Source organism: Schistocerca cancellata, chromosome 1, assembly GCF_023864275.1.
Source record: "Schistocerca cancellata isolate TAMUIC-IGC-003103 chromosome 1, iqSchCanc2.1, whole genome shotgun sequence".
NCBI classification, from domain to species: Eukaryota; Metazoa; Arthropoda; class Insecta; order Orthoptera; family Acrididae; genus Schistocerca; species Schistocerca cancellata.
In genome coordinates this window covers 352,617,895-352,861,687 of record NC_064626.1, presented here as the reverse complement: position 1 = coordinate 352,861,687, position 243,793 = coordinate 352,617,895, and the positions used below count along the sequence as shown (strand labels likewise).

Genomic DNA, 243,793 nt, shown 5'->3' with positions numbered 1-243,793 from the left:
ATAATTTACATTACCCTTACCTGTGATTACAGAACATTTATATACCTGTGGCTCTTCATCACTGTCTGCTCTAGTGCGAGCCAAAACTTGAGCATTATCTAGTTTAAATGGTTTGATCCAAAATTACCATCTTTTTTTCCATTTCCGTTACTTGAATTTCTCCATCCATTTCCATGGCAATCCTCCACCCAACCATTCCTTGAATTTCTACTATAATTAGTCCTGTTCATCCTATTTACCTGGTCATAATGTTTTGGCTTGTCAGTTTATGTTAGAATCAAATCTATGTTAGAATCAAAACTGCATTACTTTGTAATAACATGTACCTACAGTGGTAAAACTTAACAATTTCCCAAATAAAGACATGGAAGTTTCTTGTTTTGAATGACTTGGGACTCTCTGTATGAAAATAAAATCAGTCATAATATGAAAAGTTCAAACAATAATTTTTAAACTGCCAGTATTAATGTATTTAAATTATTTTGCTACTACTTTAGTATTACTTTTATTCAAATTGTATTGACATATGGTGCATTTGGTTGTTATGTTGAGCAAAGTGGCTGACTTATTCAGGTGCTCCTAGAGTTGTAAAACTATTGTAGTAGTAAAGTGTAGACTATGGTAGTTTTCCTAGTAGCTTTGGTCAATTAAGGTCTGTTGTGTTGGCTACTGTGGGAGTCAGCACAGACACAATCAAGGAAGGAGAGAAGTTGCGATGACCAGTGGCAGAAATCCAAAATCATCTGTACAAAACATTTTCAAATTAATAGAAAACTATTTCCATTAAGGTAAGAAACAATACTGAACTTCCTGTGATTTCTGTGTCTCCTACACGAAATTACATCGACCATCTATTACTACTTGCAGAACAAATGCTAAGTAACATCTTCCTATCACTCAGAGCTGATACTCTTGAAGACTGCGACCAAACTGGGCAACCAGCAATGAGTGCTGAACTCCATTTTGCTGGAGGTGTGGTGTTGCCTGCTCTTTCAATTGGTGCATTGGTCAGTGCCTTCTTGATGTCGTTTCATGGCACTGTGCTGGTCAATGTGCAGCCTATATTTTAGGACTGCACAAGGTCATACACACATTACCTGTACATTGGATGTGTTGCATACCTATTGGGCATTACCTCACAATGATCACTTTCTTTACATATGCAATTAATGTCTTACTACACTCCCTTAAAAATTGGAATTAGTGAACTGTCTAGAAACTGAGTGAGGAGATATAAAGGTTCAGGTCCCTATAGAACATTTTTGTTCTACATAGCTACTTTCCTGTTTGTTATTTAAGAATAAAATGTATTTATAGCAAAACTGAAATTGTCAATATTTAATTCAGGTTTTATTCAAACATTGTTGAGTTCTAATGTGAAACAGAGGGATATTGTAGTAAAATACATATTTATCATATAGTGCTAGAAAATGCAATCTCTTCAACAAAAAGATAAAATAAAAAATGTAAAATAAAAATTTATCAAACATCTCTTAAATACTTCATTGAAGTTACATAAAACATGCTCCTATTGTACATGAACAACTTTTGCATTTACCAATAGTAAAAGGAAACTCTTGTCTTCCATTACGACAAAGAAAGTTCTGTTAAGAACAAAAGAACACAAACGATTACATATATTTTTATATGTTTGTGCATGTAAGCTGTACTTTCATTAAAGGTAATTGCTTTGGTTACAAAAAAGTGCAGAAGTTACATGATCAACTAATTTGTTTTACTTATAAAAGGCAATCTATATTATGTATGGATATAAAATACACAATAGACTAACACTGAAAGATATGCAATTTTAATTATGTGCAAAACAAAGAACTAAACAAACAAAAAACCAGAGAATCTGTTGGCTCCCAATTTCCCTCTTACACATTCATTTATGTTTCTACCCTATCACTACTGCCAGTAATCCTACCACTTGTTATGTCATATGTGTAGTGTACCAAAACTACTGAGCCATATTTCTGGCAGAATGCAACTCTAGATGTTACTGAAAATTTTAGATCATTTTCCAGCAAAACAAAACTTGCATGACTTGAAATATGTTCCATTAATTAGCAAATTAGATATTTGTGACCACCACTTGATTATTTTACAACAGGAAAGATGTAGGATCCTAGTCTAGGTAACAATGACTGACATAAATGACAAGATCAGGGAGTTAGGATTTTCATGAGTTGTGTTTTTATTCATTTTTCAATGAAATTCATTGGATATCCTTTGTGAAAGTTTTACACTAATATAATATGAAAAATATTACATGTTGTCAATGCTGTTGAGATAAGTGTGTTGGCATCTGTGACAGTGGCCCAATTTTTATAGGAACACACTAATTAATTGCAGAGGATTATGTGGCAAAACTTTGATGTTATTTGAAGCTTAATTCATTTCTCCACACACATTGCTCCCACTGTCTTATAAAACATGATTTGGCCTCACTTTGAGAAATTTCTGGTTTTGTTAAATACAAACATCCTCTCCATATTGTCACTGGTACCGAGTGCTGAGTGCATGCACTCTGATGTTACAAGGCAATGTCCAGAGATGTTCCTACCACCACAGTTTACTCTCTGACAAATATAACACCACCGACCTTTCCCAAACATTTCCCTACTGACAGTGGCACAGTGTAATAAAAATTAATATAAAATTACAACAAGTGGTAAAATCATTTTACAAAATGCATATTAACTACAAAAAGTATACTTTGTTTTACTCACAGTTGAAATTTCAGAGTTACAAAAAAAACTGATGTATTTGTTGGTACAAAATTAGATAATATTTAAGATAAATATTGAAGGAAAAAATACATCTGTGTTATAGTATTACACATTCTGCTAGTAATACGTGTCATTATTTTTCAACCATGACTTATTAAATTGATGGTTTGATAATATTCACACCTGTCAGCACCTGGCTTCATTGGAATTGGAATTATTACATTCTTCATGAAGATGGAGGGTGGAAAAGCTTTGTCATACAATATTGCACTGTTGTTCAGAAGTATGATGCAATGTTCCTTTGGAGATGCATGCATGTCTTTCCCTTATACACCAGATGGTTGTCCATATTCACAACAGTGAATTCATGAGATTTTTTATGCCTGGCTCTCTCAAGCATCTCAGTAATTATGAGGAAATGTCATCTGCTCTAGGGGGTTTGTTTCAGATTGGGTCTTTAAGTGTCCTGTCATTTTTTTTATTATTATTATTTTGCCTTTTCATTTTCATCTGCTTCCTCTTCTCTTTGCATAATACTGTCTTCATTTTCACTTCTATTGTATATACCTTCTATACATTCCTTCTACTTTTCCCTTTTTTGTTTAGTTCTGGCTTGCCAACTGAGCTCGATATTCATACAGCAGCTTCTCTTTTCTCCAAATGACTTAATTTTCTTACATGTGACATGTTTCTCCTATTCATGAATGCTTATACAGCTTTGGATTTACTTTCCAGCCAGTTCCACATTGGCATTATGCACACATTACCAATTTCATTTTTCAGATATCTGGACTCCCTTTTGCCTGCTCCATTTGCTGAATTTTTATATTTTTCTTTCTTCCAATGAAATTTGATACATCATGTGCTATCCAAATACTTCTACTTTACTTTCCTTTTGTCCATTTAATCCTCTGCTGCCTTCATTATTTCATCTCTCAGTGCTACCCATACCTCTTCTATAGTGTTCTTTTCCTCTGTTCACTCATTTATTGCCTGATGCTCCAATTGCAACTCTCAATAATCTCAGATTCTTTCAATTTCTGCAATCCTTAAAATTCGACCTTTCAGCAGTTTCTTCAGTTTTAGTCTGCAACTCTAACCAATAAATTAAAGTCAGAGGCCATATCTGCCCCTGGAAATGTTTTTCAGTTTAAAATGTGGCTTCAACATCTCCGTCTTACAGTTATTTGATCTATCTAAAAGCTTCCATTAGGTCCTGGTTCCTCCAAGTATACAACCTTCTTTCGTGATTTTTACACTGTACATTTAGCACAGAGCACAATTTAATCAATACTACCAAGTGGCTTTCACTTTTGTTTCTTTCCCCCAGCCCATGTTTTCCTGTTTTTTCCTCCTCGCCCTTTTCATACTGCTGAATTCCCATCACCAACACTGATTACTGAACATTATATATCCTTTAACTACGTGATAATTTCTTTTACTACATCATCATCATCATCATCATCATCATCATAATCATCATCTGCAGAACTAATAGGCATATAAATTTGTTCTATGGTGGTGAATGTTGGGTTTGCACATTTGACAGCACAAAAATTGACTGGTGGAAATTGCAGCCAGAGTTAGTCCACTACAGCATTGGTGTCAATGAAATGCAACACGTCATATTTGTCTGTTTGCCTTGGAAACATGCAGAGAAGGAAATGTTGCTTTAAAAATTACATGAAACTGATCTTGTCATTGTTTCAGATACATTCCAAGAAGGCACTAAATCTTCCCTGCAATTCGAATACACTGGTGGCACAAAATCTTTTCTCCAAATACAAACTGTTGGTATATTGTCTATAGATAAAGTTCATGTTAACTGAATAGATGTAAGTTCATAAATGGTACTTTAGCTGAATACATAACATGTATGCTTTATATGTAGAGTGTGTCATGTTCAAATCCATGTGAATTCCTTCCCCTCCACTGCCATGAGAGACAATTCTTATGGTTCAATTTTTTGTTGTCTGTGAAGCCCTACAGTGTATTATCTGACACACATTTTCATGCTGTGCATCTCATTTCTCACAGAAGATGCAACAGAATTTGGGCTGTAAATCAATGGGAGTCACTTCTGCTGGAGAATGATTTCCCTGGAGTCAAGAACTTAAATAGCCAATAACAATATAAACAAGCAAGGTCAAATACCTGCACCACACAGTTTTCAGTCTAGTCTCTTGATTCATGCACCATACCTTATCTTCAATACTCTGTTCATGATCACATCACTGCGCTTGTAGAGGCAGGGAATTTGATGGTGTCAGAGGCTGGGACATTCCTCTGTTCAATAATGAATAAAATGTTATTGAGATACTGGAAATACAGTAGTTATGTAGAAATGTAACTTTGGCATGTATCACCACCTGTCCAGGATAATCAACTTGTAAATATGCTATGGCAAAATCCTTTTTAACACATTGCAGTTGAAACAAACTAGTGCATTTCCTGTGCCAGTGGATACAGTTCAACACTGGTTTCGGCAAACTGGACTACTTAGCAAATGTGCAGCCATCAAGGAGATGCTCTGTGATTATCATCAGCTCTACCAATTAGTGTTTGCCAAGGGTTATGTCAATTGTGACTGGCAGAACATATCTTCCAATGCATCAGTATTGTCCTCAGAAAAATGTACAGCCAGAGATGAAATGGACAATGCAAGAAAACTGGACTGACCTGATGCCAAGAACTCGAGTTCATCTTTGGAATCTAGCTGCCTGGAAGGAGATAGCAGAAAATGAAAGATTCATCACCCAACTCAAATACTCTCACCCTTGCAGATTTCAGGCAGTCACTGAAGTTGAATGCCTTTGGATAGGATATTAAGTGGTAAAGAAGCCACATACCTTAATAAGAACCTTGAACTGTTCATTCTATTAATTTCCTATTTTCTACAGATTAATTAAACTAATAGAGTGACACAAAAAATTGCAATATGTCAGATATGAGCCAAACCTTGTCACTGGGTAGTTGCCTACAAATCGCCATCTACACCACTGAACTACAAATGCATTAAGCTGTAGGTACCGGCATTGATATATTTCTTTCCGCTCTCGCTTCCTTTACTAGGTCTGCAATGCTACAAATGATGCAACACAGTTTTCTTTGGCATTATTAGAGGGTGTGGCCCTATGCTAAATGTCAAAAAGGTGTTCATCCTTCTACTACACTCAGAATTCCAAGTGTTCTTTAATTTTATGAGCAGATCTTTAAACCCCTTAACGTGACTGGCTCCTGCATAATATGGCAGGTAATTCAAATTTCAGCCATAACTATGCTATCAAGTGTACCTATCTTGGCTACGATAATGCAGCCACTATGCTGTTTATAGCAGCTTACCTGCATTCCTATGGTCTTATTAGTAGACCACTTCTGCGGTATCACTACTTGATTTTGTGTTAATAACCATGTACTCATCTAATCAGAAGTCCTGCACTTTCCTTATTTTCACTGTAACATTCCTAGTCTCAAACAACAAGTAAAAAGTTAATGCAAAATTCTAATTATATATTGCATTTTTCTCATCAAGTAAATAAGGAGTTTGGCAAATCATAGTTTTAGACCAGGTCACTTACTTTTATAATGGTTATTTGTCTCAGAAAATGTGAAGGTGATGGTAATCATTGTTGCTGTTTGCTACTGGTACTTATGTGAAGTTATAATGAAAATATGTTTTATAGTAATGAGGAAAGTGTTAGACACAGTTTGTTTCATTATATCCTTTTCTTTTCCTCTCAAATCTCCCGCATCCAGCCATCCTGATTTAGTTTTTCCGTGATTTCCCTAAATTGCTCCAGGCAAATGCCGGGATGGTTCCTTTGAAAGGGCACGGCCGACTTTCTTACCCATCCTTCCCTAATCCGACGAGACCGATGACCTCGCTGTCTGGTCTCCTTCCCCAAACAACCCAACCAACCTCTCAATTCAACATTTTGTAAAATATAAATTGAAAACTGTTGCTTCCAAAACATGCAAATGTCTACTAAATTACTTAATTATTTTGATTACTAACATTTACACAGAATGAGATTTTCATTTGCAGTGGAGTGTGCACTGTTATGAAACTTCCTGGCAGATTAAAACTATGTGCTGGACCAAGGCTCGAACTCGGGACCTTTGCCTTTCTCGGGCAAGTGCTCTACCAACTGAGCTACCCAAGCATGACTCACGCCTCGTCCTCACAGCTTTACTTCCACCTGTACCTCGTCTCCTACCTTTCAAACCTGGTAGAGCACTTGCCCGCGAAAGGCAAAGGTCCCGAGTTCGAGTCTCGGTCTGCACGCAGTTTTAATCTGCCAGGAATGTACATTATGGCTTATATTACTAAATAGCCTTGATTTTTCCATGCCTATTTTCTGGAACTTTCTAAATGATAACTTCATAGAAAAAATAACTGTGATGCTTGATTGAGTTATTACTCTTTTAAATTGGCCATTTTTACTTTAAGCAAATAAAAACTTGTAAAGACAAACAATGGAAACTCCAAGTAGGAATATGAGCAATGTAGGAAAAGACAGACTGCCACTTACTGTAAATATAACACTCTAAGCTGCAGCCAGGCACAATTAAAAGACACTTATAAACACACTTTTGGCCACAGCCTTCATCAGAAAAAATAAACACACATCATTCATTCAAGCAAACAAGCACACCTCACACACGTGACTGCCAACTCCATCAGCTAGGGCTAGAATGCAACTATCACATGGGATAGAAGCAGCAGTCTGGTGGGCCTGGTCCAGGGCCAGGGGCCCTCAGTCCGGCGGGCTGGGGGTCTGAGGGAGCCGGGGAGCCAAGGTCAGGGATGGGGAGGGATGGCAGTGTACAGGTGGGAGAAGAGAGGAGTGGTGCCTGGCAGAGTGTGCAGGGATTATAATGCCAGCAGGTGCACTGTCAGGAGGTTGTGGGGCAGGGAGGTGAGGAAAACAGAGAGAAAATGTAGTCTGCTTTGCTTTTAATTATAATTTCTGTATTTTAAACATCGTACAATATACAGTTTCAGTGCCTATTATTGTGAGAATATATAAAGGCCCAATTTTTGGTCCTGAGACAGTCATTCCGCAGCCAATTTTCAGACGGGAAGTCTGTATCAAATAGGGCACAGGTTAAACCAATGACAGTGTCTGTTCAATTTATTTGAGAAAAAGTGTCTCATATACCTTATTATTCTGCAAGAACTGTGAACTGTGTAGTTAGGTTTTTACTGCTCATAGATGTTCAACAGCAAACTATTGTAGCAGTATGCTGACGTTTGCCTGCAAACTATTAATGATGCTTAACATATGCCAAAAGTGAACTGCCCATATAACTGTGTAATATTTGAGGGATGTGAACAGTGAAAGTAAAGAATTGTGAAACGAATGCAACTGTGCAACTGTCGGCTATCTCATTTATAGCAGTCAATGTTGAACTTCCTAAACTCCCCCCCCCCCCCCCCCCCCCACACACACACACACACACACACACGCACACACTATTTTGCAGCCAGTATAACAAAGCAGTACATCTACACTGAGGACTATCAAGACTATCAATGAAGAAATAAAGCAAGCGAACATCATGTGTCAGAGCTACACATCAACAACTTCTGCTGACCAGTGAGCTCAAGGCACAGCTGAAATGCCCTTACCAAAGTGACAGTAAACCAAAAATCACACAAGATTCAGAACAGCCACAAAACTAATAGTTCAGAGCAGCAGTCAGAGCTGATCATCAAGAACTCCATATAATGAACTAAAGTATTTTATAGATGAGGAACTAGTCAATACTAGAAAGACATCTGAAATCAAAGCTTTAGAGCTGCAGAAAATTTCACAATGAGGAGTAGAACATAGTTTTATTGTCAGTAGAGTGGTGGAACTTGAGAAGGACAATGAAAGATTAATGTATGAAATGAGGAGATGGAAAAATAGATCCTATGCCAATATGTCTCAATTGTAGGAGTGCCAAAAGTAAACAAGTTATACAAGCTATACCTTTTATTCATCAAATCCAAAGACATGAAGGCGACAAAGCAGAGATTCACAGAATCATCATTTTGGTTCACCAAAGAAATTGATGGTATAAGTTTACAGTTGCATGATTTAATAGTCGAACTGGGCTCACAAGGCATCAGCAGACCTCTAAACCTCACCACATACCACAAAAGACCTGCTGCTTTCGCAAGTATGTATGTAACCCTAGCCAATCTGAAAGTTTGTAGCAAGATAGTGTCACGGGCAATGGGAGGTTCTTCAGTCAGTGACTAAAACCTTACATACTTGATTCTGACTGAGACAGTCGTAAACATATTGATATTAATAAGAAGAGTACCAAACTTAATATGAAATCTTACAAAGCCTGTATTTAGACCTCCATCATACTATTGCAGGGAACCTGACATTGATGAGATGGCACAAAAAATCACAATAGCAATTCAATGAGTGCAAATAATGGCAAATCTCCTCAAATGGCTCAGTCCTAGAGGTCTAACGGCATTATGGACTAATGCTCTGCAAAAACAGAGGAGCAAATCAAAATTCTACCAAAAAGGAACAGTGCCAAACAGCTTGAGTCAATTATGAATTTACAGTGATATCAAAATTAAAAATATGAAGAACTACTGAAGCACAGAGAGAAACAACAATGTGAATATTTTGCAAAAGAACACCTTAACTACAATGTCCAGGAGACACAAAATAAATTGGTCGCAGAAAAATGAGGTCCCATGCAGGTTTGCACACTATGGAAGAAAGGAGATTGTACCATAATGAAGAGATGGGATAATTTAGTAGAAGTTTTATTGGAAATTATCCTTGTTGATGACAACAAAAGCAACTAAAAGAGTAGATGAATTTTCAAAATGTTAATGCCTCTCTAGTAATTTCTTTTGCTGAAGCAGAGGAAGATTCCATGGTCAAAGAGAATAAAAGCCAAGGTTCCATAGGCACCGTGAGATAGTCTTTCCATGCCTTACACAATTAAATAATAAATGTCTATTTCAATGACACTTCCAAATGTTTGAAAGAAAGCCCAGGTCATAATATTGAAGAAGTGAGAGCATGCACATCTTACAGTAGAAAAGTCATGTAGTGAGTAGGCTTTTCAACATAATGGGAAATCTTCGTGGAAAACTTGAGTGTATGCAATGTGACAGTATCTCAAGAATGAGGCTCACAACGAGAATTTTGATTGATATTGGGTACGCATTGACAGGTTATAATGGCCTGCATCATTCTCTTGACTAAGGTGCACCAAATGTCCAAGAGCCCTCTATAATTGGTTAAGGAATTACTGCTGTGGCAGAAGAGCCATCTAACTTTGCTCCATAAAACAGTTCATGAAAGAACTAATTATTTGATGCCCATGTGGCTTTGTTTGCAGTACCATGTTTTGAAAACTGCCCTTGACGTGCTGCTGGAATAGATAGGAACCATGAGAAAGGCAAGAGGTTCCATTACATATGCAGATGGTGCACTACAAGTGATACACACACCTTCTACACTCTTCAAAATCACTGTACAGAAAATCAACTCCAGGTGGCCACATATAGGGCAATTTATCTAGTGCTTAAATGGATGCTTCTAAGAAGCAGAAATTATACAATAAATGTAAATGAACAGCCAAAAATAAGAAGCAACTAGATATTTGGGGTTGCTATTAGAAGAGAGAGAGTAACTTTCTCCTACCACATCCAAATTATCTGCAAAAAAGATTTTACATAATTAAAACAACAAAGGTAAGACAGCAGAGGTTTGTTAAAAAGTAGCAGGATATATCACAAGTCCATTCTGGCAGCTACAGTAGTCTCATGGGCTGCAAATGGTGAAATCTGTAAAAGCTATGTTATGTATGCAAGAAAAGTGTGACTCTTCGTTTTACAGAGGTATACAGGGCTACACTAGCTGGGGTCCACTTGTTCCAAAAAAGAGATGCGTCCAAACAGTGAAGGAAATCACAGGACACTTGAGACAGCTAAACAAGAAATTAAAGCACAGTTCCTGCTAGAACAGACAGCTTTATCATAGGCCTTTTGCCCCAAACATGTAGTTAAAATATACTACCAACTATTTGGCTGGGTACAGACCATATTCAAGCTATCTGAAAGGAATACAGTGAAGACCTAGAAATTGATTTGAGTGTCCTTGTGAATGAACTATGGATCTTGTTATTCATGTGGCATGGGTGTGTAATAATCAGTGGCAACAGATGATGATAGGAATTTCTTCCATTATCAGAGTGTCTCAATAATATTGAGAGAAGAAAGGCTGCTGCCCAAATTTTGGATAATAGATAAAGTTTCCTTGAAGGAATTAGAAATATACATCAAAAGAGTTGGAGCAGCCACAGCAGAAACCCAGGCAGATGTGTTAAAGAGTTGGTCACTGCAACATGAACAAGAGCATGAGAAGATGAAACAGCTGCGGAACTAATGTAATAATAGAACAACAAGAACAAGAACGAAAAGTGTGGTCATGGGGTGTGGCCTGTAGTGTTTCATGCATAACCTTAAGAAGCATCAGGCAAGGCAGAGTACAAGAACAGAGAAAAGGAAATAAAAATGGAGAATAAATGAGTGGAAATGGCCTTCTTTTTCCTTCTGTACTAAAACATGGGGAGATATGGTCATTTAAGCTTATTAATTAATATTCATTGTACATAAGTATCAGAAATACTTAAAACTTGAAGCCACAATGTAAAATCTCTGGACTCAGGTTGCTTCCTGAGAATCAGAAGGTAAGATTTCTGGATAATATACTGTTTGTCACATATTGTTGTAAATTTAATTATGTAATTAGAACACTATGGTGTGCAAGAGGATCTAGATTGCAGACCATCCTAAGCTATGCAGCATAACACTATGGTATGTAAAGCATGTTGTGGTAAAAAATAAATTAAAAAGAAAAATGTAAAGGTTCCTCTCAAAGGAGTAGTAGGCAAGGATAAAATTGAATATGGAAGGAGGTAGTGAGTTTAGAGTCAACAGAATGTTGGGAGAGGTCGTGGTCTATGGTGGGATTGCTCTGTCTTGGGGAATGTTAGTATACCAGGAGATGGCATCAACAGTGACATGTAGGGAGCCAAGTGGTAATGGGTTATGGGTGGAGGAGAGGCAGTGAAGGAAGTGGTTGGACTTAAGACAACGGATAAGAGGTGTTCATCAGCTATGGCAGAAATTCTTTCCTTGAGAGCACAGTAACCTCCTTAATGAGGTGTCTGGTGTGGTTAGATTTGCAGATTTTAGAGTGAAGGTAGAGATTAAGGCATATGTGATGAGTAATTGCCTTGTGGAACCAGATGAAGTCAGGAGAACTATAAATGGAGGTTGTGATGGGCTTCTGAGATGGGATCACTATAGAAGGACTTATGTATGTACAAGAGTGATAGTTGACAGGGACCTTTTGTCAGGTAATCACTGTCATTCTTCACCACAGTTGTGGAGTCTTCATCAACAGGGAGAATAATCAAGACAGTGTCTATTTGAAGAAGACAGTGTCTATTTGAAGACAATGGATGACTGTTCTTTTTTCTACCAAGATGTGCTACTGGATGAGCCTTAGGAATATAAAGGTGATGCAATGCTGGAGGCAAGTAATTCCTGGAACATAACCCTGGAGTGTTTGGGTGGTTGGACAGAGGTATGAACTGGAAGAGGCATGGTTCAATTTTCATTTTTGTTTGGTAGTAGGAAAGTGATTCCACTTTAGGGAGCAAGCAAGGAAAATAGTTTTTTAACAAGCTTGTAATGGTTGAATTTGGATGTGATGCTGTAGGTCTTCGGGTTCTGTGGGATTTTGGGAAATGTGACAGATGGAAAAGATTAGCAAGGCAAGGTCTGGGTGGAATTAGAAGCTAGTGTGGGAAGGGAGTGGGGTTGGCATAAATCTTTTAGGTTAATTGTACCCCAATACCTCATCCTATACAAGCAGCACATGGACTGACATTTGAATGACCTCTCAAATCAATAAACAGCAAAGAAAGAGTTACACTATGCACTTTCATCATTTCTGCAACTAAACATAATATATGGCAACGGGCTACATTCTCACAGAACATTGTCACTCTGCACTGAAAATTAAGAGGATTACTTGAGTTCAAACTATACCCATAGCAATGCTGCTCTATTGAGTAACACTTTTCTTACCTGTTTTCCTAGAGTAACTGAGATAACTGTTGAAATTTTATAAAAATCAACATTTGAGAAATAAATATGCTACAGGTAGTTAAGATTTTTCATGCAGCATTTTGAGTTTATTGCATGCTAAACAAATGATAGTGTACTACATACATGCTAAAGTGGTGGAACATGGCAGACAGAGATATAAGAAAAATCAGCCACTAAACATAATTCAGAAATCTTTCTGTTGGTTACAGTATCATTAGAAGCAACATAAAAAAACAAACAAACAAAGTGCTCCATAATCAACCTTCAGTCCTTGAGGATCACGTGGCACCAACTGGTCATTGTATCAAGTCATCTGTTTTTCCACCCACTCCCAGCTTTCCAAATCTTTGAGCAGCTCCTCAGTTGGTCTCACAAGCCAGAGTGCAACTGGTTCCAGTTGTTCCACCAAGGAAAATTCCCTGGTAGTACCAGGAATTGAAGCTGGGTCCTCTACATGGCAACAGTCATAGTAACCACAGAGATACAGAGGTGCAGTACAAGTCCACATGAAGTAAGAATGGGAAGGAAGTTTTACCTTTTTAAAAGGAAGTATCTTAGAATACCACAGAAAATCAGAATCAAGAAGGCCAGACATGGATCTAAACCCCACTTCTCCTGTCTGTGAGCCCAACCCGCTAAACTCTGTGCTACCTAGCTTGTAAAATCCATTTCAATAACAAGAAAATTTTTGATAAAGTCAACAATTACACACACTTGATTATTTTGAAAAATACAAAAAAATTATGCAATGAAGTAACCACAAAAATGAAATATGTGTGCACCTTCACTAAGCCAGCTGTGCAATATGAACCAGATATATACACAACAGAGGTTATAGTGTATCTACATTTCAATGAGATCTCTGTCCACAGATCTTAAAAAATAAACCATAAAATGCAATTCCTTTTTTATCTTTATCAATTCTGACCACTGGTGTCCAGGGAATATTATGCAATATAAAGCAATAATTGGCATTAAGATGTAGAAAATTGATGTTTAAATATAGCTCATTCAATAACAATGAAAATTAGAGTATTTTTCTTGTGCCTGGAGCTATCTTTGCAACAGTACCATAAAAAACAAATAAAATGCGATGTGTTCATAAGTTACTAGCGAAAATTAGGAACTGAGCTCTTCATGGCAACCCGAATATAACAGTACATTAGATGATGATGATGATGACAATGATGTCGATGATGATGACGATGTAAAAATGATGACATAAACAATAATCGGATATTCTGGAGGCTATCACTCCATGAAGATGAATGCTTAGCAGCACTTATGCACTCTTAAAGTTCAGAAAATGTGCACTGAGGCACCATGGATTCTTCTGCAGGTGACTGGTTCGCCCTGCCTTAATTTTTGTGTACTGTGCATTTTATGTATGATACGTTTAAAAGATCATACCAAACAATAGTGTAATTATTTTCTGTATTATAAATATAAAAAGTGGACACAGGAATAACATAGAAATAATCATATGGACCAAGTGGCGCAACAAAGGGAACACACACAGCGAAAAGAACAAATAAAAAAGGGTAAAGCAAATAAGATACAATTATAGAAAAATATGTATTTTATTTACTGTACTTATGTTTTCCACATATTTTAAGAAATTTAATGTCCTTACTCAGTCCCTATAACATTTTAATCACATTATTTCATCTCTTAAACAGTCTTTTACATTTAAGGTCTTCTTCCCAAAATTTTAAGAGCAGGCTAGTTTTCCCTTTGTGTGGTCCAGTATCAGTCTGTCTTAGCTCTAAGACAGACTGTATGTAATTGTGGTTCCAGTACACATTTATAGATTACAGATGTAAAAAAAAAGTAACACAACCTAAATCATTGATCTTAGTGACATGACCTCTTTGTATGCCCTCTGGTCCTCCAACATTTTCAGAAACACTTTGTACTTTCTTTGGTGGTATCTGAAAGAAAGAAAAAGAACGTTTCATCAAATAAGACTGGTATATTCAAAATGGAATCAACACACAGACATTATTTTGCTGAAAGTTATTAGGATATTATGAAAGTGACAAACACTTTCACCTTAATGTAAAATCAAATTGTTTGTCAGTGTTAGCAATATTTAAGGACAGTACTGAAAGTTGTATGCTATGAAGTAAAAATTATAAGAACTTATCAACATCAGAATTTAGGCTCTACAATATGGGAACCTCACTTATAAAATTCAGTGTTATGGGAGTTCACATTTATTTGACTGAAAACCTGCAAGGAATAATACTTTTGAAAGAGAAATGTTGAAATTTTGTTGCTTTTATAAATACATTTTTTAATTTTGTGAAAGTTTATCCCCAGTGGTCCTTCCAAAAAAAAAAAAAAACAGAAAGAGTGACTCAGGAGCCAGGTACTTCATTATTTATATCTTAAGTGTCTGTATTTGTCCTGTTTGATTTTAATTATACAGTTACACAATTCATGAAAATTGCAACACCAAGAAGGGATGAAACAAATGTAAAGGAACATTATAGGATCTTTAGAGCAGTGCACCAGTAATAAGCAATTATGGCTGTACAGATATTGTGTGCACATATGGCAGCACTGGTCCCTGATGTAACTGAAGCATCAAATTAATTTTCTGAAAGTAAATATCAGTATACCTCTTCAGCATCAAAGGGCACAATGCCAGCATGTGACCAAATTTAAACAAGGAAGAATGACTAGGTTTCATGAAATTGTTGGTGGTCTTACCCTGAGATTTCATCTTATGTTGGAGATGTGCGAGTTAGTTATTCAAAGAGGGTTGTACATGATAATGAGCATATACTTGGCTGTAAAAAAATTGACCACAGTGTAGGATGATTGCCACCTTGTCTGCATTACGGCAACAGACCATAGAATTTCAGTCACAGTGTTGGCTTGGCTCTGGAGCATTGAAATGTGGTTGACCATCCTATGTCAAGGTTCATGGTCCTCTGCTGACAACTGACATGCCAGTGTGTAAGCAACTGTGTCAACTTTAATTCCCTGATACCACAAAGATAGCAATGGATACCTGAACATTTTTCTCAAAATGCTGAGTCATAAAATGTAGTGATTCCAGGTGAGTCCCATTTCAACCTATCCTGTAATGATGGCTGTATATGTGTGATGCACCCCACGCTATAGGACAGCCCGCATTGCTAATTGGATTTATGTTTGTGGCACTATTTTATGTAACATGGGATCCCAATTCCTACATTATGATGAAAATCAAACAATTACAGCTACATCAAAGAAGTTTTAGGACTCAAGATACTGTCCTCTTTCAGGAAAACTAGTCGCCATGTTTCAGCAGAACAACATCCACCAGCATGTGTTGCGAAACGTGCAATTATTTTTCAAGGATTGACAAGTACTACTGTCACCCTAACCTTCACATTTATCTGACATATCATTCATTCATTGAAAATATCTGCTATCTGCAATTTGATTCATTGACAACTTGTTAACCAATCTCCAGCAACAATAGTTGATGTTCCAACTTTTACTTTGAAAATAAGTGGAGGGAAATTCCCCAAGCATATATCCATACCCATACCAGGATGGTTAAAGGCTCCAATCACAGTACATGGTGGCTTTAAATAGTGCTGAATTCACAGAATCAGAGTTCGTGTTTTCAATCACACATACCCACTATACCAAACAGCTTTTTTTTTTTTTTTTTTTTACCAATGTAGTTAACACACTACACTAAAGTGGACTTGAGGTTACTTCTCCACAAGCAGCAGATCAATGCATACCATATATTGCATAGCCATTATATGCAAAAATGGTATGACCAGAATGCTGGCAGTTAAGACATCTCAGAAATTAAGATACGGAGGACCACAGCTCCAGGCAGATGATATCTTCTGTAACATATTCAGGGAATACCACTGTTGAAAATTCACACAAATGCTGCGGTCTTCTGAAGCTGACCACTTACTTCCTTCACAATGTATTTAATGCTGTAGATACCAGCCGACTCCCATTATGGTGCAATTCGTCTCTATCAAGATGCAAGAAATCCTTTCATGCTACAACCAATACCTTCACAATCAATCTGTCATGAACATTATAACCTCAAAGACATTTAGCATTTAAAATCATAGCAGATTGAAGGAAGGTTGTAATTTCTGTAAGTAATGTCCCATTCCTTAATCTTTGGACAAACTTTGTAACATGGGAACTACTTAATCTTACAATTTACTTTTATGTGAACTGCTCTCATATATATATATATATATATATATATATATATATATATATATATATAAGAAAAATGATGAGACTTACCAAACAAAAGCGCTGGCAGGTCGATAGACACACAAACAAACACAAACATACACACAAAAATCTAGCTTTCGCAACCAACGGTTGCCTCATCAGGAAAGAGGGAAGGAGAAGGAAAGACAAAAGGATATGGGTTTTAAGGGAGAGGGTAAGGAGTCATTCCAATCCCGGGAGCGGAAAGACTTACCTTAGGGGGAAAAAAGGACAGGTATACACTCGCACACACGCACATATCCATCCACACATACACAGACACAAGCAGACATTTGTAAAGGCAAAGAGTTTGGGCAGAGATGTCAGTCGGGATGGAAGTACAGAGGCAAAGATGATGTTGAAAGACAGGTGAGGTATGAGCGGCGGCAGATTGAAATTAGAAATTAGCGGAGATTGAGGCCTGGCGGATAGCGAGAAGAGAGGATATGCTGAAGGGCAAGTTCCCATCTCCGGAGTTCTGACAGGTTGGTGTTAGTGGGAAGTATCCAGATAACCCGGACGGTGTAACACTGTGCCAAGATGTGCTGGCCGTGCACCAAGGCATGTTTAGCCACAGGGTGATCCTCATTACCAACAAACACTGTCTGCCTGTGTCCATTCATGCGAATGGACAGTTTGTTGCTGGTCATTCCCACATAGAACGCTTCACAGTGTAGGCAGGTCAGTTGGTAAATCACGTGGGTGCTTTCACACGTGGCTCTGCCTTTGATCGTGTACACCTTCCGGGTTACAGGACTTCAAGGAATCCTCAGAACCTTAGGCCCCCTACAAAACCTTTCACCTGACTCCATCAACCTCCTGACCCCACCAACACCCCGCACCCCTACCTTCTACCTTCTTCCCAAAATTCACAAACCCAATCATCCCGGCCGTCCCATTGTAGCTGGTTACCAAGCCCCCACAGAACGCATCTCTGCCTACGTAGATCAACACCTTCAACCCATTACATGCAGTCTCCCATCCTTCATCAAAGACACCAACCACTTTCTCGAACGCCTGGAATCCCTACCCAGTCTCTTACCCCCGGAAACCATCCTTGTAACCATTGATGCCACTTCCTTATACACAAATATTCCGCATGTCCAGGGCCTCGCTGCGATGGAGCACTTCCTTTCACGCCGATCACCTGCCGCCCTACCTAAAACCTCTTTCCTCATTACCTTAGCCAGCTTCATCCTGACCCACAACTTCTTCACTTTTGAAGGCCAGACATACCAACAATTAAAGGGAACAGCCGTGGGTACCAGAATGGCCCCCCTCATATGTCAACCTATTTATGGGTCGCTTAGAGGAAGCCTTCTTGGTTACCCAAGCCTGCCAACCCAAAGTTTGGTACAGATTTATTGATGACATCTCCATGATCTGGACTCACAGTGAAGAAGAACTCCAGAATCTCCTCTCCAACCTCAACTCCTTTGGTTCCATCAGATTCACCTGGTCCTACTCCAAATCCCATGCCACTTTCCTTGACGTTGACCTCCACCTGTCCAATGGCCAGCTTCACACATCCGTCCACATCAAACCCACCAACAAGCAACAGTACCTCCATTATGACAGCTGCCACCCATTCCACATCAAACGGTCCCTTCCCTACAGCCTAGGTCTTCGTGGCAAACGAATATGCTCCAGTCCGGAATCCTTGAATCATTACACCAACAACCTGAAAACAGCTTTTGCATCCCGTAACTACCCTCCCGACCTGGTACAGAAGCAAATAACCAGAGCCACTTCCTCATCTCCTCAAACCCGGAACCTTCCACAGAAGAACCCCAAAAGTGCCCCACTTGTGACAGGATACTTTCCAGGACTGGATCAGATTCTGAATGTGACTCTCCAGCAGGGATACGACTTCCTCAAATCCTGCCCTGAAATGAGATCCATCCTTCATGAAATCCTCCCCACTCCACCAAGAGTGTCTTTCCGCCGTCCACCTAACCTTCGTAACCTCTTAGTTCATCCCCATGAAATCCCCAAACCACCTCCCTACCCTCTGGCTCCTACCCCTGTAACCGCCTCCGGTGTAAAACCTGTCCCATGCACCCTCCCACCACCACCTACTCCAGTCCTGTAACCCGGAAGGTGTACACGATCAAAGGCAGAGCCACGTGTGAAAGCACCCACGTGATTTACCAACTGACCTGCCTACACTGTGAAGCGTTCTATGTGGGAATGACCAGCAACAAACTGTCCATTCGCATGAATGGACACAGGCAGACAGTGTTTGTTGGTAATGAGGATCACCCTGTGGCTAAACATGCCTTGGTGCACGGCCAGCACATCTTGGCACAGTGTTACACCGTCCGGGTTATCTGGATACTTCCCACTAACACCAACCTGTCAGAACTCCGGAGATGGGAACTTGCCCTTCAGCATATCCTCTCTTCTCGCTATCCGCCAGGCCTCAATCTCCGCTAATTTCTAATTTCAATCTGCCGCCGCTCATACCTCACCTGTCTTTCAACATCATCTTTGCCTCTGTACTTCCATCCCGACTGACATCTCTGCCCAAACTCTTTGCCTTTACAAATGTCTGCTTGTGTCTGTGTATGTGTGGATGGATATGTGCGTGTGTGCGAGTGTATACCTGTCCTTTTTTCCCCCTAAGGTAAGTCTTTCCGCTCCCGGGATTGGAATGACTCCTTACCCTCTCCCTTAAAACCCATATCCTTTTGTCTTTCCTTCTCCTTCCCTCTTTCCTGATGAGGCAACCGTTGGTTGCGAAAGCTAGATTTTTGTGTGTATGTTTGTGTTTGTTTGTGTGTCTATCGACCTGCCAGCGCTTTTGTTTGGTAAGTCTCATCATCTTTCTTTTTAAATATATTTTTCCCACGTGGAATGTTTCCCTCTATTATATATATATATATATATATATATATATATATATATATATATATTTTTGATTGAGTGTTCAAGTATGTTTGTAAGCTGAAGTGCAAGTAGGCAAGTGCTCACTCTGTCTACCCAGCTACATAGCGAGAAACACCTAAAGGCTGTTGCCTAAGCTTATACTGTCCCTTTTGCAGCAAGCCTTATGAATTAGTGGTGACAATACACAGATGGGCCCAGAGTGTTTATTTCCCCCTCAATACTTTAATATTATGTGGACCACAGAAATTAATAAGTGATACAACTAATGCAAGAAATGCACAAGTACACAATCAGTGCTATCACAACACTGCGCTGCTAGATGGGACGTTGATTATTACTCTTCGTATATGGTAGTTGTAGCTTTCTTCCAGGGAAGACCACTGTCGCCACCTGCAAGTGCTGCTTGCTCTTCAATTTACATGCGGATTATAATACTGCTCAAAGGCCCATCCAAAATGCTAGTGTTTGAAGGGAACTGATAGTCACCATTTCATTCCCATAATTAGCTATGGATATGTAAGTTTACTCAAGGGAGCTCCCTGTAACAGAGCTAGCCTAATACCCTTTACCATACTTGTCGTCTGGGCGGTTAAGCTAGTACCCAACTCTCAATGACACAATGTTCCGCTATAATGCCTTACATTGCTTGCAACTATAAAATACTGGTAAAACTTAGTAAGCCCCAGCTTGGGAAGACTAGTTTTACCAAATCTGAACTTAATTACTTAAGACAGAGCCCCCCAAGATACTCTCCTTTTAGCACCACCTAAGAGGCACAAATAGGTTAAGGACTGCTACAGTCACAGAGAGTACTACCTCTTGCAAATGTGCAGGTTTGGGATGCAGAGCTACCTCAGATTCTTCGAAGAAGGCTCACACATTTGTTGCACCATGTGGCTGAACAATTTCCTGCTAGGATATGATGTATGCTGTTGCCTGAAGGAAGGACAGAACCTGGAGTTCTAAAACCTTACTGATGCAGGGCTTGCTGGTGATAATTCCCTTTGTATGCCAAGTTAAAGTCATATCTTCTACCCATACATGTCCCAAATACCATCACTTGGCATTAGCTCACTATGACACTCAAAAATACAGGATCCCAGATGCTACTCACCCACAGCAGAATCTAACAAACATATGGGTAACAATGTAGAACATGTTGAATCAGAACTTATTCTTAAGTACTACCTTTTGCCACTCGGCAGGGCAATGACGGTATTCAAAAACTTGTTTTAGTCTGAGACATTTGTGGCTTATGGACTACAGGATCTGCCACAATGGCACCAGTCAGGCCTACAGCACACTGTGCTGCAAAGTTCAAGAATGAGATTGATAAAATACCATAACATATTAATAGCTCAGTGGAAACGAAAAAGTGCCAGAGCAGTTACACAAAGAAAGATGGATGGATGTCACATGGTGCGAGGCCAGCATGACTAAAGGCCAAATGGGGCTGGGCCTGCAATATGAAGCAGTTGAAGGAATGGGAAAAGACAGTGTTTGTCAATCAGTGAGCAGTTAAAGTGCACAGTGTTTGTGTTGTTCATTGCAGTATGGTCCAGAGACAACACTTGAATGACTTCACACAGGGAAAATTCATCTGGAAACTGGAAGGAGAATGAAGCTCTTCTGCGAACCCTGCAGAACTAGCACTCCTGGAAGGAAGGATATTGCAGAGACATGGCTTAGCCACAGCCTAGGGGTTGTTTCCAGAATGAGATTTTCACTCTGCAGCGGAGTGTGCACTGATATGAAACTTCCTGGCAGATTAAAACTGTGTGCCGGACCGAGACTCAAACTCGGGACGTCATTCTGAACAAGAATCACACCTTTCTTTACAGTGGGGTTATTCCGATGTGCAAAGTATTGGCACACAACAGAGTTCTTGATGCTATGCAAGGAACAATGCCAAGATGTGTGAATGTATGTTAGCAAAATGTTCAAATCTGAATCAACTTCTGTGGCTTGTGCAATTTTCCTACAGTTCAGCGGAAAAGATTGAAGCAATTCAGAATCCTGAGCATTGATATGACAACAAGATGCAGTAGAAGCATGAAAGTCTGTATCAGGGCCAATTGGAAGACATGAAAGTGCAGCCGCATTACCATGTTGAGCTGTTGGACAGTACATAATCTCGTACTGGTACCGAAACAATAACAAAACCCAGCTTTGCAAATATTGGTTTTATTGGATGAAATAAGTGCTGCAAAGGCTTTTGATCCATTACTAAGTAGAATTTTCTGCCATACAAATACTGGCGCAATTTGGTGACAACATAAACAATAGCCAAAGCCTCTTTCTCAATTTGTGAATAGCTACACTGAGCTTTGGATAACACCCTTGATGCAAAAGCAATAGGCCTGTCTTTATCACAAATTCTGTGTGAAAGCACTGCATTGATTCTGTAAGAGGAAGCATCAACTTCCAATACAACTGTTTGTCAGGATCAAAGCAAACTAAGCATCGATCACTGAGCAATGCATCTTTAATGTTTTGAAAAGCTACTTGGCACTCATCTGTCCAAACAAAGGGGTCATTCTTTTGATGCAAGCTATGCAATGGAGCCATTATTTGTGCAGTATTCAGAATGAACTTAATGTAATAGTTCATTTTCCCTAAGACTGACTGCAATTCTGCGACATTGTGAGGAACTGGGAAATCTCAAATGTCTAACAAATTCAACTGAAGAGAATGTGCACCCTGACTGTTTATGACATGACCAAGATACTGCAACTCAGGTTTAAGAAAGTCTCACTTGTCCACTTCACACTTTAGTCCTGCATCAGATAACACATGAAACAAAGCACATAAATTTGAAATGTGTTCTTCAGGTGTATGATTTGCTATGACAATATATTACAAATAATTTAAACAGTTTGGCCCTTTTGCAGTTGTCTGTTCCAAATACCACTGGAAAATGGTGGGTGCGGAAGCACTGCTAAAAGGCAAATGCAAATATTTAAACAAACCCAAATGAGTATTTACTACACACACTTTTTGAGATTCTTCATCAAGCGGTATTTGAAAATATGCATCATGCAAATCAATTTTTGAAATTTTTAGCCTTGCCTAAACCTTCAGAAAAGAGTTCCAGGAATTCTTTTAGCAAGCTAGCGACACTGTCTTTTGCAAGGAATGCAGACACTGACAACACATTGTCCTGAATGTTAAAGCCAAAAAAATCAAGAGAATATGTTCTCACAATCAAATGATTGTAGCATTGTAAAAGTCACTGTTCACATAGGTATGCGAGCCATACATGGCAAGCAATGTACATTTTCCAAGAATGGGAATGTCTTGTCCTTTATAAGCCATCAGTTTCATGCTATTATTAGACAGGCATGGGGAACCTAACAGTTCATATGTGTGATGATTTAGCAATGTGACAGAGGCACCCATGCAACTGAAATTTCATACGTTTCCAACAAAGAAATAAATGAGCAGAAAGTTTGTTGGACAGGTGTGACATTAAAGAAACTGCATGCTTGCTAGTTTTGTGAATGCCTGTTGCAGACTTTTTATATACTCCATTAACGACATGGGCCTTGTGACTAGATGTTTGTGAGTGGGCCAAATTCTTATGTTTGCTCCATTGCAAACATACAGATTGTCCTTTCCTACCACAAGCGTAACACTGATCTTGTGAGCTTGTGGGGTGGGGCAGTCTTGGCGTTTGTGCCATGAACAACAGGGCAAGACTTAATTCTGTTTGCCTGTGTAGCCACCTGTTTAGTGAACTGCTTATGCAGCATGAAGCATTATTTACTCGACGTGGCAAGTGCAAGGTGCCACTGAATGGGCCAGTTGCAAACAAGGGACTCAACCCAACAAATAGCTGACTGCTCAATTTATCGGATGACAGGGCACTTGAACTGTACTGATATAGTATTTGCACTACCTGCTGAAATGGATCAGACTGTTGCAAAGAGTTTAACATCAGGTACATCGTACACGATCCCATCATGCAACATAACACATGAATCTAAAGCCCCACAAGCACATTTGAATTTGCTTTTCCTTGTCATACCTAGCAAATCTGTTACCCACTCAAGATAAGTTTGTTCTGGCCACTTTTTTAGAATTAAATAATCACTTGTTGGTCATAATAGTTAGTGAGTGAACCCACAACCTGTTCATAAGAAAGTTCACTTGGAGTGGCATTAGGAGATAACTTCTGAGTTAATCGGAACACTGCACTTCCTACTGTGGATAATAGATAGGGAAGTATCAAAGTGCCTGGTATGGTGTGAGCAAGTATGTGTGCTTCAAACTGTTTCAACCACTCAAGCCATTCCTCCTCTTGTTCACAAAGCTTGCAGATAGATATTTTCTGTAGTGCATCTAATCTTGCACATGTAGTGCCTGAGCAGTGAATGGTGTAGGCAGGGTGAGCATGTTGGAAGAGACAAATGAACAAAACAGACAAGTCAAACAAGAAAAATAAGTACAAAAGCAAAGAAAATTTCTGCAACACCCACTGAAAACACTGATTAGCAAAAAGAGACTGCTAAATCTAGTAAATGCCCCTGCTAAGAAGATACAAGAGAGAATTAAGGCACCAACAAAACAAAAGAAAATTCCCTGGCCATGAGGTGCGGCGTTGGTATGTGAATCCTCATCACAAATGTGGAATCCTGCCCACTCATGTAATATAGGGTGCCTCGGAAGCTGTTTTCTCAGATAGATAGAAAACATACAAGCAAATCATATTAATGGAGTTTATTACAGTAATTGAACTGACAACACTTAATTTGTGCATGTACAAGGTGGGTCACAATCTATTGGCAACATGCAAATAATCAATGTCCTTTGATAGATATGATTTCCATGCAAGCTAATCACACAAGTTCGTAAGTCACAGCTCTTCTAGTGCCCATCTTCTAGCGTGGCCACAGCTACATAGCACGTTGCTTTTATTCTCTTCGTATAGATGCCACTCCAGTCATGGTGTCCTTCTAGTCAGTGAGCTATTGGCTGATGTCATCTCACAGTCTTCTCCTGCTGTATCATTCTTGATCTTCATGCCAGCACTTGTTATGCTGGAACGATCTGAATGCCCCAAAAATCTGGATATCGCACAATTCAACCAACTAAGCAAATGGAGACCCACAACAAGGCCCCTTTCAAACTCTTTTAGGTTCTGATAACACTGTCTCACTTGAGAGCATATCATCTCCATGTCCTTGACAGTGATTTCTCAATATCTGTCAATGTTCATCCTCCTTATGTGTCCTACCATGCCTGGTAACAATACTCAAAGTGAAAAACTGTAGCACACACTGATGATGTTCTATCTGTCACAGATAACTGCAACTCCTCTCATTTACACATTCACTGACATTGAGTACATGTACAAAGTTACATGGGCATCTGACCATGTCTTTTGACTGAAACACCTTTTTGTCAGGCACTGTATTTTTGCAATTCTGAACAGATCATACAAAAGAAATTGCTGCCACTTCTAGCAGAAATCATTTGTACGTTACTGAAACAATAAAGAGATCCAAACAATTTGTGATTCATGTATTCAAGAACTGTCACTGTAAAGGTAAACATAATTGTAGGCCTATATAACTGACTAATATTTGCTATGTAGTTCTAAAATATGTTTTGCTCACTTGGAGAATGAAAATCTCTTCTAAAAGAATCAGTATGGATTCCACAGACATCACTAATTCAGTTTGCTCCATTCATTCAAGAAATCTAGAGGGTCATAGTTCTGACACACAGCTTGATGCAATTTTATTTGATTGCTTCATGGCATTCATATTGTTCTGTGCTGTTGTCTAGTGAGTAATATATGAGTTAATAGGATGCATCATGTTTCAAAATTCCATAGCAGATAAAATTAAAAACATAATTCTTAAAGGGACAGTAACACAAGAAGTACCAGTAACTTTTGGAGTAGTCACAAGGGAGTGTTACAGGGCCTTTACTATTCACTGTACATATGAACGATTTGTTGGATAATGTCGGAAGTGCTAGAAAACTGTAGTAAAATGCAATAAGACTTGCAGGCAACTGACATTTTGTATGGGGACTGGCAGTTGACCATCAATGTAAATAAATGGAACATTATTGCACATAAACAGGCTGAGAAATTCATTACTATTTGATCACACTACTTGCAACAAATCACTGGAAACTGTATCTAGGAGTATCCATCTACAGTGACCTAAAGTGGAATGACCATAACTTGTTGCAGGAAAAGAAATGCAAGGCTAAGATTCATATGAAGAAACTTAAGGAAATGGAATTAATTAACAAAAGAAGAGGCTTATTAAATACTCAATTGTCTATTCCTTGAATTTTGATCATCAGTTGGGGGATCGTCACAAGGTAGGAGGAAAGAGGGGCAAGCTGCATCACATTGATTCAGTAAGTGGAAGAGTACAATGTCAAATTCCAGTCACAAATGCTACAATGGAAGCATGTGCCTCCCTGGGACATTAACTGTTAAAAAATTCTTAGTATGTACATTCCACAAAGAATCAGGCAATATATTACTTCCTCCCACACATATCTTGAAAAATTACCATGACAGGAAAATAAGAGAGGCTCTTTATACAGTTGGTCTTCCAACACACCCCACATGCGCACATGAGGGGGGGGGGGGGGAATGATCATCGTTAAACTACCCTCCACTAAAACTTGTGAAGCAGATTGCAGAGTGTAAATGTAGATGTAGATAGTACATGTTACATAAAAATCTGTCTTCATTGATGCAACCTAGCACCAGAAACAACATAAGAGCTGCCACAGCTGAGATAGATAGATAGATAGAGAGAGAGAGAGAGAGAGAGAGAGAGAGAGAGAGAACTGTTTTGGCATTATAAAATAACAACTCAAATTGCTATGGGAATTGTGCTTTCCAATAACCACAATCCATCTTAAGGTCTCAGGGACTATGGAACTCATTGCTAGCCAAACATGGCTGAAAGAGCACGGACTGTTCTGTACACAGCACAATAGCAGTGATCCACTAACTTTAGGTTTGCTGTGTGATGTAGTCAAGTAACTTTATTGTTGTACACTGCACCAGATACAATATTCCGTATCTGTTTATTTCGAGGTGTTAAGAGACTGTATGGACTATGTCATATTTATGAAAAGACTGTGTTTGCCCTCAAGGCCTAGTGTAATTGTCAGAATAATGTTTTCATATGGGAATCCATGTGAACAACAACAAAGCCACTGATTGGAACCGTCTGATTAGGCTGAGGTATAGACTTGCACATAAGATCTCATGCAATTACCATGCCATTGCAAGGCAGTACTTTTGCCTACAGATTGACACATATACAAAGACTATATGGCATTTGTACCTGCTTTAGGTTCATAATAAGGGCGCAGGGTATACAGTTTGGAGTTTTATTCAAAAATGCAAAGGAGTATATCATCAAACAATAGTGAAGGAAACAACAGTGATACTATCTTTATGGGGGAAAATGCCATGTATTTAAAACAGTGTGCTGCTTATCAGATATATTACCTTTTCAGACACTGCTGTGAAGTATGACTGATAAATACAGAACAGGGATTCACAAAATCTTATGAAGAGAATAAAATTGCCTGGTATGAACACTACATGATGAAATGCACAGTCGAAACACTACCAAATTTGTAGCAAATGATCGTATGGACCAGAATAGCAGAAGATTCCAGTGTGAGGTCTGTTGCAATCACAGATGTGTACTTTCATATGCAATATTTAGGATCAGTGCCAACAGCAAGGCACAAGTAAAATATAAAATGTGGGAGTACGAAGTACAGTTTGATGGGTATGAAGGATCTTTAAGGTATGCATCAAGAGGTACAGAGTGAAGTGTGCAGTATTACGCTTATTAACATATAGAGCATCAATTTCCAGTTCTTTTATCATACTGAAATTTTCTCAAGATCTCATTATGTTTTTATACATTGTTCTTCACATACCATCATAGATCATGAGTTCACTATCAACATCTTCAGTCAAGTTATTAACACTTGACATGTGCAATAGTGAACCCACCACACTATTCTGATACACATCTAAAATTTCTTTTGATGACTTTCCAATCAAGATGACTTTCCTTATGAGTAAATGTATCGATATCTGTACGAGTTAAACGAAAGAATTTAACAACATTCATCAAAACCCCAGTTATGAAAATAAAGGCATTGTATTAGTGTTGGATGCCATCCACAGTATTATAAGTGAAGTATGTGAATACAGTTTAGAAAACATAGTACTTTTAAATACATATGGTGGACATTACATTTTTAATACATGCTACATATGCCATTGCTGCAATGAAAAATGGCAAAGTGGTAGGTACAGATACGATACCAGGAGAAATATTAAAATGCTTGAACCTAAATGGAATAATAGAAATATTGAGGTTATGTAATAAAATATTTGACAGTGGTGAATGGAATGAGGACTTTATGACAAGAGTAATGATTCCATTGCCAAAAAAACATGGAACCAAGAAATGCAATGAGCACAGGTCAGCCAGCCTCATTTCACATGCAGCCAAAGTGATGTTAAGAATAATTAATAAGAGACTTGAAAAAGTAATGGAGGAGAATATTGGCAAGGAACAGTTTGGCTTTAGACAGAATACAGGCACCAGAGATGAAATAGGGCTCCTACGAATCTTGGGAGAAAGGTTTATTGAAAAAGGAAGAAACCTATTTATGTGCTTCATTGATCTAGAAAAGGCATTTGACAATGTGGGTTGGGACAAGCTGGCGACTATAATGAGGGAAAAGAGAGTGGAATGGAAAAGCAGAAGACTTGTAAACTCATTATATCTTAATCAAAAAGCCTCAGTTAAAGTGAGAGGAGAAAGTACAAACTGGATCGGACTAGGAAAAGGAGTAAGACAAGGATGCTGTCTATTACCTACCCTTTTCAACCTCTACTTGGAAAATATGATTGACCAATGCTCATTAGATGACAAAGGAGTAGAAACTGGAGGAAGAAGAGTAGGGTGTTTGAGGTTTGCTGATGATATGGTCCTTCTAGCCACAGGGGAAAAAGAATTACAGGATTTGGTGGACACCATTGAAGCTAACCGAAAAAATTATGGAATGAAAATAAACACAAAGAAAACAAAAGTATTTGCACTAGGAGGAAATAAAGAAATAAAAATTATACTGAATGGAGAAATATTAGAACAGGTTCAAAATTTTAAGTATCTTGGAAGCAGGATAGACACCGACTGGAAGTGCACCACAGAAATTAAAACAAGGAAAGCAATGGCAAAAGAGGCATACTATAAGAAAAGGAGAATTTTCTGCAGTGGTCTGGACAGAGAACTCAGAAAGAGACTCAAAAAATGTCTTGTATGGAGTGTTCTTCTGTATGGTGCTGAAACGTGGACTTTGAGGATGAAAGACAGAGAAAGGCTGGAGGCTTTTGAGATGTGGACATGGCAGAGGATGGAAAGAATAAGTTGGATGGAGAGAGTAAAAAATGAAGACATACTGAGAAGAGTGGGAGAGAAAATACAGTTACTAGATGTAATAAAAAGAAGAAAAAGGAACTGAATTGGGCATATTTTAAGAAAGAATGATGGACTGATAAAAACAATTTTAGAAGGTTATGTAGAAGGGAAAGGGAAGCGAGGAAGGAAGAGATTTCAGATACTGGATGACGTGATGGACAGTACAACATACAGCAGCCTTAAGAAGGAAGCAATGGATCACAGAAAATGGAGAGGCACAGGACCTGCTAATATAGCAGAAAACTGATGATATGATGATGATGATGATGATGATGATGATGATGATGATGACATATGAACTGCAAAGTTATTACCCTGTTGTTATAGTTTTAACATTTTTCTCACTGAAACATACCTGTGCTCTATATCTCTTGGTTTCAATACTTCTGCTGGTCCACTCATTGCTTTAGCAGCTGTTGTAATTTCTGGATACACTCCTGCAGCACATGCCCCAAGAATAGCAGCACCTAACATCACTGACTCAGGTTCCTTGGGAAGCAATACTGGCAAGCCTGCTACATCCGCTTGTGTCTGCACAAACAGCTTGTTGCGACTCAGTCCTCCACAGATTACTATGGATTGTATGTCTGAATGACCAGCCAGTCTCATTTCCTGGAGAATGTGTAATGTTCCATACTGCAACAACATGAAATTCCAAGTGCATTTTTATTGTCTTTATATAATCTATTGTGGTGGTTGCTTAATGAAACATTTAAATTTTTATCAGAATTATTGCTACAAAGTGAAAGACAGGGTACATTAATTAACTAGCTTACAGTAACGATTTAATTTTCAACATTAGTAAAATTTTCTGTCACATTGCACAATATTCCAATTTTACAAATATAACGCAAAAACAAAAGTGGCAGAATGTACCAATTGACAAATACTGACATTTGGGGAGGAAAGTATTATGATAATATTTATCTAAGCAGTTAGCACCTATCTGACACAAGTTTCAGTTAACATATGAGTCACTGCACTAAGGCTGAGCACTAATTATCACTGTATACAATAGATCTCTCCAGTAAAATATCTATAAATTCTAATACTGATACAAAAGAACTGCAGTGATATTTGTGGGCAATGCTACTAAACAATATTCCTGTTGGTAATTACGTAGACCATTTTTGCTTTAATTACTTTTGCTTTTGAAGACTTTTTTTTTCATTAGTATGTGCCCACACCACTACTTGGTCATTTATGCATACCCAGCAAAGACCTACGGGTGGCAGATACCTAGAAACAAACTTTTAAACATGAAGTTGAAGGAAAATAGAATTAATTATTGCAATAACATAAACCGAGACTGGAGAGAATAATAGATCTGTTATGTATGAGTGTACAGATACAAGCTTTTTAGCTACTGATTACCACACACACAATCTCACACAAACCTGCATCCACAGTGATATTGTGGTGGGGGTTTAAAAGGATGTGGCAAATGGCAGAGGGTAATATGTATAGCGAAATGAGATACTGAAAAGATAGTCAGAGACAAGAGAGGGCGGAGAGGTACGGTAGTCGCCAGTGGCACTTACAAAGTAAGGACTGCTGTAAAACGTGGCAAGTACGCGCTCACACACGCTCACACACACACACACACACACACACACACACACACACACACACACACACACATGTACACGTACACGTGTTCTGGTTTCTTATTTATCTCAGTCTTATCTTTGCTTAGATAAGAAAAGGAAAGAAATCTGTATACGTTGTAACAGAAACTTTAAGTTATTTGCATTTTTTCAAAATTGCAAATAGCATATATGAAATTATAAAGTAAAAGCTTTCACAAATCCATGAACTATTAATTTAACACAAACATCCATCCCTAGACTTGCCCCTATGGATCAGTTATCACCAAACCTCTTATCAACCAACCTAGCAACCCTGAATACTATGGATCTGACACTAAAATTTGCTGTTTTCTGTTCTTTTTGTATCATCCACTCACACGATCACTACCCCTATCACATCACTCTCTCTTCATCTATTATACAGATTAAAGATTCTAAATCCACTAAAATATGATAATGTGAAATACTGAAATGCATCAGCAATTAACAAATTCAAATTTGTGACTGTATGAAGAGAGTCTTATTTTCCAAGTATTTTTTACCTCATTTCAGTTATTTCTAATGTGGTACAGGAACAGATGCACAGGAACAGATAATATTTTTGGATAAAAATATCAAGCACAAATTAATTTTTTCACTGCCATACTTAGTTCGTTTCAGTGGAAAATCTTCCATAACTTATATACAAACTACAAAAGCCACTGAGAACATTCAATGGACTGACAAATTGCTGGTAACTTACAGACAGAGCTTGAATTGTTGCAAGATACAGTGTAGCCAGGTTTTCTTCATCCACAGACAGAGTGAGGCCTGATATCTAATCATAAAAAAGAAATACATGGTAATTAGACAAAGAAACAGAGTAAAAAGCCATCACTAGAAAACTGTACATTTTCAGTAAGGAAAGATCTGATGAATAAAATAGTTTCATGCAATTGTTCACAAACACTGGCTCCGACTCGTTAACAGTATTCAAAACTACCATTTAAAACTGCAGAAAAAACTCATTTACATTTAAAAATAAGTAAAAGAAAAAATATTCAGTCCACCCAAAAATTTTGTATATTTTGTCTATATGAACCATAATTACATCCATAAATGCAAAGTGTGCACAACAGAGCATGCAATAAACAAATAATGCCATAATTCTTGTTAACATTTAACATGAAATGGCATAGTCGATCTGTTATGAATTAATGAAAATCGAAGAAAAAACCCAATTATGCATGCATGCATTCAGAGTTAGTGGTAAGCGTCTAGAATCTGTCACATTGTTTAAGTGCTAAGGTGTAATACCACAAAGCAATAAGAGATGTACACAAACACTTAAAAACAGTAGCAAAGAAAGTAAATGAAAGATTTAAATTTGGTGGGAAATTCTAGGAAATTACAGCACTTCTGTTAAGGGAACTGTATACAAAATTTTAATGTTAACAGTTCTAAAGTACTGATCCAGTGTTTGAAATGCACTGACTTCTTGTCTTATGGATCCTTAACAACTTGTTAATAGTGAGGCAAGTCATGTGGTCTTTATCATCTTGCTGTACAAGTTGTGTTGCTACTGGTGGCCCAGTATATGATTCCTTGACTAATATCTATGTGTAGGGAATTGAATCATTGATATTTACATAAACAAGATTGAGAACATTACTATCTTTTGGATGAATCCTACTTCAGAGCTACAGAAAATACATACACACACACACACACACACACACACACACACACACACACACACACACCTATAATGTAAAACCTCAATACACTGGAATGGGACAACAGTTAAACTTGGATAAGAGGTGATACGGGGGGAAAGGAGGCAGAAAGCAGGTGGAAGATGTGGGAAAGGTTGGCTGATGGCTGGGAATGAGATATAGTAAGTGCACAGTATAGGAATGTGGCATTGGTAAGCTCATTCTGGACACAGGCATAAGGAGTTAATAAGGATGAGGAGGTAGAAAACAGGAAGAAGGAGACTGTGGAGAGTAGGACATGAGTGCACAATGAGTGAACTTACGATTGCAAGGCAGGGGTGGAGTGGGAGTAGGACAGGAGCTAATTGAGACTGAGAAAGAAGAATTACAGGATTGAGGAATGTGTTGCAAGGATTATTCCTATGACAGAGACAGAATAGGATGTATTGAGTTGGTGTATTGGACAGGTGTTGCACATGGGTCCTCCATGGGGATATGACCCATGTCAGGGCTGGCCGTGGTATGCCGATCTTCATCTGTGCAGCCTGTGCAGGCCGCATGTGGATTAAAGCCCAGCCTGTCAGTTGGCTTTGCTCGGTCCTTCTCAGGAGTACCCAGCACAGCATGACATTTCATTTAGCATTTTTCTGACTTAGGCAGAATCATGCTGTCAGCACTGTTTACCCTTCACTGCTTGTCTGTGCTATGAAGGATGTTCACAGATGCACTGGCAGTTTGCACAAACAGAAGGAGTCTAGCAATCTGTCATCACAATCCTTTAAAATGAATGGGAATGACAGAAAAGAGGGATGAGAATTCTCAATTTGCACAAACAACGGGTACTACATAGCTGCTATGAAATGACATGCGATACCATGCAGAAAGAATTTAAAGATTTAGCTGACAATGAAAGAGTGAAAAATTACAATAATTGACAGATGGGATTCATTGTTTTATACATCAAGAAGCACTTTGTACTAAATTTGCAGGCATGGAGCATGTGATGAAATTGGTGGTATGAATAGCACAATTCCTGATGTTGCATGCATTATTCCATGTCAGATGCAACAGCTTTCAATATAACTGAATGAAGAATATGTGAACTTCATGTATTAGTGCAAAGTACATTGGTTAATTCAACGGGCATATCTGGAATGATTTTTCAATTTAAAACTTACTACTGTTGAATTCATGAAGCAAAAAGGAGTGCAGGAATGAAAATTAGAACATTTGGAACGGATTGCAGATTTCGAATCTTAAATGGACTTGGCTGCACACAGCAAAACATTGCATGGTGCCTTCTTTCTGATTTGATGGGGATGCATTTGAAAAGAAGATCATGTCACAGAAAGGACACATTCTGACAAAGACTGTACAGTTCCCTAAGCTCATTGGCATTAAAGGAAACATGAGATTTGAAGAATTTATTGTGGCCTTGAAACAGTTACAAGGATAGTTTCCTAAGTAGTTTCCTAAGCATTTTGAAAATACTGTCAGTCTTATATCAGTTTTCAAGCTGTTTTCAGGACCATCTGCTGTTTGAGTTGAAAGCATCCCTGTGCATATGCAGGTGTAACTGATCTGAAAGATAAGTCCCCTTTTAAAGACAAACACCTTTACCATTAAAACTGTATAGAATGTTTACATTGTGTTCCTCAAGTGGTTTCCAGGTCTCTATAACGAGGATGCAAAAATAATTAAATAATATTGAACTTTTTTTATCTATGCTGTAGAGAAATGTGAAATTTAAACCAAAGTCATATCCTGTCCAACTGCATTGCCATTCAAATGCAGCGCATTTGTATTTTCCTTCTCCTTCCCCTCCTTGAATTCTGAGAGCATAGCATGGCAGTGGGGGAAATGTGGCAGTCAGATTGAGCACAATGGCACTCTTGCCATGAAACAGCTCATGAGCTGACTTCTTGGGCACCTGTGACTCATATGGTAAGGGATAGAGAGTATGACAAGGATGGACTTGGATATTCTGTAGATTGGGTGGGTAGTGGAAAGCCACTTTGGTAGCAAAATTGTGGATACGATATTTCTCATTCCCACATACAATGAAAAGGTCGTCAAGATACTGGCAAAGGATATGATTAAGTTGATCCAGTTCAGGATAACAATGGGTGATTTTAGTGGAGAGTGTGCTCCTTTGTTCCTGGATCCTGTGGGTGGTCAGAGGACTTGGGGCATGGGTGTACAGCAACAGAATTCTGTTTTTGGTTAGACGGGTGGGGGTGGGGGAGGGGGAGGGTTGAGTGAATGCTGTCCTTAAAATCTTAGATCTTCAGCGTACTGTGTGTGATGTAACATCCCCATATGCTGCCACCACCACAACCACAGAGTTCACATTTGGCACTGCCAGAAAGACACCAAAATGAAATCGACTGCTTCACTTGCTGCCAGCACTACCAGCACAGCCTGCTCTCTCTTGCATTGTTTGCACTTCATGAAGATTATACTTGCTGATTAGGACTGTCTGTGATTTATTATGGTGAACTGTTGTTGTTATGAGACTGTCACCTGATAAAGTAAGAGCCTACAGAATATCAGACCAGCTGTGTGGCTGGATTGAAGAGTTTTTAGCAAACAGAACACAGCATGTTGTTCTCAATGGAGAGACGTTTACAGATGTTAAAGTAACCTCTGGTGTGCCACAGGGGAGTGTTATGGGACCATTGCTTTTCACGATATATATAAATGACCTAGTAGATAGTGTCGGAAGTTCCATGCGGCTTTTTGCGGATGATGCTGTAGAATACAGAAAAGTTGCAGCATTAGAAAATTGCAGTGAAATGCAGGAAGATCTACAGCAGATATGCACTTGGTGCAGGGAGTGACAACTGACCCTTAACATAGACAAATGTAATGTATTGCGAATACATAGAAAGAAGGATCCTTTATTGTATGATTATATGATAGCGGAACAAACACTGGTTGCAGTTACTTCTGTAAAATATCGGGGAGTATGCGTGCGAAACAATTTGAAGTGGAATGACCATATACAATTAATTGTTGGTAAGGCGGGTGCCAGGTTCAGATTCATTGGGAGAGTCCTTAGAAAATGTAGTCCATCAACAAAGGAGGTGGCTTTTACAAAACTCTCGTTCGACCTATACTTGAGTATTGCTCACCAGTGTGGGATCCGTACCATGTCACGTTGACAGAGGAGATAGAGAAGATCCAAAGAAGATCGGCATGTTTCGTCACAGGGTTATTTGGTAAGCGTGATAGCGTTACGGAGATGTTTAGCAAACTCAAGTGGCAGACTCTGCAAGAGAGGCGCTCTGCATCACGGTGTAGCTTGCTGTCCGGGTTTTGAGAGGGTGCGTTTCTGGATGAGGTATCGAATATATTGCTTCCCCCTACTTATACCTCCTGAGGAGATCACGAATGTAAAATTAGAGAGATTTGAGCAAGCACGGAGGCTTTCGGCAGTCGTTCTTCCCGTGAACCGTACACGACTAGAACAGGAAAGGGGGGTAATGACAGTGGCATGTAAAGTGCCCTCTGCCACACACCATTGGGTGGCTTGTCGAGTATAAATGTAGATGTAGAAATAGATGCCTGGACAGTTTTCCCACTGTTGTCTACTCACATGTGCATGTAAACTCTGGTGTTCTGTCACTATTGTTGTATTTACTGTGCACTCTGTTATTTGTAAAAAACCTGTATACACCACTGGTTTTTTGTGACAAAGCTGTTTCATTTCATGATTATTTATCTTCAGCAGGCCCATATTGTGGCTCCCTGTATGGACTTTCACCAGTGACAAAAGAAACCAAGCCACTCCTATCAGACATGACAGATGAGCTCTGGGGTTTAAGTAGGAGGTGCAAATACTGACTTTCTGATATGTAATATCATCATCCATTCTGCTCTGGGCAGAGAGGTGCATCATCAGATGTTTGTTTAGAAGATTTCACAGTCAATGATATTCTTGCCGTCACTCAGGCATTCTAAGGCTGTGACTGAACAGTTTGAGGATGCAGCAGGAGTAGCAGTAGTGTATTTGGTACCACAGCAAAGGCATCATTCACCACCACCATCTCTGTTTTCTTCTTATTCACACCATTCACTGTCAAACTGTGGTTCTCTCTGACATAGTTTCCCCTTGTGTCTTGCTTGTTTCTAGGCACACACCCATCATTGCTGCCTTCATCAGTGGGCACAGTGCATGGTTTGCTGTAAACAAGATTATGTGGCAGCTGTCCTTCACTGCTGTCTGTGCAACCAGTCCTCTGACACAGATGTAGAGTTTATGGAGGTTCATAGGATCATGCCAGTGCTCAGACAATAACAGTGTCACCAACAAGATTTATATTATGCTATAAATTCAACAACAGCCATTCCACTTCCTGGTCAATGCCAGCTCTCATGAATCTTTGCACTTAACATCATTTGGTTTGCCATTCTCTTTCCTCATTGGTTGTTTGTAGTCATCATCCAATTGCTCTTTAAGGCAAGTTCACAATCAACATTGAGATCACCATGTCATGCAGGCAGTCACATTTTTGTCTGTCAACAGTGCTTCGCCCAAAACCATTTTTAGTCTCATCCCGAGATGTCGGGATTTCTGCCAAATATCAGCATTGTTCATGCATACTATTTCAACAATATCACTTCTTGTCTTCATCAGGTGCTACTTGAGACTGCTAGTCAAGTGGAATGGGTCCAATATTTATACATACTGCCTCTTGCCTCTATGGTCAGTTCTGGAGTATCCAACTGTAGTCCATTCTTACTAGAAGTGCCATGAGACATTCCGTCTTTGGTTAGGTGCACCTAGCCATGAGCTGGCATTACGTTTTCAGTCCAGTGATCTTCCATGGTCAGTTCTAGGCACAGTTCTCTCTGTGGTCTGTTTCCACTAGAAATGTCCTGGATTGCTCCATCTTCTGTTTACAACCTCGTTGTTTTTGGTCTGGTATGCCTGAGAGTGATCTAGCGTTCTCTTCTCTGTCTGGGCTTCATCCCCCAGGTCCATACCCTCAGTTCATCTTTTTGTTGAGTTTGCTGCTGCTACCAATGCATTTTTAACAACTCCACTGCAGGATCCCAGGCTCTACTTAATTGGTACCCAGTGTGACAATTCATGAGGTTTCCCACCACCTTTATCTTGACTGACTCTCTCATAACACTGTTCCAGTATTTGGGGGTGTGTATCAGAACTCCCATTTTTTTCTAAGTAGAATAACTAAGTTTCAGACAGTACTTGACAAGGAATGATTTAGTTGCCTGTTTCAGCCAGGTGCACCTCTGATGTTGTTTGCATGTGATGTCCACTGTTCTAGTTATTTGGCCAGTGTACAACATGCCACATTGACCGGGTATATTATAAATTCTTAGCTTTTGTACACCAAGGTGATCTTTCACATTTCTCAGTAGTCCTCTTATTTATGTGGGTGGACAGAAAACATACCTGATATTATGTTTCTTGAGAATCTTGCTGATCTTGGTAGAAATAGATCTTGCTTAGGGCTTTTCTTCTCTATCATATGATAGTATAGATGGTTCACAGGCCTTCTGAATCTCTCTGACTGTGCACTCACTTTTGCAGAAGATTAAGCATAGATGCTCTATCTTGTCTGACTAGGTGTGAGCCCTGTGGAGCAATGTCTTTAGAACTACAGTTTTCTGCTCTGGGTGATGACAGTCTCTAGTTCGCAGGTAATCGTGACACTGGGTATCAACCCAGCAGAAACCAGTATCCTTTACTGATGCTGCTAAAAACATAATGATGACAGCAGTAGAACTCAACAAAATGAAAAACTTGCAATGTGGATATGGCAAACAAATCCCTTTAGAGAACAGAACATCACATTACTCTCAGGTGCATTGGACCAAAAATGAAATGCCAGCCAGTGGCTAGATGCATCAAACTGAGGAGGGCACACCTCAGGACACTTCTAGTGGGAATGGGCCACAGTTGGAAAGCGTAGAACTGACCAGAGTTGGAAGCAGTAGGTATAAATACTGCACTCATTCCATTCTACTGCCAGTCTTCGGTAGCACTGGATGAAGACAAGAAGTTACGTTGTTAACATCTTTCATCTCAATAGGGCAACAGATCATTGGAAATCCCTTAAGAATTACAGTTTTGGTCTCAATTCAGGACACTGTGCATCTCGTTTCTGACTTGATCCCTTTCCAGGCATTACATAACTCCTGCTGCAAGTTCAGGTCACTGTTTTTACTGGGAGCTGCAAAAGACCAAATGAATACAAGTCCCACATAAGCCTTAAATTGTTGACTGTTTTAAAATTTTGTCATGCTTAGCCTATTCCATTTTCTCTGCAGCTCACAGTTAAGGAAGAATTGGACAGGTTGCATGGCATGGGTATTATTGAACTCATTCCTATCAGCCAGTGGGCTATGCCTAAGGTTGTTAATCAAAAGCCTCTGGTGGAGCTTTGTTTATGTGAAGATTTTAAGTTCACCATTAATTCCCAATTGATAGTGGATGGCTACCCCATTCACTGCCCAGAAGAAATATTTATGAAACTGGTGGATGGTGAGTGTTTTTTTGAAATGTTCTTGATGGAGGCATACCTGAAGCACTGGCTGGATTTTGCCTCTCAAAAGAGAATTGTCAACATTTACATTGGGTTTTACTGTTATATGCGCCTCCCATTCAGCATCACGTTTGTGCTCACCATCTTCCTGAGATTCTTGGAACAGTTAACAGGAGGTGCTCTGAGCTGAGCAGACTATTTTAATGATATCATCATCTCAGGTGCCTCAAGGCAGGAACATCACACTCACCTTCAGGTTCTGTCCACTAAATTGCAAGAGGCAAGCCTTATGTGCAGTTTGCAGAAACTATTTCTCAAGCAGAAATAAGGTATATGGGCCACCTCCTTTTGAAGGAGAGCGTGAAACCTACCAAAGAATAAGTAGCGATGATTGATAGCCTATCAAAACTGTTGAACCTCAAGGCATTCCAACTGTTTCTGGCAAGGCAGTTTTTATTTGAAATTCCTCCATAATGTGGCAGCTATTATTTATCTATTGAACAAGTTGTGTAAAAAAGGAAGAAAATGTCATCTGAAATTGTACTGAATGCTTTCGCAGAAAATTATTTGTCCAATTAGTTCATGAGCCTACTCGAAGCATAAATGGTTGCAAAAGCATACTTGCCCTCTTAGCAACAAATAATCCTGGACAAATAGTGAGTATCATGATGAATTCAGGGTTTGGTGACCACAAGGCAGTTGCTGCTAGGCTTAATACCATAACATCTAAAGAAAAACACACACACACACACACACACACACACACACACACACAAAGTATATCTACTTAAAAAAAGCTGATAAAATGCTCTTAATGCCTTTTTAAGAGACAGTCTTCACTCCTCCTTATATGATCATGTAAGAGCAGAAAAGATGTGGAATGATTTCAAGGGGATAGTTTTGACAGCAATTGAGAGGTATATACCACATAAATTAATAAGTGATGGTACTGATCCCACATGGTACACAAAAGGGTCAGATAACTGTTGCAGAAGCGACAAAGAAAAAAAAAAAGCATGTCAAAGTCAAAAGAACACAAAATCTCCAAGATTGGCAAAGTTTTGCAGATGTTCAAAATATATAGAGCATACTTCAATGCGAGATGCTTTCAGTAATTGACACAATGAAAATCTTTCTCGAAATCTGGCAGAAAACCCAAAGAGATTCTAGTCATACATAAAGCACACCAGTGGCAAGATGCAATCAATACCTTCACTGCAGAATAACAGTGGTGAAGTCAGTGATGACAGTGCCACTAAAGCAGAGTTATTAAACATGGTTTTCCAAACTCCTTCAGCAGAGAAGATGAAGTAAATATTCCTGAATTCCAATCAAGAACAACTGCCAAGATGAGAAACATAGAAGAAGATATACTTGGTGTAGCAAAGTAGCTTAAATCACTTAATAAAGGCAAGGCCTCCAATCCAGATTGTATACCAGTTGGACTCCTTTCAGAGTACGCTGATATAGCTCTGTATTTAGCAGTTATATACAACCCCTTGTGCACATAAAGATCTGTACCTAAAGACTGGAAAATTGCTAAAGTCACACCAATAATCAAAAAGGGAAGTAGGAGTAATCCGCTGAACTACAGGCCCATATCACTAACCTCGATTTTCAGTAGGGTTTTGGAACATATACTGTATTTGAACATTTATGAAGAAGAAAACAATTTATTGACACATAGTTAGCATGGATTCAGAAAATACTGTTCTTGTGAAACACAACTAGTTCCTTATACTCATGAAGTAATGAGTGCCATCGACAGGGGATGGTAAACTGATTTCATATTTTTAAATTTCCAGAGGGCTTTTGACATCATCCCTCACAAGTGTCTTCAAAGCGAACTGCATGCCTATGGAATATCACCTCAGTTGCATAACTGGATTTGTGGTTTCCTGTCAGAAAGATCACAGTTCGTACTAATAGATGGAAAGTCATCAAGTAAAACAGAATTAATATCCAGCATTCCCAAAGGTAGTGTTATAGGCCCTCTATTCTTCCTTATCTATATTAACGACATAGGAGATAATCTGATAAGCCATCTTAGATTGTTTATGCAGATGATGCTGTCATTTACCTTCTTGTAAAGTCATCAGATGACCAAAACAAATTGCAAAATGATTTAGATATCATATCTGTATGGTGCAATTGACCCTAAATAAAGAGAAGTGTGAAGTTATTCACATGAGTACTAAAAGAAATCCGCAAAATTTTGATTATGCGATAAGTCACAAAAATCTAAAGGCTTTAAATTCAACTAAATACTTAGGGATTATAATTACAAATAACCTAAATTGAAATGATCACATAGATAATGTTGTGGGTAGAGCAAACCAAAGACTGCGATTCATTGGCAGAACACTTAGAAGGTGCAACAGGTCTACTAAAGAGACTGCTAAAACCACACTTGTCCACCCTATCCTGGAGTATTGCTGTGCAATGTGGGATCTGCTTCAAGTGGGACTGACAGATGACATCAAAAAAGTACAAATAAGGGCAGCTTGTTTTGTATTATCACAAAATATGGGAGGTAGTGCCACAGACATGATATGTGAAATGGAGTAGCAATTATTAAAACAAAGGCATTTTTCATTGCAGTGTGAACTTCTCATGAAATTTCAATCACCAGTCTCCTCCTCCGATTATGAAAACATTCTGCTGACACCCAACTACATGGGGAAAAATGATCATAACGATAAAATAAGAGAAATCAGGGCTCGCACAGAAAAATTTAAGTGCTCGTTTTTCCCATGCACCATTCAAGTGTGGAACAGCAGGGAGACAGCTTGAAGATGGTTCATTGAACCCTCTGCCAGGCACTTTATTGTGAATAGTAGAGTAATCATATAGATGTAGATGTAGATTCATCTGAAAGCTAGAAACATTCTCAATCTTATTCATGTGACTACAGTTGATTCAGCACTAGACCATTATTGAGTTGTTATCTTTACTCCTACCATTATTTGCATTCCAACAAGAACATTTGTTATTTATCCTACATTTAAAATTTTGTGAATTACACATTCAGTGAATTTTATCAGACTATACTTCTGAAGAACAGGTTTCCAATGATATACTGACAGGACATTCATTCTCACAGTATTACAACATACATCAACTACTACTTACAACTGTAGGATCTTCTGTATAACTTGGACATTTTCTCATTAATTAGGAGATACTTGTGGATTCCATCTTGAACTACTTAGCATTTTTTATTTACCTGACAAGTTACCTAATTCATATTATTATACACATGGCATACTTCAAAAACAAAGCAGAGGTAAGGAACAGACAGATCACATCACCTTAAAGATGAGTTCTGTCTGTTAAATAGAACATTGTTTAAATGTGTTTTACTAGTGTATTTAAACAGTTAAATGAAAACTACTGGTTCTGAGTGAAGACGAGTAAACAATATATTATAATTTTTATCTCTTCCTGAAAACATGTATGCATGCACTAACACACATGCAAGCCATGTCCACCTAATACTCTCTTACTCTAGAACAGAAATTAAACATAATTTCATTCAAAGGTAACTTTCTAATACACAGAACAGCATACAAATCACTGATCTGGCAAACACAGAGCACAATATTCTGACAAGCCAGTCCTAAACATAGTATGAGTCAAGGTTCAGAATAAATCTGCATCAAAATTAGACATTTGTAGAAATATTAAGATATTATGCACTGTTAGTAATAGGACCTGCATCTACTGTCAGTGGTCATGAATCATGCAAATATGCAGACATTTGTGTGTATTGTTCTGTTATTAGATAACCCAACTGTTTCTGAACTAAGTCCACTTTCAACAGTTCATTTACCCAGTTTGTGGGTGCTTTCTGATTGTGTCTTGCTGTTATAAGTGTGTTATTGTTTCAAAATCTCTCTGCTTTATGCACCTTTCAACTGACACACAGAATTAAAATGCTATACAGACATGAGCCTACCAAACTGTTTTAGACGTTTGACTTCTGAACAATCTTCTGACTCTCACTGCAGCATCTTTCTGCCATTTGTAACTAGGAGAAAGCATATAAATAAAACAAATTAGTGAATGACCTGAGATAACTTGCCTTAAATCCATGTACTGTAACACTGAAACAGAAATTGAGAAAACTTCATAACAGAACAAATAAAGATAAGTCACATTGAGCTGTATACTGAGTGTGTTAGGATACCAATATGATTTGGAGTAAAAGGAGTGGGTGAGAATTTTGACTGAAGTAACTAGGCAGTAGTTTCTAAAGTGTATTGATACAGTAAAGAAACCAAAGATGGTCTAAAATGATAAAACTGATTGGTAATAAATTAAATGATCTTTTACGACAAATGGATCACAAAAGTTGTGGGATCACAGTTGTTGTACAGAAAAATTATAACAATAGATAATTAACTGCATGGGGTAGTGTGGACTAAATTATGGAAATTATTAACTGGAAATTTGTGTAGCGGACTAACAGTGGGGACAAGCAATCAGCTGCAGAAATATAACTATGGAGAGACTACAAGTGAGATAAAATTAGGTATGATTTAGATTAAGAAAATATGTTGGACATGAAATTGGGATGCCTTTAAACACCTAGGCTAATTTGTCAGTTACCTTTCTTCCAGTAAAGTAACTGCTATTTGGCAATAAGAGCAAGAAAACATAATACAAAGTAATGCATAAAATTTACTTATAAAACTCACTTTATTGCTGTCATCAATGTAGTGTTCACAGTAGCAAATTTACTGTGAGCACCACTTTCACTGCCGGCCGGTGTGGCTGTGCGGTTCTAGGCGTGTCAGTCTGGAGCCGCGTGACCACTACGGTCGCAGGTTCGAATCCTGCCTCGGGCATGGATGTGTGTGATGTCCTTAGGTTAGTTAGGTTTAAGTATTTCTAAGTTCTAGGGGACTGATGACCACAGATGTTTAGTCCCATAGTGCTCAGAGCTATTTGAACCATTTTTGAACCACTTTCACTTGAATTACCTCGGAAAATGTATATGGATGATTTTAAAATTTCATTATTGCAAATCTCACCAACTATAATTTCATCTGTTCATTATATGACTATTCATATTACTGAGTTCTCTATCAATTCTGGCATGATCTACTTCCTCTTTGCATTAGAAAGTGAGAAACATTTTTGACAAATCAACAAATTTTTACTCTTGTGTATAATATGTACATACCATCTCTCTTTACAACAGTCACCATGAAAATCTCGGGAAAGTAAATACAAATTCCTGTTTTACCAAACATGCACTTCTGCCTTCTATTATAGCAATCTCAAATCACTTAGAGAAGACTCCATTATATGTATCACTGGTAAGGTTGTTTAGGAACATTTCTAGGGAGAGGAAGGATGAAGGTGAGAGAGAGAGTGTGAGAGGGTGAGGGTGTGTGTGTGTGTGTGTGTGTGTGTGTGTGTGTGTGTGTGTGTGTGTGTGTGTGTGAGAGAGAGAGAGAGAGAGAGAGAGAGAGAGAGAGAGAGAGAGAGAGAGACTTCCAACTGTTGCAAACAATACCCAATATGTGCTTTGAAGAAGAAAAAGAATGAACATATCATAAAATTGAAGTTGTAATGCTGGCATTGGTGTGTTTGTCCCCTGAAGTTTCATTTACTTTGTGAAGGTCAATATGATTGCGATGGAACAAGATTATATACAGACTTGTCAATTGCCTGCTTGTTCTGCATTCTTTTGAAAGGAAAAAAAAAACCTCATCATACCAATCAGCAGTTATTGTATCTTACCTGCTTGAAATCTGACTGTGGTCATGTGTTCACTTTTAATGAATAATGTCAATATTGCTCTTTTGGACACATTACTTGGTCTGTTCTTATTTGCTGGCCGAACATTATTGTGGGGCATCTGTGCACAATGCAGCCTCTTCAACAATAAGTCCAGTGAGTACAAGTATTTTTGGTCATCATTTGCAATATTGATATCAATTTTGGCCTGCTGTAACCACCATTACTGAGCATTTATGAACAGAATTCCATGTCGTTCTTGAAACTTTAAAGTGATTCTCATATTTAATGGGAAATTGATTTCTTTCCTCCACTTTCTATATGTCAATGATTTATTCAAGGAACCATCCTGGTCCAACTTTTCAACATTTTCATATGAATGTAGGGGGTGTCCAAAGGCAGTTACGCATATGATCTTGTACCATCACACCATCGTTATTGCAGACTGAACAGTTAAAATAAATTCAGGGACTCCGATTTCAGAAATTTAAGCATCCTACTTACACTCAAGATCAAGTGCAAAGTGATTCCCTTCTCTTTTCAAAAGAGAAAGAACATTCTTTCCACTTCTGGAGAAGGCTGTTTTGCTAAGCAACCATCCCAATAAAGAATATCCTTTATGTAACATCCTGGCTAATCTCTACTACCTGTCACTAGCATAACTGCAGTTGTGCTCTGATTATATACATCACTGAATATTGGCTATATAACACATAATGCATTTACATATTAATACGTGCAAACAGAAGAACCATATATATCAAAGAAAAAAAAGACATTAAAACAAAGGACAGAATAGAAATTACAAACACAGAAGTGCCCTTATGAGCAATTCAATTAGAGATAGTTGCTGCATTAGAGAGATCCTGTCACTGTGGTTCAAGGAATAATGCACCACGTCATGTGAATGGCATGTCATCAGACCTTGTACTGGACAACAATGCTAAAGTTGAGGATGCAAGGGTAAGATGCAAAATTTGAGCTCATTTGATTATGATCAGATTGTGAATGCCCAATGCATTCGAAATTCTTCAACGTCATGCATGACCTGGGCTTTTCATATGCTTCTGTGAGATATTGGTTCAGGGCAAGATGATGGCACTGAAGACAACTGCCATAGTCAACAATGTGTTGTTGACAGAGTACTGTTGACTTTAGTGAATTGTGACAGCTGAAAAAAAGGCCACAGTGCAAGAAATCACAAATCAATCCAACAATGAATAATGAAACATGCATAGATAAAAGAAATCTAGGCACCAAGCAGCAGCAGCAGGAGATAACACGCATAAAGTAAATGGAATTGCACAAATTTTTGGTTACAGTTACAGAAAAGTCCATAGAATCCTGGGTCATGGGAGATTTACTGAACAGGATAGGTAGGAAAGACTCTTCCTTCTCATCCTATCCAGTATGTCTCCCCTAAGTCAGGGTTCTGGAGACTTTTCTACAGTTCCCACCATTTCCTAAACCTCGTCAATTTTCTTTCATCCCTCTTCCTTTCCCTTCAACCTTTCTGCCAGAAGGAGGTATCACTGGCTCCAAAAGCTTGAGCATTTCCGTATCTTTTATGTGTGTTTCCTCCTCCTGCCACTTACTAAGCAGATTTTTCTTAACTATCTGTATTATATTGTGGCTTCAAAAATTAACTATTTTCATTGATACAGCAACACTGAATAATAGTAACAGTTAAGCACCCATACCATCCAAAATCACCAGCTTGCTATGGAATAATTACTCCAAGACTCAACATGTGCAACTCTTCTCATTTCATCTCAAAGGTATTTTAAAAAATGGCATTGGTATAGGAGCACTGAAGTTGGGCTCCAAAGAATTCAAAAATTCACCTGAATTGATGAGTCATTGTACACATCAGAACATGCCAACAGCAGGGTGCAAGCACTTCAAAAACTACATGAGGTGATGCATACTACTTACCAAAGGTACAATTCTGGCAGGTAGTGGAAATAGACTCAGGTAACAGTCGTTTAAATGAGATCAAATGGGGACTCTGTTATGTCTGCCATTGTCTCTCACTAGTGACTGACAAGTAGCCTGTTGTCCAACCATCTGTACCTGTTTGATTGTCTGTAGCACCACCACCAAAACAAGGCATCACTTGATTGTTCCAAAATTGTGTTAGAATCATTTGAGAAATACTCTATCTATGTAAAGGTCAATCTTTTTGAACAAATCTGAGAAATTACCCAATGCTTTTGCTGTCTCGCAGAGTCAACACCAGAAGTCCCCTAGCCACCATAACGGCAAAATGAGTGCTACAGGACAGGCTACTAGTTAGATGTGTATAACTAATTTGCTCATATGTATGCGTTCATCTGTTTGTGTGTGTGTGTGTGTGTGTGTGTGTGTGTGTGTGTGAAAACTTTTTTCTGACCGTTGTTGTTGTTGTAGTTGTTGTGGTCTTCAGTCCAGAGACTGGTTTGATGCAGCTCTCCATGCTACTCTATCCTGTGCAAGCTTCTTCATTTCCCAGTACCTACTGCAACCTACATCCTTCTGAATCTGCTTAGTGTATTCATCTCTAGGTCTCCCTCTACGATTTTTACCTTCCACGCTGTCCTCCAATACTAAATTGGTGATCCCTTGATGCCTCAGAACATGTCCTACCAACCCATCCCTTCTTCTAGTCAAATTGTGCCACAAACTTCTCTTCTCCCCAATTCTATTCAATACTTCCTCATTAGTTATGTGATCTACCCACTTTATCTTCAGCATTCTTCTGTAGCACCACATTTTGAAATCTTCTATTCTCTTCTTGTCCAAACTATTTATCATCCATGTTTCACTTCCATATATGGCTACACTCCATACAAATACTTTCAGAAACGACTTCCTGACACTTAAATCAATACTCGATGTTAACAAATTTCTCTTCTTCAGAAATGCTTTCCTTGGCATTGCCAGTCTACATTTTATATCCTCTCTACTTTGACTATCATCAGTTATTTTGCTCCCCAAATAGCAAAACTCCTTTACTACTTGAAGTGTCTCATTTCCTAATCTAATTCCCTCAGCATCACCCGACTTAATTCGACTACGTTCCATTATCCTCGTTTTGCTTTTGTTGATGTTCATCTTATATCCTCCTTTCAAGACACTGTCCATTCCGTTCAGCTGCTCTTCCAGGTCCTTTACTGTCTCTGACAGAATTACAATGTCATTGGCAAACCTCAAAGTTTTTATTTCTTCTCCATGGATTTTAATACCTACTCCGAATTTTTCTTTTGTTTACTTCACTGCTTGCTCAATATACAGATTGAATAACATCGGGGATAGGCTACAACACTGTCTCACTCCCTTCCCAACCACTGCTTCCCTTTCATGTCCCTCGACTCTTATAACTGCCATCTGGTTTCTGTACAAACTGTAAATAGATTTTCGCTCCCTGTATCTTACCCCTGCCACCTTCAGAACTTGAAAGAGAGTATTCCAGTCAACAATTCAAAAGCTTTCTCTAAGTCTTTCTAAGATAAGTCGTAGGGTCAGTATTGCCTCACGTGTTCCGATATTTCTATGGAATCCAAACTGATCTTCCCCAAGGTCAGCTTCAAATAGTTTTTCCATTCGGCTGTAAGGAATTTGCGTTAGTATTTTGCAGCTGTGACTTATTAAACTGATAGTTCGGTAATTTTCACATCTGTCAACACCTGCTTTCTTTGAGATTGGAATTATTATATTCTTCTTGAAGTCTGAGGGTATTTCGCCTGTCTCATACATCTTGCTCACCAGAAGGTAGAGTTTTGTCAGGACTGGCTCTCCCAAGGCCGTCAGTAGTTCTACTGGAATGTTGTCTACTCCGGGGGCCTTGTTTCGACTCAGGTCTTTCAGTGCTCTGTCAAACTCTTCACGCAGTATCGTATCTCCCATTTCATCTTCATCTACATCCTCTTCCATTTCCATAATATTGTCCTCAAGTACCTCGCCCTTGTATAGACCCTCTATATACTCCTTCCACCTTTCTGCTTTCCCTTCTTTGCTTAGAACTGGGTTTCCATCTGAGCTCTTTATATTCATACAAGTGGTTCTCTTTTCTCCAAGGTCTCTTTAATTTTCCTGTAGGCAGTATCTCTCTTACCCCTAGTGAGATAAGCCCCGTCATCCTTACATTTGTCCTTTAGCCATCCCTGCTAAGCCATTTTGCACTTCTTGTCGACCTCATTTTTGAGACGTTTGTATTCCTTTTTGCCTGCTTCATTTACTGCATTTTCATATTTTCTCCTTTCATCAATTAAATTCAATATTTATTCTGTTACCCACGGATTTCTACTAGCCCTCGTCTTTTTACCTACTTGATCCTCTGCTGCCTTCACTATCTCATCCCTCAAAGCTACCCATTCTTCTTCTACTGTATTTCTTTCCCCCATTCCTGTCAATTGTTCCCTTATGCTCTCCCTGAAACTCTGTACAGCCTCTGGTTCTTTCAGTTTATCCAGGTCCCATCTCCTTAAATTCCCATCTTTTTGCAGTTTCTTCAGTTTTAATCTACAGGTCATAACCAATAGATTGTGGTCAGAGTCCACATCTGCCCCTGGAAATGTCTTACAATTTAAAACCTGGTTCCTAAATCTCTGTCTTACCATTATATAATCTATCTGATACCTTTTAGTATCTCCAGGATTCTTCCATGTATACAACCTTCTTTCATGATTCTTGGACCAAGTGTTAGCTATGATTAATTTATGCTCTGTGCAAAATTCTGCCATTCGGCTTCCTCTCCCGTTTCTTACCCCCAATCCATATTCACCTACTACATTTCCTTCTCTCCCTTTCCCTACTGACGAATTCCAGTCACCCATGACTATTAAATTTTCGTCTCCTTTCACTATCTGAATAATTTCTTTTATTTCATCATACATTTCTTCAATTTCTTCATCATCTGCAGAGCTAGTAGGCATATAAACTTGTACTACTGCGGTAGGCGTGGGCTTCGTATCTATCTTGGCCACAATATGTACTAAAAAATACACTTATCAGGCACCATGCTCACATCAACCTCCTGATACACTGATAATGACATTAGAATACCACTGACTCAAATTAATCAGCACTGTTGAAAATCAATGAGATATATAAATCAGATATGGGGAATAACCACAAGCAAACTATCCCTGAGAATGAGCAGGTCGGTGTTTCTAAAATAGGCAGCTTAATTAACCAATCAGAATGCAACATTCCCCCAGCTGTACAACAGTGACTTTATATTGTAGAGCATCAATATACATGTGTTAGAAGCAGCAATACAACATCAAGGATCATGTACTTGCATGATGCAATACTTAACAATTAATACTATTAAAAATTATTAGACAGTTCAAGGCAAGTCATGCATATAGTTGTCTCTTTTAAATTCAGCATCCTTAAAGTGTCAGGAGAAGTACATTCCAATTCTCAGAATCTCTTTTCTTTGCAGTCTGTCCATTGTTTGTTCACAGCCATCAAGGAATAGAGCAAGAAAATGCAAAATCAATAGCTGGAACTGGCATAGTTATCAAAGCTGTATTGGCCGACTCATATGAAAAATCTCATTCACCTGTGGAAGTTAATTACTACAAAAGCAGCAAGTTGAATTATTTTCTGAAGATTGGTATGTGAGGTCCATAAAAACCATTTATACAAATCTTATAATAATGGATACTGATTCCATATAACACTATTGGTCCTCTAATTACTTTCTGAATGAGTTCATTTAAGGTCAAATAATGGCTAGTAAACTCATACTTTGGGTTGATACTTTTGTTATTGTGGAATGATGTCAAACAACAGTTAGCAATGAGTTTCATTCCAGAAGTCTATGAACAGCCACATAAAAGAGAATGCATTTGCAAAGACACATATCTAATATGTTATGCAAATTCAATTATAACAATAAACAGCACACCATTAGAATCACAGAAGCCATTCAAGTGCACATTTTTGTCATCTCATTGTAAATTACATTAGTTATCACATTCCAACAAAAATTAAAAACAGTCTTAAGATATGACGTATTCTTCTGAGGTTTTTACCCACATTATCCACAATATTTTGGATACAAGACCTCAAGTAAGTCAACTGATGAGTACAGTGGGTCCTGATGCTAAAAACCCAGAGATGACTGAATATCTTTGCCTGACTGCAACAGCAGGATGCATATATTCCACAGACTTAATAGTTAAATATTGATTGCAGTATGAATCACTCCTACAATCTCACTTGATGTTAGCAATATTTTAGACAGTCATATGCTAAGACACTTTTCAGACATAATAGTCTAGGTAAATGGGAACCTGTTACTGATTTATTGCAGCAGCACATCATAAAAGTAGCTAAGAGCTACTGCTGCAGGTCTGAAGTGTTTCATTTTGTTATGCAAAGCAATGCTTAACAAAGAATTCTATCTGTAGAACAAGAGTGCTTTAATAAGTGTGACAAAATTGTGCACTATCTGCACGATTCATGCCAATAACCAAAGCTCCTCTGCTTAAATACTTAGTCTTTCATAAATGAAGTTCTATGGTTTATTACATGAAGATGAGCAAATACATACAATTCACTGACATGCTTACACCACATGAAATGCAGTAAGGTGACTGGACTAGATGTTCAAAAGGTATTAGCTGCTATATTCTGAAGTTACACTTCCACTGCTGATGTCCTTGCTGCCAATATCTTGAAATCCTGGTAGGCAATAAATAGGTTACCCAATGTGTAGTAACAATGCCAACAAATATTTCTTAACAATTACTCATACACAAAAGCCCAAAGCACAAAAGCAAATATGCAGGCAATTAATTGTTAATAAGGGAACAAACAAATGCTTTATACTTAAGTCATCTACATGCAGGACAAAGGAGAGGCAACATTCAATCAAAATGTTACGTGCTAAACAAGAATCTATTCACATCTGCTTCAACATCTGACATGCTCCTACCACCAGAAAACTGTTGTGTTATTTTCTAACCACAAGCCCCACTGGACTAACACTCAACTATACAACAAAATACTATTTCATTACAAATTATGTAACTGAATAAATGCTCCATCTAGTATGTTCTTTCTGAAACACATTTTTAATTAATATTTCAAGGCAAAATTTGTATGGAATGATGTTTTATATCTCAACACTCATCATATGTAAAACCTCACAAGTCCATTAACAGCAACAACAATGTGTTCCTCCAAGAGAAAAGAAATAGGATGTATCAAACAACATTGGCAGTTATTATTTTGTCTGGGCTGAAAATCTCAGTTTTCAAGAGTTGGAGGACAACAGAAGGATGGGGATGGAGATCAGTTCTGCCCTTTCAAAGGAGCCATCCTGTCATTTGCATTAATTGATTTATAGAAAACACACTAAATTTTGGTTTTCAGCTTCATTGCAGATAGTACATTACTGATGCAAATATTGATGCATGTCATGAAATAATTGCACCTGTATGGTTGATATTCAATAAAATATAGATTTGTACAATGTATTCTGATGCAGGAACAGAAAACACCAGATTCTTCATAGCACACTCACTCCCCCTACTAAGTCACTGACTTGAATATTTGGATATTTACAGGGAAGCCATAACACCACCTGCTTTGAAAATGTTTATAAATCTGACACATAATATAATAACTTACCTAGTTCATGAAAATCTTTACAAAAGATTTTGAAAACAGCCACTGACAGAGGGGCAAAAATGTATCTCCTTTTATTTCAGATTACATTTCCAAAAATACTTTTTGTGCCAGTTTTATTGTTGTAAACCCTTGCACAAAGATGGATCAACACTCAGCAAACAATGCACTGAGCATTAACCATACATGTAGAAAAGTTAACGCACAAAGATGAGGTAATTTGGTGTTCTTAGTCTGGCTGGCAATTAGTAAGTCTCTGTGGTTTGATCACTGACTATATCAGTCCAAAAATAAACATTTCATCTGTGTTCATTACTTATAATCACATATGAACACAGATTTTTATCTGCCAAATGACCAGAAGAAACAAGGAGTCACCATTATCCAACTTAAATGCTCCATGGCATCCACAAGTTATATTTTCAGATAGGGTTTTCCTGTTGTAAAATGATCACCACACAATACACTAAGTTGTATTATTCTTGTTTTGATACAGACTGTGTTTTCCAAAACTTTATAACTGAGAAATAAAAATGAAGGCTTTTTATACAGTTGATATTACTTTCAGTTTGAACAACCTCACAAAAAATATCAGATAAACTAAAAAATTAGATTCTTCAGAGTCACAAACATCTCACACTTACAAAAAAGGAGCAAATGGACTACTGGGTATTATTGAGAGACATGACATATCCTGAAGTTCCCTGACAAGACTGATTTGAAGATACTGAATTACAAAATACAATGCACAAATGGAAGAACATGTTAACTTTGTGATGATACCAGCGTGAATAATGCCTCTGCACAGGTAACACACAAAGCTGTGTGTCATATCTGGCTGGACTCCAGAGAAGTTAGTTTATTTTAGAACCCTGTACTGTGTGGATGTCTTGTATGTTGGTTGATGAGCAATAATGTAGTGCTGTCGTATCAACATGTCCTGTCCATTATTGGTATGATCTCTGCACGTAATAGGGAAAATTATCACATTAGTGATCTGTGACAATCGCATTTCATTCTGTATTGTGATAATACACAGTAACAATTCAGCCATCTTTCTTCGGTTACACCACATCACCTGCTCATCGAGACAACACCTCATGGATTGCGTGAGTGATATGCATCATCGCTGTAATCAGCATAACAACTGTGAACCTAAGCTTGAACATGAGCTGAAAATAATTGCGGACGTTGCTTCTCAAAACAGCACCTGCTCCAGCACACCAAAACAATGGCCAACCATCAAGCAATCTACTGCTGGACTGTTGGAATTTCATATCAGTTCACAATTCAGTAGGACAAGTTGGACTTAATATGACCAACAACATGACTACTGTTGTGGTTGACAGGAGAGCCAACACCGTGTTACTAGAGGAAGCCTAAAGGCACGCGTTTTAGCTCACGCAGGCTGGCGTGAGGTCTGAAACAGGACAAGGAAATTAGAATTTAGAAAAAAACGGACGAAGCTGGTGGAATACTTAACTTTAATCCATAAATGGTGAACGTAGCTCTTGATGGTACATTATTCATAATATCAATAGTAACTGGTAATGGCGCCTTGCTAGGTCGTAGCAAATGACGTAGCTGAAGGCTAAGCTAACTATCGTCTCGGCAAATGAGAGCGTATTTTGTCAGTGAACCATCGCTAACAAAGTCGGTTGTACAACTGGGGCGAGTGCTAGGAAGTCTCTCTAGACCTGCTGTGTGGCGGCGCTCGGTCTGCAATCACTGATAGTGGCGACACGCGGGTCTGACGTATACTAACAGACCGCGGTCGATTTAAAGGCTACCACCTAGCAAGTGTGGTGTCTGGTGGTGACACCACAACTACCATGCCAACTGCATTACTTGCATCATAAACACTATTAGAAAATACAATTGCCATGTATAGTGGAGTGCAAGAGGCCATGCACTACCCGGACACAATTACCAGACTTGGAAACATGCCACAAGTGTTACGCAGTACTTTCGTCAGTTATACCTTTTGCATGACAGCACCAATGCAACCACAGTTTGGTCATACTTCACTTCAGAGACTTTGCACACAACCCAAGCTGCCACTGGTCCAGCCAGAACAACAAACTCGACATAACACACTTTGATCCAGAGAACATCCATGTGAAGCTTGTAGACAATGATTTGATAATGGACACCTGCCGTTACAATCATGTGATAGATAACGGTCTGGTAGCTCAACAGTTCACACACATATCGGTTACCTAGGTATGTTGATTACATTCCTACATCTTCACATTTGTCAGCAGATGGTGTACTCACTATTATAGCCCTGAGGGAACCATAATGACAGTTACCACACACCATGTCACAGGCAGTTTCAGATTCTCTTATTGATGTACCATCCCAAGTGCCCCAGTCTGCACCACAGTCTGCACTGTGAATAGTAGAACAGCTGACACAGTGATCTCCCCAACATTTGGCACCATATCATCTATACAGCACAAGTGCTGCAGGCCAGTCTATGATAGGAAATAGTCCAACCATGTGCTGCTTTGCAGCAAGCTATGGTGGGGTCTACGGTGGAGTTGATTACTTTCATCATACTGGTAAGTGCTCCAGCTGGGTCCTGATCAGCAGCAAGCCACAGCACAGCTGGTCAAGAGCATCTGTGCAAACCCAACTGCTCAACAACATCCACCGAGCACCGCTCCTCCTGGTGCACCGAACTATGCAGGGAGAGGGGCTCTATGGGGACACCAACATGACTAATGCCTGTGAACAGAGAACACATGTGGCTGAGTGCAAAATCTGGGTTAACCCCAAAGAAGCTAGTTCATTATAACATAGTACCTTGTGGATTTCTAATACAGCAGATGATGATCAATAATGCAGTATTGTCATGTCACTGTGTTGTCTCCATTATTGGTATGATCCCTGTACCTAATACTGGAAGCTACCACAACTTCATTGTGGTACATTTCACTTCTGCTTTCATAGCATAAACTCTCTCACTGTTACAATCTTTTCTACTGACTTTCATAATAGGCTTTGAGTTGTTGGATCTTCGTACTAAGTTCTGCCATGCACCTAGCAAGTTCCAACAATGGAGCAGACAGAAAGCATAATAATGGAAATGTGTCAGACATTGTCCAACATTGGAGCTGGAGCAGAATATCGTAATGTCAGATGCAGTCCAACAGTGGATTAGAAAGGGTTAATAGTCTACCCACAGCGCACAATAACAAGATATCAAACAATGAAAATGGTGCAACAGTTTTAAGACAAGGCACAATGTGAATAATCTGGCCCTGAATTGTTCTCTTATCTTAAATGGCTTGAGGAATTATTTCAAAAGGAATCAATCTTGAACATCAGTAAAACAAGTATAATATAGTTTCAACTAAACCACCAACTTGAATGAGTGCAACGGAATGTTGTGTCTGGTGATGGTACAGAACACTGGATGATATAACTGCCTTCATTGCTGTGATGTTAGACAAGCATCTGTCTGGTGAGCATCTCACTGACATTTATGCCAATAATTAAAAAACCTGTGGGGACACAAGCTCTATGAACTTCTGTCCCCAAGAACATTGCTGCAAAAGCAGTATCTCTGGACCTTGGGCAGTGTGTTCTGAGATGCCAAGTGTTTAAGTTGTATCCATGCATATAAAGTGTATAGATAAATATTATGTATGTAAATCGTTAATGCTGATAGTCATTACACATCATTAACATTATTTTTGTTACCCAAATCCTACAAACTCGTCTATTCAGTAAGCACAGTGACAAGGTTTAACTGTATCAAAGGGAAATTAAATTTAGGAAATAACAAATTATGACAAACTAATAAATTATGAGACAGAATTTCTGGCCAATATAAACCTCCAGAAGATTAAATGTATAGTTACCATTGACCGACACACATAAGGGACACTGCAGCTTACTTTCAGAACTAATAGCTCCTTCACCAGAGAGGGAAGGAAGATATGTTGGTGAAAACTAAAAAGGAGGGGCAGGCCACACAGATCCCAGGATGAGAAAGACCTACTCAAGATAACCCTCTCTCCTCCCTCATGAAGGTTCTACAGAATAATTAAACTTTCACTACTAGCTTTCTGGGAAACTATTTACTGTATTGGTAACCAACTTTATAAAAATGGTGTTTAGATTGTACTCTGCACAATTTGTGTTGTTAGTAGTGCTAGTGTCATGAATTGTCATTAGGTGCCACTACTGCTATGGAGACATAGGATAGAAACACAAGCAGCAATGTGCATTACAGTTGCAGTCAACATGGGTCTCAACAAGGTGAGCAGAGCTTTAGCTGTAAAGCTGTTTCATCAAAACAACATGAATAGTGCTGCTGCTCTTATGAAGTATCGATGCATTAGAGGAATACGCAGAAATCCTCTGTTGGCACCGGGGTTGAAGAACCTGATTCAGAAGTTCAAATTAACTGGTGATTTCTGAATTGCTCCTCGGAGATGCCAATAGCCAATTGTACCATAAACTGTTGAAGAAGTCACTATTGCTATGGCTGAGAATGCTGGACACAATGTGTGATCTTCAAACAGGGCACAACCTATGTCATGACAGCTGAACATTCCATGGTCCAATGTTCAAAAAGTGCTGTGAACAATTGTGAAATGTTCTCTCTTGTACAGCTCCAGGCTGAGACGGATACAGATGGTCATCACACTGAGCAATGTTTGTAATCTGTAATGTAAACAAGCTATGCAATTAACAAATGTTGCCCTCTCATGTGGAAATTAAAATGTGTTTCTTTCCATGATTTATTCATTATTTCTCTTCCACATGTTTCCAAAAAGTTTCATTGTCCTACAATCACTCATTTTCATGGAGGCTGTCTCAAGTAGCAAAAGTTTAATTACAACAACCCTGTACCAGTTCTGAAAGCTAGAAAGTGTGTCTTTGTACATATGTTGATACTGCACATGTCTATCAGCAGTACTACACATTTTCTCTCCTGAAAATATGTAATGGCCAGCATTTCTGTCCCATAATTCACAAGATCTGAATTATGACCAAATGTAAATAATGTGTTCTGCACTCGTGTGTCCGTACCTCACAAGTGCGTGTCCTGTACCTAAGCATACATAGTATTTATCCTTTAAAAATATCCAAAAATAAAAAGCAATTAGAGTTCTGTGCAACACAGAGCGATATTCAAGATTAAAAAATCACTTACATTGCCATCAATACATGTTTTTTAAAATTGTACAAAGTCTATTTTGTCAATCTGTTATCACAGGACCTATTATTTCGCAAAGGATCTTGTGTTCAGCTTGTCACAAAGTGTTTCCTGAACAGTAGTATGTACCATATACTTATAAGTGTAAGAGCAAATCAGGTTACTTCAAAGAGTGAACAGCCAGCCTTCTTCTAGTCTTCTCAAGACAACTTGAGCACGCAGTCTATAATGGAACATTAAACCACTCCAACAACTGTTGCAGTTTAGGCAGTGTAAAGGCTTCTCTGTAAGATAAAGAGATATATGTCTCAAACTGTTGGAATTTTCTGAATCTGGCCTTGACTGTATAGATAATAAATTGCTACCAGAGAAATATAATCATAGGAAACAAACTAAATTCACAGCACGGAAACATGCATATGGAGTCCTGCACATTCGATATATGACCCACTCCTGTTCTCAATCAGCAACAGGAAAATTCTAGAAAGACTGTCTTGTTTGCAGGTAATACAAGCACATCAATAAAAGGCCAAAATAATGGAACAGGCTTACAACTGATACACAGTAAGCAGTTTAACTTTCAATCTTACAACAACCGATAATGTGCAGTTCCAGATAAATAACCTGCAGCTTCCAGAAACATATATCACTAGACACACACATTACATGAAACTCTAAGTATGAAATTCCAAGACATTCACATGGCTAATAAAATGACATGACACCAATAAGAGGTTAAGTTAACTAGCCTGTTACGCACTTAAAAATTCCTCTCATTTTTTTGACTTGTAAACAGGAGTCGTAGCATACTTTGAATACTTTCACCCAATACTGTCCTACTCCATAACACTCTACAGCAACACAGATAATGTACAAAATACTATTCATTCTATAGAAGCATGCAGTAACAATATTATTTAACTGAACATCTTGCAGAAGCTTTATCAGAGAACTTGGGATTCTTACACTTAAGTGCCACATCATTTACTCTATAATGATATTTTCAGTTAACAACAAAAGTGAATTTAGGATGAAATGTGAAATTCACAACCATAATGTTAGAAGTAAAAATAATTTCCAAGGAAGGTTAGGCATTCACATTTATGCTTCAGAATGGAATTTTATACTCTGCTGCAAATGTCTATAACAGACTGCAGGCAGACATAAGGTACGAAATTTGACAGATTTTGATACTCAAAATTAATGCAAAAGATACTTACACTATAATTTAACAGAATATTTGTACTCTGGGATGCAAGTTTTGGTTAACACCAATGCTTGCATTAAATGAGCTTTCATTTCTCCAGTATAATGAGAGTTGACAATATTCTGTGTGAAGCTACATACACACATACTTTGAATTATTAGTTGAAAATGCACCTGAATATTGTAAGATGATGAACACTGTCTTTAATCAAAGCTGCTACTTTTCTGTTAATGTATATACTAAATTAATCTACAAGGAGTTACCATGACTGTCAGTGTGAATAGATTAGCATTAGTGGTAATTGGCCACTAGTGTACGTTACAGATGTAGTCTATAGTGGCCATCTCCATCAACTGATAAATAATTAAACTAGTTAAACAACCCTGAAGGCTCTCATTCATGGTGAAATAAATGTAATACAGTGCACATCAATATCGCATAACACAAAATTGTCATTACATGGCACTGCTGTGTGTGAAAAGGAAATGATTCTGCTCTTGGGAGGAAGACTGTACTTTTAAAACACAGCTTTTTTGAAAATACTTTGATTATTTGTTGTGCTGGCATATGCCTTTGTCAGCACACCAATTGGCACTAAGAAACATTGTATAGCAGGTGCTGAACTAGGTGCACCTACGACAAGAGAAGACTAAGACAAACCCCCAGTCTAAGTGCCGATAACTCCCCCTGGATTGCATGCATAAAGGCTGCTGCTGCCGACTGAGCAAGCTCAATCACTCAGACTCTCCACTTCAGTACCTCAGTATGTCGCATTGGGACTCAACTCACATTGCACCTCAATATGTTGCACTGTGCTCTAGTCTTCCACAGTGATAGTCATCACCTCGCACCATAGCTAGCTGTGAGGGAAAGTTAGTCACTGTGTATAGCTGTGATATGGACGCATTCAAGATTCAAGTATTAGTACTGTTAACCACCAAACTTCAGATTGGACATCATTGAAGTTAAGTACTCAGTTGGTTCCTGTGATAAAGTGGATTCTAACCATGCGTGAATTTTGTGTTGTAGTGAGAGGAAACTGGCCACCCACCTATCATACCACCCTCTCCACATCCAGCCAGGAACCAGAAAACATTACAGGTAGGCAGAGCCACGAAAAGTGGCAACAAGTCTGAGCAACATGTTTTGTTTGCTTTCCATGTGTTCTATGTTGCTGCAGGGGAACTGTCGTTACAGAAATTCTATTTGTTCATTTGTTCTTGTTGTTGCGTGTATTAGAGGAGGGGAGCTGCAGAATTAATCTGTTTCTCTTCTGAGGGGCTTTGTACATTGCTTTTCTATTTATCTTTTCACTTTTTGCTGTAATTTGTTAGCATTTGAATGGCTACCCCCACCACCTCCACCCCATCCCCCTGTGCCTCGGCCATGGACTGCTGCTGCTCTGGAACTAAATCAAATTTTTCAGTTTCAGAGCCAACAAACCACCACATTGCTGTCTACTGTATAGCAATTGCTTGCTGCACAAGCTGAGTCAGCTGCCCACCCAACTAACCGACTGATCCAACAAGTGCCACTGAACAACTTTCTACCATTTCAGCACTTCGGTGAAAAAGAAGAGGAATGACTCTAATATCTCACCCAGTTACAGGTTCACTGTCAAGTCCATCAAATTCAAGGTACTGTGAAACCTCATTATTTCCTGTCCATCACGACAAGGCCTGTGTTTCGCTTAATTCAAAAATTCTTCTCTACGTCATCTTCCTACGCACTCTGCTATGATAAGTAGTACGTGCATTAAGTCAAACAATGGAAAATCCAGGATGGAATATAACAATACCAGAGAAGGAAAGTTGCTACTCACCATGTAGCGGAGATGCTGAGTCACAAGAGGCACAGTAAAAAGATTCACACACTCATAGCTGTCAGCCTTTGTCAGCAATACACACACATAAACACACGCACACACACACTCACGCAAACACAACTTGCACACAACTTGCACACACCTCTGCAGTCTCAGAGAGCTGAAACTACACTACGAGCAGCAGCACCACTGCATGATGGGAGTGGCGACTGGGTGGGGGTAAGGTGGAGGCTGGGGTGGGGAGGGGGAGGGGGAGGGATAGTATGGTGGGAGTGGTGGACAGTGAAGTGTTGCAGTTTAGGCGGAAGGCATGAGAGAAGGTGCGGAGGGGGGAGAGGGTAAGAAGCGGAAAGGAGAGAAATAAAAATAAAAAGAAATTAAAAGACTGGGTGTGGTGATGAAATGACAGCTGTGTAGTGCTGGAATGGGAACAGGGAGCGAGCTGGATGGGTGAGGACAGTGACTAACAAAGATTGAGGCCAGGAGGGTTACGGGAATGTAGGATGTACTGCAGGGAAAGTCCCACCAGTGCAATTCCGAAAAGCTGGTGTTGGGGGAAGAATCCATATGGCACAGGCTGTGAAGCAGTCATTGAGATGAGGGGTATCATGTTTGGCAGTGTGTTCAGCAACAGGATGGTCCACTTGTTTTTTGACCACAGTTTGTCGGTGGCCATTCATGTGGACAGACAGCTTGTCGGTTGTCACGCCTACATAGAATGCAGCACAGTGGTTGCAGCTTAGCTTGTAAATCACATGACTGGTTTCACAGGTAACCCTGCCTTTGATGGGATATGTGATGTTAGTGACTGGACTGGAGTAGGTGGTGGTAGGAGGATGTATGGGACAGGTCTTGCATCTAGGTCTATTACAGGGGTATGAGCCATGAGATAAGGGATTGGGAGCAGGGGTTGTGTAAGGATGGACAAGTATATTATGTAGGTTCAGTGGATGGCAAAATACCATGGTAGGAGGGGTGGGAAGAATAGTGGGTAGGACATTTCTCATTTCAGGGCATGACAAGAGGTAATCGAAACCCTGACGGAGAATGTAATTCAGTTGCTCCAGTCCTGGATGGCACTGAGTTATGAGGGGTATGCTCCTTTGTGGCCGGACTGTGGGACTTTGGGAGGTGGTGGGAGGCTAGAAAGATAAGGCATGGGAGATTTGTTTTTGTACAAGGATGGGAGGATAATTACAGTCAGTGAAGGCTTCAGTGAGATCCTCAGTATACTTGGAAAAGGACTCCTCATCACTGCAGATGTGATGATCATGGGTGGCTAGGCTGTACGGAAGGGACTTCTTGGTATGGAATGGGTGGCAGCTGTCGAAGTGGAGGTATTGCTGGTGGTTAGTAGGTTTGATATGGACGGAGGTACTGATGTAGCCATCTCTGATGTGGAGGTGAACATCTCGGAAGGCGGCCTGTTGTGTTGAGTAGGACCAGCTGAAGCAAATGGAGAAGAAGTTTTTGAGGTTCTGGAGGAATGTGAATAAGGTGTCCTCACCTTCAATCCAGATAGCAAAGATGTCATCAATGAATCTGAACCAGGTGAGAGGTTTAGGATTCTGGGTTTTTTTAGGAAGGATTCTTCTAGATGGCCCATGAATAGGTTAGCATAGGATGGTCCCATGCGGGTGCCCATAGCCGTACTACATATGTGACCTTAATGATGGTAGGCTATTAAAATCTAATACAAGGGAGGGGAAGGGGGGGGATGAAATAGAGAGATGTAGATACTGTTTTAGTCTTCCTCATTTCTTTGGCTAAATGATTGACTATTTTAAACTAGTAAGAAAAGTGTAACTGTATTGACAGTTAACTCATTTTATTTAGTTTTTTACTGTTACATTATTATTTGTGTGTGGGTATGTGTTGCAACCATCTCTTTCCAGTACAACTGTGTGATCTTTTAAAGGAAATCTCTGATTTACATCACAACAAAATTTGAGCAAGTGTAATGAGACAATGTTAGGTGGGAGCCTTTATTGTCATTCTTTTCAGAGCAAAGAATACATTACAAGTTGTCCATCTACATTTGCATAAATTGTTGACTGAGTAAAACAAATTCTACCAGTTTTGGAATGACATCTGCGGATGCCATCATCTGCCAAATTTTGGTCAGCTTACCTAGTTCTGATCATTTGCAAGATCACTTTTGTGAGTTCACATTATATTCAATAACTGGCTCATATAATGTGAAGGTGTTGTGACACAGGAGAATGAAATGAAATGAAATCAAATCAAACTCTTTTATCCAATTTAAAACTGTAGTTTAATCAATCTGAGTTCAAGGAACAGCCAATAATGCGAACATCACAGCTGCCTCATGTCAGGGTATGGTACTGCAGTATGGATTTAATGGTCTATAATCATGACTTCAGAACAATTTGAGTTCACCAAGGCAATAATCCAAAAATATTCATATTAAAGTTTTCAGAGGAGCCATCTGTGTGACAATACTAAACCAACTAAAAGTGAAATACTAACCATTCCTTGAAGAGATGGGTCTGCCAAAGGAGAGCGATTACCATGAAAATCAGGCCACATGTGCACATTGCATGTTAGCATAGCTACTGATTTCAGTTCTTGCTTCTGGGCCATTTTCTCCAGCAGATTGTTTAAATATTCTTGTACATGCCTAGAAAAAAACACAGTTAAGCAATTGCTGATGACTATGGAAGAAAAGTCACTTAAATACTTTACAAAGTATTACCACAATGAGCTACAAAATACAGACTGCTGACAGATATTGTTCCAATATTTTTTTTTTCCATTTTCTGTCATCAGCATAAAGCATAAACTTCGTATCACCAAACAGAAGCATAAATAGATCCACTTACACATACTGAATAACACACCCATTTGAAGAACGTGGTTGTTAAAATGCTGGCATACTCAAGTAAAACACATACAAGTTCAGCTGATCCATTAACTTATTCACATGGTATTGTCTTATTTTATATTTTAATATAACACTATTATCACACACCACAGGGCCAACAGCTGTGATGCATTCACTAACACTATAATCATTTCAAGAGTAAGAAGGTGCAAACCCAAATCTGGTCATGCAGATTTAGGTTTTCATAAGCATATCTAAAGCACTTCAGGAGACTGCTGAAACAGTTGCTTGAACAATTGATTACTAACTTCCTTCCCTGTACTTACTGAACTGAGTTAGTGCAGAGTCATTACACTGACGGAACATTAACCACCGCCACTATCATCAGCATAATTACTAATACTACTGTTACTACTGATTAATAATAATAATAATAATAATAGCTCTCATTCTCGCTTGAGATGTTTATTCAACTGATTTATTAACATATTCGCACTGTACTGCCCAGGTGGAAGCAGTAGACAGAGACTATTCAGTAAAATGTTGTGTGTCGGTTAGTACAGGTAACAAGTTTACTACTGCTACTAATAACAACAATTATTATTATTATTATGAGTAGTAGTAGTAATATAATAATAATAACAATTATTATTATTATTATTATTATTATTAGTAGTAGTAGTAGTAGTAGCAGTAGTAGTATAATTATAATAATTATTATTATTATCATTATTATATGCTTAGGACCAGCAAAATTGCAACATTATTATTATTATTGTTATTATTATTATTAAGAAATCAATACAGTTGAAGGATTCAGCATGATGCTTTTATATATTTACATAATTAAAATGAAATAAGAAACACAGAAAAGAAGCAATCTTATTCCAAATTGAAAATATATGAAAAAAATAATATTACATATTGCTAACAACAATCAAAGATCAAGAGTATGTCCTTTAAAAATACTTTGGGATAGGGAAAACCGACTCTGTGGATCCCATAATTGTATCTGCTTAAATGCTGATAAATACAGGGAGTGGCAAAAATAACTGATCCATTTCAAGGCTAAATAAATTCAAAACGAAGACTACAACAAGTTTTATTTCATTCTCATCTTATATTACATGAAATTTTAGTTACTGTACTTACTTCTTTGTAAATTTAACTTAAGTTACACGAGTGCTGTTATTGCATACAAACTGATGAAGGCATTCATGACACAATTTCAGAATGTAATTGTCTGGTGAACACATGCAATAAAGTGGTGAGGAATAGCGAAATGGAGAGGGGGGCAAGCACTGGAGAGGAAGTAATATGACAGATTCACTCACCAACATGAGCTGGAATGGCAAGCACCATACTTCAATTGTTGAAATTATAAAAGACAATGGATCTCTGACTGCTACAAGGACAGATTTTTGAGTGCATTTTCAACTTGGTCGACAAGATGCCACACCTGTTTGAAACATGATATAGCTAAGGTTCAACTTTTGCAATACTGGATCTGTACTGAAACAAAAACAATCTGGGTGACCTCAGACCACCAGAATCACTGAGCATGTGGCAGCAGTAAGCAATATTTTATTCAAAATAATGTCCATTGCTATTTCTACATTTCTCCCACCTCGTCAGCAGGTTATGAATGTCATGCCAAAAAAACAGTTCTTGTTTTGAAGCGAACCAGTCAGTGAGCCATTTTCGTACATTTTCATACAAACTGAAGCATGGTTCAGCGAAAGTGTGTCCCAGTGAAGCAAACAGATGATAATAATAATGTCTAGAGAATACGCTGCTACGCTGCATGCCCTAGTATTTCTCAACTGAACACTTCAATCGTTTCCCTGACCTGTTTTGCTACATCTAAATGGGGTGTTATCATGGAGCAATATAACTTCGTGTTGCCTTTTTACATATTCCAGTCATTTTTCATGTAATGCTCAATTTAAATAAATCATTTGCTGTTGGTAGTAGTCAGTGTTAACAGTTTCACCAGGTTTTAGCAGCTCATAATAGATAACACACTTCTGATCCCACCAAACACAGATCATTGTCTTCTTCCCAAAGAGATTTGGTCTTGCAATGGATGTTGATGGTTTGTCTGGATTAATCCATGACTTACGATGCTTAGAATGCTGAAAATATATCCATTTTTCATCACCTGTCAGTATTCAATGGAGAAATGACTTTCTTTTGTATCTGGTGAGCAGCATTTCACAAGTGGTTTTTCGATTTAGTTGCTGTCTTTCGTTCAGTCCATGCAGAACCCATTTTCCCACTTTCTGCACCTTTCCCATAGCTTTCAATTGAAGAGAAATGGCTTTCTGCATCTCTTTCAATTGTTCTAAGAGTTCCTGTTAAGTTTGAGTATCATCTTTATCCAATAAGGCCTGCAATATGACTTTTTTGGTGGTTTCCCATGCTTGTCATTTCTCATGTCAAAATCACCACTTTTGAATTTTTTGAACTACTCAAAAGATTGTGTTTTTCCAGGAGCATGTTTGGGAAAGCTTCGACAAACATTTTCTTCAAATGATAACAGAAAACAAATGCTGTCTGCAAATCATAGTTCGTAGACACAAAACTTGACATTTTTACAGGTTTCAAACATGAACCACTGTAAGGAACTTAAGTTACTGTGTATTGACATTTGTCGTCATCCATTACAGGAAGCAGATGGTGCTGCAGACACAGTCTCATGAGCCCTACACTATGGGGAAATTCCAGTTTCATACTTCTACACCTGGTATACAATAGTCTCCATGGTGCCTGGCACACCAACACATTGCTGCACTTTGACTTTCGGACAGCAGTGTCAAAACACAGGAACTGGCTGCCATTCCACAGGAAATTATTAGCCAAGTGACAGACAACTTTTGTGAGTGCCTTTATCATTGTGAATACAACAACGGCATGCAGTTGAGGAACATTGTTTTTTAAAAAGAAGTAATTACTGTAGCTAAAATGGTATTTCATGTACTTTCAGATGAGAATAAAATGGAACTTGTCATATAATTGGACTGTAATTTATTTAGCCTTGAAATGTGTCAGCTATTTTTGCCTCACCATGTATATACAAAATTTACACAGCTTATGTGCTTAATAATTTTGAATGATCATTGAACAGTTTAAATAGTACAGCACAGACTCAATTACCCATACCTCAGGTATAAGGATTCACAATTATCCAGATCATCATCAATGAGCAATTATCTTTGTAATCTTGTCCATGCACGTACGGGCAAATTGCACTGGATTACCTGCCTGTGCAACCGCTGTCTCACCTATTTGATTATTGTTTGAGTTAGATGTGTGTGTTTGATTATTGTTTAAGATGGTTGCCAATCACTACGTTACTCTGCAATGTCATGTTTGTGTTTAGGAATGTCAAAGCACAAGAGAGAGGTATTATCACTCAAAGACATAATAGGATGAACTGGTCGTAAGGTAACCAATAAGCATGGTGTAGGTACTTCTGTGATAAGAGAACTTTTGGAAGAAGCTTTCTGTTGTTCGTTTTTAAAGAAACAATCTACTGGGCAACTGATATCTGGTCCTTTGCTCTGTGAAAAGGCACTACAGTGCAATAAAAATATGTGCAAGTAACAGACGGTTGTACAGACTGAAATCTCATCATGGAATTCACGAATTAGAAATACAATGTGAAAAAATGTCAGCTGATGCAGATGCAGAACATTCTTTTAAAGATGGTTTTATAATAAAATTGGATGAAAGTGACTATGACTTGGACTTCATTTATAATGCTGATGAAATTGGATTAAATTGGAAATCATTACCATCAAAATTGTTAGCTTCTTGGTGAGTGAGATCATGATATAAAATGTATAAATAGCAAGTAATAAAATTAGTTTGCGCAAATGTTGCTGAGACCCATTAAATGCCTTCGCTTATCTCCGTAACTTCAAAAATAGCACATGCTTCAAAAATATCAGGGTGCCTTAAATTTACAAAAGCCAAAAAAGCTCATGGATGAACACAAACATTCATTGATTGGTATGACAACACTTTTATCCATGAAGCAAAAAAGAAAATAATAATAATAAATAAATAAATAAAACGAAACTGCTTAAACAAGGAAAGGTCTTACGCTCACTGGACAATGCACCAACTGCTGAACTGTTGGGATACAGAATGTTTTCCATAAAATTTTGCCTCCAATTTGTCATAGATCAAAGTGTTATTTAAACACTAAAATGATGTAATAAACAGCGACTTTTATGTAGAATGTTATCTGTTGTTGAAGATAGTGTAGAAGTCCTTTTGCCATTTTTCAAGCTAATGAATTTGAAGGAGTATTGTTACAGGATTGAGATGCATGGGATTTGATTAAATGGAAGACTCTGATCAATGCCTCGAGCAGAATACTAAAACAGAAACAAAAACTCAATAACCGATAAGGATGATTCAGTTTTGGAGGATATAAATGATCTAATGACAAACATACTAATATATTAGGAATTTAATGCCAATGATATGAAAGAGCAGCTCACTTGTAACAGTAATATTAAAGGTTTTTAGATCATGTCAGATGACAAAATTGTAGAAAACATACTGCAGGCAAACAAATAGCAAGAAGTGCAAAAAAGTGAAACAGAAGAAAAAAATGCATAAAATGATGCAGACCATCTCATGCAGAAGCATCTCAAACCCTAGAAATAGCTGTCACATGATTCAAAAAACAGAGTGTGGTAAAAATATTTTAAAAATTTAAACTCCAGTGACTGTCTTATGTGGTTTTTGTCAGGTATTTCATGATTAAGATTGAAGTATCTTAGTAATTTTAAGAAAATAGATATGTATATCCAAAAATATGTCTTCAGTCTCTCAATAAACATTGATTTGTGTTGATTTTAATAAGTTTAATTTGCTTTTTATTGTTTTGAATAAACACCTAACACCATGGATGACAACATACGTAAAAGATAACCACATACGGGCGATGTAGGTTATCTTTCTAGAGTTAATATTACAAAAATCTCTTTTCTTCATATGTTTTATTATATAAATTTTTCATTATTTGAATGACCTAAAACAATAATAAGGCCAGGTAATTGCATCTCCACAGTAACTGAGCTTCCCTCTGACATGTATCAGAATATGACAATAATATCCTGGTGTCCTACAATATATTTTTATGTTCAAATGTTTATGACCAAGTAAATAACATTTTTCAGAATATCAGGAACATTTATCATTGAAAAAATTCTGAGTTTACAGTAATTGTTTGCAATTCCTGCTGTGCACATTCAACAACAGACTCTTTCCTCATCCGAATCATCAACATTTTTGAGTATTAGTCTGTATTTATTTTGAAGATTAAATGACATATTCTAAAGACAGTATATGCAAATTACATCAAATTATTAAGGGTAAAAAAAAATGACACTCACACTGTGTCTCCAATTTTCTCTTTGATAGCGTCTGTGGCCGGGTGTGTATCAATAATGTGATCAATAAGTTTTCCAGTGGCACTCTGTCCCCCTTCATTCAACCACAGTCCAGGCACCATGGCACTGAAATATGGGCCCCAAACACCAGGAACAAAGTAAGGTAATTTGCTGACAGCCATGTGGCAAGTTGAAGTACCACAAATCAGACCTACATGAAAGAGAAAATGGTCAATTTTTACACGTAGGAGAGATGTTTCAATATCTATCCTCACAATCATGCAGAGAACAGGATTACTGAAAAATATTAATAGATTATTCACAGTTAAAAGTGCAACACCATGAAAGCAGCATGCAACAGATATCAAAGTAGCATGAACTGAATGACATGTTTGTATTGCAAATGATTAGCATTTCAGTGCAACCTCAGAAAGTCAGTAGGAGTAACACCATCTTCATTTTGTGTAAGGAAAGATGATTCAGTGGATTTCTCATTCAGAACTTGCATTTGAATGTTAGCTGTTTGTGAGATAATGATGTTATGACTTGTGTAAGAAAAGGAAATGTCTGAAAGTGGCAGTACTGTGATCAATTGAGAAGGAGGTTTATCATTCTATGATACTGCTGCACATTTGGTTGGGATCCCATGACTGTCATGCAAATATGGAATTTATGGTTTCTGGAAGGTTATAATTAATGGCACACAGGATCTCAGCAGCCCCATGCAACTAGCACCCAAGAGGACGGACACATTATTTACTAACTCAATCATACAGAATAACAGTCATGTCATATACCTTCAGTCAGAGAAGGGGCCAGACTACAGCAAGACATGAACTGAAACAGGCAGAGCAACAATGTCTGGAGAACTATGGACTACCTGCATGGAATGGTGACCATTGTTGCACTATCCACTGACACAGCAGCAGAGAGAATCTGGCAGACACTGGTGATTCCAATGACAGCACCGGATACATGGGGCATGATATCACATTTTCACGTGAGCCCCAATTCTACTTATTGCACTAATCTGTGGATGGAGTCTATGAAGAGAATGAATGATGCCAGGTTGTATTTGTCGGTATCATGTGGGTCTAGCACCGTGCTCACATAGCCAGTAATTTGGACAACAGCTGTTAAATTTCTGATATGTCAAGGTCAGTGGCTGTATCCTATCTTCAATGTCTCCACGATGTTACCTTTCAAACATGTTGCTCAATTTGTCCTGTCATACCTCAGTACAGATGATGTTCGACTGTTTCCCTGCTCAACACATTATCCAGGTCTCTCAACCACTGAGAACATATGGTAATGATTTGCCAAGAGCCTGGCATACCACCAATCACCAGCTGCTATGACTGATTAACTCTGGAATAGCACAGAACAGCATGGAATGACACAACTGTATCTGTCAGATAAGCTCTGTTCAACCCACTGCTCTGCTGGGTTAGAGGCACTGTTGCTGCCCGAGATGGAATGTCTGTGTACCAAATTTCCCATCCAATTTACCTCCAAAAACATACAAATTTAATATGTATTCTTCCTGCTACACTGCATATGCATGATAAATAGAATTTTATTATTTGCTATCCTTTCTGGTGTTACCAATAACATATATAGGATCTTTCATATTTTTCTACATAGTGCTGCAAGTTGTGCTGCATGCTGTGTGGCATAATGTTTAACATCATGGGCAGACATTCAGCAGGTCACCGTTCAAACCCAACCCCCAGCAATTATTTATTATTCTTCACTTCTGCAAGATTCTCCAAATTTCCTAAGCTCGTAATGTTTGTATATTGTGGAATATTCTATAATTAACTAGAAGCACTCTCCATCCAAGAGTTCAGTTCTGTTCTGACTGTACAATGGTGTCCATAACAAACTTCCTTTCAGTGCCCACTGTTGTACTTCACTGATGACCTTCCTCCTTTCAGATTTTGACTTGGTTGCAATTATGGCATGACATTGTTTAGTGGAGTTGCTAGAAACTTCAAACTATCTACATCACATCGGCTCCAATTAGGTAGCAAAGAAGCCATTGCCTACACAGACAGCACATCATTCCCAAGATCTGTATATTCAAAAAACAAATGAATTCCAAAACAGCAACAAGTCAACTGCACATCAGGCTTCAATAAGTGTTTTCTGGAGACACCAGTCAGAACCTGACAAAATGGCTGAAAGCATTACCTGAGCCCCCAAATACAACAGGTGGCATGATGTGATGTGTCTGGAAAATGTGTAGTTTCACTTAACAGCACAGTCCAGCACAGTGGCTCGAGAGCAATGAAGAGAAGCTCAACAGCTGAGATAAATTCTAGGCCAAACTGAAGAGAACATTTGGCGACGGTCACCCATAAGTTTGCTTAATGGAAGAACAACTGAAGAAGAGGGCCAAAGATCATGGAGAAACAACACAATTCTACATATAGAATGTTTTGTAACTATGCCACTATGTGAATCTGAATATGACAGAAGGTTGGTTGGTTGACTGGGGTTGAAGGGACCAAACAGCAAGGTCATCAGTTCCTTGTTTCAAAGGTGGTCCATTCGGATGGACTGACATCTCAGAAGAGTCATAACGATAAAAGGTAAAAGGCTAAAAAAATGTAATAGTGCAATCATGTTGTCAATGGTGAAAATAAAAGGAGGGAAGTCAGGAAGTGGGCAGCCCCAAGGCTATGCTAGAGGCAGAAAACATCCCAACTCTGATGCAGTACAGGCAAGACCAGCTGCTATTCAAAAGCGTTCAACTGCTAGAATGTAAAAGTGCATACTGTAAAAGGAGACTAACCAAATCTAAAAAGTGATAAAAACAGAATAAAAGGGAGAGAAAATAGGGTCTTGGCCAGGGGGGGGCGTCGGGAATCTCCAAACACAGCTTACAGTGGGAGACACCCCAACCCTCATCGCCCTGCCCCTACTCCAGAGGGAGATTTTAAACCTTAGAACTGAAAATAAAAACCACTTTCACAGAGGAAACTGAGAACCAGTTCAACCATACAGGAATCATATGCCAATATTAAAGGTAAAGTGCGGGGAAGTCCGTACTTAGTACGCAGAGCCAAAAGAAGGGGGCATTCAACCAAAATGTGGGCTACCGACTGGAAGGCTCCGCAACCACAAAGTGGGGGTGGCTCATTGCGCAAAAGAAAACCATGGGTCAGCCTGGTATGGCCGATGTGGAGACGACACAGTGTGGTCGAGTCCTTTCAAGATAGGCGGAAGGAAGAATGCCACGGGACAGGTGTCACCTTAATCGCATGAAGTTTATTAGACAGGGAGGTAGCCTCCCAAGAGTTGGCCCATGATTGTGCGAAGTAGGATTTGATATGAAGCCGTAAATCCGCCACAGGAGGGGTTACAGGGAAGGGGGGGCAAGTGACTGCTCCCCAGCCGAATGATCAGATAGCTCATTACTTGGGATACCCACATAGCCAGGGACACAAAGGAAGTCAACAGAACAAGCAGCATGATGAAGATCAGTGAGATGGCCATGGATGGCTGAGACCAAGGGATGGCAGGAAAAACACCGGTCAATAGCCTGAAGGCCACTCATTGAGCCCGTACATAACAAAATTCTGTAGTAAACACTCCACGTGCAGTTCGCAGGAGATGATTTTCCATGCCAACAGAGGATGTGAAGGCATATCCCACATGCTCAGCAGATTTAGAGCCATTGGTGTAAGAAATAACAGCATCCCGAAACTCCCATAAAATCCGGCAGAACAAGAAAGCGGAACACCACGGGGGGAGAGAATCTTTCAGACCTCGGCAGAGATCCATCCAAATCCAGGGCCGAGGAACGAACCAAGGGGGGGAGTGGACAGGACAAAGAAGGAAGATGAAAATCATGGTGAAGGGACGCAAGGCGGAGCCCAACTGGTAAACCTGCCCAAGGGTGGGAATCAGGTGGGTGACATCCTTGGCCTCGGAACAGGATAGAATAGGAAGGATGAGTGGGAGAGGAACGGACAGTGATTGCATAAGAAACCAGAAGCTGGGACCACCGAACAGAAAGGGGGGTGGGGTCCCAGCTTCAACCAGGAGACTATCGACAGGGCTAGTAGGGAAGGCACCGGGGCCAAATGGATACCATGATGGTGGACTGGATCCAGGAGGTGCAGTGTGGAAGGAGGAACCGAACCATAAACTTGACAACCATAGTCCAAGCGAGACAGTAGGATTGAGAAGGGAAGTCACCCTGGAACCAAATACAGTTAAGCACCCAGAGATGTTGTTGTTGTGGAGCACTGAGATGTTGAAGCAATTGGTTATGAATGGGGTCTGGGCCAGGGGCCATATCATGAGAAGAAGAGAGTGAGGAAAGAATTTCCCATTCAGTAAAAGGTTCATTGTAAGATTCTGACTGACAAGGTGTAAAACGTAAGGCGAAAGCTTCAGCCTGCTGTTTCTGGTGAAGAAAAGCAGCCAGATAGGAGGTTGATGACAGTGCTGTGGCAAAATGAGTCGCATGATGATCCACAAGAATCAATGGGTCCGTGCAAAGGCCATCTGGGAGGGCAAGGCCCAGGAGGGTAGACTGCCGATGGCAACCTTGGAGAGAGCAGAGTGTAGCCCATACCTGTGACATAGGGACAGTAGAACTGAAGGAAGAAACAAAGCGTTCCCAACACACCTCTTCATTCCGTTTGATTAAGTAAAGGGCTTTGGTGCAAAGGTGTTTAAAGGTAATAAGACTGGCAGTGGATGGGTGCTTCTTAAGGTACTGCAAAGCTCAACAGCGATCATGGATGGCAATGGCAATGGCGTACTCCACCATGGGACTTGCCGGCAGTGAAATGGCCCAGATGAGCTTGGGACTGCAAGGCTAGCAGCACAAACAATCGCATCAGACACGTCACATAGGACATCATCAATACAACCCGACAAAGAGAAAGAAAAAACAACCTGTGCAGTATATAGAAGCCAATTGGCACATTGGAAAGGCCAACAGGGAGTGGGAAGGGAGTGAGAGAATCAATGGGAAGTGGTCACTATCACGTAGGTCATCGTCTAGTGATCAGTGTAATGAAGGGAGGAGGGAGGGATAAGAAAAAGAAAGATCGATGGCAGAAAAAGTACCATGACTGGCACTGAAATGGGTAGGGGAGCCATCATTAAGAAGGCACAAGTCGTGGTCTGCAAGAAACTGGTCTATGAGGAGACCCCGACTAGATGGAAATGCACTGCCCCACAAGGGATGAAGAGCATTAAAATCCCTGAGAAGGAGGAACAGAGGAGGAAGTTGCTGATGAAGGGCAGTTAAGGCAGCAGGTGTAAGAGTCCTGTCAGGAGGGAGATAAAGGTTGCAAACTGTGACCCCAGAGTCCATGTGGACCCTAACAGCAACCACTTCCAATGTAGTTTGAAGAGGAATCCATGTGCTAGCAATGTCCATACAGACCAACGTACAAACGCCACCAGAGGCCTGCAGGAGGCCAACCCGATTTCGACAGTAAGCTCGAAATCCACAGAGGGTCTGTGAGTGATCATCAGTAAAATGAGATTCCTGTAGAACCACACAAGCTGCAGAGTAAAACAAAATAATGGATTTCAACTCTGGAAGGTGACAGTAATATCCACTACAATTCCATTGGATAACCACAGAATGATGATTCAAATGCGGGGTGAACAGGCTAAAGCCAGTCATGCCACCGGGTCACCATCCATCACCGACAAGGAGGGGGCGACATCCATGAACAGCAGGTCAGCATCAGGTTGTGAAGGTGGGGACAGGACCTCTGGCGACACCAGAGGTTCCTTGTCCTGGGACTTATGTTTCTTCTTCTTTTGTATTTAAGATCGAGGAGGGCTGTGCAGCAAAAGGGAGCCAGATGCAGCAACATCTGGAACAGAAAGAGAGTGGGCGACCTGGGGACCCACAGATCGTGGTTCTCATGATCATGTGGCAACAAACCACTGGCCTTGAAGGTGCCAGGAAGGGGGGGGGGGGGTCCTGGGAGGGGCACCCTTGACCAGCAGACACCGAAGAATTGGAACACTTCTCGAGCTGGGGACGGGGAGTGGCACCCGAACAGGAGGGCGTGGGAACCGCATGGGGGGGGGGGGGGGGGGGGGGGGGGATTGGGGTAAGGAAGGGGGAGAAAGCGGTGAAGATGTAACTAAATCATAGCTAGACATTACTGTCACAGTATGAAGATGTGCATTCTTCTTACAAGCCTCAGTGTACGTTAGACGATCAAGGGACTTATACTCCTGTATCTTCTTTTCCTTCTTATAAGCCGGGCAGTCCGGTGAATGTGGAGAATGATTGCCACGACAATTAACACACACAGGAGGAGGGACACAGGAACTCCCCTCATGGAGTGGACGTCCACAGTCACCACAGAGAGGGGTCTGCGAACACTGGGAAGACATGTGTCCAAAACGCAAGCACTTGAAACATCTCATAGGTGGTGGGATGTACGGCTTCATGTCACATCAATAAACCATAATCTTGACCTTCTCAGGGAGGGTATCCCCTTCAAAGGCCAGGATAAAGGCACCAGTATCAATGCGATTGTCCTTCGGGCCCTTCTGAACATGCCGAATGAAGTGAACATCCCACCATCATAGATTGTGCCAAAGTTCCTCATCAGTTTGAAGGATGAGGTCCCTGCGAAAAATTACACCTTGAACCACGTTCAAAGACTGGTGGGGGCACACAAGAATTGTGCCAAGATGGTCACAGGCACAAAGGGTCGCAGACTTGGCAGCTGAAGCAGTTTTGATCAACAACGAACCTGACCGCATCTTGCTCAGAGAGTCCACTTTGCCAAACTTGTCTTCAATGTGTTCCACAAAAAATAAGGTTTGATATTAGTGAAAGTATCCCCATCAGTCCTGGTGCCCCTAGCCGATGATCCTGACCCTCCTCCCAGGGGGTAGCCATGGAAGGGAAGGCCGAAGGGGCTGAAGAAGCAGCACTAAAAGAATCATTTCCATTCAAAGAGATGGCCGCAGAAGAACGGCCAGAGTTCTGGACCCATATGCATTTTATTTGCATAGCATCCGCCCTGATACCACCCACTCTGATCAGGGGCTCCCCCAATGGGCACCACCCAGCCACAGCACGGGCCGTCTGGCACAGCAGCCATTGCCAGTAGTTCCAACGATCCAGGATGACAAGCAACCACTCCTAGGCTTACATGGGGAGGTCGCAGCTCAGGTATCAGAAGTGTGATCCCTGTGTTTTCAGGGGCTCAACCAAAAGGGTACATAGCGACCCCACCACACGGGCTGGTTACCGTGCTGGCTATGTACCCTACCATCAGACAATGATGTGAAGGAAAAGATGGAAGGAACTAGGAGGGCACATGCCAGAGACACTAGGTAAGGTGCTCTTGCCCAATGGCTCACACTATGGAATAGAAATTAAGTAATGGAGATCAAACCCCAGAGGGGGACCAGAGAATGATAAAAGGATGAGGTAATTACTCAACAAAACCAAATTGCAAAGCCAACATAACCAGAAGGATGGCGGGGCCAACATAAACAAGGATACCAAGAGAGGGACAGGAGAGTGCGGAGGGGAAGAAGCAAAAACAGGAAAAGAGGGGAAGGGAAAGGAAATGCAGCCCGGGAAAGAAGGGGCTCCAATAGCTCAGGGCCCCGTACTCGCCACACACATACTCACAAAAGGACCTTGAGCCCCCTGGGGAAAATATGACAGAAGCTGGCAAAATCTCACACTTGATGAAAGCAGTTGCAGAAGACATGTACCAAGCTCTTCTGGTAAAGGATGTCACAACAGTCAAGGGATTCATCAAGTGGTGTCAGCATATTGAGGAAATGCAACAGAAACGAGTTGAATGAAAGAAGTACAACTGACTCCAGAAGGTGGGCCCGATGGCAGTTGTGGAATACAGTTTCAACTTTGCCTCTCTCATACGCCATGTAGTGAGAAAAAAGATTCAGCAGGTTATGACAGCCAGAAATGTCAAACCAAGAACACAAGAGATAGCATCCAAGAATGTCAACTCTATGCATCTGGAGGTAATAGATAACATAGAAGTAGAGCTGTACTGATCTTTAGCACCCTCTCTACCACCAGTCAAATGTACCATGAAAAATGGACTATCAACTTAGGCTTACACCACAACCACTGACCACCTAGCTTCCAACCAATGGAGGTACCACTGTCACCACCACCAAGCATAATGCCCTGCAAATGAACAGTCATTTGGAGGATGAAGGACAACACACTGATAATTTTCCACTGTGGACATCCTGTACACTATCACAGAGAAAAAATACAAATGGTTGATAGCTATTATGCTGCCATATGAACACTATACACACAATTCAACTGAAAAATGATCATAGTTGACTTCTTCTACAAGGCCCAATGCTTTATCCCAGATGAGATCACTTCACAACATGCCATATCTGTTCCCCATTGTCATACAGAGATATAAGCAATTCACCTACCCACTGAATTCAGGAAGACTACATGAGGCAATCATCCATGGAGGCGAGGCCACCACAAATGAAAACTCTCCATGGAAGACAGTTACCAAGATGTTGGGAAATCTCATTGAAGAACCTTTCCAGACACTAGTTGACTCGGAGTTCTTTCTCTGTAATTTTAAATGCTCAACATCACCAGGTAAAAAAGACTATATTCTGTCATATGATACTGACTGTGCTGAAGCTCACATAGGAAAATACACCAGCCAACATGAAAATGTATTGCAAGTATAACTACCAATGACAGAAAACATACCTTCGATTTTGTTGTTTTAACAGAATGTAGTCATGATCTTATTCTCAGATGGGGCTTCTTGCAGGCATTGCAAGCAGTCATAAGAATTTGGATCATCAGAGCTCCAGATTGACAAAGTATTCCAACAATCACAAAGATTACTCTGAGCAGCTGTTTGTCACTGAAGATGTCTTTACTCACTGCCATCAATGAGATGAGTTCTAGTCACCAATCTAGACGCTCAGTTAAACTGTGATGCTTTTGTCAATTGTAAAAAGCTTCTCAGGCTCACAAAAGAAACCACTGATGGTCATAAGCATTACAGGTAGTCAAGAACAATTTTGGGTCAGCCACAACTCATACGTAAAGGTAGGAATAGCCAAACCAATCCAGGATGGGCAGCTCAGTGTCATTGATTAAAAACTATGGTCTGCTATAGATGATACAGTGGAGAAAGTTACTATTGAACTGCCAATAGGATCTGATCTGACCATAGGAAAATGTCCACAAGTGTTATCCATTCTTCCTCAGTTTTCAGATGCCTTCAAATCCAGAGTAGAGAAAAGTTAGACCAAGCAGCAAATGGTGAAAAACCATGTCAATACTTATGAGCATCTACCAGTTAGTCAGTGAACATATAGGATGTCATCAGTTGAATGACACATAATGTGGGAGGAAGTGAAGCACATAACACAAGATGACATCATTATACCTTCATGGAATTCTTGGTCATCCCCTGTGGTCCACATGAAGAAGAACAATGGCACATGACATTTCTGTGTCAACTACTGATGATTGGACAGACTCACAAAACAAGTGTCTTCCCATTGCTGTGAATTGCTAACATGCTAGAGTGTTTGAAAGGAATGAGGTATTTCTCAACTATGGAAAAGTGAACAGGCTACTGCTAAATCCAGGTTGATAAGGCTGATCAGGAAAAGCCTGCCTTCATAACACCCAACCTCTGTGAGTTCAGAGGTATGTGATTCTGACAGTAATGCTCCAATCACATTTGAGTGTATGATGGACAATCTGCTTCGATACATTAAGTGGACGACATGTCTCAGCTATATGAATGAGAGTGTCATTTTTTCTAAGTCATTTGAAGAACATATAAGCCACCTGACAACCAAGTTGATGTGTGTTCCGACTGCGTACCTCAACCTGAATTCTAAAATGTGCCTCTTCATTGATCAAAATAAGCCTTTACACACCTAGTTAATGGCAATCGAGTCCATCCTCATCCAGAGAAAATAAGAGCACTAACAGATTATGTGACTCTTCAGCACATTTGTAATGTGAAAAATTTTCTCAGAATGTGCTCATACTACCTGTGACCCACAATGGATTTCTGTACCAAGGCATTTCCCTTGCAAGAATCACTGCATGGATATACCAAATTCTCCTGGAATGGTACACAAGAAAGATGTTTCCATGTCGTTAAGGAGGCACTAACATCTCTTGCCCTAGCAATGTATGATAAGAATGCCAAGACAGAAGTTCACATCAAATGCTAGCAGTTATAGGACAGGTCCTGTTTTAGTACAAATTCAGGAAGGTGCTGAAAATTTGACAGATTATGCTTCCAGAGCACTCTACAACTGAGAAAGAGTGCCTTGCAGATGTCTGAATCAGCAACAAGTTCTGGCTGTATTTATTTGGCAAACTGTTCACTGTTATGACAGACTGTCATTTTCTATGCAGGCTGATTAGCTTGAAGGATCCGTCAGGTCGACTGGTGTGATGAGCACTAAGGCTTTGGAAGTGTGACGTGATAGTGTTGTACAAAATCAGATGCTAACCCAAGGATGTTGACTGCCTTTCAATGAATCCTTTGGTGGATGACAGCTACATGGATGAAATCTCAGTCGCTGCTGCACTGAAAGGCATTGCTGCTGAGCAGAGGGAAGATCTAGCATTGCTGGAAAAAAAAAAAAAAAAAAAAAAAAAAACAGAAGTCTTGATGAATGGAAAGCCCAACCAAAGGAGAAATCCAATTAATAAATGGAACATTCTATAAGATGAACAATGATCTGATGGGGCAGAAATGAGTGCTCACCACCCAAGCTCATCTACAGCCAGCTATATTGAAGCTTTTCCATGATGCTCCACCATCTGGTTACCTGGGATTCATTAAGAATCTTGACAGAATCACATACATATATCATTGGCCAAGTCTCTACCAATTTGTTAAGGACACTATGTGAGGCACTGTAATGAAGATCCACTAACCACAATTACCTCCTGAGCATCTGGTGCCAATTCTGCCTACAGCAGCACTATTTCACTAAATTGTAATTGACCCCTTAGCGAGATCTTAAAGTAAAAAGCAAGAACTGATGGACAATAATCTGCACTGACTATCTCGCAAGTTATGCTGTCATCAAAGATGTGCTGACTGCTGAAAGTCCAGACACTGCAAGGTTACTTGTAGAAGACACCATTTTGAAACCTAACAATATTATGATAAGGATAGTTGCTACTCGGCATATAATAGAGATGCTGAGTTGCCACTGATAAATCATGGCCAAGAAACAGCTGGAACATCCTGCTGCTGAGAATGCTGCCCAACATGACAATCTTCATTTTAATGACTGCTTCACAGCCTGTGCCATCTGGATCCTTCCCACCAATGCCAGATTTTCTGAACTGTGCAGATGGGAACTCTCCCTGTAATATATCATACTTTCCCATAACCCTCCTGGCCTCAATTGTCTTTTGTCACTGTCCTTACCCATCTAGCCCCTTCTCTGTTCCTATTCAAGCACTACACAGCCCTCTACTTCACCAATGCACCCAGTCTTTTTGCTTCTCTCCTTCTCCACTACCCCCTTCCCCCTTCCACTGTCCTCCGTCTAGCCTCCCAACTGCACCTAGCTGCCCTACCCTCTCCCACACTTCATCCTTGCTCGCTCCCACAAGCAGCACTTTATTGTCCCTCACCTCTGCCCTGCTATCCCTCCCCCTCCCCACCCCGGCCTCCTCCTTACCCCAACCACTCGGTTGCCTCTCCCATCATGTGCTGCTGCTCACAGTATGGCTTCAGCTGCCAGAGACTGTGTGTGTGTGTGTGTGTGTGTGTGTGTGTGTGTGTGTGTGTGTGTGTGCGCGCGTGCACGCGCGCATGCGCACATGTTCATTTTGTCTACTTTTGACAAAGGCCTTGTTAGCTGAGAGCTCACTTTCCGACAGTCTTTTTGTTGTACCTATCTGCGATTCAGCTTCTCCGCTATGTGGTTAGTAGCAACTATCTTTTTCATAGTACTGTTACATTCCATCTTCGACTTTTCATTTTGAAACATGGTGCACCCTGTGTCATGATCTCTGATCATGCGAAACTTTTCCACTTAGATTAGATTACATTCAATTTTCATTCCGCAGACCCAAAAATGAGATTATTATCATGGGTGTGGAACATGTTAGAAAGTATAACATATAAAACACAGAAATTTGAATATAAGACACATTTCCCTGATTGAGACTAGTATCAGAGGTGATTTCACATTGTGACGTCACCCACAGCATGACAGCTGCCTACCAACCATGGACGAATGGCCTCGCAGAATGCTTCAATAAGATAATCTGTCAATATATGTTGATGTTGAAAAGAGATTCAGATACAATACTGGCTGTTGTGACATTTGCATACTACACAGTGAGACACACACTAAAGGCTTCACACTATTCTTTCTGTCCCAAGGTCCCGATGGTGAAATAACAATGGGTACATTGTTCCCATTTCATTAGAAAGATACTTAGGATGACTGTGTAAAACATCTCATCACCAGTACCAAAGGAGTAAGAAAGCTGGCTCGTATACAGACCGTGGATGCCCAGGAAAAAGACTGAGAGCACTATAACCACAAGCACTGGCCAGTGAGATATAGCTCAGGACATCTGGTATCAATTTTTATAGCTGTGTGAAAGTTGAGACTATTGAAAATGTTACTATTGTCAAACACCAAATGTGAGGCTGAGGATTATGACCCTTCATCATCAAGAACACAAAACCACAGAGACATCATCCATGTCCTCTGCCCTTTGTATGAAGTCCTACTAAAGTCAAGAGGTGCAGACGGATGATAGGGAATTCTCATTCAAGGAAACTTAAGACCCACTCGAGGATCATGAAGCTTTGATGGAAGTAGCTGACCTCTGTTGCCCATCACAGCGAAGAGGATGTGACCACACCACCAAAAGTGAGGATCTGATAGCACTGCCATACAGAGGATACTTGACAAGATCTAAATCCATGGTTTTGTAGTCAGATGGAATGTGAACTTCTAAAACAGTAGGTCACAGTTTCTCCAGGAGATGAAGCAATGCTACAAGCTGTGCTGCATGCAGTGTGAAGTAACAGTTAGCACCACTTGTTGGCATACTACAGGTCTTCAGTTCCAATCACCAGCAATTATTTGTTATTTTCTATTCATAATTACTGGAAGGTTCTTGAAATTTCTTACTTTTGTAAAGTTTGTATATTCTGGACTATTCAATGTTTGTATAAATAGCAGCACTCTCTACCAAGGAGTTCAGCTCTAATCTGGCTGTGTGCTGGTATTAGTAATAAATAAGCTTTCAGTACTAAATGTGATACATCACTGATAAACCTACTTCCAGATTTGAACTCAACTGTGGTTATGATGTGACAATGCTGCTACTTGATCCCTTCATCAAAGGAAAACATTCCAACTTCCAATTGCATAAATACTATCCACCTGCCTTGTTACTGCTGAATGTTTGTTCTCACTTACCTTTTTCTGTTGCCCACACATGTGCAAGTCACATGGGATTAATTCACAGTTGTAAAGAGACTGTTCAATAGGTGTCCAGAGAATTCATAAGGGACATACCCAGTAAGGGGCAGCTGCTGGCCCCTCCCACCAAACCCCTCCCCCCACCTGTCTGTAGAAAATCTTTCCTAATTCCTAACTGAACTCACATGTTGTCCTCATCAAACAGACACATGTATCAATTCAAATCATTTTTAATAATGCCAGAACATGCAATGGATACTGACTGCTGCGCCAGAAACATTTGTCATGTAATCTCTCACCTGTTTCATTATCCACATGAAACAGTCACACAAACTGTGCATGGCCACCCCAAATCCCCCCATGCACAGACGTTGGTACACTCATAGAATATACCACTGGTTAAATCTGCTGCACATATAGCAGTCCATTGTCATGATAGAACAGAATGTCAGAAATGATTTTTTGGCATTCTTCCCAACTGTAGACAGATTTGCAGAAGTGTGTTTTATATCTCATTCTTCACTCATAAAGAGAAAATCAATGAGTAACAATTTTTTTTCAGTCCCAAAATAGAGTTTATACAAATTTCCCTGTTGGTGGAATAAAAAGGTATGGACTGAAGATCACAGCTTAATGTCCAGTCAGTGATACGGTTATTAAAGACAGAACACAAGCTCTGGTTGGACTATGATGGGGAAGGAAACTGACTGTCATTATCAAAGGAATCATCATGGCAGCTGCTTTAATAAATTTTAGAAAATCCAGAGTCATAACCATTGAGCCAACTTTGTCTATGTTGCTGGATGAACCTTAACTGGGATTCTCCCTATCTGCTCTGAATTTAATTCTTTTTTCTCTGGCTTATAATGATAGAGTTATGTCTAGAGAGAGGTTACAATTTGTCATAAAAAATTCTCTCCTTCTTCCACAAACTGACTCAAATGCCACTAACAGATGCCTAAACAAATATTTATGTCTACATCACTTACATAGAATCCACCTTGCTGACACATTATGGTATCAAAGAAGCCTACAAATTATGTGAACAATCCTACTAGTTAAGCCTAACCACACTGAGGTGTCAAGAAGTGATTATTTCACATTCTTTTGTATAAGTTTAAATGGAGGTGAATCTCTATGTATCTCCCCTCAACACCACACTACTTCAGGCTATTCTCATGTTCATGGCACTGAAGTCCAACTTAAATCTGAATGAACTTCATAAATTGAATTTATGGATGTTAGTAATATGGAACATGACCATATAGGAAAAGCTACACTGTAAGTGAAGAACAGCAATAGGCAGAGACAGAGGTGAAGTCACATAAATATGACAATAAATACTAGTCTTTCTTAACACAAGAAAAATAGAAAATTTATCACACTGAAAGATGAAAGTTACAGCTTTCATGAAACTTCCTGGCAGGTTGAAACTGTGTGCCAGACCAAGACTCAAAATCAGGACCTTTGCACTTCACAGGCAAGTGCTCTGCCAACATAAGCCTAGTGAGCTTAAAAAATAAAAATGTTGAGTTGCTCTTATGGAAACTAATCTAGTGATTAGCTTGAATTTAAGAAAACATTTGTAAGTAATTTATGTTCAGTAAACTGTGGATATGATTTAAAAGTATTTCAGGAGACAGTAGACTCTGTTCAATTCCCTCAGAAGAAATATTTTGCGTCACATACCTAGCCTGGTGTGAAAGTCTTGAGAAACACCATCAGCTGAACAACCAATCATGCCTAGACCTCCAGCGTGAGCATCAATCATGGATGTACCAACTGCAGTGCCTGGCAGTAGACCCAGATCAGCAGCTGCTCGGCGCGACAGTCCATTTCCACTAGGAGCACCAGGTGGTTTTACCTCTGACCCAATTTTTCTCCAGTTATCAGTTATTAGATCATCCAATCCAATTTCAGTGAAATACCGGCTGCTCCAACTTCCCACTCCATCAGCCTGTACTTGATATGTCCATTTACACACAAGTGAACAAAGTGACCTGTAGAGCATGTTGAGAATTGTATGATTTATCTGATTCAGAATATACTAGATACAGAACCTATAAAGAAGTAAAACAACATCAGCATAAAGTTTAGCCACTTTTACACAACCAGTATCATTGTTGCAAAAGCTTATGGCATTTTTCACTTAACATCAAAGCAAGAATCTCAATTAAAAGGTAAATCAGCATTCTTTATTAATAATAAATACACAATAAATGGAGATTAAAGTGGTGGGAATTTTGGAACACAGAATGAGTTTAGTGTATACATAATAAGAAGTTTTAAGTCTCTGTATGAGACACTATTTGTTCACTTTATCTTCTGAAATAAGATCAATGGCTCAGATCATATGAGGCTTTCAGGCAAACAGTGTATGTCCTGGATACAATCAGTTTCACTCAGACTAATAGTAGCACCAGCAATGAAGAGTGAACGTTGATGCAGATCAATGGGACACCTGTAAGGATAAAGATAGATCTGTATTTTCTTAGTAGAAAAATCAGAAAGTTCACACTTGCGCTTCATATTGCAGTTGCTCGAGTCATGAGACCAAAAGTGTTTGGTGGCTTATTAGTCACCTTTCATAGTGTGCCTTCATTGTCAAGAGCAGTACACTGTCTTGGGAAAGTAAAAATAATAATAATAATAATAATAATAAGTCAAAAACTTCCATGTGCTGAACAAATCCAGCAAATGCTTCTGACCCTTATCTATCATCTTACTCCTCATACTGCAGCAGTGTACTTTAATTACACAGGGCTTTATACACACATTTTTTGGGTCATAGAACAAAAAAGCATCCAAGAACTCTAGTATGAAATTTTAAATTAAAAACAGTTTTACTTGAACTGCTACTAATAACCAAACAGTTTAAAAATCTCATCCTTCTAAGTCTCCATCTATACTTTGAAAACCACTGTGAAGTGTTTGGCAGGAGGTACTGGCCATTTTATCACTAGAGCTGCTTCCCATTTCATTCACATATAGACGGTGAGGAGAGTGAGTGGTTAAACTCTTCTGTGCACACTAATAAGCCTAATAAGCAATACATAAGGGATTGTAGAATATTTCTAGATGCAACCACAACAATCTGCTAAAAAAGGCATCAAAACTCAAATACAATACGCAATATAGTTACTAATTTTATGCCTAATTTTGTTTATCCATTTACAAGTAGTTTCAAATGGTTGAAGCACGAAATTTAACTAAGACAATATTATGAAAAGCATAGTTGCTACTCACCATATAGCAGAGATGCTGACACGCAAAAAAGACTGTCATTAAATAAGTTTCCAACCAACAAGGCCTTTATCAAAAATAGATGACACTCTCTCTCTCTCTCTCTCTCTCTCTCTCTCTCTCTCTCTCCCTCTCCCTCTTCAGTTGCCATGGTCATGTGCGTGCGAGAGAGAGAGAGAGAGAGAGAGAGAGAGAGAGAGAGAGAGAGAGAGTTTGTGTGTGTGTGTTTGTGTTTTAGACAAAGGTCCTGTTGGCCGAAACAGCCTTTTTTTTTTGTGCCTATCTGTAACTCAGCATCTTCGCTGTATGATGAGCAGCAACTATCCTTTCCATAATATTGTTACATGCCATCCTGGATTTTCCATTGTTTGAACTTCAACTAAGGATATTTTGGACGACAACTGAGATATCAATGACCATGTTGAGGCATACAAGTCAGCTTCTTAGTTCACTCCAAATGACATATAAATATTGTAAACTGGCCCACATAGTTAGATGTTGAAGTATGTACCACGCATTTAATTAGTAGCTCTTGGCCACCGATGGTGGACTGAGCAGCACCTGGCTATATTAGCATTAGCACAAACTGTATCAAGGTCAGTAGTTTCCTGATCATCAATGCAGTAATCCAGCCAAACACTTCTAAGAACTTTAAAAAAATTTTAAGTGGTTCATGAAAGGGATAACGAATATTCGGCAGCACCTGAGTTCAGTATGAGTGCTTATGAAATTTACAGGGTGCAAAGCACACACTGGAATAACAACTTCCAACTTTCCAGACTTCATGCGACTTTCAGAGATCTCATATCTGACTTCACTTCACTTTGGGAGCCATTCAGACTTACTTCACTTTGGGAGCAATTCAGACTTTACTTCTTTCACTTCAGTTGCATTAGATGTCTTTACATCTGGAATATTGCTTTTCATTTCTTTCTACGGTATTAAGAATGATTTTGAGTTGTGAAATTTATATAACCACACACAATTACTGATTTATATGTATAATCTCATGTTCGAACTTTGATTATGTTGAAAGGTATCACAAACATTTATTTATCTTCAGTAACTGCCTATCTAGATTGCTTTTTGCCGCTATGGCTACTTCTATACATATAACAGACGAAGAAACTTTTGTGAAGTTATTATCATTGTTCCAGTGAAAATTACACTACTGGCCATTAAAATTGCTACACCATGAAGATGACATGCTACAGACGGGAAATTTAACTGACAAGAAGAAGGTGCTGTGATATGCAAATGATTAGCTTTTCAGAGTATTCACACAAGGTTGGCGTCGGTGATGACACCTACAATGTGCTGACATGAGGAAAGTTTCCAACCGATTTCTCACACACAAACAGCAGTTGACCGGTGTTGACTGGTGAAACATTGTTGTGATGCCTCGTGTAAGGAGCAGAAATGCATACCATCACGTTTCCGACTTTGATAAAGGTCAGATTGTAGCCTATCACAATTGCGGTTTATCATATCGCGACATTGCTGCTTGCATTGGTTGAGATCCAATGACTGTTAGCAGAATATGGAGTCGGTTGGTTCAGGAGGGTAATACGGAATGCCGTGCTGGATCCCAATGGCCTCGTATCACTAGCAGTCAAGATGACAGGCATCTTATCGGCATGGCTGTAATGGATTGTGCAGCCATGTCTCGATCCTTGAGTCAACAGATGGGGACGTTTGCAAGACAACAACCATCTGCACGAACAGTTCAACAACGTTTGCAGCAGCATGGACTATCAGCTCGGAGACCACGGCTGCAGTTACCCTTGACGCTGCATCACAGACAGGAGCGCCTGCGATAATGTACTCAACAATGAACCTGGGTGCACAAATGGCAAAATGTCATTTTTTCGGATGAATCCAGGTTCTGTGTACATCGCCATACTGGCGTATCACCCAGCATGATGGTATGGGGTGCCATTGGTTACACGTCTCGGTTACCTCTTGTTCGCACTGATGGCACTTTGAACAGTGGACGTTACATTTCAGATGTGTTATGACGCGTGGATCTACCCTTCATTCGATCCCTGCAAAACCCTACATTTCAGCAGGATAATGCACAACCGCATGTTGCAGGTCATGTACGGGCCTTTCTGGATACAGAAAATGTTCGATTGCTGCCCTGGTCAGCACATTCTCCAGATCTCTCACCAATTGAAAACGTCTGGTCAATGGTGGCCAAGGAACTGGCTCATCACACTACGCCAGTCACTACTTTCGATGAACTGTGGTATCGTGTTGAAGCTGCATGGGCAGCTGTACCTGTACATGCCATCCAAGCTCTGTTTGACTCAATGCCCAGGCGTACAAAGGCCATTATTATGGCCAGAGGTGGTTGTTCTGGGTACTGATTTCTCAGGGTCTATGCACCCAAATTGTGTGAAAATGTAATCACATGTCAGTTCTAGTATGAGATATTTGTCCAATGAATACCCGTTTATCATCTGCATTTCTTCTTGGTGTAGCAATTTTAATGGCCAGTACTGTATTTATAAATCACACTATTCCTTACAAACTTATATTAACTTTTAATACCTGACAAAAAATTTGGAGTTTGCATGGGTGTGAGGTCACCCCTAAACTCAGATGAAAAAATGCCCACACATCATTATTTAATAGTTGCACAAGCACTAAAAGAAGTGTCTTAACCTGATTTTTGGGAAGAAATGATTGGGTGTTTACTACTGATAACTCTAGTCACTGTTGGCTAATTACATGAGGTAACCTACTTTGCAGTTGATGTGCTTTTACAAGTATATTCGCAGTTCCAATATTTCATTCTTACAGTGTTCACTTGTCTTTGTGTCAACATATTAATGGTTTGCATAATTTCTTCACAGTGATAGTGTCAAAATGGTGGGCAGTAGCATGGACTTATGCAGCCTTTCTTCCTCATGATGTGGCATACACCTCATCACTTTAATTTTTCCGAGTCATCGTATCATTTTCCGCCTCCAAGTAAGTACCTACTACAGTCCTTTCATGGGTTGCTTAGCTACAGTTTTAGCACATTATCTAGTTCTTACATGACAATGGGGTACATGCAAAATGTGAAAGCACTGTGACAAATGTAGAGTTGAACTTTTATGAAAATAAAACCTGCTTTGATACACACAGGAAGGATGGGCATATTGAAAGTCAATGCAAATGGCCGTGTCTTCACCGTTAATGCCTTTTATATTGTTAAGCTTGTACATTGAATGACCAACCTCATAGTCTTCCTTTAATTCACTGACATTTGGCCTGTGCATGGCACGAACCCTATGCTAAAATTAAAAGACATTGTGCAGCTCCATCACTTTCCAAGTCCTCTTACATCCTGCAGCATTATAGCCTAACATAATGTGACACTTCATAACACTAAAATCTCATTTCTGAAGCATCTCACAGACTTCAAAGTCCTGCTATCATATATAACACTATTTGTTTATACAAAGATGGCAACTTTTCCCATGTACTTTCTTCTGTTTGACAGTTGACACCTATTCTGTTATATGAATCTCACCTTTGTTACACTAGTGTGTTAAACTTAGTAATTTTCTTGTCTTGTTAAGAGCTAACACTATGACACACAAAAATAGTCTATTGTTGCAGCATATACTTAACTTGATAAATAGCAGTGCAGTTACACAAAAATAAGAAACAGGCAATGATGTGTAACTTGCAGATACTGAGGCAGCAGCAGCTTTCATGTTAATTTAACTGCGTTCATTTTCACAGAAGTTTGGGGAGGGGGGTTATGGAATCAAAGTTCTAATTATCACTTCAAAAATAAAGCTATGTAATTAATTTTTTGTATGTTTACACGAACGTGTCTCCAGTTCTGGTACACAATAAAATCCTCATGCCAAGTTACCATAACATGCTACTAGAGGAGCCATAACAAAATGATACAGCCCTTCAGTCAAGTCGAGTATGATGTGGTAATTTGTTTCCTGAATTTACATGTGAACATTTTAGGTTAGGTTTTACCATGACTGTTATTAACGTCAAATAAAACAACAAGTTTACTGTTACCAGACACTGTTTGTTCATCTCCATGAAGTGTTCAAAGGTTTCAGCCTCCATCATCAGGTGGATTTACATATGTAAGTATGACATGCACGTGTGTGTGTGTGTGTGTGTGTGTGTGTGTGTTTTGGAGGAACTTATGGCACTGTCTAGTGGAGAAACAAAATGCTGTTTCAGTAAGTTTATCTTCAGAAAGTGGTAATTGGATAGCTCTATTGATCAAGTTTCGGAATACTGCCGTTTTGTGGGCTGTGGTGTGACAGGAGGAATTGTAGATTGTAGTATGTGTTGTCGTAGGCTTGCAATAAATATCACACTGATGTCTGTTGTTCTTTAGTCTAAGGTACGGTCTACTATAGGAGCAGATCATTATTCAAACTCAACAAAATGCTCTTCAGAATTCTCAAAGAAGCAAACACCTTCAATAACAAGAGAACACACAGCAGAATTCACAGATGTCAAAAACATTAAGTTCCTGGTGGAACCACAAAACCTTTATTCCACTATGCCAGCAGGTGCCACACCACAGATAATTAATGCCAACCTACAAAAGCACAAGAAAGATCCCTTCAACTTACATTACTGAACTAATGGACCTGCTACAATTCACACTTACACACAACTATTTCAATTTTAATAATAAAATCTGCAAACAAATACATGGCCTGGCAATGGGCTCAGACCTTTCCACATTGTTAGCTAAAATATTTACAAGGAATTTAGAAGACAAAATCCTGAATTCCAATCACCACCTCCTCAAAAACATCATATACTACTATAGCTATGTAGATGATAACACTATTTTAATTAATGGCACAAAAGATGAACAACCCTCATGGAAACATAAAATTATATTATGAGAAGGAAAGTTGCTACTCATCATATAGCAGAGATGGTGAGTCGCAGATAGGCACAACAAAAAGACACTCACAATTATAGCTTTCAGCCATTAAGACCTTCATCAACAATACACACAAAGTGCAGTCTCAGGCAACTGAAACCATACTCAGTTGTCACAAGGATCAAAGTAGAGAATAACATGTGACTGTATGATGTGAAATTAGTGGGTGTGAACTGGGATAGAACGGAGAAAGTATGGGAGGTGGGGAGGGGTTTGTAGGTTGAGATACAAGATCATGTAGCACTGGAAAGGTGTGGTAGTTAACACACAAAAATACGAGAAATGACACAGGGAAAGTGATCAGTCTGAAAGTATAGGATTAATTATATCAGCAGGAGTAATATGGAACATAAGATGCTGCACCAACAATCAGCGTGGTCTTGTAGCTGTCTGCTGTGCACAGCCGAGTTGGATGATACAGTGTGGCTCATAAGTAGAACATGCAGTGCAGTTTGTAAGGCGACAAGAGAAACACAGGAAAGATGAGAAAGAAGGATAGCCATTGAGTATAGTGATGCAAAAGAAAATAGTAACAAAGTAAAAGAGCACTGGGTCAGACAAAAATCAAACAATGGAAAATCCATGATGGAATGTAACAATATTATGAGAAGGAAAGTTGCTACTCACCATATAGCAGAAAGGCTGACTCGCCGATAAGCATAACAAAAAGACTCTCACAATTATAGTCTTTGGCCATTAAGGTCTTCATCAATAATAGACAGACACAAACACACATACACAGTCTGTTTCAACAGTTAAGACTGTCATGTTCTGATCTTCAAAAAACTTGTTATATGTCCTGTTCATTGTGACTAACACACTTGCCATGTTGACATTATAGTGGTTAGTATGTAGCACATTCCACATAGGTTCGTTAACAATGAAAACAGGTTTGTCACAAATAAAAACAACAGTTATAAAGCACCTTGTGTAACTAGTGGTGTCCACACACATAACAGTCCACTGATACTTGTTACATTTGAAACTGCATAACAGTGCACATTTTTGCCTATGTTTAAATTTACATGACAAATTAAATATGTCATTGAGCAACATATTTAGAAGTACACACTTCAACTTACAGTGTGAGTAAACAACTCCAAATAACAAAACAACTGAAATGGTAGACCACCTCTTTGTGTGAAGAACTGGGAATTGCAAGAGAAGTGTAGCCCCTGATGGTCAAACACCAGCTTAATGCAACCAAGTAATAGTGGGAAAAGTGAAAATCTGTCATGGATCAGTTTTCAACCTCTTGCATGACAACAAAGATCACAGATCACTGGTTTCTGTGACTACTCGCACACATTCAAAATGCATGTCGAATGGCAGTCAGAGTCAGTGAAAATACTGCAACTGTGGCAGGCTAACTGAGATGACTTCTTCAGCCACCTAATCATAAAGCTAAAGTTCTGTGCCCATCACTGTGATCCCAAGACAGAAAAAATGAAGAGCCACCACTCACTGGGCAAGGTGGTGCTGTTTGTGTTTAAGTACAGCCATGGTGTGCTGATAACAGATTACTCTCATAAGGGGCATCCCACTGCACGAGTATCCTGCTGAAACCTCCTGACAATGTTGATGATGGGCTATCAAGACAAAGCATCACAGGGGCTGATTTTGGGTTGTTTGGGGGAAGAGACCAAACAGCAAGGTCATCGGTCTCATCGAATTAGGGAAGGCTGGGGAAGGAAGTCGGCCATGCCCTTTCAAAGGAACCATCCCAAAATTTGCCTGGAGCGATTTAGGGGAATCACGGAAAACCTAAATCAGGATGGCCGGATGCGGGATTGAACTGTCATCCTCCCGAATGCGAGTCCAGTGTGCTACCACTGCGCCACCTCGCTCGGTGATGACAATACTCCAGCACATTCTGCTGCCTCCTCTTACCCTCCGCCACTGCCTCCTTTCCACAAATTCTCATGACATAGCACCTGAGGACTTCCTCCTCTTTCCTCAGATGAAAATATTGTGTAATATGTTCATGGTCTCTGCCATAACATTCATGATTGGGAAAAATGTATCACATTTAAAGTTGAAGGACTAACACCATCACCAAGTTCCAGGGCTGCAGTTTGATTTTTTTAGGTGATAATTAAAATTTTACAAGCACTCTTCAAATGACTGTATGCTGTTGATACAGCATACAGAATTAGTTTCCTAGCCACTACTGCTCTTTGTTAATGTACACCATAACTCATTTTTTGGAAAGTTCTTCCTCAAGAACCAAGGAACAGGGACAAAAAAAATCCATATCCCAATTTTTAAAGGTAAATTTTGTGTAATAATTTTACTTTTTTTTATCTCTCTCCAGTTGTTTGTTTTTGCATTATTACCGAGATTCTGAATCTGTTGCTTTCCAAGTTAGGAAGTCAGGTAAGTCAAAGAAATATCCTGCCTTATCCCAACACTGACTCTTTAAATTTTTCTTGAGCCAGAGAAGTTTCGGTGTCTCCATTTCCAACGATATTTTTCCACCAACATAATTTAAGACTGGGTTCTTCAGACTGTTTATTAAATCTGCTTCTTCAATTGCACGATGATCCATCCACAAAATAATATTCTGTTCATTATTGCCTGAAATAAAACAACAAAAATTCCTGTATGCACAATGAACAAAGAGAAATATTATCCTAGTTTTATTGCGACAATATACAGGGTGAGTCCATGATGATGTAACAAATTTTCAGGGATGATGGGGAAGGGTAAATGTATTGATTTGAGGTAAGGGATCCTGGTCCAGAAGCAACCATTTTGAAAGTTATAAGCAAAAATTGTTCCCATACCTCCAACAGTAAAATATGTGATACTCCCGTTGTTAAGATTGTTGGGTAAGCAACTTTCAGAGGTGGACCAAAACAAGGAAAAAAGTCTAATGAGCATGTACTCTAAAATTCACACCTTAAGAGCTATGAGTGTATGTTCACCTTTGCTACTGTGAAATACATCTCTTCTACTAAACAAGTGCTCATAGGTCTCAAGGTATGAATTTTACAGCCCGTGCTTACTGGACATTTTTCTCTTGTTTTCTGAAAGTTGCTCACCATACAATCTCAGCAACAACAGTACCAGTACACATATTCAGGTGTCAGAGGTATCAGAATGATTTTCCGCTATAAGTTTCAACATTATAATTACCGGACCAGTGTCCCTCACTTCAAATTCATACATTTGCCCTTCTCATTCATCCCTGAAAGGTTGTAACATCATCACAGAATCACCCTGTATACCGAAGTATTATTTTATAATTATTTTATTCACAATAGATTTGAAACTCCAGTGATGTTTTATGGAATTTATATTAAAGAAACAACCAACCACTGTCTCCTACAGCTTTACAAACTAAAACATTTTGGATGAAGCCCAAAATAATTTTGTATCACAGTAATTAAAAGAAAATAATAATGGTTGCAGATATTTATTCAATATCAATTCTGTAGATTTACAACTGCCACAACATCATTTTCTTTCAATTGAATGAATATAAAAAATTTAAATTTTAGTTGTTGATAACAATATAACTAAAAATGATAGCACAACTTAAGTAATACAAAAAATTATTTATGAGAAAATGTGAAAATAAAGCAGACAATAAAACTCAATGGTTTTAAAAAGCTGAACTTCAAAATGAAGTTCCTCAGTTTTAGAAAAAGGTGCCTCAATTTAGAAGGTTCTAAAACCTTTATGGTTCATTTATTTTTCTAGAAGCACTTATAAAGCATTCACAGTACTTTGTATATCTTTTCAGAGGAAGGTATAACAAGAGATTATTATTTTTTTTTTTTTTTTTTTTACTGCTATATCAATAGCAGTTTCTTACTTTCAATTTTTTTCCTTTTATTCCCAAAAAATTAATGCAATTTCTGAAAGTTTAGTGTTATTGTTCATTTCTTCACAAGTTTTCATCAAATTGCATTCTTATTCCATAACCCACTGTCTACCACACTGACGACCATTTTCCTTGTTAAATTTCAATGTTCCTCTAACATTAAGGTCAGCTCAACAAAAAAAAAAAAACTGTTGAAGGAATCATACATCACATATCTTGGGAGACATAGGAAAACTGAATTTGTAGGTCACAGTGTGCAGGCGGCAACCTGCCTGAAGGGCTTTGGGGATATTTTATTGTGAACTATGGACTGGAAAATTTTATCTCCCTCCAGCCACAAGTTGTTGTCTGGTGAAGTAACCATGAGAGAATGATCACATTGGATTCTGGTAGATGGGAAAAGGGTGGTGGATCCATAGAGGATCCTCTATCTATGACTATCTCCAACTGAAAAATGCACCTTCTTGCTGCACTTTTCTGATCCACTCTGTGACTTAGCCGAGATGGCCCTTTCAGTCCGTTGGTGGTATGTCCATGTTTCCCTGATGCACGCTTTGTACCCTGAGTATTGACTTATAGTGTGCTTTTACATAAATCATTGCCTGTTATTCATTAAAAAAATACCCTCCTTGTATACCCACACCTTATTCCTACCCTCAGTGCCTGTTCAACAGTTGAAAGTGGTTACATGTGGATTAAAGAAGGAGGAGGAGGAGGAGGAGGAGGAGGAGGAGGAGGAGATTAATGTTTAACATCCCATCAACAATGAGATCATTAGAGATGGAGCACAAGCTCAGATTAGGAAAGGATGGGGAAAGAAATCATCCAGATCCTTTCAAAGGAACCATCCCAGCATTTGCCTGAAGCAATTTAGGGAAATCATGGGAAACCTAAATCAGGAAAGCCGGACATGGGTTTAAACAGTCGTCCTACCGAATGCAAGGCCAATGTGTTAACTACTGTGCCATTTTGCTCAGTCATGAATTAAAGTGAAGAATGTGAAATAAAGAAGGTTTTCACAGTCTGCTAAAGATTTTTGAAAATTTTATACAATGTTAAGAGTAATTAATATTTAAAAAGTATTAATACTATGCAAAAATTTTATAAAGAACAATGGAAAGTTAGATTTTTAGATCCTTTAGATGACAGAGCCATGAGAGATTCCTCAAAATTTTAAAATTTCTCAGCATTTAGGTTACTTGTCATAATTTTTTACCAAATAAAATCATGGTATCATGATAAAAATAACTGTAAAATTTCTGAATACAGCAGTGAGTTTTCTCACATTAGAAATGAGTATCTTACATTGTTTTTCAAAGGACTGTAATTATAATTATTAAAACTGCATCATAGTAATAAATGTGTAAAATAAGTATTAAAAACATTAACAACAATAAGGCTATCAGACACCACAGAAGTAACAGAGTTTTGCAAGATGCAAAAGGGCTATGATTGTACACTTTTGGCTGGATGGCTCCTCCTACAACATTGAAGAACATCTTCATAGAAATCTTTAAAAAAGAAGAGTTAAGTTTAACATCCTGTTAATGATGAGATCATCAGAGATGGAGCATAGGCTTGGATTAAGAAAGGATGGGGAAGGAACTCCGCCATGCCCTTTCAGATTAATTTCAGCATTCACATTAAGTGTCGGCAACGGCCTTGCCGCAGTGGATACACCGGTTCCCGTGCGATCACCAAAGTTAAGCACTGTCGGGCATGGCCGGCACTTGAATGGGTGACCATCCAGCCGCCATGTGCTGTTGCCATTTTTCGGGGTGCACTCAGCCTCGTGATGCCAATTGAGGAGCTACTCGACTGAATAGTAGCGGCTCCAGTCAAAGAAAACCATCATCACGACCAGGAGAGCGGTGTGCTGACCACACGCCCCTCCTATCTGCATCCTCATCTGAGGATGACACGGCGGTTGGATGGTCCCGATGGGCCACTTGTGGCCTGAAGACGGAGTGCTATTCACATTAAGTGATTTCTCTAATTCACAGGAAATCTTAATCTGGATGGTTGGACAGTTCTCCCAAATATGAGTCCTATGTCTAATCACTGCAACAACTCACTTGTTTTAAAAAGTAATGTATTATGTTACACATAACAACAGGGTTATTACAAATGATTGAAGCGATTTCACAGCTCTACAATAACTGTATTATTTGAGATATTTTCACAATGCTTTGCACACACATACAAAAACTCAAAAAGTTTTTTTAGGCATTCACAAATGTTCGATATGTGCCCCTTTAGTGATTCGGCAGACATCAAGCCGATAATCAAGTTCCTCCCACATTCGGTGCAGCATGTCCCCATCAATGAGTTCGAAAGCATCGTTGATGCGAGCTCGCAGTTCTGGCATGTTTCTTGGTAGAGGAGGTTTAAACACTGAATCTTTCACATAACCCCACAGAATAAAATCGCATGGGGTTAAGTTGGGAGAGCGTGGAGGCCATGACATGAATTGCTGATCATGATCTCCACCACGACCGATCCATCGGTTTTCCAATCTCCTGTTTAAGAAATGCCGAACATCGTGATGGAAGTGCAGTGGAGCACCATCCTGTTGAAAGATGAAGTCAGCGCTGTCGGTCTCCAGTTGTGGCATGAGCCAATTTTTCAGCATGTCCAGATACACGTGTCCTGTAATGTTTTTTTCGCAGAACAAAAAGGGGCCGTACACTTTAAACCGTGAGATTGCACAAAACACGTTAACTTTTGGTGAATTGCGAATTTGCTGCACAAGTGCGTGAGGATTCTCTACTGCCCAGATTCGCACATTGTGTCTGTTCACTTCACCATTAAGAAAAAATGTTGCTTCATCACTGAAAACAAGTTTCGCACTGAACGCATCCTCTTCCACGAGCTGTTGCAACCGCGCCGAAAATTTGAAGCGTTTGACTTTGTCATTGGGTGTCAGGGCTTGTAGCAATTGTAAACGGTAAGGCTTCTGCTTTAGCCTTTTCCATAAGATTTTCCAAACCGTCGGCTGTGGTACGTTTAGCTCCCTGCTTGCTTTATTCATCGACTTCTGCGGGCTACGCGTGAAACTTGCCTGCACGCGTTCAACCGTTTCTTCGCTCACTGCAGGCTGACCCGTTGATTTCCCCTTACAGAGGCATCCAGAATCTTTAAACTGCGCATACAATCGCCGAATGGAGTTAGCAGTTGGTGGATCTTTGTTGAACTTCGTCCTGAAGTGTCGTTGCACTGTTATGACTGACTGATGTGAGTGCATTTCAAGCACGACATACGCTTTCTCGGCTCCTGTCGCCATTTTGTCTCACTGTGCTCTCGAGCGCTCTGGCAGCAGAAACCTGAAATGCGGCTTCAGCCGAACAAAACTTTATGAGTTTTTCTACGTATCTGTAGTGTGTCATGACCATATGTCAATGAATGGAGCTACAGTGAATTTATGAAATCGCTTCAATCATTTGTAATAGCCCTGTAGTATTATCACTGTAACACTGTTTTATAATTTAAAGTCATTGCACTATATTTCGCTTAAATAAAATGCACATTCTTGACTCCTTTCCATATGTAGAACTCCATTCCACAGGATCTACAAAATATGACTGACTTAATGTAAAAAAGAAATTCCAAAATTTTGAGAGGTCATTCATGTTTTGCATGAGAATGTAGATTTAGCACAACAGTATTCAACAGTTAATTTTCTCAAATAAATAAATACCTGTTGGGCTTACTGAAAGTGGATTTCCTGTTTTGTCAAGGACAACTAAAGAACATGTAGCATCAAATCCAATTCCTTTAACAGCTGCTGGTTCTATGTCTTGTGTGACAGCCTGAAAAATACAGGTGATAAATTCTCACAGTTACATTCATGGTGGGAGCAAGAGAGTCTTAATGCTAGAACACAAATATATATTATGTTAAAAAGGAAAAACTATAGCATTAAATAGAAACAATTCTAAAATGTCAAATAGTGGCAAAGTGTGGAAAGAATTTCACATTGACTACACAAACAAGTGTTTCATAAATCTAAATGATGAAATGAAATATATTTGGGTATTTGGTGATATACCACATATTGTGAAACTTTTGAGAAATCACTTTTTGGATGATAGTCTTTCATTAGGCAACAGAAAAGCAATAACAGAATGTGCAGTTGAGCAGCTATCATTGGAAGATAAAGGGGAACTAAAACCGTACCCTAAACTTACTGCTCTTCATCTGACAGTTTCCGGAAGAGAGTGACAGCACGTTTACCTTGCTTGCCAACTCTTTTACAACACTGTATCAGAGGCAATTTCTTTTGAAATGCCTGAATAAAAGGACATGGCAGAATTCTTCATGTTGGTAAATGATACTTTTGATATTATGAATTCGAGGGTACCTATCATCAAACAACAAATTTTAAGTGCTTTTGGATTGTGTATGGAGAGACAAGAGGAAGTTCTTCAAAGATTCTACTCCATCTGTGAAAAAATTAGATCAGGAAATCATAAAACTTTACTTCCTATTCAAAAGCGATTATTCGTCTTGATACAGTAACTGCTGGGTTGTTTTTCTGATTTAAAACATGGCTACAATGTGAAGTATATATTGACCTCAAGGTTCAACTGAGGCTGCCTTGAAAACTTATTTTCCCAGACAAGAGAAACTGGCAAGGTGTAGGACCATCCCTTGCCAGTGGAATTCAAAAGCTATTTGCATATCTTAGTTATGAACAAAAGTATTGCAGACATCCAGATACGCAGTTCTTCACCAACTGCAGTGGAAGCTGATACAAACTGTCTGACTTCCAAGTTGTTAACAGGACTTGTGCTGGACACTGTGGAAGTGTTATCAATGACAGAAGGTGAGCAACAAATGAGGAACATTACAATAGATGATTTTATTGTTTCACATTTAACAGAGGCTTCAGAGTGTTCTCTAGAAGGTCTCCACTACATCGTTGGTATATTGCTTCCAAATGCGTGTCCATAGACAAATCATTTGGTCATCCTGATGGAAAGATAAAGAAGTGTCAAAAGATCCCACAAGTTGAGGGTGGATCGAGAAACTGTTTGTGGTGGTTTAATCGACCCTTCAGATGAGTGGTGTGAGCTTGTTAAGCAGTTTAGAGGTGATATTTTTAAATTTTTAGGACGGCAGTCCACTTAAAGATGCCAATGTGATTAAAAACCCAGTGAGACTTTTAATTGGGAAGTTTAAAACTATTTCTCAAGAGCTCATCACAATGCATGCTAAAACCAGAACCTTCATCCAGATAAGGTGCATCAGCACATCAGCAAAGGCACAGAGGGCTAAACAGCAGTGGCAGAAAGCAGAATACAGATAGAGAGCTTCTATACCAGATTGGATTAAGGTATTCAAACTCTTCTTAAAATTAACGAAAGTGAGCCAATTAACCCTGTAGCTTCTGTATCATCATGTGTAGTAAAGTGTCAAGTAACTGGACTGACAGCATTTGCTTACTATTTAATATCTGCATGAAAAGTGTGCTACACACTACTGCCGACTGTGACACACAATATCTGTTTAGTAAATTGAAAGCTTTTGTGATTACTGTGTTTCCAGTACAACTGAAAATTGTACAGTATATAAAAACAGACTGAAGGATGCCAGGTTGGAAGTTACCTAATAGAAAATATTGAATAACAGAATGTAGAGGCAGGGGGAGCCACATATCTAGTTTTACTTTAGTCATTACCGAAAAGACAATATAAGAGTTTCATAGTCATACTAAGTAGTAACATTAAGTTCTTGTGCAGACAAGCTAGTATCAAACCCATAACTCATAATAATGCCCTTCTGTCTTAGTAAATTAATGTTAGTTTAAGGGGAATAGTGCCATAAACGAACATGAGAATACTTCTCGTGCTTCTAATAGTGACATCATGCGGAAGCACCCAGTCACTGGTGAATGCGTTGCTCAAACCTTCTATGTAGTAACCTCAGTGGCTCCAGTCCTGGGCCACTGAGTGGGAGGTGAATCTCTCTGCCATGAAAAAGGACAAGGTAGTTCAGATACTCAGGAGAGTAATGAATGTATATCACTTAGGTGAACAGCAGTTGTTGGGAGCTGATCTGTAGTAGGCCATGAGTAGGCCATTCATAAGACTGATCCAAAAGGCACCTGTCGCAAGTCCAATCTCACAATGGTATATAGGGTCCAGCAGTGGCAATGCTGAAAGTGATGCTGAACCATATGCTAGACTCCCATAATCATGATGGGACAGGATGAGAGCTGCATAAAGTTGCAAAAGTGAAGAGCAATTTGCACCCCAGGTGGTGTTACTGAGGCAGCGAAGCATCTTATGGTGCAACTGGCCCATTTTCTCATGCTGGCAAAGCTGGGGAAGCTATGTCAACCAGGCATTGAAAATCGGTCCAAAAAAGCAGGAAGATTCCACCGCAAAAATGGTTGTTGAGGAAGAGTTCTGGTTCGACAACAGAAGGGCATGATCTGTCTTGGTGGCCAAAAACAGGAAGCCACATATAAGAGCCCAGCCCAGGGCTGTGTCTTTCATATGGCACCCTGCAATTGGTGTTTAGCAACACCCACAGTGGAGAAGCAATAGTAAATGCAGAAAGTGTCAGCACGAGGAAGGTGACACAGAACACTCCACTGCTGCAGCTAGGTCACTGATACAAACTAGAAAAAGGAGCACAATCAACATAGAGCCTGGTGGAGCCCCATTCTCTTTTATGCATGGTACTGAGGGAAGCACAAACTTGAACCGAGAAAATATGATGTGACAAGAAGTTCTGAGCAAAAATTGAGTGATAATGCCACGTGCTGTCATAAACCTTTTGCAAAGTGAAGAAGACAGCAATAAGGTATTGACACAAGGCAAAAGCAGACCAGATAGCAGACTCCAGAAGATTCCACAAGAATTTCCTTCATCTGGGAGGTCTTTTTTTATCCCTCTCCTTAGATGATTTCAAAGTTTGTGACAGCTTGTCTGCCCTTGTTTCATGGACAGGCAAGGAACACAAAGCCCTCTGATCAGTAATCTGAAGCTCCTTCAGTCATCCACTGTTAGCAGTGGAGTGGTCTTGGTAAAAACTGTCCTGGGACAGACCCAGAGACTCAAGGTACTAACAAAAAATGGTTCAAATGGTTCTGAGCACTATGGGACTTAACTGCTGAGGTCATCAATCCCCTAGAACTTAGAACTACTTAAACCTAACTAACCTAAGGACATCACACACATCCATGCCCGAGGCAGGATTCGAACCTGCGACCGTAGCGGTCGCGCGGCTCCAGACTGAAGCGCCTAGAACCGCTCGGCCACTCCAGCCGGCAAGGTACTAACACAGATGACAGCTCACCCCATGTTCGAGAAACTTGCAAAGAGCATTAGTCAGTCTAATTGGGTGCTCACTTGGGGCATTAAATGGCTCCAGGTGATGTGTAGTGAAAGGTAAATAAATTTGATCCACCCATTGTTTAAGGACACAAAATGTGGGCTGATAATTCTCTTGAGCATAATGCAGATCAAAATGTTCAGCAACAGTATCTGGGTCAGTGTAGACAACACCATTCAGGGAGACACTGGTACACCGGTGGAGGATTGGCATCCATAGAGGCATTGGACATTTTCCCAAACCTTTGTAGGAAGGGTACGCAGTCCAAAGCTAGTGAGATACAATTTCCATGATTCTTTTTCTATCATTTTATGAAATGGAGGTCCTGGGCATGTAACCATTTAAAGGCAATGAGGTGCTCCATCAGTAGATGTTGCTTATGACACTGGAGATCCCACTTGCAATCTCTAATGGCCATGGTGATTTCTGAAGTGCACCAAGGTACTGTCTTCGAATGGCGGAATCACGAGGAATAGAGGAATGCTAAGTATGCTGCCAATAGAATGGCTTTGACTGTGTTCTGGACATATGAATCGATATCTCCACATGGTGGGGTGTTAAGGGGGTGACAGAGGAAAGGGGCTCCCAGTCAGCATTGTTAAGTGTCTCTATGGGTCGATGCCTAGGTGAGTGATGCTATCGCACAGGTCATCATGGAATCTCCAGTGTATGGAGGAGTGAAGGCCAGGATTGCAAATGGAAAGATCAATGACCTAATGACATCCATATGCCATACTGAAGTGTGTGGGGGTGCTTGCATTCAAGAGACGGAGATTGAGATCTGAGAGCAAAGATTTGATAGCTGTACTGCAGCCAATGGTTATAGTTCCACCCCTAAAGGGTACTGGGTACTGAAGTCATCCAAAATGAGGAAGGGCTGAGGGAGCCGAGAAATCAGTACAGAAAATACGTTCTGAGACATTTCACCATTGGGAGAGATGTACAAATTACAAATGGTAAAATTCAAAGATGTCCTCACACAAACAGCCACAGCCTCCAAAGACATATCAAGTAGCACATGTTCACTGTAGACAGAGTTCAGAATTTATATGCAAACTCCACCCAACACTCTATCGTAGTCAGCCTGATTAAAATATAGGGGTCTGCAATGGTGGGAACCAGGTTTTCTGGATGGCAATACAGAAAACGGGGGAAATTTATGAGGCATCATAGCATACACAGGTGGTGAAGAAAACCTCTTGTTCCATTGGAGAATCATTCTATTGGTATCTTGTTGGGGTGTGAAGGAACCTAAGAGGCAGGTGATGCCCCAGAGTGTCCTGCTGCCACCAGTTGCAAGGAGAAAGCATCAATGCACATCAGTTCTGAAAAAGGTTACAATAAGGGATACAGTGTCAGAGGGGCCACCAGGAACTCTGCAACAGGTACAGAGTCAGAACATGTGGGTTCCAGTGACATTGGGGACCACAAGAATTTCCTTCATCTGGGAGGTCTTTTTTTATCCCTCTCCTTAGATGATTTCAAAGTTTGTGACAGCTTGTCTGCCCTTGTTTCATGGACAGGCAAGGAACACAAAGCCCTCTGATCAGTAATCTGAAGCTCCTTCAGCCAATAGCTGTTACCTGGTTGCAGATCAGCAGAATCCTGGGAGGGGAGTGCCCCAAGTGACCCCTTCATGGTGAGAGACACCACAGGATGGTGATGTTTCTCTGGCTGCTGGTTGAGGATTGACATTCCCGATGGGTGAGGAGTCAATACTCCCAAAGTGGGTGTGTAGGAAACAGTGGTAGGGTGGGCTCCAACAACCAGGGCAGCAATTGTAATGAAGCATACACAAGGACTGGATGTAGAATGCACAAAGGGTGAGGGTATACTATCACTCGAGAAAATGATGCAAATGATCATATTTCTTCTTGGCCACCAGAGACATGAGAGTCAGTCAATAATCTTGTATTTTCTCTTCTCTTTGGTACACAGTACTTTATGATGAATGTGGGGAATGGTGCACTCTGCAGTTGAAACAGGCAGAGTGAGGGGCACAAAGAGCGTTTGTGTGCAACTGAAGTCCACAGTCACTAAAGGCAGTGGTGGCGCTACAGTTCAAAGAAATGTGCCCAAATCTCATGCATCTGTAGCATTGTATGGGAGGTGGAATGTAAGGTTTCACATTGCACTGATACACCATCGCCTCGACCTTGTCCGCCCCTGATAGCCGAGTAGTCAGCGCGACGGAATGTCATCCCTAACAGTCCGGGTTCCATTCCCAGCTGGGTCAGAGATTTTCTTTGCTCAGGGACTGGGTGTTGTGTTGCCCTTATCCTCATCATTTCATCCCCATCAACACCCAAGTTGCCGAAGTGGCGTCAACTTGAAAGACTTCACCAGGCGAATGGTCTATCTGACAGAAGGCCCAAGCCACATGTTATTTCCATTTTACCTCAACATTTTCAGGCAATGAGCTCCTCATAGACCAAGATTAAGGCCTGAGTATCATCCATATTGTTCTTTGTCCTTTCTGGAAACAGTGGGCAAAATACACACCCCATTTCTACATACTGGCATGTAGCTCACCGTCAGTTTGTAAAAGGAGGTTGTGGTGGAAGATTATACCCTGCACCATATGGTATGTGTTATGGAAGGGGTGGGGGGAGTGAATGGGTGATAATTACAGGAATGTCACACAGCATGTCATAGGTGAGCAGCACCCAAAACTGAGCAGGGGATGCTGTTCTAATCACAACTGAACCTCCTTTGATTTTGGAAAACATTGCTACTTCCCCAAAACTGTTCCTAAGGCATCCAACAAAGAATAAAGATTAATGGTTTTGTGGCCAAAAATGAATCCCTGTCAATTCTAGAGCAAACTAAGTAATGTGGAGAGTATTTCTCCCCTTGCTACTTCACCCTACATTCTTCCACATCACAGCCAAATAAGGTAACATTATGGCATCATCTCTTTCCACATTATAGTAACCCTTTCCCCCAGAAGAGACTGCTGAGACCATGCGACCACCAGAAACAGAAAATCTGAGCCACTTCATTTGTAGGTCATCTGTCTCAGTGCCAACCACTCCAAACAGGAGCTCTTCCCTATAGGTGCCCCTCAGCCACAACAATGGCTATGAGGTCTGGCAATTGCTGCTCAGAGTCCTCGTACCCCAGACATGATGGGCATATAATCCTTGGCATATAAGGGGAGTTTCCACTGCAGGAAACAATAGTGAAATCCCTGCATGGTCAGGGAGCTACCACTGTGCAGATACTTGACACCCCCTCCCCCTCCATTTGGGGTGGCTACCATGTTGGGTTTTGTGTGTATTAATTTTGTCAGGAGGGAATGATGCAAAGAGAGAAAGGCACAAAAGTTGTAATTTAGATCATGCTGGGCAACCTTTCACTCATGATACACACACACTTCCGTAAAATTTGGAAGAGGAACAGTAGGTCAAACCCAACAATGGGGACCATGTGGTGAAGGATGGAAAGTTGTATGAAGCGACAGAAGAGAAAAAGAAGGATTATCCAAAATCATAAACCAAATCCAAGCATGGTTGGCACGATGAAGATCATTAAATAGAAAGTCAGAGGAGAAAAGGAATAGTATAAGGATAGACTTGCAGAACAGAAGGTGAAGTAGCACTGCAAGGGCTAGAGACCCATTTTGGTGAAGCATATACTCACAAAAGGGATGTAAGCCCCCTGGTGAACTTAACTACTGAGGAAGAGCCATACTATCATGGCTTACTCAGACAAAATTTGACACAGAAAATTTATGAAGTAGGCTGCTATTTTCAAACGAGCTGCTCAGTTTTTATCTCATACTGTTAACTTCATGCATGCAATGTTTTTCAAGACTTGAGATTTTATTTACACATTCAAAAACAGAGGAGGGGAGATGGTCAAAGTTACTGTCAACAACAATATCATTAAGACAAAGATAAAGTTGATACTGAACTAGAATGGCGAAGTAATTTAGTTAACAGTGTTTCAAAGGAATTTCATTTGGATTAGTGGAAATAAAACTAAAAAAACGATCTGTTTCCAAAGGGAAATGCTTTATACAGCATTTGAGACTCAAATTACAAGTTTTTACGTCTATATCCTTGACTAGCATTTTTCTCATTCTTGCTGAGGATTTTTAGAGGGCACTCAACAGTAAGAACTTAGTCAAGCACATTGCTAGATATTATGTTTACCCCATTGATGCCATCATAAGAACTTCTGGTCACACTGAAACCACAAATCACCAACAATACTTCCAATTTCCCATTCCGTCATTACATAGACTGGTAGCCTGTGGACAGTGCATCTGCAATGACAAGCAGTCCCTCTCTGAACTTTCTGAGAGCCAAGTAAAAGTCGTTGTAGATAGACATTACTCTTTTTTGCTTTATCTCCGCACTACCCAAGGGCTAGACTTACTAGTTAGCTACAGATCACAACTCTATCACTGAAAACTGAAGGAAGATTAGGTTTAATGTCTCGTCAACATCGAGACCATTAGAAATGGAGCACAGGGCCTATGCTTGTCAAGGAAGAGGAAGGAATCAGTCATACCTTTTCAGAGGAACCATCCCGGCATTTGCCTGCAGCAATTTAGGGAAATTGTGGGAAACATAAATCTGGACGGCCGGACATGGGTTCGAACCATCATTCTCACAAATGCAAGTCCAGTGTGCTAAACAAAATCTGGAACAACTAAACTCCATTGTCGACAAGGGCTTTAACTATTTCTCAAGATATCCTAAAACAGAGCACCACCCTCATCTTATCCCAGTGAAATACCCAGGTTGTATGACTTGTCCACAATCCTTCCACCACTTCCTAAACCAGCCATAACTTGTACTGCACCAGTCACAATCATTACCTCCTATGAAAGCAACCTAGTTACCTATGAACTTTGCTGCAACAGCTACACAGTGTTCTACTAAGGCTTGGACACAGAATAATGATCTTGCCTGATGAATGGCCACCATCAAACTGTGACCAAAGGCCCAAGTAAATTAACAATTTGTGGAGCATGCTGCTTACTGTAATGGTGATGATTTCAACAGCTGCTTCACAACTGGTGTCATTGGATTCTCTGCCACGTCAGCTTTTCTGGCCAGAGCATGTGGGGCAACACATCTTTCTTTGCCAAAACCCTCCACCCACCCAGAGCACCAACACTGCCAGCATGTCCTCCCCCTGAAGCTACACCCTCTACTGTTTCCACTCTCTCACACACTTATATCTTCTATCCCCTTTATTTCCTTCACACACTATATATCCTCAGCATTCCCCTTATACTATTTTCCGATTATTCCTCCTAGTGTCGTCCTACTCTGCAACCCTGTGTAGGTGCCAGACATGCATGCATGTTGCACATTGGTACATTCTTCCCTATCCCACTTACCTTCAATTAAGCCTTCACTTCTTGTGCGTGTCAATGCCACATATACCAACAAGATCATTACCCACAAAATCGTGCTGCAACATGTTCTCTCTCTCTCTCTCTCTCTCTCTCTCTCTCTCTCTCTCTCTCTCTCTGAAACCTGCAATGGTCTCTACAAATCACTCACATTTGAATCTTTGAAGGACTTAGTGCCAGCCCCTGATAACTGAGCAGTATTCTGCATTTCAAAATAGAAATGACTATATTTGATGTTGGTCTGATGACTGGCACAGGTGCATCAGTGGCTTGGTCTCTTGTATTTGTAATATGATCTGCCCATTCATGAATTCTACCCTAGTGTTCAGAAACATCAAGTTGGATTAACAGTCCCCTTTGCCTTGACAGACATCCATTTCTACTGCTTCCTGACAGGCACTGCTCAGTCTGACAAATATACCCACGACATTATGTAGTCACCAGAGAGCAAGTTATATACCATTTCTAACTGAGCACTGTCTACTAGAACAGAGAATGAGAGATGAGAATGATTCTACAGTAGGGTTGAAGTGCATGTCCAGAAGGTAATTTTCTCCTCATGACAAAAGGTAGCTCAGCCCCTCAGAGGAGCAATAAATGATATGTGAGATGATGCAATAAGGAGTATCATGATGCAGATATCAGGAGATACCACGTAGAGTGAGGTAACTGAAGGCACATGCACTGTTGATATTGCTAATTGGTCAGAAGTAGTGCAGTTGTACTTGTCTTTAATCACAATAGCTGGGGTTGGGTTGTTTTGGGGAAGGAGACCAGACAGCGAGGTCATCGGTCTCATCAGATTAGGGAAGGACGGGGAAGGAATTCGGCCGTGCCCTTTGAAAGGAACCATCCCGGCATTTGCCTGGAGCGATTTAGGGAAATCATGGAAAACCTAAATCAGGATGGCCGGACGCGGGATTGAACCGTCGTCCTCCCGAATGCGAGTCCAGTGTCTAACCACTGCGCTACCTCACTCGGTCACAATAGCTAACACTCCCCTCTGCCTCTCTCTCACCTCATGGAAATCCTCTCTGTAACTGCCTAACACAGAGGTCTTAGGAACACTGGCACACGCTTCCTGGAGACAAAGGTGTGAGGACCTTACATGCTTGTTCTTTCACATGCATCCCTAACCAATTTATAGTACATTTATGATGGCAGGCCATCGTAGTCTCTTCTTCTCTTTCCAAAGCTGTCAAATGAGATGGAAAATTGGTGGAAGTGGAACTTTACCTGTAGTACTCTCTGGTATTCTCATAAAGGTATCTACTATCATGTCGTACAGAAAGTTCACAGAAGATAATGCACACATAGTGTGACAGCTTCAAATCTCTTCTTTTCGCTTATTACCATCATTGCTTGTGTAATTTTCTTTGATGCAGAGGACAGTGAAGCTGCATAATGGGTGCACTTCTTTTCTTTTGTTCATCTATTAGTTGGAAAAAAGCACAAATTTTAATAACATCAACCGCTATCTGTTGCCATTACTCGTTCTGATCGAAGTTGCTTTTATGTTTATATATAGTAGGCCCTATACTTTTGCAGCTGTATATGCAAACAGAGCTGTTCCTAAATATTGTCACATGATACCAACATCAGCTTTGACAGAAATCAGCTTCATTTTTGAGTGCAGCATATGGTCTTAAATGTGTTTTCCCTTCAGGGTTCAATATACAAGCCTACCCTCAATTTTTTGAATGTTCTATTCCTTAACAAAGATTGAAGATTTTCCATTCTAAATTGAATGGTTCCAAGAACAATTGATGCAGAATTGGAAAAGTGAGTATTTGGTTTGTGTGCAAGCAAAATGCATTTGCCACATGTAATCTGGCCTTTACACATCATGATGATGTGGCTTATTTGTTAGCACTTAAAGTAATGCAAAAGTTGTGCCTTACAAAATTTAAACAGATGTCTTTCCAGTGGCTTTCCAGAACATGTTTTCAATCTTGATTTTGTATCAATTGCCTAAACAAAGGCATTCAATGCTCAGTGTTAACAGAAAACATACTTGTTCTCATTACTAAAAATAAAAATTGTTTAGGTAGCAATTTATGAGCATAATCAATCCAGCATCATGAAAACTGAAAGTTTTGTTGTGGAACGTTTCCACCAATTTTTGTAAATTCTGTAGCCTAGCCTAATGCTGTTACATAATCATCATTTTCATAATTTTCTTTGGGTATTTGTCCCACTTCAATGCGGGGTTGGCCTTGTTACTATGGATTTGGTGATGTTAGTGTCAGAGGGTGGCCGGGTGCCCTTTCTGTCACCACCCCGTACCCCCTGGGACAGAATTAGTGTACTCCAGCTGTCTGTGTCTAGTGCAAGCCATGAGATAGTGCGAAAGTTTTCAAATGTCTGCGAGTCGTGTAACTGAGGCGTGATGTGGGGGCCAGTTCAGTATTCACCTAGTGGGATGTGGAAAACTGCCTAAAAACCACATCCAGGCTAGCCGCCACACCAGCCCTCGTCATTAATTCACCAGGCAGATTCGATCCAGGGCCGCTGCACCTGCCCAAGTCCAGGAAGCAGCGCATTAGTGCCCTCGGCTAACCTGGAGGGTTAATGCTGTTACATAATACAATGATATTATTAATATTTCAACTTGTGTAAATACAAAGCAAGTTTAGGTATATATGAAGGTATCGAACTCTGATTTTTTTCTGCCTTTCACTTCTAGTCTCACTTCAAAACATTAGAGTTAGAAGCAAATGGACTTTATACCTCTCAGCAAATTGTTAAACATTAGTGTGACAGATCTTTCAAATGAAAGTTTATCAAAGATTGCCACCTAACTTGCCATCATTTCTTTTTTTTTCCTTTTTTTTCTTTTTTCCCCTTTTCTCATCATACATGAAACTAATTTTCATTCATTTCCACCATCATTCCACAAATAAATTAATCGTTCTTACTGTTGGGCAGTAACCAACATTGCCTCCAACATTAAGTTTTGTAAAATGAAGTACAGTTTAGAAAAGAGAAGTCTGTGATTGGTAATTAGGGATGCACTGCACTGTGTTGAAAAAAGGAGGAATTATTCATATATTAAATACAGATAAGAACCAGAATACTAACTACAAGCATTTATTTTTCATAAAGGCTGTTAAAGCCACCAAAGTTCTTTTTGTAATAACAATCAAGATGACAGAGAACCGAAACTGAGGGAAGTAAAGTAAAAGCAGAATGCTGAACTCCATTTTCAAAAGTTCGTTTACAATGGAAAATCCAGGAGTATTACCCTAGTTTAATTCCTGCACCACTGGAAAAATGGGTGGCATAGATATTAGTTGCAGTGGTGTTGACAAACAGTGGGATTGCTACAACTGAACAAAGCTTCAGGATTCAATGGAATATCTACCAGTTTCTACACTGAATTTGTGGGCAAGTTATTCCCTCTTTTAATCATACTGGTCTTGTGAGGATCATACTGACAAATAACTACAATAATAGGACAAAAAATACTCATAACACCAGCAGAAGTAATGTTCACCAAAAATAGTTAAAATAAAAAAGTTCTAGTGGTTATGATAATATATCAACTAATTTTATTAAAACTGTGACTCTGATTGATTGATTAATTGAAAGAGGTTATGGGACCAAACAGCAAGGTTATCAGTCCCGCAATTCTGAAGTTAGTCACTGAAGAAATACGGTCCACTAAAAGTGGACAGAACCAGTCAGGGGAGTCAAATTATAAAATAAGGAAGAGTAAACACACACAGTAAAAGGCATAAAAGATGAACTAAATCTAAAAACTGAAAGAAGGGGGCGGTGTTTCTGTGGGGGAGTGGTCATGGGGTCCCAGACCGAGAAGACCAGGAAAGAGGTCCCAACCACAGCCACCCTGCCCCTGCTCCAAGACTAAAGTAGAACCTTATATCTGAAATAAAAACCACTTTCAAGGAGGAAACAGAGGATCTGTTCAATCATCCATGAATCGTCTGCTAATTTTAAATTTAAGGAATCGGGAGGACTATACTTAGCATGAAGAGCCAAAAGGAGGGGACATTCCACCAATATGTGGGATACCACCAGTCTGGCTCCACAACCGCAGGAGGAAACAATGAGTGAGCCTGGTATGACCCATGCATATATAGCATAAAACAAAATCATTGTCAGTAGTTTCTTGTACTGGGCCCATGTTTACAAATTTACCAATTTTGGTCATTTCACAAATAACTATACCAAGAGAGCGCCAAACTGTAATAGACACCTTGATTGTGTGTAGTTTATTATTATGAGGAGCAGTGCACCAAATGTCATTCCATTTGACATAGATCCACATATCTGCAGCTGGAATCGTGAAAGGGAATGGTTGGTAAGTATCTGCTCCTCTAGCCAAATGGTCAGCCAGCCCATTCCCTGTGATGCCCACATGACTTGGGACCCAGAGAAAGACAACTGAACAGGTGGCACTGTCAAGGGCAGAGAGAATATCATGAATAGCAGAGACCAATGGGTGGCGAGAGTAGTGTTGGTTGATAGCCAGCAGGCTCTTCATTGAAACTGAACCAATTAAAACATTGTGGAGGGAGGTCTGAGAAACAAAAAGGAGGGTTCTGTGAATGGCTAGAAGCTCTGCTGTGAACACCCTACATGATCCCAGCAATAAATGGTGTTGTAAGTCAGTAGGAGACATGAAAGCATATCCCACCTTATCAACTGTCTTAGAAACATCAGTGTAAAAGATGATAGCACCCTGGAATCCTGAAAGGATGGCACATACAAGACACTGGAAAACCATAGGGGTGACAGAGATCTTAGGACCCTGGAATAGATCGGTCCTAATCTGTGAACTAGGTACCATCCAGGGGGGTGGGGGGTGGGGGGTGGGGGGGTATGGGAGGAAAGACATGGGGTGCATTCCAGTGCGTAGAGATGGAGATCCCGACAGAGGGAAGTGAGACTCATGCCAACTGGCAATCCCACCTCTAGGCTGGTGTCAGGAGGGAGACATCCCCCGTTGGCAAAGAGTGCAGGGTACACGGGATGGTCAGGGAATTGGTGAATGGCGATTGCATAAGAAACCAGGAGTTGGCTCCGTCGTATGTGTAGAAGGGGAATCCCCTCTTCTGTTATGAGACTATCAATAGGACTAGTGTAAAAGGGACTAATAGCCAGATGCACCCCACAGTGGTGAACAGGGTCAAGCAGTTTCAAAGTGGAAGCAGCTCTCATAATCTAATCTGGACAATACCACAACATGGTGAACATGGAAAAGACTGGTGTGGTCTACACCCCAAATGAGTGGGCCAGGAGGCAGAGAGCATTAAGCTTCTGCATACATGTAGTCTTTAGGGGGCGAATGGGGGCAGCCAGGTCAGCTTGTTATCAAAAATAAGGTCCAAGAAATGAGACTGTGCTACAACATTGAGGAGCTGGTTGCCTAAATAAAGTTCTGGATTGGGGTGTACTGTGGGTTGACAATAAAAATGCATAAACGGCATTTTGGAGGGGGAAAACTGGAAGCCATGGGAGTTATCTGATGTAGAGACCCATTGGATGGCACCTTGGAGCCGGCGCTCAGCAGATGCTACTGAGTGCAAGCTGCACCAGATGCAAAAATTGTCAACTTACAATGCCGTGGTAACCAGGGGCCCAACATAGGTCACAAGCCCATTGATGGCAATGAGGAAGAGTGTGACACTTAGCACAGAACCCTGTGGGATACCGTTCTCCTGAATCTGAGGGACACTGAGTGAAGTGCCAACTTGAACTCAGAATAGCCAGTGAGATAAAGACTCAGAAGGGGACCATAGAAGTCCCATTCAAAGAGGGTAACTAAAATGTGATGGCACCAAGCCATGTCATATGCCTTATGTAGGTGACGGTGGTGAGTAAAAGCCTGTCAGGTGGCTGTTTCCAATGTAAGTAAATTGTCATTTGGAGATCATCCTGCCCAGAAGCCACACCGATACGGGGACAAAAGGCCCCGAGATTTGAGTACCCAACATAATCTGAAGCTAACCATCCTCTCGAGCAGTTTACAAAGTACATTTGTCATACTAATTGGGCAGTAGTTGTCGAGAGACAATGGGTTCTTCCTGGGATTAAGAAAGTGGATAACTATAAAGTCTCACCATTGTGATGGAAAAGCACCAGTGAGCCAAATGTGGTTGAAGACCCTGAGGAGATGTTGCATCTGGGGAACATCACCTGGTTGTGAATGGAATCTGGACCTGGGGGCCGTGTCTCGTGAAGAGGTAAGAGTCTGCAAGAATTGCCATTGAGTGAAGGGTTCATTATAGGGCTCAGCGTGGTGTGGTATGAAACAGAGGTAGGTCCGTTCAACTCTGTGTTTCTGCCAGAGAAAGGTAGCAGGATAGAGAGAGGTTGCCAGTGTCGAAAAGTGCATCGCAAGGTTTTCTGCGAGGACCATTGGATCAATGCACAGAGCAACTTGGAGGTTAAGACCCTGGACAGCTGACTGTCGCTGGTGGCCCAGAAGTCTATGGTGCTTGTACCAAATCTGCGATGAAGAGGCATATGTCCCCAGGGAGGAAACATAGTGCTCCCAGTATTCCATTTTACTTTGCTTAATAAGGTAACAAGCCTTAGCAAGGAGATGCTTAAAAGCAAGCAGGTTGGTCTGTGAAGGGCATCACTTAAATCGCTGCAACACCTGTCAGCAGTCCTGGACAGCGACTGCGACATTCTTGGTTCACCACAGGACTGATCTATGACAAGGGGGATGACAGTGCCAGCAGCATGAAGAATATTGGCAGAGATGCCTTGCATGACCGCATCAATGGAATTTGAGAGGCAGGTGTTGACGTGCGCAGCAGGCATATATAAAGGCCAATTGGCCCTGCGGAATGCCCAATGTGGGGACCTGTCTGCCTGGTGACAGCAGGGGAACGACAGAATCACTGGAAAGTGGTTACTTTCACAAAGGTCATCAAGGGACGACCAATGTAAGGAAGCCACAAGGGCAGGAGAGGAGATCAATAGCAGTAAAGGTGCCATGAGCGGCACTAAAGTGGGTAGGGGAACCACCATAGAGGAGAACAAATCGAGGCCCGTAATAAAATGGTCAATCAGGAGACCCCTACCCGTTGAAGTGACTCTCCCCCACAGTGGGTGGTGAACACTGGAGTCCCCAAGGGGGAGAAAGGGAGTGAGAGTTGCTGGATTAAGGTAGACAGAGCAATGTAAGGAAGTGACCTACCTGGAGGGACGTAGACATTGCAAGTGGTGACTGCCGGAGTCGTTTGCACTTGAACCACTAATGTTCCAGGTTGGTACATAGGGAGCTCGTCACTAATGACATCGGAACAAACCAAGGTGCAGACCTCACCAGATGCTACCCCAGGGCCGGCACAATAATGACAGATTGCCCGATAACCACAAAATGTTGGAGAGTAGGACAGGAGGAGATAAAATATTGCATTTCCGGTAGGTGACGAAAGTATCTGTTGCAATTCCAATGGATGTTTTTGTGGTGAGAGTCCAGGTTGGACACAAAGAAGCCAGGAACAGGTCATGTCACTCAGTCAGCAGTCGTCACCGGCAAGGGTGTGGTAACGTCCATGAATAAGATGTCAGATTCTGGTTGCGAGGGGGGAGATGGCAGCTCCGGAGGCACAGGGGAGGCCTTGTCTTGGGATTTATGTTTCTTCACGATTTACGTTGGAGGAGGGCAGGGCACAGAGGCACTGCACTTGTCTGCTAGATCTGGAACCAAAAGAGAGCGGGCAACCTTGGGGCGCACAGATGGTGCGTCTCATGGCTGAGTGGTGATAGGAGTCTTCCGGCCTGAGAGACCCTTGGGAGAGGGGTCCTGGGAGGGAGCCCGATCACTGGCAGGTATCGAAGAAGGGAGGCAGTTCTTCAGCTGGGGGGGGGGGGGGGGGGGGGAGCACCTCACAGACAGGATGTCATGGGAAATGTAGGGGAAGGGCAGGGGTAAGGAATAGGTAGGAGGAGCAAGTGAAGTTACAGCGGTTAAAGTTAAAGATAGTGATACGGATGGAGTCTCTCATACTTTTGGTGAGCCTCAACATAAGATAGATGATCTAGGGACTTGTATTCTTGGATCTTCTTTTCTCTCTTGTAAGCTGGGCAATCCAGTGAGCAAGGGGAGTGGCAGTCAGTGCATTTGACACACACAGGTGGAGGAACACAGGGGCTTCCCTCATGCAGTGGGTATCCACAGTCACCACACAGAGGGTCCGCCGTACAGCAGGAACACATATGCCCAAAACGCAAGCACTGAAAACACCACATAGGTGGAAGGACGTACAGCTTCATGTCACATCTGCAGCACATAACATTGATCTTCTCTGGGAGGGTACTCCCATGAAAGACAGAATGAAGGCCCCAGTATCAGTGCAGTTGTCTTTACGACCCTTGTGCACACGTTGAACAAAATGAACACCGTGACACTTCAGATTAGCCTGGAGTTCCTCATCAGTTTGCAGGATATGGTCCCTATGAAAAATCACTCCCTAGACCATATTCAGAGATTGGCGAGGAGTAATAAACACTGGGACATTACCAAGATGATCACAGGCACGAAGAGCTGCAGACTGGGTGGCAGGAGAAGCTTTGATCAACAGGGAGCCCGACCACATCTTAGTAAAAGACTCCACATCACCAAACTTGTCCTCAATATTTTTCACAAAAAACAATGGCTTTGTGGTGGGGAATGTGTCCCCATCCATCCTAGTACAGACGAGGTAACGGGGAAAGTGTTTCATCCCAAGACGGCGAGCCTGGCCCTCCTCCCATTGTGTAGCCAGGAAAGGGATGGTTGCTGGGTCATATGAAGCAGCATTCAATGATCCTCCACCATTCAAAGAGATGGCTGTTTGAGAACGGCCAGATTTTTGCAGCTTGATACGCTTCACGTGCCAAGAATCTGCCCTTATAGCACCCACTCCGACCAGGGGCTCTCCCCACAGGTGCCCCCCAATCACAGCAAGGGACCGCCTGGCATGGCAGCCATTGCCGGGAGTTCCGATGCTCAAAGAAGATAAGCAACCACTCCTTGGCATACATGTGGAGGGAAAAGCTCAGGTACCAGTAGCGTGGTCCCTGTGTTGTCAGGGGACTCAGCCATATGGGTATATAACAGCCCCACCACAATGACTGGCTACACGTGCTGGTGACTTAGCATGGTGGAAGGGGGTTACAATGGGGAGGGAGAGGGGAAGGAAGGGGGGAGAGGAAGCCACACTGTAGATGCTAGAGAGGGAGTTCTTCGCCAAATGGCTCACACTAAAAACAGGAAATTTTGATATGGAGGTCAAACCTCATGCAAGGACCTAAAAATCAAAAAGGATGAAAGAACAGGCAGAAGGCACAAAATTGCAAGCAATACAGGAAACCAGGTGGATAGCCAGGTCAATATAATTCAGAACACCGATGCAATCGCTTGGGGCCCCATGTGTGCCATGCACAAACTCACAAAAGAACCATGAGCCCTCTGGGGGAAGTGTGCCTCTGACTTTAATAACATTGTGTAACCACTCTTTTATCAGTGGAACATTTCCTGAGTGGTCGAAATATGCTGAAGTTAACCTTTGTATAAGAAAGGAGATAAAGAAACACTATCAAACTTCCATTCAATTTCACTTTTGCCCACATTCTCAAAAATTTTAGAAAAGATAATGTAAAGCTGCCTTCTTAATCTTCGGACCACAAATAAAATATTATCCAAATCACAATTCGGATTTCTAAAAGGTTCCAATATTGAGAAGGCTATCTACACATTCAGTGAGAATTTACTTAATTCATTAGACAATACATTACAGCCTACTGTCACATTTTGTGATCTCACAAAGGTTTTCAACTGTGGAAATCAACCTTTTAAGTAAATTAGAATATTATGGTGCAACAGGAAATGTTGCAAAATAGTTCATATCCTATATCTCTGACAGAAAACGAAGTGTGTCAATATGAAAAAGACCTGTATTAAGCTATCAGGCATCATCCAACTAGGAACCAACAACATGTGGCGTCCCACAAGTTTTTATCTTAGGCTCCTTACCTTTTCTTGTGTATATCAATTACCTTCCATCAGTAGCATCATCAGATGCCAAGTGTGTTTTGTTTGCAGATGATACAAACATCACAATAAATAGTAAATCAAGTATAGGCTTAGAACAGTTGACTGATGAAATTTTCATGGACATTTTGGTTCCTACCCAATTCTCTACCACTAAACCTTGGGAAAATATACTATCTGCAGTTCAGACTTACAGAAGGTTACTTGCCAGTGTAGGCCTAAAATACAACAAGCAGACAGAAGAAGTTGACAATGTTAAATTCTTGAGACTACAATTTGACGATTAATAACTGGGAGGAGCATACCATAGTGCTGCTGAGGCGCCTAAACAAATCTTGATTTGCTAAGAAAATATTGTCAGACATGGGTGACATAAAAAAAGCTACCATACTATGCTAACTTTCATTCTGTAATTTCATATGAGATTATCTTTTTAGGTGACTCATAAAGCCAGCTAAAGTTTTCTGAACCCCAAAAACGTGCATTACAAATTATTTGTGGTGTTCGCTCAAGAATATTTTGCAGAAGGCTGTTTAAATAACTGGGGATACTAACTACTGCATCGCAGTATATTTATTCCTTAGTGAAATTTGTCATTAATATCTATCTTTTTTTCAAACCAACAGCTCAGTTCAGGGAATCAGTACTAGTAATAAGAATAACTTTCACAAAGACTTAAAGTCATTTACTTTGGTTAAAAAGGTGTCCACTATTCAGCAATAAACATTTCCAATAACATGCTAGTAGCCATAATAAGTTTAACTAATTTAACTAACAATAAAGTTAAGTTTGAGAAGAGTCTAAATGATTTATTGGTGGCCAACTCCTTTTACTCCATTGGCAAATTTCTTAGCAAGACCAATTGATGTGCGTGTATCATTAGTAATAACACATAATTTAAGTATTCCATACAATCTGATTTCTTTGCACATTTTGTGCAGTAATGTGATCACTGGAAATAATAAGTGCTGTAAATAACAAGTGCTGTAAAGTGTTTTTTATTTCTTTTTTTTTCATTTGATGATTTGTGGCTACAATAGTCTAAGAATTATTATATGCAGCTAAGTGTACTGAACATTCAATATTTAGTGCTACTAAGATTGGCATGTTGCTTTAAATGTTCAGAAATGTGAAATTAAGCATGCCACAAAATGAAAAATGATATCCTTTGACTTCAGTATCAATTAGTCACAACTGGATTCAGTCAGTTTATACAAACAGCTGGGTGCAACAATCTGTAGGTATATCACATAAGCTAATACAGTGCAATTAGTCTACTAAAGAGATTGCTTAGAAAACATTCACACCACACATCCTAGAATATTCCTCAAATGTGTGGTACCCATACTAAATCTCACTGATATGGGATATTGAACACATACAAACAAAGGCAGCAGGAAGGGTCACAGGTTTGTTTGACTCCTGGGAGAGTGCTGGGGAGATGCTGGAAAAACTGAACGGACAGGTGCTTGAAGGTAGACACAAATTATGCCAAGAAAGCTTACTCACAAAGTTTCAAGAAGCAGTTTTATGTGAGGAACCTAGGAACATATTATAACCCCCTAAATAACACTCCTACAAGGATTACAAAGACGAGATTAGGTCTATTATAATGCACACACAGGCTTCCCAATCTTGATACACAAATGTAATTGGAAGCAGCTCTAATAAGTGGCATAATGGAAAGTACCCTCTCCCGTGCACTTCACAGTGATGTGCAGAGTATAATATTATATTATTCAGAGAAGAATTTCGATAGACTAGTGAACAAAAATTTCTGAGCACTCTAAATTCCAATTAGTAAGAAAATTTACTGTTGAACACCAAGATGTAGATGTGGTCAAGCTTCTTCACTGAATATTTACAAATCTTCTTGTGATTCACATTACTATTTTGGTATTCACATTTTATAATACAATATACTGATATTTCTATTAGTAAAAATAAAAAGGAGTACAGTATTTAATGACATGTTCCATAACCATGTGCCACAGATACCAGGTCCAATGGAATAAAACCAGATAATTTATACTGTAGATTACATGGTGGAATACCATTCTCAAGTTGTAAATCATTAAAGTCATGTATCACCCTTCCAAATAATTTGCTTGCATTTTCCAATACCATTCAGTTATTTATATATCTTGTTAATAGCTTTTGTTATCTGTATTAATGAGGAATTTATTAATATTTCTAATAAAAGTAAGTTTAAAATGAGTATGACTTCTCAATTTTTCACTTTGGCTATAAAAATATTATGAACTATTTCTCAGCTGTGTTTACAAAATTATTTTTGATACCATTTAAAGTCCTCCAGTTTCTCATTGCTGTGCTCAAAATCAAACAAAGGAAACTCCAGGGGGAAAACTAACAATATTACGAAAAGGATAGATTGCGACTCATCACACATCAGAGATGTTAAATTGCAGACAGGCACAACAAAGACTACTAAAGACTACTAAACACACAATCTTTCGGCCACAAGGCCTTCTTCGGACATAGGTGCCACTCATGCGGACAGACAGCTTGTTGGTAGTCAGTAACGCCCCACGTACAATGAAGCACAGGGGCTGTAGTTGGCTTATAGGTTGCACGTGGGGCGTGACTACCAACAGGCCATCTGTCCGCATGAATTGCCAATGACAAACTGTGGCCAAGAACCAGCTGGACCACCCAGTTGCTGAACATACTGCCCATTGCATCATTCTTCTTTTTAACGACTGCTTCACTACCTGTGCCATCTGACTCCTTACAAGCAACACCAGTTTTTCTGAACTCTGCACTTTGGAATTCTCCCTGCAATTTATCCTACATTCCTGTAACCCTCCTGGCCTCAAACTTCATTAGTCATTGTCCTTCACCCACCTATCCCTTCCCTATCTCCACTCCAAAGCCTTCTATTCCACAAGCACCCCCACAGTCTTTTTGCTTCTCTCATTTCAGCCCCCATCCCACCCTCCATTTAATTCATGACTACACCTAGCTGTCCTACCCTCCCTCCACCTTGCCCCTGTATGTTCACACAAACAGCATATTACCCTCTCCCACCTGTACCATACAGTCCCTCGCCCTTCCTGCCCCAGCCTCCTCCTTACCCCCACCACCCAGACTGTCTCTTGCATCATGTGCAGTTGCTAGCAGTCTGCCTAGGCAGCCAGAGACAGTGGTCATGTTTGTGTGAGCTGCATTTTTGTGTGTGTGTGTGTGTGTGTGTGTGTGTGTGTGTGTGTGTGTGTGTGTGGTGTCTATCTCAGCAGAAGACCTTCTGGCTGACAGCTTATGTGTTTAGAAGTTTCTCTTGTGTGCCTGTCTGTAGCTCAGCATTTCTGCTATATGATAAGTAGCAATCTACCCTTTTCATAATACTGACATAAGAAAATCATCTGCACAAAGCTTTATTTTAGATGTAATTTTACTGCACATAATATTTTCATGAACACTGAAAAGACAATGAGATGTACCGATAGAGATCAAATGTACCTTCGCTACAAACAGATTATGTCTTACTCTCACAAAGACACATACATGCAGTTTCAGACAAACAAAAACAATCTGCTGGTACATACACTGATGAGACAAAACATTATGATCATTGACAACTGTGAGATTGATCACCTTGGGACACTGTTGCCATGTGGTGAGGTAAGGAAAGTATAAAAGCAGAGCAGACAAAGAAACATGGATATCATTCTACAGATAATACAGCCTGCAAAGGTAGAAACCTGCTGACATAAGAGAATTTGAAAGAAGAAAGATTTTTTACAGCCTAGAATCTGGGAACAAGCATCTTTGAAACTGCAAAGCCGGCCAGCTGTGCTATTCTTATGAGCACCTATGTAGGACAGTGAAACCCCAAGTAGGCAACAAGGTGTTGGACATCCACACTTCACAACAGAATGTGGATGTCAAAGGCTTGCCCAATCTGTACAGCAGGAAAGGAGACGATCTGTGGTAGACCTGACAACAGTATACACTTACAGTGTTGGCACAAGTGTTCCAGAGCATACTGTTCAGCACACATTTTTGAACACGGGCCTTTGCAACAGATGTCCCTACTTGTTCACATATTGACCCTACAATGTCAATTGCAATTGCAGTGGACACAGAAGCATCAAAAGTTAACCATGGATCACTGGAAAATGTCACCTGATTGGATGAATCACATCTTTTGCTACTACAGGACAATAGTCAAGTCCGGATATGCAGTTATTCAGGTGAACAGCTCCCCAAAACGTGCAAAGTGCCACAGGCATAGGTCGTTGGTGGCGGTATTACATATTGCATTCATCTGGGCTTCCATAGGTCCTGTGGTACGTAGTGACTTCAGAGAGTAAGTTACACATATTGTCTTATGCTTAAGACCTAGCACAACAAGAATAGTGCACTGTCAGAAGAGAGTAAATGTTACGGGTTTCCTGCAAAAACATTTTTGCTGCAGTACAGATAACAGGTGCATCACAGCATGTGCTTGAAATGGCATGGAAATCAGCAATGTACTCCATGTTGAAGTACATGGAACAGTACAATTCTTGTGGACAAAACATCTAAATTGCACACATACTCACCATGAAATTCTGGCAGTATATGAACCAAGTGCCATGTTTGCATCAAACAGTAGAAAAACGGTGCCAACAATTTGGCCAACACCCCACAGATTTGGATGATGCTGATCAGGAAGTCCATGTCTTGCACCATGCATTTTTTATGTTTTTGGCAAGCTGAAAGAACATCGGGGGGGGGGGGGGGGGGGGGGGGGGGCTCCATGACGAAGGAGGGGATTTCTATCACCAAAGAATTAAATGGTGGATAGAATGTTCCGATCATTGTTTACAGAGATTTGGTGATTGTTGTTGTTGTGGTCTTCAGTCCTGAGACTGGTTTGATGCAGCTCTCCATGCTACATGATTTGGTGATTACCTAGTTGAAAAATAGTGTCATATGTCTGTATCACTTTGAAGTGTATTGCAGCATTTGATAAAAGTTAGTTGGCCGGGCCATAACAATGTATAATGTACTTTCCAAACTCCCCTCATATTAATCAAAGGCACTAATAACGGATGTGAACTACAAGAACATTATTACAGATCACATATGGTATATAATGTCTCCCCCAACATCAATGTTGGGACAACTGTCCATGTCACAAAGCCAGAATCATGCTGTAGTGGTTGGAGGAGCATCATGTCTTGGCCACCAAATCTGCCTGATCTGAACATGACTGAACACATCCGGGATGCTATCAAGTGCCAGCTCTGCTCCCATAAAGCACCAGTCCATAATTTACGGAATTGTGTGACTTGTGGATAGACATCTGATGCCACAAACCTCCAGAAACCTATTAAGGACTTGTCAAAATCCTTGCCACACAAGACTGCTGCTGTATGGCATCCCAAAGACAGACCAAACTACTATAAAGATGGTAGTCCTAATGTTTTGGATAATTAGTCTACATTAATGGTCATATGTTAATTTAAATACTGTGTATGCATAACTATCTGGGGGCCAGTTGGATAACAAACATGAAGTGTACAGACAGGTAAACAAATCAAATCCTCAGCAAGTTTTATGCTTAGAAGTTATTCCCACTGGGTTAATTTGAAGAAAAGGGTTTTAGTTTATTTTGCACAGTTAACCCTACTGTTGTCCTTGGGTCAATATGACCCAACAATAAAATTCTTTTTCTATTATTAAATTAAATGTAATCTCTGATGCATGTAAATTTATATGTTTGTTTCTTTTAATGTCTACCTTTTTTTTTTTTTTTTTTTCCAAATTTATGCGCATATCAGTGTACACAACAACAGAGGTTACTGCTTGTTTTTGCAATAATAGATAGTACATTGTTGAAGATGTAATTACTGGAGAGTAAGAAATCGGTTACACCCAACGGATTAAGGGAAGATGTTATTTATATTTTCAGTTCTTGCAGTAGATAGTGGTGTACGATAGTCATGGAAAATACTGCGTAACTGAAAGTGAACTAGAAGCAATAGGCAATGCATCTGACGACTGGGAGGATATTTCAGAAGGAGAAAACCATACTAGTGAAGACAGCATTCATCCTTTGTCGGAATCAGAAGATTGTGCTTCTGACAATGGGATTACTAGTGACAATTTGAAAAATGTAGTAGTAGTTCAGTAGAAAAATAAGAACATCAGTTGGGGTTTGATAGCATTTCCACATCACAAAAGAGCATACAGTGCAGCCATAATGAAAGAAGCACCCGGTTCAATCACAATGCTACGTCCAGTGTAAGTGACATAAAATCAGGTTTTTAAGTCATTATGAACAAAAGTCTCTACCTTATTGTGTTGCAAAAGACTAATGTTGAGGGCTGAAGAGCATACTGTGACAAATGGGGAGATCTAGATATAATTACATAATAAGCATGTATTGGTGTATTATCATTTGCTGGTGTTCATAAATTGTATGGTGAATCAACAAGCAGCTTACGGTATGCAAAATCTTGTAGAGCAATGTTTTCTGGTACAATGTCACTAAAGATGTTCTTCCACATCTGTTGAGTGTTATGCTTTGATGATGAGCCTGATCGACAGGTGCAAAGAACTAATGACAAACTTATGGGAAAAATATGTGGAAATACTCAAAAAATTATATAATTCTGGATCAACTACAAAAGTTGATAAGCAACTGATGGTTTCAGAGGCAACTATCCATTCAAACAGTATATTCCAAGCAAATTTGCCAAGTATGGGACAAAGACATGGATAGATAGAGGTAACAGAGAACCGATGAGAGGTACTGTAACTTGGGGTGAATTGGTACAGAAAGTGAAAATTTTACTGAAAATTAATATCAAAATATTGTACTATAATTTTGAAATTTTAAATACAGCATCTCTAGTCCTTCCTACAGCAATGTGTTACATGAATGAAAATGCTGTACCATAATCCTGCTTCAAATTTCGATCTGAATTGTGTTCCAAATCACCCCAAGACTTGGGGTGATTTGGAACACTGCATATTTTGAACTGTAGTTGCATTTGAAACATGTGGGGAGGTGGATTGGAACATGTGAAACACATCTAACAAGCATTTTACCAAGAAAAATGCATTTATACTACCTCAACTTTGTATTAATTATTGCCAATTAATATTTTTTATATTAGCGACCAGCTTTATTAACCATTAAATCTCTGAGCTTACAAATGCTTCTCTAAGACAATTATTTTACAAAAAACAAACCCTATCATTCATTACTTAATACAACACTTTACATTACATGATGTCAAGGCCTTCAAGAGTTTTAAATATCATTCTACCTCGTCGAAAATCAGTTCCTCGCACCTTCATCACAACTTGTGCTTTTGACACCACACACATGTCTACAACATCAGGGAAAAAAAAGTATTCTTGCTTCTCACTAATTTTTTTCCTCATGCAATTAACTTGAATGTCGTCATGCAGCTCCATAGCCTCAATCCTTCCTACATATAATTTTGAATGGTTAGTCTCTGTAACAGGAAACTTAACAAAGACAAAATCGTTTTTGGCCAGTCATTGGAGGTGCCTCAGAAGGTCCAGGTTCATATTCCTCTTCAGTAGTTGCCTCAGATATTATAGTTTCCTGCTCCAAAACTTTGGGATCATCAGCTTCCTTCTCCTTGCTGTCCTCTCCAATATTGTCTGAAATTTCTGTCTGTGACATGACACTTTTCCCAGGGAGAACTTCCAGTTTTCTACCACGAGCTTTTTTGGGTTGGGAATTAACAGATCCATAATGAACATCTTTCAAGTGTTCCACAAAGACTTCAGACCATACCTGCATTGGGTCACCTGTTTCATTTTCCAAACTACTAGCAGGTAAGAGAGAGAGAACTTTTCCTGGATTGAAAGGTATGATACCAGAAGCACGAAATCCTGCAATAACATTGTCTCGAATTTTCTCACCCATGTAGTGAAATGTCACCTTCAATGTCTTAGGGAAGTCGCTTTTTGGAAGCACACCCCTATTGCCTTTCTTCCAATCAGTCAAAGCTTTTCGCCAAGCCATCTTCATTGGGCGAAAGAATGCCACGTCTAGAGGCTGGCAGATGTGTGTTGCATTTGGCGGGAGCAACACAAACTTAATGTTCTCCTTCTCACATTGGGAGACTACAAACAAGGAAATGTGGCTTGAGAGATTGTCTCCTATTAGAACTTTGACCCCCTCAAGCCTTCTAAGATATGGCAAAGCTATTGTCTGAAACCAATCTTCAAATATACTGAGGTCAAACCATCCACTTTGGTTTCTGTTGTAGGCTGTACCATTCACTCCACCTTCTGTCCAGGTTGGATACAGATGAGTGGCCTAGTAAACTACATGAGGTGACAAAAGATGTCCATCTCCTGCAGCAGCTATCATTACAGATGTACTTGTTTTGGATGAGTCTATGATTCTATGAGGATGTTTACATCCCCTCTTGACCAACACTCTGATAGCACCAGGATCATCGGAGAAGTTAGTCTCATCGTAGTTGACTATGTGGCTAGGTGGAACACCTCTCACAGTCTCCTCCAAATTTTCGAAATAGCTTGCTATGACTTCTCTGTTCACTTGAGCTCTAGCTCTCTTTACATTTTCACTCAAACGGACAGTAAGATTGTGGTGACGTGAAAGCAGATTTTTCACCCACTCATATCCAGGCCTGTTGTCTTCAAACCTCTTTTCCACTCTTCCCCTTCGGTCCAAGTAGCTTTTTACAATATCCCTTATCTCACTTGTTGTTAATGGCTGACCCCATTCTGCACATTTAAATAATCCACTGACTAATGTCTTCTCTTCTTCTAAGCTCAAAACAGTTTGTCCACCTATTTTCAAAGGATTTTTTATATTCAATTTCCTTGAAAGTGTACTAGGTGGTATATCATATTTTTTGGATGCATTCCTGAGTGATAATTTACATGCTTGACATCACTGACAGCTTTCTGCAGGCTTGTCTTGCTGTATTTTTGATAGCCAGCTGGCCCAATCTTCTTTTTGTATACTCGTGGCATGTTCCAATTCACCCTGAAAAAATATGATTTTCTACATGTTATGAATAACATAACCAAACCTAACCTAACTTTTCAAACATCATCACTGATAGTTGTCCTCCACATTCCAATCTCAGAGAACTGCATTATTATTACCAGAGTAGCTGTGCAACAGTTTGTTTACAGAGTTTTAGAAAAAAGGTAAAGTTTACACTTAAATACATTATTTTTTTAAAATATCACACACCTCTTTGACACATACAATTTTTATGTCACTGGAACAACTAATATCTGTGGTAACTCTAGAGGGTGGTTTCCGTTAGTTACACCAAAGTATCACTCCACAGCAAAGATGATTTGTTGAAATGGATGCCGTGTTCCATTTCACCCCAGTAGTTCCAAATCACCCCAAGTGACGGTACTCAAAGTACCCTTCGCCACACACCGCCAGGTGGCTTGCGAAGTATGGATGTAGATGTAGATGTACTGTATGACTGATGCTAGTTCATATACTCTGAAAACACAAATCTACACAGGAAAACCACCTGGCGTAGCATATGAGAAAACCAAGGTTTCCGCATTGTCGTGGATCTGACATATGATCTAAGAGGACAGAGTGTTTTATGATGTTGGGTACAGTTACAAAAAACAAGATTGCCTACGTCATCACACGAAGACATTCACAGTTCAGAATTCTATTTCATGAAAGATATTACAATAGTATCACACAATCCAAAGAAAAACAGGAATGGTGTACTGCTGAGAACAATGCATAGTGATAATTAAATAAGCAACAGAGAAGATAAAAAATCAACATGATGTTAGACTATAATGCCACAAGCCAGCCAGAGTGGCCGAGCGGTTCTAGGCGCTAAAGTCTGGAACCGCGTGACCGCTATGGTCGCAGGTTCGAATCCTGCCTTGGGCGTGGATGTGTGTGATGTCCTTAGGTTAGTTAGGTCTAAGTAGTTCTAAGTTCTATGGGACTGATGACCTCAGAAGTTAAGTCCCATAGTGCTCAGAGCCATTTGAACCATATAATGCCACGAAACATGCAGCTGGTATGCTTGACAAGCTAATTGCCACAAACACATTCAAGCAGGGAAAAAAAAACAATCATTGATCTGTAATAGTATTTTATAATATGCTTGACACTACTACATACAATATATCTGTAGTGGGGGGGGGGGGGGGGAATCTTTGTCACAAAAGAATATCCCTCCAGGAACTAAGAAGGCTTCTCATTACTCCATACATTGAAGCCAGGAAACAGCTCCCATTAAATGCAACATCTATTGCTTTTGTGAGTAAAATACAAACAGGGGACCAGTCTATATCAGGCTTGATATCAAGCTATAGCAGCTCCAACAAAAGCTGCAAATGTGGCAGATGTAAATTTTGATCTAGTTGTGACAATAACACTCCTTTTATGTGTTCAAATCATGGGAAACATGTTTTTAAAGGTCATGTTGCATATTATTGCCCAAACTGTAGAAGTAATGTATTTTTTAGATGTTTTGTGTTCAGAAGCAGCTTGCCCATTTTTACATTTTGATCAATGTTTTAAAACCAAAGGAAATAAATATATTAGCCTTTACTTATATTTTGATGTCTACATCTGCATCTACATTTATACTCCACAAGCCACCCAACAATGTGTGGTGGAGGGCACTTTACGTGCCACTTTTTACATTAGCTCCCTTTCCTATTCCAGTCGCGCATGGTTCGCAGGAGGAACAACTGCCGGAAAGCCTCCGTGCGTGCTCGAATCTCTCTAATTTTACATTCGTGTTCTCCCCAGGAGGTATAAGTAGGGGGAAGCAATATTTTCAATACCTCATCCAGAAACGCACCCTCTCAAAACCTGGACAGCAAGCTACACCACAATGCAGAGCACCTCTCTTGCAGAGTCTGCCACTTGAGTTTGCTAAACATATCTGTAATGCTATCACGCTTACCAAATACCCTGTGACGAAACAAGCCGCTCTTCTTTGGATCTTCTCTATCTCCACTGTCAACGTGACATGGTACGGATCCCACACTGATGAGCAATACTCAAGTATAGGTCGAACAAGAGTTTTGTAAGCCACCTCCTTTGTTGATGGACTACATTTTCTAAGGACTCTCCCAATGAATCTCATCCTGGCACCCACCTTACCGACAATTAATTTTATATGATCATTCCACTTCAAATCGTTCCATACGCACACTCCCAGATATTTTACAGAAGTAACTGTTACCAGTGTTTGTTCCGCTGTCATATAATCATACAATAAAGGATCCTTCTTTCTATGTATTCGCAATACATTACATTTGTCTATGTTAAGGGTCAGTTGCCACTCCCTGCACCAAGTGCCTATCCGCTGCAGATCTTTCTGTATTTCGCTGCAATTTTCTAATGCTGCAACTTCTCCGTATACTACAGCATCATCCGTGAAAAGCTGCATGAAACTTCTGACACTATCTACTATATGTCTACTAGGTCATTTATAAAAATTGTGAAAAGCAATGGTCCCATAACACTCCCCTGTGGCACGCCAGAGGTTACTTTAACATCTGTAGACGTCTCTCCATTGAGAACAACATGCTGTGTTCTGTTTGCTAAAAACTCTTCAATCCAGCCACACAGCTGGTCTGATATTCCGTAGGCCCTTACTTTGTTTATCAGGCGACGGTGCGGAACTGTATCGAACGCCTTCCGGAAGTCAAGGAAAATGGCATCTCCCTGGGATCCTGTATCTAATATTTTCTGGGTCTCATGAACAAATAAAGCGAGTTGGGTCTCACACGATCGCTGTTTCCGGAATCCCTGTCGATTCCTACAGCGTAGATTCTGCGTTTCCAGAAATGACATGACATGCGAGCAAAAAACATGTTCTAAAATTCTACAACAGATCAATGTCAGAGATATAGGCCTATAGTTTTCCACATCTGCTCGACGACCCTTCTTGAAAACTGGAACTACCTGTGCTCTTTTCCAATCATTTATTTGGAGCCTTCCGTTCCTCTAGAGACTTGTGGTACACGGCTGTTAGAAGGGAGGCAAGTCCTTTCACGTACTCTGTGTAGAATCGAATTGGTATCCCGTCAGGCCCAGTGGACTTTCCTCTGTTGAGTGACTTCAGTTGCTTTTCTATTCCTTGGACACTTATTTCAATGTCAGCCATTTTTTCGTTCGTGCGAGGATTTAGATAAGGGACTGCAGTGCGGTCTTCCTCTGTGAAACAGCTTTGGAAAAAGCTGTGTGTCTGTCTGTTGGAAATAATTTTATCCACTATTATTTGATTGTTGTTTGAACGGCATTATAAAGAAATGAATACACTGATTTGTTTATAATTTTACAAAATCTTCTGTGTGTTTAAAAGAGTGATATCTACATTTATTTGCTTGAATTTTGATCAAAACCGGTGTTACATTGCATAATAACGCTTTACCTGGGCCGAACAAGAATTAAATTATATTATATTTCATGTAATAATATTTCCTTAACGTAATCTGCTTGAGTTTTGCAGCAATGGGTCATTATGACCCGAAGTACCAAGAATCCATACTATTTTTCAGGTGGACAGTGTGGCTGATTCCCACCCATTTTGTGACATGGCCTTCTGGTGAAGTTCATCTAAAGTTCATAAAGTACAGGATGTTTATAAATGAATATTGGGGTTTTAATGCTCTATGATATTTATTTCATTAAACTTACTACAGTCATAAATGATATGTCAAATGAAAGAGCAACTCAAACAGTTGTTTGGTACCAGTATGCATGCACAGCACACAATGTTTCTGCTGCAATCCGCTAGACCCAAGCGCTAGATAGGCCACAAGGGGCTCTATGACAGAGCTTGCTTTGAATGGCCCCCAGGTTCACCCGACCTAGGGCCATGCGATTTTTTCCTTTGGGGCTTCATCAAGGATCGTGTGTACATGCCTCCGCTACCAGCAGACCTCCCTGAATTAAGAAACTGGATTGAAGCAGCTTTTGCTACAATCACTGAAGACACACTTATCAATGTTTGGGAAGAAATCGGCTATAGACTTGATGTGTGCCATGTTACAAATGGTGCTCACATTGAACATTTATAAGGTTCTTGGTAGAACTGTTTGAGTTGCTCTTTCATTTGACATATCATTTATAACTAAGTTTAATATAATAAATGTTATAAAGCATTAAAACCCCAATATTCATTTATAAACACACTGTATATATTCAGTAAAATTAAGCCTTAACAACCTTTTGTAAACAAAATGGTAGGGACCTTGACAAAGATCTTCACTCACATTCGTGTACAAATACTCATGAGTGGTATTTTTTGTTGTTGATAAATATTAGTTTAATAGGCACTGTGTTTTACACAATTAGGTTTTAAGACAAAAAATACTTTCCATTTAGACTTTGTCTACTTGTAAAGCATTCAAAGTGCTCCTATATTCAGTTCTTTGCTAAGCTCCGATTAGACAAATAAAGAAGTTAGTAATTCATAGTAAAATTATAAATACCCATTAATTTTACACTCCCATAATTTATCTGATTATGTAAATTCAAAGCGTGAAATTTGTCTGTTCTTACTTAATTCAGATACCTTTCATTCTGCGATTAGTAACAGAGTGGTCAGTTGAATATCAAAATATGAGATTATGTATCAGACAAACACAGCTGTTTAACACAACTGAGAAAGTAACAGTTCTTTTCAAAGTAGCACATTTTGTGATAAATTGTCTACATTAAATTTAGCTTGAATAAACACAAGACATTAATGACAGTTTTACAACAATTAAGCCAGTTTCTAATACACACATCTTTTGACTACAACACACTTGGACTCATTCTACATTATTAAATGCTCTGCTTAGAACAGGAGTTACAGAACATAACAAATGAATACATTCCTGTAGTCTGATTGCATTCGCTACACCAAGCAACGTTTATTTTATCACAGTCTCATCTGTTCTAGATCCAAGACTGTTGCTGTGATTAATTCTTTTCACAGACCTTAAAAAATTCTGAAGTTATATGGTGTTCTTACTTGTCTGCAAAAATACCACCACCCATGATTAGCATATGTAAGGTCTCTGAGAACAGTGTTTTTGCTCTCCTGAAACTCTACATAATTTCTTTTCCATTACAATTTTTGCTATGATTATGCATTTACCTGTTAATTGTGGACATTAAGTATTTAGGCCAGATTCAGTTTTATTCTTCACATGGCCTCAGTTAGGAATGGACTACTATGTTTATCATGCTTTTCTTTTATTCAATCTCTGCTTACATGACTTTTTTTTTTTTCTTCTTCTCCCAGGAAATGTCACCTGGCACGGCAAAGCACTAAAAATAGGTAAGTGTTATCCTGCAGCACACTAAAATCTCCAACTTAAAAGTGTGCACTAGGTGTCCAGACAATACACTAAATTTTAAAATACCTATCACATCTCATTCTTCAGCTAATATAGAGGGCTGATCCTTACTATACTTTACTGCTGACATCTCAGCAAATACTTGAGTAAAACATAGTACATTAAAATGTTGCGTACTGAAACAGAACTACAGCCACCATCGTGGTGACAATGTTCTTACACTCAGTATGATCCCACGGTGGTAGCATGTGGTCTATGTCTCTGCTACTTTGCTTTTTTTGACATGATAAAACAGGCACTGCAATAGAAAATCCTGCCACTTGTGGAGGAGCGTTCTGTAGTTACATTTTTGTTGGAAAAAAACTGCAAACTAACTGAAATTTATCACAACCTATCTGATGTGTATGGAAAAGGAGTCATGAGTTAAAGTGAGTGCGGCAGTGGTGCACTGATTTTAAAAAGTAGCCTATCAATGTGCATGGTGAGGACTCCACTGGTAGGCCTAGCCTCATGACTGACAAACTAGTGATAAGAATCAATGACAAAATTTGTGAAAATTGTCATTTCACAGTTGCAAAATTTTGTGCTAAGTGGGTTCCTAAAATCCTAATGGAAGACCTCAAAGAACAGAGACTGGCTGCAGCATTGACCTTCCTCAAAGATTACAAAAAAATGGTAACAGAGCTATTGATTGTATCACAACTGTGAATGAGACTTGTCCGAAGTATATCAATTGTGTAATAAAAAAGCAGTCAATGGAATGGGGATGCACAAATTCTCCCAGGAAACGGGGATGTGTTTGCAAACACTACTAGCAAGAAAGATCACAGCTAGTGTGTTTTAGGACTCTAGCAGAATGATTCTTGTTGATTTCCTTGAATGTGGCACAACTGTTAACTCAGAGAGATATTGTCAAACACTGACAAAGTTAAGGTGGCCGATATGAAACAAACAGTGGGAAAACTCAGAGAAAATGTTTTGTTGTTTTTTTTTCTTATTATTATTGCAATGAACGTCCACACACAGACAATTATGCCAGAGATCTCCTAGAGGGTTCTGGATGGGAGTTGTTTGATCATCCACCATACAACCCACATCTGGTGTTGAGTTACTAACTCTTCCCAGCATAATATGCAAAAAACTGGTGATTTCTCAAACTGGGGAACAATCAAGAATGGGGTGCTGCAAGGTTCAGTCTGGGGTCCTCTGCTGTTCTTAATATACATTAATGACTTGCCATTCTATATTCATGAAGATGCAAAACTGGTACTTTTGGCCAATGATACAAGTACAGCTATCACACCCAACAGACAAGAATTAACTGGTGAAATTGTAAACAATGTTTTTCAGAAAATCATTAAGTGGTTCTCTGCAAATGGGCTCTCATTAAACTTTGACAAAACACAGTATATACAGTTCCACACAGTAAGTGGAGTGACACCATTAATAAATATAGACTTCGATCAGAAATCGGTAGCTAAGGTAGAATATTACAAATTTCTAGGTGTATGCATTGATGAGGGGTTGAACTGGAAAAAACACACTGAGGATCTGCTGAATTCAGCTACTTATGTTATTAGGGTCATTGCAAATTTTGGTGATATACATCTGAGTAAATTAGCTTACCACGCCTATTTTCATTCTCTGCTTTTGTATGGCATCATATTCTGGGGTAACTCATCATTGACTAAAAGAGTGTTCATTGCACAAAAGCATGTAATCAGAATAATTTCTGGAGCTCATCCAAGATCATCCTGCAGACACTTATTTAAAGAGCTAGAGATCTTTACTGTAGCCTCACAATATAAATATTCACTTATGAAATTTGTTATTAACAGTCCGAATGAATTCAAAAGTAATATCGGTGTACATGGCTACAACACTAGGAGAAAGGATGATCTTCACTGTTCAAGGTTAAATCTAACTTTGGCTCGGAAGGGGGTAAATTATGCTGCCACAAAAGTCTTTGGTCACTTACCTAATAGCATCAAAAGTCTGACAGATAGCAATATAGCATTGAAAAGGAAATTAAAGAATTTCTTAATGGCAACTCCTTCTACACATTAGATGAATTTTTGGATACAACAAGTGGGCAAGTTCCCCAACCTCCACAAAAAATTAAAAATATTAAGTGCCATATAATATTTTGTGTAATGTAATATCTTGTATAGACACCTTTTATTAACCTGACACGTTCCACATCATTACAAAGTGCCGTATTCATGATCTATGGAACAAGTACTAATCTAATCTAATCGTTCGCTTCACAGTGCTTTAATACTAATGCCAAACTGTGAGCCAGTACGAACAGTAACTGCAATCACAGACAGCAGATTTCTACAGAGATGGTATCGAAAAACCTGTGCCACCAAATGATAAGTGCCTCAGTTTGGCAATTTTGTAGAAAAATAGCTTAAGACTATATCTTTAAAATGTATATGATAAAATCTGGTTTTTTTCCATATTGTTAATTTTTTATTTCAAAACATCTGTTATCTTCTGGATAGCCCTTGTATATGTACAACATTACTTGCTACTTTTGGCAAGCAGTAAACTGTAATCAAAATTTCAGTCACAATACCTACTACAATACTGTATTGCAATAGCATGCTATATAGTGTCCTAGCATATGCTGACAGGATGTGGAAACAATTTGTTCCAACCTGAAGTCATGCGACTTCTGCCATTACTCCATTCCCGGTTCAGCTTGCCTAAAGAGAAATCAATTGGTCAGAGAACAATGCCCTCTATGAAGTCATTTTAGTGTTACTTTGATTCATTTGCATGATCACGGAGATGTATGAAACATAAGGAAGATTGTTGTACTTGATACAACTTACTGTCTCTCTTTTTACCACTCTTCCTCCTACCTATGTACAGCTCCACACCTCACATGGGGATAGTACAGCTTTTTTCAGTTTGTCCCTGAGAAACATCCTTGGCTACAATATTATTTTCCTGGTCTCTCTGGGTTGCTGTGTGTCCCTTATTGATCAGACTGTGACTTATTTTCCTTGATTTTGCAGCAGGAGAAGGGACTCATGAGCCATCTGTATCATTTTATCTCCAGCAAACACCTATTAAATAGACACCTTGAGGTGTTCGGTATTCTGCTGGATATCAGTGTTGTTCATCCACAATATTTCGAAAATGTGTCTCATTATCTTCATCAGGTGTGACATGAGACTGTCCATCGAGTGGAATGGGTCCAGTAATTATACCTATGGTCTTCCCCCTTGATGGAGCAGGAAGGCCATAAGTAAAAATAGTCGAGCTGAATGGGTCCATTAGCTGCACCAATGGCCTCCCCCTCCATCAAGGGGGAAAACTGTAGGTACAAATAATGGACCCATTCCACTCAATGAGCAGTCTCAGGTAGCATTTGATGAAGATAATTAGTCACACTGTTAAAATATTGTGCAAGAATGATACACAGCATAATACCTGACCCCTCAAGATGCCAACAGATCACTGGGAAAGTCTGACAAATCAGGGGGAAAACTGTAGGTACAAATAATGGACCCATTCCACTCAATGAGCAGTCTCAGGTAGCATTTGATGAAGATAATTAGTCACACTGTTAAAATATTGTGCAAGAATGATACACAGCAGAATACCTGACCCCTCAAGATGCCAACAGATCACTGGGAAAGTCTGACAAATTACATCTGTTGAATTGTTTGAGGGCACCTAGGGAAACAGATGAGACAGTTCTTTCCTGTATCACACCAGATGATAATTAGCTTCAACCTTGGCATAACATTAGTGTCCATGATACATTTTAGAAAAGGTAATTTTATACACAAATCCTAAATGGCCTCCTTGCTCAAAAAAGTTATTAAAACATTGGTCCAAGGGTGGCCGTACAACCAGATAACATGCAATCAGGTAGGATGTGGAACAAATTTCAAGTGTCCAGAATGAGATTTTCACTCTGCAGCGGAGTGTACGCTGATATGAAACTTCCTGGCAGATTAAAACTGTGTGTCTGACTGAGACTCGAACTCGGGACCTTTGCCTTTCGCGTGCAAGTGCTCTACCATCTGAGCTACCGAAGCACGACTCTCGCCCGGTCCTCACAGCTTTACTTCTGCCAGTATCTCGTCTCCTACCTTCCAAACTTTACAGAAGCTCTCCTGCGAGGAGGGCTTGAATTCTTTCAGTGGACACCGGGATTTTGTTTTTCATCTGCTTAGAGATATGAATTTCTGGTCTGTGGTATTCCACTGCTTGCAATCTTTGTTGGTGGTATGGAAATCAGTAATTTAGCTGTACCTACACTGCTGCATGCACATTTTGCAAGGGCTAACTTTTGTACTGGCTGCAGCTGTTGGGAGCCAGACATATTTTTTTTCAAACAAGTTGATTTCAGCACACATACAAATGGTCAAATTGGAATGTGAGTAGTTGATGAAACACAAATTTTCAATTTCACAAAATATCTGTCGGATAACTTCAATCTCTTTGATTCTCTTTTCTTCTAAGAAAGCTGGACAGTCAAAACTGCATATAGAATATTACCCCTTATATTCCCCACAGCACAAAAGCTATTTCCAACTATTGTGCTTGGCAATTGAATGCAGGCTTTCATGGCATGTACTTGTATCATTGCTGACACTTGTTTTATGGATATTAATCCGTTGTCAAAGGCACAATTCTCTGCCTAACATTTCGTCTTATAATGGTGGAGACATCACCAGAGGTTGTAACAACTTACAAAACATTTACAATTGCAGAAATGCTCAGCAAGCTGAACTTTTTATACATACCCACGCAATGGTCAGAATGTAAGGTCGTCAGAACACTGCCTAAGATTGTGGAGCTGTGCTGATATATGTTATGGAGCTTGTAGTGGGAAAGGGTTTGTCATATATTATTTAGGACTAAGTCCCACAGCTTGTCTAATTTCAGTCCATCCTCTTATGTTACAGTTGTTTTTGTGCTTTTGAATTTCTATGGCCTATCTGTACGCCCTGGCATCAGGGATTAGATCTTGATAAAACCATAGTATCAGAGAAACTAATTTGGTGGTTCCTCAGTCCCAGTGCATGATGTGCTGCTGTAGATTTATCTGAGTTACCAAGATGACAATTGCCCTTTTATCCGTTAAGGGGTGTTATTACTTCTTTGTGCAGTTTCTACGTACAGTAGACTGCAAGTGCACGGGATAAGTATAAACAGTTCAGACTGCAGAGCTTTTTTGAGATTTTCACTGCTTTCTGAATCATTATAGCCGCTGATCATGACTCCAGTGTTCGAAGATGCAGAGAATTACATCTTGGATCAAGGTCTAATGCCCATAAAACAAAATCAGTGATTTATGAGCTTCTTTGGTCATTTATCACATGTTGCAGGTAATATTGGTGTGCTCTTAGCGCTAACAGTAAAAATGGAACACACTAATGCTGTATAACCTCACCTCAAAAAAATACAGAAGGATGGAAAATTAGGAATTAACTCCATTGACAATTATTAGAAAGAGCCCAAGCCTGAAGAGGGAGAGGGTAGTAAAGAAAATCAGCTGTATTCCCTTTAAAAGAACAAGTCCATGGCCCTTACTAAACAAAACAATGAAAAAACATCTCCACGGTCACACATTGACAGGAATGCCACTTCCCCCAAATGTACCTTAAACACCTCACCACTTCAGTCACTGGTTCACCTTAAGGTAAATAAACCCTGTTGTTTATGCTTGGGCAATAATAGAGAACTGAAAGACTACGAACCTGGTTAGCTTGTCAGATTATGTTCTTCCCCCATAACATCCTTAAAGAATTTTATAGTGCGCACCACCTCATAACATGGTCCATTCTGAACTATAGTGCACATCCAAGTCCATCTGTTGACAGCTTAGATTTAGCCTTCTATTGCACACCTTGTCATGAGTAATAATGGGCAGTGATGACTGCTCTCCTAGACATGATTCTATGCTTTCCGTATGCACATCTTGTAAGGACTGACAACATGGACTGAATCTCCCCTCCCACTTTTCTCTTCCACCACCATACAAAAGAGCATCTGTTGTTATCTCCCTAGCTCTTTCCCTGTTTAACAGGGAATATCTGCAAGGTAAGCCAGTATCCCCATTTCCTGGGAATAGTGTCCTATCACTGTATCAAACAGTGGTTGCTGGTGCTTGTCTAGGAATTGCTGTTACAGGAAAATAGTGACAATGTGTCCCTGTTTGAGAGCCCTGGGTATACCTGGTCTTAATTCAAACCTCTTCATTAAGTGTTACAAGAGGAAGGAAAAATACTCATAAAATAGAACTGTTGGATCAGGTTGTCATTTTGATTTGTATACGCTGGACTGCAGCACCGCGCTTCCAATGGACCACTCTTCATTTGTATTTATCCACAAATTTTATTAGTAGGCCAAGAGATCACTATAATCTAGTGCAACTCACCAATACCAGTTATACATCCAATACAATAACAAAAATCCATAAACAGACAGAGGAGGCTCCCCCAAATGTTTAAGGTACAATATAGAACCACTTTTAAGCATATTCTTACTGCTGTTCACTTGAGGTGGGGGGGGGGGGGCGGCAATACTACCTTAACCAGTATGTAATATGTTGTGGAACTAAACGTGATAATATGCTTATCTATATATCAGTGAACACCACCTTTCTCTTATCACTTCCTCAAAGGAATATGTCAACAAAAGTTACTGTACGATTACCGTAAGACGTAATTGATAAACACCTGTCTCAAGACAGTGATATGTCTATTCATTGATAAGAACCTCCTTTATTTACACTGAGATTGTCAACATTAATCCTGCATCAGAGGTTGAATGAATTCATCAAACAATAATTTGAAAGACTTGGAATATTAACATAATTCTCAGAAACTGAAAAATAGCTTGCTGTAATCGTAATTTACACATTCTGGAGAAAAAAAAAAAAGTGAGTGCAGTAGCCCACCTGAAGCAAGCGACAGAGGACCATCTGTTTTTAACAAAATTTAAGGAATGATTAAAGCAAAACAAAAATCAGAATTTACAAGGAAGCTTTTATCGACACTGTTGAAAATACTGAAAATGCAATACGGAAAACAACAGTACTCGAGTTTAACAATGAAAAGCACTTCTGGTCCCCCTACGCTCAGCAACATGCATTGTGTTAAGTGCTGCAAGTGCAATCGGCTTGGACCGTAACATACAACTGAACAAGGTATTGCCAAATGACGGTCTGAAATAAAATGTAGATTATTTCTCTAAGACGGCCTTCCTTTGGCCTATCAGTTTCGAACGAAGCCCCTATGGTTACACTTCATAATTATACACCTACACGCCACTTGAGTAATATATACGGTGAAGCTACCCAAAATAAAGACGAACGACGTACTACGGAACTACAGAGCCAAATATCGCTTTCGTCGAGATATATATATAACGACGTACCTTTACAACATGGCAACACACCGACCATATGTCATCCGATGACTGCTCAAAGAAATCTTTCTTTGGTGTCCACGTTTTAATAGGTTTCGTGCTAACATTAAGAAGTTTTCCTTGCTCGCTGACTAGGGCAGCTCTAACGCTTCCCGTTCCCACGTCAACGCCCACAAACAAATTTTCATGACCCATCACTGTACCGACTGCAAAAAAAATAGGCAAAAGCCCAAGTTTATCTTTACTAGACGAAATGTTAAGAACAACTACTGAAAATATACGCTGCCGCGTCAGACCTACTTCCGTTACTGTATCCCTCCTTCACCATGTCAATGGTAAACGAATTGCATAATCGTGCTTTTAACAGCGGCTCCCAAAACCAAGGCTTTCGCCCTTCTTAACCTTGAAATAATCGCAGAAGTCAATGGTCACGAGATCTATTGCGAAACACCTACACTAATTCAAGCAGACGAATATCACGATGGAACTTTCCATATATAGAGCGCTCTTCGTCCACTCATCAACTTTACACCAAATTACCGCCTCTTATACTTGTGAACTGAGATATAATATTTTACGGCATTTTTTGAGGGAACCTAAAGTCATGGATTTCCTGTACATGTGGTATTCTGTCTTGCAGAAAAGCATTCGTCAACACTTTGCATTCCCACGCTGCGCGCAGCGCTCAAGGAACTAGAAAACAACGGAACCTAGCAATATGCGCATCACGTCGTCTGCGCTCTAACCAAGCGACCAATGAAAAGTCAGAACTGCAAGACCAATCAAAGAGCGCTATGTTTCACCAGCGTGCAGATTTGTATTTTGAACAGTCATACGAGCTTTCAGCTTTGTATTCTCGCCTTACTTTTGCATGTTTGAAGCACACAGCAAATTCAGGATTGTTAGTTTCAGTGATAACATTGTGGACAAAAAAAAAATTAAATAACTTGAGTGAGTGGATATCGGAAATCGCAACATACTCGCAGGAAACAGCCAAATATTTGTAAAAACGTAGAATATAAACGTCATTTAAGCAGTACTCTAAGATTCCTGCCTAACCAAACCCTCTGAAATCGTAATATGTTCGGAAACAAACACCAAATATTTATGACCAGCGAGGAAAGTAACCTAAACTGGAATCCTACCCCCGCTCCCACACCTTCCTTCAAACAGCCCCGGGCACTCTTGGCTCGGAATTGTCTTAAATCGTAGCAGAACTAAGTGTAAATAGTAGTTTCGGCTTCTACCACTCACTAACGAGGTGCAAAAGCTGCCTGCTCCACTTGTTATAGTAGTTTCCGCTTCTACCACTCATTAGAGAGGTGCGAAAGCTGCCTGCCCCACTTGTTATTTACCAGCTTGCCCTCAGAATTTGTATATTATTCCCTTCATAACTTATGTTTTAGAGATCATCAGATCGTATTGTACAGGAGGCATGTCAAGTTTTGCTTTATGATGTACATAGTTACATAATTTTCTAACACTAATTTTACCACCAAAGATTTATGTTGCACACAATAATATTATTAAATTGTTTCTCTCATGATCTACCAGTACTTAATGCCTAAATTTTCCAGACAATAATCACACTGTTTACATGATCATTTCATCATTCATAAATTCCTCAGCTGAGTAGTATCGTTTTCCCAGAAATCATGTAGTCATCACTTCAATGAACCATCTCCATGCTCAGTACATTTCTACCCTTGAATTTATTGTAGACTACCATTCTCATGTACTTAGGCGTCTGTTGGTACAGTTTTAAGTGACGTGTTGGAAGTATGAAATTTTCTTTGTGTCTAATGTTGTACGTATGTTTGAGATGGCTTAATTCAGTTACGTCAGAGTTACTGTGTAAAAAGATTAGTATAATCTCAAAGATGTGCAATGCAGGGATAGATAATATTTTAGGCTCTTGAATAGATGGCGACAGAATATTCTGGAGGGGGGGGGGGGGGCAGCACACATTATTCGTACCTTTTTTTAAGCAGCCAGATTCTGTTTAATCTAGTAACTAAATAACTTTTATATGATTGCAAGTTTAGATTTTTGTCCAACTTTATGGTGAAGAGTTTGATGGGCTGAGATTCTTCTGTAACTTGATTTTATGTATGATACTGATGTCACCGACTTTGGATTGTTTGGTTCTAAATTGAGTTATCATGGTCTTTAAAATATTAAGTAACCATGTATCTCTGTTGTTTAGTGTGTTTATTACAGCATCCAGAATTTCTCTCACATTTTATTTTTCAACAAGTAGAGAAGCATCATCAGTAAATGTGACTGGTTGGCACTGGAATTGAGATGTAAACCATTTATGTAAGAAAGAAACAAGATTGGGCCTTGAAGGACTCCTTACAAAATTGTATCCCTCTGAGATGCACAATTTATGGTAATAGATGTTATGATTACCCTTTGTTTCCTGTTTGTCAGATAAGGATTTTGTTTGATACTGTACCTGTCTAGTTTATGAAGTAGCATGAAGTGATTCACTGATCATAATGCCTTGGCAAGGTCGCAGAAGATACCTGTCTCTTTATTGCCTTTTCCCTATGACGAGATGATTTTTTCAATGAATTCATTAACTGCCTTCATTGTACTTTTCTCTTTAGGAACCCATACTGGTTTTTGAAAATAATATCACATTTCATGATAAAATTTGTTATATAGACTGCAGTTATTTTTTTTCTAAATACTTTGGATAACACTGGGAGGATACCGATAGTATGCCAATTTCCTGTATACTCCATTGATTCTTTTTTTGTGTGGTGATTATATCTCTGGATTCTTACTGTATTTTACGAACTATAAGACGCTACAGACAATAAGACACACCTTAATTTTTAAGCATTTTTTTTAAATACGGTTTTTACCATTTTTATTATTGGATTGCAAAGTCAGACCAAAAATAGTTCTTAGTTTAGAAAATCTAACCATTCTTTAAAATCCCTGAAAATCGTCATCTGAACTTTCTTCTTCTTCCTCTTCATCATCATCATTGTGCGTCTCATATGTAAGATGGTCTTCACTACCATTGAGAGTGTTACTCATGCCACACTTTTCAAAAGCTTTAACAATAATGGCTTCTCTCACTCTAGACCATGACTATTTTATCCACTGACACACTTGTTTGATTGTTGTTAGACTTAAAGCTCCCTTCTGCGTGAATTCATGTTGGATTTCATCCACCATACATTTTTTTCCATTGCTCTCTCATATACACATTAAATGGTTTATTTTGCGAGATATCAAGAGATTGCAATTGTGAAGTAAGTCCATCTGGAATAACACCAAGCTCTACAGGGTCATTCAAGAAAATATGTGTTATTCTACAAATAAAAATAAAGAAAAAAGTTCATATAAACATAGGTCCGCAAATGTTTCATTATGTCTAATAAAAGATTTTGCCTGAATTTTAGCAACTTCGTTAATACAAAGCCATCGCAAAACTGTATGAGATTAATTTAATAAAACATGTCCCAGACGTGTATCTGCAGTAGTTTTCCAGAACATCCAGAAAAGCAAGGATGTAATTTCGTAAAATTTTTAATTTATTAACTATTTGACTCAATTTGTTTTTTTTAATTCCTGACAATTGTACAAAGTTTTCGACAGAAGTTGTAGAGTATTTAATTTTGGAAGAATGATGGTAATAACGCAAACTCAAACTGTATGAATGTGTCAGATAATCTGCTTTTATTAATACCATGGAACACGTGAAGTCATGTTACACTGGAAAAAACAAAGCTCAGTGCTAAGTACGTTGTAGAGTGTGCATACAATTTCACAATACATTCACAATAAATGTTCAAAAATGTCTCCACAGAGTTCAACGCATTTAGCTTCACGTGTATGTTCAGATTTTGTTGCTCATTTCAGATTCACAGGGTTGTTCTTAATTCGCCTATTGCATTCACAATGCGCACAAGTAATGCCTCACATGTATTGCTTTGTCCTCGTAAACTATGCCATTCGTCCATTCCCAGACACAAAAATCCATTTGTGTTAAATCAAGCGATCTGGGTGGCCATAGACGTGTAGCACACGACCAATTCATTTCTGGGGAATTGTTCATTTAAATGTGTAGTAACGATGTTAGTGAAATGTGGAGGTCCACCGTCTTGTTGAAAATACATTTGCAGTCGCGTAGCAAGTGAAACATCTTCGAGCAAGTGGGGCATTTCTTCTTGAAGGAATTGTAAGTACGTTTCGGCAATTAGACGTCCTGTGAAAATAAATGGTCCAATAAAATGTGTGTTGATTATACCACACCACACATTTATGCTAAATCGTTGCTGTAAATCGCGTTGCATTGTTGCATGTGGGTTTACTTCAGACCATATGTGCTCATTATATAAACTGTTTATACCATCCCGAGTAAACTGTGTCTCATTAGTAAATAAAATGTATTTGTGTAACTGCCGATTAGTGTTTAGCCAGTTGTACAACTCCAAGTGAAGGGCAGGATCTCCTGGATGTAAATGATGCACTTTTTGTTTATGGTAAGGATACAGATAATTGTACTTCAATGTGCCCCCGTAGCTTAGATTGCGAAGTGCCTAATTTTTGAGAGATACGTCATGCGCATACTCGGGCTACATTGAACAGCAGCCATAATACCTTCGTCATCGTCTTTACGTATCGAGCGTTAGTACTGATTATGAACGCTAGGTAGAGAACCTGTCTTCCATAACATTCGAAATACTCTGCTAATGGTTCGTGCATTCGGAATCCTCCAAGTTGGATAGTGTATGCGATATTCGTTAACTGCAGCTGTAGCATTACCGTCACATTTGCCATAAATAAACAAGATATTGACGTATCCCTCTGTCGTAAATTTGAAAGGCATCGCTATTTCATAAATAATCTACAAACTACAACAGTTACTAAGTGGTTTCACTTAAATACACTGTTGTTATTATGTTTTTTCACTGAAAAGTACAGAAAACTAACTCGTTTCAAGGTTAGGAAACGACTGGAACAACTCACTAACGGTTGCCAACAATGACAAACGTTTCTACATGGAAAGTAAACAAATTTACTTGTATAATAATCTTTGCTTCTCTGGATGTTCTGGAAAACTACTGCAGATACACGTCTGGGACATGTTTTATTAGATTCACCAGACAAATAACAACAAAATAAATGGAAATCGTGCCTTACTTTAACCTTGTATAGTTTTGCGATGGCTTCATATTAGCGAAGTTGCTAACTTTCAGGCAAAATCTTTTATTAGCCATAACTCCATAACTGAATATTGCAGACCTATGTTTATTTGAACTTTTTTCTTTAGTTTTACTTGTAGAATAACACATTAAAATAGTTGCATATCTTTGTGAACCATCATGTATATTTCCCTCTCTCGTTTTCTCTTTCACAGAATGTTTAAAATGACTACTAAACTGACCCAGCAAAAGAAGAGAATCTACATCGATATTCCGCAAGCCACCATATTGTGCGTGACGGAGGGTACCATGTACTTCTCTACTTGTCACATTGTTTCCTATTCCACTCGCAAACAGAGCGGAGGAAAAACGGCCGTCTATATGCCTCTGTAATAGCCCTAATTTCTCGTATCTTATCTTTGTGGTCCTTACGTGCAATATATGTTGGTGGCAGCAGAATCGTTCCGCAGTTGTCTTCAAATTCTAGTTCACTAATTTTTCTCAATAGTGTTTCTTGAAAAGAACATTGCCTTCCCTCCAGGGATTCCCATTTGAGTTCCCAAACCATCTCTCCAACATTTCCTTCTTGTTGGAACCTACCAGTAATAAATACAGCAGCCCACCTCTGAACTGCTTCGATGCCTTCCATAAACCTGACCTGGAAAGAATCACAACCACTCAAGCATTACTCAGGAATAGGTCACACCGGCATCATATATGTGGCCTCCTTTATCTGGGCTCTTTCCTAAAATTCTCCCAATAAACCAAAGTCGACCATTCGCCTTCCCTACCACAGTTGTCACGTGCTCATTCCATTTCATATCTCTTTACAACTTTGTACCTAGATATGAACACAGTATCCAAACATTACAGCTTTGAGCTTTCTATTCATCTGCATTAACTTACATTTTTCTACATTTAGAGCAGGCTGCCATTCATCACACCAACTGGAAATTTTATCTAAATCGTTTTGTATCTTCTTACAGTCACTCAGCTTTGACACCTTATAGTACACCATGGCATCATCAGCAAACAACTGCAGATTGCTGCTCACTCTGCCGCCAAATCATTTATGTATATAGAGAACAACAGCGGTCCTATCACACTTGCTCGGGCACTCCTGATGATACCCTTGTTTCTGATGAACACTCGCCTTCAAGGACAACATACTCGGTTCTATTATTTAAGAAGTCTTCGAGTTCCTCACAAACATGTGAACTTATTTTCATATGCTCTTACCTTCGTTAACAGCCTGCAATGGAGCACAATGGCAAATGCTTTCCAGAAATCTAGAAATATGGACCCTGCCTGTTGCCCTTCATCCATAGTTCTCAGTATATCAATTGAGAAAAGGGCAAGCAGAGTTTCTCACGAGCGTGAAATCATGCCGATTCTTGGACATAATCTTCTCAGTCTTAAGAAAGTTTATTGTATTCGAACTGAGAATATGTTCAAGGATACTGAGCCAAACAGAGAGGAGGGGTACTGGTCTGTAACTTTGTAGATTCGTTCTTCTACCCTTGTTATATAGTGGAATCACCTGCGCCTTTTCCCAGTTGCTTGGGATTTTGTGCTGGACGAGAGAATCACGATAAATGCAAGCTAGGTAAGGGGCCAATACTGTAGAGCACTCTTTGTGAAATCTAACTGGGATTCCATCCAGACATGGTGTTGTATTTACTTTCAAATCTTTCAGTTGTTTCTCTATGCCAGGGACACTTACTTCCTTACTTACTCCCTGGCGCTACAGCTCATATGAGACCTTGACATCCTGGGCAATTTCGACCCACTCTTCTCTGGTATCTGCCTTGACTCTCCATCTTCTAACTCCCATTCTTCTTAACTCCTCCACCACGTTGTCTAGCCATCTGGTTCTTGCCCTGCCCCTTATTCGGCACCCACCTAGTTTTCCTATGAAAATGTTTTGATTGTGCTGCTCTCCACCATTCTTTCTACATGTCCCAACCAACGTAGTCTATTACTCTTTATCTGGTTTGTTGTACAATTCTCTGATCTTATTTTTTCTGACTCGCCAAAACCTCCTATCATTCACTGGCCCAAAGATTTTCCTAAGTATCTTCCTTTCCCATCTCTGCAACAGCTCCTCATCATTTTGCATTATTATCCAAGTACCTGAAATGTTCAAATGCATGTGAATTCCTAAGGGTCCAAACTGCTAAGGTCAATGGTCCCTGGACTTACACATTACTTTAAGTCAGGCTAAGTACAACAGACACACACACACACACACACACACACACACACACACACACACACACACACATGCCCGAGGGACGACTTGAACCTCCGCCAGGAGAGGCCATGCAATCCCTGGCATGGCTCCTCAAACCGCATGGCCATTCCGTGACGCTAGTACCCGAACCATACATCACCACAGGTCTCAGTACTGTATAATGCACTGTCAGCTTCAGATTCCTACTAAAACGTCTTGCTTTAAATACTTAATTTGTGCGAAATAGCTCCTGTTACCAGCTGTAATCCTTGTATGTATTTCTTTTCTCATATCATTATTCTCAGTTACCAGTGACCCAAAATATTTATAGCTCTTTGAGCGTTCAGAATCTTTCCCATTGAAAGTCGTGCTTCTTTCTCTTTCACTATACCTTTTCCTAGCTGTTAACATATACTTTGTCTTTGATTGATTAATTGTCAGCCCCACCTCCAGTCCATACCTTTCTAATTTTTCAAGCTTTTCTTCAGATCCTCTTTCCTCCTGGATAACAAATCAATATCATTTGCATATGCAAGATTCCGTGTCACTCTATTAAATAGTGTTCCCCCAGGGTTGCTGTTTTGTGTCTTTCACATTATCCTCTACAGGGCGACATTAAACAGAATAATGGAGAGCAAATCATCCTGTCGCAATCCTTGGTTAATTTCAAATGCCTTTGATAAAGTCCCCTCAACCTTTACTTTACATACTGTTCTCAGAGTCATCTGGAACAGTCTTATTAGTTTGTTGGGTACTCTTGCGTCTTCTATTGCCTTCCAGAGTTGATCCCTTTTGATACTATCATAGGCTTATTTGAAAGCAATGAACAGCTGGTGGACATAGTTATTATATTCATAACACTTTTCAAGGACCTGTCTGATGGTGAAAATCTGATCTGTTGTGGATCTAATAGTTCTGAAACCACACTGATGGTCTCCTAGATACTATTCTACATATGTACTGAGTAGCCCCACCATGATTTTTTCTAATACTTTATTACAGCGCCAGAGATGCTTATTACTGTAGCATCCGTATGGGAGTTTGTCTGGTGGTCAAATGGTAGTATGTTTGTCATTCTCTCCCACACTCTGTTAATCCATAATTTCACACCATCTTCGTCCATCTAATCCTTCGCATGTTTGGCATTGGCATTGTTTTGCACTTGAAAAAGGTTATTGGATTAAGTTTAGTAATGTCAGTACAACATGAAAGGACAACATTGTATTGCATATTTTCGTATCCGCTTGTTTTTATAGTTACAGTTTTAGCATCTTTCATGGCAACAGTTGTGTTACTCGGCACATCAAATTTCAGAGAAGTTTCGTCCATATTCGCTATTTGGGTTTGTTCCACACTGATTTTCTTTCGATGATGAATAATAAAGAGATGGAAATATGGTATTTTCTCTTCATACTCCTGTGGAGTTTTCTGAGATATTTTGATTTTGTTTCACATACTAAGTCCATGGTGCTTCATAAACCTGTAGCACCAACCAACACCTCCCTTAATGTCTTTTAAGTTTTGCTGTAGCACTAGCTTACATGTGTGTATTTGAAACATTTTTGTATTGATTCCAATGCTCTTTTGGCAGTGTCTGTGAATTCATTTCATACATCATCTTCTAGCTTTGGCCATTTTCCATTCAGTCCTCTACTTGCACATTTAGTCTTCCTCATTTCTTACAGTTCTTCTTTACTAGCCCACCAATTACTAATGGTTTTTTCTGTTGGTGAAGGGTCAAAATACTGCCCAGCTGCTCTGTTTCCATGTTATTCTGCATATGCTATTACTTTTTGTTTATAGCGCACATCATATGAATACCTTTCATTTTTCCCAACACCAAATTAGCTGCTAACAAAATATTGTACTGTTACTGATAGCACAAATCATTTTCAGTTCAAGTTCATTGGACCATAGACTGTAGTGACACATCATAGGCTAGACAGCTTTCTGGGTTTGTGATGGTGGAACAGGAAGGAAACAGTGTTAGCAAACATGTGAATCTCCACAACTTATGACTGTTGCATTGGTGCACTACTGTTGCCAGTTGAATCCAATGTTTCCCATGGCATCAAATATATGTCCATTTATAAACTGGCAAGAATTTTAAATCAAATATTGGACATTTTCATGTTAATCTCGAGTAAAAGACGCAAATTAATTTTGGAGCAAATTTTTCGAAGAAAGAAGTGCATCTTATAGTCTGTAAAATATGGTAAGTACATGAGAGAAGTTGGATTGCACATATGACGGATTGATTATCAAAGATAGAGTGTGTGCTATATTATATGGATATTTCATTACTTTAGTGGATGTTTGATCCAACTCTGCAACGTTTTTGTTTTATAAGGACGAAATAGCATCTTTGGATGAGAGTTTACTAAATGCTACAAAGGGGTGACTATCCTTCTCCAGGCCAAGGAAATGTACACTGCTTTGAAAAGCAATCATATCCAACATTAGGTGTTGCTACATTTATAAGAAATTTGTTAAAGCACTGGTATATTTGCAGTCTTGTAAACTGACATATGGCTGGGAGAGTGGTGCACTGACCACATGCCCCTCCATATCCACATCCAGTGATGCTTGCAGGCCGAAGGTGACATGGCAGCCAGTCGCTACTGTTGGGCCTTCATCGCCAGTTCAGGCAGAGTTTAGTTTAGTTTAGTTTTAGCGATATATTTGAACAGTGTTCAAAACAGTGTTGTCGTTCAGTATCATTTTTGAAATTTTCTGGTGGTTAACTCCTATATCTAATTTGTATTTAATAAGGCACCATTATGCCTTAGACTAAAATAATCTTGTCATCTAACATTCTTTATGCAGTTCTAATAACACTTTCAAATACAACTTTGTAACTCTTAGATAGTTGATAAGGTTTTGTCTACAGAAGAAGTTTTTGTATTGTCCTACTTTTTCGTTATTTCAGATATATGTTGGCAGGTAAGCCCTTCAACAGATATGTGTTCTTGAACAGTGCGGTTTAAGTTTAATGGTAATGATTAAACCGTTTGATTTAGAAGTTTGGTTAAAATATTATCCTGTCACAAATTAACATAGGCTTCAGTCATATAAATATATTAAACATAGTCGAAAAAACGGTCAAAATTTCTTACAAATAAGAACACAAATAACACTACTGGTTTCAGTATCTGTTACAAAGGCAAAGATGAAAAAAAAATGTGTACACCAGGTTGTGAACCTATTGTCTTCAACACAGTAACATTCCTCCGTTAAACACATGGTCATGCTAAACGCTAGAGCTGTTGAGCAATGTTATCTTAAGATCTCCTGAAGACTTTTACCACTGATTTGTCGTTAACTGATATTTAATTACAAGAAATACTACTGAGGGTGACATGTTTGTGATAAATATTCAATACCCCAAAAGCAAGTTTAGTAACAAAAGGAATATAAAAGCATGTGGGTGAAACATGGCGCATTTCGATTCCAGTCCTGATGTTTCTTTGGTTGTTTCTTTAGAGCTCAGACGTCATGATCTGGATACTGATCGACCCTATGTCGTTTCTGTTCTTGCATATTTTGAGTAATGTCACAGATAATCATTTACAGTTGTTGCCAGTTTAACAAAAACGCCTCTATCGAGATTGACTGTACATTTGCTGATAGTTTAATGTTCATGTTGTCAAGGCAAATCCCCTATTATTTTCACCATAGCTGACTTTAGAATAGACTATTTTTCCACTGTACACAGGAGTTGTAGGGTTTTTTTCACATCTGATGCGGCAGAAACCGCGCCGTAACTGCAGCAACACTTAAAATCACATCTGAATTTTGTGACACTTCGCATCTAAAGACCCATTGACATTAGACATCACTAGAATGGAAAGCAATATTAGCTGATGTCACAATAAAATGGTGAAATGTTCGCACTAGACATGATGTAAATTTATTTACAGCAGTACCAAATGTTGCAAATGAGGTGATGTGGTACCACCTGTACTACAAAAAGTCAGAATATAGTATCAGAATTAAGGAACTAGCAACGATGAAGAATGGTTACCCTGCTGCAGTCTAGCTACAATGAAGACTGTTAACCCTGCTATGCCTTTCCCTGGGTGTTATGGTTATGTATACGCATGCTGCTTGGAATTTCCTACAGTGCTATGGACCAGAATGAAATTTTCACTCTGCAGTGAAGTGTGCACTGATATGAAATTTACTTCCTATATAAAAAGGAATGACTCGAGAAGAAAGTGAGATATTCTTCTGCTCTCAATTTTAAATATAATTTCGATATCTTATCTACATTTCATTCGTTGCAATATATGAACTAAAATCAAACATTTTCAAAGTTCATGCAATGCATTTTTACCTCTGCAAAACCTTTAAAATTTCGCACAGTGTTTTACTTATGTTGATGCAGCACAGGAACTATAGCATATAACGAAAAAAAATCAGTTATTTATTGAGTGAGGATTCAGACTTTGAGATGTGCAAAAATCAAATTTTTCACCTAGTGGTTTCCAAAAAGTCGGATAAGTATTTCATATCATCTGGAATGCCATCTCTCAGAACAGGCACCAGCATTTGGCTAGCAGTGTAGCCATAACAAAAGTCACCAAGGTATGGAATGCAAAGAGCACATCAGTAGCAGCGATAGATTAAGAGCCAAATCAAACTCCATACAGGATGTTCTTATCCAATTTTGTATGGCAAATTTCTGAAGAGTGAAACATTTCAAAACATCTACATTTATTTGCTAGTGAAAATATATACATGCAAAGACATAAAAAAAAGACAAAGTAAGTGAGAATTCATGATCATCAGTCTACAAAACAAGAACATATTAAAATTAAAACTGATGAAAGACACAAAGGAATTAAAGATAGCTGCCAATCGGCGTTGATTTATATCCATGGCACAAGCTGAAAATTTGTGCCAGACCATGATTCAAACCTGGTCCTCCTGCTTATTATGCAGATGTACTAATCACTACATGGACATGTCAAAAAGAACAGGCTTCACACATACATAAAACTGAGAAAAGAAAACTGGGCTGAAACAATGGAATCACAATGCACAAATGAGAAGTCCAGTGCATTTCTTAACACATTAAAGCATCATTTTGAAGCAGTTTTCCCCAAAATAACCTGTCAGTAAAAGCAGGATCACTGTAGGCAATGGTTTTCCAAAGAAATAACTGCACTCAGAACTAGAATAAAGGAACTCAAACACGGAATATGAAAATATATAAACAATGTTAGAAGAAATATAGGCAATTTATGAGAGAATCAGAGGCCATTGCAATAAACTGAACCATGACAATCTCAAATTACAAAAATAAAACAGCTTGAGACATAGTCAACAATGTTGGCTGTAGTAAGAAGAGTATGTGGTGACCATAGACATACTGTCTGTGTTGATGGCAACACTATTGACTCCCTTAGCAAACACCAAGGACCTCTCATTCCGCAGCTGCTCACGCTAACCATGGGACCACGGTGCTCCTGAACTCATATACTCCTTTATGTTGCTTATCTTGCGCATGGACTGTCTGTGTTGATGGCAACACTATTGACTCCCTTAGCAAACACCAAGGTCCTCTCATTCCGCAGCTGCTCACGCTAACCATGGGACCACGGTGCTCCTGAACTCATATACTCCTTTATGTTGCTTATCTTGCGCATGGACTACTCAGTTAGTATATTTTGCTTATTTTTTTCATAGTTCCACACAACTTCTTCCTGTTTTCTCGAGTGATCTGTGTTCAGTTTTTCAAGGCCTATCCACTGTGCCAACTTATAACTAAATCTGAGGGGGGTGCGATTGGGAGGTTCCCTTGTCAGACTTGACATCTGGCGTTTTGGAACTTACAGTTGCACTGCAAAAGATATTGTAGCATCAAATTTTCTCTTCATTTTTCTCCTTCTGCTGATTTAAATCTGAAGGCTCAGTGTTTTCTCTGATAAGTTCAACCAATATGCTCTCTTTCTCACTTATTGATTCCGCTCGCTCATAAATATGTAATTTACTTTCATGGACGTCATCAGGGGTATTTTTTACACTTCACCTCTACCATATCAAAAGGGCCAGTGAAGCTTTTGCACAATGGGTAGCTCTAGTATGCAATATTAAAGTATTTTACACTATTCTGTTAATCTAAATGTTTTCATTGAAGAACTGACTGGGTCAAAACTTTCTTGGAATTCGTTGAGGAGGATCTACCTGCTTTGCAAGTGATATAACTATGAAGTCAGGAACTACCAAAGGTAAAGTCAGTTTCAAATTACTTTCACTGTGAAGTTTGTTTCTTGATTTACTTTTTATACACATGTAAGAAGGAAAGGCCGTTTTGTACATTTATGTGGAGGAGACAGGTAATAAACTTGTTACTGCTTTATCTGATAGCATTGGAAACTCTGTGTTTAAGCTTGACCAGAACTTATCAGTGACAAAGATTTATTTTCAGTGACTTAGTCACTGAAAGTTTCGAGTAGCTACTCATTTAAGTTTACACTTCAAGTAGAGTCCAAAATTATTGTCTTTTCCATGCGATTTCAAATCCAGTTGATGTTACTTGATAGAGCAGGGAAATAGTGTTTGAAATTTTTCTAAATGCCTTCAAATTTTCCTTAATTTTATTCTTGACATTTTCGTCGGAAAAAAAGATTAATTTCTACTAGGAAATTGTGAAGCATATCAAAGCACTCAATTTGGTTGAAATTCAGACAGATTTCCCTAATGGCAAGGATTTTAATGAAAGATTCGTATGGCCTTGCACATTACACAGACTTTTGTTTTGTCTCTGGAGTAACAAACTCCAATTGTTGATTTTTTAACAAAATTTCTGTCAAATAAGCTACAATTGGAAGTCAGACTTTGCGTAGGGAAAGCTGTACCTGGTGAGAAAAAGATAAACATAGTAAAACATGAGACCAGTTCTGGTGTGATATAACCATCTTACATCCATGTTAGTCACTAAAAATGTTTAAATACTTACATTCATCCTTGTTAGTCAATTAAAAATTTTAAATGGTTTGGTTAGTATTACAGATATTCGCTAGTTAGTAGGATGACCATTAATACAATTAACTCTTTTCACTGCTTCTTAAGGTAAAGAGATTTTTCACATGCACATAAAAATAAATTTATTTAATAATGACAAGCAATGGTGGAGATTTGAGTAACCATAATGTTGCTGATGTTTCAGCCATTTGTTATTTTAATATAAGACTGGAGGCTAAGGACTGTGTAGGTAAATACTGTGTGAGTGAAAAATTGCTTGAAAATGTGCAATAGGGTTTCTATTTTGCACGTGCAGCAGTGTGATGCCTGGCGGGTGCCCCACTTTACAAGCTGCCAAGCCACATGGGCACCAGGGTGGACTCGGGCTCTGGTGGGGCAGCAGACGGCCCAGCAGGGCCCAATGTGGCTTGAGTGGCTGACTGGGCTTGGCTAGTTGAGGCTCGCCCAGCAATTGAGGCTAAGGCCCAGGGTGTGCCCCGCAGGCTCAGTGCATGCCTCTCTATCCAATGCAATGGATAAAGTCACATTACTAACTGAAAGCTGTAGGTGACTGTATAATATGGATGTCGATCTGGAATCAGGGGTATTAGGTATGGTGCAACTCAAGAATCTGTACTTGGTCTACTTTTGTTCATTTTACTTATAAACAGTATTGAAGTCACTGAGAAGGATGAAAAAGATATTGTATGCTAATGACATGACATTACTTAACATAGAAGTAAATCTGGAAAGAAGTGCATTTATTTCAACAAATAACACTACAGTGACTCAGATGAAATGACTTAATTATAAATCTAAAAATGATTATTTTCATCATCTTCATAAATAGAAGAAGTTGCCTCTACTAAATTTTTCAGAATCATATATAACAATTATTTCCAATGGAGACAACTTCTAGATAATGTCTGCTGTATGTTAACCATTGCAGTATTTAAATTGACCACTATAATATTTATTATGAGAGACTTTGCACATTATCCTAACAAACAACAACCATATGCAGAGTTTAATGGTCATTTTGAACAATACTTACATTTTGGAATTAGTGTTTAGGAAAACTCTAACAGCAATAATATAAGAAGGATTTTTACATTGCAAAAAAGGCCATTACAACCATCCTTATCAAAACAATTGACTCCTGTGGAACTATCTTCCACAATGTAATAATATTGACATTTCCATCTATGTACATACAGAGAGATATAATTTCTTAAATCAAAGGGAATACTTTACTAAGAAAAGCAAATTTCACTGATATGATGCAAGAAGTAATGGACAGCTGAAAAGTATACAGCAAAGAAACCGACAGCTGCTGAAAAACGTTGTCAGTAAACAAGATGTACAACTGGTAAAGCATCTCCCTGGGAGTCTACAGGTGATTATGAATGAAAAGTCTTTCTAGAAATTCTAAAACGTTATGTAATAGTAACTGAATTTTAGTGTAGAGGTGTCTGTGTACAAATAATGATGAATGTTATTAACACGAGAATGTATGTATTATAATCACTTTAATACAATGAATGCACCATAAGTTTTTGCAGTCTGTTTTGGTAGCTCAGTGGGTAGCATGTCTGGCTGCTGTGTGGAGGACCTAGTTTGATTTCTGGTAATGCAAAGGATTTTTGCTTGGTGGGAAGACTAGAAAAGTGTGCACTTAGATCCATCATACTTACTGAGGTGTTATTTAACTGAGAAGTACTGGCTCCAACATCAAGAAAGCCAACGATGTTTCAGTGAGTTGTATGCTGACCCCATGCCCCTCTATACGGCATCCAAAGAGACACCATTAGTAGAGGATGACATGGCAACTGGTCAGTTCCAGTAGGTGTGTCTGGTCCAGAATGAGGAGCTATGATTTTGTATGTTTGTTCTGTAATCGTTTTAGTTGAAAAGTATGTAAGTAACATTAAGACCTAAATATTAATTTAGAAAAAATTGCTTGCAATACTAATATCGTTATTGGCAATTTGATGCTTTATGTTGCAGTATGATGTTTTATGTTGTAATATATAGGCTAAATACTATAAGATCTTAGATTAAGTTGACATGTACTATTTTACAACTACACACTCTGTACATAATGTAATCAAATAGGACCAAATCAAATTAATCAGGCAATCAAACAGTATTTATTAGGCAATACAAAGAGCTTGTTTCCTACAGGACAAATACTATCAGAAACAAATGTATTTTTTGCCTTTAATGGCGCTGTCTTTACCATTTAAAAAAGGTTATGTAATGATCATTGCTTCATCAGTTAATGTTCTTAATACACAGTGTAGGCATGAGCTCTGTTCAGTTATTGTAAAACTGAAACATTTTGCTTTCTTTTATGAAAGAACGTTAAATGAAATAGAAAATTCGTGTCATGGTGGAACATTTGCTATGTGTCACGAAATCAAAGCTCAATAATAAAGGCGCAATAGTGCGAAATCAACTGCTATAACATATTTAAGCAAAGAGAAAATGGGCCAGCTTCTGATGTTAGCAGATGACTAGACCATTATCCCCCACAAATTTTAACATAAAAATTTCTCCCTGAGAAACCTTTACCTTAAAATCCCTTTGTGTTCTGCTGATCCGGCGTCCATCAACTGATGATTGTGGTCCTCTTGTCTGCTTTGACCCATCACATAACTGTGTATGTTGTGTGACCTCACGGTGACACAGCATATGTGAATTGGATTGAGTTTACAGATGATGTGATGGACTATATGATAGTGCTCTCTAGAATGGGATGTTTATGTTTCTAAACTGTTAGTGAGCTGTGTTAGTAATTCATTAGACTTCTCCAGTGCTGAGTGTGGTTATAATATTAGAAGAACTGTGACAGTGGGTTAGGGAGAAATTTTGATGTTGTCTGGCCAATGGATTCGATCTTGTGTTTGGAGTTATTGCTTAATTATTGCATGTGTTGCTTAATGTTAGAGTTTTAATTTCATATTTCGTTTTTTATTAGTTACGCAAATGCCAACTAAGTTTACCAGCAGGTCCTTCATACAGCAATGGGGAAATGATATGGTGATGACCATTACATTTCTGCTGTTATTTGGCCTCATTGCTAAGTACATGATGTATCACATGTGTAGAGAAGAAATAAGACTGACCAAAGAAGCTGCATCTCGGACCAGGGACCAGTATATTTGGCATCGTCGATGGGCTAATGTATGGAAGTTTATCTGGACTTGCTATTGGTTCTATAATTTTAGGTTGATGATTTGTGAGGTATTATTACTGACCTATTATTTTTGCTATAGCTAAGCTATTGACGTTTATGCCCACAATATTAGCATTAGCGAATGTATTCTGTTAGACTGCTTCTCGTTTCGTAGGGAAGTTTGTTTAGCATTCATTAAACATAGGGGAAAGTCGGGGAGGGTGGGGGTTATAGTTGGTGAGATTGCATTCAAGAAGCAAAAGTTTAGGAGGCGTAAGAGCCCAGTTGTTACATGGGTTGGGTGGCTGTTATTTCAGAGGCTTGGTGTTACAACATGATTTTTTGTGTGTTGGAGTGATGAACAATATGGATATTAGTTGATTTGATTGAGAAGTATATAGAGGAGTGCACAACTATTGTGTCAGAGTAATTTTCTTTGTATAGGCGTTTAGGAAGTAAAGGGTATCAGCATTTAGTCATGAACTATAGCGGCGACTTCAAGGATTATTGTATTAGGAATTGTACCAATACAATATAGGGGTATTGGGGGTCGTTAAATCTGTGTTAGGGAGGCAGAAGAGGTGATCCTCCACCTTGCAGTCTGATTTAGATGAGTACTGCCGGAGGGAGAGTGTACCCAATCATTTTTGTCCAATTCAAAGTTTGTTGGAGGTTACCGGGGCAAATGTATAGCCTTAATGTTGTTAAATGTATATGTTCTGGGGGAGGGGGGATGGGGAGGGAAGAGGCGGCGACGACTTTTCTAGAACATGCAGCAGGTTTTGGGTTGGGAGTTTGGGAATGTCTAATATTACCTTTTTTTATTGTTTCGATTGTTGTCATTTGTAACATGTTTTCATTACATCACATTCTTATCTGACTGTTCAATACGAATTTTGTAATTGATTTAAAATTAACTCCTTGATGGGCTAGAGACTTGAAACTTTTAAGAAAATCAGAACTGGACGACAATGCAGTATTAACTCACTTTCTTATCTGGTGTGTGGCTTAGGGTACTTTGCTTTCCTGTCTGTCTGTCTATCTATCTGCTCATTACAAATTTTGCAATTGATTTTAAACTAATTTCTTGATGCGCTACAGACCTGAAACTTTCAACACAGCTCAGAAGTGGAAGACAATGTAACATTAACTTACTTCCATCTCTGGTGTGTGGGAGAGGCTACTTTGCCTTCTGTCTGGTTGGTACCAATTTTTTAATTGATTTTAAATTAATTTCACAGGCAGTAACAGACCTGGTACTTTTAGCATAGCTCAGAATTGAATTGTCTGGTTTGTGTCATAAGGTATTTTGTGTACCACTGTTATCTGCCTATTCTCATTTTCCAGTCCCAAAAGTTTTGTGGTAACAATGATCACTGGTAAGCCTACATGAGACCTAGATCGTCTTTAATTTTTACTGAAACAGATTTTTCGTGTGATATATGTAACAGGAAACTATATATTGGTTGAGCCAGATGAAGAGAAACTGAAATAGACCTGAAATGTATGACATTTCTGTTGTACTCTCATCAAAATGTATCCAAAATTTCACACACATAAGATTGAAAAGCAGAAAATAATTACTAAAAAAAGTCTTTTTAATATACCATGTTTTGTAAAAAGACTAAAAAGTATCAAATAATTTCTTCTAGCCCTATTCAGATTCGTAAACCCTTACAGGCAGTGCTGAATATTTGTGCTTCAGAGTTTTTAATAGTTATGACAGCACTTGCAAAACTTAAAATGTAAAATGTGGGATGCAAGCGCTACATAACAATCTTGACTGTAGAGAGAAGCTGTCATTGAGAAAAATCACATAACAGTTCCTTTTATTTGAAGGGCATTAGAGTTGTCAGTGACTGAGGTGAGCTATTCCTGTATCAATTATCTATTGGATGCACCCCACATCTTCCATTATATCTTTTAGAAGTATTCTCACATCTATTATAAATTCTTTAAAACGAATCTTCTTGCTGTCTTTATTGGGCTTGTAATCTGAATTGGGCTGGGAGAAATTATTTTATACACTTTATTCCATTTAAAAAAGTGTTGTAATTTGTTTGAGTAATTAGTTTTGTTAGTTACATTTATGTTTGGATATTACGATTGGTGTGGGTATTGGCTGATGGGTGGGTGGTGCTTTGGGAGTTTGGGCCTGGTAGGTATGGATGATATTTATGAATTTTTTGACTGTGTGTATTTGTGTTCAATGTTTTTATTTATTTTGTTACAATATGTATGTGTGTATATTGTGCACTTTTTGTATATTGTAGTTGGTGGTGATGTACGTTCTTATTAATTTTTGGTAACTGTGCTGGACTGTGATTTGTATGAATCATGTAACTGTTTTTTCTGTGTCGTTCACATTATGTTTTTGATATTCGTTATATGAACAAGTTTTTGTTTTGTGGTAGTGCCAACTTTGTTTTAGTGACAAAGATCAAGTGAAGTGTTAGATACTAGATTTGTTGAGTTGCATGTGGCACTGTAGTATAGCTGAGATTTTTGAGCTATGCAGGTCAACTGAAATTTCTGGTACTGTGTTTTGCAGCTGTGTGTGGGTTTGTGATGTTGACTTTCTTTGAGCTATATAGGTCAAGCGAAATTTTGGATAGCAGGTTTTGGAATTGTTTGTGGTATTGTGGACTTCCTGTTTTGAGCTACTGTAACTCAAGTAGAATTTCCAATACCAGATTTTTTTATATGGTTACCTTATTTGTGCTTTTGGAAATAGCTGAGAGTTTCATCTGCTTGATTTTTCATTCGTATTTATTTTGGTATATATTCATTTTTAGGACTGCCATACATTTAGTTTGTCCATAGCCAAAACCACCTAATCCTCCAGATGTCCCATTAGTTTCATAGTACTTCTAGAACTAAATATTTTTCTTACTATTTGTGTCAATTAGTGTTTTATGATGAGTGACGTCATGGTCGCCATACTGTAGAAGTTTTAAATACAGGTGTCAGTCACCTTAATAACATCATGGATCAAAGCTGACTGGTGGTACAACAATCTTTGGTTTTCAATTTTTTTTCTTACGTTTCAAATAACGTCAGAAACTAAAGTGTTTTTGTTGTTCAATAGGGTTTACACTTGCACTTAAAACAGGTTATTTAATGGCAACTGCTTCATCACTTAACATTGTATAAGCATCAACTCTGTTTAGTTACTGTGAAACCTAAAACGTTTTCCGTTTTCTTGCGAAATAACGTCAATGAAAAAAATACATTTCTTCGTGGAACGTCTGCAATGTGTCCCGAAATCAAAGCAAAATAATGAAATTAAGACTAATCAGAAACAAAAGCACAAAATCCACTGCTGTATCAGAAATAAAAGGGCGGAAATACGTTAACTTCTGATGTTAGAAGAGCGCACCACACCAATCTCAACTCCAAAATTTTTATCCCGAGTAACCTTGACCTTGACGTTTCATTACATCTTACTCGATTCTGTTGTGTTGAAGTCTTGTGTGAATCTCATAATTTTAAATGTATTATGGAATTTTTTGACATTCCACTTTGTCGCATTCTGTATCACCAAGGACCCATTGTCATCATTAGGATCCGCGACACTGACACAGCTATCTGTAATGCTGTGCCCCAGAGAAACACCATTTCCTCCCACACTGCTGCCCATTCACTGCAGATTGCTTGTTGTAGCATAGTTACACCCCTGCACTCTGCATTTGCATTGGGGACTAAATCTTCCTCAAAGGATTTGGTGAAACTGTTTGGTTGACAAGGGTGACAACTTTATATCCTAACATCTCATATGCTTGACAATGGGCTGGTTATTATTCCAGTGTCAGTCACAGTTATTATCGTGTGTCCAATTTCTTGTGTATTTGTGTACTTGCAAGGCACAATCTTGTGCTTAGTAACAGTGTAGTACAGATTTACGTTGTCTGTATCGACACTGCCGTTTGTTTTGATTTGAACAGCCAGCTGCCATTTAGAGAGCTCAGTCAGATGCTGACTTATGTACAAGTAGCTCCAGGAAAGTAAATCGTTTGCATGTTCATTTTACAAGCTTCTACGTTGCATTGTTTTACTAATTTGAATTTGTCTGGTACTTTTGTTACTTAATCGTAACTTTCTCACGTGTTTGTGTAGTGAGTTTTCCACCATCTTTAGTATGGATAGGGGCTGTGAATGCAGTGCTCAGATGCGAGTTAGTGAGCCTTCACCCAAAGGTGCAGGCAGTGCAGTCTTTGGCAATGCAGTCCATATGCATCACTATGAGGGGCCAGAGAGGAGATCCAAGGGATGTCCAGCACAACTCATGAGTCCCCCAGTTAGTTCACTACTATGTTCAGCCTCGTTACTGTCTGTGTTTAGATTGACTTTTTGCCTCTGATCAAGAAGAAAATCGTTTCAAGGTGTGGTGGGCAGAGAAAGACTTTCCAGGGGACAGATCGAAAGGTCTCACCTGTTTGTCTGACAAACAAGTTTCAGGCGCTGATGCAGTCATTTACCCTGTTTCACTTGACACTTCTCAGTTTGCAAGACCTGGGCATCCAAACAGGGTGGAGTTATTGGTAGCTTGGAGCTAAAATGTTAGGCACGTGATGGAGCTTCTTAAAGATGTGGCTGCCAGGGAGCAGAAAAAGTGCAGTGTGCTCTATGTGTGTATTTTGGGGGGGAGGGAGTCAAACCAGATATGGAACAGTGGAACGTACCCTTTGAACAATTATACAAGACTGTGCTTAAACTGACACACAATATTTTTAGCGCAATGCAATCTGACTATCAAAGATCCCTGCAAAAGAATGGCCCTGAGTAACATTAAACTGTACCTTTCAGAAATCACTTACCTCACGAAAATCTTCATTACTCGAACTACTGCAATACAGCGAGCGCCACTACTGCCAGCTAAATAAAAGATTCAAATTACGGAAGGCACTAACTACTGATAGGGATAGTTAGCAAATGAAAGATATTAATAGAGAACAAACAATGTATTTACCTTAATAGTCATAATATATATATAGCAGTTCATGACAAATTACAAAACTCCGCCATCTCTCTCCCTACATCCACCACTGCTGGCAGCTCACCTCCAACTGCGCAACGCTACGCGCTGTTCACATCCAGCTGCCGCTGCCCAACACTACAATGGCAGACAACAATGCAAACTAGCCACAGACTGCACACAGCACAGCCAGTGATTTTCATACAGAGTGCTACGTGGCGTTACCAATATAAAACATAAACAGCCTACTTACATAGCACCATGCTCCCCACAAAAAATTTTACAAATTGTTTTGGGCAGTGGCCAATAATGATTTGATAAAATTTTTCATAATTACAATAACAAAGATATCCAATGCACACACTTATTAATACAATGTTGGTCAAAAGTTAAAATTTTCTCACAGTCCATAAAGATAGTCCTGATCATTCATCATAATAGTAATTACAGTTTTTTTTCACAAAGTCTCATTAGTAAAAGAAATTGCACACGTAAGTAGTGGATTTTCATGCAATCTTGAAGAAGTAGTGTTGTCCTTCCAACGGAAAGACAGTGCTGACTCTTGACATGCAGACAGGTAATGGGCCACAACAGAGCAAACCCACAGCAGAGTCATTCGATGTTTTGAAGAATATTGGTAGGTAGGTCATCACAGAGCAGACCCACTGTAGTCCTGGTAGAGAGTGTGGTATTGGTGGGCCACCAGAGGTGCAGACCCACTGCAGTCCTTGTAGAAATAATGGTATTGGTGGGTCATCAAAGATGCAGACCCACTGTAGTCCTTGTAGAGACAGCCAGCAGCCATCTGTTGCGACTGTGCAGGTGCACATTCACCATCGAAGAGTCTTGCGGAGAATATAGCAAGTCCATAAACCACCACTTGTACACTCACAAAGTTTTTGGAATTGTCCTTAGAACCAGCAATGCTAATTATCAACACATGTGCAAACACTAACAGTCCCTACTTCTCACATATTGTGCATTACTGTGACCAACAGAAATGTGTGCAGTGAAATGAATGCTTACAAGTTACTTAATTTGATTAACTGGTGTCAATTACAATATTATAACATGAGAATACAATTACAAAGGTACAAAATACATAATTAAAAACATAACAATACAGATAACATTTGTAGTACAGGCTTTACAACAGAATAGAAATAAACATATACATCAGTGTTACAGGAATTATGACATAAGTAAATACATAAAGATCAAAATAACTTTTGAAACATCACCTTCACATATGAGCAACAAAACAGAATAAATAATGTCTTAACATCTTTACAAAGCAAATAACATAGTATTAGAAAAATTCTACAACATAGCTCTGATCAGCAGAACACATAAAGACAGGAAAAACACAAATACACAAGGGTACACAGACATATAGAGGGATGACACAAAAGGAAAGGACAGGGTTTGTTTTACTGCAGTATTTTGCATGGAGATCTCCCTTTGTTCATCATTATTCCCAAAAGTACTATCTAAGCCTGCTTTCTGTATTCTGTTCACATCCTCTTTCAAAATAGTTTTTCTCCACTGTACACTACTTTTTTTTTGGCCAAACCATTTTCTTATATCTTCTCAATGCATTTCTTCCAATTCATCATAGTTAGTTTCTTATATAGTCTACCCCATCTTAAGCTAACTTAAAACTACTGAGCTCAGATGCTAAACTAAGGGATGAGGCAATGCAGCAGCACAAAACAATTAACATGAACATCAAGGACCAAAAAATTCAAATTGGCAGCAGCAGTAAATCTAAATTAACAGAGAAAATGCAACATTACAACTAATATGAGCCAATGTGCAGCAACAAGAAAAATAAATCAGTAGTAAAACTAGCTTAACAGAGTAATACAAAGTGAAATTTAGTAGCACTAAGCCTGGCAAACAGCAACAGCAACTTATATCTAAACATGACATAGCTCAAGCAAAAAAAACATTACACTAAAGGCAATAATGCAGACAAGGGAAATGTATATTCACATCTTAATGTCTATGTAATTAAAGTGGTGCACCACAACTATTTCTACAAATGAAATTACCAAGTACTTGAAAAGAAAATGATATATGCAGTTACTGTTATTAGTCCCTTCTTATTGTTCTTTCCATTCCAAGAGCTCCTTTTTCGAAGAATGTGGGTCATAAAATAATTATTTAATAGATCTGTTGACAGAAAGTGTTCACATAGCAAATGCATTTAATTTTATTTTATGAAACCAATGCTGCAAGACAGCTGGAAAACAGATATCAAATGAAATAAGCAACTATGTACAAAGTAAAGCATAAGAACATCATTCAGTAGTCATGAGGCATTTCATCAGTTAGTAGAAAAATCTCTCAACTAGAGAGACAGTAGTCATAATCAGGTGTATAGACATAAAATATTTCTCGTCATTTCATTAGGCATTTCAGTAAATATCATAAATTAAGAGCTCCACAGTGTAATCATATGTTTTCAAGTTCGACCATGTCGTTTTTGCGATGCTTTCTACAAAGGAACGTCAATAGCGAGGATAATGGCCTCCCTTTTTTTTTCTCCACCTGTACCTCTGAAAGGGGCACACGCTAATTGCTTTTTTCCAGGCGACTGTCGCCCAGCTGGGTTCCTACGACGCATTATGTGCAGGTGGTCACTTAACTTTCTTACGGAAATATGCACGACACCAGTTTCCGCTACAGTGACAGTCTCATATAAAAATATTTCACAGGTCAAGAATTTGCGTTACAAATCTGTAGAAACAAAATCCTATAAATATAACAGTGTCCAAAAAATTTGCGTCGGCATTGTAATACATTCACACATTTACATACATTTCATAACTCTTAAAGTACGATTCTTGGTTTCCAACATCCTTTTTCACAAGTCAGAGTCCCTAAACACTACTCATTATTCCTTACCTTATTCGTCGACACTTCTTCAATATTTAATCATAACAGATATACGTAGCTTAATCAAATAACTCATACAGCATCAGCTTATTAATCATAAACATACCTCAGCAGCATAATACACATAGTCATCGCAATAATAACATCATAACACCTCAGTCAACTCTCACAATCGTCGTAGCTTCCTCCAATAATTTCAAAACCTAAAGAAAATTCTCTGCTCATTTCAATAATGTCATCTACCTCAAACGTACTTTAAAAATCATGATCTCATACCAAATACATCATTCAAAGCTCTCATAGTATCAAAATGGGTCCGAAAAAATATGAACAGTTCACAAAGTACAGACAAAATACAATTTCGTAAGTGTGAAGTTATCCAACGGTGTAATTGCGTAAATATGTGTCACTGATGTAATAAAAAAGTTTGTCTCTCTCTCTCAGTTAAATGATCAGACAGCTGTGTAATTTGTGTTAGAGAAATATGGTACCGACGTGTAAAGTTGTATAAGCAAATACCATATTAGCTAGGGGTCCTTGTGCTTGCCAAACACATGGTACACAAAGTAAGCATATACCCCCCCGAGGATTAATGTAATTATACCCTCAGGTGTTACAGATTACAGCAATGGAATGAAATGTATCACAGAAAACCTTTGTATCATCGTACTTCAAATATCTTTAAAAATAAATTTTTTAAGTACAAAATTAATCACTCAAATACGTGTACTGTAGCGCTAAACTGTGCGTCTTGTTGTAAGATAATCTCTGTGGAAGTGTCGTAGTTATCGTCCTCCGAAAGCTAAGTTCTGCAGAAGTCAATGTACTTACCTCATGATAAACAAAAGTGAAATGCATTGCGTATAGATATCTTACTTATTGCGCTTATTGCCGTGATGAAGAAAGTACTGTGCTGTAATGTATTGTTGTGCTACGGAAAAGGCTGTGTCATTGTAGCTATACCACAAAAGTTACTACTAAAACATATCTCACTTTACAGAAGAATTCAGAAAAAACTGTGCAGATATAAAACAGATACACCGCAAAAGCAACATTGTAAATTGTCACTCATTAGCAGCATCGTGATAAAATCGTGTAGCTGTCACACAAACCAACCACTGTGTCTTCTGGCATTTCACAGAAAGCACCTCAAATCCAGAATCCACTCTTAACCAAACCAAAATGTTCCATGAAAATCTCATTAGCAGTGCCGGTGTTTGTTCCAAGGATGTGAGCCTCATAGTCGCTACGCGATCCTGCAACTAACAAGCAAGAATATACAAACAACAACACTGCGTCATCCGTTCACTATAACAATGCATTCGTAATTTCTGTTTAAATAAGTTCTCTTGGTTCTTGACTGGATATTTAACTTCAAACACTGTTGCATGTTAACAGATACTAAGTCTGACAAAGCATACTAGTAATGTAAAGTGAAAAATTATATGGCAAAGACAAAGTTAAAAAGCAGATTATCTTTCAATAAACGGTTTTACATGTGAAATGTGGTGTAACCCTTTGCTCATCCTAGTACGCAGAATTTCAACTTTAACGCAATTATCATGTGGTATACATCAGTAAGGAATACTGGAATTTTTCTCAAGCTTAGCGTCTATGTTATTTTTCTCTGAGCCAGCTGGCGCACGCGGCTGCCTGCAGTGCGAGTCATTGTCTGTCTCTTTGTTGGCGCGCGTCGTTATTGGGATTAGGAGACCTAACTTCTACAAATTCACATTGTCGAGAGTGCCCTGCTCTGTTTGAATCTCGCCAGTTCTGATGCACTTCAAGTCTGTCGTTACGATTATATCGTCTGTCGGCATGTCGGTAGATTCCATAATTTCTTTCTTGTCGGTCACGTGGTGGAGAATTTCTCCCTGATTCGTAACTGCGCGGTGGTCCGTTGCGTCTGAAGTTATTCTGTCTCCCGTGACAATAATAGTTCTGGTTGCCATATTGTCTGTTTCTATGATTGTCTCTGTCATATTCATTACTACGGAAATGCGATCTTTTTCTGTAACTATTACTCTGCCAGTGGTTGTCATATGGGTGGTGTCTGTTTTGGTCACGATTTACGTTGTAAGAATAGCCTTGTCGTGTCCATTTATTATTTCTGTCATCGCGGAATTGTGACGGATGTGACCTGTAATTATTGTGTGCCTGTTTTCGCGTTTCGCGGTTGTCAGTGTCAATTTCTAGTTCTTGTAACAGTCCCTGAAAAGCTTCAATGTCGTCCTTGCAACGTCCTGCCAAAATAATATTTCTTAAATGTTCAGGCAATTTCATTAAGCAAATGCGGATGAGTTCTGAGGGGCTGTATGGGTTTGACAGGTACTGATTCTTGTGCAACAATTCTACAAAATATTTCACAATACTGGAAAATTCAGATTGTTCGAAATGTTTCATCATTATGACGCCATGTTTTACTCGGTCTTGTGTGGCTTGAGACCAATATGCTGAGAGGAACGCATGGTAAAATTCTCCTTCACTGTGGCAATCGTGAATCACCGATCGCATTCTTACAGCTGGTTCATTCTCTAAGTAGCCACACATAAATTCTAATCTGTGTTCTAATGACCAGTTGGGAGGAAAACAATGAGAGAATTGATGGAGCCATGCTTGTGGATGAATGTCGTTGCCAGAATTCTTAAATGTTTTGAATTTATGTGTAGTAATGAACAGCTTATAGTGAAAATCATCATGTCGGCGAGTCGCATGTCGGTCATTGTTACGTCGTTTCGGCGGTTCCATCTCAAAATTCGGTGTACCATGCCAATTTCTTTCATAATTTCCGAAGTGCCCTGTGTTATTATTTTGTGGTTGTTCCGTATTTCTATGTCCCTCTTCCTGTATTGGAGCACGAGTGTCCTCTGAAATTCTTGTATTACCTGTGTCAGCTGATCTTGTACTTCCCGGATTTCTCTTTGGTGTTGCGTATTAATTTGATTCAGATTTTGTTTCAGTTTCCTAATTTGTTCGCACTCTTCTGTGTCATTAAAGACTACCGGTTTTGTGTCATTCAGATTATCATCTACCTTCGTAGATAAATTATTTAGCTGATCCGAAAGTTCAACTACTTTCTCTGATAATGAACTAATTTCCTCCATGTGTCTTTCTGAACCAATTTTCAGAGTATCTACTGTGTCCTTTAAGTTTTCCTGAGTTTTTGCAAGTTGCGTAACCAAATCGGTAGATGCAACTGAGTCAATTTTAGCTTGCAAGATCTCATGATTTTCATGAACAATAGTTTGCAGTTCTTTTATGGCTGCTTCATGATTCTGTAATGCATTTTCATGCTGCGAAAAAATAGGTTGAAAATGCTCACAAATTTGTGTTTTTATGTCATTACAGACTTTTTGACATTTCGATTCAATGTTACGTAACTCAGTAGTTAAATCTTCACGTGTTTGTTCAAGCGTGGTGTCTAACTGTTGCTGTGTTTGTCTCTGGTGTTGTTCCATTGTGTCTAACTTTTGAAGATTTTGTTCCATTCTGTCTAACTGTTGCTGTGTTTGTCTCTGGTGTTGTTCCATTGTGTCTAACTTTTGAAGCTTTTGCTGTGTTTGTCTCTGATTTTGTTCCATTGTGTCTAACTTTTGAAGATTTTGTCCCATTTGTTTCTGATTTTGTTGAAGCGTTGTGTCTAACTTTTGTAGCCTTTGTCCCATTTGTTGCATTAACTGTAATAACAGTGCACTGGTGTCTGAAACATGTTCCTCAGTGCTATTCGGCAGTGCATTTGAACCGGCAATATTCGCATTTTGAAAAGCAGAAAATGTGTCTTGACTTATTTGAGAAAAGGGTGAGGACGCAAAACCTGAATCTAAAATATTTGCAAGATTGTGTCCTGTCATTTCGGATTCCTGAGGCAAGCTGTTGCCGACCGATCGATCGATAATGCTTCCCTGTTCACTAATTGTTTCACTGTCTACACCATTGTTTGCAGCCCGCTCCATTTCGCTATGTACAATTACCAAATTACTACTTTGAACATTAGTTAATTCATTACTCGGTGGCGCTAATACACTGCTTTCGTCTTCACTGTCATTTCACAGTTTACTTTGGAGCCTAGTATTACGTTTTTCACACGCGATTATTGTCACAATATTTCACACGATAACACAGAAAGACACAATTTGAAGAGCAAAAATGGGGGAACACATTAACATAGCATTGAAAATAATATCTAGTTAATTGCAGCTGCGAAATACTTGGTGCAAATCTACATGCATGCCACAACTGTTTTACTGTACAACAATGAAAGGCTGCAACTACAAAGGAGATTCTCTCTACAATTACGCGCTAGCAATAAACAAAATCTACACTAATTACACAAACTACAAGAAAAAAATCAGAAGATTCCAGTGAGGTATCCTCGGCTAAGGGTCGACATATGGAACATACCCTTTGAACAATTATACAAGACTGTGCTTAAACTGACACACAATATTTTTAGCGCAACGCAATCTGACTATCAAAGATCCCTGCAAAAGAATGGCCCTGAGTAACATTAAACTATACCTTTCAGAAATCACTTACCTCACAAAAATCTTCATTACTCGAACTACTGCAATACAGCGAGCGCCACTACTGCCAGCTAAATAAAAGATTCAAACTACGGAAGGCACTAACTACTGATAGGGATAGTTAGCAAATGAAAAATATTAATAGAGAACAAACAATGTATTTACCTTAATAGTCATAATATATATATATATAGCAGTTCATGACAAATTACAAAACTCCGCCATCTCTCTCCCCACATCCACCACTGCTGGCGGCTCACCTCCAACTGCGCAACGCTACGCGCTGTTCACATCCAGCTGCCGCTGCCCAACACTACAATGGCAGACAACAATGCAAACTAGCCACAGACTGCACACAGCACAGCCAGTGATTTTCATACAGAGCGCTATGTGGCGTTACCAATATAAAACATAAACAGCCTACTTACATCAGTTCCTTTCAGATGCCATGAAGAGCACTGGGTGCAGCCAACTGTAGGTGGCGCTCGTATCAGTACTAATGATATGTGTTGCTTTGGTTCAAAAGAGAATATCTCTGGTTTTCAGTAGCTACATGGAAAGGCAGCTAGTCTTGCTTGTGAAATGAAGGCGACGCTCATTACCTGTTGCATCATCGAGAAGACCGATTGGGGACTTTTGGGGACTTTTGGAAGGGAGGATGGAGATCTGATACAGAGGCTCAGATGCTTATGTGACCGGGTAGTCGGAAGTTACCTCGACTCGCGCCATAGGGTTGTGAAATTTCGGGTTGCACTTGATAGGTCAGATGTCTATTACACACAGGAAGCAGGTGCATAGGTGGTGGGGGCTGTGTGGAGTGGACTTGGTGGTTTTGTAGGTTACAGGACCTCATGAAATTACAAACAGGTCTTCAGGTACAGGTAAAATAAATGATGATGGTAGGTCCAGAAGCCAACAGTATTATAGCTCGTTATTGTCATAGCTTTGTTGGGAAAGAGCCAGAGTTCCAAACTCTAATATAAAGCACTGAAGCTTGTAAGGTCTCACTGTGTTATTAAATATTGCCCTGATTAATATACCCTCTAGTAACATGTATCTTATTTTAAGAACTCATTAACAAGCGAATACAACTTTACAAAACAGGTTGATTTGTGAACATAAATGAACATTTAAATTAACTTTAAAATACAAGTTTTCTATCAGCAAGTTCATTACCTGACTTACAAAATGTGTAAATGCCCCATGTTATAGCCAAAGCATGTGCAGCTGGCGTACCGATCTCAGATTGTGGTCTTAATGCTTTTCCACATAAAGCTTGAAATTATTAAACTATAGAATAAAGATCGAATGGATCTTAGAATATTACCAGCTTCTGTGATGATCTTGACATAACTCACTTTTGAATTCCTGAAGAGTCATGTGTTGCTGAATAAATGGATTCCAACTGCAGAAGCAGCTCGTACTGAATAAACATGTTTGCTGATGGTAAATGATCATGGCAGAATATGTACAGCAGTTTAGTTTGCAAAGTGCATGAGCACATGGCAAGCAAAATACTATTGTAAATTTTAACTATCAACTTATTAGTGATAAGGAAAATATATAAATTCAGAGAAATCATGTTGAAATTACTGATTATTTGAACTCAAAACCCAGCTTATAGTATGTGGAAGAATACAAGTACTTGCATATAACATACAAGCATTCCGTATTCCTCATCAACAAAGAATTTACCAACAGATCATCCAAGAAACTTGCAACAATATCAAGAATGTCTAAATGAATGAGGAAGTGATTCATTTAATTCACCCTTGGTTCAGATGTCCCACGTGAAGTGAGACTAAATACCTCACAGTATGAAGTATGTTAACTCTACCCACTAGTTATGGCTTAGTACAAACCTAAATTTGTAGCAATGAATTAATAACCTAAGTTGCACAGTGCAATACACCTCACTATAACGTCTATTTCATAACAAGATAATGCACATAGCAAATCTCATGGTAAGTTGGCATATCAACCTGCTTTGCAAGGAATGAGTCAGCACAAAGCTAACATTCGAATCCGAGCAGCAACCATCAGCCATGCTCTCTTTCTGTATAAATCAGACCCAAACTAGACATCTTTGTTCCATTTGAATGCAGATCATGGATCACCAGTCAGACCAATCTGAACTCCTATTGGATGAGACATTCCTCCCAAAGAATATCGCCAACAGTACCAATCTTTGCTGAGCAAAGACTCTCTTCATCTCAGACGTCAACTACTGGGCACAGAAATGCAATGTTCTCACAAAATAGGAAACGCAAATAATAATAAAAATCTGAAAGTTGGTATATGTGACAAGCAAATGTTGTTGTTGTTGTGGTCTTCAGTCCTGAGACTGGTTTGATGCAGCTCTCCATGCTACTCTATCCTGTGCAATATTCTTCATTTGTCATGCTTAAATCGTCATTTGTACTGAAACTGGCTAAACTAGACAAAGTTTTGACTAATGGGCTAGCACATTCAGAAAAGATTGATTAAATTCAGCTGGTGGTAATATATTTGTTGCTATTAGAAGAAGTTTATCTTGTAGCGAAATTTAAGTGGATAGTTGCAGTGAATTAATAGTACAGATTATACTGAACATGTAGAATGAATCGATAAACCCTACAACTCGATGATATAGTTATTGAAAGCTCCAAAGAAAACCTGATCCCAATTCGAGTAGGTATCTTATTCATACATTTATAGTTGGTGTTGACCTCAACCTACCATCAATATTTTGGCAAAATACATATTTAAAGATGCTGGTAGGCATAAAACATTGTCCAAAAATGTTCTAAAAACCTTCTTCAAAAACTGTTTTGAGGAGCTACTTGAATTGTAAGTGTTTGCGTTAATATACTTGTTCTCTTAGCGACAAATAACCATGAGTGTCATAATGATACAAGGAGAAGTGAGAGCATTATTATTATATTAAAACAGAATACCAAAAATAAACAAAAATTTGCTTGACAGCTTAAGAGTCAGTCACCATTGGTTCCAAACTGTGTAAACATAGACCAGATGTGACTTCTATATAGAGATATAGTACTGATGGCAACTGAGAGATCTATATCACCAAATTAAGAGAGTTACCACAGTTCCCATATGACTCACAAAAGAGGCAGGACATTGTTGCAGAAGCATCGAGAAAACATGTCAGATTTTAAAAGACCACAAATTTGGCGATGTTGCAAGAAGATCTAAATTTGATACTAACTTAGATGATAAATGCCTTTATAATTTCCAAGACGAAACTCTGGCAGAAAATCGAAAAGTGTTGTTGGTTGTATGTAAAGTACATCAGAGAAGCGATCAATACCTTCACTGTGAGATACCAATGGTAATCTTAACGATGACAGTGCTACTAAAACAGACTTACTGAACACTGTTTACGAAATTTCTTCACCAAAGGAGATGAAGAAAATAACCCAGAATTCTGATTAAGAACAGCTGCCAGTATGAGTAACTTACAAATACATATGTTCAGTGTGTCAAAGAAAGTTAAATTACTTAATAAAAGCAAGTCTTTCTGTTTAGATTGTATACCAGTTAGGTTCCTTTCAGAGCATGCTGATATAATATCTTCATATTTAGCAACCCTAGACAATCACGCCTTTGACGAAAGATAAATGCCTATGGGCTGGAAAGTTCCACAGATGACATCAATACATAATAAAGGAAATATAAATAGTCTTCTGAATTACAGACCCATATCAGTGTCTTTGTTTTGCAGTACGCTTCTGGAACATATAGTGTGAGTAGTGCTGCAATGGTGCCCTGGATGTACCCATTCAATTTTTTTCAGTGTTACATCAAACACAAGATGTCATCAAGATGGCAGTGGAGGAAAATTTAAAAATCACAATGGGGCAGTAGGGGGAAACTTAAAAATTGAAGTTGGTTGTAACAAAAAATTTAAAAATCCAAGATGGCAATTGCAGCAAATTTTAATATAATACACAACATAGCAGTGGGCGAAAATTTAAAACTCCAAAATCGTGTGATGGGAAATTTAAAAGTCCAAGGTGTCAATGGTAGGAAACTAAAAAATTCAGGATGGCAGTGGTGGGAAATTTAAAAAATACAATACGGTGCAGTTAGGAATTTTTTTAAAAAAATCAGCATCAATTAAAATGAAAAGCTAATCACAGTCCAATATTTTAATGAACATTAAAACGAAACAAAGATGGTACTGATAGGAAATGTTATTAAAAACGTTTTTCAACATTGATCAAAATGAAACAGCCAATCACAGGACAATATTTTACAAGGAATTATAATGAAACAGGCAGTCAGTATGCGGCCTCTACATTCAAAGGCATTGAATTATTTATCACATTTTTACCATATTCCCTCCACGAAAATTATATAGCTTACTCTTGAGGGAGGAAGTAATGGATTTTGGTCCAAAAAATCGATTTTTCAAAAATACTATTTTATTGATCTACACAGTTTAATCTATGTTGTGTGTGAATTTTATTATGATAGCAGCTTTAGAAATGCCTTTAAATTGTTAAACTAACTCAGCACTGATGGTCACTCCCACCTTTTCTGAAACAGTCTTAGGTTAAATTAGAGACTGAAAGATCTCATCACACTGTCTTTGACCAACCTGCTCTGCAGCACCGCTATCGATTTAATCTGCGGCTTACCAGAAGTAGACCACTGCATTCCACGTCTTATGAATGTATGGAGTTTGCAAAGCCTGCGCTCATCAGAGTGAACAAGATTACTCCAGATGCGCCCATGTCAAGGGGGTTAGCACTCCTTATCGGAGTATAGTAGTAGAAAGTGTTGTGATGCAATAGCAGACTGTTAAGAAGAACAAGAAACGGTTTTCTTTTTATACATGATAGAGCTCCAGATGGATGGAGTTCAAAGCAGTTTACGTAAATCAACTATGCTATCAATTTCAAAGTACTGTTCTAGTGTCTGGGATCAGTTCCAGAAGGGTATTGGTAAGAGAAAACATAAACACACACACTCCTAAGCCTACACTGTTCTTCACTTAAAACAGACTAAAGTTAGATCACTTCAGTTTCCGACGTATTAGTCATGTGGAATGCAGCGCTATTAATATTCCAATGTAAGATATATTTCTGGGGCGGACGGTCCTCAGGACTTGGTGCTCCCGCTGGTGGACCCAACGTCGAACATAGAACACATCTTCGGACGTAACAAGTGGTTGGTTCAACTGCAAGCCCTATTCCAGATGTGACATGTAGTGGATCTGATACTGAACATCGCTCTGGTTATGAAATGCGCGGAAATCCACAGTCGCACGCTTGCTCGGGTCTACTGCGGTCCTGGGAGCTATCCACGACGCATGCATATACACAGACATACAGAAGACAGACAAAACGCACTGCAAATGAAGAATATGTGGGTTGAGTCGACTGGATGCAATCGACTACAGTACTATACTTTGCCGCCCGATCAGAAAAATAGTGCATTTTGCTAGGTTTTGGGAGCTGTACTTCATTTACAAGCAATTTTAGAATACGGAACGAGAGGTTATGACATGATAGCATGGATAGAAGTGACATAAAATCGATAAAATTACGAAAATGACGGAAAATACGTATAAATTGAGGGAAAATACACCGAAATGCGGGGAAATTGAGGAAGTTCTTGTGTGTCTTTCTCCTGGCACAGAACAATTCTTGTACATGGGAAAGAGTATGCGACAGTAAGGGGAATCTGAGAAAACGTTGACATGGAAGCGCCAGGAACCAGGGAAACAGTCACTTTTTTTTCCATTGAGATCGTTATTTCTATTGAGGTAACAGTGATACGCGCGAGTTGACTGACTACTCTATTTGACGCTTTCCAGGAAAAAAGAGAACGATCTGACTCTAAATTTACGTGCATTTGCATCGAAGGATGACAGAGAGTGGATGGAGTGATCAGTTGAGATGGAGCTGCAACGAGGTACTATTTAATGGCAGGTGATGATGCATTCTAGAGAGGAAGGGAGAAGTTGCTGCAGGTCATTTGACCATTTTTTCCTGGCGTCCTGTCAGGATGCATCACACATGTGGCATAGCCTGCATTTGATACATATACAACCACGTGTTCTGTATGTGACTTAGAGCACTGTCTACTTGTGATCATTAACAGCAAACCTCTCAGTCATCAGAGGAGTTCCGTCTCATGTGTGATGAAACGCGACTATCCTGTTTTGACACATTCCTCTACAAGAACGACGATTTATGTGACGAACTCCAATCCCCTGTTGCATCTTTGGTATAAAATTGATACTTCAGATTCATAACTAAGGTGATTCTATGCTAGCGACAGGTGTTTGTAAGGCACTACAATCACCGTGTATACATCCGCTTGACAGATGTCCTGTTTACAGAGTTAGCGGCGGCATGACATGTAATTTCACATGTCTAACGCCTCTGCTATGCATTTATCTGTTTCTTCGTAAGAGGTATTCTCCCTTACTAACGATCATTTTATGAAGAACTGATGTGAGCATAGTACAATTTCCAAACCATGATCAGATGTGAACGGTGGACGCTACACATTTATGGAAAGCTGCATTGTGCATGTATCACACAGAATAGATATTTTAAGGAAGTAGTTTTTTTCATTTTAAAGTTTGTTACCACAGTTCATCGTAGAAGAAACCTGCAAGAAGTATGTATGTCATGCACTGAAAATATATTTCTTACATTCGAATATTAATAGTACTGCAATCCACATGACTTAAGAGGTCAAAAACTTAAGCGATCTAACATTATAGCCTGTTTTAAGTGCAGAACCGTATAGGCTTATATGTGTGTGTCTTTATGTTCTCCCTTACCAATATCCTCCTGGAACTAATCCCAGACATTAGAACAATACCTTAAAATTGATAGCGTAGTTGATTTACGTAAACTGCTTTGAACTCCGTCTATCTGAAGCTCCATCATGCATAAAAAAACCGTTTCTTGTTCTTTTTAACTGTCTTCTATTACATCTCAACACTTTCAAATCTGCTGCTACCCACCGACAAGGGTTGCTAATCTCCTTGACATGGGTGCGTCTGGAGAACTCATGTGCACTTGGATGGGCAAGGACTCGGCAAGATCCATTCATTCATTAGATGCAGAATGTAGCGGTCTACTTCTGGTCAGCTGCAGTTTAAATTGGTAACAGTGCTGCAGGGAAGGTTGGTCAAAGACAGTGACAGTAGATCTTTCAGTCTCTAATTTTATCCTAAGACTTCAAGAATGCCCTCTGACTCCCATCCGCATAGAGACAGATCGTAAATTATGCACTATGCTCGAGGTGCTAGAAATATATAGATAACTGTCTGGTATATTTCGATGATGTATACGGTCTAGCATTAACAATGAATTGATGTCCTGCCCGGTTATCTATCTACATTTGCAATGATACTCGAAAAGTAGAGAAGGGTGGTTTAGCAATGATACTGAAATTGGAAAACATGATGACACATCATTGGTCTGTGTCGAAAGTACTGTAAAGTTGCTAAAATTACTCGCATTATCAACTCTGATGCTTATTATTACAGTACATCGACGGTGTCTTTTCCAGCTCATCCGTCCACTGGTATGTTATTGGTCACCGCACAATGATTGACTGACATCGCTCGTTTGAGATGGAGAAAGAGTTTTGGTGGAGGTGCAACACCTTTTGGGGATGGCTAGCACCGAAACAGTGATCGTCTAGATGACTGCAATATGAGGAATCAATCGAAATGGAACATAGAATCATCAGCTATCCCGTCACTGTGACAGATGAGTTTAAATGTAGAGATTGTCAATCACCTTTGGACAGCAGTTTGGAAACGCTCCACAGCGCCGCCAAACTCTTCCAGTTTCCTTATGTTGTAACTGTCTTTTATTTAAAATCGTCCAGTGTGTGGCGTGCTATTATAGTAGCAGTAACAACGTTATTTACACTGTGTGACGTCTACTTTTCTGTGAGAGGCAATAGATCAGAATGTGTTAATGTCAGTTTAGAACCTGACACAGACCTCAAAGTCGTGGTGGAAAAAACAAAACGTATGGCAGTGTACAAAGCGTGTTACAGCAGAAAAAAACAATGACACAGGGTCACAGGGATCGTCTCTTGCGACTTATAGTATAGTTTGTGTTATAGGGTCATCCTCCTACAGTACAGGCAATGCAACATTACAGCCGTCTGTACAATGGATGAATACATGTATACTTAATAGGATCGTCACATGCGTTCGATGTTGGCAGGCAGACAGTATTTGTTTTCGACATATGGGAGGAATGAGATGCAGTAAAAGTCTTGTTGAGTTTTCTATTGGGTGAAGTTAGTCTAGCTTTTATAGTTCGTAATTTTTAGCTGTTGGATGGTACAGAATAACGATGACAGTATGTGGGGGTGATAGATGTGAATGTGTCCTGAGGGACGCTGATCTGCTATGGACGCATCACAATGCAGTACCAAAATCCTCACCCTTCTCCCAGTTCCTGTACTGTCTTTTATACTACCTCATGTTGCAGGAGCAGGCTTCGTTTGGCACTGACCTTACACATCATACACTATTTCCAGAGCTAGGACAACATGTTCCCATTTCCACCAAATGGTCAAAACACGGTCCTGTCGCACTAACTCAGGTCACTCTGTTTCTAAATGGGTTGCAGAAGATATAGCTCTCTCCGACTTCTATTTAGTTTCGACTTAAATTGGAACGATCACATGTGCAAAGCTACAGAAATGGCAGCTGTTGCAAGAGGCTTAGGAGCTATCTAAAATTTTACTGTAGCAGATAGGTTCGAAAAGGGTGACTGGTTTCGAGATGTGAGAGTGTCAGAAATATGATTCACTAGTGGCTGTTATCATTAAAAGACTTCTCCATAGGATACAACGCAGGTATGTAGCTGAATAGAAAGACTTGATTCCAAATCGCACACAGCATTTCCACCAGGAAGCATAGCACTAGAGATCTGAAAAGCCTGTACACATTTCTTATAAGTACAATCAGCACAGCATCTACTCTTTGTGATCATTCTCAATCAACCATCGCCCATAACTCAGTGGAAATACCACAGAAGCTCTGCTATGGCATAGAGACAGAATGTGTTACAAATACTGAAGGAATATCTGGCTGCAAATACTGGTTTCACATGGAGTTCCTTAGCCAAATCACTTTCTAAATTTGGTGACTTTATTACGAACTTCAAGCGTCAGCGACGCATAACTGCACTGTTGGTCTGATAATATACACTCTGGCGATCACCGTCTATTTTCAATGTCCCGCTATTTGTCTGGAAAAATCACTTCATTCGGAGGTAATGCAATACCTCGATTTATAAAGCTGGTATAGCATTTTAACATGGATACATGTGAGCACCTGTAGATCAAGACCGCTTGTGACAGTAACTCCAGTAGTTGTTGCGATCGTGTTTTTTTAACATCTGGCGGCTTGTAAGACGATTACGCTTCTCTTCCTAAGAAACAGTGGTGCCACTCGCAGGAAAAGCGTATGAGACATGTCTACCCATCGCTGATTTTCGTTCAGAATTGTTTCGCATCGCCAGCAATCAGTTATTGGCGAAGTATTATACTTAGTAGTAGAGGATGCATGACAGGTTCGCCTTGAGCGTAAGGCTTATGAAGTATGTGTGTGTGTGTGTTCCAACATGTGCAAGGATAATGACTATGTCGAATCGTAAGAAAAGTACTGATTTGACGTGGAATACTATGATAGAAAATGGAAAAGTAGGTCAAGACATAAGAATGGTGCAGATAATTCTATTTCCAGGGCCACAGTCCTCAGCAAGGTGTATTAACGATACTTCACTCATTATCGAATTTCGTCGAATTGAGGCCGCGATCGCAATATTTTATTGTAAGTACAGTGATAAAACATGTATGCAGCTGGTTTCCTAGGACGATTCTGTGTAGGGGTGTGTGGCGTGTGGGTACGGTGGCTTGTGAGGGGAATGATTCATGTTTCTGGTTTATGGCAGGAGCTGTCCAAATGGAAAGGCCTATTGGGATGCAGGAATGTACCTCACCTAATCGTGTCGACCTCTAGCTGGCTCAATAGCGAACTAATACTCATTATGTGTTGGACAGCCTTCGTGATCACGTGTGTTCTCGGTGAAAATTTGATAAGATTCAGTATCTACGTGTGTTTCGCTGAACCATTATTGCCTCCCATGTAAATTGTACAGTTGACTGCTTCTGCACATTTCCCATTTTTATTTGGTTGAGACAATATCGATTGTGGTGCGTGTTGTGTGCACCTAGCAGGTGAAGGACGGGTGGAAGACACGTTTGCTGATTCTCTAGACATGAGAAACAATTTAGTTGACTTAGTCAGTTATAAGCATGATTCAGAATATGTTATGTAATCGACATCGTTATTCGCGAGTGGAAATATCAGTTTAATCAATTTTTTTTAGGCTTCACTTAAAGGCTTCACAGACGAGAAAAGTTTCTAGTTACTCATTGGTTTACAGCATGTTCCACCTCGCTAAAGTTCCGAGTTTCTAGAGAAATAATTACCAGTCTTGTCTTTGGAATTATACTGCACAAGCGATACTGCTATACAAGCGATATTGCTATGTGCTTGATATCGAGAAGTATCGCAAAAATTAAATGATATTCTCGCAAACCATGTGAAATTACATATGTTCTTGTAATCCTAGAGTCTGGAAATGGGTGTACAAAGCAAGGAGGATGGGCCAGAAACGGTAATGCTTTTGTGCCGAGGGGAATTGATCACGACTTTATACAACATTTCGGAGAGTGACTTTTGTCCACTGAAGGCACTCTGGGGGCAGATGACTTGTGCCGTCGGCAGTGGTAGATCTCCGCCTGACCTCGTGGGAAATATCTAGTACTGCAAGGAGTATATATGGTGCATGTGCTTATGTTGTCTGTTACGTGGTATATGTATATCTGGAAGGCAATAGCTATATGATAGATATAAAAGGGGCGATTTTGTACGGTGCAGGATACGAATTGTATATTTACTACATCGTCACATTACGTGGTGATATATTGCTGGGTTGGAGATCGGTTTCACGCTGTAATATTCCAGCTTTCATCCTCAGTGGCAGAGCAGTTTAATTGAGCAAGTGTCTTTCTGTATTTGACGTTCTGCAGACCACTATTGCAGGGATTAACTGTCAGTGCAACATGGCGATCTGTACAAAATAGTTTTGCTGCTGAAAGTCTAGTCTACGGAAAAAAATGGAGGACAGTGCTCCCAAACTAGCAGCAGCAGCAGTTTTGCAGGTAAATTCAGTAAGAGCCAGTCAGAATGCTTCATTCATTCACAAGACATACTTTGTGCTGGGACATAACCTCTACATAGCGTTGAGAACGTTTACCGTATCTGAGACATAAACAGGACATTATGGTTTCCAGGGAGGGTAGCAGAGCGTGTGTCGTTAGCACCATCAGCAAGAATGTATTCGGTGTTATTCTGAGCTATTTTCGTAAACAGGTTGAGACATCACAAATGCTCCGACTACAACAACGAAAGCGATCGTTAAATATTTCTATGACACTTTACGATTTCCATGAGGATCTTACATGTGATGGACAGGCTCTGCCATTAGGAGCATAAGGAAGAAGGCATTCTGTATTATTCTCTACTATTTTCGTCAACAGTTTCTGAAAGCATTGCAGAAGATTTCTATAGCGCGTCCAGAGGGAGGCCTTTTAGCAGCGCCTGCATGAGTGAATCACAATGCAGACATCTCTTGCTTGGCAATTAGGCCTACACTGAACTGGCAAGTACATGTGGTGGCTGGGCATCTAGCATATAACGTTAGGATCACTAGGGAGAATGCACCCTGTGCTATTCTGGAAAGCATTGCAACAGAGTTCTATAGCACGTTCAGAAGGATACTTGTCTCTTATTTACATAGACATGTGGTGTTAGTATAACACTCAAAGAATTCTAACTGTGTAATCGAAAACAGAGACGAGTTTCACCTGCTGACTGCGGACAGCAGCAGCGTGAGATCAATGGCTCACGCCCACGTGTTCGTCTCTCCGGCGCTGGCTTGTGACCGGCTGGCCCTGCAAAGCGAGTATGCGGTGTCAGGACGTCACCATGTGCTTGCGTTGGAGCCTCTGTAGAGAACAGTTCGCTGATTCGTCGTGGTCGAATTTCTTAATGATAGTTCGGAATGCACTATTTAATAAATTTACGAGTTGTTTGTGTGTCTGTACTTCAGTGTACTGCATTACTTGGATAATTTACGAGTAGTTTTCAGGTCTGTGTGCTGTGTACTGCATTATTTCGACAGTGAACAATTAGTGCATTTTACATGCTGAACTTCGATAATAGAGGAGTTGTTTTCGTATCTGCAAGTCAGTGTACTGTATTATTTCGGTGATTTACAGGTAGTTTGCAGGTCTGTAGCCCATGTAGTGTGACACCAAACACGTCAGAGTGAATGTTTTGTATCAGTGTAATAAATGTACTGTGTGAAATCCATCACTAAATAAACTGTTCCAAAATAAATAAGGTACAGTCCTTCCTATCCAGCAGCCCAGAACGGGCTGAGTCCTTTTCCTGCCAATTCCAAGGAAGAGGTGGAGATTGGATGACTCAGGTTTGTGGAGATACCCCAAGTGACCTTTTTCCACCAAAATTTGGGCTTCCCTCCATGATGGCATTGTGGTGTTGGCACATCTATCTCCGCCATCTTGAATAAATTTGGCAACAACGCATAATGGGGTCATATGAAGTTTATACCACTACTTCGGACAGTTAGTTGAGTTCCCGTTTTGCCACGGGATGCAGTGGATCATCCAAGGTAGATAATATTGCTAATAGTTTGCCTGTATTGGTAAGTCTACTGCTGAGAGTTGTCACAGTTAGCTCGTTGCATTATTTGTACACCTTAGGAAATTTAGTACTGTTCCCAACTGTAAGGATCCAGCTGCTATAATTTGATTAATTAACCTGCAAAAGCAGCTACTTGGATTAGGGAGGTCGCCTATTTGAGCTAGGAGCTGGTGCAGTAAGCTGCGTATTTCTGAGGCTGGATAATTCCTTTGGAAGTTAGTTTATTTGGACTTTAGGGGGTCCTACAGTTCTGCAAAAGTGAGTTAGTGAATCTGCTGGCCGACTTTGAGGTGACAGAGTTAGTGCTTTTTTGGTTTTTGTTCGTTTTAGGATTATATTCGTTTCCGAGCGTAGTTCTCGATGTAATTCAAGTTTTGTTTGGCAGCCGCTAACAATTCATACACTGGTAACTGTGTCTTATTTTGCTACTGTATGCAGCGTGTTATGTGAGACTTGCGACCTACCTTAAAGTGTAAAAAAGGGAATTGAAGGTCAGAAGAGCTGGAACCACATTATGAGGCAATGTGTAATTATTTTAAGGCTACTGACGAAATTCACAACAAGCGATTTCCAAGATTTGTTTGAAGTAGCATGACTGCTTATTGTCAACGCCAGAAGTGGTTGAGCTTTTAATTACCATTCAATAGTAGTATTTAAAGTGACAGTGACAAGTAGGTTTTTTTCTTAATTCTTGTCACTCGATCACACTTGCATTCAGAAAGTTTATTGGGAACTGGATTTTACCAATGATTCACAAAGGAAGTGAGCCAAGACTGGCTAAAGAAAACAAGATTTAAAAATTCGTCTTTTCGTAGTTTGAGCGTGTAGGTTTGGATTGGAAAAATTGCTTGTGAGTGCGTCTGACGTCTAACAGAATTTTGAACCAAAGGTATTTGTTATTCTTTGTGTTATGTCATGTGAATTCATGTTAATTTAATAAGTAAAAACTTGAAAGATATTAAAAGAGGTCACATTTAACAGAAAGCAACTCCTAAGTGGAGATTGTCGTTAATATTTCAGTAATAAGAATTCTAGATCAGATATGCTACTTATGTAATAGAGGTATCTGAGTGAGAAAGTTTAACATATCTTTGAGTCAATAAGAGAAAAGATATATGTTTATGCTAAATAACAAGACTTGAGAAATAATTACATACAAAAGGTATTAATGAATAAACTGACAATCCTTTAACATTTTGCTGGATTAATTAAACTGAATTATGTTGAATCACCATAGTGTGAAGGTACGACTTTGCATTAATTGTAGTGGTTTTCTGTTGAGAATAGGTGTGCTATACCAATTAATAGGCTTGTTGAGACTCTTTGTAAATAAAAGAATTGCCATTAAAGCAGTAGTTTTGATAATACCGGTTGTATGTACGTCAAATAAATGCGCGACAAGTGTCATTCCTGTAATCTGCTCAATAATAACACTACCAACTTGGAGTTGCAGCTTAAGATAATCTAGCTAGAGAGATAATGTTTGACATAGAGTGCACGACATAGTAACATACCCAGTTCACTCTGACGTAGTTCAAAGGGGAAAATTCCATTTCAATGGGCTGAACCAGTAAGGACCATGAAAGATTTTATATGGAAAATTATGTCCATAGATCACGAGAATACAGGTTTACATGGGAAATTGATATTTCCAGAGCCACAGTCGACATGAGGAGGCATTTCCGATACTTCGCCCATTGTCAAATGCCACCAGACTGGCACTGCAATCATAATTTGAAAATATAATTGTAATGATAAATATGTGGCTGGTTTTCAAGGACGACTCTGCTTGGTGCTGGGGCATGTAGCCAGTGGTCAGAACGAGTCTACATTTCCAGCTAAGGTGTGAGCTGCTGCAGGGCCTCCCAAAATGCGCACGTAGGATACAAGAGTGTAGTTAACCTGTGTCTCCCTCTGCATGGGTGAATAGCCAACTAATATTACATTTAATTAATACTTGTCCTGTAGATCATCAATACGACATTTTGTAATGATGTAGAATGTAGCAGTTTAACGTAAGTGTCTTCATTACACAATATATTTTTTTAAAATCACAGTTACTACTTCATATCTAAAATTTTGCTTATTGAGTAGAAAGAGTTGTCATTCGGAAATGCTTTTAATTTGTTTTTAAATGTTGGTTGGCTAGCATTCAGACTTTTAATGCTATTTGAGAAATTACCAAAGATTTTTGTGGCAGCATAATTCACCCGTTTCTGTGCCAGAGTCAGATTGTCCAGAGTTAAGATTGTCCATTCTTCCGATGTTGTAGCTATGCACTTTGCTATTATTTTTGAAATGGTTTTGCTTATTAATAACAAATTTCATAAGTGAATATATGTATTGCGAAGAAAATGTGAACATCCTTAAATAAATATCTGTCTCTTTTTGGCAATTTGAAGATACAGTGACTATCCCGAGTTCCTGCAGGGTGAACTTGTGTGGGCTCCAGCAATTATTCTGATTACACGGTTTTAAGCAATGAACACCTAACCCTATTATCATAAGCAGCTGAGCCTAACCATATCTACAGATCCTCAATACATCTCTTCTAATTCAATTTGTTATCAATGCACACACCCACAAATTTTGATATTTTCTGCCTTAACACCAGACTTCTGTTCAAAGTCTATATTTCTCAGTGGTGTGATGCCATTTTCTATCCAGATTTGTATTTGCTGTGTTTTCACAAAATTTTGTGAGAGTTCTTTTGCAGAGTACCACATAATAATTTTCTGAAAGACATTGGTTACAATTTCCTCAGCTAATTCTTGTATGTTGGGTGTGATTACTACACTTGTATCGTCAGCAAAAAGAACTGACTTTGGATATTCATGAATATGGAGTGACGAATCATTAATATATATTAACAACAATAAGGGACCAAAGACTGAACCCTGTGGGACACCATTCTTGATACTTCCCCAGTTAGAGGACTCTTCTGCTTTTTGAAGATTATTTGTACTTTTAATTTAAACATTCTGCATTATTCCAGTTAAATATGAATTAAATCATTTGTGCACTGTCCCCTCATACCACAACACTTAAGCTTATCTAGAAGAATTTCATGATTCACAAAGTCGAAAGCCTTTGAAAGATCACAAAATATCCCTATGGGTAATGTTCAGTTATTCAAAGCATTTAATATTTGATCAGTGAAAGCATTTATAGCATTTCTGAAAGCTAAATGACATTCTGTCAGTACTTCATTTTTACAAAGCTACTCTTGCATACATTACTTTTTGAAGAATTTGGATAAAGCTATTAGAAGTGAGATTGGGTGATAGTTGTTAGTGTCAGATCCATCCCCTTTTTTATTCATATCGAAGGTACTGTGAACATCACGAGATCCTTAATAAATGTCTGCAAGGTGATCTTGGGTGGGCTCCAGAAATTATTCTGATTACACGCTTTTGAGCAATTCATCCTTTTCCCTTAATGATGGATTATCCGAAAATATGATGCCATATAAAAGCAGTGAATGAAAATAGGCGTAGTATTCTAATTTACTGATATATTTACTACCAAAATTTGCTGATTACTGTAGCATGTTTCAGCCTGTCTGGAAAAATTCCCAGTTTAAGTGAGCTACTACATATGTAGCTGAGAATCCTACTTATCTTATGAGAACAAACTTTTAGAACTCTGTTGGAAATGGCATCAGTTCCATGTGACCTCTCACTTTGAAGTGAATTTATTATTTTCGTAATTTCAACAGATGAGGTGGTTTGAATTTCAGTTTCGTCAAATTATACAGATATTGGCTCTTCTATATACACCCTTGCATTTTTTAATGAGTAGCTAGATCCAATTTTCTCTACAACTCTCAAAAAATAACTAATAAAATGTTTTCTACTTATGAATTTTTGTTAATAAACTGTTTGCTAAGTATGATAGAAATACAGTCTTCCTGTGCTATTCATTGCTATGTTTCCCTTTTTAACAATATTCCAAATTGTTTTAATTTTATTATCAGAGGTGCTAATGTCAGACATACTGCACCTATTTCTGCACTTTTTAAGATCTTTTGTGAATACAGTGCAGTACTTTTTATAGTGTTTGGCAGTTTCAGGATCATTACTCCTTCTAGCTATGCGATACAGATCCTATTTCTGTTCACACGATACTTTCATCCCCTAGGAAGCCATGGCTTTGTAGATCATGTCTTACTGTTTTCTTAGGGAAACTGTTTTCAAATATACTCACAAAGATATCATGAAATAGATTAAATTTTATATTAGCATCAGGTTCCCTGCACACATCACCCCAGTCTAACTGTTCCAAGCTTTTCCTAAAATTTGCAATAGTTAAATCGTTAACTGAAAGCACAATTTTGGAGGACTGCTGTCAGCCCTGGCGAAGACTGCACACACTTGAAAATTGAGCTCCTGAAGTTAGGTAAATAGTTCTATAATAACAATCAATTAAGTTAATATTACACTGTAAGGACATTAATTAGAGCCTATTTCATATTATCTGTTGAAAGTTTCACTCATTATATTTCAAAGTGTTTCTTGAACCAAAAAAAAGCAATGACCTATGACCAGTTTCCATGCACTTTAGACATAGGTTTACATACAAATTTAAGATGTTTACGTAAGTATTAAATTAAGAATTTAGGTTGTTTTCCTTACACATATAGTTAGTAGTGCTGTATCTACGCTGGAAATTAAAGGTTTTAAGTTTCATCTTTTATTTCTTTTCAAAACACGTAATGTCCATACTGCGCATACATGATTATAGGCCTAATCTTTCGGATATAAAATGTTGAGCTTTAACATTATTTTAAGTGTATCATGTTACTATATTAATAGTATACACTTATATTAGTGCTCCACATAACTTTAGTGACTCTTGTGATGTGTATTACTGTCATTACCTAGATAAAGTTCGTAAAAATATTGTAAAAAACCGTGAGCAAGAAGTGTTTGAGCTTCCATAGAAAAGTCAGTTCTGGGGTTCTATGCAGCTGTTGTGACAGATGGTTAAATTGGGGGAATGTAGTGGCATGGGAATTGGGGAAGTAAATGAGTCTCTTCCATGGTATTGCAGAGTATCTTCAAGGTATGGGAAAATAGCTGAACAGGGAGGGAAGATTAGCGCTCTTAAGGTTGAACTGGATAATTATAGGGTTGGAACTGATGAGGTTACGACGACGACGACGACGACTGGTGGGAAGTGGTAGCAAGGAACAGGGTCACAGAAAGAGAACAATATCTGACAGTTTCATCATTGGCACAAGCAATAAATTTACGTTGTTACCTCAGTTAACAAAGGAACAGACTCAGCTACATGTAAGTGATGTTAATACTCAACAAACTTTCACCAGGAAACCATTGCTTTTTTAAAAAATAGAAAGTAGGAGGAAAGTTCTGTTGTAAATAGTAGCCATGGAAAAGCTGTGGGCCAGATCTTGAAGGAAAAATTAGGTGACACGTACCAGGTCACAAGCTCTTTCAAGCCCAGTGCATGCCTAAGCCAAGTGATAGCGGATGTAGGATCATTGTGGAAGGGATTTACAAAGCAGGATCATGTTGTGATAGTGGGTGGATTGATAGGGATCAGGACTACAATATTGAGTATGATCCAGTAAAAATAGCATATGCAGCGAACCATGCAAAAGTTGGCTTGGTTCCTGCTTTCATGCAGTGTGATTGCCCCCCATTGAACAGCTCTGCCAGGAGGATCGATATACGAGCTAGATCAGCTGCTTCGGGCAGCTACTTTGTCAGGCATAGGTTTTAGTTCCTGCTGATGCTATTGGTATGTGGGACTTCACAAGGCATGACCTGCATCTCAGTAGGAAAGGGAAGGGTTAATTGGCTGGAATAATAGCAGAATCTTTAAGGGGGAGGAAGAGATCTGAAATTCGTGGGAGTACCTCTTTTTTTAGGTTAAGATCAGTGTCCAATGATTTAACTTTTAATGAAAACAAGCTTCATGAGAAGCTCAGACAGGCAGGTACTAGACATGTGAAAATATCACAAGATTCTCATAAAAGTGCAGTGAAAAATAATGTTCATATGTCACAAGGTTCTCATAAAACCTTTGTGAAAATTAATGTTACTATATTGCATCAGAATATCAGGGGACTAAAAACAAGGTAGATGAACTTCTTGTTAGTTTAGAAGATTTAGAAAGTGAGGGTGGAATAGATGCACTATGCCTGTCTGAACATCACATGGTCACAGATATCGAATCGCTAAATGTCGATGGATATAAGCTTTCAGCACATGTAATTAGAGACCTTATGGAGAGAGAAGAGTTGCCATGTATGTTAAAATTTACCACAGTGTGAAAAATTTAGAAACTGAAGAATTTTGTGTTGAGCAACATATAGTAATGTGTGTTTGAGTTTAAACTAATTAATGGTACTTTTATAGCTGTAGCTGTGTATTGGCCCCAATTGGGACATTTTCAGCTATTTTTGAACAACTTGGATTCTTTGTTGGCCACGTTTCAGACAGAGGAAAGCAAATTATTGTTTATGGGGATTTCAATGTAGATTTTCTGAAAGAGTCCGATAGGTGGTACAGGAAAGCAGTGCACTGATAGATAATGTTGTTATAGCAGAAGATAAATATAATCAAATAAAAACTCTACCTGTTAAGAATGGTCTGTCTGATCATGATGCACAGCTAGGTACAGTGTATGATGTAGCGCCATACAGCATACGCAGTATGTGTTGGACAGCCTTCATGGTCAGTGGTGTTCTGTGTATTCTCGGATTTTGATGTAGAAATTTGAGAAAATTCAATATGACGACTCTTTGCTCTTGTCGGTTATTGCCCCCCTCCCCCCATGTAAATTGACCAGTTGACTGGTCGGTGGCCTTGGTAACGCTTTCTTTGGCCTCTGAGCGTCTGGTATGGACGTAAATGTGCATGCAAATGCCAGCTTGGCTGATGCTTGTGCTGGCCACTCCCGACTGGTGTGCGAAAATGCGATGTCCTGTCTGGTACGTCCGCAGCTCTTCGGCAGACGAAGGATGGCGTGTGGCTTTGTTATCGCAATGTGTGCTATCAGAGAGATTTTTTCGTCAGGTATGTCTAGTGCAGTTGTTTCCAACCTTCCTGAGACCATTACCCCTGAATGAAATCAGATATTAATTAGAATCCCACCCTCCCCCCACCATGACCAAAATTAATGCTTAACTAAACTTTAGAGAGAAAAATAATTTTTGTTAATTTTGAAAGACAGAAAGTAAATGAGATTTAATTATTGTGGGTGTTTCAGTAAACTACAAACTGATGAACCAGTGGGAGAGTTGGTACTAGTCATTTCTAACAACCTTTTTTTTCAGAATGATGAAGTAGGTCTCAGTCCATCGCTAATGCTACCTGTAATTCCTTCTCAGAAATGAAAGCTAAGTACTCACACTGACAGTTACTTGTTACAAAACACACTTCTGCTCCACCATTCCTCTCCATAGCAACAGTTGCTTCGACCGCATCCTACACCTTCATTTGAAATCAAACAGGTTAAAATGTGTGCACTATACTTATGCCTATTTGTAAATCACTCGATTGCTAGACTCCTTGCCTCTGAACTTTCACAAACTGGAAGACTTCAGGCTGTCAATGATTTGTGTCTGATCACTGCAAGTACAACTAGAACAAAAACAACAGCAACCACTATTACTACCACCACCACCACCACCACCACTACTACTACTACTACTACTACAACTACCACCAGTACTACTAATAATAAATAGCTATAATAATAATAATAATAATAATAATAATAATACTGAGTAGACACTACAATAGCGCAGTAACCATTATATAGTTACTTTTCTGCTGTGCTGTCAATTCGTTCAGTTACTATTCCTTAGTGAAAGTGAAACAGTTACTGATCTACTGCTGGAACTATGTACAACTCAGAGAATGTATTTTTGTGACATATTTCAACATATATGATGTATATGTCTCAATAGATTCATGGTATTAAGTACTAAGAATGTGTGTAGTTGGTGGACTATGTGAGGGTGACATTCATTCATTCGTTTCAGTAACAGTAGCCTCACCACTCTGTATCATGCATTATTGCTAAGAGTTGAAAAAATGTAGTTATTGTTAATTTGTGTAATTAGTATTACAGTCACGAAAAATGAAAAACAGTAATCCTCATTTAAAAGTCATTTAGTTTTGTGGCTGAAATAGAATTAAACGTGTTTTTGCCACTCAGAAAATTATACTTCATCCATAAGGTAGTAATCACTCCCAGGTTGGGAACACTGCCCTCCAGAAAGGTAGTAGCTGCTACATAGTTAATATTGTATGGTGCTGTCACTTAGTTCGTTCATTGTTGTGAAGTGAATAGGAAAGTAATTTATGGTGTATTGCAGGAACTATAAGTGGTAGTCAAATGAAAACTAGCCAGACGGAAAAAGTAAATAAACTGTTTATTGTTTCTAAAGAAATCACAAGAATACACATATCCCGCTGTTAATATTAAATGCACAAACTGAGTTGACACTCGGCGCATTGGCTGAAGGGGGCAAGTGTCAATGGTAAATGCTTTTATGGTCGCACCTACCAGCCACCACGTCAAGTGTCAACTTAGTTTTCCCAAATAGGATTTTCTCCCACTGTGAGACAGGATGGTCACTGCCTTCATGGAAAAATGTTTGCAGTTTCCTTCACAACAACGATTATACCCAGGTGTGTACTTCTTTGCCTGAAGCAAATCGATGGTCATGGATGTCTTTCGTCAGGGCACCAAAAATAAGGACATCGAATGGGCAGAGAACAGGGCTCCTGGAGAATGTATAAGAGCTTTCCAGCCAAGCTTCAGCAGTGTAGTCGAAACAACAGGCACCCCAGCTCTGGGAAAGTCATAATAACCTTTATCTTTGACTGCAAGGGCCACCCACTGCTCATTCACTTACTGGAACAAGGCACCACAATTAATGCACAGTGGTAAGTGGGCACTTTGCAAAAACTGAAGCTTCTCATCCCATCAAGTCCAAACGCCCAGGACTATTGACGGGCAGCATAATTCTGTTGCAGTCTAATGCCCACCCATACGTTCCTAAGGTTATTTCGACTACGCAGCTACACTGGAAACCCCTTGCGTATCGTTCACACAGTCCCGATCTCTCTCTATGCGTTTTCCGCATTCTTGAAGCCCTAGAAAGAAGACATTCATGGACAATGATTTGCTTCAAATGAAGAAGGTCACATCTGGATGCAATTGTGGTTCCATAGGAAACCACAAACATTTTTGTATGAAAGCATTGACCACCTTGTCTCACATAGAGATAATGTTTGAAGCGACAAACAGTTTACTTATGTATTTGCCACCTATCTCGTTTTCATTTGATTGCCCCTTTTACTTAAAACACAAAGAAGTCATTTTTGTGATATATTTAAGCACATGTGATGCACTGCACCTCTCTCATGGATGGATGGCACAAAGTATGTGTATAGTGGGTCATCTATGTGTGGAAGATGTTGTTCGTACATTAGTTTCACAAGCTGTAACCTGCACCACATCGTTAGCACAGTAGAGTCTCGATATTTCGAGGTAAATGGGACCAGGGCCACTTTGAACTATTTAAAATCGGCTATCGAAATTTATGCTGGAAAAGAAATAAAACGTTTGTTATAAGAATAAACCATATGAACAACGCCTCATATGTTTCTTTTCTTTTTCATTTTTTTTTCAAACTCGGATTTATTTCTAATTTTTAGGTAGAGAGAGCCTTCAGAGCACTTCTTTAAAGAAAACTGTTCCAATTTAAGTCGGTTCTTTGGCCAGTCACCAACAGTAACTTCGTCGACACCATTTTCGAGAACAATTTTTTTTATTGTTTCTCATTTGTCAAGACGTTTCAATGCTTCAAACTTGACATTCAAAGGCACAAATTTGCTTTCCATTGTTGCAACAGTCATTTTTAGGTGTACGAGCAAAATAGTCAACAAAGAAAACTAAACACAACACTGTACTTTATCGATAATGACAAATATAAAACACCACTTTCAACAAAATGTGTGCTTATGTAAGCAACTAAAAATTGGTAGAAGTGTATGTATGGGGTCATTGAACAGGTGTTCTGCCATCAGCGGCAGTGGAAGCAGATGGAGGTTCGATATGCTGTACAGCAGTTTTTTTATTTTATTTTTGTTTACAAGGATTGGATGTATGGGACACTCATAATACTAAGAATCGAAATGTCGAGACTCTACTGTACTTGAAAAAAATGTTATTATTGGTTATATGTTATCAGTATTACAGTCATACAAAATAGTGATGGAAGTAATGATCTTTTAAAAATAATTTACTCTCATTAATTTTTTTACCTCTAGGTAACATGTTACCCCTTAGGGGGTAATTACCCCCAGGTTGGGAACCACTGGTCTACCAGAGAAGTTGTAGTGCAGGAGGGTACCTCTGTTCTCAAATGTTGATGAATAAAAGACCTTGGATATATTTTGTGCTACACCCTATTTGTGATGTAAATTGATTGCTTCATTTGTACTCGTATAATGTTTGTATGTGATTCTCAGACGCTGAAAATATATTTTATTATCAAAAAGGCTCATCGTATGCTGTGGGTGAATATTTTAAGCAGTCTGACTCCTGTAATCTGCTAAACAATTAATTTGATAGCGTCGTTCAACTGGACTGTTTTATATCGCAACTGAGCTAGCTTTCCCTTTGTCCCCTGCATTAGCCAATAGAAACACAGTGGTCTGAGGAGGGATGACAACCTCTATCTTCGTGTTTGGAGATGTTGGTTCACGCAAAAGCAGGAGCTAGTCACTTGAGGTGGGAATTCCCCAACAAAGGATGCTGCCACGGACAAAGAGGACTGCGGCTGTGGGGTGACCTGGCTTCCAAACAGTCACAAGAAATGTAGCTTGCATTCGCTGTCATAGGCAGTGGAGCTCTCTGGGAGCTCAGTAAGGATCGTATAATTTCAATATTAATTGACAGTCTCTGTACCGTCAACATACTAATACCAGGAGATCAGCACTTAACAACAGATCGCTGGTGGTTCCTCATGGTGTGGTGTGGTGTCACAAACCCGAGCATACTATGGCTTCCAACAGACAGATAGAGCATGCCTCTCAGCCAGCTTGGAGCACTACTGTGGACACCAACAGTGTCGTAGCCCAGCGGACAGCATGTGTGCTTGTGTGAAGAAGCGATCAACTTGTTTAAATATGCATCTGGACGTGGGTGGGTAATGACTGGAAAAACTGTCTGGATTTCAATATCACAACTGAGCTTAAGTGGTGCAGGGAGGAAAACTGCAAAAGCAGCACAGTAGGTTAAAGGGAGCTGTCTAGAGGATTTCTGGATAGCGCAGTTAAACTGTAAGTAATGCAGGAAGGGATGGAAGCCAGGGATGGGAGAAAAATGGTGAGGATTTCTCAGAAGGATGGATGTGGAGAGTGTTGGCTACAATAATGGATACACTATGCTGTTCATATTAGCTTACCTGCATCCCCGTTTTCTTATTTATTATTAGACTTATGCCTGCTTTACCCCTTTTTTATTTTATAGTTATAACCCTGCCATCGAATTTGACTAATCCCCACTATATCTAATTTTAATCTATCTGTTTGCGTTTTTAAATTTTCTAACCAACCTGAACGAATTAGGGAAATAACATTCCATGCTCTGAGCTGCACATTATCTGTTTTGTTTTTCCTGAAGATGATATCCTCCTGAGCAGTCGCCATCTGGAGATCCAAATGGGAGATTATTTTATTTCCAGAATATTTTACCCAAAAGGATGCTATCATCATTTATCCATACAGCAGAGCTGCATGCTGTGGAGAAAACGGTTCTCAGGTGTGTACTTCGTGAGATTATGGACTGTTTGTTTATTTGAAATTTTGTTACTAATAACCTAATGGAGTTCATGCCCAAGTATTTCACCCCAGAAGACTTTGTTTTACTCTTAAATTGTGTGGATGTGGTGAATGTGATTCAACCTAGTCACTATATTTTATAAGTCACGCACAGTTCATTACTAATCCTGTAAAAACTGTAGAGATAGACTGTACATTTGTTCACTTATCCCTGTAATCGTCTAAAACCAAGTTATTACTCGTGAAAGTCTGGTATCATGACTCTAAGTACAATGTAAACATAACCGCAAAGTTTGACAGCTCTTACATTCAGTTTAGCTTCACTGCGAAGCTTAGAGCAATAACGAACAAGTAGCTTTAATTCTATGGTGGGCGACGCGGTTTATGTGTGCGACTGTATCAAATATTAAGGTATGCCAACTCACTTTGAAGATAACACTGCGCTCGCATTTGTATAACTTCCCTCCAAAAGACACAGAAGGTGCCCAATATCACCTCGACAGAAACTGATGGTTTGCCTATGGTATGTCTAGGTGGGCCGTTTTAGTGTACTTGAATTATGTTTACTTATACTTCTGCTACCTGCTGTTTGTCGTTAATTTACTATGAATATTATTTTAAACTTCTCCTTGCCGCATTAACTTTACTCCCGGTTTTTGTTCCCACTTTGTCGCTGGAAAAATCGTGAGTGAAGCACATTGAACAAGATTTGTATCGTTTAGTTTTGAAATGTATTCCTGCAGTGTATTAAAAAAAATAATTTAACTTATTATTGTTTTCCTGTACATGTTAAGATCTTTTCGCAATATTAGTCAGTGGGGAATTTTTTCATATTAGTTCACACAGTCTACTTAATGTAACAGTGCTGGCGAAGTAGGCTAGACCATGGCCCATCAAAACATTCTTCTCAAGAAACACTGACGTGATGCTAACTTGACGTGACGTGTCGATGACGTTTCACTGATGACGTGTGTGAATGCCACTATTTGAACTACAGAGGAGTATCTTTTAATAACCATGCATGGTTTGCAGGAGAGCTTCTGTAAAGTTTGGAAGGTAGGAGACAAGATACTGGCAGAAGTAAAGCTGTGAGTACCGGGCGTGTGTCGTGCTTCGGTGGCTCAGATGGTAGAGCACTTGCCCGCGAAAGGCAAAGGTCCCGAGTTCGAGTCTCGGTCGGGCACACAGTTTTAATCTGCCAGGAAGTTTCATATCAGCTCACATTCCGCTGCAGAGTGAAAATCTCATTCTGGAAACATCCCCCAGGCTGTGGCTAAGCCATGTCTCCGCAATATCCTTTCTTTGAGGAGTGCTAGTTCTGCAAGGTTCGCAGGAGAGCTTCTGTAAAGTTTGGAAGGTAGGAGACAAGATACTAGCAGAAGTAAAGCTGTGAGTACCGGGCGTGAGTCGTGCTTCGGTAGCTCAGATGGTAGAGCACTTGCCCGCGAAAGGCAAAGGTCCCGAGTTTGAGTCTCGGTCGGGCACACAGTTTTAATCTGCCAGGAAGTTTCATATCAGCGCGCACTCCGCTGCAGAGTGAAAATCTCATTCTTTCCATATTGTGAGATAACGAGCTTTTCGCTCTCATTTTAGTATATGGCCTAAAGAGTCAGCCTTCAGGAATTGTGAAACGAACCCCGTCGTCCAGGACTGGGTGCCACAAAGAGTGCAGATTCACTGCAGGATGGGAAAACTCACAGACGTCTTTTGTCTATTGCAGCCTAAGTGCTGTCGAGTGCGAGTGAGACACACAAGGTCTATGTCATAGGGAAACCCAGTAGAAGCCATTTGTGGCCAAGGAGGCGTAGCAGTGTTAAATATGGCGGATCTAAGATCGGCCATAAAGCGAAACATTTATGAAAACTATTTAATTATGTAGTAATGCAGGGAATGAAGCCACAGTAATTTTAATCTGCAATTCTCCGTAAGTGTTCATGATGATCCCAATAAAACATGAATATTGATCATATCTATAACAGTTTAGGATTTACTGTTAAAGTGAAATTAACAAGTTAACTAACAAGGACCTGAATGCTAAAACCTGAACGCTTTGGTCATATAGAAGTGCATCATTAAAATGACAAACATTGTAAAAATCAACTCTGTAACTCTATTTGTTTAAAAGCTGTAGTAAATTTAAAGTGTCAGTGTTTTCAGTTAAGCATCAGGTCATCATTTCCTACACACAGAACACATTGAAAGATGATAGCATGACACCTTAATGAATCATTATGTAACAGAATATTTGTTGTAAAGCTTAGTACACAGTAGTTACTTTTGTTCTTTATTTATTTATCAGAAAGCACATTGGTGCAAGGCTACTGGCCATGACATTCAAAGTTAAGAAGAAAATAGTATTGGTTTTATGTAAAAGAATTTAACAACGGATATTATTGTCACTTTATTTAGAATGTAAAAGTGGTCAAGCTTTGATTATTTAAATATGTTAAAATGTAAAACAATGTAGAATAAGGTGTAGCCACTCACAAGCACGGCTTCAGGAAATGGAACTGCCTTAGTCAGTTGAGCGAGGATATTTGGCGTGTGGAAAACGCGGCCGGGGACGGGCAGAGGGACAGTGCTGGTGCAGGCGCGAAAGAGTACAATTCGGATTGAGACGCGAAAGCGGACTGTCGGTCTTTAGGCAGCAAGGAAGAGAAAAGACTTAGAAAATTTCTCGTTGTGTGGTATCATGCGACTAAGTCTCTGAGTGGTGAGCAGCCGCACGCCTGATGTGAACTCTAACTTTCCACGTAGATAACTTGTATTTCGCGATGAGATTGTGAATGATCGAACTGTGTCAAATGGATATGCGCTCGAGTGCAACAGTAACTCTAAATACGACCACTTTCGCTATTAGTTTGCTTTCTGAATAAAAGTTATTCTAACCAAATCGCAAATGTATGGCCTACATCCTTTATGGATCGTTAATTTAGTTCCCGATATTATTATTACTGTTATTATATGCTATATTAACTTTGTATTTCCCAAACTTGCCATCAGTCAGACAGTTTAACCAAAGGGTCACAAGTGTCTTATTGAGGGCGGTTCAACCCCTAGACGAGTTTGAGCCAAGACATTTCGACGAAGAGGAACTGCATGTGAGCCCGAATGTCTTTGGGATGTTAGCTCGCAACATTCAAATAATAAAGAGAAAACATATTTATCCATTAAAGACAAAGAAATAAAGTGGAGTTACATTTTATTTACCAATCTCAGCTGTGCTGCAGTGCGCTTAGATGTTCTACAGAAATTCCATGACACACCTGAATCCAGACATTTAGGGTTTATTAAGACATACGACAGGATCTGCAAGAGATTTTTCTGGCCAGGTATATTTAGGAGTGTCCATCACTATATGTCGTACTGTCGAGAGTGCCAGAGGAGAAAGACGGCAGTTCCTCAGAAACCACCTGGCTGACTCGTACCAATTCCACCAGCCGAAATGCCTTCCCAGTGTGTTGGGATTGAACTCCTCGGGCGGTTTCCAAAGTCTGCTAGTGGCATTAGATGGATTATTGTTTGCACTGATTATCTGACACGCTATGCCTTTACAAAAGCCGTGAAAACAGCCGAAGCATTCGAGGTAGCCAAGTTCATCGTAGGAGACATTGTATTAAAACATAGTGCCCCGAGGTTGTTAATTACGTATCGAGGGAAAGTTTTTCAATCGATTCTTGTGACAGAGATAAACCGTCACTGCAACATTACTCATCACATGGAGACTGCCATCTGCAAACTAACGGGCTTACTGAACACCTTACTAAGACCTTGGGTGACATGCTATCAATGTTCGTCAATGTTGAGAAGAGCAACTGGGATGAGGTGCTACCTTTCGTGATGTTTGCCTACAACACCGCCAATCAAGACGCCATTTTTCCTGGTGCATGGGCGTGAGGCGACTGCGACGATGGACACTTTGTTTCCGTTAGATCCTGATGACGTGGACGACGACTACATTGGCCAGGTGTTAACCAGACCTGAGGAAGCTCGGCAGTTAGCTCAACTCCGCACGCTGCAGGCTCAAGTAAACAATCGCCGAAGGTATGACACGAACCACTGCCCTGTTGTCTGCCAGCCTGGTGAACTCGTCTGGATCGTCACTCCTGTTCGGAAGGTTGGTCTCTCTGAGAAGCTCCTCAGGGGCTACTTTGAACCTTATAATGTTATAAAACAGTTGGCTGATGTTACTTCTGAAGTTGAAGATTTCGACCCCAACACAAGACGACGAAAGATCAGAGATAAGGTCCACATCCTTCGAATGAAGTCCTACAAGGATCCTGCAACCCAGGGTAAATTCGAAGCTCCAGCGACAGGTAACAAGCCGAAAGGTGACGAAGAGCATAGCGGCAAAGGAAGTTCTAAGAAGATCACCGCCAGGGTGAACATCAATCATCTGGAGTTGGAGTATGCAGGACTGATGACTCGTTCCCAGACTAGGAGGACGAAACACTGAGGTGCTGTTCTCTTACAGAGTGAGTACTGTCGCAGTAGGAGCTGAGTAACACAGTCACCATGGTGTAGTGCTTGCATGGAGGGTTGTGAGTTCAAAACGCACTTCAACTGTAAAATTTTAATTTCTATATTTGGTTCGAGTACATTCTAGAAGTATCCACATATGTCGAGAATCATTGTACTGGAATGTTCTGTAGTTGTATCTATACTACATAACATATGTGTTCTGGCGGAGGCAGTTCGCTCCATGCTCTTGTACAGGTATGTGCAAGTGCTGAATAAACCTTCGTTACATGAAGTTACTGTTCGTCATTCATCCAATTATACCTTCTTCTACGTGACAATATATGTATTACATTTTATATATCCCCTTCGCCACTGTTCAGCACCAGGGGATGTTGTGACTGAATTTATTAGACTGTAGTGGAGGCATCTATCTAGGTACTGTTGCATCAGATTACTAACTAATGACTTCACATACCACAGTGGTAGTATGTCATGGGTCACACTTGGCAGGCAGTACTGAAGCCCCCAGTTGATCAAAGAGGTCTATATGGTAACACATGCCTAAATTCAAGCAATTTTGTGTCATAACAAAAAGTGTTTGTTGCTTTACTTCAGAATTGACTTACACACTGTAAAAATTTATCGTGAACTAAAGGATCTTCCTCCCAAAACAATCGATTAGGATTAGACCAAGTGCTCATAATCGAACTTTGATTTACAAGAAATAGAATGACATCACAGCCTATATCATGAAACGGACAGCACATGCCCACAATATCGAATTTATCTGGTTTTTCTGTTTCAAATATATGAATATGCTGTTACACAAATTGTTGTTGTTGTTGTGGTCTTCAGTCTTAGACTGGTTTGATGCAGCTCTCCATGCTACCCTATCCTGTGCAAGCTTCTTCATCTACCAGTACTTACTGCATCCTACATCCTTCTGAATCTGCTTAGTGTATTCATCTCTTGGCCTCCCTCTACGATTTTTACCCTCCACGCTTCCCTCCAATGCTAAATTAAACAAATTAGCCCAACGTAAGTACCTCTTCATGACACTTTGCTTGGTATTTTTCAAAAAATAATATGCCTTTTACTAGAATTGTAACCATAATTACACTTTTGTGGTACCCTACTTACTTATGAAAACTAATTTTCTTTCCTTTGACGTATTTACATTAGAATCTGTACAAAAAAACTACTCACCATTGCTGTTAATAGTAAATAAAAGTGTAAGAACAGGGTAAATATGTGTCATATCGAACTTTCGGCCTTAGCACAAGATATAAGCAAGTAGCAGTATAAGAAAGTCACATAGCAATACCATTTTGCTTATAGCGTTGTTATTTGTACTACACACAAAAACAAAGTTACACTCTGTGTAGTGGCTGATGGGAGCAACTGTAAAGCCATTTCCCATTTACAGTCACTCCCATCATCCACAGCGTCGAATGTCAACTTTGTTTGCTTGAATATTGCACTATGCTTACTACATAGATATTCCTGTTCTATAAACATGGAATGCGTCATCAAACAACTGACTGATGTCATGTGACCATTGGAAGCCATCTGACAAACAGTATAAACAACAGCACCACAATTCTAACGGAAGCCGTTCACACAGTTGGTGTCAGCAATCATGACGAGAATCGTGATAGCATTCCAGATATGGCAGGGGCAAATTTAGGTAGTGAAGAAGGTGAGACATGAATAACTTTGTTGGCTACCAAACCAACAGAAGGAACATGATTACAGAAAACTAAAACTGGGCAGTGAGGCATGACTCACTTGGGTAACTATCAAATCAGGAGAAAAAACATGGTTACAGAGAACTAAATGTAGAAAGTTGTAACACCAAAGGGATGACTCACAGAACAAAAAGCACAAATGAACTCCCAATACACATTTAGTTCTATTTGCACAGTCATTTCAAACTTACTCCCACTGTCGTTACTGCCAGTCAATTCCCAGATGGATACATCCTACTGGCATGACATTCATGAAAGTTTACTTACTGGTCTCATTTCGTTTCCTCCACCACTGCCAACAACTTCAGCTTCTGTCACTGTGAGGAACTGTTCTCGGTGTGTTTTCATTCATTTGAATGTGCAGATCTTTAATTGTTTGTTTGTATGTGTAAATAGTAGATAGCCAAAAAATGGACTTTGCCTTCTGTTATGTAAATTAAGCTTTTTATAATGAGTAAATTTTCGTAACAAAATGTTGTTATACTTTGTGCTAGGTACCTCATTATAGCCTTCACAAATTATTTTAATCACTTATTACATCAAATTGATTTAGCGTCATTTTCAGTAACATAATGTACTACAGAAGTAGTAGAGTATGGCCCTGCTGATGTTCATAATATTGCAGAGCTGTCCCCCAGTAAAGTGATAATCAACTTTTGCTGAAGTCAGACAATGAAACATAGCTGCTACCTGTAAATGATCACTAATGTAGCAGCTACATGTAACTGTAAATTTAAATCAGTAATGATATTATCCTGTTCTGTGACCTGCTGCTTTGTCTCTTTTCTTCACAACATTCCATACAGACTTAAGTCTGTTTAAGGAATTACAGATTTCTGTCAGAATGTATATGTTCTTTGGTTTTAATAACTTTTTTAATATTTTTGAGTACTACAATGAAATACAAATAGAAACATTATTTGCACCTTTGGAGATTTGAAGTGACTCTTGAACTAATAATATTTCATATAAACTCAATGATGTTCTTATTGGCACAATTGAGAATAATGACTTAGTTCTTCACAGTGGCAGTACACAAAACTTTATATGTACACTTCTCAGAATCCTGATGAAGTTTCCAAATAAAAACAAAGCGAAATTAGTACAAAAACATTACTTTCACGTGTGAGTCTTTAAGTGTGTTGTAAATTCCAACCAGAATTTTTCAAAAAACATCTGAAACTGTGCTTGTAGGAATGTGGCGCTGAGTGTCTCCTGCTTCCAACTCTCTAATTATTACCTGTAACACAACACGTGGAGTGGGTTAGTCTGGCATTTCACATATTATGTCTGTCTTGTCATAGAAAAAGATACATAGCTCAAAAGGAATTAAAAATTAATTTTAAGCATTCGAAACTACATACAGCTTCCTTTGCTTTACGTTGTCTAACGAGCAAATTTCCACATGAGACTCAGTTCCATCATAACTTCTCTGAAAACACAACAGACAGCTCTAGACAGACTGCAGCTCTGACAGTATAGGAATGGTTATGGTTCCAGTTCAGTGGTTCACCCAAATCAAAATCATTAAATACAGTCATATGTTATTTATACCTTGCAAAAATTTAAAATGATTCAAACTGAACAAAATTCTGTGACCTATGAGACCACTTCCGATTTTCTGAAGAAACCTTTTCCAGCTTTCTGTTGTGGTTGAAATCGCTTGCAAACAAACTTTTAATCTAACTGATTGCCAGAACACTGACAACCCCATATAATTTAACTAACTAGAAATGATATTAAACAGCTGTGTAAAGCATCATTGATCACTAGATGGATCAAAGTATCTTGTGAGAGGAAAATGGAAGTGGATCTGTTGAAAAGGACAAGTACAGATCTTGCAATAGTGGCACAATGCAAAAATTAACACAAAATTACAAAAATAAGTTATTAAAAATTCAAAGGACATACAAATTCTTCCAGAAATCAGTAATTCTGTCGACATGCTTAAATCTTTATGGAATGTTGTGATATGAGAGACAGGGTATCAGGTCAAAGAACAGGATAAAATCACTACTGATTAAAATTTAAGGCCTGTAAACGATCAGCTATATGTAGCAGCTATAATCATTTATAGGTAACGGCTATGTTCAACAATAATTTCTTACATGTAGCAGCAAATATCAGAACAAGTTGATGAAAAGAAAATCAAAGAAATATGTTGAAAAGGGAATCTCATAAAATACAGTAATATGGCTGTCTCACATTTCTTCTTCAATTAGAACTGAGAAAATTGTATGTTCTATCATAAATAAGAACTCATACACATTTGATGGTGCTTCACACAGATTATTGATAAGTTGTGCCCATATAATAAGTACTCTCTTCCCTCAAATATGGAATGCATCACTAACTCAACGCTTGTTACCAGACAGATCGAAATGTACTGTTGTTAAATTCATTTATGAGGAAGGTGATTGGAGGGATGTTAATAACTACTGTTACATTTCACTACTTCTATAATTTTCCAAATTTCTATAAAAAATGAGGTACTCTGGAATAGTGTTCTATTTGAGTAACAATAATATCCTTAATAAGGAACAGCTTGGACTTCAGAAGAGTTGCTCAACTGAGAAAGTGATTTATAGATTTTCTTAAAAAATGTTACCATCATCAAATACCAGAATAGAATTGGTTGGTATTTGGTATGACTTATTTCAGGCATTTTACAATGCAGATCACAATCTTCTTAAATAACGTTTAATGTGACTAACAGTATAGCAAACCAATGAACAATGTCATATCTAAACATAAACATGGAAATTCTTATGGATGGAAAGAAAGCATCTATGGAGTTTCAAAGCCTCTGTCATAGGTCCAGCATCATGTTTTGCATATGAAAACGACCTTCCATCTAATATACAACAATCAGAACTCCTCCTTTTTTTGCAGTTTACATTAGTATTGTAATCATTCCAAAGCTACATGCAGGAACAGAAAAGATTGTAAATAATGTTTTTGAAAGTATTACACAGCTTATCTTCTGGTAAACCTTCTGGGATGTAAGGTCGTGGTCCATGAAAGCCTTCATACTATGATTATACAGCTTATTTTTACAGAGATCTCACTCTCAATTTTAAGAAGATACTACATGTTCCATTCTGTACATCTAGAAGTATCATGGCGATGATATCTGAATATATGGTGAGGAAATAATACTAGATTGGAAACTTCAATACGTTTTCCCATCTCTATCAAAGAGAATTTAGAGTTGAACTCCTAAAAAAAACTCAGGACTATGACATTTCCACTTCGAATCAATCCAAATATTGAGTAGAGACAAATCAGTTAGCTACAGTATTTTGCGTATTTTCATTCAGTAGTGGTATAAAGAATAATGTTCTGGGTTATTTCATATTTAAGGAAGGCAGTTTTCAGTACTCAAAAATATACTGTAAGAATAATATGTCATTCTTACCATGAATATCTTGTAGACATCTGTTTAACACAGCAGGCATTTTGACTGCAGGCTAGTAAGATGAAAAATAAAACTTGAAACTAAGAAAGAAAGAATGACATGCATTTTGTATGAATCCCCCTAGATGGAATGACAGTTAAAAAACAAACAGATCTAAGGTTCTGGAGACTGAAGTAATTGCAGATTTAAATATGAGAAATTATACTCTTAGAAAATGTCATACTTGAAACTGAGGCTATTGTTACATTAGCGTAGACCACAAAACAAATTTCCAGGGCAAACAAACAGGACTAATGCTATGGAAAGGTCATCTCATATCAGTCAAGACATCTGGCAGTCTTTTTACGAAAACCAGGAAATTTTGTAGATTTCTTCAGTAATGTATAAATTTATCATAAGAAAACAAACGCTGAAATAATAGCCTATGAAAAGATAGCATTTCAGGCTCTTAAAATGATGTAATAACAACAAAAATAATAAAATCAGGAGACAGGTAGTGAAATCAAAACTTGCACAGATACTCAGAGAATGTTTGTGTATGAGAATAATATCAGATAGTTGAAGCAATTGTAATTCAAAAGGGAGGATACAGGGAAGATACTAAGCCTATAGTTCCACCATTTCTTTGGCTGTGGTATACAAGATAGTCACAAAACTCTTATTAACATGATAAAATATAATTCTCAAATGTTCAAATGTGTGTGAGATCATATGGGACTTAACTGCTAAGGTCATCCATCAGTCCCTAAGCTTACAAACTACTTAACCTAAATTATCCTAAGGACAAACACACACACCCATGCCCGAGTGAGGACTCGAACCTCCACTGGGACCAGCTGCACAGTCCATGACTGCAGTGCCTGAGACAGCTCAGCTAATCCTGGGTGGAAAAATATAATTCTAAAATATAATCTGGCCACTAATTAATATATGAACATACAGTTTGAAAAATATGGTGTAAATGTTTCACTGTGTACCAGGTGAAGTACACAGTGAAACAGGTATAATTTTTTTACGTTATTAATAGTTGAATAGCTTCTTTTGGACATTAATACATATGTTAAATACAATTACAAACATTAAGATACAGTAAGTTATACTCAATATCAAGCCTACCAGCACTGATTGCACATATAACATGTTTTTACACTCACCTAGTAGCCATAGGCAACACTGGAGGCAAAATCATTGCAGTGAACTTATATGTTAAACAAGCTACGTCTTCTGCTTTTGGAAACACACAACATTTTTTCCAAGGGAATGAAACCTCACATTCATCATCACCATCTACTGGTTTAAACACTTTAGCTACTAAAAATATATAATCTGGAAATTTTATCCAGCTATAGCCACCAATCATAAACTTCCAGCTAAAATTAAGAATGTCTAGTGATCAATCCTCCTCTGGCTCATCTGATGACATGTCATCTTTATTGCTTTGCTTATCACTTTCACTTAAAGCTCTTTTACTTTCATGTTGCTTAGTTTTCTTGTTGTTGGTTCTCTTCTCACTTATTTTTCTCTTTTCTTCTAGCTTTATTCTTTACCGTAAAGCTTTCTTTTCAATAGCCACTTTCTCAGGCGTTTCAGTGAGTCCCTTTGGGTGTCCAGTTGTTTTTCTAGGAGGAGCTTTTGGGAAACCATAAAGCTGTTTTGGTGAGATATATGATTCGCTTAGGAACTGTTATCGGAGCATAAACCTCAGCTGGAGGCCTCATCATTTTGCAGATTATTTTCCAAAGCGTTTGGAGGAGTTCTACTGAATGAGGCACACCATCAGAATTTGCAGTCTGGTCTGAAACTGCAGTCATAAGGAAATCCAACTCATCAGAGATGTTGACGTTAAGTGGATAAATTCTACATTTTATAAACCCAGAAGTTACATTTTTTGGTGCCACTGTCTCAAGAAAACTTTTACCAATATATTCTGATACCTGGTACATTGTCATAGGCTTGAATTTCTCAGCATCAATAAGTCTACACAGTTTCACTGTCTACTGTATACAAGTACTTCACTGTGTACCAAATACACCATCAACTAAAACATTAGATAAGATGCATAACCTACATACCTATTATATCTAAAACTGCACAATATATTGCTAAATAAGTGTATTTGACCACAAGAGAGTTTGCACATACTTCCTTACCAGCACATGTGCAGATCATGTAAATTGATATTTGACAGCTATGGCATCCACGATACACATTTATTTCTTTCATTATGTTTTTTTTTAAATCACGTTATTACTAGAATATGTATGCTCTTTTGAGTTCCACACTTCTTGATCAAATTCATTCATGCCTTTGGTACCTAGTAACAGTCAAAAAGTAACCTTGCAACGGGTTACTTACGAATTTATAGAGAAAAGCAACAGATTTCGACAACCACTTGGTATGTTTAACCTTGGAAACATAACTAGAAGTTTCGCTTGGAAGCCTTACTCATCCTTCACACAGCCTCATGCAATTTCGATAATTTTGGAGCCCAAAAGAGAGACATTTGTGGTCTTCGATTTGCTTCAGATGAGGAAGTGCACACATGGGTACAATCATGATTCCATAAACAACCAATAACGTTTTTCCTTGAAGTCATCGACTGTCTTGTTCACAATGGGATAAATGTATTGACAGTTGTAGTATTACTTTTTAAATAATAAACAGTTTACTTTCTTTTTTCGTATCTGCCTCATTTTCATTTGACTGCCTCTTATGGAATATACAATTGTGTGCTGTAATTTAGACATGTTAATCACACCACCGAACTTTTAATATTCGTAAATCAGTGACTGATTTATGAACAGTTAAGTGGCATAGTACTTTGTATCTCATGCACTACAGATAATTCAATTTTAGGAAATGTGCTGGTACACTGCTTCATATATCATCAGCGTTGATGGCCAATCATTTCGTTATGTGACTGATCAGATGAATAACTAATAGTTGGTCAAAAAACGTTTGGTATAGCCTACCACAATTTACCTGAAAGGAATCATTTATCACATTTCTTTCATTTATTAACCATCCAACTTTTACTATAATTAATTCACAAAACTTGCTGAACTTAAATAATTATAGACAGTAGGATTTCATATGATAGAAATATTGTAGAACAAGTTTAGCTTCTGTCCAGCAGCCATTGTTCAGTTTGATGCAATGGCAATAGCAGACAACTATTTAAAATTGAATTGTACACTTGCACAAGTTGAGTTGCAGTTGGTTTGTCTCTTTTGGGTAAGACAATTGTGTATAAAACTGTACTGTCGCAGGTGACTAAGGAGATTCCTCATGCTAATGAGTGGTAATGGGCAATGGATTAATGACCTATACAAACAGGAGAAACTTGGATGCTACTCGTAAAAACTGAATATAGTGTTCAGAGATTATGATGGTGATCATGAAGCTACTTCATGAATAGGAGGTAAAACATTGTCCAATCTTACAATGTTTCAGCATGTAATGATGCTGAACTGCTCTTGTGCATTCAGCTGGTGGCCTTATCCACATGGTGGAATATATATATATAATGTCATATGAACATATGTCCATGTTGCCACAGTAAATGGTATTGATGATTTCCTCTGACCAAGTGCTGTTTGTTCCTATGTGTGGCAGGTTATGTGAGTGACACAGTGTACTACAAGCAGCAGAATGGTCCACTGTGCACGTCAGGAACATGCCAAGATGGTGCCTCTGTACAGTTGAGAGGTAGCATGGCTATACCAAAACAACTATCCTCATAGATACAACATTTCAAGCGATTTTTGGGCGTTGGTGTGTTCATGACCCTTTCAGACAGACGAAGGTGTAGGGTGGTGGCGGAATGTGTATGCGCCAGGTTTGAAACACCGAGTTCTACAGGATACTGAGACGAATCTTAGTATGAGCTACAAGCATGTGACCTGCCAAAGTACCATTATCAATGTAACAATCTGTGATGTGATGTGTGAATGTGTGCATTGCATCCCATGGAGGCCACTTTGAACATCCATTGTGATGTGGATGCGATGCAGCTCTGTACTATGTTCAGAAGCGGTATGTTGTCATTGGTGGCAAACTGCCCATTTCTGGACTCATGCTCAAAGGAACTTTTTTCCTCCATTTTCAGCCAGGAATCCATCTCTTGAGTTTGACGGTTTTATTAATGTTCACCTTGTGGATAATATAACATTTTAATGTGTTTATGTGTGTGTTCTGAAATATTTTAAGATGTATTTGCAGATGGCTCTAAACTTAATATCAGATATAAATTTTAATGCTTGCTCTGTATCCTCTACGTTGGGAAGACATAAAAACTATATCCACAACTTATTAGTGTATGGAAGTGTCAATAAAAAGTGTGTGTGCATGTGTACACACATTCACAATGGTCTCCAAAACATAAGGATGAAAGTAACTTTTGCATCATGATGACTGCCAAACAACAGAGCTTGAGTAAACTTGCGACACATATGAATAGAACTGCTACAGTACAGTAAAGCTGAATGAAAGAACTATGCCAGTATTGAGATGAAAAGAAATGAGACTGCCATTCAAAGGCAATAATTACACTGGAATCACTGTGATTCATAATGGACCCATGAACTTTACACAACATGGGACATGGTTCTTAATAAGGTATGTGATCACCACAGGTAGCAGTGCAGGCTCTGCAACATGCTCTCATGCTGGCCACAATCTTGGTGAGGAGTTATTGTGATAGGGAAATTCATTCCTTCACCTGTAGCTTAGTGACCTATGGATGGTCGTTAATGCATGTTGATATGCTGCAGCACATTACCATATCGCAGAACACATTTGCTGACTGCGATTTAAGTCTGGGGAATGGGCAGGCCTGTACATTCGCCAAATATCTTCTCATTCCAAGAGCTCCTCCACCTGCTCTGTTCGATGTAGTAGAGCATTGTCATCCATAACATAATATGAAGTCAGTGCTGGATGCACCCTCAAAAAGATGCAAGTGCAGTGTCACAGTAATGTTGATCTGTGTGTACCATATTAAAAGATTTGGAGGTCAGTATCCCCATGCAACATTATGTCTCCTTCACCATAGCACCTGGACTGCCAAAACGATTATGTTCAAAATGTTCGTAGATGCAATACATGTTCCCACCTCCTGCTATATGAGGGTAGATCTAGAATCACCACTCTGATTGAAGGTGCTCTCATCCTAGGACGCAACCTAGCTCTTTGTTGGTCTAGACCCTACGCTCCTGACACCACTACAAAAGGTAACACCGATGTGTGGGTGTCAACAGGACACAATGAACTGGTCATTGGGCTAAGAGACCACTACCATCCTGTTACCATGCAACTGTGGAATGTGACATTACATACCTTGCAGCTGCATTAAAATGGTTGCAATTGTAGCCAATGTTTGATGTGGATTCCTTATTGATTGTTACACAAATGTAGCTGTAGTTGACCGTGATTGACCACCTTCTATTCTCTGGGCAGCAGTGCCTGTGGTTTACTACAATGCCCATGCAAGTGAAACAATGCTCTGAGCAGTACTAGGATCCTGGGCTACACTCATCATACTTTGTCCTTCTTCCACTTTTCGGTTGATTCTTACCCATGTGAAATCATCTAGGTGTTTTCTATGCACCATGTTGCAATGAAGAACACAATCTTAGTACACCATAATTGGTAGCTGATTGATACACACGAGCCGGCCGAAGTAGCCGTGCGGTTAAAGGCGCTGCAGTCTGGAACCGCAAGACCGCTACGGTCGCAGGTTCGAATCTTGCCTTGGGCATGGATGTTTGTGATGTCCTTAGGTTAGTTAGGTTTAACTAGTTCTAAGTTCTAGGGGACTAATGACCTCAGAAGTTGAGTCCCATAGTGCTCAGAGCCATTTGAACCATTTAATACACACTGTCTTTTCTCATTTCTTCAACTGCCCCATGTTGTGGGACTAACCTAATTTATCTCTATAGTCCCGCTGACCTATAGTCAATTTTCTGCACGTGACTGAAAGACCTATCTAGTGCGCTCCTATGCTTTCATTCAGTTCCAATGAGTAGTTAATGTGTTGCATTATTTTATCTATGTTGTCCATAACTTTTGCAGAGTTGTGTATATACAAGAGCGACAATTCATAAATTCTCCATACAATAAATCATGGTTCAATTTTTTTTAATTTCAAGAAATGACTTTACAAGCCCTCAACGTAATCTCCACTCTTCTCAATCACAGTGAACCAGCATTTCAACAATTTTGTCTTCATTTAGGACGCCATCTTTGTTGATCGTTTGATTACTTGGGTCACTGTATCAGAAGCCTTCTCAATTATTTGAGAGTGTTCCTTCCAAGTGGTTTCTTGAGTTGGGAAACAAGTCAAAACCTGTTGGACACATGGCAGCAGGGCTGGTTCGAGAACATCACTGCTCACAAACGACACATCATTTGTCACTCCTGCCCCCCTCCCTTCATGTTTCCTCAAAAGCGACATATAATTTGATGTCCCTGCTTTCCTTCCCTCACTCATATTAGTTGTCATTCCTTGGGCTCTTGGTATGGCCTTTAAAAATAAATCTCAGTATTTAGAACAAGGAAAGGAGTTGTTTTTGCTAATAATTATGATTCACACTATGTACAAGTTTTCCATTGTTGTGCCTTTGGTGCCCCTTTCAACCTTGCACATCATATGGCCACATGTGTTGCTTGAGATTTATGTCTGCCCATTGTGTCAGAATTCTAGGGTGGATTTGGAAGGATTTACCACCAATAACTCTCCAAACCTCTCTGTACTAATTAGACAATATGTGGTCATGCATTGTCATGCAGGATGAACATTCCAGCTGCAAAGCTGTTGGATTTTGTTTGGTGAATCTTTGGTCACAAGATATCTCTCAGAAAATCTGTGTAGTATCAACCTGTGACAGTGGTTTTCTGGGAAACACTATCTTTTGCTACCACTCAGTTCTTGTCATGAACTGTAATCGTTATCAGCTTGATATGGACGGTTTATGATAGAAGTATTTTCTCAATGAGAGTCAGGGTGTTTCCACTGGTTGGACTATACTTCTATTCCAGCTAAAAATCTCGAATCCATGCTTCATCTATGCCACCAGTCCTGTTTAAAAACTGATCTTCATCTGTCTCATAGTGATGAAATAGTTATTGTGTGATTCTCTTGAAATTTGCTGTTTGCTCTTAACTCAAATTATAAGAAACCCATATTGCAGTGAGCTTTAAGTTCTGCAGCTTCTCGATTATGATTCTGAGCACCCAGGAGGCAGATTTGTTGATTTGAACTACAATTACTTCACATGTTTTGTGTCGACCTTTTAGCAAAATGCTGCCAATAATGAAGGCAGATGTATAGTCTGTTGCTGTTACAAGATACTCACTCATTGTGTTGTGTTCAATACTTGGACAGCATTGATGAAAACGGGAAGCCCATAGGTACACTGTGTTTTGATCCACTACAATATCCATATAAACTAGAGCATTGTGAGCTTCAGTACATAGGTTCCCCATAAACTTACAGTTGTGATGTAACGCCACTGGTCACTGCGTGGTCATTTTTCCCTCCATTTCAAATTGGAAAATCTCATCCAAAACACAGATTATTGTAACATTGAAAACACATGGTAGTAGCTGAAAGTCTGACTAGCAACTTACACTTGGCACATACGAATTGTTTCACTGTTATGGATGCACAAGTTTCTGTAGAGATGTTTGGAAATGGTAAGCATATGTATATTAATGTCTTTTGCAGTTTTCAGTATAGCACTTCTACAAAGGTTTGAAGGCTCACTCACTCACTCTCAATCTGTCTTTAGGCCACAAGTGGCCCATCAGGACCATCCGATCGCCATGTCATCCTCAGCTGAGGGTGTGGACAGGAGGGGCGTATAGTCAGCACACAGTTCTCCCGGACGTTATGATGGTTTTCTTTGACCGGAGCCGCTACTATTCGGTCGAGTAGCTCCTCATATGGCATCATGAGGCTGAGTGCACCCTGAAAAACGGCAACAGCGCATGGTCACCCATCACAGTGCCGGCCGTGCCTGACAGCACTTACCTTTGGTGATCTGATGGGAACTGTGTATCAACTGCAGCAAGGCCGTAGCCCACAAAGATTTGAAGCGCTTAATAATAATACAGAAATTATTCAGAAGTGTGAATATATATACAATTAATGACCTATCAGGTCATATTAAACATCGTGTGAATTATATCATAAGGCTGAATTAAAAACTTTCTTCTGGACAACTCTTTCTGCTGTTTTGAAGAATATCTTCATCGAAACTCTTAATATCTGTGCTTTTGGTTATTCTTCTTATAATATTAATGCTCCTCTCGATGAGATCCATGAAATACTGCCAATACAACGTACTGGAGGCAGTCGAATAGTGCTAATCGATAGTTTGTCAACGCTATTGGTGTCACAAAACTAACCAAATTATTATTTTTAGTGACATGGAAAAAACTGGCGTCAGTAAAGTGAGACCAACGGAATGTGGGTGTTATCAAATAGAATTTCGGCTATGAGTGACTTCACTTTTGTTGAAAGTGAAAAATCTGGCTTAAAATGGTGAAATGAGCGAATTATATTCTGAATATGGTACATAACTGAGTTTTTCTAGCTGCTTTCTTTGTAACTTAAGTATATTTGTCATGAATTACTTAAATTTGGAGAGTATTAGTTATTTTGTAGCAATGGATGTGATGTAAACTGTTTCTGTAGTTTCAGAACAAAAAATGATCTAGGCTTTAGAGTACCAGGATAGAAAAAACTGTTACACTGTGGATAAATAAGAATATAAATCCTTAAAGAATTTTCATTAAATAATCTTTTTAACTATGTCAAATTTTTGGAACAGAAAAATACAGTTTTTTAAGTTTGTATGGTACTTTGAACGGAAAAAAACACAATAGGCAAGGTAAAAATTATCAGTGCATTGCTTTCTAAATATTGCTTGATGTATTTGTACGCAAACACTTTGTCTAGCAAGTAACTGTTGATGTTTTGAATAGTCTGGACGACATGCCTACTATTGTTACATTTAGGAGCAGTTTACCATATGAACTCTGTCAATAACAGTTATTATGAATTTTTTATGTACATTCATGAACTACTCTATACTGTTCCTAGTTTCTTAAAGGTCGATTCACACCTGATGGAATGGAAGAGTACAGAACAAGTTGTCAATACGTTCTACAGCGCATTTCAAATAACAATATTTACACAGGCCATCCACAGAAACTGAGACAAGTGGAACAGGATGTCAAGCTCAGGTGTTGTTGGAAGGAACTTTTGACACCAACGTTGGTGGGGTGGGAATCATGTCGTCGTCTGTTAAGATCGGAAGTTAATCTATTTTCGCCATGTTCACTCATGTCATAGTACTGGATTTAGTTGTTTTGATTCTTGTTAGATTGTATTATTTTGGTTCATTTTTGTGACAAATTGCTAATGTTCCTTGATGATTTGGATAGTTTCTCCACTTAATGCTTTTCCAACAGAGTCCAAACATCTGAAAGCGAAAAATTATTTAGGTTTTACAATGAGACATCTGGATTCAGCTGGAGGGCCATAGGCTCTTAAGGCTAAGTGAAGTAACGTTGTATTGAATATACCTCTGATGTGAAGTCTACACTATTTGACGTTGATGTTGTCTTCACTTCTGATCCGATTCGTTAACTTTAGAGCGGTGTTCACACAGGAAAATAATTTGACGCCACAGCTTGTGGGCTTCTGTAGCGGCACTGTGAGTCTGTCATTCAACAGGACGTCACAAATTCTACGTAGGTGCACGGCTTTCAGTGAGGCGTCAACTGAAAACATATGGGTAGGCATTAATGTTACAGTGACGTTATGGTATTAGAGCTGTGTCAAAAGTTAAACGCTTGAAAGTTGAACCTAAACGTTTTACTCGAAAATATATATTCCTGCAGGGATAAATCAGGGGCCACAAACGCATTTACAAATGAAATAACACGCAAAGACGAAAATGCTGTCAGCTGTTGCGAAGTAACCAATAGCTGGCATGTAAATATCATCTGCAGAGACGACTGTCTTCCACGCAAGCACGCACGCACACGAGCGCGCGCGCGCGCGCGCACACACACACACACACACACACACACACACTGCTTCAGAAATTATACATAGGTTTTCGCAGCTCCATAAGTTGCGTAAGTGTACCTGCCGACCACTGCTTTTTACTTTTTCGGTAATAAAATGAAAACACACTGAAATCGAATGGAACACACTAGCAATTACTCCATGAGGACTGCAACAGAATGCTCGTGTTTTGAAATACAACCACCAGAGACCAGTGGTGGAAGAAAAGTGGTGTAACAAAGTATAACGGAATTGAAAGTTTTATATGGCATGCCAAAAGTTACATCTCTTAAGTTGTGCCATTTAAAACTGGGAGTACACTAATGTAACTGCGGTATGACGCTAGCGTGTGTACCTTGTTCTTAAGTTCAAAAATGGCCCAAGAACTTAGAACTACTTAAACCTAACCAACCTAAGGACATCACACACATCCATGCCCGAGGCAGGATTCGAACCTGCGACCGTAGCGGTCGCGCGGCTCCCGACTGAAGCGCCTAGAACCGCTCGGTCACACAGGCCGGCTGTTCTTAAGTAAATCGACCTTAATGGAAGATGCGGAAGCAGTGTTTTACGAATTTCAAAAGTTTCACTGAGTTTCTGAAATTTGGATATCTATTTTTTACGTAGTCGTTTCGAAATGATCTTGTCATTTAATTCTAGGAAACGAACAGTTATCTCTGTAGCCATGCTGTGGGGCCATTTTTATAATCAAAGACTACATTGTAAAGTGTTATTAATGATAAATAAATTACAAGTAGCAGCGATGTAATTAAGTAACTTCCAAAGATTTTTTAAGTTACTATAACTTACAGCTGTGATGTAGTGTTTGATTATTGTGAGCGTCCTTTCTAGAGTGTTTTCATATTAGTATTTCATGCTGCCTAGTAAATCAAGAATGAAGTCTTCGTTTACAAGTTATTTCTCATAGTTTACTAAAAATTCATATCATGGGACTTGATGTTACACGTAAAACACCTTTGGTGGATGTTTCATCTTTATTATTAGTGTCATCTTTGAAACACCGTAAAGTTGGCAACGCCAGATTTCCTTTCTGATGTAGGAGCCTAGCGTGTGGAAGGATCTCCATATTTCTGTTGCTGTTTGGCTCCACGTGGCTGCAATTTAAGGAGGTACAGTTCATTATATCATTTCATCATGGGATTTGTGAAAGTAGTGAAGAATAAGCAGTACTTTAAACGTTATCAAGTGAAGTTTAAAAGGCGTCGCGAGGGAAAGACTGATTACCGCGCTAGGCTTCGCCTTACAACTCAGGTGAAGAACAAGTACAACACGCCGAAATATCGCCTGATCGTTCGTTTTTCCAACAGAGATATTACCTGTCAAGTGGCGTATTCACGAATTGAAGGTGATATGATTCTTTGTTCTGCATACAGCCACGAATTGCCAGAGTATGGAGTTAAAGTTGGGCTGACCAACTATGCAGCTGCTTATTGCACCGGCCTACTTCTAGCTAGAAGATTGCTGAAGAAACTTGGTTTGGATCAACTTTATGTCGGCTGCACAGAAGTTACCGGAGAGGAATACAACGTTGAAGCGGTGGAAGATGGGCCGGGTGCATTTCGATGTTACTTAGATGTGGGGTTAATCCGCACAACTACTGGAGCTCGTGTGTTTGGTGCTATGAAGGGAGCCGTGGACGGTGGTTTGAATATACCTCACAGCACCAAAAGATTCCCAGGTTACAACCCCGAGGATAAGGAATTTGATGCTGAGATTCATCGAAAGCACATCTTTGGCCTGCATGTGGCAGATTACATGCGACAGCTGGCGGAAGAAGATGATGAGGCGTACAAGAGACAATTTTCCCAATATATCAAACTGGGCATTGATCCAGATAGTATTGAGGGAATATATAAAACGGCGCATGCAAATATTCGTGCTAATCCAGATCGAAAGAAGAAAGAAAAAGATGCTGCAGCTATTACCAAGAAGAGGTGGGGCCGTGCCAAGCTGTCCCTTGCTGAGAGGAAGAACAGGATCGCCCAGAAGAAGGAGTCGTTCAAGAAGAAGCTGGAGGCGGGTGAAGTTGCAGAATAAGTCTTTTGTATTGTAAAATTTGAGATCAGGCAAGGAAATAAATTGTAAAACCGTATGTTTTGTATATTTATTAGGCGAGTTTTGTCATTAGCCTTGTGAATAATACCTGATCTCACATGTCAGTTGTTAAGTATCAATATATATTTTATGATATTCATTGGTTTTTATCATTTTTCAGCATGGTTAATGTGAAAGCTCGCCTTCATTCCTTCCAACCACTGCTCTTCCCAATATTTTTCCTGTATGAATTCTGAAAGTTACAGGCTAATCATATGGTTCCTGATCCTTTATTGCATCAGTCTTCAGAGCTACCCAGAGCCACTGAAAAGGTGAGACCATTATAAACTTATTATTACTGGAATTTAAATGTGCAATCTGTGGTACATAGCTACAAAAAAGACCAGGTATGGTCATTGTAGAACATTTGGCATTCTGGTGTGCCTTTATCTTTGTGGTGACATTGTTGTAAGCATTATCCAGGTCCAGTTATGACATTTGTTTCAGTTCATGTTACTGTCAACTTTGTTTGGTATTACTATATTGTTTGCATCTTTCAGTTGCTATGGAATGTCTTCAGGCTCATTTTCAGCACGTTTACTTTACTTAAAAGCTTTAATGGCAGATAGTGTATACATAATTCACCAGTGAAAGCTGGTACAAAGCTTTTTTGCATCTGTTATCAATTGGAATTAAAATTATAGTTTCCACTATTGAGTGAAGTGCACATACACAATATAATAACGAATTTAGGATATCACATTGGATTGAAGTAAGAATTGAGCTTTGTAAGCATGTTCTTAGGTGTCTCACTCTCTAAATTTTTTGTTCTGTTGACATGAGGTGTCACTTCTGTATTGTAGCTTAGAAATTATTTGGATTTTGGAGAGACAACTGGTAAGATTACAGAAAAATTGTGATCGTTTCTGTGAAGATTATGGGGAAAAAGCTCATTGTAGTTTTATTTGGTAAGCTGTTTGGTTTGGATGCTGACACAAGCAGTTATTAAACGTTCCATGAACTTCAGAAATGTAAGAATAGAATATTTATTCATATTTTGTGCTGCAAAAATGCTGATAGTATGACATTCTCAATTATCACAAATGATTATAAAATGGCCTAAGATAACCATTCACTTGCATGGATTAGTTCAAAGTTCAGTTGGTGTATTGCTCACACTTATTTCCTTGAGTGCAATGGCTTGTAAGACATGCAGATTTAGTATGCTGCTTGTTTGTATTTGCAAAGAATGTGCACCTAAGTATTGTTCTTGCATTGCACAGTTAATACTTCTGAAGATACATAGGCCTGCTCTCTTCAAATTACACAAACTTGCTTGATACTTTGATTTGTCATTTTATAATTTTTCTTAGCTGTTAAGGTTTTTAGTATTAGTTTGCCTTGGCATCAGCAGTATGTGGGATACTGAAGAGCATTCATAAATTTCTTTGTGCAAGTAAGTTTCACACACATTTGTAATGGAATGTTACCTGGTATAAATTTTTCTTGGCATGCTATTTTTGCAATGCCTAAACCCGCAAGTGTGAAACAGTATTCCATAACGAAACACACAAATAATACATTTCGTCTGAAAACACTGAGAACACAATTGGAAATATTACAGTAAATGGTGAATCAGATAACTAAGATAACATTAACCAGTAGGCTTTGTTAGTGTATTGTTAAGTTTCAAATTTTATTTTTGTTCCATGTATTACTGAAATGCCAGAGCCAGTTTGACACAGTTTACACAGTAAATATATTTGACAATCTCACTAAACTTGCAGTAAAACATTCCTTATACATTTCTATGATTTAAAATTCGTACCTGATACCATGGTACTTGAAGTTAATAACACAAAATTAATTTTGTTCTGTAATGCAGCAGTATATTGCACAGTAAGGAATACAAATAATTCAGTGTTTGAATTTTTCTTGTGTTTTGTGTTCATACGTCAAACTTTGGTATAGTTGCTGTTAAATTAGGTTTCACAATTTATGTAAAATTCATGCAGTACTTAATGTACAAAACTGCACTTATAATATGATGAAGTTAAATATGGTAATGAAAGTTGTCTGAATGTAAAATAGTGATGGAAACAATTATCAAATAGAATGCTGGCACAGTGTATGAATGCAGGCAAGCTAGTAGTGTTTCTGATCTGTGCATCTGCTTTAATGCTTCCGATGTTTTCGTGGGGTTTTAGATGTCATTTTGTTTGGTATGGAAGCTGTATGTCCTAATGAAAATATGTAGAAGTGATATAACACTACATTCTTGTACATTTGACTGCTTATTTGCAAAAACACCTGTTTCAAGGTTGGGTGTTAATCATTGAGATGTGGTGGAAGATGTTAGCTGTTCCAATAGTGGCTGCTGCTCTCTCTAGAAATCAAACTGTACTTGAAATCTGAAAAGTTTCCAGACAAAACTTGCTTAGTAAGGGGATGTAATTATTTTAATAAAAGTAATTAAAAGGGCTTAAAGGATATGGCTTCAGTAGCCACACCAACAAACAGCATGGTGTTTTATCCTGGGATGGTTACTGGTAAGTAGCCCAAGCATATGCTCACTTCTAGTGAAGGGTCTACATATGGATTGTTTGCATCTTAAGCTGAAACCTTATATGCTGTTATGGTTGCCAGTATGTAAATGCTCAGTAATAGAACGGTGGTAGGCTGCAGGTGCCAGATCCAGTGGAGCATAGCTGTTACAGTATTTCAGAATAATATTGGCATCACTGGATGTGGTGTGTAAATACACAGTAGCAACAGTAGGCACATGTATTGTAGCAGTATGGTGAAGTTACTGTTTTGTATTTTGGCACCCAAAATACATATCTTTTTGTTTTACATAATCTCCCATTGTCTAAAAGACTGTTGTGTTGGCTGGCACTGTCCATTTTTAGATTCAAACAGTTAGAGAATGAACTTACTCTGCTAACATCCGTAATTGATCACTACGGTACAGTCGCAAGTGCTTTACAATCCATATTGTTTACTTTATATATTTTGTGTGTGTGTGTGTGTGTGATAATAATGCTGCAGGTTTTTGTTTTATCCATGATGCAGGGCTGTGGTGCTCCTCAGCAGTTGCAACTGTCTCATAACTGTTGTATAGTGTGGTGTTTTATAGACATTTTATTTGTTCTTTGGCAGTTCAAAAGTAGTTAAAAAGTATGATGGACAGTAAGAAAGAAAATTTAGTCACTTGTGGTTTTTACACTCTTTTCATATATTTATCAAAAGAAATCACACAATACCTGTAAAATAAGATCTATCACAGTGGGTAAAACAGACAACGAACTAATAGAACAAAAGTTTTGTAGGTTACCTACAGTGTTGGTTTACACAATTCACCACCTTCCACGCTTCTTTTACAAGGCCTACTTTTTTCTGAGGTTATTTCTGAAGTCAGTGAAGGTATTTTAAATCTGTCTTGCAACTCCAAGGAAGTGTTTTTTTTATCAAATGTTTCATTTTATTGAAATAAAATCAGTGGTATTTCTCAATCTAAAAACAGTTAATGACTAAAGATGTTAGTACATAAGATTTTTGCTCACATCAGGAAATGCCATCTGCTTACAATTTTTTTAGATATTTCCTCATTTGCACTATTGTTTCTTGGACCGTAGCTCCAAATACAGATTGTCAATGTCTTAACTTAATCTTGATGTCAAAATTTGTCAGGGAAAAATGCTAAAACTTCTGTAAATCGGGGAATTTCACTTTGTGAAACTTACAGCAACCTGCATTCACGATAGCTAGTGTCAAAGGCACCTCCGCTTATAGACTAGTTCATTGTATTTGTGTTCAGAGGTTGCCATGCACAAATAATCCAGCAAGGCAAATGTACTCGTACCAAGCTAAAATCACTTATGTAGGAACTGCAATTTGACAAGTCCAATTGCTTTTCATAAAGTCCAAAATCAAGAGGTGAGGCTCAGCTGTGCTATTTGTGAAGTGACATGTTTCGAAATCTGTGTGTACTGTGTACTAGCCCTAATAGATATGCAAGCTATTTCAGAATAAAACTCCTGTCATGGCACACTTGTGATGGAGAGCATCAATCTCTGGTAATAGCTGATTTATTTCTATAGTTGTTTGCTGTCATTACATTTGTTGTAGTTTTGTGATGTAAATGTAATTTTACAACTGCCATGATGTGCCAAATGACATAACTCATCATCCAGAAGTGGGGACAGTATCTACATGATGTAAATATTTGGTTGCGCACATAATCCAGTCTGTTGCTGCTGTTTCCATTTTTGTGCCACATCTTAGTTTGTCAGATGAAAGGAATATGAGAAATTTTGTTCCTACCAAGATGTAATTCTAAACTTTCTTTTGTTAACCCTGGTGGGCCATTGGGAGCATCAGATTCCACTTGTCTGATTTAATGCATAATGGTGTTGTGGTGTCACTATGGTGTGGTTTTGGTTTGTGTTATTGTGTTGTGTTTAAGGGTGCCCACTGGTGGTGGATGTGAACGTGTTGAGTTTGTGTGGTATTGTGTTCATTTGAGCTTTGGTTATCTCTGTGGTAACGTGGATTTGAGTATGGGTAATATGCACTGTTGGAAATGGTTGCTTTTTGTGGTTCCTTTTGTCTGGTATTTTTGTTAGTGTGCACGTGCCAACCTACATTAATTTGTCAGAGGCTTTTGTTGGTACGTAGTTTGTATTTTTTTATTCTGTAGTAATCATGAAGCTTTGTTTTATTTTATTTTATATTTATGGTATTTCAATTGTGATCTAGAAAACGTGGTTTTTTACTTGGGAGTTTTATGTGGTGTTTTGAGAGTCACATAGGTGTGAAGTCTGTGGTTGTGGTTTCTCGTGGTTTGCCAGGAGGTATGGAGAGCTGTTTGAGCTATGTAGTCAAGGGAAATGTGAGATTCTACTTTTTGGAGTAGTTGGTTGTTTTTTTTTTATTCATGGGCTTCATTTGAGCTGTATAGGACAAGGGAAATTTGAGATTCCTGTTGGTTTTGGGGCTGTAGTGTTGATGGAAGTTGAGATTTCTTTAATATTTGTCTTAGAATGGTGAGGTGTTTCGTATTTTTTATGTAGGTGGTCCGCACCCTAAACCCTGAATTCCCCAGTTGTCCCGATTGTTAGTGAGATGCTCTTGTGTCCGTCCTTCCTTCCTTCCTTTTTGTCTGTATTTGTTGGTCTGTGTGTGTGTACTGAAAGTGTCATTTTGTATCCACTGGAAGTAGAAGTTTCTGCCTTATTAATGTCATTAGTTGAAGCAGCCAGGTGGAATTGGATGCTTACCTAATGCCTTAACCCTCTGCTTACCAGAAAATGTGTATAGTGTTGCTCCCGAGTCAGGGTTCTCAGGTCCATGTTGCATAAATTGACACTATTTTGACTACTTGCAATGTGAATGACTTTTGAGGTATAAATAATTTTAAAATAATTTTACAATATCATGAGAAGGAAAGCTGCTAATCACCATATAGCAGAGACACTGAGTTGCAGATAGGCACAACAAAAACTCACAATTATAGCTTTAAAGCAATAAGGCCTTAAACACCGCATACAGTCTCGGGCAACTGAAACAGTGTGGTTCCGGGTGCCTGCTATATAGTGAGTAGCAACTTTCCTTCTCATTCTGTTACATTCCATCCTGGATTTTCCATTGTAAAATAATTTTATTTATCTAAAGTTTACATTTTAAGAAAAACAATTTTTATACTGTTATTGGTGGCTTTTATTCTTCTTGCAAATTTGTGTGGGATGTACAGATAATAGCAGATTGTTCAGAGTGTACAGGCTTGGTGCACTTATAACTTGTAATTTGACTTTGGTCATTATTTCCTAATAAAGATGCACATCTTCTCATTTTATAAGCTAGTAGTTTTACTGCTCTTTGTGGATTCAGTGCTACTAATGAAGTCATTGACTTCTTTACCCCTGTTAGTTGCTTTCCGAAATTGATAGTCAGCCTTATTCTTTTATTTGTAGCAAGCAACATCCAAATTATGTAGGCATTCATTGCACTTAAGTCAATCATGTTTCTCTAAGACTGTAGCATCACATCTGATCCATGGTGCCAATGCCACCCTTAGTGTCATTGTATGTCCTAAATTCAGGCTTCTTCACTTCTAATGATACTGTTGGTTGGTCACGAAGAGAGCTAAGCTTTGTATTTCTTACGAACATAAGAAGCTGTCATCATGCTTTGTTGAAAGCAAAGTAATCTAGAGAATGCCCTTTAAGTATAATGAAATTGGCAGGCAGTTCACCTTTATCTTTTGGGATAGTACTGACTAGCAAGAGATGTAAGAAAAATCACTGATATTACGTCCAGACTTTCAAAGTTGTCACCTGGGTTTTCACTACCTTGTCACAAAGTTGCACCCCTCTGGTTTCTTCCTCATTTGCCAAATACACTTTCATCTTCTGGCAGTGGCATTTTTGCATTGTCAGAAATTGCCCAGAACTTCATTCTGTATCTACCAGGTATTGTCGAAGTGGACAGCAACCTTGAAATGTGACCAACTGTTCATTCGTTCACCAACTTGGACTGTAGGCATCTCTGAAGGTAATTTCCCCACATCCCAAATCTGACTGGTTCTAATGTCAGTTGACCTATGTTCACATTGGGCTGCTACACTTTCAAAGCGCAACACCCTCTGAATAACGTGGAAGAGGTTGCAAGACAATTTCATAGTCAACACTCAGAAGCTTATTGACATTCTCATTTTTTGACTTGTAAACTAGTCAGGGTCAGAACATGAAGAAACTTCCGTTTCTTGCATGTCTACATGTCTACATCCAACCTAGTCCTCTAAATGATTAGACCTTCCTTGTTCTCTCTCTCTCTCTCTCTCTCTCTCTCTCTCTCTCTCTCTCTCTCTCTCTCTCTCTCTCTCTCACACACACACACACACACACACACACACACACACACACACACACACACACACAATTTAAATGAGGGTACATGAAAGAACAGCATAAAACAAGATTTTACATTATCACTGTTCTAATTGGATAACTTGTAGATCCCTAGTCTTCTTTCAATACATCCTTTTTGCTCTGATTACCAGAAATTCCAGCTTGAGGAGCTGTAGCCCACATTTCATTTGATTGTGAGAATGTCACACACAACAGAATCTGCTCTAAATTGTGACGAGGTTCTTAATGATCATAACCTTTGTGTTGTTCAGATTTTTCAGTGACATCTACCTGATCACTGGGGGTTAATCACTGGGCATTTTGAGAATCAGAAGACTGCTCTGGCAGTTCCCTTATCTCCTCTCTTCTCTGCAACGTTTTCAGATTGTAGGAAAACTGCACCAAAATAAATGTGCTTATCACAAGGACTGTTGAACACCGAAAGAATAACAGTGAGAGTCAACGTTGGCAAATGATGTAAGATGCAGCAGCATAGACAGAAATCTTGTTGAAAAAGGCTTCTTACTACACTAGCCTGTGAGGCCTGTACAGGAGAAATGTCCACAAACACTTGACCAGTCATAGGTAAATTCTTATTGATGTCCTAAATTGACTAACTTGACAAATTAGAAGTCATAAAATTTCATTAAAATTAAATGTAATAGTTACTAATAGGGAAGATATTGAAGACGACAGGCTGACCTGTGAGGCCCGATGCTAGGTAAAGAGCTAGTGTTCGGTTAATTGCGGATGGCAGATTCATGACTATTCTTTTCATTAAGATTAAATCGATCTTAGATTATTTTGTACCTTGTATCCTTTTCTTATTTTGTATCGCTTCTATATGGATTGTATGGAAGGTGCAGTAGTGGGAGGGAACCATTAACATTTAGTATTCCCTTGATTGGAACAGCCTCCAAATGGCTGCTAGTTTGACATGACACAAAAATGAACTTCACTAAATAAAACAGGTCTTATACTGAGCTAAATGCAAACTGCCGATTACTTAAAAGATATTTAGTCCCAAATTTGAAATAGGACTGTAGATTTTGACACATACTACCATAAACACATGGTATATCAAAAGTTGAATGTTTGCCACAAATCTGAAATGGCCAGACATACAGTGGCAGCAAACAACCTCCCATCATTTCTGAATAAGCTCACAATCTAACTTTCAATGTACTGCCACAGAACTCCACATTATCAGAAGCCACAGAGGTAGACATGAATAATAACTCAGATTTTTAAAAGGGATTAACATTTAAAACAGTGGATTGCAGTTATCCTTCGCATGGGTGGCGACTGATCAGTTAGGTCATGAGGGCAAATTGCAGCAAACAGAGTCCTCGGAAATCCCAAGCAATTAGATGGACTGCATGCAATTTGCACTTGCAGTATGGCTGCCTGCCTGCCTGCCTGGCTGGTAAGCAGCAGTGTATGGCAGTGACCTGTGTCTAGTTATTAAGCATGGTTGTGCAGTTTTTAGTTTAACTATTCTCATGTTACGATCTTTGTTGGAATGATAATTGTTCAGTGACCACGAGCTACTCTGAAAAATGAGGTAGAAGCTACAGTTGCTATTTATATTAAGAAATAATACATCCTCCAAATTTGTGGCAATTGGCATTATGAATCTTGTGCTATAGAAGTAGAATTGATAAGTTCATAGTAAGTCATGGTGCAATGAGCTCATCATGATTTTTGATTTATTTATAGGATGATTGTAGTATTAAGTCTTTAACTAATAAACAGATTGACTTATGTAGTGTAATATGAAGAGGACATTTAAATTGAAATGTTCAGGGTTGGTATGTTAAACAGCTATACTCAAATCCCTTGTCATTTCTCATAATCTCTGCCCTCATAGAATTTATAGACTTATAATAATCAGTAGTTCTGCTTTTGACATGTATACACACATTGAAATTACAAACAGTGTAAAAGCTTGCAGTTAAACTATGACTAATAAATGAAGGAATTGTCTTTGCAAGCTGAAAGTTGCAAACCCACTTGGCATCAGTGTATTCTGTACAATAATGCAGTTCCAACAAATGTTACAAAAGTTTAAGTTGTACTTTATGTATTTTTGCAAATATTTGTGGGATTCAGAAATGATTGCTAAAGGTGGCAGTTAATTTTCCATAGCAGAACTTCTCAACACAGTGGCATTAGTAATACAGATTGGAATTGCTTGGCAGATCACTTGGGTGTTCTGTCAAATGACAGATTGCAGGCCACAAATCACATGTGGTCCATCACTCAAGTATGGGTCCCTTACACTATATCTCACCTGGGAGTGAGGGCACTTTGGTTGGCTTACCTATTTTGATATCTTACAAGTACACACTGAACCACTTGATGCTATGTGCACAACTGTCATGAAATCACTCGTGCTGTGTTTTCCGTAGTCACCACTGTACTTGCGTACTGTAAAGCCACTGCATGTTTTCGATACAACGGGGGATAAAGTGCAGTAATAGTGTGGACAGGCAGTAGTTACTGGAAATGGATCTGAGTCTCAGAAATGTCGAACATTAGTAACTCTGGCCAAATAAAATATCGTTTTCTTCACGTAGTCAAATGTAATTGTGGAGTGGAAAAAGAATGACAAAAATCTTATGTAGTTTCTGTGATTCACAAAGAGTGGAGATATTTTATCAGATTAAGAGAAGATAAGTTTTAATCAAATGTCAACTAAACTGAAAATTAGTTGAATTTTTTAAATGAACATTACATTCCAAGAGTCCTGAACTGATGGAAGAACCCCCTGATGATGGGTATTTGGGTTTGAACAGAAGTGTAGTGGCTTCATGAGATCCTCTTTAAGGGACATGTTGCATCAGAGTTAACAGTATTTCTGCAGTAGTTCTGCCACCACCTGAGGATAGTTATGGTCTATTTTGTCACCTAAAAATCCATGAATAACTTCCTTGAAGGCTTCCCAAGCTTGCTTTTCTTTCCTCTTCAAAACTCTAACACAGGAACCTTCACAAGTTTACAAATTTGTGGCCCAACAAAATACCTTCCTTAAACTTTGCATTATTCAATGCAGGAAATATGCCCCTTAAGTTTTTAAAGGCCTGTCCTTGGTTCATTGCTCTGACAACATTTTTCAACAACTCCAGCTTTGTATGTGGGAATGGAAGAATATCCTTGAGTCCATGAGAGACTCAGCAATGACTCCTTACTAGCAGATTGTTAAGATTTCTTTCAGGCAAGTGTGCTTAAATATGTTTTTCTATACCTACTGTCCCACACAAAAAGCCAGAAGTACTTAGTGTAGCCTAGTAACATTCCTATGAGAACAATGACTTAGATGATCACTTACCTTCCATGTGTGTTCACAGTATTTGATTGAGTCAAAGAGGGCTCTCATGTTTGCATAGGTCTCCTTCATATGGACCGCACAACCAACAGGAGTAAAAGGAAAACTGTTGCTGTTGTAAAGTAACCCAGGTTTCAGACTAGCCTTGAGGAGTCTGTGAATAGTTGCCATTCCACAGGATTGTGGTTCAGATCCAAAGATTTAATCAAACCATTAATATTGCAGGAAACAGTGAGATCGTTTTTCTTCTTAAAATAAGGGAGCAGATTCCTCCAATGCCATTGAGACCCTGGCATGAGAAAATTACATTGCTGTAATCTAGACCTTAAAAGTTCTGCTTTTTCCTTTGACGAATGAGCCTCGAATCAGGTGATCACTTAATTTTGACAGTGTGCTTTATTATCTTTTTGCTCAAAATTGGTCATATGATACGTAAAACTCCTTGGGTTGAACAGTTATCTTCAGTTTTCATGAGTTTCGGGGTGGAGCACCAAGTGATAAAGTATGTGAATGTGGAACAGGTTGAATTGCAGATGGAAGATCTGGATATTGAATTGTTCTTTCTTTGTCATTGACAGTCTCGCCTTGACAGGTGGAATCAAGTAGAAGTATGTCATCTATATGAATTGTAGGCTCTTGCCAAACCATGGGTATAGCTAAAGCCATAGATAATTTTATTTTTCTACCATTCTTGAATTATAACAGTAAAAGAGTTGCAACGAGTGTGGAGCCCATGACTTGCATGGGTCCACTATCTACATGCCTAAATAATGCCAGTAGGCAGTCTTCACAAGGTGTCAGGTTGTTTCTGTGATGAAAACGTTATTCATTTGCTGAATTTACACTTTCTTGTGGCAGTTTCTTAAAGTTCACACTTTAAGACTCAATTTCAAAAATTCTGCAAGAATTACAACAAACAATCCTTCACTTGTAGCAACAGTATGTATGTTCATAACCTACAAACAGCTGAGGAACATTTTTTATGGAAATTGACAGGTGTGCTAATTTCAAAAGCAAAACTTTTCCTCAAACAATGTAGGCTCTAAAAAGAAATGAACTGTTACTTTATCATTGAACCAAGAGCTAATTAGTCATTATTATGGTTATTTATACTCAGCAAGTGGAAATACATTGATATATTTTTAGCCTGAAATATTTTTCTTGTTGGTCATAGTAGTTAGAAAACAGTAACTGAAGATGGTGTTTGCTGAAATGCATTAAATTTGTTACAGCTGTCTAACAGGTCTGTTAATAGCAGTAACATTGAATATGTTGGTGGTATTAATTTTATTCTTTTATTCAGAGTATTGATTTCATGATCAGATGAGCCATAAATAGCTAGTCTCATACAACAAAAATAATACATCCAAAATGTATTGCTTGTTAGCCATGTGACTTGCACATATATAAAGTCAAGAATATAACTAAGAAAATTAAAATTAGACCTGAATTGGTACAGAACAAGCACACAGTTTCTAAACTTGACATTGCAATTGATGCATCGACTGTTACGAGGCCACTGACAGAGCAGTAGTTCATTCCAAGATATACTCTACTAAACTAGTGTGGTCCCAGCAGGCACACTTCTGTGGTGAGTGATGGCCTTGTGGCTGTTAGTGTGTTAATGAAAGGTAAATTCATCATGTCCACTTTCTAATGATGATATCCTTTGAAGGCCCATATCCATCCGTCCTCCTCCCCCCCCCCCCCCCCCCCTCCAAGGCCATATGAGTTATCATTAACTACCCTGTATTTAGTGCTTTGGTGGCACATTGTATTCCCTTCATCCCGCAAGTTCATGCAATTTATGCATGATTTGAATAATGGGTATCAGGCAATTTCGATTTACTTATATGTTGGTGACTGAATGCTGCCGCGCGGGTATAGCCGAGCGGTCTAGGGTACTGCAGTCATGGAATGCGCGGCTGGTCCCGGCGGAGGTTCGAATCCTCCCTCAGGCATGGGTGTGTATGTTTTTCCTTAGGATAATTTAGGTTAAGTAGTGTGTAAGCTTAGGGTCTGATGACCTTAGCAGTTAAGTCCCATAAGATTTCACACACATTTGAACATCCTCCCTCCCCCTGAATGCCCATGATCCAAAGATTTTTCAAGCTCTGTTGTGTCCAGACTGATATTGAGCAGTGTTTAAGTAATTGTAAGCCAAATGTCAGCATAAAATTAAACCTGTGTACATAATCAAGGATTAGGCTTACACACAAATAACAAAATAATGGAAGAAGTTTGGAAAAGATGTCTGAAAATATGACAAAAATTTTAGGTGCTTATATGGAAGGTGTGTACTATGTAATCCCCTTAAGATGTTTACCCCTAATGGAATGATACAGTTAAAAGTAAAATGCTGGCATGGCTTCTATAAGACTTGTTGATTACTTTTCTCAATTGAAAATTACAGAAAGTGAGATGGAGCACGACATGTAGGAAGAGACTGCATTCTAGTTATGCCTGTCCTCATACTAATTTACAAACACATCAGTGATCTGTGCATTGACAGTGCTTTCTAAATTTGTTTGATGCAGGAGGACCTAAATGGATGTGACATTCCTAATAAAACTGTAGCATATCTTATGATCTGTTGGTTACAAAGTAAAGTTCATACTGAAGTCTCCTAGCATGTGCCAGTGTCAGCCTTGAGGCTCTGCCAGAGCAGGCATCAGATGTAATGCTTAGCTGTGTCCAAACATGGCCTTGTGGAAGTCTGTGTGTTAAAAGATATCTAAAGGAATATTCACCTGAGAAAATAGTAAAATTATTAGATGGGATGTAAGTTCTTAGTAATTTGTATAGGTATGCTTAAAAGTACGAGCAAATGTCCTAGCTTTCACAACTGTTATTTTCTGGGATAGGTAAGAGGAAAATGTTGTAGAAAGTTAGGAAGGAGGCCAGGATGAGAAGTCCCTGTGTAAATGAGGGAAGACAGAGATCATGGCTGTATCAGTTAGGGTGGCAATGATTAAGCTTCCAGCCAGCTGTATTGGTTAAGTGGTGATTTGTACTCGAGTGATTAATGTGAAAAGGTTGCCAATGTGATTATGGTCATGCAACGCGAATTAACATGCTTAGAATGCGGAATGATGGTTGGAGCTACATGCTCGGGACATTCCAGTTTGGAAATCTTGGGGAATTCAGTATTCCTAGATTCACAGTGCAAAGACTGTGCCAGGAATACCGAATTTCAGGCATTACAACTTGCCGTGGACAATGCAGGGGCTGACAGCCTTCTCTTAATGACCAAGAGCAGTATTGTTTTTGTAGAATTATCAGTGCTAACAGACAAGCAAGACTGTGTGGAATAACCACAGTAATCAATGTGGGACATACGACATATGTATCCATTACGACAGTGCAGCGAAATTTGGTGTTAACGGGCTACAGTAGCAGATGACTGGCACAAGTGCCTTTTGCTAACAGCACATCACATACAGTGCCCCTCCTGTGCTTGTGACCTTTCTGGTTGTATCCTAAATCACTAGAAAACTGTTTACTGGTCAGATGAGTCCCAAATTCAGTTGGTAAGAGCTGATGGTAGGGTTTGTGTGTGGTGCAGACCTGATGGAAGTGTGGACTCAAGTTAACAAGCCACTGTGTGAGCTTGTGGTGGCTCTGTAATGATGTGAGCTGTGTTTGCATGGAACGGACTGGGTCCTCTAGTCCAACTGAACCGATCATTGACTGGTAATGGTTATGTTCGGCCACACGGAGACCATTTGCAACCATTGAACAATGGAGTTTTTATGGATGACGTTGCACCATGTCACTGGACCGCAATTGTTTGCAGTTGGTTTGAAGAACACTGGGAAGCTTGAGCAAATGGTTTGGTCACCCAGATTGTCCAACAAGAATCCCATCAGGATTAATCGAACAGTCAGTTCTGCATGAAATCCTGCACCAGCAACAATTTTGGAATTATGGGTAGTTATAGAGGCAGCATGGCACAGTATTTCTGCAGGGGACTTCCAACAGCTTGATGACCCCATCCTACATTCAGTTGCAGCACTATGGTGGGCAAAAGAAGTTCAGACACAATGTTAGGTGGTATCATATGATTTTAGTTACCTCACTGTATAACTCCAGCATGTATGATCAGAGATATCTGCACTGATGCAGAAAATAAATTCAAAGTCACTTACTATTCAGCAATTTTAAAAATGACGTAGATCGCATCAACCATTAGCCCATACAGACAGTCCATAAAGTGTGTTATGGAGATTGCTTTACCACCTTCATACAGACACTTGTCAGAAACACTAGCTACAAGATCTTACTCAATGGACACTTCAGCAAAGTTGCTTCTATTGGTCAATCTGAGGCAAGGATGTCTGCTGTCAATGCCAATGTGTGTTATTGCCACTGAATCATTATTGGTTGACATAGAGGATCAAGAGGAATGTTCAGTACGGGTCATTGGCTTTGACAAGCAATGGAATGTAAATGGCTGCTGTGATGTCATAGTTTTTAGTGTATATTCAGTTTTGTTGTTAGTAGGTGAAGCCAATGAATATAAAACAAAAAAATAACCTTGTTGTTTTGACAGACCAAGCTGTATTTTTGCCCATTGAAAAATTCACCACTAAAATCAGTTTATAGTTGCAGTGTTGTTCAGGCTGTTTGTTACCCGTTTCTGACATCACTCCTCAAAGCTGATGATATGTATTGAATATTCCTGTTTATCTGACATGGCATCACAGATACAAGGTCTAATGCCCCATAACATGAAAATGTGTTGCATAAAGTACATAAATGGCATCTGCATAACTGTCTTGTCACTTGAAGACATCACAAAGTCAACATACATTCTTAGGGGCTTCACAACAGCAACATGCTCAAGACAAAGAAAACCACAGTTAAACTTCAGATATGGCTAAAATGTTACTGACACTATGAATTGGTGCAAAACTATCAAACTGCATAAATCACCTGGTCTCTGCCTACCTGTAATTCCAGGTGGAATGATAACCTACAATTGGAGAGAAATGCCAAACAAGAGGTGTTTTGAAAATTCACTCTGAGAGGGAGCTACTCTTTAAAAGTGAAGACAACAGATGTAACAATAGCAAGTAAACTCTTGGTACATGGACTGAATTGTGCATATCCCAGACTCACTGGCCAACAATGTCCAATGAGCCTTTTACTAGCTCTTATGGGATGGCAAAATGTTTAAAATAAAATTCGGTGTTCTAACACTACTGTTTGCAAAGGGAGACATTAATCTTGTATGAGATATATGTGCCATTAATAGCATAAAAAAGAAAAAAAAGTTAGGAAGCAAGTTCTAAGCCTAATCCAAAATCTAACATTCAAACATAAGCTGAAAAGTATCTTGTCACCAATGAATATAGCAGCACATTGGGCAGTATTATCGTGAGGTAAGTTATAAAACAGCAAAGTGGGTACCCCAAAATTACTTTCCAACACAGACATGTACAATATCCTGACAACAGACCACTGTAACCGAACTGAAGAAAAATGTGTGCAACTGAAAAGAATGTCGTCTGAACAAAAAACGTACTTAACATTCACCACATGTTGGCTGTCAAATCCAAACGTTACGTCGTCATCAATGGCAGATTTGTGATCAATGATAAACTCCACATCTTAGGCCAATGACTACGTTATACTGACATCAAAAAAAGTTTTGAATCACCCCAGTTCCCAGAACTCCTGAAGATAGATGTTGACTGTTGATATTGTATCACAGACACAGTCCCTTTGACTGTTCAGATATGTCTCTAAACCCGCCCAAAGATGTAAATAACCATTTAGAGCAGTGCCTGTTAGACGGAGGGCGTCCAACAGCCGATCAGTTCCAGTCATTCCACCAGGAAGGAGGTACACGGTTCAACCATGCCCAGACATCAGTACCGTGGTTTGATTGCATCTGCATTGTTACTTTGTGCCAGGAAGGTCTCCCAACAAGGGAAGCGTCCAGACGTCTCGGAGTGAACCAAAGTGATGTTGTTCTGACGTGGAGGAGATACAGAGAGACAGGACCTGTTGATGACATGCCTTGCTCACGCTGCCCAAAGGCTACTATGCAGTGAATGACCGCTACCTATGGATTATGGCTCAGAGGGACCCTGACAGCAATGCCACCATGTTGAATAATGCTTTTTGTGCAGCCACAGGATATCGTTTATGACTCAACATCACACACATCGATGCCCGAGGCAAGGTTCAAACCTGCGACCGTCGCGGTTGTGTGGTTCCAGACTGAAGCGCCTAGAGCCACTCGGCCACAGCGGCCGGCTTCCGAATTGCAACAAGAGGCAGAAGATGCTTGGGACAGTCTTTCACAGGATGCCATTCGGCACCTTTATGATCAAACTGTGCTCAATACGTTGCATGCACAACTTCACTCCTGACGTCCATGGCTAGGTCCATCTTTGCAACAATGACACCATGCAGTGCAGTACAGATGCCCCAACAGCATGCCGAATGGACCACTCAGGATAGGCATCACTTTCTCTTCACCAATGACTGTTGCGTATGTCTTCAACCAAACAAACGTTGGAGACATGTTTGGAGGCAGCCCGGTCAGGCTGAATGCCTTAGACACACTGTCCAGCGAGTGCAGCAAGGTGAGGTTCCCTGCTGTTTTGGGGTGGCATTGTGTGGGGCCGGTGTATGCTGCTGGTGGTCACGGTAGGTGCTGTAATGTCTGTACGGTACGTGAATGCCATTCTCTGACTGATAGTGCAACCATGTTGGCGAGGCATTCGTCTTCATGGACGACAATTTGCGTCCCCATCATACACATCTTGTGAATGACTTCCATCAGGATAATGACATCGCTCAACTAGAGTGGCCAGCATGTTCTCCGGAGATGAACCATATCGGACATGCCTGGGAGAGATTGAAAAGGGCTGTTTCTGGACGACTTGACTCACCAACCAACCACTCTGAGGGAACTACGCTGAAATGCCGTTGAGGAGTGGGACAATCTGGACCAACAGTGCCTCATTGAACTAGTGGATAGTGTTCCACAATGAATACAGGCATGCATCAATGCAAGAGGACGTGCTACGGGGTATTAGAGGTACTGGTGTGTACAGCAATCTGGACCACCACCTCTGAAGGTCTCACTGTTTGATGTTACAACATGCAATGTGTGGTTTTCATGAGCAGTAAAAAGGGTGGAAATTATATTTATGTTGATCTCTATTCCAATTTTCTGTACAATTTCCGGAACCGAGGTGATGCAAAACTTTTTGTGATGTGTGTATGTAGAAATGTTGATACAATACTTGACAGATTTATTTGTTGACAAACAGGTGATCATGGAATTTCCCCCGTTAGAAACTGGCAGAGATTGATACAACAACCCCTGTAAATGTAGGTATAAACAAACTGATACAACTGGAAAGACTCATGTACCTGAGAACAAAGTAGAAATCTGTAACCTGGGTGCTTGTGTATGTTGCAGCATCTATCACGCATCACTGAGCAGCTACATACTATGTCTGTTACTCTAGTGGCATTTAGCCAGAAGCTGTGAGAAAAGGGGTTAATGGACAGTGGACACTACCAGCATGGGACAAGTTGAGAGTTTGTGTCTGATGGGAAGCGTGTCAAGGTGGTCGAGGCAGTTAAGGCAGCCATTCACATGAAGTGGGAAATCCATGTAAGATGATGACAATGATGACGACAAGGGTTCTAAGGATCTAAGAGTTGAGGGACACGAAAGGGAAGCAGTGGTTGAGAAAGGAGAGAGACAGGGTTGTAGCTTATCTCTGATGTTATTCAATCTGTATATTGAGCAAGCAGTGTAGGAAACAAAAGAAAAAATTGGCTTAGAAATTAAAATCCATGGAGAAGAAATAAAAATTTCGAGGTGTGCTGACAACATTGTAATTCTGTCAGAGACAGCAAAGGACCAGGAAGAGCAGTTGAATGGAATGGACAATGTCTTGAAAAGAGGATATTATATGAACATCAACAAAAGCAAAAAAGTGGATAATTAAATATAACCGAACTAAATCAGGTGATGCTGATGGAATTAGATTAGGAAAAGAGACACTAAAAGTAGTATGTGAGTTTTGCTGTTTGGGAGACAAAATAACGGATTATGGTCAAAGTAGAGAGGATATAAGATACGATGGCAAGGAAAGTGTTTCTGAAGAAGAGAAATTTGTTAACATCAATTACAAATTTAAGTGTCAGGAAGAATTTTCTGAAATTATTTGTATGGAGTGTAACCATGTATGGAAGTGAAACATGGACATAGTTTAGACAAGAAGAGAATAGAAGCTTTCAAAATGTGCTGCTACAGAAGAATGCTGAAGATTAGATGGACAGATCATATAACTAATGAGGAGGTACTGAATAGAACTGGGGAGAAGAGGAATTTGTGGCACAACTTGACTAGAAGAAGGGATCGGTTGGTTGGACATGTTCTGAGGCATCAAGGGATCATCAATTTTGCACTGGAGGGAAGTGCGGAGGGTAAAAATTGTAGAGGGAGGCCAAGGCACGAATACACTAAACAGATTCAGAAGGATGTAGGTTGCAGTAGTTACCTGGAGATGAAGAAGCTTGCACAGGATATAGTAGCATGGAGAGCTGCATCAAACCAGTCTCGGGACTGAAGATAAAAACAACAAGGATTTTCTGCAGCTCAGTTTGGACAGAAGGAATCAGGTCATTAGGAACAAGTTTTTACTGTTGATGTGTCAGATTGCTAACAATCCCATTGTGCCATATTCTTCTTACAGTCAAGCTTTAGTCTGCAGGGCATAGGATGTTAGAGTGGATCAATATCTCTGGTCATTGATAGTGTAGGGCTCTGCATAATTAAAGTTTCGGTGATATTTTTAAGGAAGGACTGAGAGGCAATGCTGGAAGTGAGGAATGCCTGGAGAGGATGATTTTGGAGAAGGATAGGTAGAGTTCAATGCTCATTCTGTTGATTGCAAGTTGGGATTGAACGGTGAGGCGGTTAAGTTGTGGGATGGAAGGGTAAGCCTAGGAAAAGATTAAATGTCTTTGGATTGGAGAGGGATCAGGGTGAGAGGGAGGTTTAGGGCTGAATGTGGGCTATGATTGTGAAGTGTTTGTATTTGATTATGACTCTGGCCTCACCTTCCATATTGTTTTTCTCCTAGCTTCACAACAGGTGGGCCCCTCTCATCCTGGGGTCTGAGTGACCTGCCCTTCCTTTCTAATTTTCTTTAACTTATGCCTCTTTTCTATCTGAGATAGGGACTGGTAGTTCTGAGGTATGACTCACAAGCCATCTTCAAAACCTTACTTCTGCCAGCACCTCATAAAATGAGATAAGGTAATATGTTATGCTGGCAGAAGTAAGGCTGTGAGGACTGGTTATGAGTTGTGCTTGGCTAGTTCTGTAGGTACAGCACTTGCCCACAAAAAGTAAATGTGTGAGTGGAAGTGTCAGTCTGGCACACAGTTTTAATCTGCCAGGAAGTTTCATATCAGCACACATGCCATTGTGGAGTGAAAATTTTGTTCTGGAAACATAATATTGCATCCTGAAGATAAGCAGTTGCCAGCCACTCTGTTTCTTAATTTTATAGTTTTCATCTATATTTAATTTTATCCACACTTATTACATCTTCTATTTACTTGTCAGTTGTTACTACATGGTTATTGGTCTGCTGATTCCTTTGATTTCCTATGAATGATGGCATGAAACTGATTTCACCTCATTCTTTTTTTCTGATATCTTACCTCTAGTTGAAGGCACTTTCTCACTTTCATTTAGAAAAGGTGTAGATTGAGTATGTCAAATCTTCCTCAGTATTTTCCTAATGTCAAAATTGGTAACAGGAGAACCTAGTTCGTTAAAGGGGAGATGAGCCATCCCACATGCATTCCTCCTGAGAGAATGTGATTGAAGATAAAACTGTGTAATATTACAAGGCGTGATATTCCAACATCCCTGAGGGGATGTAATTCAGCTGATGTGATTTTGCCATAATGTAGTCTGTCACACGTTTAAGACTTATAATTTGCTTAGAAAGATAAAGTCAATTGCTTGAATGTATGCAGTACAGTGTTGTACAATAGATGTGAGGTATGTTTTAAATCATCATTTGTTAGCTGAACAAACAAAGAGATTACTGCTGTTTTATCAGAGCTGTGCAGATGCAAAAATAACACATGTTCCAAGTATTATCTGTGACTAACAAATTTGATAGGAAATCATTATCTGTGAGTGACCTGCCACCTATATTAAATAAAGTCAATTTGGTGATCCTGTTATTTAAATAAACTTGTGAATTATTGAAACATATCATATCTAACTCAGCCACAGAACTAATTTATAATTACAGAAATTGTGGCAGTGTATGAAATTTGTTACATTCCCTATAAAAATGGGAGGAGAAGGGGATGTATAACTATGTACTAGTTTTCATTGTCTATATGGGTATCAAGGAAACACTGTCAGAGGAAACTGTGGGGCATAGTGGGCATTTTTCCTAACCTATTATTTGAGAAAGAACTCCTGGTACATGGCTGTGTGCCAGGTACAAATGGGTCCAATTGTCTCGTACTTTAAAAAAAAAAAAAAAAAATGGGGGCTCCTGATCTTAGAACTTTTACAATTGCACATTGTGGACGAGTGATCAAAGTGTTCTATGCTGAAGTCTTGTCATATTCTGTATCTCTCCCGACACTGGTTCAGGAATTTGTCTTATTTCTGGATTATGCTAAAAATCTAACTCAGATATCTGTATTCTGTATTTTTAAATGTGCCAATACTAATCATATCCCAGATACAGAAACGAGTTGGATAATAAGTGTTTAATTTAGTTGAATTTCGAGTGGCCATTCACTGACACACCAGTGGTAAATACAGCATAGCTTGCCCCACAGTTAATAGTTAGTGCTACACTTGGTCATGATGTTAGTGTAGTCCTTAAATGATGGAGGACTTTAACAAGAAGCTTTTGTGGAAAGAATTACATACACTTACTGTTATGGTTATAAAGATTTAGATTTTTAGTGAATGAATTTAAAGTTTGTTGTACAGTTTATGAAAAGGATAGTTACTACTCAGTGTATAGCAGAGATGCTGAGTTGCAGGTAGGCACAACAAAAAAAGACTGTCAGAAAATAAGTTTTCGGCCAACAAAGCCTTAGAAATAGAAAAAACACGCACACACGACTGTAGTCCCTGGCTGCTGAAGCCACAATGCAGAGCAGCTGCATGTGATGGGAGACACCACTGGATTGGGGGGGGGGGGGGTAAGGAGGAGGCTGGGGTGAGGACGGGCAGTCATACCAGGGTAGAGATGGGGGATGATAAAGTGCTGCTGGTGGGAGAATATAGGAATGGGTTGGAGAGAGGGTAGGGCAGCTAGATGCAGTCTGAAGGTTAGACGAAGGGCAGTGGGGGAGATTGGTGAGAAGAAGACAGGTAAGAAGACGGAGGGAGTGTTGGTGAAGTAAAGTACTGTGCAGTGCTGGAATGGGAACAGGGGAGGGGCAAAGGGTAAGGACAAAGACCAACAAAGGTTGAGTGCAGGAGGGTTATAGGTATGTAGGACTGCAGGGAGAGTTCCCAACAGCACAATTCAGAAAAGCTGGTGTTGGTGGGAAGGATCCAGATGATACAGGCTGTGAAGCAGTCATTGAAATTAATGTTGTGTTGGGCAACGTGCTTAGCAATGGGGTGGTCCAGCTGTTTCTTGGCCAAAGTTCGTCGGTGGCCATTCATGTGGACAGACAGCTTGTTAGTTGTCATGCACATGTAGAATGCAGCCCAGTGGTTGCAGCTTAATTTGTAGATCACATGCCTGGTTTCACAGGTATCCCTGCCTTTGATGGGATAGGTGATGTTAGTGACAGGTCTGGAGTAGGTGGTGTTGGGGGGATGTATGGGACAGGTCTCACATCTAGGTCTATTACAGGAATATGAGCGATGAGGCAATTGGTTGGGAGCAGGGGTTGTGTAGGGGTGGACAAAAATATTGTGTAGGTTCAGTGGGTGGTGGAATACCACTGTGGGAGAGGTGGTAAGGATAGTGGGTAGGACATTCCCCATTTCAGGGCACGATGAGACAAAGTTGAAACCCTGGCAGAGACTGTAATTCAGTTGCTCCAGTCCTGGGTGGTACTGTTCCCCGGAATTTTTGTACAAGGTTGGGAGGGTAATAACGGTCTGTGAAGGCCTCGGTGAGACCTTCGCTGTATTTTGAGAGGGACTGCACATTACTACAGATGCGGTGGCCCTGTTGGCTAGTCTGTATGAAAGGGACTTCTTGGCATGGAATTGGTGACTGCTGTTGAAATGGAGGTATTATTGCTGGTGGTTGGTCGGTTTGATGTGGACAGAGGTATTGATGTAGCCATCTTTAAGGTGGAGGTCCGCGTTGAGGAAGATGGCTCGTTGGGTTGAGTATGACCAGGTGAAGCGAATGGGGGAGAAGATGTTGAGGTTTTGGAGGAATGTGGATAGGGTGCCATCACTCTCCATCTAGATCATGTAGATGTCATCAATGAATCTGAACCAGATGAGGGGTTTGGGATTCTGGGTGTTTAGGAAGGGTTTCTCTAGATGGCCCATCAATAGGTTGACATAGGATGGTGCCATGTGAGTGCCCATAGCCATGCCCTGGATCTTTTTACATGTAATATGTTCGAAGAAGAAATAATTGTGAGTGAGGCTACAGTTGGTCATGATGATTAGGGAGGAGGTTGTAGCTTTATAGTCCGTCTAGCATTGGGAAAGGTAGAGTTCAATAGTAGTAAGGTCATGGACATTAGGGATGTTAGTGTGTCTTCTGTATAGGAGGGTAGGTTGCAGGTAACAGGCTGAAGGTGTTGGTCTACAAGAGCAGAGATTCTCTCGGAGGGAGGGGTGGGGGGGCAGTAACCAGCCACAATGGGGTGTCCTGGACGGTTGGATTTATGGACTTTAGAAAGCATGTAGAAGCTAGGTGTGCAGGCAGTGACAGGGATGAGGAGAGAGATGGACTCCTGCAAGAGGTTCTAGGATGGGCTTGCTGGATATCTGGAATGGGATAACTGTGGTAGAGCCTGTAGGTGGATGAATCAGACAGCTGGTGGAGTCCTTCCGCCAGGTAATCCGTGTTGTTCAAAACAGCAGTAATACAGCCGTTGTCAGCAGATAGGATTATAAGGTTGGAACCAGTTTTTAGGTGGTGGATTGCTGTTCTTTCCAAGGATCTAAGGTTAGTTTGCATGTTGAGGGATTTGGGGAATGACATTGAGGCAAGGTTCGAGGTTAAGAAATTCTGGATTTTTAGGAGGAGGTGATTTGGGGGCAGTGGGGATGGATCACAGTTGGATGGAGGAGTAAACTGAGTCAGGCAGGGTTCAAAATTCGTCTGTGGTTGAGTCTCATTGGTAGAGTTGTTGGGCGTTTCCACTGTAAGGAACAGAAGAAGAAGAAGAGAAGGTCTTTAACAAGTCCTGCTTGATTGATTTTGTTTTGTTTTTTGTTTTGTTACAGTTAGCTATTTTAACACTAGCTTATCTACAGGTGTAACACACGAAACAAAAATGATGCACATCAAAAGTGTCAGTGCATCTATGATGAACGGCAGCAATGTTGCTGCTAGCATATAATCACATAAACCCATTATAATTAAATTCCAAGTGTTTCTTGCTTTTGAAATGGTCACAGTAATGTAACTCAAGTTCTTATTATGAAAACTGTGCAACCTTCATATTTTTTGGGAAGACAGTGGACCAATAAAATTCAGAGTATACACTTACCACATGATATGTGTTCCTGGAGATGTGGGCAGCACTATACTATGTTCTGCCTCAGAGTGAATCTAAATTGTGAATTTGCTGCAACTTAAAACATGTACTATGATGAAACTTCGATAGTCATATCATTTTTTCTCTCAAAAAGAAATACAAAAGTGTAAGCAGCATACATCACTGAGTGAGTTGTCACTTTGGTTAGCCCAAAGGTCTTGCATGGAAGACAAACAGGATTTGGATCGCTCTCTGAGTTCGTTTCTCCAGGGTTACCAGTTGATATGAATACTAGGATGATTTCTCTGAAAACAGCATGGTCAATTTCCTACCCCAACCCTGTCCCCCCCTCCCCCCCTGAGCTCCCACCTATCTGTAATGAAATCATTGTAAGTGAGACTCTAAATCCATATCTTCCCATCCCTCCTCCCCCTTTTTTGGTGTGGGGGTGTGGTTGACATCAGCTCCAGTTTCATCAAAAAATCCAAACAGCGTAGAAATGGTGTTGTCTGTTTTTAGTAGCACTTGAGAACATTATAGCCAACATTTTACATTTTTTGTATTTCCACAAAATTTGCTTTCATACTGCAGTATCTCTTCTGGAAATCTGAAGGCCACTATTTGATCCTGAAAACATACACTAATGATATATCAACAACGACTACAGTCTTTTTGCAACAATGTTTCTTCTCAAAATCACAGGCTGTTAAGATGACATCTGTTGCTGGGGGGAAAGTTCGTATCTGTTTGTACCTCATTTCACAAAGTGTATTAACAAAAATCTCATGCTGTTGAAAAGAAGTAATTTTATTATAAATCTTTTTTTGTGTGACTGCAAACCCAATTTGCACTGGATTTCATTGTTGATAATGGCACAACAAGTAATATGGTAAGTGGAGAAAGTTATGTAGGAAAATTGGGCACTATAACAACATTTGTCAAATCTTATTTGGGAAGATAACACATGCTCTTCACTGCAAAAGGTTATTGTATTACAGTCAGAGCAGTGCAGAAGTGTGAAATACTAACTGCAACTGGATGTGTTCAAAAAACTTGCAATGAAATTAAAAAAAAAAATTACATGCACTAGACACCTGTGTACTAAATTACAAGTTATTTGTGTAGTGAAACTTTAGAGAAGCATTACCAAGAATGAATAAAATTAGGAGGCTGCTGATTGGAAGAGGAAAACCTCTTTTGATTGTTGTTGTTGTTGTTGATGATGATGATGATGTGGTGGTCTTCAGTCCAGAGACTGGTTTTATGCAGCTCTCCATGCTGCTCTATCCTGTGCAAGTTTCTTCATCTCCAAGTAACTACCAGACCATACATTCTTCCGAATCTGCTTAGTGTATTCATCTCTTGGTCTCCATCTATGAGTTTTACCCTCCACACTGCCCTTCAGTACTAACTTGCTGATCCCTTCATGCCTCAGAACATGTCCTACCAACTGATCCCTTCTTCTAATCAAGTCATGCCACAAATTCCTCTTCTCGCCAATTCTATTCAGTACCACCTCATTAGTTATGTGATCTACCCATCTAATCCTCAGCATTCTTCTGTAGCACCACATTTCGAAACCTTCTATTCTCTTCTTGTCCAAACTATTTATCATCCATGTTTCACATCCATACATGGCTACACTCCATAAAAATACTTTCAGAAAAGACCTCCTGACAGTTGAATCAATACTCGATGTTAATAAATTTCTCTTCATCAGAAACACTTTTCTTGCCATTGTCAGTCTATATTTTATATCCTCTCTACTTGAACCATCATCAGTTATTTTGCTCCCTAAATAGAAAAACTCATCAACTACTTTAAGTGTCCCATTTTTCTAATCTAATTCCCTCAGCATCAACTAATTTAATTAGACAGCATTCCATAACCCCCGTTTTGCTTTTGTTGATGTTCATCTTATATCCTCCTTTCAGGACACTATTGATTCCATTCAACTGCTCTTCCACGTCCTTTGCTGTCTCTGACAGAATTACAATGTCATCGGCAAACCTCAGAGTTTTGATTTCTTCTCCATGGATTTTAATTTATATTCCAAAATTTTCTTTTGTTTCCTTTACTGCTTGCTCAACATATAGATTGAGTAGCATCGAGGATAGGCTACAACCCTGTCTCTCTCCCTTCCCAACCACTGCTTCCCTTTCATGCCCTTCTAAACCGCCATCTGGTTTCTGTACAAATTGTAAATAATCCTTCGCTCCCTGTATTTGTATGTAGCAAAAGAGGTCAAAACATACTTGGAAACATTAAAATGGGAAGTCCTACCCCACCCACCGTATTCTCCAGACATTGCTCCCTCTGTCTATCACCTGTTTAGGTCAATGGCACATGGCCTGGCTGACCAACACTTCCGATGTCATGAAGAAGTCACAAATTGGATCAATTCATAGATTGCTTCAAAAGATGAACAATTTTTTCAATGTGGGGTTCCTACACTGCCCGAAAGGTGGGAGAAGGTAGTGGCCAGTGATGGAAAATACTTTGAATGATACATATGTAACCAATTTGTTTCATTAAAGCCTCAAATGTTGGGGAAAAAATGGCAGAAGCAAAGTTGTACACCTTGTGTAATGTATCTGAAACCTTCCAGTGTTTCCAGGTCTTTTCCACATATACAACCTTCTTTCATGATTCTTCAATCAAGTGTTAGCTATGAAGTTATGCTCTGTGCAAAATTCTACCAGGCGGCTTCCTCTTTCATTCCTTACCCCCATTCCATATTCATCTAGTACTTTTCCTTCTATTCCTTTTCCTACTATCGAATTCCAGTCCCCCATGACTATTACATTTTCAACTCCCTTCACTATCTGAATAATTTCTTTTATCTGCTTATACATTTCTTCAATCTCTTATATGTTCAGTATGCTGTTTGTAGTATCTTACCAGCACTACTATTTTTTAATCATTATTAAACCTTCTCCTGCATTACCCCTGTTGATTTTTTTATTTATAGGCCTGTATTTACCCTACCAGAAGTCTTGTTTCTCGTGACACCGAACCTGCATGCCGTCAGGTAAAATTACACCTGTTTCCCCTCGCTTTCAGCCGTTCACTGCACCAGCACAGTCAGGCCATTTTGGGTAATGTTACAAGGCCAGATCAGTCAATCATCCAGACTGTTGCCGCTGCAACCACTGAAAAGGCTGCTGTCCCTCTTCAGGAACCACACGTTTGTCGGGCCTCTCAACAGATACCCCTTCTTCATGGTTGCATCTACAATACGGCTATCTGTATCACTGAGGCACGCAAGCCTGCCTACCAACAGCAAGGTCCAAGGTTCATGGGGGTCGATTATAGCTCATTAAATGAAAGCTGCCCTGTGAGAAAATTTGTTGTTCTTGGCGGGGAGGTCAAGTGGGCGGAATCAATATGTTGTAACCAAAGTGATGTGGGACTATGTTGTTCCATGTCTTAAACTGTACGACATGCAAAATAATGTATGAAATGCGACACCTATAATTATTGTAAACTTTGGTTAATGTCAATAAACTGCTGCATTTAATGCAGCAGTGGTTGATTTTTTATTGCAGCAGTAATGATAATTTAGTGAGGCAGTTACTCCACACTGAGCAGGGTTTCTGTTGGCACAAAGTCAGCAGTAAAACAGGCAACCTATAACACGACTCATTCCACATCCCTGAAGGCTTTCCTTCATTATGGGATTTATGGACCCTTATTATATGACTGAATTAATTAACCCATACTTTTTGGATAGAGTTTCATTTTAGTTTTTTGGCACTTTTACTTTGCAGTTTAAAATGTAAGTGCTTTGAAACTGAAACAATACTTCCTCATATACACTATCTGATCAAAAGTATCTGGAATCTGCTGTGTATTGTGGAACTGACCCCTAGATACCACGAGAGGCAGACTCCCTTGTGTAAAAACAGGTAGGGAGTATTGTGTGTCAGTAGAGAAGCAATAACAGCAGAATGAGTCAGTCAGAAGAGCTCAGTGACTTCGAACATGGTGTAGTCATTGGATGACATCTGAGTAATAAATCCATAGAGGACATTTCAACGCATCTAATGCTGCCATAGTTGACTGTTGGTGATATCATTGTGAAATGGAAATGTGGAGCTACAACCATAGCTAAATCAATGTGATGTCGAATAAAAAAATGATTTGGGAGGCCTATTTTTGTTGTGATATACACCATTGTTGAGCCTCCACCAGGTTGCACAGTGTGTTGTTGACAACTTGGGTCCATGGCTTCCTGGGGTCTGTGCCATACTTGAATCCCACCATCAGCTCTTTACCAACTGAAATTGGAGACTCAGCTCACCAGGTCACAGTTTTCCAGTCATCTTTTATCCAACCAATATGGTCATGAGCCCAGGAGAGGTGGTGCATGCAATGCTTTGCTGTTAGCAAAGGCACTAGCATTGTTTGTCTGCTGCCATAGTCCATTAATGCCAAATTTTGCTGTACCATCCTGATGG

At 39.2% G+C, this 243,793-nt stretch overlaps 2 protein-coding genes and 1 pseudogene across 2 annotated transcripts; 2 read left to right on the top strand and 1 right to left on the bottom strand.

Moving 5' to 3' along the window:
* Positions 1–14,443: 14,443 nt before the first annotated feature.
* On the bottom strand, positions 14,444–139,509 carry LOC126173998 (FGGY carbohydrate kinase domain-containing protein). Its single transcript, XM_049921000.1, has 10 exons — positions 139,363–139,509; positions 139,072–139,268; positions 98,307–98,418; positions 93,117–93,357; positions 84,297–84,607; positions 69,144–69,351; positions 63,378–63,528; positions 31,845–31,919; positions 29,869–30,149; positions 14,444–14,813 (listed from the first exon to the last, which is right to left on the bottom strand). Exons 1-10 carry the CDS (start codon positions 139,388–139,390, stop codon positions 14,723–14,725), a joined length of 1,695 nt encoding a protein of 564 aa, XP_049776957.1. The 5' UTR covers positions 139,391–139,509; the 3' UTR covers positions 14,444–14,722.
* LOC126098796 (5S ribosomal RNA) lies at positions 96,262–96,378 on the top strand (annotated as a pseudogene).
* Positions 139,510–214,363: 74,854 nt separating the features above from the next.
* LOC126173982 (uncharacterized) lies at positions 214,364–215,445 on the top strand. Its single transcript, XM_049920997.1, has one exon. The coding sequence runs from the start codon at positions 214,488–214,490 to the stop codon at positions 215,388–215,390; it is 903 nt and encodes a 300-aa protein (XP_049776954.1). The 5' UTR covers positions 214,364–214,487; the 3' UTR covers positions 215,391–215,445.
* The last annotated feature ends 28,348 nt before the right edge of the window (positions 215,446–243,793 follow it).

Coding starts and splice junctions, on each gene's coding strand:
- LOC126173982 (XM_049920997.1), top strand. CDS start 214,488: ATGGGATTTGTGAAAGTAGTGAAGAATAAGCAGTACTTTAAACGTTAT.
- LOC126173998 (XM_049921000.1), bottom strand. CDS start 139,390: ATGGTGAAGGAGGGATACAGTAACGGAA. Junction 84,608..93,116: donor GCAACAGATTCAGAATCTCG/GTAATAATGCAA, acceptor CATGCTCTACAG/GTCACTTTGTTCACTTGTGT. Junction 30,150..31,844: donor CAACAATTCAAGCTCTGTCT/GTAAGTTACCAG, acceptor ATGTTGTTGCAG/TATGGAACATTACACATTCT.